General features: G+C 36.6%; 2 protein-coding genes and 1 non-coding gene across 11 annotated transcripts; 2 read left to right on the top strand and 1 right to left on the bottom strand.

The window, feature by feature from the left end:
- The first annotated feature begins 4,409 nt into the window (after positions 1-4,409).
- LOC122905656 lies at positions 4,410-4,546 on the top strand. The gene has a single exon (XR_006384383.1). It is a non-coding gene; the product is annotated as a U4 spliceosomal RNA (small nuclear RNA).
- Positions 4,547-24,159: 19,613 nt separating this feature from the next.
- On the bottom strand, positions 24,160-77,040 carry HEPACAM2 (HEPACAM family member 2). 9 transcript variants are annotated; one of them, XR_006384263.1, is made up of 11 exons: positions 70,719-70,966; positions 62,635-62,988; positions 58,647-58,931; positions 47,947-48,243; positions 36,225-36,350; positions 36,109-36,133; positions 35,980-36,017; positions 34,599-34,672; positions 30,921-31,030; positions 27,697-27,790; positions 24,160-25,135 (listed from the first exon to the last, which is right to left on the bottom strand). XR_006384263.1 is itself a non-coding variant. In XM_044246038.1 (10 exons), the coding sequence occupies exons 2-10, from the start codon at positions 62,837-62,839 to the stop codon at positions 27,784-27,786; spliced, it is 1,167 nt and encodes a 388-aa protein (XP_044101973.1). In that variant the 5' UTR covers positions 62,840-62,985; positions 76,972-77,040; the 3' UTR covers positions 27,070-27,783. The 9 variants fall into 9 exon arrangements, 8 of the variants coding, with proteins under 8 accessions (XP_044101973.1, XP_044101972.1, XP_044101967.1 ...); XM_044246038.1 differs by lacking the exons at positions 24,160-25,135; positions 70,719-70,966 and adding an exon at positions 76,972-77,040 and having other exon boundaries at positions 27,070-27,790; positions 62,635-62,985; XM_044246037.1 differs by lacking the exons at positions 24,160-25,135; positions 70,719-70,966 and adding an exon at positions 76,972-77,038 and having other exon boundaries at positions 27,070-27,790.
- On the top strand, positions 77,033-205,732 carry VPS50 (VPS50 subunit of EARP/GARPII complex). The gene is made up of 28 exons (XM_044246030.1): positions 77,033-77,336; positions 83,589-83,657; positions 95,695-95,817; positions 96,851-96,922; positions 98,918-98,971; positions 99,792-99,862; positions 100,555-100,672; positions 100,760-100,795; positions 102,100-102,182; positions 113,947-113,989; positions 115,424-115,522; positions 116,862-117,002; positions 134,507-134,639; positions 136,733-136,821; positions 146,012-146,106; positions 146,437-146,535; positions 158,185-158,275; positions 161,835-162,011; positions 165,240-165,358; positions 167,296-167,402; positions 178,731-178,852; positions 187,371-187,451; positions 194,157-194,305; positions 195,338-195,434; positions 196,424-196,582; positions 200,193-200,314; positions 202,371-202,560; positions 205,014-205,732. Exons 1-28 carry the CDS (start codon positions 77,304-77,306, stop codon positions 205,131-205,133), a joined length of 2,892 nt encoding a protein of 963 aa, XP_044101965.1. The 5' UTR covers positions 77,033-77,303; the 3' UTR covers positions 205,134-205,732.
- The last annotated feature ends 43,305 nt before the right edge of the window (positions 205,733-249,037 follow it).

Below are 249,037 nucleotides of genomic sequence, written 5' to 3' on the forward strand. Positions count from 1 at the left end.
TGTAACCTCTCCCTTAAAGTATTTTTATGACATCTTTATTACCTTTATGACATCATGGGGGATTCCCCATGACAAACTGAGAGAAAAGTTACAAAATTAGGCTCCATCCATCCACAAATGAGTTGGCTGAATATATTAGTACTAATCATGGGTCCAAATCTATCGGTGTTAATCAAAAATGGACTGATACCACCCTACAACCACACTCAATGTAACTGACAAAAAATAATGAAGAAATCCTTCCAGTGGGCAGACCTATAAGCAGCACAGCTGGTCATAAATTTGTATAGAGGGGGAAATGATTTGAAGGACGGATATATGTGGACTCCCCCCCATCCCCACCAGCAGTGACAAATGGCTTAGGTGGCTGTTCAGGGGCTTGGAAGAGCAAAGTGGATCTTGGAAACAAGAGAATTTGAGGAAGAGGCATATGGATGGATCTTTGAGAGAGACCAAAAACTCTGTGAATCCTTTTTTTTGGGGGGGGGGCATTTATTTTATATATATATATTTATTAATTTATTTATTTTCAGCATAACAGTATTCATTATTTTTTCACCACACCCAGTGCTCCATGCAATCCGTGCCCTCTATAATACCCACCATCTGGTACCCCAACCTCTCACCCCCCGGCCACTTCAAACCCCTCAGATTGTTTTTCAGAGTCCATAGTCTTTCATGATTCACCTCTCCTTCCAATTTACCCCAACTCCCTTCTCCTCTCTAACACCCCTTGTCCTCCATGCTATTTGTTATGCTCCACAAATAAGTGAAACCATATGATAATTGACTCTCTCTGCTTGACTTATTTCACTCAGCATTCTGTGAATCCTTTTGCCTTATGTTATGTCCACCAGGGAGCGTCTACTGAAGAAAAGGCACTAAATGACCAAACAGTCTTACTAGGCAGGGCAACTCATGTCAGTTCTTCTGTTCTCCGCCACTAGAGTGCTTATACGATAGGCCCTTGAATAGAGTGGACAAAATGGCAGACTTGGAGGCTATTCATGTACCCAATAGTATGGACACCTCTTAGAAAGCTGGATATAGCTACTGCCCCTGCTTATTGACCTAACTGCGCACAGCACAGAGCAGTGCTGAGCCCTCAATAAGACACCATCTTTCAAGGATACCAGCCAGGCACTTAGCGATAGGTTGATTATATCAGAACTTTCCACTCTGGACTAATTCATCCTTTTGAATTTGACATCCTTTTGCATATGTTTTTGTCTTCCTGACTGAAGTGCCTCTGGAGTTCATACCATCAGAGTGATTACAGAATGTATGATTTACTAACATAGGATTCCACACAAGAATGCATCAGACTCAAGAGATCCATTTTAAGACAAAGAAGGTTTATTGTCCTAGAAAGACCTAGGAAGTTCTGACCCAATGAAATACTAGCCTTGTGATCTTGGCCAAGTTATTAATCTCTTTTTGTCTCAGTCTGTCCATCTATTAAGATGAAGATGACAGGGATCCTGGTTAAGATCATGTGAGATGAGGCAATGTGTAAAAAGCCCTTCAGATACCATCAGGTATAATGATAGGAATTCATTCTGGATGTGGAGCTGTGGTCTATAGGATGAGCTTGTGAGGGAAGTGGTATTACAAGTTACAGGATTTGTCATCTGGTAAGGGAAGGAAATGTGCCGGTAGCAGTTCCTATGGCCCTGAGGCCCTGTGGTTTCTTTTAGCATGTTGGAGCAGATTCCAAGTGGAGGAAGCTTTTTGCTTTGTTATCTCAGGAGACTTTCATGTATAGTAATCATTCCAAGTTGGTGTGCTCCTTTCCTTTTCTCTGAATACCTGGACTCTGTCCAGTTTCCTGCAAAAGAACTGTATTGAAGGCTCTTTCTGTTGTAAATACAAACTTTCTCAGGGATTCAAGAATTTTGGAGCTTGAAATTGATTGGCTGAGTCACGAGCCCATGAGAATCAGTGTTCATATTTGAAGTTCTTTCTGCCTCATTCATATTGCACAGCAAGTAGTACTTCTGGGGGATCTGAGCCAGGTTTTCCAAAGGACACAGCCTCTGAGCACCAGAGGCTCCTAATGACCATACCCCTCAGTTTTGTAGCTCTTTAAATAGTCATACATGTGTCCTTCTTCCTGAATTATCTTTGAACATACTGAGCAGAAAAGTGGTTAGATACATATTAAGATTTTCATGTAAGCTTCTGTGTAGATTTTATTTAAATGACAGAGAAAAACTATGCAGAAACAAATAACTAGAAAAATAAAATGATCTGTTGTATTTTTATTCTTTGCATCATCCCAGCCAAATTATTATCTGTGGGGAAAAGAGGATCTCTTGTCACTGTTTTCTGAGGGCATATGTTGAGGGTAGTGGTTATTAGAACCCAGCAGTTAGTAGGTACTACTCATTTTCCTTTTAGTATTCAAAAAAGTTCAATTTTCCTGTGCCATACCTTGAAGGACAATGCAGACCCTTGAGAATTTGAAAAAGACAGGATCAGATCAGACTATCTTAAAAAATTACCCTGCCCTGGGATCAAAGTTGGCTAGGAGTTTGGTGGGAGAAGGTAGTGCAGAGGTTGGAGGAAAGAGCCTGAGCTCAGTAGAATGAATAAAGGGTAGTGGGAAGCTCCTTCCCACTCACTAGGACAATAGGGGTGGGGTATGAGGATTGATAGGCAGGAATAGGCTCCAGTCCCCCAAGGATCATAATTTCAAGAGTTGTGAAGTGAGCTGGCAAAGGGTTCCATTGCATCAGCACCATGAGGTGATTTGGTAAATTATGAGATGACATTGGGGGATGAACTCAAATCATCCATAGAGAGAGGAGTTGCTGTAATGCTCTGAATCACTCCCACCAAGGAGCTATGAAGAAATCCCATGGGCCACTCTCTAGCCAATACAGAACCACTCATGCAGCAAGAACGGGCCACAATCATTGGAGAGCCACTGCACATTAGGCAGGGATGTGGTTAGTCTTTCTGTGAAGCTGGGCCTATTCGGGGAATTGGGAGAACCCAGACATCATCTCACAACCAGGAACCAACCAGAAACTGAAATGATACAACTGGCTTAGGACTCTAGCAGTGACAACTTCAGTAATACAATGGGAATCTTGAATGTCACATGGAGGCAACTGCAAGTCTGCCAAACTGGGACTGGTAAACTGGTGAAGAGAGAAGAGAAATTGAGTGTTAAGAGAGTGAGAGTGAGAGTGAGGGAGAAAGAGAAGGAAGTCACTTGAAATGAGTTCACAAACCCAAATTCCACAATGCACCAAGCAGCTGATGTCATTAAGATAGACAAGAAAATCGACTACGAATTCATTCCAAACAAAAGTAACTAAAATTTTAACAAGCATCTTTAGGATTGTTGAAGAGATAAAGAAGAGATACTATCCATAAATACAACAACAATTTATGAGAAAGGTAGAAAAGATAGAGAAAAAATAGTTAACTGAAAATCTTGGAAATTACATACATATACACACATATACATATGTATATCAATACTTACATATTATATAAGTAAATACATAAATGTAATACATATTTCAATTTTGTTGTATATGTACATTTTATGTTATACATGAACTATGCATACATGTTATATATGTATTATAAATAATTGGATATGCACATGTATTTAATATGTATATATGTGTATATTCATATATGTGCATAAACATAAATCCTGATTATAGTAAAAAAGAAAATATGTGCATTGAAAAATACTTTTGAGAAATTTCTTCATTTGAAGAAACAATAAATTGAGAGATAAATTTGAGATAAATAAATTTGAGAAAACAATAAATAAAATATATGAAAGAACCATAAAAATACATGGTTAATAGTTGGAGAGACTTCAACATATATCTAATTATTCCAGAAAAACTGAAGAGAGAAAATAATGGCAATATAATATTTACTGAGATAATGGCAGATACTTTCCAGGTTTGGAGAAAAACATACCATCTTTGGTTGAAAATAAAGAAAAATAACAAATAAAGCAGAAGAAATAAAAATGAATCTGTAGCTGGACATAGCATAAATGAAACTGAAAAACATTAAGTATAAATACAAAAAATGTAAAGTCCCAAAGGAAAAGTCCCAAATAATCTACAAAAGACTGGAGACAGAACTAAGACAATGGGGTAATATATCCAATATTTTGAGAGACAGTAGACATCATCCTAGAAATGTACACTCGGGGGGTGTCTGGGTGGCTCAGTGGGGTAAGGCCTCTGCCTCCAGCCCAGGTCATGATCTCAGGGGTCGGGCTCTCTGCTCGGCAGGGAGCCTGCTTCCTCCTCTCTCTGCCTTCCTCTCTGCCTACTTCTGATCTGTCTCTGTCAAAGAAATAAATAAAATCTAAAAAAAAAAAAAAAAAAAAGAAAGAAATGTACACTCGGGTAAACCATAATTTAAAGGTAAAAATGCAGTGGCAGTATCGTAGCCAATGAGGTTTATCCGAGGCGCGATTATTGCTAATTGAAACTAAGATATTTTTCAGATAATAAAATTTCTAGAGAATTTGTCGCTAATTGATTCTTTTTTTTTTTCCAATTTATTTATTTTCAGAAAAACAGTATTCATTATTTTTTCACAACACCCAGTGCTCCATGCAAGCCGTGCCCTCCACAATACCCACCACCTGGTACCCCAACCTCCCACCCCCCCGCCACTTGATTCTTATTGAAAAAAAATGATTACATGGTGAATTGTAATAGTAAGAAAAGTACACCTAGAGGGAACACACATGAGTTAAAAGGAGACACATAGGACATTGAGAAACATATAAAGGTACACAAATTGATAAAATATGCTGAAAATTTTATTCTCTAACTAAAACTCTAGCCTGCAATAATAAGGTGTGTGTGTGTGTGTGTGTGTGTTTTCTGATAAAGGAATATTAAAGCTTTGTATTTTTCAGAGAGGGCTATAAAGATATGGATTAACTTCAATTTTAAAAAAGTGATTGAAAAAATATATGGGGTACCACTAAGGGAAAATAAATACATTCCAAAGCTTCCATGAAAGTGGGAGATATAAGAAATGTAGAAAACTTTATCAACTTAACAAAAGGCAGGAAAACAAAACAAAAAAATAAACAGAAAAACATAAACAAAGAGAAAGCATGATAAGTAAAAAACATAAAATATGAAGAGAAAATGGAAATATATACCGATCACAGTGAATATGAATGAATTAAACTTACTTAGTGAAATTCAGTCTGTCATGAGGACAATATGTAGCTTACAAGAGACCCAACTAAACTAAAAATCACACAAATTTTTAATAAATACAGTATTAAAATATATTTTAAAATAAAGTATTAAAATAAAATAAATACTAAAGTATTAAAATAAAGTATTAAAATATAGTATTAAATAAAGTATTAAAATAAAATAAAGTATTAAAAAATATACCAAGAAAATAATTAAAGGATATATCAATGTTAATACCAAATAAAACAAAATAGAATGTGAGACAAAAGACTTTGATAGGAATGAAGAACATTCTACCCGGAAAATATAATAATGAATTTGTGGGCACCTAAAAACATAACCTTGAAACATATAAAGCAAAAAATAAATTACATGGTGAAATTGACAAAACAATGTAGTTGAATTAAAAACATGATCATGAAATGAGAGGGTTTCAGAAAAATATTTAAAGCCTGGGACTTGAGAAAGAATTTTTTTGGTCACAAAACACTAAGACACAAACCATAAAGGAAAATATTACATTTTTGTTTACAATTTAAAAGCCTTATTATGACAGAAGATGTAACTAATCTCAAGGGTTTCACCACTTGGGGCACATTGAATTGAACACAATCCAAGGAAATATTGAAAGCAAAGAAAATTTTTTTTATTAAAGGCTTTACTTTTTTATTTATTTGACAGAGAGAGATCACAAGTAGGCAGAGAGGCATGCAGAGAGAGAGAGAGGAGGAAGCAGGCTCCCTGCTGAGGAGAGAGCCAGATGCGGGACTCAATCCCAGGACCCTGAGATTATGACCTGAGCGGAAGGCAGAGGCTTAACCCACTGAGCCACCCAAGCACCCTGAAAGCAAAGAAAATTTTTAGTACTTGTTACAAGTAAGGGGACAGGGAAATAGGAAATATATACCAAAACTATTTAAAGTACCATTTCACATCTATTATATAGGAAAAATAATATAAAGAGTTGGTGCAACAAAACACTGATAGGTTCCTGGTGGGAATATAAATTGTAAGGAGAGCAATTAGTCAGTTTTAGAGAAGCCAAAGATTTCCATGACCCTAAGGTGGATTTTCAGTTTCTAAGTTTATACCATAAAGAAACTGCCACATAAGTTCATGAAATAAATGAATGATTATATTATTGTTCTAGAGAAGAAAAGAAACAATCCAAGCATCCAATAGAGGAAAGAAATACATTGTGAGATGTTCACAAAATTTAATATTATTAAGATGGATAAACTAGGCCTACATGTATCAACATGAATAAATTTCCAAAATTTATTCATGATAAAAGTGAAAAGTACCTATAATATGGCACCATTCATTTAAAATTTAAAAACTTGAAAACAATACTATAAATTGCTTATGATTACTGTAAACAAAAATTCAACTGAATAAATTTTAGTATATGTACTGCCAAAGCGAGCACTCAACTGAATAAATTTTAAAGATATAATTGACTTTATTAGTTGATTCATGAATCAGGCAGTTTAAGTATTCCATCTAACAAGTAAAGGGGAGTCTTACCATGCAGATTACCTCATCTTCCTTTGGAGGATGAAAAGGCCCATGTAATAAACTCATTGGCACCAATCCAAAATTTCTGACAGACCAGTTAAGCCTAGATTTTGGGGGGATGTTGAAACTGAAATCAGATTCCTTATTAAGACCCAGCTTGGGGACTCAGTCAAAGAGACACCATTTTGGATCTGGGGTTTTCTTTTTAAAATTATAATCTAAAATGAATGTAAAAGAAATTTTGGGTGGGGTGCCTGGGTGGCTCAATCAGTTAAGCATCTGACTCTTGATCTCAGCTGAGATCACAACCTCAGGTTTGTGAGTTCAGGCTCCATGTTGGGCTCCACGCACAGAATGGAGCCTACTACGCACCCCCCTGCCCTGAGCCTACCTTTTTTTTTTTTTAAAAAAAGACATTTTAAATGTTATATATTGTGTTTAAAATATTATTCTGGGGGTCCCTGGGTGGCTCAGTGGGTTAAACCTCTGCCTTTGGCTCAGGTCATGATCTCAGGGTCCTAGGGTCGAGCCCCACGTTGGGTTCTCTGCTCAGTAGGGAGCCTGCTTCCCCGCCCCCATGCCTTCCTCTCTGCCTACTTGTGATCTCTGTCTGTCAAATAAATAAATAAAATCTTTTAAAAAGTATTATTCTGACTTCTGATTTCAGCAATGACATGTCTAAGGCTCTGAAGTAATTGTTCCTATCCTTACAATAAGAAAAACGTTGAATGCAATAAAAATCAGTGACTTTTTTGGGAACCATCAGAGAACTGGTCACAGAAAATTGCCAAACTGAAATCTGGACACACAGGCAAATACAGAGAGTCATAGTTGAGATCTTCTTACCTGGAGAAGAAGTTAATGAAGCCATAAAATGATGAGTACACTTAAGTGGTAATTTGGATGAATTGTTGGAGGCTGAGTGTGGACTAACATGAGAATAAGAAACTCTTAGTCTTAGGAGGGACTCACACTTCCATAGGTTTTACCTCCATGTGAAGAGCCAAGGAAATTCTGCCTCCCAGCTCTGGCTGGGAGGGTGGGAGGTGCGTGGGGAGAAGAAAATCTATCATTTTGAAATACATCCAGAGCACTCTTCGAAACAAAGGACTACTCTCTAGTGGAAAAGACTCTCCCAGCATCTTACCCCACCTACTAGGAAAGGCCTTTACCCAACTCCAGCTCACTTTTGCCTTCCTGTCTTACCTAAGGGGGAGAAGTTAAGAAATAGTTGTGAAAGTCACAGCCAAGGAACACAGGCCCACTAAAAGCTTGAGATTTAATTACAGAATTATAGAATGCTTTCCCTCCTCCACACCTTAGCACCTCATTAACAGGGCTCCAGTATAATCACAGTGGATTATAGCTAAAAGAACTTAAAAATACAGACTTAATTCAAGGAGGATGCAAAATCAAGGACACTGGAGGAATTTAAAGCCTCTGAAACCTATATAGTTCATGCATTTTCAGGACCCAATATATTAATTTCTGGGCCACTGAAACAAATTAGCACAAACTGGGTGGCTTACAAATAACAGAAATTTATTATCTCACAGTTCTGGAGACCAGAAGTCCAAGACAGATATGTTGGCAGGGATGGTTTCTTCTGAGGGCTACAAGGGAGAATCAGTTCCATGCCTGTAGCTTAACTTCTGGTGGCTTCAGGCATCCCTTGGTTTGTACATGTTGTTCTCCTCGTGTCAAGGTCACCAATCATACCGGATTAAAGGCCCACCCTACTCTTGTATAACTTCATCTTAACAAATTATATCTGCAATGACCTTATTTCTAAAAAGGTAAAATTCCTAGGTATTAAGGATTAGGACTTAAATACAGGAATCTTAGAGATGCACAATACAACCCATTACACAATTCAACCCATTACACAGACTAATAAAATAATAAAGAAAACATGAATTGATAATATCAGAAATAAAAGAGAGGTCATCATACGCTGTGTGTTAACTAACTGAAATTAACATAAAAACTTAAAAATAAATAAGGAAAGAAAGACAGTGAACAACAACAAAAGAGAGAGAAGTCATCCCTACTTATCTCACTGACAATAATAAGTTACCAGGAGAATACCATGAATAACTCTTTTGTTACTAATTTGGGATCTTTGATAAAATGGACCAATTTCTTGCAAGACAAACTATTGAAACTCACACAAGAAGAAATAGATAATCAGAATAGGCTTATATTTTTTCAAGATATCAAATCAATAATTAATAATCTTCCGAAAAAGAAAGCACCAGACCTAGACGGTTTTATTGGTGATTTCTATCAGATACATTTTAAAAAGAAACAATACTGGTGGGAAGGCAATCTTTTCCAGAAAACAGAGGTTGAGGGAACATATCCTAATTCATTATACGAAGCTAGCAACACTCTACTACCAAAACCTGACAAAAACATCATTAAAAAGGAAAGCTACAGACTGCTGCTATCTTTCATGAACATACATGCAAAAATTCTCAATAAGGTATTTGCAAATAAAATCTAACAGTGTTTGAAAAGAATTATACATCTGAACCACAGGGATTATTCCAGGTATGGAAGTATGAAGGCTGTTTCAGTATCTGAAAATTAATTAATGTAATCTACCACATCAGTGACTTAGAGAAGAAAAATCATACAATTGTGTCAATTGATACAGTATAAGCATTTGGCAAAATCTAACACCCAGGGGCACCTGGTTGGCTCAGTGGGTTAAAGCCTCTGCCTTCAGCTCAGGATATGATCCCAGAATCCAGGGATCAAGCCCCACATCGGGCTTTCTGCTCAGCAGGGAGCCTGCTTCCCTTCCTCTCTCTCTCTGCCTGCCTCTTTGCCTACTTGTGATCTCTGTCTGTCAAATAAATAAATAAATAAATAATCTTGAAAAAAAATCTAACACCCATTCATAATAAAAATTCTCAGCAAACTAGGTAAGAGGAGAAATCCCACTGCTCAATGAAGAACATGTACAAAAACCTACAGCTAACATAATACTTTGTGGTGAGAAACTAGATGCTATTCCCCTGAGATCAGGTACAAGGCAAATGCAAAGATGTCTGCTCTCACCACTCCTACTCAACATTGTACTTGAAGCCCCAAATAGAACATTTAGAAAAAAAAGAGAAGGAAAATGCTGTACATATTGGGAAAGAAAAAATAAAACTATAAGACTATTAAAACTAATAAGATTATTGTAGTAATGCAGATAAGAAATAATGGTGACATAGATCCATACAGTGGTAGAGATGGAGGGAAGATAGACTTTTTTTTTTTTCCAAATTCTATCAGTTGTGTTAAAATATACTTCCATCAAGTAGACTTTCTTCTCCAAATGCTACAGGACAGTGAAAAATGTGTAGATATACAAGATTTGTAATCTTTTGTCTTCTAAGGACACATGCTTCAGGCTGGATGCTGGATGGCGAAATAGATGCTTTAGGAAGGTCAGCCTAAAGACAGAAATGACCAGAGACATACAGCCATCCAGGGTCAGCCATATTGCCAGCACCAAAATGGCAGTGGGGCTACCGCTAGAAAGTTTGGGCATGGAGCTGGCTGCTTGGTCCGCTACCTCCTTGATATCCTTTGAGCCTGGTCTATGGCAGGACCACAGTCTTTTTCTCCATCTTTTTGTGGTGGGAAGATGAAATTTCTTATTATTTCATCTCGCTTTTCAAAGAACAGCTGCGCATGGAGCTTGGCCATGTCATCAGGCTCCAAATGCACCACGTGTTCAGCAGGTCTTAAACAGCAGGGAATAGAAGTGAAGGAGCTTGAAGATAGATTAAGTGTGCATGCTGAGGGAGGTGGAAGCATTAAGAATGACTTTTAGGATTTGGTTTGCATAACTAGATTGGTGATGGGGCCATTTATAGACTTGGAAGAGGAAATTTGGAAGGAAAAATCATGAGTTAGGTTTTGGTCAAATGGATATTGAGATGTCTTGGAGACTTTAAAGTGACAAAACTTAGGTGTTTTTATATGTTCCTGGAGCTCAGAGAAGCACTGGGCTAGAAATTAGGGTGTGTGAATCATTTGTGTATAAATGGTAATTGGCTATTGCGCTAAGAAGAAATTGCCTAGAAGAAATTACAGAGTGGAAAGAGGGTTAAAGACTGAGCCATGACCAGTGGGAGGGAGAGGAACTGGAGAGGAGAGAGAGGAATGGCTAGAAAAGAGGAGAAAATTGAGAGTAGTGAGTGTTTCAAACATTGGTCAAGGGTATTGACTATGCTGAGATACTGCAATGAAGACTGAAAAAAGCCATGAGTTTAGCAACATGGAGACCATTAATGGCTTAACAGGTGTTTTATGGGGTGGTGAGGCTATATACCAAACTGGAGTGAGTTTAGAGTTGAGCAGAATATATGAAAATTATGATAACAAATACAGAAAATTAAGAACACTATGAAGTGAGAGAGAGAAGACTATAGTTTGCTAGAAGCTGGGAGGTGGAGGACACGAGTTGAGTAAAGAATTATTATTTTAAATAACAGATTCTTCAGTATATCTTAAAGCTGGTGGAAAATGTTCAGTTGAGAGGGAAGAATGACTATACTAATAAGAAGAAAAGGGATAATGGATAGTGTAAAGTTCTTGAGTATGAGGGGGGAAAACTCTAAGCAGAGGTGGAGAGACTAGATCCCTCTATGATAACTGGAGAGATGTAGGCCAGGACAGAAACACAAGAGAGGTATGTATGTTTTATTTTAGAAAGATGAAGTCTCTATCTGATGACAGCTGTTTTCTCTATAAAGTAGGGACTTCATTTCATTTATCTTGACTGGTGTGTATGTAAAATAAAACAATCTCTTCCAGCGTATTTATTAACTCGAATTTTTAGGTACATAGTAGTTTAGTTTTGTGGATTATGGATTATATTATTTTTGGTATTATTTTTGGTGTCCTATTGCACACTGTAGAGTTATATACCTCTTTAGGTTTTTAATGGTTTATAAAAGACCTAAAATCTTTCTATGAGGAGAAAAATTATAGAAATTACTATTAAAGGTGATTTTTTAATGTATTTTTAAATGGCTGCATCATTTCCATCTTATATATGCATTATAATGATTTAAACATTAATTTTCTTAAATAATGCCATAATAAATATTCTTATAATGTGTCTTTGTCTCTCATCATTTCCTAAACATGAAATTACCAAACATTTAAAAAAATCTCATAATGCATATTGACAAATTGCCTTCCAGAAAGATACTCAGTTCATTTAGTCAAACTCCAAAGACAAAATCTAATTGAGTGATAAGTATGCTAATTCAAAACCAGGATACTGTTTCTGGTCTCTAGAATTTATTTTAAATGAACATTTTCTAACTTGGAACCATAGGTGGCACTAAAGCATCAAGGAATGGAACCACTTCCATAATCCAAGGTTGGCAGGGATTACGAATGGACATCTCAGCCACCATTTTATAGCAGGCAAGCTACATTTCTAGAATAAAATCCCTCCTGTTCTTAACATTAGAAGACCAACTGGCTTCTTCTGATATAGATGGGACATGCATTAAATTGACTTAGTTTAAAATGAAAATCTGATAGTTGGCTTTCCCTCTGTAACTTCCTTCAGTGATGACAGTAGAAAATAGTTTTATCATACCCAATTTATGGTTGGAAGATAGGAAGAGAAGAGAAGCAATAGGAAGCATTTGTGTATCACAAAATCCTAACCCTTATTACCTTGCCACTTACAATAAAACTCCTTTAGATTAAAAGAACATAGGAATTGAGTCTACCCATTAAAACTGCTTTACACTAGTTTAAACAAGTACCCACTGCTTCAGAGATCATCCAGAGTCACATTAAATACACACACATCCTTCAGCTGGGTCTTCTTGTTTCTATATAAATAAAGATCTTACTGACAACATTCTGGGAGCAGCTTGGTATTAGAGATATAAATTAAAATTCTGGGTACCCAATTCCAGAACTTTCAAGAACACTGCCTTATATTTTCCTGTCTGCAGATAGGGTAGTTTACAGGTCTGCCTCACTGCAATGGAAACATTGTCTGAATACATATAAATATATATATATATATATATGTTTATATATTAAAAGAAATATAATTATATGCATATATGTATATGCATTATATACACAGCAAGAGAGATAAACTCTTTTTGATTATAGTTTGTTGATTCTGCTTAAAAGATTTCCACTTTTTCTCATTTCCCTATGAAAAGTGAAAACCACCTGAGCACTGAACAAATTTAACAGTTGATTAAACAGTTCCACAACTGTTTAATTCCAGAATGTTTAGGGGTCTTACTTGGGGACATTGCAAATAGACACATGGCTTCATGAAGCCTCTCATACAATTTCACAGAACAGTCTTTGCTGGATTGGCTGAAAGAGACACAGACATTTACTCACCAGTTAATGCCATTGGATGGGTGACCTAACTTCCCTGAGACTCAGTTTGTTCATCTATAAAGTAGGGATAATGTTATTCTGATGATTAAGGGAGTTATTCTGAATAAGGGATGATCATGATGATTAAGGGAGAAATATATATATATATATATATATATATATATATATATATATATATGTGTGTGTGTGTGTGTGTGTGTGTGTGTGTGTCTTTTAAAAATCAAAATATAGTTGACACACAGTGTTATATTAGTTTCTTTCAGGTATACAACATAATGATCTAACAACTCTGTAGGTTATGCTATGCTCACTGCAAGTGTAGCTACCTTCTGTCACCATGCAATGCCTTTACAGTATCACTTACTATATTCTTCACACTGTGCTTTTCATTCTCATGTCTTTTTCATTCCATAATTGGAAGTACCTCCTACTCCCCTTCACTTCTTGCTCATTTTCTTCCCCCAAAGTTTCCACTTGGTCATTTTTTTTGGTTTTTAGATTCCACATATAAGTGAAATCACATGGTATTCATCTTTGAGTTATTTCAGTTAGCCAGTACCCTGGAGGTCCATCCATTTTGTTGCAAATGGCAAGATCTCATTCTTTTTTCACTGAGTAATATGCAAATGTATATATATGTACACACACAGACACACACATGCCCCATGTCTTCTTTATCCATTCATCCATGGATGGACACTTGATCCATTCATCTATGGGTTGCTTCCATATCTTTGCTATTATAAATAATGCTGCAATAAACATAGGAGTGCATATAGCTTTTTGAATTAATGTTTTAATTTTCTTTGGGTAAATATCCAGTAGTGGAATTACTGGATAGTATGGCATTTCTATTTTTATTTTTTAAGGAATCACCTACTGATTTCCACAGTGGCTACACCAATTTACACTCATACCAACGGGCATGAGGGTTTCTTTTGCGTCACATAATCTCCAACACTTGTTATTTCTCATCTTTCTGATACTAGCCTTTCTGACAGGTGTGAGGTGATATCTCATGGTGGTTTTGTTTTGAATTTTGGGGGAAAATATATTTTAAGTAGCTAGCAGAAGTTGGCAGCTATTGCAACAATAAATTAATTAAGTGAATCTATGAAAGACCTCTTCCTCAGGTTAATCTTGTGGATCCCAATTCAGTGTTTCAATTCAATTTCAAATCAATTTAGTTCAACTCACTTCAATGGCATAAACTTTTAGCCATAAGAAGCAAGACCCCAGTTATTTTATATCTATATTTATATTATATCTATATATAAATACATATATTTATATCTATATATATTATATCTATATTTATATAGTGAATATTTTATATTCACTAGCCCTCTGACTAACCTTGCAGTTGCCTTGGTAGCCAACAGCCCATCCTCTCGTGGTGACAGAAGCTTCTTTACTTCAGGTTTCACCCTTCTTCCTTCTTCTATAGTCCAGTAGGAGAAATGGCCAGGCCATTAAAGCCAAATATCTATATATTCTGATGAAGAAAGAAAATTCTGGTTTCAGCAATGAAATTTTGTTTTATATATATCTTATTGCTGTGCTCTGAATCTTTTTTTTTTTTAAAGATTTTATTTATTTATTTGACAGAGAGAAATCACAAGTAGACGGAGAGGCAGGCAGAGAAAGAGAGAGAGGGAAGCAGGCTCCCTGCTGAGCAGAGAGCCCGATGCGAGACTCGATCCCAGGACCCTGAGATCATGACCTGAGCCGAAGGCAGCGGCTCAACCCACTGAGCCACCCAGGCGCCCATGTGCTCTGAATCTTGATGTCCTTCTGTCTTGAGCACAGTTACTCTCAGGTGGCCAGAATGAAATAGTTAATTCAGAATCTTCCGTTTGGGGAGCCTTCCATGCCCAGAGGCAGCAGATGACACAAATATCCCCTATTCACACTTTCTGATTTCTACCTTTATGGGATCCAATTTGGGAGCAGGGAGAAAAGAATTAAAGGCAGGAATGAAAACAAGGAGAAATGAAATCAGGGAAAAAAAAAAAAAAGGAAACCAGGAGGAAAGGGACAAAGAAAATGGAGAAAAAAAAAGGAAGGTAAATGAAAAGGACATAACAACGTTGAACAAGTGGAATTCCAGTCAAATAAATGATTTAGAGTGTTAGATTCTCCTTGTGTGTTTTTATTTTTGTTATTGTAAACATATATAAAGCAGTACAAATTTATGTAAAATAAAAAAGAAAAAAATGTAAGCCTCTCCATCCACTACTCTTTTCTTCTTTCCAATGGTTACTAACCATTCATAGTTTAGTATATTTCCTACTGAGTATTCTCTTCACATAAAGAAATAAAATTTTTTATTCACATGAAGAACCATAGCATATAACTAACCAGTGAAATATTGTTTTTCAGCTAATATTATGTACAGGACTTTCCCCCATGCATTACATATAGATTTATCTGTTGCCTTTTAATAGCCACAGAGTACCCAAACTCTATTTGGCCAGGATTTACTTGGTCACGTACTTGACAAGTGCTTAGGCTGGTTTCTTGTTCTCTTCCTTTAAGCAGATAATCTAAAAAGGAAAAAAATCCAAAAATATTCTAAAAACATTTGAAGATTTTAATGACATAGTAAGTTTTTGGCAGCACTATAGTGTGTATGATTACTTATCAGTGCCTCCGCTAAGTAGTGGGCATAAAAATGATAAAGGTACAAGTGAGGTGACATGCTGAGTTCTCAAATGTGAAAACAAACCTTTTATGTCTAGTTCCTGCTTCAGTTATTTAAGCAAAGGCAGCAGTTTGGTTGAGATTTGGATCTAGGGGCGCCTGGGTGGCTCAGTGGATTAAAGCCTCTGCCTTCGGCTCAGGTCATGATCTTAGGGTCCTGGGATCGAGCTCCGCATCGGGCTCTCCACTCAGTGGGGAGCCTGCTTCCTCCTCTCTCTCTACCTGCCTCTCTGCCTACTTGTGATCTCTGTCAAATAAATAAAATCTTAAAAAAAAATTGGATCTGATAGTATCTGTCTGTTAAGAAGATATAGATGTTTTTAGTAAGTTAATAAAATCATGGGCTATAGAATTTAAAGAAATTAAAGAGCTTGTTTGGTCCTACCCTATCACATTAGAGATTAGACAACTGTGACTAGGCACAAAAAAAAAAAAAAAACAGTGCTTGGTTTTGCCTGGACATATCCAATAGTATTTTGCAAATATCATTTCTAGGTTTCATTTATTTATTTAAAATAAATTTCATCCATTGTCTTGGAGGCTTAAGTAGACATATGACAAGGGCTACAACCAAGTTCTGTGGGTAGCGCTATGGGCCTACATAATAGTCTCGGGTGTTTACTGGGGCAGCTGCACAGCAGTGGTAATATTGGCACTGATAATCTTAAAAAATAAACAGCAATTTTCTAGAAGGACAAGGAATATATCATGGAGGTTTTCCATGTACAGTCATGATATATCTTATCATGGGACATTTATTGAGAGATTTTTGAGAGTAGACAGCTTAAAACAATGCAGTTTTAAGTGACTATCTTTGTCTATCAACATCCAATTATGACTATTTGGCAGGTTAGTCTCTACTACTGAGGGCCTGAAGCTATGAATCATAACTCCCAGTTGCTAAATTTCTTAAAATGAAAAATCATAAAGTTAAAAAATTAAATTAAAAAATATTAAGTTATATGTTAATTAGACTAATAAAATTTCACTAAAATAGAAGTGAGACACTAGGGACAAAAATACATAGGATCATCCTCTTTCTTAGATATTTATGGATACACAATGATAAAATTTGTGTCTAATTTCTTTCTCTCACTGTCTTTTGAAAGTGTGCCCAGATTAACCTTAATGTTTCTTTCCGAGGCACCTGGGTGGCTCAGCCAGTTAAGTGTCTGCCTTCAGTTTAAATCATAATCCCAGGGGCGCCTGGGTGGCTCAGCGGGTTAAAGCCTCTGCCTTCAGCTCAGATCATGATCCCAGGGTCCTGGGATCAAGCCCCACATCAGGCTCTCTGCTCAGCAGGGAGTCTGCCTCCTTCTCTCTGCCTGCCTCTCTGCCTACTTGTGATCTCTGTCAAATAAATAAATAAAATCTTAAATCATAATCCCAGAGTCCTGGGATTGAGCCCTTCATCAGGCTCCCTGCTCAGGAGGGAGTTTGCTTCTCTCCCTCTTCCCCTGCTCCCTTGGCTTATGCCCTCTCTCTCTCTCTCTCAAATAAATAAAATCTTTTTACAGAAACTTTCTTCCTGGAGCAAGATGGTGGAAGGGTAGGAGGCTCACTGGACAGTGTTACTTTTAGTCAGGAATACAGCCAGAAAGGTGACTTTGCAAAGAGGAGGCCAGAGTGGGAAGCAAGATGACTGAGGAGTAGGAGACTGAAATATCAGGTCCCAGGAGTTCAGTTAGATAGTTATCAAACCATTTTGAAAACCTACAAACTCAACAAGAGATAGAAGAGAAGAACAGCAATTCTAGGAACAGAAAATCAACCACTTTCTGGAAGGTGAGATGTGCAGAGAAGTGAATCCGAGGTGATATATAGGAAAACAGATGGGGTGGGGTGGGGTGGGGCTCCTGGCAAGTGAGGGAGCAGTCAAACACAAAATCAGAACTTTTAGAAGTCTGCTCCACTGAGGGACTTTGCTCCAGGGCTAAGTGGGGCTGAAGTTCTCGCAGGGACAGTGTGGTCTCAGGACCCACAGGGTCACAAAAAGACCAGGGGTATCTTGAGTGTGGCAGGTATCAGAGCAGGGAAACTGCCTGCAGAGATGGAGCCGAAAAGTGGGCTCTCAGCTCAGGATTACCGTAAACCATGATCCAAAGCAAAGTCGGGCCACTGTTCTTTGAGCAGGGTCCCCACAAGTGGCAGATCCAGAAAGACCCCCTCTTTTCTTCTCTGGGAGGAGTGGCATGGGAGTGTGCTGCAGGAACCTTCTGGGTTTGGAGACTCCAAACGGGGCTGTGCACCAGAGATAGAAATGCTCAGTCACAGGCTGGGTGAGCTCCGAGTTTGGCTGGAGACCAGGGACACAGGAGGGATTGACTGATTTTCTCTAAGGGTGCACTGAGGAGTGGGCCCCTGAACTCTCGGCTCCTACGGGGTCAGAGATTGGGAGGCCGCCATTTTCATTCCCATCCTCTAACTCTCTATGGAAAGCGTTCAGGTAACAAAAGCTCCTGAGAGCAAACCCGAGCAGATTACTTAGCTTGGCCCCTGGCAAGGGTGGTGCAATTCCACCTTGGGCAAAGACATTGGAGAATCACCACAACAGGCCCCTCCCCCAGAAGATCATCAAGGACATCCAGCCAAGACCAAGTTCACATATCAATAAGAACTGCAGAACTCCAGAGCTAGGGGAAAGCAACACATAAAATTCATGGCTTTTGGGGGCACCTGTGTGGCTCAGTTGTTAAGCGTCTGCCTTCGGCTTAGGTCATGATTCCAGGGCCCTGGGACCGAGCACCACATTGGTCTCCACACTCAGCGGGAAGCATGCTTCTCCCTCCCCCGACTCCCCCTGCTTGTGTCCCCTCTCTCACTGTGCCTCTCTCTGTCAAATAATAACTAAAATCTTTTAAAAAAAAATTCATGGCTTTTTCCCCATGATTCTTTAGTCTCGCAAAATTAAATCTTTAATTTTTTTTTCTTATTTTATTTTTTAAAATTTTCCTCTAACCTATTTTAACATAACTACTTTTTCTTATCAATACCTTTTTAAAAATCTTTTTAAAAATTTTCATTCTTATAGCGGCGCCTGGGTGGCTCAGTGGGTTAAGCCTCTGCCTTTGGCTTAGGTCATGGTCTCAGGGTCCTGGGGTTGAGCTCCACATTGGGCTCTCTGCTTGGTGGGGAGCCTGCTTCCCCCTCTCCCTCTGTCTCTCTGCCTACTTGTGATGTCTATCTGTCAAATAAATAAATAAAAATCTTTAAAAAGTTCTCATTGTTATATTCATATTTTATCCCTTCATTGTATTTATTTTTTGTATACATATAGGGTTTTTTTTCTTTAAAATTTTGGAATACAATTTCTTCTAATAGATAAAAATATACCCTAAATCCAGTGCATGGGTTTATTCTAGTCTCCAGCCTGATCACATTCTTTCCTCTTTTTTTCCATCAACTTCTTATATGTATATACATACATACATATATATATGTATATGTATGTATATATGTATATATATACATATGTATGATATATACATATACATATATATCCCCCTCCCCCCCCTTCTTCCTCCCCTGGTTTTGGTCTCTTCTGATTTGGTTAGTGTGTATATTCTGGGGTCATTGCTACCCATTTAGTATTTTGTTCTCTCATTCATCTATTCTCATCTGGATAAATGAAAAGGTGGAAAAACTCACCACACACAAAAAAGAACAAGAGGCAGTACCAATGGCTAGGGACCTAATCAACATGGACATTAGTAATATGTCAGAACTAGAGTTCAGAATGAAGATTATCAAGGTGCTAGCTGGGCTCGAAAAAAAGCATGGAAGATATCAGAGAATCCCTTTCTGGAGAAATAAAAGACTAAAATCAAACCTAGTTGAAATTTTAAAAGATATTAGTGAGGTGCAATAAAAAATGGAGGCTCTTACTGCTAGGATAAATGAGGCAGAAGAAAGAATTAATGGTATAGAAGACCAAATGATGGAGTATAAAGAAGTTGAGCAAAAGAGAGACAAACAACTATTGGGCCACGAGGGGAAAATTTGAGAGATAAGTGATACCATAAGATGAAAAAAATATTAGAATAATTGGGACCCCAGAAGAAGAAAGAGAGAGAGAGGCAGAAGGTATATTGGAGCATATTACAGAGAAATTCCCTAATTTGGCAAAGGGAACAAGCATCAAAATCCAGAAGGCACTCAGAACCCCGCTCAAAATCAATAAAAATAGGTCCATACCCTGTCATCTAATAGTAAAACTTACAAGTCTCAGTGGCAAAGAGAAAATTCTGAAAGCAGCTCAGAACAAGAGGTCTGTAACATCCAACAGTAGAAATATTAGATTGGCAGCAGACCTATCCACAGAGACCTGGCAGGCCAGAAAGGACTGGCATGATATATTCAGAGCACTAAACGAGAAAAATATACAGTTAAGAATACTATATCCAGGGGCACCTGGGTGGCTCAGTGGGTTAAAGCCTCTACCTTCAGCTTGGGTCATGATCTCAGAGTCCTGGGATGGAGCCCCGCATGGGGCTCTCTGCTCAAGCGGGGAGCCTGTTTCCTCCTCTCTCTCTCTGCCTGCCTCTCTGCCTACTTGTGATCTCTGTCAAATAAATAAATAAAAATCTGAAAAAAAAAGAATACTATATCCAGCTAGGCTGTCATTGAAAATAGAAGGAGAGATAGAAAGCTTCCAGGACAAACAAAAACTAAAAGAATTTGCAAACACCAAACCAGCCCTACAGGAAATATTGAAAGGGGTCCTCTAAGCAAAGAGAGAGCCTAAAAGTAACAGACCAGAAAGGAATAGAGACAATATACAGTAACAGTTACCTTACAGGGAGTACAATGGCTGTAATACCAATACTAATACTAAATTCATATCTTTCAATAGCTATCCTGAATGTAAATGGCTAAATGCCCCAATCAAAAGACACAGGTTATCAGAATGGATTAAAAACAAAAAAACAAAAAACAAAAAACAAGAACCATTGATATGCTGTCTACAAGAAACTCATTTTAGACCCAAAGACACCTCCAGATTTAAAGTTGAGGGGGTGGAAAACAATTTACCATGATAATGGACATCAAAAGAAAGTGGGGGTGGCAATCCTTATATCAGATAAATTAGATTTTAAACCAAAGACTATAATGAGAGATGAGGAAGGAAACTATATCATATTTAAGGGTCTATACAACAAGAAGACCTAACAATTTTAAATATCTATGCTCCTAACATGGGAGCAGCCAATTATACAAACCAGTTAATAACAAAATCAAAGAAACACATCAACAATAATACAATAATAGTAAGGGACTTTAACACCCCCTCACAGAAATGGACAGATCATCTAAGCAAAAGATCAACAAGGAAATAAAGGCCTTAAATGACACATTGGACCAGATGGACATCACAGATATATTTAGAACATTCCATCCCCAAACAACAGAATATACTTTCTTCTCTAATGTACATGGAGCATTCTCCAGAATAGTTCACAAATCACAAAAGATCCTGGGTCACAAATCAGGTCTCCACCTGCATATTTTCAGAGCACAATTCTTGGAAACTAGAACTTGATCACAAGAAGAAAGTTGGAAAGAACTCAAATACATGAAGGCTAAAGAGCATCCTCCTAAACAATGAATGGGTCAACCAGGAAATTAAAGAACTAAAGAAGGATTTTAAAAATTCATGGAAACAAAAGAAAATGAAAACACAATTGTTCAAAATCTTTGGGACACAGCAAAGGTGGTCCTGAGAAGAAAGTATATAGCAATACAAGCCTTTCTCAAGAAACAAGAAAGGGGGTGCCTGGGTGGCTCAGTACAATGGCTATAATACCTGAGCTGTACCTCAGTACAATGGCTGTAATACCTGAGCTGCCTTTGGCTCAGGTCATGATCTCAGGGTACTGGGATCGAGTCCCGCATTGGGCTCTCTGCTCAGCGGGGAGCCTGCTTCCTCCTCTCTCTCTCTCTGCCTGCCTCTCTGCCTACTTGTGATCTCTCTCTGTCAAATAAATAAATAAAATCTTTAAAAAAAAGATATTAAAAGAAACAAGAAAGGTCTCAAGTAAAAAAAAGTTTCTTCCCAAGTTCTTTTGCTTAACCTTCCTTGGCTTCTCTTTAATTTCCTAAAGTTGGTCTTTCCAAGGCTGTTTCCCTCCTTGTTTGCTCTTGATCTCATCCTCTTGCATCCATTTCCATTTTTTCATTTCCATAAAAAACTTCAATTTTATTTGGATGTCTACTCTTCCTCCACCCAGCCATGTTCTTCTGGGAATGTTGACTCCATCTCCAGGGGGTTAAATTCTGCATACTGTACCAATCTAATCTCGTACCTCTTGCCAGCAATTCCTTTAGGAGAGGTCATTTCACATAGCCAAGGAAAAACTACTGAAATTCTGGTGGAAGCTGCTGGGAAAAGTTTCTTTATGCATAAGAAAATGACCTAGGAAAAGGTGTTTTTTTCCCCATGTTCTGGATTTTGTGATGTCTAGATATAATTTCTGCAACTGCTGCAGCCATCTGTAACCATGAGAGCAGAGTGGAGAAATGGAAGAGAACTTGGGTTCTTGAGGATACTGTTGAGTCATTAAATGAACCAATCCTGGAGTCTACCTTGCATTTGAACTTCCTGTCATTTGGGATAATAAATTATTCTAAGTCAGTTTTAGTCAGAGTTTTCTGTTATTTGCTGCCAAAAGCATTGTATAAAAATGATTCAAATTTTATTTCTTAAACCCAGGCCTGTCCTCAAAGTTCTCATGTTGGATATGCAACTGTTTATCAGGCATTTCTATTTGGAATCCTACACTAGTCCTGACAAGTGATCTGTGAGCCATAAACTAATTATTTTATAATAAGGATAGAATTTTGTAGTTACAGTCAGACCCTGATAACTTTTTTTTATTAAACAAAATATTTTGATAGGATCTCAGTGAACTTCAGGAAAAATAGCTCCCAAAGTTCTCAAGTGCCCTGAGAATCAGTCTCAGAGGAACTTGGTTATTGGAAACACAGTAATTTATTTGCCTCCTATAAATGGAGTCTTCATTAAATATACAGAGGACAGGTAATCTAATTCGGTACAGTTCAAAAAACATTATTGTCTGTGTTCTAAAGTGCTTATGCTGGGATGGACGCCATATGGGACACTTAGAAAAGCATGCTATCATGGGGGTCTCTGAAGTCCCCACCTCCTGGGACAACTGCTTTATGTGGAATTGAAGGGACTACTCTGAAGCTTCAGAAACCTTCTCTCATTAACCCAAGGTGGAATTCTGCTGCAGGGAAGAAGCAATCTGCCAGTTCCTGCCCTATTGTATGACAAGCAATTGAGCTGTCATGTTCCCTAGGAGAATATTAAGTGAGAAGGTTCTCAGGCACAAAAAACAAATAACCTGTTTGCTGGAGGCCCAGTGGTATTTGAAATTAATGAAGCTCCTAAAAGTAGGGCTGACAGAAGAAAAATTGGTGTGAACTCCACTCCAGCGTGCCTTGTCCAGAGAAATCAATTGCTACCTTGGAATAGACCTTGGCCTTGGAGCCAGAAGTGCAGTTTGGAGATCAGCTCTGTCACTCGTTGGTTTGATGATTTTCGGAGTCTTTTCACTTTCTGAGTCTCTATTTGTCTATAAAATGGGCATGCTTCCTCTAGCCCCAAGGTTCTTGTGAAGATCAAAGTCGTTAATGGTATGAAAATGTTTATAAACCACAAGGCTAACATGGTAATACCAATAAACACTACCTCGAAGATGAGAAGGAAGGAGAATAACAGTGTTAAATGCAGGTGCTATGTATGATTTTACATCTGCTTATGAGAAAGAAAACTTTGCTTTCTTACTGCCTCATGAATCTAAAGCATACACATTCATGTATATTGAAACATGAACTTTAGAGGAATATATAAGGACATAAAAATTCATAGAGTACACAGCAGTATAGGAACAGAAAATAAAACCTTTCTAAAAATAAGTTAAATCTTTATAATATATAAAGTATTACCCATATTCCATGTTCTATGTTATCACCCAATTTTATTATTTTAACAAAACTTTGTAAGATGCTATGATCTCATAAAACTGAGTGAGCACATGGGCTATCTTTGAGGATATGTATGCAGTTTGTTTTTAACTGAAATTGTCTTATTAACATGGAAGTGCACAAATGTCAGAAAAACAAGGGAAACTGTTTTATTCACAAGTATTTTATTAATTTTTGTTTAAAAGTCTATCAGTAGGATATATTCTTTAATGAACACTAGGAATACAATTCTATTCCAAGTTAGAAGCAATTAGTAGAAAGTTAGAAATTTTAACAACAGCTTAGCTAAGACTATGTTTAGTAATAAGGAAAGAACTTCAGGCTGGTTTTTAAAGATTAATTTGTTAATTAGGTAAACATCTGTATTTGGTCCATCACTTCCCTTGGAAACCTTGATTAATTTATGAGATTTTCATCCCCATATACTAAAAAAGCAGTGAGTCACCTGGTATGACACCCCATTGACAGCAAAAGTTAATTGGATTCTAGATCCTTTCACATTGCTCCCTTCAGCAATTCCTTGTTGCTTTGAGTGGAACCATGCTCTAAGAGAGTCTGTATATTTGTGTGTGAGAGAACAATACAAAAATGAGAGGAATTACAAGTGACTGAAAAGTGAGTTTGAGAAAATAAAAATATGTGTTTGTATTTCCTTTGGTTTGTGGTAAGGAACTCTGGAGGGATACACAAAATCAGCCAAACCAAAATCGAATACAAACAGTTGTCTTGGCACATCATTCTTATAAGATTTTGATTGGGAAGCATGTGAATGTATTGTTACCCATGCAAGAAAAGGCTGTGTAAGATGGTCCATGATTGAAAGAGTTCCAGGGTTGGGTCTTGGAAGGGGAACACAGAGACACAGCTGGAGCTCATGGGAGTTAATCTGCTCTCCAAGAGATAGATGCAAGGACCTTCGGGAGGGAGGGAATTCAGGACTGAGGAAGGAGGGGAGGGGCAGATGGAACTTCCGTGAGTGGTGGCTGGGAAAGCTGACCTGTTCTTTTCCAACCCTGTGAGGGGATTGCAACCTTTTTTGGACTGACAGTTACAAATTGCATTTGGTTTAGAAGTCCCTCCTTAGACATCCACCTGTATATGCTGTGTGATCCTGGTGTAATAAAACAATACTTGGAGATGAGGGGGAATCCATCATACTGGTTATTAGCTTCATTTCTGCTTTCAATGTGCCTTTGTAAACTCTCATTGTTCCTTCATCCTGTTTTCTTTATCAACTTCATTTTGGGGGTATATTTTATCTTGTTACATTATGCATTTATATGAGCTTCCATAAATTCTTTCTGGAACTAGAAGGTATATAAAAGAATAAACACATAACTAATCTAGGAAAATGTTAACAGGTTATTTCTGAGAGGCGAGAATACAAGTGATTTTATATTATTTTTCTAGCCTTACTGAGATATAATTGATGTATAACGTTGTGTAAGCTTAAGATGTGATTATTTGGTACATGTACATATTGTGAAATAATTTACCACAATAAGGTTAGTGAACACAACACATCCCATGACTGCAATTTTCTTTTTTGCTGTTGTGAGAATGTTTAAGATCTACTCTCTAAAGGTGTTTTAATTATCTTTTGGTCAGCTGTATGCATTTCCAAGTATATATGTATGTATATATATTGTATATTTAGTAGTAATGGACAATAATTCCTTTTCTGATTATATATATAATCTATAGATGATCTAATTAGATTCTATAATCTATTACATATATATGTATATATACATGTATATGTATACACCAAGTTTTATATATATATATATATACATATATCTGCATTATATCAAATGCAAAAGAAAATATTTGTGGTAGGACTGGTAGACTTCTCCAGCAGAAAAATACAGAAGGTGGTAAAGAAAGAAGACCAGAAAGGGGTTAAATTAGTCTTAACTTTCCTTTAACCATGTGCTTCTGTGAAAAGATGGGAAGTATAGTTTAAATACAGTGGTTCATTTGAAATAGTTTGAAAAAGAAATGCTCTTTTTTTGGTTTCTTTCTTATGTATTAAATAATAGGTCATGAGACATAGTTTAAAGTCAGTAAATACAGGTGTATATCTTTTTTTTTAAATAAAGATTTTATTCATTTATTTGACAGAGAGAGGTCATGAGTAGGCAGAGAGGCAGGCAGACAGGGCGGCGGTGGGGAAAGCAGGCTCCCTGCTGAACAGAGAGCCCGATGCAGGGCTCGACGTAGGGCTCGATCCCAGGACCCCGGGACCGTGACCTGAGCCAAAGGCAGAGGCTTTAACCCACTGAGCCACCCAGGGGCCCCTATATCTTCTTTTTTAATAGTTGGAGTATTTGGGGGGTGCCTGGCTGGCTCAGTGGGTTAAAGCCTCTGCCTTCAGCTCAGGTCATGATCCTGGGGTCCTGGAATCAAGCCCTGCATTAGGCTCTCTGTTCGGCAGGGAGCCTGCTTCCCCCGTCTCTCTCTGCCTGCCTCTCTGCCTACTTCTGATCTTTGTCTGTCAAATAAATGAATAAAACCTAAAAAAAAAAAAAATAGTTGGAGTATTTGGATGTAATGTCATTTAAAGCCCTGTTGTTGAATATTTGGGTTGTTTCTACCTTTATTTGGCTAAAATGAAATCTTGAAGTATGGTACTGTCAGGTCAGAATGTTTTAGCCAATGTCATTAAACACAAATATTCATCTTTCATCTTCAAGATCTGCAACACTCAGATGACCATTCTGTGCCCACTCCCTGGGCCTCCTGTGTCCTGCACAGTTGCCTTGTGCTACTTCATACAACTGCTTCTCTCTAGGTCTCAGACTACTTTTCCTTCACAGAGTTTCTGCAACCTGATCTTTGGTCATCTAGTTTTATCTGTTACCATTTATCCAGCAGTCTTAGCTAATGATGATTGTGATCTGAATCAGTAATTTCACTTGGAGGTTGTAAAATGGTACTTTCTAATTCTACCATGGTCTCTTAACTGATTTTTTAAATACAGCACTATACAAGGAGGGAGACCTTTCCTAGAATCAGCAATTCAATCAAGTAAAAATTCCACGCCTGAAAAAAAAAATTAGCCATGCAAGAGGAAGATTCTTATTTTAGTAGTTCTCTATAATCTACACTTTAATTGCACACTGGCAAATAAGGATAAAAAAATATAACTGTACAATATTTTATGTAAAAATTTTCCCTATAAGACAAAGAGTCGAGGACATATATATGCAAAACCAAAATAATTTATTTGAATCCATCTTTCCTTGAACAAAAATTAAAAATTCAGTATGTCATTTCCTTCAGTGTTTTATGTCTTTTCAAAAAAGCCAATGGTAATTGACAGTCTAGAGAGCAATCTTGCTGTTGTGACAGCCACCCTTATTGTGTGGTACAAATACCAGGAAGGAAGTTTGGGAATAAAATTTTAAAAATTAGTACAATAATTTAATAGTAATGATAATTAATAAAACAAAACCTGCTGGAAATTTTTACAAATATAAAGTTCCCACATTTGTAAATTAGATAGAATATGCAATGTTGATGAAAGTGAAAGTATAGATTAGAACTAACTGAGCTTTTTAGAGAGACTTGATATGAAAAGAATAATTGGAAAGTCCCTTCTTTTTCTTCCTCTTAGTCACTATGATAAAGACTGTCCACTATTTCCCTACCATCTTCCTCTACAGCACAATGCATTGTGTGTATGCTGGAAAACCTTCAGTATAATTTTTATAAATGACTCTATTCTGCATTTAAAAGGAGTAATGAGCAAGAGGTATTGGGCTTAATTTCTTCACTGATTCCAGATGAATATACATTTCCACTGTTTTTCCTCAGAATGTTCCTTCATTATTTCACTCCAATGCACTGGTTTATGAATGCTCACCTGGCAAAGAGATGTTACAAGATATGTAAAATATTCTACAGAGTTCCAGTTCCACAGGTAGAAGAACCTTAAATTCTTTTATTCCTTTCAATACCTGCAAATAATAGAAGTGTTTTGAACTAGTTCAAGAAAATTACATTTATAAACCAATTAAGTGTAAGGAATAGGCAATCAAATATCCTGAATTTAAAGATACTAACTGCCAGTCAAGGATTCAAAACAAACTGCCAGGAGCATTTAGTGAGGTCAACAGATAGCATTTAAATAAATGTAGCTATAAGTTCAATATCCAAATAAGTAGCCTGAGTACTAAAACGTGAAAACAGGTCAACTTACCAATTTGTTAAATACCAGTCCAATTAGGTAACAGATACATGCACTAACGAAAACAACACTGTTAGAATAGTCTAAGAGCCAAAGAAAAGAATTTTGTTGGCTGTCTTTTCTATCTCAGAAGCAACTGTCAAACAGAGATACAACAAAGCAGAAAGTTATTATTCTTTATCTACAGCTTGTACATTCACTTCCTGGGAAGTGGGGAGGAGAGAAATTCACTAGCCACCTATAATACTGCATTATTCATACAATTGACCTTTGAGTTTAACTGGACATAAAGAATAAAGCCATAGGCAATCAGGAGAGAAAAAATGGCCTCTACATGTTTAGGGAATATTTAATTATTGAGGAATATTTATTCTACCAAGTACCGCTAGTCTTAATTACAACAAGCAAACAAGAGCTCGCTAAACTACGGAATCCTTAAAAGACAGCCTTATTTAACCTCTATCCCTAGCAGATAATGTTCTGGAAATGTTTGTAGATTGACTGTAAATAAAATAAGTGTAAAAAGGAAAATCTTAAGAGATTTTAGAGAGAAGGGAACAGTATTCCAGAGAGAGAAGGAAAAAGAAGGGAAGTTCAGAGAGGGCAGATATTGAAGAATGGAGGTAAAGAGAGAGTCCTTAGAAGACAAACACACAGAAGGGAAGCAAGGAAAGATGAGGAGGACAGGGAAGGAGGCGAGCCTAGGCACTGGAGACAGAGGACTGGTGGTGTGAACTGGGGTTCTCAGGTTGCTGCCCCCCGGAGGGAGCGTGTCCTCAAGAACAGTTTTGAATAGCCCTTTATATGCTTGAAAAAGAACATTTCTGCCTTATTTTCAACCTTCCAAGTTTATTTCTAAAATAAAGTTTTATATTCCCAAGAAACTCTAAAGATACTGCTCATGTCTGAAAGCAGTCTAGTTTCAGAGGGTGATTTTCTATTTTAACTTGGAGAATCACCTTTTTTTTTTACATGCAAAACCAACCTGATCACTTTATTTTGTGTTCTGAAATTACAGCTGCCATATTCTATAGCTTTGTAAGTAAATCAGCATTTCCTTTATTATTGGGAGCTTTAAAAGACAAACCAAGTTGGGGCACCTGGGTGGCTCAGTGGTTTAAGCCTCTGCCTTCGGCTCAGGTCATGATCTCAGGGTCCTGGGATGGAGCCCCACGTCGGGCTCTCTGCTTAGCAGGGAGCCTGCTTCCCCCTCCTCTCTCTCTGCCTGCCTCTCTGCCTACTTGTGATCTCTCTCTGTCTATCAAATAAATAAATAAAAATCTTTAAAAAAAAAAAAAGATAAACCAAGTTTTCATTTGGCTTGTTTACAGTCTAAATAAAAAAAAAACAGATAATGCAGAATAAATGACATATAGAAAAACACATGAGCTTAAATAGGATAATATTCTTAATTGGGTATAATCTTAAAGTTGGGAAGCAGACATACTCTTAAAATTCTTTCTATTCCTTACATTTAACAACAACAACAAAAACAAATCTCTTAATTTTCTACTCCAGAAGTAAAGAGAGTCAGGTATTATTTTAGAGAGTTGTTTTTTTTTTTTAAACGTCATGGAATAATATTTCGCCATTGTGTTCTACTAGATTGATAATATAATTCTTTTAAGATTTTATTTATTTTTTTATTTGAGAGAGAATGGCATAAGGGAGAGAGGGGCAAAAGGGGAGGGAGAAGGACAAGCAGACTCTGAGGTGCTGAGCAGGGAGCCCTACCTGAGGCTCCTTCCCAGGACCCTGAGATCATGACCAGAGATGAAATCAACAGTAAGATGGTAAACTGACTCAGCCACCCAGGCGCCCAATAATATAATTCTTTAAAACATTTTTTCTTTTCTTTTCAGACCAGAAGTTCCTACCTCTGTCAGGGTCTGCTCCTAATTTACCTGACTCCCTTTTCTCCAGGCTCCCTGGGTTAAGAAGAGATGCACTGATGGGGTCCTCTGAGGTGTCCTGTCACTTAGCTGTTAAATGAGTGCATATCTCCCCCCCCCCAAGACTGGGTGCCCTCCCCCTAAGATGATTTCCCATGCAGTCATCCACTGCTAACTGTTATTTTTGGTATCTATCCAGAGGTGTGCATGAATTACTTCTCTAGAACTGTTTCTTTTGCCAGAGGGGAAGTTCCTTGTGTGGTTATTGATGTTCTTTTCAAAGTCAATAAATGACAAATAAAGAAATGATGGAAGATGATTTGTGGCAGTTATGCCTGCAGGCAGCTAAAGCACAAAAGAGGGAAGTTCATTTCATTATTTCAAAAGGCTGTAGGCTTAGTTTCTCCACGGTGGGGAAGGGAGGGCAACTCCTTAGTGTCAGGCCTGAGGTTAACTGGTAAGTAGTTTCCTGGCTTTGGCCTCAGCTCAGATTTTATCCTCTCTGGCTGGGAGGCCAGTCCTTGCTGTGATTCTGTTCACTTAGAGTAGACTGCTTTGAATCTGTTAAGAGGTTGGATATTTGATGGTGATGGTGACCGTGCTGTGCATGTTTTGTGGGTTTTTTTTTTTCTCCTGGTCCTATTCCCAGATCATTGGCTCTAAAATCACCACAGTCATGGGAAAATCATCAAGATAACCAAGATGATCAGGCTTGAGAACTGGCCTGAAAATCTCTTTCATTTCAAGACTCACTGGGGGTAAATACTAGATTCCAGAGCTCTGCATCTTGTCCACTGGCCCAAGTGCACGACCCTAGAAGATACTTGTGTTTGTCTATTTTTTCCCCTAGAATTATTTTCCATTGGGGAAGTGTGTTCAAATGTACAGAAGCTACAATTTTCTGTTTTGGTATTTTTCTTCTGAGCCTTTCAATAAATTCTGGGGAAAGCTGGGGCTGAATACTTAGCCCCTCCACAATAGTATCACCAAATGCAAGTTCATACTTACTCTGGACAGTCCTGCTGTTGGGCAGGGATGTGCTGAATGACTTCATAAATTGTACTGTGCAAATCTTGTCCTGATACACCATCAGAGGCTGAAACAGACCTACTTGGCATCTAGAAAATATGGCATATTAAAAACAATTAGCAGAGTAGTAAAGAGCATGTCTACTCTATTGAGTAGCTGAAAACAACTGGAAGTAGTAATGATTAGAGAATTAGATCTGTTTATCTTCCCTACAATGTCCATTTTCTCCTTGCTACAGTTTCCTGCACTTACCCTATGGTAGTTTATGTGGCAGCATAGTTATGAAGTCAGAAGAGGAAAAGCTTGACAATGCCATCACTTTTTTTTTCTTCATTTAAGAAAAAAGCTGGCAGTACTGTAAAGAAAATATAATAGAAAGAAGAAAATAGCAAAAGAGAAGATACCAGGACAGCTTAGAATCAGAGAGCATATACGATTATCTTTTATATTATATCTCAATTAGCTTTTTGACACTGTTTGCCAAGGATATGTGCAAGGATGGTTGAAAAGAAAGAATAATATATAGACAAAAGTCCTCATCACACTGCAAGTTAATATAGACAGTCCCAAGAAATACAGAACACACAAAGGGAGATGTTTGGTTTGAATTCAGTCATGGGCTCTAACTAAAGGCTTGGAAGAATGTGGGAAGCACGGCAGTATATTTCTGCCTGGTAAACAACAGGTATTTTACTGAAACTGGCATTCATGTTTTATTAACTCCTCCTTCCTTTTATCTGATGATTTTCTTCTTGTAAACACTGCCCTCCAGTTAGTCAGCTGAAATCTGGTTCCCCTCCTCATCCCAAGCTCTTCCAATTTTCAACACACTTCCAACGGATCACTTTCAGTCCTTTGTATTTATAGAGCATCGCCTAGAGAACTCTTTGCCCTTGATAAATCATCTGAAGAATATGTTATCTCATTCCAATTTAATCTGCTACATTGTATTGGAACACCTTAGGCTTGTGTTTTCTTTGGAAATAGTTTCCATTCCGCTTGCTAAAGTTCTCATGTGCAGCCTTATGATTCATCCTAACATTTTTGTGTCAAGGAGATTTTGGTTTAGAGTTTGTACAGTTGAACCTTGAACAAACCTGGATTGAACTGCACAGGTCCACTTATACATGGATATTTTTCAATAAATGCAGGACAATACTGTAAATGTGCTTTCTCTCCCTATGCTCTTCTTAGCATTTTCTTTTCTCTAGCTTACATTATAAGAATACAATATATAATACAAATATACATTAATTGACTGTTGATGTTACTGGTAAGACTTTTGGTCAATAGTAGGCTATTGTAGTTAATACAATAACTTGGGGGAGTCAAAAGTTATAGGCAGATTTTTAACTGGGTAGCCTTGGCATCCCTAACTCCCATGTTGTTCCATGTTGTTCCAGGGTCAAGTGTACTTGAGATCAACTCTTGAGTTTCTTTGGTATGGGGGTGTTCAGGGGCTATGACAAGAGCAAACTCTAGGTAATAACTAGCTTATTCACCTAAGTTCATATCAGAGCTGGCAACAAGTAATAAATTTGTTCATTTCATGCCATTGTTTTCTGTCCAATTCCCCAAAGAGGTACTAAATGGACAGTAAAATGTATAGCAACTAGAGAGAGGAGGAAGATTCCACGTGTTCATGTACCACAAGCTGAGAGATGATTCTTATTTTTAAAACTCAGAAGTTAGTTATTTAATTTATTTTCTTTCTTAACTTCAACTTTGAGATCTTGGCTTTATTATTATTTTTCCTTCTCTTCTCAAAGCCACTGCATTTGGCTACTAATCTTCACACATAACTGTCATGCTGGCTTCACCTAGTGCAGGTTCTCCTACACAGGTCCTGCTCCACATCCTTTTCCTTCTGTTGTTGGTGTTGATTTCTTACTTCTTCCCAGTGAAGAATCTTAGCTGATTCCTCAGGAGTTTTTCAGCTTAGAAGATGGGCATGGCTCCAAACTGAGTTATTCTACTTATGACAGAAATAAGTAGGGCTTCTGATATGTAATCAGAGCACTCATTTCTCTGCCCCAAGTTCTTGAGGATTATAGCATTTTGAACATACAGGTTCCTCCCAGTAACATCTTGAAACTGAGTACTAATTAATCACAAGGTTAAATTTAAAGTTTCTTACATAGATCTCACTCCTTTCTCATGAATTCCTAGGAATAAAAACTGCATTATTTTAAATAAAGAAATTCTTGGCTTCAACAATTCCATTCCAAATCTTACCAGTTCTTCAGTTTCCTTCTCTCCCACTTAAAAGCCACACCTGAGAGGGGGCTTTCTGTTGTGGGCAGAAGCTGTTTGAAATAATTAATCTACAAATATTTGTTTTTGTCTTTTTCACTGTAGAAGTGAAAGGTGAGCCAGTGCTGTTTGAGACTGAATAGGGCAGTGCTAAGCTTTGATGGTGGTGTTACCAACGTGCCCTCAGGAGGAGGAAATCTAATCAGTCTCCCTCTATTACTCACATAGCATTTGTGCAAAGTCTGTGGCTAAGAAGATTATTGTATGAACCTTACTCATTGGTAGAATTCACTGAATAGGTGAGGTAACCAATCCCTAATGACAAATAGTTCTTTAAAAAAAAAAAAAAAAAAGAAAAAAGGAAATAAAAAGGCCCTAAAGCAAGTAGTGTGTTTATGGCCCCTTCCCTAAATGAACTATCTTAGGGAGAAAGGCTGCAGAGGTAAGACTGTTCATTCTGAAGGCTGGCTGTGCCTACCACAAGTACAAGGCAAAGAGGAATTGCTGGCCATGTGTGCGGGGTGTGGCCCCGAATCCTGTGGAGCATCCTTTTGGAGGTGGCAACCACCAGCACATTGGCAAACCCTCCACTATCCGCAGAGATGCCCCTGCTGGCTGCAAAGTGGATCTTATTGCTGCCTGCCGGACTGGGCGTCTCCGGGGAACCAAGACTGTGCAGGAAAAGGAGAACTAGGGTTGAGGGGCTCAATAAAGTGTGTCCTTCTGCAAAAAAAAAAAAAAAAAAAAAAAGAGATCTATAAAAATGCTAATGACCTGATGAGCTCAGAGAACATTCTTTAGGTCCGTTAAACAAAACAGATTGTTTTAAAGACCTTGTCTTTGCAAACTGAAAAATGTTTCAGATGGTGTAAAGGCCCCCCTTCTCAGGTCTCAAGCACCTTGAGGATGACAAATAAAGATGTGTACTTGCATACTTTGGGTTTATATAGTACCTTTCTACTGAAGAGCATAAGAGTATAATTAAGGGTATGATCAATTGTCTATGCAAGCTATGAGGGGAAGGGAAGGGAAAGTGAGGAACAGAAAGGGCTAATCAGTGAAGTGACAGGCTGTAGCCATCAAGGGGATGCAGAATAATTTAAATCAGGGTCCCCTGGTCCCCTATTTGTTCAGTTCACTTAATTTCAACCTAGTTAGTTCTCTCTTTGCTGAGCTTACCAGGTAAAAAAATGTTTACGAATTAGTGTAACTTCCTAATTCGTGTTAGCCTTACTTATAAAGGCCAAGAAAGATGCTTTATTTAGCTCCTCAGATCTGACGACATCATTCACTACAGAACAAGTGAACTCTGCTGAGGGTAGCACAGCCACTCGACCACACTGCCCGAGCGCTTAACTGAAGGCCGCTTACACCTCTGGTTAATCAGCCACTAGGAAAACCAACCCTGGGAACACCAGAAGCATCTGGAAAAGCAACAAATTCATATATTCCGAAGTCATCCAGAGCATCTTCATGGCCTGAAATATAAAACAAATACTACTTACAAATCAAATGTCTCAAACTACTATTGTAGCTTTTTTTAAGGCTTTGTAAAACTTATCTTTGTTGTTGCTTCAAGTGGTATGAGTATCAAACCAATTTAAGGCTTCCTAATCCCCTACAGTCATATTGCCATTAAGCAGTGTTAGAAATCACTCCTTCCGAAGCTGAGAATCGAAACTGACTTGGGACAATTATTCTTAAAGCCTGATGTGTAACGGCGTATTCTATATGCAAATGAATGCGTGTGGGCAGGCTTGTCCCTTGTAACTCTTAGTTACCAAAGAGCACACCTAGGCTTTTCAGCCTGGGAGTCACAACATCTCTTAACTACACATAATATGTACTGCACCCTGCCAGATCTAAAACAGATACCATCAGAACTAATAAGAATACGTAATTAAATACAGCTGCCCATGGGTCCAAAATATAATACAAGGCAATATCGAAATCACCCAAACTGTCATCTGTAAAATGATGGGAGTGGAGTGGTTTGGAGGAACGAGATGGTCTCTGGGGCTTGGTAAGAGGAAGCAGACCCATATTCACGAAGCATCCAGGCATATTAGGCACTCCACCCACAACATTGTATTTAATTCTCACAGCAACCTCAGTGTGTGTGTTTGGCTGGGGGTGGGGGGTAGTTATTATCTTTATTATATAGATGAGGAAGCTGAGGTCAGGAAAAATTAGTTTTCTCAAGGTGACATTGGGGAAAAGTAGCATATACGGCACTGAAACCCAGCTCCGTGTGACTCCCGATCCTGAGTTAAAGCCCCATTGTTAGCTTAACAACAACTCTGTAGGGAGTCCCTAGTGAATGGCAATGAGGGGCACTGCTGGGGACAAAGAAGCAGCAAAACTGTCAAAGCTCCCTTTCCTCTTCTCCCTGGGCTGGCACTGCCCACATTGTATCTGCTTTAGGAATGAATAAATTGAGAGGGTCCTGGGCATTTTCAAAATAATACAAGGATCAATGGATTAGAATTCAAAAGAACTCAGTGATGGTGGGCAAGTGACTTAATCTCCAAGCTTTGGTTCTCTTGCCTGTAAAACGGAGTTGAGTGCCTTTCAGGCTTATTTTATAGACTTGCATGACTTAGTTAAAACCAACACACTTTGTAGAGTAAAGGCAATTATTCAAAGGTAAGAGACTGTATTATATCAATATTAGATTACATGAATTCTCTTTTATCAATAGTACATTATATGTAATAATTAATATCAACAATATTAATTTATATACATTAACACTGATATTAGTCCCTTTCAGCATGGCCATTACCTGAAAATGTTTGAGCTTTCCTGTATTCTGTTTCTGGCCTGAAAAGACAAATGGGCATTTCTGTCAGTGAAAATAATTGAGGAAAAAACATTCAGGAAAAAATTATTTTTGTAGAAACATATGCATTACCTGCCTTCTAGCTTCTGTTTTATAACTAAAACCAAAAGAAAAAAAACAACATAATAAGGTACTTTTTAGTACACATATAAAACAATTTGTAAATTTCCTTTCTAATTTTAACCCACCTTTGTAGGGTTGATATTTTTTCCACAGGAAGAGAAGACACATGGATATAATCAAAAAGAGTGATATTCCAGTTATACTTGCTAAGGGAGACAATGATTTCCCTTTTTGTGCAAGCTTCTCCAGTCCTAAATAAAAAGACATATTTTAATATTTTTATTAAAGATCAATAATAAATTACTATAGAGTTTGATTTGTTTATGCTTTATCTGGGGACATTACTGGACTTATATATTATATATTATTTCTTTTGTGTGTGTGGAGACAGAGAGAGAGAGAGAGACAGGGTGTTAGCAAGTGAGAATGAGAAAGTCCAAGCAGAAGGAATGCACTTATTAGAAAAAACAGCCATTTGACCACAATGGCCCAAACTCTCTAAGGATATTTGTGGTTGGGAATGTGGTAAGCTACCCGGGATAATACTAATGTGTTGTACTAGAGGCAGCAAATAGCTTATGTCTTACTTTCCAACAGTGTTCACTGCCATTAACTTACATCTGTTTGATCTCATTGTATAAAATATCCCCAGTTGTTGAGTTGTTCTCTTTCCTTCCACCTCACTCATTCAGTATAATTCAGGTACATGGAATTTCCAGGCAGGTAGTATGTTATTAAAGTACCAGAGGGGAGGTGTTTACTTCAAATACACTCCACTAATTTTTGACCAATAAAGAAATTTTAATTCCTAAAATAGAATATGTGTGATTGTCAATAAAATATTTGAAGTCCCACATTGTAACTAGAATTCACTTGCTTTATAAGTCATTCCTTTTAATATTCCTATATATTTTACTTATATATTTTATTAGAATTCCTATAATATTCCTATATAATTTTTCAGTTTTGTTAGTTTAATAATCCATAAAGCAAGTCAAGTACTAAAAACAAAAACAAAAAACAAAAACAAAAACAAACTGCTCTTTGCTGTGCAGACCTTTCTGAACCAGGTCTCCCGGGGGTGTGGGGAGCCCCCCACAGCAGCCCTGCCACTGCCACTTGAAGGCCCAAGATCCACAAATAACAAGGGGAAGCCCAGTCCTCCAGGGGAGGAAGTTCAGCTGGGCAGACAGGGCTGATGATATGCCAGAGAGGCCCTCAGGGGCCCAGGAATCCCTCTGACAGAAAGTCCAAGTCTCAGAAGATGGAAGGTGGCCTGCTGGTGGGCGGTCAAGGGGCAATGGGGGTCAGGTGGGGTCAGGGCCAGTGGCAGCCCTGTGAACTATATAAAATATGGGGTAATAGCTAACATCTGCCTAGTGCTTATAATATATCAAACTCTGTTCTAAGAGTGTATGATATATATAACCCATTGAACGTTTGCAGCAATCAATAAGGAAGTATTATTATCATCTTACAGACGAGGAAGCTGAGCCTTGCCCAAGGTCACTCAGCTAATAAGTGGGCAGAGGCCACATGTGGCCCAGGCTCTCGACACTTCGTGCTGCCTCCCTTTGATGTTATTTTTTTTTTTCTTTAGAAGATTTTATTTATTTATTTGAGAGAGAGAGAGAGAGCAAGCAAGAGAGACAGTGCACAAGTCCGTGGGAGGGGCAGAGAGAGAGAGGGAGAAGTAGGCTCCAGGCTGAGCAGGGACCCTGGGATCAGGACCTAAGCCTAAACTGAAGGCAGTTGCTTAACTGACTAAGCCACCCAGTGCCCCCCTTTGATGCTATTTAAAACCAACAAATGGCTACGTTAACACCTCTTTTAGACTATATATTTAGTCACAGAGTTAATCTATACAGTGGACAGTAGTTGTGACCTGCAGCTACTGTGAGTAATAGATGTCTTCCATAAATCATGTGAATCAGGTATTCATTTGGAAATGAATTGGGGAAGTTGCCTGTCCCAGTCCAGCTTTACGTGGGAGTGAATATCATGGGATATTTCTTCCATCTTGGAGTGGTGAAAAAAGCCTGGATAAACCTGGGTACAGTGAAGAACTTGGTGTCCACCCAGCTCTGAAATAAATATCCAGGTGGTACTGTGTTGTCTTCCCCAATAAAAGCTCTGCTGAGGTCTCTAGCAGCAAAGATAGGGAAAAAAACCTTAGTATTTCCCTTCTTTTACTGTGGCTGTATACATAGTCTCATGGCTATCTAGAACACTTCCATCTTTTAATCTTCCCAGAATCTTCACATAATATAATATAGATCAGACATGACAAATTACAATTAAAAAGTCATGGGAATCATATTACCTCTTCTAATCTTCTCATACAATGCTGTTCACATATTCCCCTTAAGTCCTTAAGAGTTAAGCAAGGTTGTTTTTGCATTATCAAAAATCTTTACTATCTCTGATGGGAAGTTTATAAATTTCTGATACATATTCAGAGAACTGTATTCTTTTTTTTTTTTTTTTTTAAGATTTTATTTATTTATTTGACAGAGATTGCAAGTAGGCAGAGAGGCAGAGAAGCAAGTTCCCCGCTGAGCAGAGAGCCCAGTGCAGGTCTTGATCCCAGGACCCTGAGATCATGACCTGAGACAAAGGCAGAGACTTTAACCCACTGAACTCCAGGCACCCCCAGAGAACTGTATTCTTAAAATGTCCTTTCTGTGGGATGACCATACTGGTGCAGTATTTATTGCTTTTTTCCCCCCCTCTTTTTAAGATTTTACTTATTTATTTGACAGAGAAAGAGATCACAAGTAGGCAGAGAGAGAAGGGGAAGCAGGCTCCCCACTGAGCAGAGATCACAAGTAGGCAGAGAGAGAAGGGGAAGCAGGCTCCCCACTTAGCAGAGAGCCCAATGTGGGGCTCGATCCCAGGACCCTGAGATCATGACCTGAGCCTAAGGCAGAGGCTTAACCCACTAAGCCACCCAGGCACCCCACATTTATTGCTTTTAAACACATCTTAAATTAAACTCAAACTTTGGATGGAAGAAATAAATGCAGCGCAAATTGGTTTAAAATGAATGAGAATGGTGATTTTGGGTTCTAGATCTCCACTAGAATATCAAAAAACTTATTAGAAAGATTATTTTTCCTTCTTTTCTTTGTTAAAAATTTATCCACTGTTGGAAAGCTGACCTTTTAGCTTGAACTACTTTTGCATTTGGGTGATCTCTTTGTGAGGTTTAAGCCTTTCTTCAGATACTCCACTACTACTTGAAGGGTTTGTTCTTTCTAAAGAGCTGGGCATCACTGGGTGAGCCATTTGACTCTGACGGCCTTGATTTCTCACACTAGTGAAATGAGGAGGTTAGAGTGAGAGGCCTTTAAGTTCTCTTTCTTCTCTAACATTCTAGAATTTGAGGCAGCCAGAGAATTTTACATGAAGTAATACTTCTTATCTTAAAAAATGTGTCTGGGGCGCCTGGGTGGCTCAGTGGGTTAAAGCCCCTGCCTTTGGCTCAGGTCATGATCTCAGGGTCCTGGGATCGAGCCCCACATCGGGCTCTCTGCTCAGCAGGGAGCCTGCTTCCTCCCTCTCTGTCTCTCTCCCCACCTGCCTCTCTACCTACTTGTGATCTCTGTCTGTCAAATAAATAAAAAAAATCTTAAAACAAAAACAAAAACAAAAATGTGTCTAATTCTTATCTAGTTTGCCTAATACTAGTAGAGCTATATCAGCTTTCTTTTGGCTATTTGTATAGTTTATCTGTTCATCCTTTTATTTTCAATCTTTCAGTATCCTTACATATAAGATATATATCTTGTAAGAATCAAATTGGTTTTTTTTTGCATCAAATAGTATTTTTTTAATCCAATTTGATAATATTTGTCTTTTGGTTGGGATATTTAGTACATTAGCATTTAATGGAATTACTAATAAATTTGATTTAGTCGACAATCATCATGTTTTCTATATTTCCTCTACTTTTATCTCTCTTGTTTTAATTCTGATTAATCGGGATTTCATTTTATTCCTCTTTTCTTCTCTAACTACTCATTAGTTGTACATTTTTCTCTGTCTCTTAGACTTCGAGGATTAAAAAAAATTAATCAAAATTAATACTTTTACTGCTTGCCACTTCCTCTGCCTTCCACAATACAAAAGTAAGTTCCATATTAAAGATGAGAAAGCTAAGACTTCAGGATACAAAGTTGAACTCAATAATGTTTGACTATAATTCTATGTTCTTTCTACCACTTCCACCTGATCATTATGTAAGAAACAGAAGTCTTTCCACTCACTAAGCCCAAATCTACTCAGTTCTACCAACTGAAATTACAACAAATAAATAAAATCTTTTTCTGCACGATGCCTTCTCAGTTGTTTATTGAAACTCTCATATCTCCCCTGAGAATTCTCTTCTTCAGATTTAACATCCCCAGATGGGTTATTGTTCTTTGTGTGACTGATTTCCACATTCTCTACTGTCCTAGAGTTAGAATTTTGGAAACCCAACAAAAGCTAATCTATTTTACTTCTAAAATAAAATTCAGAAGGACCCATACTCTGGTGTGGTTGTCAATAAAATAAAGGCAAAGAGAATACTCTCTTGAAACACCACTAGAGATAGAAAAGCAATGCAATAAAGAAGAAATACTAAATACCAGAATGGCATAATTTAAGATATAGTATATGATTTGGACACCACTTTTAGCAAATAAATATCCAATATTAAAATCAAAACTAGCCAATTTTCAGATATGCATACTTAAATGTATAAGCATTATATGTATATAAAACAAAATGTACATTTGTTTCCCACTTATTTGCTACAGATGTAGCATATCAGTAATAATGTAAATAATTAAAAAAAATTAAAGTAACATTTACTAGGTACAGACAAAGAAATAAGTCTCAGAGAAACGAAAGTATCTGTCAGGAAGTCATAAAACTAAGATAGAACATAGTTTTTTTCCTACTGCAAGTTCAATTTTTTCCTGTTAACTCATGGTCAAGAGAATGGTTTTGTAATACAGGTAGGCTCCTATATATCCAGTTTTACCTCTAACCTTCTCTGATACCACACTTGGTGTGTTTTAGCTCTTTCACTTGCTGATAGTTAGAGTGCCTTCACTAAAATTCCTAACTCCTCAAAAAAGTATCCAGTGATGGGATGCCTGGGTGGCTCAGTTAGTTAAGCAGCTGCCTTCGGCTCAGGTCATGATCCCAGGATGCTCCTTGCTCGGCAGGGAGCCTGTTTCTCTCTCTGCCACTCTGTCTGCCTGTGCTCACTTGCTCTTTCTCTGACAAATAAATAAATAAAATCTTAAAAAAAAAAGAAAAAATTATCCAGTGCTAGTTTATTCTTGCCAAGTTTCTGCTATGTACTTTATGATGAGAAAAACTACAGAAAAGCATTTTGGTATAGTCTCATTCGTTTTCCCCCTTAAGCCTGAAAATATGCTAATAATTATCACTTCCAAGTACTTCTCATTCTAATGGTGAAGTTACACTCCTGCATACATCAGCTCTTTGCCAGGCACTTCTGTGATTCTGAAGCTCAGCTATTGGTTTGCCATGCAATGATTGGACATCTTCCATTTTAATAAGACATCTTCTTGCCTCTCCTCCATTTTTAACTTTTTGCGCCCCCCCCCAACTTTTAAAAGATTTTATTTATTTATTTGACAGAGAAAGAAACAGCAAGACAGGGAACACAAGCAGGGGGAATGGCAGAGAAAGAAGCAGGCTTCCCACTGAGTAGGGAGTCCCAGGACCCTGGGATCATGAATGGATCTGAGTGCAGATGCTTAACAACTAGCTACCCAAGTACCCCAACTTTTGTTCCTTTTGATTTGTGTTTCCTAAAACGATTGAATTTGCACATTCTGTCCTACAGAGGATCTTGCTTATTCCTTTTACGATTACTTCCTTATCTCTCTAATTAATTAACTAATTAATTATTTTTAAGTAGTCTCCATACCCAACATGGGACTCAAAGCCATACCCTGAGATCAAGAGTTGCATCTTCCACTGACTGAGCCAGCCAGGCACCCCTACTTCCTTATCTCTTCAAGACTCCTTCCTCATTGCTTTCTTGTCTCTTTTCCTCTTGGCCCCTGTTAGCCCTACATCAGAGAACCACCCTGCAGTGACCAGTGTCTGTACCCCCATACCTTGTTTATGGCAAAAGCCAAGCATCCTTTTCCTGGAGAATGAGGAATAGGGGTAATCTTTTTTCTAAGAACAAATGATCTTCCCTCTTAGGCCCACTTCTTCTCTAGAGCATTCTGAGTCTCTCCTCTCAACATTGATTCTCTGTCTCAGAACATGAAATTTGCACCCTTTCACAAAATAAAAAAAAAAATGCCAAATAGTCAAGGATCAAATCAAGGGCACAGCTGCTTCAGTCTCAGCTCTAGGCAAGTGTATTTTGGAGAGATGGACTTCCAGACTCCAACTTAAAAATATGGCAGCAGGGAAATTCTGATCCTATTGCTACGGAGAATGTATAGGAATTCTTAATGCAGTTCTGGACACCGGCAGGAGTCCCGTTCTTTCTTTCAGACAGTTTTCTACTGTTTAGCTCATAGCATGCCATTCTCTTCATTATTTAAATATGACTGACTCATTTACCAAAGCCCTAGTGCAAATGCTATTTGCCCCCTCCTTAGGCAAACAAATAAAATGAAATAACATATTAAGTGCAAATATGGGCAGGAGGTGTGGTATCCATGGTATCACAGCCCTGCTGTTTGAGAGACTGCACCCAGAACAGGACAGCCATATGCTACCAGTCTGCACATCTATTCCTAGATCAGAGTGGAGTTCTGAGATCTCTACCATTCAATCTGTTTGCTGATTATGGTAGCTGGTTCATGTCCCTGTGGAGATGAAAGCACCATACTGGGGGTGTGCTATTTCTATACTCCTCCAAGGCCCCACAAGACAGACACAGTTATTCTGTGCTAGGTGCTCATGGGGATGTCACCTAAGGTCTTAGGGTGTGGATGTCACGGCTGTAGGTTTTTCTCAGCCATTTTCTCCAGTGGTCCAAAATGAAATATAGCTCCTTAAGACCTTAAATAGGAGAAATTTCTAAATAGAAGAAATAGTCAATTCATTTTCCTGCTTTGGGTCATTTTATTTTTGTCTTCTATATGAGAAGATGTACAATAGAAATAAATATAAAAATGATAGATTTCTCAGGATCATGTGCAAATTCAAGACATTTCTATTATATCTAAATCTCAAACCACAGCCATGTGGCTCTTGGGAACTCCATAATTTATATATTTGAATGTCTTCATTAAATGTGAACACTTGAATTCTGATCATAAATATTTTCATTTTCTATATATGGCATGTTATAGTAGTGATCTGGACCCCACTAAAATTTAAAGCATGGACACCTGCTTTCAAGGAAGTCCTTAATGAAAAAAATAAAATCATTGATTTTTTTTCAAAATACAAGTGGCAATTGATTATCTGAATTGCTAGTTTTTCCTTGAAACTTATATTCTAGATATGATTTTTAGTTACAGGTTTCATAATTTCCCATTAATATGAAAGCATACACATGTCATGGATAAACGAGAGTATCTCTTTGTATCCAGCACAAAATTAGTTAAGGGGGTGAAAAAATACACACTATCCTATATATGTGATCTATCTTTTAGAAAGACCATAGTCTTGTTGATATTCTCAATCAAGAATGTCAAAGGAGGCAGTTTATATAGTGATTAAAGCAAGGGATGTGAATTCAGATATTATTTTATCACTTACTAGCTGTGTGACCTTGCCCATTATCCCTGTTTTCTTTGGTGTATCTCCACTGAGATAGAAAGGCCAATTAATATTTCAAATTAGTTGTGAATCATAACCCATGAGGTGGAAGGCACCATCTGGTTGAGTCCTACCTAGATACTGGAGACAGTCATCATCTTCTCTAGCTTTCTCTCCCAACCACAGGTACCTAATAAAACTTGATTATATCCTGATCTTATTTTCTTTCCATATTTGTGGTCTTGGAGTCATCTCTGGCTCCTTTGTTGTCCTCTACAGCTCATTGCTGAGACTTTTTGGTTGGCCATATCATTTGCCTTAGTAAAAACAAAGAAGCTCCTCTATTTCTTACTACTGGACTCTGGTTACATCAAACACAACTTGGTTCTGAAAATTTCTTAAAGACAGGTATTTATCCCTCAAAATTATTTCAAATTCTCTACCAATTTTTTTTAAAGATTTCATTTATTTATTTGAGAAAGAGAGAGCGTGTGGGGTGGAGAGGCAGAGGGAGGACAGACTCTGCTGAACAGGGAGCCCAATGACACGGGGCTCAATCCCAGGACTTGGGACCATGACCTGAGCTGAAGGCGGAGGCTTAACCCACTGAGCCACCCAGGCGCCCCCCATTTCCACTGATCTTTTTTAAAAAATTTTTTTATTTTTTATTTTTATTTATTTATTTATTTTTCACTGATCTTAATATAGATTGCTCGCTTATCAGAGTGGATGGTCAGTCAGTGCTCAGTTGGTGATGTTCATTTTTTCACCATAGGTTATTGTACACTTAATCTCTATTGCAGAGATTCATTAATTTGGAAAACTTTTAAGAAATCATATACTTAAGACATACTACTCATTTACTTTGCCATTTCCTGCTGTTTTAGTTAAAGTTCTGTGGACATATGGGGGTTGAAAAATAGCTCTAAAAACCACAAAGAGGTCACTAGTGTTGACAACTCTGAATCCCTCTGAAAAATAAGCACCTGCTCTTCTTATTTACCATAATAACAAATACCTGGTCTCTGTACAGGTCAAACAGGTTTTTTTTTATATTTTGTAAAAGGCAATTATTTGATATAAAGACTGTAGCTGTCTTTGGGCTTTGGTAATAAGATCTTAATCAAATATTGGGGGCTTCTGATATTATGAAAAAAGCTTTGGTTAAATATTAATGGGGAAAGTTCAGGCAGTGTGAAAGGTTTCAATGTGATATTCAAGTACATATTGTAGCCATGTCTTCATTAGCAATGAGCATGAGGAACAAGTCTAACATGACAACCAGATTGCTATGAAATTATTTTATATGCTTAATTATGGCTTACTTTAAAATTATGGTTTGGTTAGCTGCTGAAGTAAAAAGCTGGTTAAACCTATTAAAAATTTATTAAAATAGAAAGCAAAGGATGCACCTTTGACATGCCTGCTACTCATAGTAGGTTGTGATCATTTTGTTAGCAGGGATTTTTTTTCAATTGGCATTCTCAATGCTTACCCCAGTAGATGGCCCATAAGACACGCTAAATAATGAATAAATGAGTGTCTGATTTATAGCACCCTGAACAATAAGAGTAATATAGTATCTACTGCCCAAATGACAGAATTCAGGTAAAAATTTCAGAGATGCATTGTCCAATATGGTTGCTATCAGACACACGTGGCTATTTAATTTAAATTAAAATTAATAAAATAAATTCAGTCCCTCAGTTGCATAGCTAAATTTAAATGCTCAAAAGCCAGATGAAGGCAGTGGCTACCATATTGGCTAGTGCAGATATCAAATATTTCCTTCATTGAAAAAAGTTCTGTTGGATAGCAGGTTTTTTTTCTTAAAGTTTTATTTATTTGAGAGAGAGAAAAAGAGAGACTGAGCACGACTGGGGCACAGAGGGAGAAGGAGAAGCAGACTCCCTGATTTGCAGAGAGTGCAACACAGGGCTCAATCCCAGGACCCTGGGACTGTGACCTGAGGTGAAGGAAGACACTTTACCAACTGAGTCACCCAGCCACGCTTGAATAGCATTTTCTAAAGAGTGTGGTATTTTCTTCATATAAAAAAACTCCAAAACCTCATTGTTCCATTATATAAATTCCAATATAGTCAGATGATTTCACAAACATGAATACTCTCAACATATGTCTTTGTCAATTTGTAGTTTGTTATATTCTTACAATTCTTGGTGGCTTTTTAATAGGTTCTTAAAATTCTTGGTGGCTTTTTAATAGGTTCAAAAGACTAGAGAGGAGCAAAACAAAACAAAAAACCACTTTAAACATGTAATTATCACACTTATGCCTGTTAAATATTCAGACTCCTAGATCCTGCCTTCAAGATCCTGACCCAATAGGTCTGAGGTATCTTAACAAAAATACATTATTAGAGGGACGCCTGGGTGGCTCAGTTGGTTGGACGACTGCCTTCGGCTCGGGTCATGATCCTGGAGTCCCGGGATCGAGTCCCGCATCGGGCTCCCAGCTCCACGGGGAGTCTGCTTCTCTCTCTGACCTTCTCCTCCCTCATGTTCTCTCTCACTATCTCTCTCTCAAATAAATAAATAAAATCTTAAAAAAAAATACATTATTAGATCTCCCCAGGTGATTTTGATGCATAAGGCCCAGGGGCCACATATTAAAAAATTAAGCCTAAGAATTACAAGGATTCTTACTTCACTTATTCTTACTTCACTTATTCAATAAAACATATTAACTCTCTCTATATTATGGGCCCCGATCTAGGCACTAGGGCTATAAAGACAGAGAAAGAGAAGATATCAATGGGGAAAGTATTGATGGGTGGTACTTTTTGCACATTTGCCCCTACACCACTAATAGGCACCCTAGCCACCACTCTAAACCTGCTCTCAGTTATTCTCCAGGTGGATACGGACTGGTCTTTGTATGCAAGGCTGAGTCCAGGAAGAGCTTGATACTAGCAGTAGAAGTAGTAGTGTAGAGAAAGCAGAAAAAGGAGAAAAAGGTGGAGGATGAGGACAAGGTGGAAGAGGGGGATGAAGAGGAGAACAGGGAGAGGGGAAGGGATAGGAAGAGGAGAAGAAATTTAAAAAAGAAGGAGAGAAGAAATGGGTTTGAGAGGTAGAAAGGAAGGAGAATGGATAAACTTGGTGACTGGATGTTGGACAGGGCAATAAGCAAGAGAAAGGGGTCTGGAGTGGCATTTAGCTATCTGGTTCAGGTTGGTAGATAGTGAGGCCATTCACCTAAATATGGAATACAGAAAGAATTGTAATTTTGAGGGAAAGAAGATGGTTCACTTTTGATATGCTTGACTTATATGCTGCTTCTGGCATTTCAAATTAGAGACACCCAGAAGGCAACAGGGTATATAGTTTTAGAGTTTTAAAGATACAGATTTGGGATGCACCAGTGTTACATGAAACCATGGGTGTGAATGAAATCATATAGAAAAATAAAATTATACTACAGAGAGAAAAGAGAAGGCTCAAAAGGAAGGGAATTTGGTGGACATACATTTTTAGATAGTGACACTTAACTTGTTGTGGGTTGATGAGCTTTCTGAAAAATCAGATGATTTCTAGAGAATGTCAAACATCACAGACTTAGAAAATGTTACAGTTTCCAAGGTGTTGAGACTCCTTTTGAGAATTTCCATATTTCAGGAGTTTAAAATGACGAAAGAGGAAGGGAGGCCCATGAAAGACAGTGAGAAGAGGAGTCAAATTAGTAGGAAAACCAGATTTCCAAGTCATGGAGATTTAGTCACCTGAGCTAACACAATAGCAGATAGAAACCAGGTTAAATGAGTAGCCTGCTTCTCTTCTATTCCTGATTTTAAAATCAGGAAAGCAAGTTCATATTTAAGTCATTTACTGAATTCTCTTTTTCTTCATAGTCCCTCAGAGTTAGCAATTGCATTCTCTCTCCATTCTATTTTGGGTTTTCTTTCTTTGACTCATAGAAGCCATGGATTCGTTAACTCAGGAAAGAGAGTTTCTCAGAGTTTATCAGCAATCCATAGTAGTTTTTTCTCTTCCACACAGGTATAAAATAGGGCTATGGCAAGGCCAGCTTGAATTTGTGTTTCCTTGGGATCCTTGCCTTTTATGTCACTCTTACCTATAGAAGTGATGATGACTGTGAAATGAGCTTCATCTCGCCGTCCAGTTACATTGTTGTAAGCACAGCACATATAGTCAGTTGTCTTCTGGGTTACCTTCTCAGATGCAACTTCCAAGTGAGGCCCGTGCTTAATGACATATGTTGTATTGTCAGTCCTCCGGATCCAGGAATAGGTATTGGGGGGATAAGAATCAGCAGAACAATAAAATAAGATGGCCTCTCCAATGTCAACAGTGAACACTTCCCCTACTTTTAGCCCTTTGTCAGAATTAACTCGAAGTCCATAAGGTCCATCTGCATTGATTAAAAAAAGAAATAAAGGGATGGCATAAATAATCACAACATAGTTATAGAGTTTGGGAGAGCTCAGCAGCATTTTACTTTCCATGAAAGTCTCAAGTTAAACTTGGGCAAATAGGTACTCATTTAGATTCCCAATAAATCATGAGGACCTAAAAATGTGTTATTCTGATATCCATGACAATGGAAATTATTTGAGATGTGACTGAACTTATCTGAAATTATTTGAGATGTGACTGAATTTATCTGAAACTTAGTATGTAATATTAAAGACACTACCATCATAACCGTGTGCTAAGATTTTTTTTTTCAATTAAGCTAAGATTTTATCATCACTTTTAAAAAAATTTACATTCAGTTAATCAACATATAATGTATTATTTGTTGTGATTCATCAGTCTTATATAATACTAGTGCTCATTACAACACACACCCTCCCCAATGTCCATCACCAAGTTACCCCATCCCTCCACCCCTTCCCCTCCAGCAGGTATGCTAAGCTTTTGAGTAATTAATGTATTGATAAATCTGTAATTGTGCTAGACAAGTACCATCTTTCTGAAACCATAATTGTACTTGAAAGCATATTAGAAATAGATTGTGGCCATTATTTTCTCATTAACAACCATACTTTGAGTATTATCTGTTTTTCTTTTTAGTTCTAAGGGAGGTCATGCAAATATTTACAAAATACAGTTTCACATGGAGCACAGATTTGTGCAGACAGATAGAGAAGTGTCCCATATTTTCATGACATATTAGCAATTAAAGAATTAAAAAAAATTTTTCCCTGCAAACCAAGCTTGGAGTCCTCTTTGGAAAAAATACTTCCTCATTATCATTAACAAATATATATTGATTGGGACACCTGGGTGGCTCAGTGGGTTAAGCCTCTGCCTTTGGCTCAGGGCATCGGGCTGTATGCTCAGCGGGGAGCCTGCTTCCCCTCTTTCTCTGCTTGCTGCTCTGCCTACTTGTGATCTCTTTCTCTCTGTCCAATAAATAAATAAAATCTTAAAAAAAACAGAACCCCCCCAAAACAAATATTCATTGATCACCAGCAAACTAATCCTGGATATCCCATGGTGTTTTTCCTTATTGCAATTTTCTTGTGGCATTTTGCTATGTGTATGGCACCACATTGCCTGTAGACGAAGACATATTTCCCATTGCTTTCTTCAGAAAATAAAGACAGAGATGGAAAAATTTCCCAGCTAGATAAAGTCTATCTTATTCAGTCTAAATCCTGGTTTATATTCTAAAAACTTTAAGGTTTAGATAAGATTGTATTCAGTTTTCAGCTGATCATCACCAACATCTATTGGCTATCCTCCATATGAAAGCACTTTAAGTACTTACACAACAGCATTTAATTTTTAAAGCAACCACATAAGGTAGATGTTATTATTCCCATTATAAGATGTAGGAAGTGACATTTAAAAATTAATTTTCCCATGGTCCAAAGTTTTTAATAGCAGAGCTGGAACTCTAAAATATATGCATTTGATCATTCACATTACTGCCCCCAAAATATATATCAGAACAGTTTCTTGTTATGTAACTATAGTATTAGCTCTAAAATAAGTTAAAATTGTATCATTATATATGAATTCTGTACTCAGTTAATCAAGTAATCAGTCAACAAATTGTTATTTGAGAGATACTATTAGACAATATATTTAATACAAGAGAAAAAATACATAAGACACAGTTCCTACTCTCAAGGAATTAATAACATGGAAAAGGCTATAGATGGTTTGCTCAGTAATAACCTGATCTCAAAGGTTCTGATTTTTTTAAAAGAAGTACTACTTATCTCTCATTATAGGGAATAATATGATGTAATGATTACACAGTAGTCATTATCAGTTATCACTATGTTAAATCCTGATTTTGTCAATAATTAGTTAAGTATTCTTCAGAAGTCATTTAAACTTTTAGGTCTCACTTTCCTCACCTTTGCTACAAAAAAGTTGACTAAATGAATGGTCACCAAAGTTCCTTCTCCTTTTGAAATACCTTTGGATGACTGATACCATGCTAAAGCTATTTTGGATACTGGGAAGCCAACCTTAAATTTTCAGATTCCCAGAGTGGTTCTCTTTGATGTCAGTATTTTCTGACCAATGTACTGTTGGGGAAACACATTTCCCAAGATAAAACAGAAACTAAAGATGCAAAACAATAAATTATATTTAGCTAGGGAAAACAAACTTTACACATATTTGCTTCCTAAAGACATAAACATCTGCAGGGAAGCTATAGATTAACGTTAATATGTACATGTGAGATGATCCTGATTTCAAAAGGCAAATAAAGACATTAGTATCTTCAAATTTGAACTGGAGATGGAACTGGAGATGGCAGATTAAAGGAAGAGAAATGAATGCCCTTTCCAACACTCTACTAGCTATACTAGAATGCCTTTATATGGCTCTCCCATTTCAGGCTATGATACAATCTCTAGAGAAAACCACTCCTTCAGAACTGTGGCTAAGTGGAACCCTCTTATTCTGAATTCCACCAAATGGTAGTTTATGTAATGGGAATGAAGAGTTGTTTTCACTCATTCCACCAAAATAAATACTGAGATGTTACTGTGTGCGTAAGTATTGTCCTAGGCATTATGGAAGAATCCAAGTATCACAGAAATGATTCTTGTGGCTCTTCTCCCAAGCCCCATGCAGCAGCAGGGTCTTCAAGTTGTCAGCATTGGCAGAACATTAAAGAAGCAAAGACCACCAAATGGTAAGTACCGGTTATGATTCACATGGTAGGAAACCAAGAAGAGGAATCAACTAAAGTTTGGAACAAGATACCCAAGTCTGTGCACAAAAACTAAAGTCTGAGAGGGCTTTTCTGTGAGCACTGATTAAACAAGTGTAGTGTAGTTATAAAAATACACCCATTCAGTTTAAGTCTGTCTTCACTGGCTTTCAGGGTTTACAGAATCTGACTATAAAAACAAATTGCTTGATAATTTGACACACATAAAGATGAGTAATATTATGTTCAGTGTGCTGACATTTCTCAAAACTTTTTTGAGAACTCCTCCATTGGAATTGCCTTAGGACCCTGGAACATAATGGAGTAGTGTCAAAAGTAGTAATTCATTCATTTTGGCTAATGGGCTCAATTTGTAAAGGAAACCCACAATCACTTACAGTGAAATTTGGTGAATAAGGTTGATTATCTAATTTAATAATATTGTTCTAGTTTAAAATAAAACATGCTTTTAAAGAAAGGATTCTTGGCTTATCTTCCTTATATGTACACATATTTTGATTTTGCTACTTCCCCATTTGTTGGGTTTCATGATTGGCGTAAGCTTTTCTCCTCTGTCTTAATTACATGGTATATCTGTATATCATAGTTCTTCAGAGTTAACTTCAAAACCTCTCAAACTTTCCCAGCCCCCATACAAACATTTCTCCTAGTTTTTGGAGCCTAACACCTTGAAGCATTTAAATTCCTTGCTTCTGATACGATTTCTTAAAACGTAACATTCTTTATCTTATTATATAAGAAATCCAAGTTTATTGCAGGAAATTCAGAGAATCACAGAGATGGAAAGAAAACTCATTTGTAATTTTACCATTCGAAGAATGAATAATCACATTTGTGTATAATCTTTCAATCTTCTATACTTCTCTCTCTCATACAAACACAGATCTCCTTCCTCTCCCTTCCCTCCCTTCCGTCCTTCCTTCCTTCCTTTGCTCTTTCTTTCTCTCTCTCTCTCTACACTGCTTACAATGTTTTATTCTTACTACACTATGATATTATTTCCTTTTTAGCACTTCAGCCTGACCATCTTTTACTTTGAGGTGCAGCCGTATACATTATTCATGAGAATGGGCAATCCAATTGAAGACATTTGGAGTGATTCAACCAGTGTGGCCTCTGACATTGAAAATGAAAACAGAAGGATAATTCTATTTTGACTTTGGATTATGGTTCAGTTTCTTGCCTGTGGCAGAGAACTCCCAATAGGAATAAACCCTTTGCCTCAGAAATGGCTGTTTACTAAGTGACTTGTAAAATCACATATCATCTGTTCTCTTTAACAATTTATGGCTGGGTGGGAACAGTACCGAAATTTCCAACATGATGCTGCTTGCCACCCTGCTTGGGAGCAGATGGTAAGTATTTACTGTGAATGACCTTTTTTTTTTTTCTTTAATTTTTATCACTTAAAGTACTTCCCTGCAGCAGTGCCATATGTTGCACACAAAATGCAGTGGTTACTGGGTTATTATTTACAACAGAGCTGGAAGGCATATACATTTCATGGACTACAAGTAGGTATCTGTCTGAATTACTGACTTGACATTATATTCCAAACAAGTCCATTACTAGGTTATGACATCATAACCTCATACATACACGGCCAGTCTTGATAGATTCTGTTATGCTTTTTCCTGCCAAAATAAAATATAATTCCTGCTTTCATGGAGGAAGCTGTCACAGAATGCCTTAAGAAAACAGAGCTGTTGATTCATGCTGAAGTTCTAAATTATGATGCGGACCTCCATGGGGGAAATATTGGAATATGACATTGTTATTGAGAAATTTTGCTAAAGATCAGAAACAAAAACAAAAACAAAAAATAAAACAAAAGGCCAAAGCATATAATTAAGAAGCTGTTGCAGTGGGAATTTAAACTTACATCATCAAGTAACACTGGAATCTGAAAGGGATATGAAGAAAGATCATCTGTTCCATTTTAGTCAAGTTCAAGAAACCTGTATCGAGTTCTTAATCCGTGTCAAGTATTGCCCTGGGGATACAAAGATGAACAACACAGAGCTCCTATTTTGGGCTGGAGTGCCTATGAGTAGAAAGACTCCAGTGCAGTGAGTACCAGGAAAAAAGGTGCTGTGGGAGCACGGCGAACCTCTTAGTCACACTGAAGAGCTGAGACAAGGTTGGGGCAGGTGAACATTTCTGGAAAAGATGATTCTATAAAGGAAGATGAGGGTGTAGCCAAGTGAAGAAAGAGAGATGGGAACATAAACCAAGGTGTATATTCCCAGTTTGTATAGAATGATAAAGATCGCAAAAATGTTGATGCTACATCAAAAGAAAAGATAAATGACAAATCCTCACATTATATACTTTACTTATTGTACCCCAAATAGACCAAACTGAACAAAAAATAAAAACAAATGATAAGACAGGGCTAAAATAGCAATAGAAAGAAAAATGTAAAAATTAATGATTCTGGAAAGAAAGTTAGTGAGTCTGGGTTGTGTTTCTATATGTTATGTGATAAGTAATAATTGTTTAGCACAATTCAGACCACGATGTTTGATTTTTGAATTAAACAAACTATGAATGGATGAGTGAATAAGTGAATGAATGAAGGTCAGTAAGATGAGAATGTTGACTAAGTGAAGAATTTTGCATTTGAATATGAAAACTGTCAAGAAAGCAAATTAATAATACTATATTCACAATTACCACTTAATAAGAGTAATAACTGTTAAGCCATCTAGATAATTTATCTTTACAAGTAATTACAATCTACATTTGTAAATTTTCCAAATGTACTTCTTCATACTATCTACCATTAGTCTGACTCATGACTGACCTTTCTCTGTGAGATTTCCATAGACTATGCCTGAAAGAATGTAAGGAAAAAAGTTTAGTCCATAATAGAAGACATATTCTGTGAAGTTTGAATTTATTTGGATGGGATGTTTTCATTCTTTAAAATAATACAGGATAAGAAAGAAGATTTTGGATTTTAAAGCATAATATTTATAGGCATGATTAGGTTTTTCCCTCATTTTTATTCTTTACATCCTGTGTATCACCACGTTCTATGACAATAATGAGCTTGGGGCATGAACTTGTACATGTTAAAAAAGGATCTGGGGTGCCTGGGTGTCTCAGTCAGTTAAGTGTTTGGCTCTTGATTTCAGGTCAGGTCATATGATTTCAGGGTTGTGACACTGAGCCCTGCATCAGGCTCTGGACTAGGCACTGAGCCTGCTTAAGATTCTCTTTCTTCCTTTCTCTGCCCCTCCCCTTCCCTGCTTCTTGCGTATGTGGGTGTGTGTGCATACACACATGTGCACACTTCCTCTCTGTCTCTAAAAAACAAAAAGAAAAAAAAAGGGGGTGCCTGGGTGGCTCAGTTGGTTAAGCATCTGCCTTTGGCTCAGGTCATGATCCCAGAGTCCTGGGAATGAGTCCCACATTGGGCTCCATGCTCCATGGGGAATCTGCTTCTCTGTCCCTCCCCTGGCTCATGTGCTCTCCCTCTCAAATAGATAATCTTTAAAAAAAAGTCTTAATCTCACTTTTCCAGATTAAAATAAACTATATAGCCAAATAAAAGGGTATTTAAAGATGCAAATGACATTTTCATGTGCCTGTAATTGTTTATGGAATTTCCCCCAGGAATTGTTCATTTAAATCTATGGCTAGAGTTTAAAGATAGGCAAATAGATGGAAAGACAGATGTTTAAAAAAAAAAAAAACTGACGTAAAGAAAATATTTTCATGTAAACAAAATAATGTTAACCACTGGTAATGTTTGGGAAAGAAAATGTTCTTCTCAAGGTATTCTTTCAGTTTTCTCTTTGCAGGCATCTTCTTAATAGCCCAGGCTTTCCATAACTTCTTGCTGCCATGTTCCCAATTATGTCAGGATAGTTTTGGCTCACAGGAAAAGAAAAAAAAAAAAAAAAAAAAGAAAGGAAAAAAGGGCTGGGGGGAGAACTAAGATCATTGGGCTCTTCCTAGGTGCTACTCACTGATTTCTTTATTCATAAAATCTCACCTAACCATCCCCACCCAACTTGAGGCAGGTATTACTAGCCTTATATCAAGGACAGTGGAGATAAGGAGAGTGAGGACACTGATGCACAAAAAAGGGGTCACTTGCATATACTGCTAATGGCAGACCAAGGCGTTAGCCCAGGCAGTCTCAGTTTTCAGCTCAGGCTCATAACCACTCTTCTCTCCACTGCACTCCCCAAATAACATGTTAACTAGAATTTAATGTGGTTTAAACAAAAGAACATCAGTTAACAAGAAATGTTTCAGCACAAGCTCACTTCCTGCTGTCTCTCACCACACTGAATGATGGTTCTTTAGGATTAATATTCAGTAGATGATATCTGGCTGCTTTAGTATCTTGTTTTGCATTTTGTACCTTCTATGTGAATGTAAACCATTTAGACCAAGTAATAAAGAATAACGTAAAGATGTACCTACATAGCCCTAGATTTGGCTCACTTTGCCTGCTCACATTTTTTTTTTTTTCACTGTCTTTAAATAACTTCAATACTTAGGTCTTGTGCTACTTGCAGTTGAATGGAAGTGTTAATTCACATCAGGATAAACTTATTCAGTCAAGAAGATGACTACACTTATAAAGAGAACATACCAAATCTGAATTTTTCACTCCAATACAATGTTAGTCATGCAGATAGGCACAGTTTACACTTACTTTGTGAATCTATTTCTCAGCCTATGCATTAAGGCAGACAGAATATTTTCACAATGTCATCTGAATATAAAACTATATAAAACTATAGCTAAAAGTTCTGCTATAAAAATAATGCCATTGTTAAACACAATGTAATTAATGACTGTAACAAATCTCAAGTAAGTTGCTTGCAGTGTGTGGTGTTTTGGTATTTCTTGGTGAAAAACTGTCATTTCCTCCTTCTTTGGTATTTTTAATACAATTTCTTCTGTTTAAACATGAAGGGAATGGTTCATCTTTGAGACAACGAATTCTGGACTAGGTTGAACTAGGTGTTAATCCTCTTTGGTTCCCTTACATCAAAAATGATTTATACAGTATATGATATTTTTTCTATTTCTATGTGGATAATACTTTTCAGAAAAAAAATTCTCAAATTGCTTTTAAATATGTTTAATCATTGTATATAGTTCAAAAATGGTGAATTTTCCTTTCTGTATTATTGGTTTAATAAAATATGTCCTACTTCCCTTTTTTTCCTTTCCTATATATACCATTTCTATGATTGTATGATGTTTGTGATCTATCTTGAAAATGTGTTCTCTTGACAAACATTTTTTGATTTAGCCTAGAATAGGTATGTCTAAGTTTTAGCTTACAAACCATTCTCCAGTCTTTTTTTTATTTGAACCTTTGTTTAAAAAATAATTTTTCCTCATTGTTTACCATATAAAGCCTGAGGTTCTGAGCGCCCCATGATTTAACTCAAACATACCTATCTCACCATCTAGTCTACTATACCCCTTGCTGTATCCTTTGCGCTAACTAAACTGGACCATTTGCCTAAACTTTGACCTCTGCTTTGGGTTTGGGTTCCTGCTGTCCTCATTGCCTGAAATGGTTACTTGCCCCAGTCATCATGCTCATTGTTCAAGATTCATCTCAAATCTTACTTTCTACAATAACAGTTCTCTCTAGCCAGAAGTATTCCTTCTCTGAATTTCCAGAACCTCATAATATTATAGTGATAATAATGGCTAATAGTTGTAGAGTACTTACAATGGGTCAGTCGCTGTTCTAAGCCATTTGCATGTAGGAATAGATTTAATCCTCACGGTGACTCTATGAAATAGGTCTCATTTGGTATTATAAAGGTATTATCACCATTATATGGATGAAGAAACTGAGGCACAAAGAAGTAAGGTAGTAGATCTATGATTTGAACCCAGGCCTCTGGCTCCAGAGTTCTTATTCCTGGCCATTACAGTCCTTTGTATACTTCCCTGTGGCATTTATGATATTCTATTTCACACACTTTATTGTGTACATTTTCTCACTTCTGCTTAACTCTAAGATAGCTTCCTCTTTGAAGATTCAGTGATTCCATTTCTCTTGGCTTAATTTTGCTGGTCAAGCAAACCTCACTGGATACCTGAATCACACTATTTCACTCCTCTCCCTGCATTTGCTCTTCCTGCCCCAATGCTGGAGCTCAGTTTTACTACTGAGCTTTATCTGGTTGGAAAAACTGACATTTTGTACATATGCTGATGCTTTTTTCCAAAAAGTTAGTAAAACTTCCTGAAGAGGACTCCCTCAATTCTGTATTGAAGAAAAAAGATTCAATAATATAAACAGCCTCTGTTTACTGAATGTTTGCTTTGTGTCAGTCATTGGCTATTTTTCAGACACCTTATCAAGTCACAGCAATGTGGTGAGGTAGTCTTGACTATCTCCATTTTACATAAGAGACTCAGAAAGGTCAAGGAATTTCTTAAGGTCATATAGGTAATGATAGAAACCATCTCCTACTTAGGTTTATCTACTTCCTATAACCTAAACACTCGGTTTTGGAGCCTCTCCTAGTATTATTATACAGATAATATGTGACCAGTAAGTAGACACAGTTAATTCTGCCCAATGATTCAACTATCTGGAACCTCTATCCTCATGCCACAGGGCTGAGAAGTTTTCCTTCCCCATCCCTCACTCTTTTTGTTACACTGCTGTTGTGGCTATGCTTTAAGCTACATAGTAACTGATGAGAAGACTTCCCAATGTGATAGGTCATTGGTTCTCAACTAGGGGAGATTTTGCAACCTTCACAACAGGGAACATATAGCAATATCCAGAGACATTTTTAGTTGTCACAGTTGAAGGGGGGGAGACCAGGGATGCCATTAAACATCCTATAATACATAAGACAGCCTTCACAACAAATATTTGTCCAGCCCAAAATGTCATTAATGTGGACCCTGAGAAACCCTGTGTGAAGCCGAAATTAGACTGCAAAACTAAACATATTAGAGGTGTTGCTATGAAGTAGAGGGGACTGGGAAAAATAATATGATATAGAAAGAGGGATCCTGCTTGGGCTAGGATGATAACATGACAAAGTGAAGAGTTTGATGAACTTAACTCTGTGTATAAGATTAAATGACAATAACAGCAACAACAACAAAAAAAATGAAAGAAAATTGAGATCTGAAATAATTTCTGATCCTCTGGGAACCTCAATACCTTACTGCAGAATAATTATGTTTTCTCTAAAAATGGAGCTGAGAAAATGGGCAGAGAGGACAGCCCTCGGATGTAGTACCCATGCATAATCTAGGAACATTCTTTCTCCCTGTGGTCAGCTAGAGTACCCCCTCTCTCAGTTTATGATCACCAATTCTTTGATCTTAGAGTAAATAAATAAGTGTCTTCTGAATTGGCTTTTGTTTCTTAAAATTGAGGTTCCTACCTTGCACTGGATATAAGGTCACACAACGGACCAAGTCAGAAAATGTATCCTGAAAGGTTCACAGCCAGTATCTCACCTTGATCTTCAAGAAACAGGGTCATACTACTAGTTATATTTCATGACAGACATACTTCATAGGTCATGGGACCTATGAAAAATAATAAACTTCCCAGAAGAAACATCATGAATATATATTTGTTAAAAACTTACAGTATATGGTAGGCATAATGATGTCACTTTCCATTTCACTGACGGGATTCTTCACCAGGCAACTGTAATTTCCAATATCTTCTTTGGTCACTGGAGCAATATGAAGGGTACTGTTTTGCAGAGAAAAGGAGGTGGTGGAGCTGGTGTGGACAGGCCTTTCATTTTTTAGCCACTGGTAAACCAGCCGGGTGCCCCCCTCCACGAGGCATGTCAGGGTCAAGTTCCCCACATACTCCACAGCTCCAGAGGAAGGCTGGGTCTGCACCAATGGTTTTGTTACAGGATCTGCAGTATCAAAAAAGAAAGAAATGGTTTTTGCCACTACAGAATTATAATACAAGTCTGTGTGGTCTTTCAAATATCAAATCCTGGGGAAATGATTCTAAAATTTTATATTTTTGTAGATGTAGACAGTTAAGAAAATAAAGAAAAATTCATGGAAAATGCAAAATGATAAAAATATAAAAATATCATTTATAGCAGAGATAACCAAATTCTGGAATGTACTCTTCAAGGATTTTCTTTTTCTTTTTCTTTTTTTTTTTTAAAAGATTTTATTTATTTGCCAGAGAGAGAGAGTACACACAAGCAGGCAGAGAGGCAGGCAGAGGCAGCGAGAGAAGCAGGCTCCCTGCTGAGCAAGGAGCCCGATGCATCAGGACTCCATCCCAGGACCCCGATCATGACCCGAGCTGTAGGCAGCGGCTTAACCAACTGAGCCACCCAGGTGTCCCCTTCAAGGATTTTCTAATGAAAACCTTTACTCTATTAGATAATGCAGTTAGTTCAGACAACACCAACTTCCTTATTTCCTGTTCATTGTGCTTCTTCCCACACCATAAAGGTATATTCTCATGGGCAAAGTTTACATGGCATTTTCCTTTCTTGATTTGTCTTAATGTCCCAAGAATGGCTGCTTAGGGTAGGTGAACCTAAATTTTTATCCACCGTCTGTAAAATATAAAACTCTTATATATTACACTTGTGGGATATTGAGGGAAAGTTTTAGAGAATCACATTTTCACTGCTTACTTTTCTTTTTATGTAAGTGAACTACTTATGTTTTAATTGCTGTGCAATTGCAACATTATGTTAGTTACTTTACCAACCAGAGCCTACATTTCAACACTGATTCAATTCGAAAACAGGATAAAATGTGTTATTGTGATTACATCCCATTAGAGATATAAAAGACAAATCCAATAGTAATTCCTGTTGGAACTTCAAGTAATGGGAAAATAGTTTTGTCTCATGAATCTGACACATTATGCTATTTGTCAAATGAACAAATCTTCAAGAATGAGTAAATATTTCCTCCCTGAGTTTTAACTATAAAATTGTTAGGTAAGGGTTGGAATTATGTAAGTATCCACAAATAACTTCGGCAAACTTTGTTAATCTTTGAGGTTCTTGTTTCTGTTTGATAAAGGACAGTGACTTGACTAGAGTTACACAGCAGTCAGTGACAAAATGAAAAGGGCTTTATATCTGGCAATGTTTCTCTCCAGCATTTTGGGAAGATACGTTTAATAATCTCCTTCTAGGCACCATCACAGAGAGAGTGAGATGATAGGTAAGTGAGAAATGATTGGCTCAGATATTTGGATTTCAATTTCCTATCAAGTTTTAAATTGGGGTTGATGCATCTCTGAAGGGAAATTCCTCTTGACTCATGCACTCGTTTTCCTACATGGAAAACTGTGCATTGGGGAAAGAAGAGACCCAATCCTTCAGCCCAGAGAATATAGGAGAAAATGAAAAATAAGAAAGGAAACTAAAATAATTTGCAGAGGACCAAAGTTGTTCTGAAGCCTCCAGTTTCTCTTAAGATGGGTACAACCAACTTGTTCATTCAATTTAATCTTTTAGAGTCCCTGGCAAGAATAAAGTATGTAGAATAGCTTTTGTTTACATTATTATGATTTATTTTTTTTTAATTTTTTTTTTAAAGATTTTATTTTATTTATTTGAGAGAGAGAGACAGTGAGAGAGAGCATGAGCGAGGAGAAGGTCAGAGAGCGAAGCAGACTCCCCATGGAGCTGGGAGCCTGATGTGGGACTCGATCCCGGGACTCCAGGATCACGCCCTGAGCCGGAGGCAGTCGTCCAACCAACTGCGCCACCCAGGCGTCCCTACATTATTATGATTTAAAAGGAAAAATGAGTTGTCTGTGCTTATTACACAGGAAAAGCTTATGTTTCAAATATCTCTCTGTGTGGAAACAGATGTGGTGTGGGATAAGTCAAATAAGTTAATATCTAAGGTCTTCTATGGGGAGAACCAATCAGAATAGGCTATGATCATATACTTGCCTTAAAGTGTGACTCACAGGTGGAAGTTTCCCAGGAAGATATTTTACACAGGTCCTAAACCCCTATTAAGACTTTTTAGTTGCATTTCGCCAAATAGATCCAATTTTACTAGATATTAACATGTAATGAATGATCCATTACATTTTGGGGAGAGATGGGATACTACCCAGGATAATTTCATGAACATTTTCTCCTTTTCTCTTTTCATAGTTGCTCAGCTTCCACATCCTATGCCTTTGTTCCTCTCAATCTATCTGGTCTCCACTCATTTACTTCACACACACTTAAAGGCCAGCATCAGCTTTTAGGCACTGTGGACAAATCAGCAAACAATACAAAGTTCCTGTTCCCATGGACCCAACAATCAAATAAAAATATATAATACATCCAGGTGGAAATAGTGCTATGAAAAGAATAAAGCAGAACTCAGAGAGTAACTCTCTATATATCTATTTGGGGGAATCTCTCTCTCTTTCTGTTTGGGGGAATGAAGTTATACTTTATAACGTGGTGAGGAAAACCTTCACAGATAAAGTGACATACTGGCTGAGACCTAAACAAAATAGGTGTAGGAACCATGCTATCATTTAGGAGAAAAGCAGACTAGGTAGATTGAATAGCAAGTACAAAGGACCTGAGATATAAATGTGTTTGGCCTGTTATAGGAAAAGCTAGGAGGCCAGTGTGGTCAGAAAAGAGTGAGTGAGGGATCAGGGAGATAGGAAATGGGTCAGAGAGAAGCTGGGTATGTTGGGAGGGATCATGTGGGGCCTTATAAAATATTGTTAGTACTCTGGCTCTTATTCTAAATGAGACAGAAAGCCATTGGAGGGTTTAAAGCTGCAGGAGGTGGGAGTAGAAGACTGGGTAGCAGGCTATTAGGGACAGTCCAGGCCAGAGCTGGTGATGCGGTTGAGAGAGCAGACAGATGGGGTGAGAAGAAGTGGCTGAACTCTGTATTTTGAAGGCAAAGCTGGCAGTGAATACTTGTAGACTGAATATGGGATACGAAAGAGTGGTCAATGGTGATAGCAAAGTTTTGGTCTGAGTAACTGATGGAATGCAGTTGGTATTTACTAAAAATGGAAGAAATTTTAAGTCATAACCTGTTAAATAATCAGGTTTAAGGGGAAAAATCAGAAGTTGGGATTTGGACATAGCATATTTAAGGAAATAAAGGGAAATAAGGGAAATAAAGGTCTGAAATTTAGCTGACTCCATAATCCCTCAGAGGATACCTCCAGCAACTTCTATTGTTATTTAAGTACAGCCCTTGAGCAAGTCTCATCTTCCCCCAAATGGTTTATCCAAATAAAATTATTCATGTGACAAATACTGACACTGAGAAAATAAAATTTCCTCCATCTTATCGTTTTTTATCCTTTATTGTATTTTATCTGCAACTTTATCCTTGATAGTTTCCAGGCGAACAAGTAAGTTCTGCTTATTGCTTGATTACCTTTTGTTGGGCACTATGCATACACTTTACATGCATGTCTTATTTAATATTCAGAAAGCCTCATAAGGTACATAATATAATATGTGCAACTGAAAACACTGAGGCTTTGAGGGTTAATTAATCTGCCCAAAGTTGCAGAGCCAGGACCTAAAGCTGAGCTGTTACTAACTGCCATGCTCCCCAGTGGCCCAGGTAGGTCTCTTATAGTGGACTCACCATCAACGGTCACTTGGATCTTCTGACTAGCTGAGAGAGTTCCATTTCCCTGAATGTTGACCTTCACGATGTAATTGCCCTCATCAGTGAACTGCAATGGGTTGATGAGCAGAGACGCGTTGGGTGGCATCATGGTGAACTTGTGTTGGTATTCCAAGTCGGGAACCACAGACTTGTTCACGGAGCCCAGTAAGTATTTGGGCATCGTGTGGAGTCTCTCAAACAGCCATATGATCTGGATGTCCGATGCTGGTGTGTGGAATCCATAGTGCACAGGGAGGTAGAGGGCCTGACCCCTGATGCCATGAACAGTGTGTGAGGGCACGGTCACTTTTAGTCCTGAGCAAGCACCTGCTACGAAGGAAAGGAAAGGTGGGATGACGCTGAGCCACATTTCATAATCTAAGGGACAATACAGAGAGAATCTGAGCGTGTGATAATGCTTACAAAGGAGAAAGGCTTCTAGATACTGACCATTCGAGTACCTGCAGAGGTAAATATTTGTCTCTGAAACCTTCTGCATTTTAAAAACTCCACCCAAAGATTATGTTGATTGAATGGTTTCTTTTAAAGGCAAGATGAAAAGGAAAAGCAGAAGTTATTATCTATGACTGTTAAAGAATAATGGGAAAAGAGAAGTGGGAAAGATAATTAGTTCTAAAGTCCAAGAAACCTCTAAAAATTATGAAATTGTATTTGAATATACCATACCCCAATTAAACTCTGTGATTTGAGAAACACTGAGGGCTACTTCCTCCTCAGAATCTCCCTTCAAAGTCTTCTGCAACGGCTTACTAGTCCATTATTGGAAGTCTTTCCCTTTAGCCAACGACTTGTTACATGGAAATATCCCAAGAAGAATGGCATTGAACCATTATCATTTATGATCAGTCATTCCTGCCCAGAAGCAGGAATTGGTGTATTTAAGAAACAGCAAAAGGAGTAGACTGAAGGAGGGGGAGGAGTGTGGTAAGACAGGTCAGCAAGGTGGCTGGGGCCAGATCCAGCAATGTCTTAGGGTCATGGTAAACACTTTGGCAATTTTACCCTGAGTGTGATGGGGATAAAACTGGAGTTTTGTGAGCAGAGAGGGATAATGATTCTTCTTCTTCTTCTTCTTCTTCTCCTTCTTCAGGTATACTCTAATGACTGTGAGAATAGATTGAGATAGGGGTAGAAGCAGGGTAACCACTAAGGAGGTGACTGTAATGAAGTAGGCAAGAGGGGGTGCCTGAGAGGCTCAGTCAGTTAAGCATCTGCCTTCAGCTCAGGTCATGTTCCCAGGGTCTTAGGATCAAAACCCACACTGGGCTCCCTGCTTATTGGGGAGCCTGCTTCTCCATCTATCTGCCTGCTGCCCACTCCCTGCTTCTGCTCTTACTCTCTGTCAAATAAATAAATAAAATCTTTAAAAAAAACTAAAAAAAAAAATAAGGTAGGCAAGAGATGTTTATACCAGACCACTGTGGTAGTAAAAGATACTGTAAGAAAGGCTGATGGTACTAATAGAATTTGACGACACATTGGGGTGAAATACAAGAAACAAAGACAAGTCAAGAATGATTCTAAGGTTGTTGACCTGATCAAATGGAATAAAGAATGTCATTTATTAATGGGCAACTAATAAATTAACCATGGGAAGTACAGGGGTAATAGGTTTTTGTGGGGCAGATTAGGAGTCAGTTTTGGACATGTTCATTTGAGATGCCCATTTGACATCCAAGGGACAATACTGAAAGGATATACTGGGTATGAAAGCCTGATTAATGTGGACTTAGGACAGAATGAGAGCCTGGAAGGCCTTGGGGCTTGGAGCTCTGCCCAACGTATGGTCCTGGCTCCCACCTCCTGCCTGCGTTGTTTGGGTCCATATAGTCACTGCTAGTCTGTATGTTTCTTCCTATTTTCTGGCACCTGGAGATTTCCACATCTTTACCTTGAGCCATGATACATATTTTAAATTTTTATTTAGCAGTTCTATGTATTTGCAATTAAGAGACTCCTCCTTAGTTCAGACTACTATGTTCTGGAATCCTAATTAAAAGCCCTTTGCTTCGACATCATTTTAAAAGGGAGCAATATACTATCAATAGCATGTGAATATTTAAAATAGGGAGAGAATGGAATTTAAGTATGAAGTATTTTAAACATTGAGGGAAAAAAGAAAGAACAGAAACTGTAGACAGTGAGTATAGACAATACTTATGGGGAGTGAAGGGGAGTAGAAAAATGTTCTTTTCTTTCTTGTTTCTTTGGATAGATACTGAACATTATGTTTGTAGCTACTAAAATGATCCACCAGAAAGAAAAAACCTGATGAAGCTGAATACAGATGAGGGAAGGTGGAATAAAATCCAAGGTAAGAAAAGACAGAAGTTTGAGCACAAATAGAGATATCTTACAATTTCAATTTTCTCATGTAAAATAGTTGTTTTCTTTGTTTTCCCTTTTCACCTCTACTAGAAAGAGGATATTTAAGCTTTATCTAAGTGATTAGTTATAAATCGCCATCAGTATTAGGAATAAAGGTCTGTTTGTGTGATGATTTCTTTGGAGAAACTGAGAGATGTAGTCTGCTACTATGAGGAATCGAATTCTACCAACAGCAAATCTCTCTTACATCCCAGGCTAGAGGTGAGAGTAAAGATTTCCATCATTTTGGTCCTCAGTTAGCTGTTGGTAGAGACTGAGACTGGGTCTGACAGACAAGTTAGAGAACTCAGGAGAAAGCACAAAGATGAAGATCACAGGAGGTTAGAGGGAGAAGGAGCTCCCAAATATTTCCCTAAAACTGACCATATGGATTAAGAATTAGGTGCAAAATAAATATGTCTTATAGTCTCCTTGGGCTCTGTGTGTATTTGTGATGGCCTCTGTATTTTTCTTTTCTTTTCTTTCTTTTTTTTTTTTCTGATAATGGGCTGTACCTGCACATTCATTTTAGTGATTTGGTTTGTAACAAGAGTTACAAGGTATGAGGACTTTCATCTGTTTTCTTTTCTGGCAAGGGCAACAATGTTAAATTTGTAGTTGTTTCTAGTTTGAATCATTAGAAAAAGAAGGAACTGGTACTGGGAATTCTAAAGAGGAGATAAAGTGGATTTCAGATAAGGAGTAGTGGTTTCTGCAAGGAAATCATAAGCGAGAAAAAAGAAGAGAAGGTAAATCTAGGACTTAAACCTAGTAATGTCTGTGATATGTGAAACAAGGGCCAACAGAAAAGAGTGAAGTTCTTCAAGTCACAGTTTGAGAGAGACATTGGGCATTTGGATGGGGGACCAGTAAAGGAAGTGTATTATTATCTGCATAGGACAACATGCATGTCAATGCTTTTCATTGAACCTGGGGATAGGAAGCTCCTAACAAATTCCTGGTAAGCAATAAATAAAAACTTCTTTTTTAATACCCACTATTACTAACTTAAGAAACATCAAATGCAATTTTCACTCTATTTACAAAGTGTACTGCTGTCTCCTTTTATATTTCAGTGAATATGAAAGCATTTATGAGGTTTCATGGTTCACTCTTGATCTTGGACCTCCATGTCCTACTCTTACCATTTAGTCATAAATTCATCACTTGCAAATTGCCTTGAAAGAAATTTTAGGAACCTAATCTCTAAATAAAACGCAAAGAGACTTCTGTATTCGATCGACACTTTGATAAAGTTAAAAATTGACTGAAATGCAAGGTCTTAGTAAAGGACACACCCTTGGGATAAAATGGTGATTGGCCAGTCGAGTGGCCTTAGAAGTCATTCTAATTCTCTGGACCTTGGTTTTCTCATGTGTGAAAGGAGGATAATATTAGATGAGGTCTAAGTTTCTCTCTACTCTTTATGTTTGTTCTTGACGTCCTGAGGTGCTTTTCTCAGGCAGCAGCTACCTTACTTTTGAAGGTAAAGGGCCCATATTTAATCGAAAGGGCTCCCAGAGCTTTGAGGTAATGAGTCTCACGTTTTAGTCCGCTTAAGTCACAATCCCTGGATGTCCTTTACTAAGGTGGTGACCCTATGTTTTTTACCAAGGAACCATGGGGGATGGTGGGAATCCACATTATTGTCTTGAGAATGCACTGGTAAAAGTTGCATGGCTGCTGACTTAAAATTCAGTAGTTGACTTTGACAGTGAGCTGTAGATACAGACAGCCTGAACGCAATTCTGGCCAATATGTTCTTGTTTGAGGGAAGTCAGAAGTACTTGTTTAGGGCTGTTTTTTTTTTTTTCTTCCTCTTTTGTTTTATTTATTTATTTTTATTTATTATTATTATTTTTTTTTGGAAAAGGGGAAGAACTGTTTTTCATCTACATTCTTTTTGGTAGTTGCAGTTTAAAGATTAACTAAAATTTTAATAGTATATGGTTGGGAGGCACTTTACTACTATGGAGTGCTAGTATGACTAGAATGGAAATGTTGGTGACTTTTGGATCTTGAATCAGAATGTTGAATCTTAAGTATGAAAAGACTGATTGGAAGGTCTATGATTTTGGGAAGCAAATTTTATTTAATGCAAGGTTAGCTACAATACAAACATTGCAGCCCAGGAATAATGAAACTACTTTAGAAGAAAATAACATTAAGGACATGGATGGAACTAGAGAGTATTATGCTGAGCGAAATAAGTCAATCAGAGAAAGACAATCATCATAGGATCTCTCTGATATCAGGAACTTGAGAGGCAGGACAGGGGGTCGTGGGGTGTAGGGAGAGAAAAAATGAAACAAGATGACACTGGGGAGGGAGACAAACCATAGGAGACTCTTAATCTCATGAAACAAACTGAAGGTTGCTGGGGGGGCAGGGTGAGTAGGGATAGGGTGGCTGGGTGATGGATATTGGGGAGGGTGCTATGGTGAGTGCTGTGAAGTGTGTAATCCTGATGATTCACAGACCTGGACTCCTGGGGCAAATAATACATTAGATGATAATATAAAAAAAAAAGAAGAAGAAAATAGCACTTTATATGGCACTTACAATAATTGTTTAAGTGGGGTGAACTAGTTCTTTGGTTTATTTTAGAAACTGTATCATGTAATAATGCCTTAAATAATACACTGCTATCAATATCTCTGAATGTGGGGTGCCTGGGTGGCTCAGTGGGTTAAGCCTCTGCCTTTGGCTCAGGTCATGATCTCAGCGTCCTGGGATCAAGCCCCGCATCGGGCTTTCTGCTCAGTGGGGAGCCTTGCTTCCTCCTCTCTCTCTGCCTGCCTCTCTGACTACTTGTGATCTCTCTCTCTGTCAAATAAATAAATAAAATCTTAAAAAATATATCTCTGAATGTATTCAATGTTTATAACATCAAATCATATTAAATTGTATCATTTAATTTTTTTCAAATATATACGCTTTTTCAAATATACGTATGACAGTGAGAGATAGCACAGCTATTACAATAGCTTTTTCCTTAGATTGCCTATACCATTTTATCAGCTAAATTACAGATTGCAAGTTATAAGAGTATCAGCAAAGAATGTAATTTTCTTTATACTGTGTCTTATCTCAACTACTAAAATTTTCGCATTTTGTAGGAAAGAACCTATTGATATGATGTAATCCTTACTAGTAGTGAACTGTGGTAAATAAACAGATAATTAGATATCTCCTCTACATCTTAAGAACACTCTCTTGCCACTGCTGTATTTTACACTACAGATGTGATGAATCTATGCTGTCATACAGTAGTATATTAACTTTAAAAAATTTAGCTTCATTTTGAGAAATTTTCAAGCTCTCTTTTCTAGTTGTATGAGAAAACCTAAAGAACCACAACTATTGATTTTAGGAACTCAACCTCTGTAGGAACAAATAACCTTAAGAAAATTAATTTTAAAAATTGATGAAATTCAATTTCCTTTAGATATTCCAAATAACTGGACTTACATAAAAATTCAATTTTATTATTAGATTCACTCGTACCTACTTTTTAAATATAAAAAAGAAAAACCTTTAGACTTTCTGCATGTAAGGCATTATATTAACATGGAGAAATATTAATAATCTAACATACAACTTTGTAGCAATAATCTCCCTTTTAGAGACCCCCTTCAACTGTATAACAATAGCACTATAAAGGAATGTCCAGTGTTTAGAAATACTTGGAAGTCATGTTGTAGTTTATCTATATTCCAGAAACAAAAGACTCCCTAGACCAGTTTCACTGTATTGAATATAAACATCAGACTTCACAAAGTGACCTCTAGCTGTACCTCAAAATAGTTGGCATTTACTTCCCCTTTATCAGGTATGATATTAGCAAGCATAACACAACTATTATTGACTGAAAATAAACTCCTGCATCTTTAGAGAAAATGGAAATAATGAAGTTGTACTTTGAATAGACTTTACAAACTACATTTTGGGCCTCTAGATTTAAAAAAATTTTTTTTTCCAATAAGAAAATCAGATATCCAATATTCTAAAAACAAAAAGATTTCCACATTACATATGGTCTTTACAGCATATTATCAATGGAGAAAAGTGAATTTGTGTAAGAAAGACTGAAGGGATAACCATTTTAACTACTCAGGAATAGTCTATTTCTATGTATTAGTAATTTTAATTTTTAGTTAAATTCTCAAACAAATTGTTTTTAAGTTCTTCTTAAAGCCAGCTTCAAAAATAGTACTTATGAAATGACAGCATCATTGTTGTTATAAAATTAAAAATAAAGTGGGGGCACTGGCACACAGGATACTTTCAGAGCCCAGAAAAATGCACAAAGATAAAAAGTCCATCATGGTAATTGTTGGATTTTTTTTCTAAAAATTTCAAAAACTAAAAATCTAGGTAGGCTTGAATTTGACAACATAAATACTAGAACAATCACCAACTACGGGAAACTCAAACACTTTTTAGATAAAATTACAAATCAACATTTCAAATACATTGGATATATACAATGTTACATATACATTTGAGTAATATAGTAATATTCACATTTACAATGAAAACTATAACAAGATACCAGTGAAAGCAAGGCTCTAAACTACTGCAAAAGACTAAGACTTAAATTGCTTATTTGGCTAATCTGTTCTCAAAATTTAAAGAATAAAGACTTTTTTGAGTCCCTGTTTACTATAGAAAAAATAAGAAACAAACTTGACTTTTGTTTACTTATTTATTTTTTTAAAAAAGATTTTATTTATTTATTTGACAGACAGAGATCACAAGGAGGCAGAGAGACAGGCAGAGAGAGAGGAGGAAGCAGGCTCCCTGCTGAGCAGAGAGCCCGATGTGGGCCTCAATCCCAGGACTCTGGGATCATGACCGGAGCTGAAGGCAGAGGCTTTAACCCACTGAGCCACCCAGGTGCCCCCAAACTTGACTTTTAAAACTGATAAATAAGAAGAATGAAAAAGAGAATATCTGGTGAAAAAAAAAAAGATGACATAAAAATAGTGGACATGTTGGAGAAAGACTCTTAAACTCGAAGAATGAAGAGTAGAATGAGGAGGAAAGACTAAAGTCGAGGAAAAAAAATGTAATAGGACTAACCACAGGGCAAAGAGAAAAGCTAAAGTTATTTTGGAGAAACAATACTTTTAACACATTTCTCCCTATTGTGTATACAATATTTTTTTGTAATTTCGGAACCTTACCTTTTTCCACATTTCATGAAAGTTAATTTAAAGTGAAGCAGAATTGACAGTTTACCACAATATCTTTAATTAAAACCATTTTCATAAATTGTTTAAAAGTCTCACTAGAAATGGTCACAAATTCATGGCCTATATGAGTATTTGCCAAAATAAAATACATTAAAGACTGTTAATTTACACGTAAACTCTGTAAAGAAAAGAAATTCATTAGGTTTTTAGAAAGTCTTCTTTCTTTATGAGTGCTGTTGACAACAATTGCTATTCTAAGAAAACCACAATTACCTGTTTATTGAACCTCATTCCTCCTGCTTCTTTGATGGAACAAAGTGTGTTATTGTTTAAAAAATTCTGAGCTGTTCTTCAATTATTTGAGTGAATCTACTGCTTAAATCAAATATTTACTTTATGACCACAATTTTTAAAAAAACAAACAAACACAAAAAAACAAAAAACAGCTGAAACATAATTCATGCAGTGCCTTACCTAAGAGAAGGAGGTATATTTTGCACTGAAAGCCCCCAACCGTGTTGCTGAAGGACTCCATGAAAGCATCCTGTCCCATGCATACAGTGCCCTGTTCCTGGTGGCAACTTGGTTCATGGACCAGCAGCTGCTGGTTTATTTGCTAGGGAAATTAGCAGTGAGGTAACAGACCCTATCCTGTCTCTTGCTTCTGTGATTTGAATACAGAATGAATGTGTATACAAAGGACACAAGGAACACCTGTTATATACTCTGCAAGAATACAGGCTTATGACTTTAGAACAGCTTCTTTGTGATTATCAGACTATCAGTGATTGTCAGTATATCTCATGAATCATTCTTGGTTATTAATAATCACATGAAGGAAAACATCCTTTTAGGTGACATTATTGAAAAACAGTATGCTTTTATAATGACAGCATATTGTGAAACTTCCTGAAAAAAGTAAGTTGGTTTCCTATCATGCAAAATTATGTCATTATTTTGAAATTAAAATTGTCTTTCTATGAAAATTGAACTATTCCATATATCTGCTAAAGTTACATGAAGTCACTAAGTAACATGTAAAAGTTATATCAAAGAATCAAAACAGAGCACCTGAGTATCTTTAAAAACGTATTTTTGTGTGTATTTTCTATTATAAACACCTGGCATGATTTTATTCAATCTATGGATCCTTGTTATTTTTAAAAGCAAACCACAGGTGTGTTTCCTAGTGACAGTGAATCATGGACCATGCATAATTATAATGAAAACAGATAATATCTGAAGCCCCATTTTCACAGCTGAAGCACAGAGGAAGTAAACCAATGGCCCAGAGAGGCTCTTGTCTCTGCTGTGGTGCCTGGGCTACAGCTTTTCAACCTGATCTCTTCACTGCCATGGGAGCAGGCAGTCTTAGTACTTACACTTAATTTACTAAGTTATAAGGTAACTCCCATTTAATTTCACTTATTGCAAGAAGGCTCTTGTCTAAGGCTGCCCCTATGTAAAGTATGCAACAAACATACTAACACGAAGCATATAACATAATCTATATAATAAAATCTGCATCAAATCCAGCAAAATTCTTTGTCTAAATCCTTTTTAACAGTAAAGGCTTACTGAAGGATTTCAAGGATAATAGGAAAAATATTCCTCAAGTGTAAAGTCAAAAAAATAAAAGGGATGGTAGTTATTTTAGAATCTAAGTTTGGGAAACATTTTTTTTTTTTTTTTTTTTTTTTTTTTTTGCAGCAAGGCTCCCAACTCTTCCAGGAGTGCAAAGAGAGTGAGTGACTTTTGGAAAACCTTAGGCCTCTTCAGAGGCCACTTTATAATCTCTCCATGATTCAGAAAAACAGCAAGAACTTCCAGGTGATTACTATCCCACAACTTTCTCTGTGCTATCTCTAAATCTTGGACATACTTCTATTGCAGCACTTACCTCATTAACCTCAATTAATTCTGCTGAATGTTTATTTTTGCTCTGGGCAACTCAAATAAAGAAACTGTTCTAATTAATTATGGATCCTTAGCACCTCACTAATGTTTAACTAGTGTTTTTGTTAAGTTGTTCCCCCAGAAATAAAACCCAAATGCTCCTTGGCCACTGTCTTCTGATATTCAATTGATGTTAAGAAATGCATATAAATTTTAACATTGGTTTGCACAAAACCAATATTAATATATTAAGAATTATGGACATTCTACAGATACCACATAGATTCCACTCACATCTTTTAAATCAATATTAATTTCTGATTGCCCTTTTAAAATAAACTCTTTCCAGGGTTTTTCAAACCTAGTGCTGGCTCATGATAAAGTTTTTAGGTCCTAGGCAAATTCATGTTATACTTAAAATGTACTTTCTTTTATAGCCTAGGTGAGAATTGACACTATGTAAATAAATGCCCAAATGAATCATAGCTGTGATCTTTTCATGTCATGGAAAACATGAAAAAATGACAGTATCCTTACCAAATGCCTTGGGAAAGTGCTACGTGGCACAGCCACAACAAAGCGCCCTCTAGCGGCAGGTGGTAGGCATAAAATCTTACCTGCTGGTGTAATTTCTAAATTCAGGATGTTTACACAGGAAGGCATACAAGGTAATGCTAAAATAGAACTTCAACTGTTGTCAGTTTTTACATGATTGCTAAAGATGGCTTAAAGTGTTTTATTATTATATGAGAAATTTCCTACCATCAATATCTCACATCTGACTTGTAATCTACAGAGGGGTTCTGCTCTACTATACTCTTTTGGAGCCTGTTTATTGATCTTAGTTATATTTACATTTAGAGTGAAAAGACTGATTAATTTAAGCAATCCATATCCCTGGTGATTAAATTTCAAGCAATGAAAGAAGCCACTGTGTGTGGAGGGGAAAGGTCTTTTGTGGGGAGAGGGATGGGCTTTTTTTGTCACTTTTCAAGTCACACTATTTATTATCTAGTTTGTTTAAATTGTAAGATTGGTCTTGTTTCATAAGGCAAGCAGTGCACTACATGCATTTTAAATACCTGCATTCATTATTTATTAGTAGCATATGAATATTTTGGAATGGTAAGAAGAACTGGAAAGTGGCAAAATGCCAATGCCAAGGTCAATGTAGAATAGTGAGGACCTAGAACTGGAGAGAGAAGCACTGTCTTATGTTGTAATTAGATAGATCCTAGGAAAGGTTACAATTTAAAGGTTACTGCAAAGAGCAGGCCACTAGTGGAGATCATGCCTACACACCAGTGCTGGTAGGTGTTCAATACTTAGGTCCACAGTGCTGCCTCTCAGATGCCTGGATCTACTGATGTGGCTGCTAAATGACTATGTGGCAGTCTTCCTTCCTGGGCTCCTCTCCAGGTCACCGCTTTGCCTTCAGCCTGTGTTTTGGTTTCTGCTACTGCTTGCTCAGAAAGTGTAGTTACCTCATTCTGGAGGGGCCACAACTTTGTGCTGTTTTGTTATTTATGTATAGGAGGATTTAAAATGTATCTTCCTAATCAAACCAGCTTTTATTTAAGTTTCCAGAGGCTCCTCTAGTTTGGGCCATCAGCAATATGCTCTTATCCTATTTTATTGCTAAAACTGTTTCCTTGAATCAGAACAACTTAAACTCTTAGCTCTGACACTTCAATCTGCAAAAGTGGGGCTGGCAGTCCTTTACCAAGGGACTATCATCCAGCAAGCTATCCTCAAGACTCATTGGCAGGCTGTCTAATCTTTCTGCTAGTTGCTCTGGTCTATTACAACAGCCTTCAGGCAAATGTAAAAGTCCTAAATAAGCCTTATGTACATTTATGAAAAATGGAAATGAAATACCATGCTTCACCTTTTGAAAAGTATTCTTTAGGGTTTTAGGCTTGTTTTGTTTAGTTTAGTTCAGAAAGATAAAAATGCATCATGTATGGCTCCATTATTTTCTATAATGTTAGTTGTATGTTGAATTAGAAAATATAGTTTATTTAGACAATATTATAGGTACAGTTTTTGAACTTTTAGAAGACTGGATTGTTCATTTATTTTTAGTTTATATGAAATAAACTAAAACTCAGAGTATTAGAGTAAAACAAAGTTGTAATGCTTTCTTGACTTTTCAGGGTCAAATAGATACAGAACATATTAATTTTCCCCATTAGGCAGGCTAACAGAAAAAGATAAAATATACATGGAATAAAAAAGCTTTTTCTTTTGTGTCCTGTAACTTTGTGTATTGATTATATTATGAGGGGGGAAATTCTGAATTTGGATCTGGATTCTAGTTCTGATTCAAGCTCTAATTTTAAAATGTGTGACCTTGAAATCTTCGATGAATCAATTTTCTCATTTCTAAAGAATGGATTTGAAATGCTAGAGCTTGCTGCCCGTAGGAATCACTGAAGATCTTAAACAAAGAACCTAAAAACAACCCAGTAACAATGGTATACTCCTCAGGTGCATTTGAATGGTCAGGTTTGGGAACCACTGGTCTTGGATAGCTCTAATATACATATGCTTTTCAACCAAAACAAGTGCATAGTACAGCGCTGCCTAGTGCCTAATAACTAAAAACTGAATTGGGTTTCATTTTATATGCTAATATAGTCAGCAGTTTCTGTTTCTTTCTTTTTTCTTTTTTTTTAAAGATTTTATTTATTTATTTGTCAGAGAGAGAGCAAGCGAGAACGAGCACAGACAGAGTGGAAGGCAGAGTCAGAGGGAGAAGCAGGCTCCCTACGGAGCAAGGAGCCCAATGTGGGACTCAATCCCAGGACGCTGGGATCATGACCTGAGCCAAAGGCAGCTGCTTAACCAACTGAGCCACCCAGGCGTCCCAACAGTTTCTGTTTCTTTTGATGCTTTCACTAACATTTTTTAAAATATTTTATTTATTTATAAACAGAGAGAGCGAGTGAGCACGCACAGCAGGGAGAACAGCAGGCAGAGGGAGGGAGAAGCAGGCTCCCAGAGCAGAGAGCCTGATGCAGGGCTTGATCCCAGGATCCTAGGATCATGACCCTAGCTGAAAGCAGAGGCTTAATGACTGAGCCATCCAGGTGCCCGAGGGACTTCTTTTTTTTTTTTTTTTTTTTAAAGATTTAATTTTATTTATTTTAGAGAGAGAGAGTGAGCAGAGAGAGGATCTGAGGTGGAGGGTGGGGAAAGAAGAAAGAATCTCAAGCACACTCTGCACTGATCACAGAGCCTGACAACCCCATGGGGCTTGACTCTATGATCCTGAGATCATGACCTCAGCCAAAACCAAGAGTCCCATGCTTAACTGACTGAGCCACCCAGGAAACCCTTCAAGGACTTTTAAATATTTTCACATAATAAGAACTGCCTGGCAATAAAGACTAGAGCAGGTAGAGTATGAACTAAACTAGGATTGCCCAAAAGTGCCTGGAATTTTTTATGGAGTTAGAAATAACAGAGAAGCATTTAGGTAAACATATAATTTCAAAAGCGATTGTTAAGCACAATGATAGAAGAGATAGAAGAGATACATCATCTCATTTATCCTTATGAAATCTTATGTCAAATATTACAAACTCATTTGTAAAAATGAGACAAAGACAAAAGACAAGACTATAGTTCAAATGATAGAATTGCAGAACTGGAAATAACTTCTGTATAATATCCTCCAAACTTCAATCATTTGCAAACCACTTTTATTATTTTGGCCAGATCTTACTATGACCCATACTATGGTTTACCTAATATTTTTCATTAGTTTGACACTCTTGAACACTTTTTCAGTTGTCCAAAGACAAATATTTGAAACCATGGGTTTTCTAACAAACATTAATTAAATGTAAATTAAAAAAATATTGGCACCATACTTCACGACTTTAACACCATACATGAGACCCTTACTTAAAACAACACCTGCATAATCACTCCCTTAGTTTCTGTTTGCATGTTGCAGTAATCATAGACATGTTACTTGGTTTCTCCATACCTTTGTTTCCTCATCTTTAAAGTGGGGATAATTGAAAAAAAATAAAAGAAAAAAATTAATTGGGGATAATTGTACAACCCTATAGGATGCTTGTGTGGCTAACTAAATGAGATAATATATGTAAAGCGATTAGCACAGTTCTCTACATGTAGTAAGCTCTCGATAAACGCTACCTGTTGTTAATTCTGGATTGCTTTTTGTCCCGTTAGCATTGTCATAATTGGAAAGTTGTTTCTCTCTCTTCCTTTTTAGAGATTTTATTTTTTAAGTAATATTTACAACGAAAGGAAACTCGAACTCACAACACTTGAGATCAAGAGTCGCACGCTTGACTGAGCCAGCCAGGCGCCCCTGGAAAGTTCTTCCTTAAATCAAACCCGGAACACCTCTCCTATTACTTTCCTCAATTTAACTAAACTGCTAAACGCTGAAATCAGAACTTTAAAGTGTCCTGCATACTCACTGTTATATTTTCTATCTCAACTTGCCTTAGATGAGGTGCGGGTTAAAACCTTGGGTTTTACAGTTTTTTTGCAGTGGATGTCAAGACTGAGGAAGAACAGCCCTGCCCTGGACACACGCCTATTGGACCGCACTTTTCCTCAAATCCCAGAGCCAGTTGGAGAGCCCCAGGTTCCCAGGTCACTTCTGGGAGAGCGCCTTTCCTTGAGTTCCTGTCACGTCAGTCTCACATCCTCCCACCCCGCCCAGGTTGGGTTTCCTCCCCTACACTCTGAGGGGGAAATCACGTCAGTCCGGTTTCTAAACTGTCTTCTCAGTGCTTCGTCCTGTCGCTCAATGCCCGGTCACTTATGAGTTAGGTTTTCGCCTTACCGAAGCGGGGTGACCAAGCGCAAGAACCTCTGTAAAGACGGGCGGTCACCGTGGTCACCCAGAACAACAAGATTCGCAGGCTTAACTGAAGCGTCCGCTATTTTGCTTCCTGGGAAATGTAGTACCTGAACGGTCCTCCTCTCTTCATTGTCAGTGTCCGAGGCTGCCGGGAGACTACAATTCCCAGCATACTCAGCGCAGGAAAGGATGACCCGAGTCAGCAGCTCCACGTGACTACTCACTATGGCTTCCCTGTGTCCCGGCCAGCTGTCTGGTGGTTCGGCGTGATATGTTAGTTTTTTGAGGCAGGGTACCACCGTAACGATTTCGACATGCAAAAAATAAAATCTCTTATGACCCGACAGGTAAGTCTCGGAGGCTGAAGCAAAGGCCTCCTTCGTCTGCGCTGGTAGAGGAGCCTAGATACTCTGTCCCTGAGCTGGGGCTGGCGGAGAACTTAGGTATGGCTGGTGGCAGGTATCAGGGGCACGGGGAAGCCAGGGCACACCCTAAAAAATTCACCGAGCCACCGTGATCTGAGCCATGCTCAGGCAGGTAGCGGCGTCCCAGAAACATTCCTTTAGATAAGGTCAATGAGCAAGTTTCAGTAAGGGCTATCTTTGTCTCCCTTCCTTCTTGCCATCGTTCCAGTGACAGCCCCCGCTACCCTGCAAGGGCTCCCTTTATCAAGAACATGTGTCGTCTGTGAGCAGGTGGCTTGAGTAGGGAGGTGAGGTCTGTGCAATAGAGATGCCTGGAAGGAGTGAAAAAAACGGATGAGTTGAAGACAGAATGGGTAGCTCCATGACTTTGGGCAAGTTCACAAACCTTGTAGCTTAAATTTCCAGATATGAAAATGAGAATAATAATTATTTTTGTTAATCTTATCTTACAGTTCTAATATGAGTTGCCAATAAGTTAATGCATGTGAAATGATACTTAAAAAAATCATTGTTATGGCAAAATAGTAGCCTTTTATTTTTACTGCAATGATTATTCATTAATAAAAACTTTGGCTTTTTTTTTAAGTTTCATCTCATAAATGTTAGGGACTTCCTAATAATGTCTCAGCTTCCTTCAAGGAAGAAGGGACAGCATTTCCTTTAACACATTTACTGATTATGACTTGGTTTTAGATACCTTTATTTATTCAACTCTAATATTTCACCAGAATTGGCCATTCTTTATTATCTTTATATGAGAGAAGTATAATTTAGAGTTTTCAGTCAGAAAATTTTGAGAACTTTGGAGATACGGGGGATAATCTTTTAATGAAAGGTTCATTTTGAGTTTTCTTCTTGTTGACTAGAAGGAGATTACAAATTCCAAATTAAACTCTTATTTGAGATATAATCTGAATAGGTTACAAATGGTAGATATCTTGTGAAGAACACATGAGTCCTACATGATTATTTTACTCCTTTTAAATCATATTGTTAATGTCATGGAACTAAAATTTGAAAGTTCTGTGAATAATAAAAGATTTAAGTATGTGACAGTCCCTCATATTTGTTGAGACTGGTGTTAGGGTTTATACCACTTGTTACTTGAGGATGTTTAGGTCCTGCTCCATCCTGCCGTAGCTATGTGACCTTGAGGAAGTCACCAAACTTTTTAGAGAATTTGTTTCTACGTTTTTTTTTAAGATTTCATTTATTTATTTATTTGAGAGACAGAGATCACAAGCAGACAGAGAGGTAGGCAGAGAGAGAGAGAGAGAGGGAAGCAGGCTCCCTGCTGAACAGAGAGCCCGATGTGGGGCTCTATCCCAAGACCTTGAGATCATGACCTGAGCTGAAGGCAGAGGCTTAACCCACTGAGCCTCCCAGGTGCCCCATGTTTCCACATCTTTAATATAGGAATACTAACATGGATCTCATGGTGTCAGCCTGGTGCTGATGTTCATATGCTAGAATGAGGATAAAAGAGATAAAGGAGTTAACACACCTGGGTCTTATCAAGGAAGTGCTTGATCAAAGAAGTCTCCTGAAGGTAGTGGAATTGTGAAAATGGTGACTCTTGAGCCTCAGTCAGTTGCTTATTGGACTTGAGAAGGTCGAATCAGTGCTTAGTTGGTATAGAAAAAAACCTAAGAACACATACAGAAAGCTGGAACCATACTGTGTAAAAAGAGAGATAAAACTAGGAGTTTTACACAGATTTTTTAAAGGCTATATTTATTTATTTTACAGAGAGAGCGAGAGCTCGAGTGGGTAGGGGGGGTAGCATGGAGGAAGAGCGAGAGAGTCTTCATGTTGATTCCATGTTGAGTGCAGAGCCCGACTTGGGGCATGATCTCATTATCCCAAGATCATGACCTGAGCCAAAACCAGGAATTGGATGCTTAACTGACTGAGCTACCTAGGTGCCCCTACACAGATTTTAAAATTCATCCTCGTTATGTTTGTTTATGGCTTGACTTCCACATGTTTAATCATTACTAATACACATTTCATTAATCTTTGAGATATGAAAGTAGAGTACTGCCTAGAGTAACACTGGAGATTTTTATTTAGCACTCTATTATTGGGTTAAATATAGTAGTATTACAAATAAATATACACAAAGATTTTTCTTTTTTGTGAGGCTGAAGAATTTGCTGATGATATCATTATGGTGGAGCGATATGAAAAGTCTGTGCAACTTAGGTGTTTTGGCATTTCAGCTCTGCAAGGATCTTGGTTTGGAAAAGAGTGCGAGGGTGGGCTTTGTTAGCACTCTTTATTTAGATCAGTTCTGTTGTTCAGCCTTCTCTATTATGCTGGCCTCTGTTCTTTCAGTTCATTCAACAAATGTTTACAGAGCACTATGTGCCAGGCACTATTCTAAGTTTGGGGGTGCAGCAGTGAACAAAACAGACAAGTGCTCAGGCAAACATAGGGATTAATGTTTAGGAAGAAGAGGAGTTAGGGAGTTGTTGGCAATTTGGGATCGTTTATAACCTTAAATAGTGTGGCCATGGAAGGCCTCACTGAGAAGGTGACATTCAGGTAAAAACCTGAAGGAAGTGAGGAAGTGAATCGTGTGGATATTTGGAAAGCAACATTCCGGGTAGAAGGAAGAGCAAATGCAGAGACCTTGAGGCAGAAGCATGGCTGAGGAACAGCCTGACGCCAGTGTAGGGGGAGTAAAGTAAGTGAAGAGAATACAGTAGGAGATGAGATCTGGATGAGGTCAGAGGGCTGAGAGCAGGAAGCCAGATCACACAGGACCTCATTTTGACCTCATCTTCTACTACTTCTCTTCTCACTAATAGCAAAGCCAGGCTTCTACTTTTATTGAAATAGCAAGCAGGGGATTGATCTCATTTTACATATATGGGCTTCAGAAAGATCTTTCTGGCCTCTCTTAAAAGGACAATTTGAAGAGGGAAAAAGAGCAAAACCAGGTAGAACAATAAGGATGCTGTTGCCATATTCTGAATGAGAGAATGTGTGGGCCTTAACCAGAGTGTTAGTTGTGGAAGGGTTGACAAGAGGTTGGATCATGGGTATACTGTAGATACAGAGTCGACAGTTTTTCTTGACGGATCGGATTTGGGCTATGAGAGAAGGAGAAGCATCAGGGTTGAGTCCAGATTTTTTGGCCTCAACAATTGGAATTGCCATTTAATGAAGTGGGTAAGGCTGAGGAAGGAACAGAGGAAGGCAGAAAGTTTTTAGACTTACTCATATGAAGGCCTCTTTTAGACATTTAAGTGGCTAGATAACATAAGCAGTTGGCTAAGAGTCTCAATTTCTGAGTAGAAACACAGAATATAGATACAAATTTGGGACTTACAAACACATTGAACTGGCTAAGATCACCAATGGAATGAGTGTGGATATAAAAAGGAGTTCACACTTGCAACTCATGAGATACCAATGTTAAAAGGTTAGGGAAAGAGGCAGATCTAGAGAGGCTGATTGAGAAGGAGAAGCCAGTAAGGGAGGACTGCAGCATCTCAGAGATCACCTGTCCCATATCAGATGCTCAGTAAATATTTGTTGGATACATAGCGGATAAAGAGAACCACCAAGTAGACTGGGTCCCGGAAGCCAAGTAAAGAATTTAAAAGAGAAGGGAGTGATCAGCTGTGTTAGGTGCTACAGACAGGTGGCAGAAGGTGAGAATGAGCCTTTGGACTGAGCAGCATGGAGGTCATCTGGTACTCGACAGCGGCACTTTTCATGAAGTAGTGGGGGAGGAAAGCCTGATTAGGGTTCAAGGGAAGTTGAGGACTGAGAATAACGACTATGTTGAATTTTGCTGAAAAAGAGAAGGAGGCAGAAACCACCTCACATGCTCCTTTTGATCTTTGGGACATAAGTTGCTGGTCTCCTAAATGGACATAGAAGATTCATGTAGACATAACAGAAGTAGTCTAAGTGTTACTGTGCTTCAAGCAAAGAAATAAAGTGCAGAGGCAGGTATTATGTGTGCTGAATTTTGTATAAATTTAAACTGGAGAAATTTATTAAAACAGATACCAAATACCAAAGAACATCAATAATGTTTAAGGATTACAGCGAAAGTTTCAGTTTTATAAATGCAGAGTACCACAGTTTTAACCATGACTTAACTGCTTTAGGGAAGTGAGGATAAAAATCGTGACTTCATTTTTGTCAGTAGAAATTTATAAAATTGCTAATCAAAGGGTTCAAGATCTATAATCCTAAAATACACATGTCAGATATGCTCTGAACATTTGTGTAATTCTTTATTTCTGTCTTGACAAAAGAGAAACATTTCTCTGTGATCACAGTAATAATATTCAGAATAATGGTTAGCCCTTAAAGAAAGCTTGCCATATCCTAGACACTGATTTTGGCCTCTCACATACATTATCTCCATTATTACTTATTATTGGCCTCTGCATTATTGTCATATTCATTAGAACATAAAGATAGGCAGGTTAGACAAGTGGTTCAAGACCACAGAGCCCATTCCCTGAATCACTGAGCTCCTCTACTTCCTAACATGTAATACGGTTTCCAGTTTTTACTACTTCTATTTTGTACATTTGGTGGAAAATTGCCATATGCAAGTAGCAAATTATTATTGTATGGGGTGACCCATTTGGAGTAAGGCCTTTTCCTATGTATTGGTATATATTACTTCTTTACATTTCAGTCATTGGTTTCTTTATCGAGTAGCTCTGGGGAGAAAGAAAATTACCTGTGGTATAATCCCCCAAGAATTTCTGTTAGATTGGTTAAACACATCTATAGTTTTAAAAATGTTTGTTCAAAAGGTGTGGCAGGGGCACCTGGGTGGCGCTGGTAGGTTAAGCATTCTTGGTTTTGGCTCAGGTCATAATCTCAGGGTCGTGAGTTTGAGCCTTGTATTGGGGTCTGCACTCTGTGGAATCTGCTTGGGACTTGTTTTTTCTCTCTCTCTCTCCTTGCTCCTCCCCCTGTGCAGGCTTCCTCTCTCTCAAATAAGCCTTTTTTTAAAAAGGACATGGCAGTTATATTTAAAAAAAATATATTTTGGGGTGGTCATGATTTTGAATCAAATTATGAAGTTTGCACTCGTGTGTGTACGTATTTATGTGTGTGTGTATGTGTGTATGTGTTTGTGGGAGAGGGAGAGGAAGAGGGGTAGAGAGAGAGAATACGAGAGAGAATGAAAGTGAGAGAAACCGGGGTGGAGTGTCCTGAGAGTAATGGAATACTTGGGGGTGAGGCAAAGCACCTTGTCTTAAAAAATTGTAGTTATGACTGGTCATATCTTGTAATAGGAAAGATAAAATACATAGCTCTATAATTTAAAAATAAGCAAGTTCTGCTATATGTCTCAAATAGTTAACCTAAGTATGCCCTGTTTTGGTTACTGAGGACATCAAAGGGCCAATATAGGGTATCTAAAGGACAAAAGGCTCTTCAAATTTATGTACCAGCTAATTTTGTTTAAAGACTAATATTACAGGGACTTTAGGTATCTGCTTTGAATAGCCCATATTTAAAAAGAGGCTTTCAAAGAAAATGAGATTGCTAACTTCTTTCTGTCTTGATAACTTTCCTTGGTTCAAATGAGAGTTTCAGAATTCCTCAGTTGATTTGAATGTAGAAATTATTGGGTACCAGGAGCTAAAGAATGGTAGAAAGCAGTAAGATGTGAGATTTAAGTTCCAGTTATGCAGTTAAATTGGGTATATTGGTGAGAAATTATCTGGTAGAATCAAGGGTATTTATGTATTAATTAAACAATTAACATTATTTAAAAGTCTTTGATTAGCTCAGCTGGTTGGTGTATTATATTAGAGAATCATGATACTTGGTCCTTGTTATCAGGTTAATTTGATAATGATTAAGATTTAAGTGCTTCCATAATGCTTTCTGTCACCCAATAGTCTTTTCTTTTGGTTGTTTTTAAACCATGGTTAAGTTAGACTTCAGGCATTAGTTGTGAAGCTGCCATCTAATACTTCTGAACTTCTAAAAGTACATATTTACTTGATTTAATAGTAGTACTATATGTATTAAGTGACAGTTGTTTTTAGAATATATGTTCTGTATATTTTAAAGCTGGAGATTTTCTATTTAAAATGGTGATTTCTATTTTAATAAGTATGTTCTGTCATTTTACAGTTCTGTAGCATAATTAAAATTCTTTTTATTATTACTTTTTTTAAGGGTCTGAAAAGCCCTCCAGAAAGCCTTAGTGATCTTGGTGCCATTGAGAGTCTCCGGGTCCCTGGAAAGGTATTGATCTACATGTGTGAACGTGACTTTTCACTTCCTTAAGAAATAATATTGCCTTTGGATAATAATTGATTCACAGAAGATTTTCCTTCCCACTGACAGATGGTAGTTATGATTAAGCTAAGTAAATTTTTATAGTGTAGTAGGCTTGGGGCTTGTTTTTGCTTTCATTACTCATTGGGATGCAGTATGATTCTTTATAGTGAAGCAGAAAATGCAAAATTGATAAATTTAGAGTTTATTATGGTATCAGCTTCTTAGCCTGAAAGCAGTTTTTTACACACACATATCTATGTATGTATGTGAAACTTAATTGATTTTTCTGCTGTGATTTGGAGAAATAAAATGAAATAATACACTTTTTATGCTGTAACACCATGAGTCAAAAATCATCGTTAATCATGTTTTTTATAGAGCAGATTTTTAAGTAGCTAAAGCATAATTTATACTAAATTGTAGATATCTTAGATTTTAATTCCCTGATTTATGTTAATTTCTCAGTTTACAAATTTAATAGATTTATTTGAAAGCTAACTGCTTTTCCCTCGGGACAATTATTAACCATTGTTAAAAAAAAAAAAAATCCCTGCTGTTTCTCACTCTGGGGTGTTGCCACTTGGAGCTACCTCCACGAATAGCAGCTCCATCACAGATCACAATGTCTTCCTCTGAATGTCTGCTCTTGTGATTTTCAATTTGAGGATCATATTTGGAAGTACTGTTTGTTTCCTGCATCTGACATCTTAATACATAGGGCTTGTTTCTTTTAGTCAGAATTATAAGTCCTGAAATGATGTCTTAGTGTCTGCTGCTCAGGAGAGTGATCTCCCACCTCTATAAGGAGCCTTACCCCCTAATGCGAATTTTGTATTTATAGCTTAGCTTTAATTTTGGGCCAGACCCAAACATATTCTCCAAATGTGGTAAAACTCTAACCAGCTCATTTGCATGAAATGACTCAGACAAAAAGCTTAGAGAGGCATTTTGAACAGTTTTGCGTGATGTTATAAAAGATTGTTGCATCTGATGAAATTGGGAACTAAGCAATAACCATAAATCCTAATTGACAAATAATTCTTTTTATTTCTTTGACTCAAGAAAACAGATCATGCGTTATGAACATGGCTTGAATTAGATTGCATTTGATGTTTCAAAACCAGTGTAAAATTGATGAGTGAGGTTCTTTAAAAAATACATGAACGTATTGCATAAGAACTTACTGTTGTTTTTAAACCTTGGGCAAATTTTTGTTGCCTTTAAACGAGGCACCTTGATGTTTTCCAGTAGGGGTAAGTAGTGAATTTATAATGATCTCATTACCCAATCTTCTCGCTGTCCCCCCACCGGCCTGTAGCGTGTGATTGGAGATGACTGGCTCTTGGTAGAGGCCAGTTTGGGATTACAAAGTCAGCAAATATAAATGCTTCAGGTGATGATTAAGCTTGGGGCGTTGGATGGGTTAGCCTGGTGGGGTAAGTGGAGGGAAGATAGGCAGTAAACAAGGTGATTGCAAAGTATGACAGATACTATAAAGGAAATAAGATGATGAGTTGAACTCCAAAGCTAGAGGCTCTTCATATGGAGTAGTCAGTGTAGGTTCCTCTCTTCTCCCTTTCTCCTTTTTCAAAATTGATATTAAATTCTATAAATTACTCTGAAGTTTGGGATTTAAACTTAGCAAAGTGTATTGCAGAGAAAATGCTTACAGTAAAATACTAGGTTTGAAAAGCAAGCTACCTAATAGCTTCGCTAGGGTAGATATTTTTTTAACTTAATGTATACTTGTTATGTTGTCTGTTATCTAAAAGACAAAAAAATAACAAGTTGCTGAGGATATGGAGAAAAAGGAGCCCTGTATGCTGTTAATGGGAATATAAATTGGTACAGCCACTATGGAAAACAGTATAGAGGTGCCTCAAAAAATTAAAAATAGATAATAATATAGAGAATTTAACAGAAAAAATTATAAATATAATTACCATATGACCCAGCAATTCCACTTACAAAGAAAATGAAAACAGTAAGTTGAAAAGATATATTCATCCCCATGTTCATTGCAGCATTATTTACAACAGCCAAGACATGGAAATAACCTAAAGTATTTATAGATGGTTGAATGGATAAAGAAAGTGTGTGTGTGTGCACGCGCGCTTGCTCGCATGCATGCACACGCAGGATAGACCTTGAGGGCATTTTGCTGAGTGAAATAAGTCAGAGAAACACCATATGATCAAATGCTATATGATCTCACTTATATGTGGAATCTAAAAACAAAACAAAACAGAAACCAGTTCATAGATACAGAGAATGAATTGGTGGCTACTGGAAGCAGTGGGGAGGGACAAAATGGGTGAAGGGGTCAAAAGGCATAAATTGCCAGTTACAGAATAAATAAGTCATTGGGATGTAATATACAGCATGGTGACCATAGGTAATAATACTGTATTGCATATTTTATTTATTTATTTAAAAGGTTTTATTTATTTATTTGACAGAGCACAAGTAGGCAGAGAGGCAGGCCCAGGGAGAGGGGGAAGGAGGCTCCCCACTGAGCAGGGAGCCAATTCAGGTCTTGATCCCAGGAGTCTGGGATCATGACCTGAGCTGAAGGCAGCTGCTTAACCATCTGAGCCACCCAGGTGCCCCTCTATTGCATATTTTAAAGTTGCTAAGAGAATAGATCTTAAAGTTCTCATCTAAGAAAAAAGAATTCTGTATGTGGTGGATGCTAACTAATTTATTGTGAGGATCATGTATACAAATATTGAATCATTATGAAACTAATATAATGTTGCAGTTGTACCTCTCAATAGTAGTAATAATAGGGGTGCCTGGGTGGCTCAGTGGGTTAAAGCCTCTGCCTTCGGCTCAGGTCATGATCCCAGGGTCCTGGGATCGAGCCCCACATCGTACTCTCTGCTCAGCAGGGAGCCTGCTTCCTCCTCTCTGCCTGCTTCTCTGCCTGCTTGTGATCTCTGTCTGTCAAATAAATAAATAAAATCTTAAAAAAATAGTAATAATAAAAGCCTCACTGTGTTAGTTTGGGTTCCCCTGATATTCTAATGCAGGAAGTAAAAAATAAACCCAACTTACACTATTTAAGTGGTCAGTGTAAATACTTGTATAGCAAAACTTTTAAACATTAACTTCATCTAATAGCTCTAACTCACTCAATTATATGTATATAGAACATTTTTTAAAAAAGGCGCCCTTGGTCTTTAGGTATGGACCCATTTCTTCCCTTTCTTGTTATAATGTTTAAGTTGTAAATAAGGAATTGAGATTTCAGTGGGATTATCAAGAAAGAAAGAGTTTAGCTTGGATTGTGTTATGTTAAAGGTTCTGGTATAGGACACCTGGGTGGTTCAGTTGGTTAAGCATCTGACTCTAGATTCAGCTCAGGTCATGATCTCAGGGTTATGGGATCAAGTCCCAAGTCTGGCTCACACTCAGTGGAAAGTTGGCCGGAAATATTCCCTCTCCCTCTCTTTCCCCCTCTCTCCCGCATCTCCCCCTCTGCTCCTACCTCCGCTTGTGTGCTCTCTCTCTCTCTCTCTTAAATCTCTTTCACTCTCAGATAAGTAAATATTTTTAAAAAGTTCTGGTATAAAGAATAAATAGAGGGGAAATATTAGGATGAATCATGGGAAATGACTGTTTCTTTAGGTTAAAAATAATTTAATATTGGCCAATTTCATATGGGTGCAGCTCACTAGAAAGAGGAGGTTGGTGAAGGAAAACTGAAGGGCATTAGGTGTGATTGAGAATCTAGAAAGGACTGTTGATTGTTTTTTGTTTCTGTTTTTGTTTTGTTTTGAGAACTATATAAATTCTGAGTGGGAAGAAACCTTGGAAATCATCTGGTAAAATTTCTGCATTTTATGGACAGGATGATGCTCTCTCCTATTTTAAGACGTGAGTCAAATAATGAATCATATACTGGAAATTTGGAATTTTGGCGGAGAAAATAGGAAAAAAAAAATCAAGAGTCTTTTTAGAACTTTCTGTAGAAAAGGAAACTTTGAGAGTTCCAAAATCTTAGCTTAAATTGTTCAGAGCCAATGTCAGTGGTGTACAAGCTTTGCTGCATATTAGAATCACTATTAACCAGGCCCTATGCAATTCTAATGAAGTCGGAGTGTGTGGGGTGGAGCCAGGTGTCTGCAGTAAAGTTTAGTGATCCTCACGTGACCCCAGTGTGAGCATTTTTTGGGAACCTTTTGCCAAGTGGAGGACATGATGACAAGAACAGAGAAAGGGGAACCACAGGAACTGTTGTAGACAAAAAATTTTGAAGTTTTTTGGACAGTTTTTGTGGGAAATAGTAAAGAGTTAGTGATGACCTAAAATTTCATTCCTAGGAAGTAGATTATTTTGTATTTCAGATTAATGGGATTTCCATGCTGAGGTAAGGATATAAGAAATTAATCTATATAGTATTTATTGACTAAATATGTTACCCATTTAAAGAGATTTGTACTTTTTGAATGATGTGAAAGGTTTTTACTTAATTGGTTATAAGACTTAAGACCAAAATTTATTATTATTATATATAATAATCACAATAGCCACAGGGTTTAAGTTACAGAACTTATTAGGATTGTATTCAAGAGTGTACGTTGAATCCTGATTTAAAATATCAGTATTCAAGGGCACCTTGGTAGCTCAATGGGTTAAGCCTCTGCCTTCGGCTCCGGTCAGGATCTCGGGGTCCTGGGATCGAGCCCTGCATTGGGCTGTCTGCTCAGTGGGGAGCCTGCTGCCCCCCCCTCCACCTGCCTGTCTGCCTACTTGTCATCTCTGTCTCTGTGTCAAATAAATAAATAAATAAATAAATAAATAAATAAATAAATAAATAAAATCTTTAAAAAAAATCAGTATTCAGAACCTTATGTTTGTATCTTGACTTTAAGTAAACACTTTCCATAGTTCTCTCATAATGGTTATATATCATAAAAAGAGTACTGATAAAAAGAATACTAATAATATTTTATTTTTTCTGAGCCCCTGCCTTCTCATATTATTCTTTAAAGATAAAGTTTTTTTGTTTGTTTCTTTTTAAGACCCTAATTTTACTAACTCATAAATACAAATAGGATTCAGCTAGGTTTGGTATTACATGATTGGTTTAGCTATGCCTTCGATTTTTTTTTTCATTAAAGAAAAATGTAGGCCAAGGGAACAAAAGGAATCTCTGTTGCAGTCATATTTGTCTAAATATAAGGAGGTATTTTTGTTTGCATACTTAATGCATTCCACAAATATTATCGAGTACCTTCTCTTATAGCATTCTGGGAGTTTGTGCAGAATGTTTTCTTGCTTATAAAATGCTTCTGTGAAGTAAGATAAATGGATTTGACTTGACGTCTTAGCATCCATGGAAAGAATCCTAAAACCACACACTAACTACAGAGCTTGGTTTTCAGAACTTTACCAAGATATGAGGAAAGTGTGCTGGAGTCAGAGTCTGGAGAGCTAGGTTCAGGTGTTGAGGTAAAGATTGAGCTTATGAAAGGGAAATTGCCTTAACTGTGGGATTGAAAAGAAGATGGGAACATGAAGTTTAGGAAATGAAGAAGGGTTAAATTTGAGAGAGGACTTAAAAGCAGAATTTAGGACTGAGGATTTTATTGGACGTGGAAGGTGAAGGAATTGGAAAGACTGGTTTCTAGACGCTGAGTTGAAAGTGTTATGATATCTTTTCTCAGAATAGATAATATTTCTTCTTTTGGAGAGTGGGTCTGATGAGGTATTTTTAAAACTAAAATAAAAACAGGAAAACAGAATCTAGACTATTCACTGGACTTCCCCCTCTTTACTTCAGTTTGTGACATGCCTTTCTTTAGTATTAACGTCCAAGTGGACAGGCATGTGGCAGACAGCTTAATGTTTGTCACTGAGGTTAAGAAATCTTTTAAAGACAGATTTAGAAAAAAAAATTTTTGATGTCTCTTAAGCTATTATTTTGATGTTTTCCTTTTCATAGAAATAAATTTAGAAAAATACCTGTTAAAAATATAACTGTTGAGTAAGGGAAGTAAATAAAAATATTTGGCAGAGTATCACATATGAAAGATTTGCTTTCTAATTTTGTGTTTTTAGTATCTGTTAATAGGTATATTTATTTATAAAATCAGTTCTTATTCATGATCTTCTTCTTTAAAAACAAATGTGTTTATTTAGATGATTTTTTGCATAAAAAGTGATTAAAGTACATTATTTCTATCACTTATATATGCTATAAAGCTGGATTAAGAGAATTCCACTTTAATAACCTTCTAGAAAAATCTGTAAATCTTTTTATGGAAGCCTCAAATTGTAACCTCACCAATATTCCACTAGATGGCACTGAAAGCCTAAAAAAAAAAAAAACAAAACTCCCCCCCCCCCAAAAAAAAACCTCAAACAAAACAACTGGTTGGCTTTTATTTAAAACACACAAACAAATGGATGATGAGCCGGGTGCTTTAATGGATCATTATTGTTGTTCTAGTGGAATTTTAAGGAAATGTACAATTTCCCCACGTAATCCGACATCTGGCAATTCATTACAAATTTATATGTCGTGTGTATGGTTTTAGGGTATCTGATCTTGAATCCTGTTTCTTTTGGAAACAAAACCTATTTTTGTGCAGTGATTTATGATTTTTATAATACTGATTGAATATTGAAAACTTCATGTTTTTGTTCTTCTAACTATAGATTTTGGTAGTTAAACATTTTTTGCTCTCATTTAAATCTCTAATGTGATAGTAGCTTTGATAAGACTATAATTATTTTTTGCATTTATTATAGCAGAATAGCTTTTTAAGTTGATTGACAAAGAAATGCAAACAGTAAGAAAAAAAACCTTTGATAAGATTTGCCTTGGCAAACCCCAATCCATGTTTATAAGAATAAAATTTCTTTTTTTTTCCTTCCTCACTCCCTCTCAACACAATGAGTTCTGCCATTCAGGACTGTAATGTGAACTGTAGTCTGATAAACTACGTACAGAAATGGAAATTGTTTTGCATTTCTTTTTTTTTTAAAATTTTATACATTTTGGGGGGTTTTAAAACTGGACCTATGAAATGAAGATTTTTGCGTTTATCTTTTTTGTTTGAATAAAAAACCTACTATTGTAGATAAGTTTCCAAGTCGTTCTGTGATTTTAAAAATTCGGTTAAATTGCTTTTGAAAATTAAAGAGAAAATTGAGTTTAGAAATGGTAAGAACTGTGACATTGTCATAACTCACTTTTTACACTTATGAAAGTGAATAGAATTTAAAGATTTGAACTCGAATTAAAATGCCATTTTAAATTTGTGTGGTATTTTGTATAATTTAAAAGTAGTGGTTAAAGTGCAAAATTTGTAGTCTTTTTTTTCCTTTTTTTGTCTTGAATTTGAATACATTCCCTTAAGAGCTGAACTCTTAAGTGGGAAGTTGCTTGCAAAGTTATAGCCTAGTTCCTTAGAAACCATAAATACACTGGAAATGTTTTATAACACCTTACAGTTGAGGGCTCCAATTGTTTTATAGACTTGAATTCCCAGTTCTCATAAAACCTTTTGTTGTTATGTTGAGAGGAAAAATGACTTGGCTAAAACAAAGATGTTCACTTAAATTTCTGTTATGATTGTTTTTCTTCATTTTTTGTAAAGTTACCTTGATGATGTGCATTTAGTATGTATGTTCATGCAGCTTTATCTGAGAGCTGATCAGAGTGGAAAAAAATAGGATAGGTAGAATTAGATGCAATCCTGCAGTGTATTGTGACTGCTGAAAAGACAGCCTCTAAAATATTGACTAACTTCTTTGTTTTCTACCACTTGCCTAAAGTAATCCTGCTTGGTTTATTACGTTAAGAAAATATTGCATATTTATGCTTACTTTTTTTCATATAGCATCTGGCACGGTGATATGTGTTAAGATATATCATTTTTAGTAAAGGAAAAATATGGTTCTAGGATATATAAAAATATATTGGATTAAAAAAACATCTCTTTTGTTGCATTTTATTGCCTCTTGGTATACATGTAGATGCTCCTCCTGACATTTTGCTACCCGGTGAAGCCACCTTCTGTCATTTAACCTGTTGCATGCTTTCCTGCTGCAGTTCTTACTTGTGCTTTGCTTCGTATTTGTTACCTTATTTTTCCAAATTTCTCAAATTTGAAATTTCACCGGTTCTCTAAATGGCACCTCTTCCATCTAATGTGAACTCACTGCCCTTTGATGCTGTGGGTTTTGTTTGTTCTCCCTTGTGTTCTGCCTTGCAGGAGCATTGCTTATTCATTTGAACTCTCTTATTACTTCAGCTATATTTTTTACTCAACTTTGTTTCTATATGAACTAGTATAGGGAATTCTTACATAGTGGGAATTTTTTAAAAATGTTAAATCGAAATACGTGATTCATTTGAGAAAGGTATGATAAGAGAGCTTTGAAAGTAGCAAGTTATTTCCTAATGATAGTATGGAAGAGAGACTTGATTTGTTCTTTTTTGCCATTGTATTTTTATTTTTATCCCCTTTACATTTAAATTCATTACCTTAATTGTAGTTTTTCTTCAGTTTTAATTTTGGAGTAAACAATGTACTTTTTAAGTATAGTTGATTACCATTAATGAGAAAGTTGTGGCAAATTTTGATGATCTATAGTTGCTATATTATTTTTGGATTTTCAAGTTTTATAGAGCATTAATACCACATTAATGATAACATATATTAGTCACTATGTGACTTAGAATTTATTGTAAAATTCTTTAAAGGCTTTTTATAATAGCGGTCTGTAAGACTGAAATATTTGATTCTCAAACTTGGCTTATTGAATATTTTGTAACTTTAAAAGAAATCACATATTTTAATATAGTATAAGTAATTCCATTTGTTATCCTGGTCCCCTGATTTTGCCTTTTAAAGTTTTTTATAGGAAATCTTTTGTTCATTTTGTGTAGAATTTTGCCTCATACATATATATTGGCTTGCAAAATTGGTTTTAGGTGAAGAATTATGTATTTTTCTGCATCTCCAATTCTAGGAAACCAGTTTGTTAATGCCAAAATTATGGGGTAATTGTGGTAAGAAGATACAATCTTGCTGTTTCCGTTTATTTTTCTAATTTACGTGCTTAAAGTATCCCTAAAACCACTTAATATTTTTTGTTATTTCTAGTTTGAAGAAAGAGATCTTTTATTAGGGGTTTGTGGAAAGTTTTGACTATCAAAACAACATAATGTCTTTTCTTTTTGTTCTTTTTGTGTAAATTAATTTTTTTTAGTTAGATCAGTGATTGTTACCTACAGTGCACCTTGGTAGTAGAGAGCATAATGATGGAGAGTAAGGAGAAATCTCAGTTCTCAAAGGGTGTTAATTGGATTGAGCAGGGAGCACTAAAAGTGAAACATGTGGAGAAGGATCAGGTAGAGAGTCTTGCAGCCTTCAGGTGCCATGGGATTAAAAGGAATAAGGTGATCAGCATCTAGTTAGAATGGAGTTTGTCTAAATGAATTCAGGTATATATTTTCACACAGGAGCTACTAAGTTGTCCGAAAGGAGAGGATATTTTATGGGGATATAGTTTGGGCATTTGTTTTGGATTGAATTCTACTTTGTGTGCTGTTTCTTTCTCTTCCTGTCTTGGTGTTATCCCTTTCTTTAGTCTAGGATACTTAGAGTGTCAAGTGTTATGTGTCTGTTCTTGGAAATTATACGGGTTTATCTGCTCACGGTGATATAATTGCTTAGTTCTCCAAGAAGGAATGACACTTGACCTTTTCTATACATATACAGATTGTACTCTTTTTACAGATTCATTACATTTGTGAAATGTACACTTGTGAGATATTTATAAATGCAATCATGTTTTTCCCTTTGACATTCTTAATAACTTTGAATATTTGTTTTACTGTCACTGTGTGTGTATGTTTGTGTATATGTCCTTTACAGGCGAAAGAAATGAGGCACAGAGAGTCTAAGTTGCCCAAGTTAATACCAGAGTCACAACTAAAACCTTTATCTTTAGATCAGTTAATTAGGTAGTATATGGAGAACCTCAGCATGGAGTTTTGTATCATTGGCATTTCTATATTTAAGATGAAAGGGTTCATTCATTGCAGTCTATTTGAATTTTTTGCTTGACTTTGTACTTGATATTTTCAATCTTAGCAATTTTTATAATCTTTTTTTTCCCTTTGTTTGGAATGGTGCCAACTACATTTGTTTGTTAGTGGTGCTGTGAAATTCCTAAGAAGGCAGCATTGCCATATCCTCACCTGGGTCTTTTTCCCTGCCTCAGCTTGCAGCATCTGAAGCAAGTATTCTAAATGCCTGTGGACTCTTAGGGAGGGAGATTGCCAGGAATTTCTGATCTCATTTTCTATTTCATGTCTCACTCATTTCAAACTTTTATTAAATGCTTGGAGGTTGCTCATGAGTAGCCTACTCAGAAACCTTTCTGTAAGTGGTGTGGTTTTAGCCCAAGTCTGTTCTCAGTGTCATTGTCCAGGGTGCAATGCAGATTAGTGTGTTGTCAAGATTACCCCCTTTTCCCTGAAGTCCCGCCACACACACACACACACACACACACAGACACACACACACACACACACACAGAGGAATGCAGCTCCCACTGTTAGGATGCTGTATTTCCTACTTTACTCATAGTATTTGGTTGCATGCTAAATCACAGATGACTGTGTGTTTGACCTTTTATTTTATAAGTGAGTTTTGGTATAGAAGAGACATTTTCTTTCCCATGCACTTTTAATTCTGTAGATTTGATTTTTGTATGACTTTGCCTTCTCTTAAATTTATTGGCATTTTAAATATAAACAGTTAACTATTCTCTTGAATTTCAGAGTTTTGCTCTCGTATTTTCTTTTAGCTTGAATCTAAGAGGAGATAATTTTATAATTAATAATTTTACACATTTAAATTATAAATTAAAGTTTAAAACATATATATGCTGTGTTTTTTTTTTAATAAATGAAGACTATGCCCTGCAATAAAATAATCTAAAATATTTCTGTTTGGAGAACAATGTTCTCTAATTGACATGATAACTTCTGTGTATTTAATTAATGATTTTATTAAGGATTTTTGTTAAGTATTTTAATGAGTATAAAATTATTTTAAATATGAGTTTCTTTTGTGTTCTTAAATGTATTTAAGATTAATATGAATACAGAAATCAAAGGACTAAATTGTTAATGTCTATAATAACTGTTGATTAATTAGTATGGCAGAATTAATGAAATTAATGAATTAATGAAATTTCTCAGTTAACTGAAGGTTTATTCAGTTTATTCAGTTATGCAGTGAAATTGTGTAGGATGAGGATGCAGACATTAAGGGTAGGGATTTGTCTGTCAAGCTCTTTTTAGTTGTGTAAATCCATAGAAGCTCCATTCTGTATCATTAGAAAGAAAGCGTTTTATCAAATACAAAGCTTTAGATTCATAATCAGATCACTAGTTACATTATCAGTACACTTTGAAGGAAGCCTCATAGGATTACAGAGCTAAACTTGGGAATCTTTTCTGGAGCTGGTGTTTCTTAGCCGAGCAGTGAGATTTCCAGCACAGATGTCTGCTCTGCTCAGGGTTTTAATGCTGACTATGACCTGTAAGTCATTGAGATAGTCTCTGGTTATCTGTGCCAGGACAGACTTTAGAATGTCAAATGATGAAAATATGTATATATGTGTTATAGTATGATGATACTACATAGTCACTTTGGTTTTTCCTTTGGTTAAACTTCTTTCACCTACCAGTTGGCACACACAGAATTGAAAATAAAATCTGACTTTTCAAACTGGCTAGTTTTCTTTTTTTCTCCAGTAAATGAGTAGTTTCTAGTATTTTAGTCTTTTAGTAGTCCTAATTTTCCATGAACCTTCCTGTTTCCTGTCAGTTTATCTCCTTGCTTGGAATGATTCCCAGGAGATTAAGAAACATGATTTTTCTGTTAAGAAAAATGATTATTTGTTTCCATGCAGGTAGAATTATAACAGATACAAGTACTCTAATTGTGATTTTTTTTTTTTCTTAAAGGAGGAATTTCGAGAACTTCGAGAACAGCCTAGTGACCCTCAAGCTGAACAAGAATTAATTAATAGTATTGAACAAGTATATTTTTCTACGGACTCATTTGATATTGTTAAATATGAGCTGGAGGTAAAACAAAATTCATTAAAACCTATTTAAACCCAGTCTTGTTCAGTGACTGAATTTGTGGATGAGATTTGAATGCTTTTTAGGAGTGTTGGTCCCTCCTTTCTTCCTTCCTTTCCTTGCTTAATACCAGGACTGGTTTATGATGACCATATAGGGATTTATTGAACTGTCCACATTGTTTAATGATGAAATTTTAGAAAGTGTAAAATTAAGTGCTCCTCTAGAATATTGGTCTAGCAAACATTTCTGTATTTTTGATTTTTAACTGTCAGCGTACAATATGTTGGTATGATGCCTCTATCTTATTTTATATCGTCAAAATATGTTTAGAGAAACTTTGAGACTTTTAACCATGAATGTATCTTTATATGTAGCCATGATGCCATGATAAAGACTCCTATGCTATGATGTTTATAATATTGGCATTTTAAATTTATAGGAAATTCAAAAGAGAACAGTAAAATCTTGTTTTAGATGCAACCAAATGCAGTATGCATACATGCTTTATATGCACTGTGTACACAGTCAGCCCGCTCTCATTCTCAAGTTTCATCAATCCGTTGACTGAAACTTGGAGTTTCTCACATACAGATAGGTATGCACTTTTGTTAGTTTCTGTCTTCTGAAAGCTGATGTGGAATCTAGAATGTACTCCTGCAGCTGTCACTATCACACTGTAGTGCTTAGTTCCTCGTACTTCAGAAGGGAAGTATGTTTTGAATTCTGTCCCAGACAAGTAGGGATATACCTGTGGTTTGTAGAGGGGGAGGTTAGGTTGTGGGACTTTCTTCTCCCATTCTTATAGGGCTGAGTGAAGGATGGAACTTGAGCCCCAGAGGGTTGGGCAACAAACATGTGGCAGCTTTGTGTCTGAAATCTAGAGGGGATAGTGAGGAGGCCAAGAGGAGTGTATAGGAGTGGGATGAGACATTGTTTTACATGCACATATTATAGTTTGTATGTCAGAGATACACAGATAAATGAAACCAAGTTAAACTATTTTTTACTCTTCATTTATGTGTATTTTTTAAAGAAACTCCCTCCTGTTCTCAATTTGCAAGAATTAGAGGAATACAGAGACAAATTGAAACAACAGCAAGCTGCAGTAAGTAAAAATCACCTTTCTTTCTGACATAACCAAATGGAACCTCAGGGAGGTGTAATGTCTGCAGATTTTAGGTTTAACTTAACATGTTAAACAAATATTATTGAACATGACTCAGACTTAGTGATACATTTATTTAAAAGTATAATGCCTATTCAATTTCCCTCACATTACCTTGATATAGATTTGCTTTTAGAACTGAGGGGTTTTTCCTCCAGAATCCCGAATGTGATCAAAGAGTTTTGAACTTTTTTTAGATTGTTAAGTATCTTTAGGCTCCTTGTCACGCATGCATGACTTCCCTACTACAGTTTCTTATCTCAGAATAAAGGTCCCCACTTCTAGTTGAAATAGGCCTGAAGACAAGAGAGCTAAGATTCAGAATGTTACAGTTGTAGTCACTGATTAATTGTCTGGCATTGGCCAAGTCACTTAGCCTTGCTAAATCTGTGAAGTGTTAGCCTGCATTTTCTTGGGTGCTGTAAAATTCTGTGATTCTGTGATTTTCCTAGCATTAGGCTGATCTCCTTTAATAAAACTCAGACTATGCTGTAGAATATTAAATCATGTTAGTGTGGAATCTTGTTAATTTTTTAATACTAAAGGAGCAGTAGTTATTTATCTGTTTGAATTTAAGATGTGATTTTTAATAATACATCTGACAAGTAAAGGAAGATCTACTTCTCCTTTTGTACTACACTCAAAGGTCTTAGTGGGTGCTGGGATCTCCTTGGGGGTAGCAGCAGTGGTGTGGGGAAGGGACTTGACCAGTAGAGGGTTGTGTGGTACAAGCATATTGTGCTTTTGGAGAACTAGATTCCAGTGGATGGTGGCATTTTTTGCCTTCTGCTGATTTCAGCAGGTTTATATATGAATCTGTCTCTGTACTTGATGTGATAGTATTCTTTAGGGAATGAGCCTCATTACAGGGCCCAGATAGCACAGTGACCTTTGGGATTTGGTACACCTGGGCTTGAATCCCAGCCTTACTGTGGGGGATGTGGGTCCATTACCACTATATTTAAGATCATCCATCTGGAAAATGAGAACCAATTTTAATTGATTGTTATGAGTACTAACTGAGATAATACAGGGAAAGCACTTAGTACACTGCCTGACACAGTGCAGACTAAAAACTATATTATCTGTTTTAAACTGTTTAAAAAAAAACCCAGTTTGATAAAAATTAGGTCAGTTTCTGTCTAAACATCTATACAAATTCGTATCTATAGAAATTCAGAGCAGCTGAGAAAATATAGAAGGATTAATGCAATAGTTGAATGTGTGTGTAATGCTTTGTTCTCAGTTGCTTGGGGAAGAGGAAGGGAAACTCAGCTAGTTGAGTTTTTTGAGCAAAAAATTCACTAAATGCATGCTCTGGGGTATCTGTAGTGTAGTCTAGCAGATACCCCTGAAACTGAAATAAGAGCCCCATAGTCAAAATCATTATAATTCTTACTTACATACACTAACATTTGTCATGGAATTGACCAAGGAAACCTTAGGTATGTTCATAGCATTCCAAAAAAAGCCGCCCCAAAAAACACGTTTTCAAGTTTTCAGAAGTAGAGGACCAAATTACTGTTTGTCTTTTTATGTGTTACAAAGAATCTCAGCAGTACAGGATGTTCTCTGTTTCCCACATACTGTGTCCATAAAATCAACTGATTATTTATCCTACGAGTTCATCTTTTAAAAAGCAAATCTTATGCCCTTGAGGATCTTATACCTTTTTGCATGTTAGTAAATTAGATGATTCTCATATTATTAACAGTCATAATAGCCATTTATTGAGTTTTTATTAAGGACCAAGTATTATGCTCTCTGTTACATCTTTTTTTTACTAATCTCATAGCCCAGAGCATGCCAGTACCTGCTGTAGAAGTTATTGGGAAGACCAGTGGAATATTCTTACAAAAATTTAAAATGTAAAATGAAACAGGAAGTATGTGACTTATTCTTTCACTTGTTTTGTTTGATTGCATGTTTTTATAGGTCTCTAAAAAAGTAGCTGATTTAATTCTTGAAAAACAGCCTGCTTATGTAAAGGTAGGGTGATATTTGTTATTTTTAATAGTAAAATTTAAAAAATGCCTAAGTGAGTTGAAATTGTTGAAGTAATTTATCATCTTGTCTGTAGTTCTGTAGTAACATATTGGCTCTATTTGGTGTATGGGGGGGCTATATATGTGTTTTTTTTTTTGCTCTCATTTGAGAGAGTTTACCTAACTGAAGAAGTGAGTTTTTATAACTGATTTTAAAGTAATATAGTTGAATTTTCCAAACTTTTGAAGGCCCAGTGAAAATTCCTTCTGTTTACTTTGAAACATGTAGATCGTTAATAATGACTGCTCAAAAGCACTGTAAAAATCTGTCTTTAAAATATAATAAAATTGGAATCTTATAACGGAATCTGTCTTTGAATCAGAAAATCAGAGACTCCAAAATCCATTGAAATACCTACCAGTGTTCAAATGAAGACATTTGTTGTCAAAGCATCTTAGCAAACAGAAATCATACTTGTCATATCCTTATCTTCTGAAGTTCTGTTGAGTAGAAACATTTCAATGGATGTATTATTAGTATTTGTTTATGCCTGTATAAAGCAGGTTGGATCTTGATTTCCTTATAAGCAATACTGACTAAATATTTTATCATATGTCATTGTGAAAATCATTTGAAAGTAGTCATTTTAAATTATTTTATGAAGGATATACCAATAGTTTTCAATTTTAGCTATCTTTGTTGCTACTTTGTTTTCCAAGCAGGCTTTCCTTTGAAACCCACTAACGTTTTTGTTAGAGTATCATATGAATAAAATAGAATAATAAAATGCCTCCACAATAACCTATACCTAATTTTTTCATAGGAACTTGAAAGAGTTACCTCATTACAGACAGGTCTTCAGTTAGCTGCTGTTATCTGCACAAATGGGAGGAGGTATTGCATTTGATGAATATTTTGTTTTTTAAGCCAGAAAACATTTCAAGAAAAATTGTGAAACTGTCATTGATAATTGATTTTTTTATTATGACTGTGGTTTCTAGAACACTGTTCGTTAACTGAATATATATTATGATCTAAAAACTGCACTAAGAAAGTATGTGTGAAATGAAATATCTGTAAATCTGATTATGACTTTAACATGTTACTGTTTTTATATTGTTTTGAATAGTGCTTCTCATACTATAAGGATATGATTTTTTTCTTTTTTAATTCCCAACTTACTACAGACTATTTTTGTAAAATGCAATAAAAACAAAATACCATAGAGAATATAGTCTCAATTTTATTATTAATTCATCAAACTTAAAATTATTATGTCAATTTTTCTGTAAGTGGTTTTTTAGTATTTATTCTCCATTTCTGTACTTTTCTTGGGATGGATCAGTAACAGTTTGAGGACTGGCACCAGTCCACCCACCATGCTCTGAGTAATGTTGATTGAGATTGAGCCGTTGAATAAATTTGTCAAATAGCAGTCACAATCCCTGATTACAGGAGTAATTGAGGATACCACCTTGTCAGTTGCCTAACAGAGGATACCACCTTGTCAGTTGCCTAATTGATCTGTGTGAACAGTGTTCTTAATATAATAGAAAAATTTAACTATTTATTCTTCTTTTTTGCAGACACTTGAATATTGCCAAGGAAGGTTTTACTCAAGCTAGTTTAGGACTTCTTGCAAATCAAAGGAAACGTCAGTTACTGATTGGACTTCTGAAATCTCTGAGAACTATAAAAACATTGGTATATACTGGTTACTATTTAAAAATTAAAACTTACTTTTATGGTTGAAACAGATTTTACCTTTGTGTTTTTTTTTTTTTCCCCCAGCAAAGAACAGATGTGCGCTTAAGTGAAATGCTGGAGGTAAGTTTGGAATTTTGGTTTGGAAACAAAGTTTGGAAATTTGGTGATCCTGATACTATTAAATGGAAAAATTATGGTGGAAGATATTCAGATGTGCATTTTTTCCCAAATTGCTACATGGTATAAAGAACATTTTTAGACATTATGTAAAGGTACTTGCTGTAGAGCATTTTTCTATTGACATATTTCATTGTCAATAGAAAAATTAGAAAAATTAAATAGAAATTTTAATTTAATTAGAAAAATTAAATAGAAAAATTTATTTGGGGAAATGTTTACTTTGTAGCAATGTGGGAATGTTTTCAGTATGTTGATTGTATTTGCACCAAATAACAATAAAATTATCTTTTGTATCAAACAAATAGGAATAATTTAAGAAATATGTCATATTTGAGTTGTATTTGGTATCTCATATATTAATTGGTTTTCTGAGTTAGCCATCTATTTTCTCTTTGATGCTTTTTTAGCATTTTCTATCTACTTGTTTTTATAAAGCGTAACGTAATATGTGTGTTTCCCATACATGAGGTCCTTCAGGTAGCTACTTTGTCATCATCTTAACATCCCCACTGGTTTGAATACATTTGTCCAATTACAGAGAGGAGCATAGGAAAATTTTTTTATGATTTTTGGTTATCACCATGTTACTTCTTAACTTAGACTTGAGAAGTGCATATGAAAATTTCATTCGGCATTAAATTACTGTTTAGACGATAAAAACATTCCAAGGCTATTAATAAATATTTTACTTTCTCCCATCCAAGCACTAACCAGGACTGACACTACTTAGCTTCCAAGATCAGTTGGGATCAGGCGCCCTCAGGGTGGTATGGCGGTAGACGTGCTATTTCACTTTCTAACAACTTTATTTGTTTTAAAATATTTATTGATTTCTTGGTGGTAGAACTCCTGAGTGTTGATTACAGCGGATTTCATAGTGGTTTGTTACATTTCTATGTAAACATTATTGAAAGAAGATATATTAACGTTTAAAGAACACCTTCCCTGGGAAGCAGCTTATTATTTTGTATAGGCTTTCTCCAAGTGTTGTGGTCTTAGGGGGCTGTTACTATGTATATGAGGGAAAAGAATATTTTTTCTATGTGTACATTTTAGGCTTGGAGCTAGTGGTCTCTTTATATTTTATTATTTATCTATCATTGGTATTCTAATCCTTTTGTAAGAGGAATTAAAATTTTCTGGTTCTGTAACTTTTGGATGGAGTATGAGCAGAGATTTATTTTTTTCAGGGACTTTAGGAAAGATGTTTCCTGTTTAATGACTTCTGTTGTTGTTATCTTAAGGAGGAAGACTATCCAGGAGCTATTCAGTTGTGCCTGGAATGTCAGAAAGCCGCCAGCACTTTTAAACATTACAGTTGCATAAGGTAAGGTAATATAAAAATTGTAAGGTAACTCTCTTTCAGTTTTTAACATATGAGCTGTGAACATACAATGTTAATGAAAATTGAAAATAAATACTAAGTAGTGTGTTGTAGTGAACATTCTTGTTCAGAAATGGGCAGTACAGTGGTATTATAAATAATAATTTGTAAGGTGTGAAAGATCAGATACTTTTTTATCCTACCCCTTCTTTTCACCTCATCGAAACTCTTTTTTCATATTCTTTCCAATTTATAGAGTGGCAAAGAAGAATACATTTATGTTTACATTTCTCTTGCATCTCTTGGGAATTTTTCCTCCTTAATTTGGCCCAGCTCATAAATATTGAGAGTGTTACTGCAGTTTGTTTTTCGGATCCAGACAGTTCGAGTGTTTGGCCCATCCTGATAAGAATTTTTTTGGAAAATTAAAGTGTGATTTAATTTTATATAATAATCATCTTTACCATATTTTAAGTGATTTTGTATTTGATGTGTTACATCTTTTATTTAGTTATTTATAAAACGTACAGTGTAAAAATGGCCATGGCAGCCTTTGGTATTAGTTCTACTTTATTAATGGGTTTTTGGTCTGCTTAAAAATGAAGGTTTTGCATTACTGGCGGCAGTCCCTTGGGGAGGCTCAATCCCCAGGTGTAATTTCCATCATTCCTCTAAAACCATCTCAAGTAAACAGAATCTAAGTTAAATCGTGTGCTTGCCAAGCAAACCCAGTTTCAAATTAAATTCATACCTATCCTAGGACATAACCCCTCAGTCTCGCCTGTATGGAAATTCTGGCAGTCAGTGAGCACGATGCACCCATGTTGTAGATGGTGATTGTTAGTACCTGAAAAATAAAAGGATTACAGAGGACCAAAACATTAATACAGATTTAATTAAATTTTTTTCTTTTAATATACTCCCACATCATGGGTCTCTGCAGGATGTAGGATAAGAGCTAGCCATTTTCCCACTAGAGATGCTGTTTAATATTTATGATATTCTTTTCTTTAGGATCATGCATACTGAATCAAAACTTTTTGTTTGATTAAGAAATGTGTCTTTGTGTAGCTCCAGTGATATTTTGTTTTTATCCATTGTGACACTGATTAACTGTGTCTTAAAGACTTGATTATGTTATTTGGATTTTTTAAATTGAATAAAAAGAGATTTAGTTCTAATATGTTGAATGTATTTGAAAATTTCTAGCAAGGGCTCTCTGGGTCCTGAAGAGGCCTAGTATGCATTTAGTTTATTTTGTGGTGATAAGTAAGTTACAGTGAGAACAGCTTATGTATGATTGGGTGAACATAATTCAGGCAGTTTTACATTACTGAGTGTTTATTATATGCCAGATGCTTTGCTTTAGAACTGGCTGAATAGTGTTGAACTATACATAATGTAATCATTATAATCCCTGTTTTTCTAGATTATCTAGGTAATCTATCAAGAAGGGCTTGGATTGAAGAAGGTATAGTGAGATAGGGGGATGGGGTTTTAGGGAGATGATTGTTGAGTGTAAAGGGAAGTGTTGGGCTCTAAGTCTCCTTTGGGGTCAACTCTGAGGAGGACTTGAGGGAGGGGAGTTAGCTAAAGCAAGGTATGAGTGTTGTGGATAGGAGATTATGCGTATCACGATGAAGTCTGTGTTGCAGAGGTAACAAGCAAAATGAGGACTGAAAATATCTATCCATTGGATTTATAACGAAGAAATCATTGCTGACTTTGTTGGGACATTTGCTTGTAGTAGAAGTACAGGATTAGGGAATTTGACAAAGAGGGAGATGTGGAATTGAGGGGGAAATTTGCATATTTGAAAATCTGTGGGAAAGTGAGAGGTTGAAAATAAAATAGAGGACATAATATTATGCTAAGGCTTTGTAGGGATTATAGTAGAGTTGACTTTGAAAAGGTCACTTTCTATTATAATAGGAAAAATGGATGTGGAGATTTGGTGGCAGGAAATTGAGGTAGCAGGTGACCCGTCTTGGCACTTTGTTTTCTCTCAATAATTAAGAGTTTGGCTGTGCTAAAGTAATTATCTACTTGATGAGAGTTAACTATACAAAATGTTTTTTTTTTTTTTTTAAAGATTTTATTTATTTATTTGACAGAGAGAGATCACAAGTAGGCAGAGAGGCAGGCAGAGAGAGAGGAGGAAGCAGGCTTCCCGCTGAGCGGAGAGCCCGATGTGGGACTCGATCCCAGGACCCCGAGATCATGACCCGAGCCGAAGGCAGCGGCCCAACCCACTGAGCCACCCAGGCGCCCCAATGTTTTTTAAAGAAATTTTACTTGGGCTTTTTAAAGTTAGTGTGAAGTGGCTTCTAAGTACTTTCTCATTAAGGTATATAGTGATATGTGGAGGAGCTGTGACTACAGTTCTCCGACCTGGTGAAAAGATCGAAATTAAAGATCTGTAATGGTGACTTAAGTAATAATTGCTTTATTTTAGGGAGTACATTCTATAAAAAGCATGCTATGTTTACATATGTGAATTATACATATAATAATGAGAGAAGTTTGTCTTATTCTCCGAAAACAGGTAAAAATACATACACAAATGTATTAAAATGTCCCAAGGAATTAATTTTACCCTAGGCTTTGTGGGACCTCTGTTAGAGTTGTGTTTTTCACTTGGTGATGTAGTGACAATGTCAGCATGGCTCAGAGAGCTTTGCTATTGGTTGGAATTGTTTGGTCGTGATGCCAGGCCTTCCACCAGAATTCTTCCTCACATACCTGCACTGTTTGCTCTGCTAGCCACCATTAATCCTGCTTAAGCCAATCCCCTTTTCCCTTGTTTTACACTTTTGTTCCTACTTGGGAGAGCGTGAGAAATTTGCTCACTTCTTGTAGATAATGGAATATGAGATATAGTGATAGAGTTAGTTGACATGTAGATCAGGTTGAATCCACAAAAATGAAAGGAATTTTGTTCTGTTTTCCTTTTATTAATTGGATGTACCTTTTTTATTTTGTGCATTTACTTTCCTTTCTTTTCCTCTGGTCTTCTAAATACAATGCTGTACCTGTCCTTGAGCTCTCTGGTTGGGACTGTTCAGACATGATTCATCAACACTTTAAAGATTCATTTCATTTACCGGGAGCTGTGGAATTTAACCAAAGGCAGATTTAATCTTTGCTTGGACCTAAGTGAATCGGAGTAAAAAATCATTTTACACACTGGTAGTCCTAGAAATAATAGTTAATTTCCAACTGCTTATACTTTCATTTTCTTTAACATTTAAATTTATTTTCATTTCTGTTGGTGGCTAGAGAATCACAAAGTATATTCCCTTTAGAAATGGCCGTGAGAGAACAACCTGTGATGCAGAGCATTTCTGGATTCTGGTGTAATTTTTTTTTTTTTTTTAATATACTTTAGACAAGCTCATATGCACCACGTACCTGCTTGTCCACTTCGTAATTTTTCCTAGGGAGAGTGTATGTTGGTTTTCTTTGCTAGTCACATTATAAGGGTTTTGGTAGATGGCAGAGACCCTTTGTCTTAGAAGTAGATTACATGGGGCTACTGTGGGCTGACTCTTAAGATTCTGAAACCAGGAAAAACAGAATTCATGTATTTGCTTCTGCATTAAGAGCCCTTGATTGTATTGTCTCAGGTTATATGACTTTGTGGTTTAATACATAAAAGTACCAAGTAATATGATGTACCCAGTTGATTGAAACTGAAAGAAAACTTGTACCCCTTCAGCACCTTGTATTTTCCTTGAGATACGGTGTGTTTCGACATCTTTAATAAAAGATAGTGTAGCACCAGTTTTGTTCACTTTTATAACTGACAGGGAACATTTTTACATTATTTGACATTTCTTGAGTTGATCGACAGAGTCATATATTTGGGATTTACTGGGAATAGGCATCAGAATGTGTTTTTGTTAAAGTATGTTTGTGAGTGAAGCATTTAATTTCTTTTTCACTTGAAATTTGTCTAAATTAGTTTCAAGAAAAGTTATGTTTAAAAGTCAAAACCGCTTTATTGTTTTTTTTATTTCATTTGAAAGAAACTGCTTGAGGGAATCTGAGAGCATTCTGGATCATGCACATACCACCAGAACTAGAATATCTTTTTTTGAGTACTATACTTTGGCATAGGCATATGTATTTAATTTCTCATAATCTTCAAAATACCCTTTTTTCCCCCTCAGAATATGAACTTGGCAGTGGAATGAAAATTGCAGGTTGTAGAACTTCTTTAAATCATAGAATAATGAACATAGCTTTTTGGTACAAGTACAGCAATATTAGGGACCACGCTTCCCCTCTTGCCCTTGATTCCCTTCTAGCAAGAGGTCATGCTCTGTCTTTGTCTAAGTTCAGGCAAGGGGAACCTAGGAACTTTGCCTGGGATAGTGTTGGGAGCAGTGCATGTTTCAGCTGGGTCACCAGCCCAGCTACTCGGACCCATGAGTAGATCTGGAGTCCTTGTTGCTCCATCTGTGTGGGCTAAGTTTTTGACAGTGTGCTATTCGCATACTGCCTGCACTTTTTATCTTTTATTTTAATTTGTTTTCCTCCGTCTCCCTCTCCCGTGCTGTGCCATTTTGAAATAATGTAAAGTAAAATCTACTGGTGGCAAAACACAATATTTAAACAAAAGGTAAAGGTTTCTTTCTGCCTTACTGACCATTCTCTTTCCTACTCCCTGGAGTAAACTGCTTATATAGCTTATTAGGATTTTTTCCCAGTAGATTTCATTATAATTTAAAATTCTATGTTAAAATATCTTTTTCCTGATTCATGACTTTATACAGTTGTTGATTCTCTGTTTACTCCTCCTCTTAAAATATCAATAAGAGATAGGAATTTGGTATACTTTCTTTTACTTCTCTGTCTTATAGGATATTTTAGTGAAACTCTTATTTTTACTTGGTCAAATTTATAACATTTATATTATTTTTGCAGCTATAATTAAATCTTCTGTGTTTTCTCAGTAGTTTACTTCCAGAAAAATTAACATAATAGAAATTGTATTGTATCATGATTATATAAATATTATCTGCAGGACTAAGTAGAGTGAATGGACTTATAAAAAAAAAGTAATCTTTTGTCTCTACAGAAAATCAAAATCCATTGGTGTTTGGTGTTTTTGTTATTTGTTGAACATTTTTTTACCTCTTTCAATTACTATCATTTCTATGTTTCCTTTTTTATATATCCCTTTGTCTTGTTTTGTTGAGTTTTGTTACAGTTATCCCTTTAAGAATTTTTTTTTGATATGGAATATGTGGGAAATCAATTTTCAGACTTTGAAATGATGTTAATTTAGTCCATATGCATGATTGAAAGAAAAACTAATTTTTCCTTAGAAAATGGAATGCATTGCTCAGTTGTCGGACAGGGTCAGATGTTTTCCTCTTGAAGAGTGCCTTTTCTTTCTTTCTTTTTTTTTTTTAGGAACTTTAAGGATTTTTCTCTTTATTTGGTGTTCTGAAATTTCACCAGTTGTGTAGGAAAGTGATCTGTGTTAGATTCTTTACTCCTAGATGATGAGACAAGAATGAGGTATTATTTAATCCTTATCTGCATGAGATGCTGTGTTTCTTGTTCTACTAAGAGCTTTTGAAATGTATTTGTTCTCTAGGAGCTTATTATAACAGGCAGTTAACAGGCAGGACAGTGAGATAATAGGCCAGCTAAGAACACAGAGTATATAAACAAAAGACCATCAGAAATGTTCATGCTGTGAATGGCTTGCTTCTTATACCCCTACAGAAACAGAAATATTGACATGTTTAAGAGTGTGAATAGAAGCTAGGCAGTGTTAGCTTTGACAGCATCAACTGTACAGTAATTCTAACTTAGATTTTAATAAGGTTTTTTTCACTAACGCTTTATTTTTTAGCTTTTAAAAATTGAATCATGATGGTGGTGCTAGTGACGATGGTTGTGATAACATTTTTAAATGTTAATAAAAATATAATAAATATGATATAAATTATGTTTATTATATATAAATTTATATATTTATATATAACATATATCATGTTATATATATTATATATGTGTTATATATAATGTGTATATGTATTTATAAAATATAAATATAAAAATAATGTTAATAAAAAATAAAAATATTTTAACAGTTTTGGACTTTTCTATGTGTCAAGCACTGTACTAATCATTTCCCTTGCCTTTTCTTATTTGGTATTGACAAAATATTCCACAGAGCTATTATTATTTTCTCGATTTTATCGATGGGGAAATTGATGCTTTGTAAAATAAGTGGGAGAATCAGGATTTAAACTTCAGTCCCTGGAACGCAGAGTTTGTTGCTCTTAACCACTGTTACACTATACTGTCTGATAATGTAGTAACAGTGGAAGTTCATGGCTAGGAGGCCGGTTTTTTTTTTTTTTTTTTTTTTTTAGGAGGCCGGTTTTTATTCCTCTACTCTAGTAGCTGAGTTAATTGTACTTTTTTTCCCTAAACCTCTTTCTACCAGTTATATTTGTTACCAAATTTATGTTGTTTAAGTAAATAAACTAATGAAATGAAACAGGTTTTTGAAAGTAGATGAGACAACTCATAAAAATTGGGGGATATAGGTGACTAAATGTGATTTGGCATTTGGATTGTTTTGCATTTGTCTTTAAGTTCCTACCTTATCACAGAGAAACTGAAACTTGATACAATACACAATTTGTGTGTGATTTTGGCTCCTATAAAACCAAGAAGTTAAAGCTCCACTCAAATGAGAAGATTTGGGGTCTAAATCAGGAATGGATAAATGAAGTGTGGTTATACAATTGTACTTAAAACATTCAATAGACCTGTGAACAGACATGCACACACACATCGATATATTCTAGTTTTAACTTTGATCAGTTGACCAACTGAAAGGTCTGCTCAGCTTTAGCACAGGATAGGCAGACTTTGTTTTTATAGAGCCAGATAATAAATATTTTAAGCTTTGTGGGCCATCAGGTGTCACTTGCAACTGTTCAGCTCTGCCCTTGTGGTCTGAAAGCAGCTATAGACAATATATAAGTAATTCATGTGGCTGTGTTCCAGTAAAATTTTATTTAGAAACATAGGCTATTGGCTAGATTTGGTTCCTGGGCCTGATCTCTGCTCTAGAATTGAATTCATAAAGTTTGGAGATGTTTTGAACATCTGTAGTGTTTTTAGTAGTGGACTCTGATTTTTGAACAGAGTGAGGACAGAGATCTGGGTAGATTCAGAGTGATTTCAGGAGTTCTTTTCCAGTCTGAACATAGTTTGAAGGACCATGTGGACATTTCATAGTATCTCACTATTGGGGTTTAGCTTCACAGTGTTTGAAAGTCAGGTTTTCTCTGAAGAATGTTAATAAACTCTCTGCCACTGGAACAGATCTCTGATCTAAATACCCGGAATATCCAGGGGCAAAGGACATACCATATAAACTTGCAAGTATAAATTTTACTTAAGCTAATTTTATAAGTTTTGGCACTCTACTAAATCATATACAAAGATGTAGTAATTGGGTAACTGATGTTTAGCATGTAATGGGATCTTGAAACTTTAGAGTGGGAAGCAACCCTTTGGATCTAGGACACTTTTGTATAGGAAACTAGTGCGCAGGAATATTAAGAAACTTACATCATATGACTCATTAATAACAGACCAGGTAAAGATCATTAAGATGGTAATTACTTCTGTACCGTGTTGCTTTTCTGTATTGCCAAATTGGTACAAAATTCTGATTTATATGCAGCCTTTCCAGGACTCATTTTATGAGTGCATATGTCCTAGATCAGCTATTTAAAAGAATAATATTAGTTATTTTTGGATATCTTATATTTAATATCTTCTGTAGTGATGGTAAAAATGCCCCCCAAAATTGTTTGCTTCATTCTATTCAGCTTGCAGATAACCTTTATTAGCTTTTAGCCTTCCATCTTAGAACTGGTAATTTTAATTTTTTTTACCATAATGTAGCTTTTATTTATCCAAATGTTTATGAGTATATCCTTTTAGCATACTTCGATTAATTGACTGAAATGACTTGAATTCATGTTTCTAAATGATGGCTAAAGCTTTCCTTGAAGGTTGTACACTTAAAATATACACTCCTTAATCACATAATTTTAAAATATGTATTTTCAATTAGTAGTAAATTGTCAAAATGCAGTTGTAGATTTTGAAAGCATTTTTTTTTTTAAGGAGGGAGAGAGAGGTGGGGGAGGGAAAGAGAATCTTCAGTAGGCTCCATGCCCAGCATGGGGTCTGACACAGGACTTGACCTTAAAACCCTGAAATCATGACCTGAGCCAAAATCAAGAGTTGGATGCTTAACTGACTAAGCCACCCAGGCACCCCTTGAAAGCATTTTAAAGTCAAAATGTTTGATTTACAGATTTTATATTTAAAATATACATACTGTTGGGGCCCCTGGGTGCCTCAGATGGTTAAGCATCTGCCCTCGGCTTAGGTTATGACCCCAGGGTCCTGGGATGAGCCCACATTGGACTCCCTGCTTGGCTAGGAGCTTTCTTCTCCCTTTCCTTCTACTGATCCCCCTGCTTGTACTCTCTCTGTCAGATAAATAAAATCTTAAAAAAAAATACTGTATATACTATTTATGTTACTATGTTTTCTTTAACTCTTAATGCATAGGAGGATATAGAGTCATTTTAACCATAAATAATAGAAGCAGTGAAACCATCCAGACTTATGATAATTTTATTAACACTTAAGCCCATTTTTTCCAATTGAGGAGTTGAGGAAATCATTACTCTCAACTGTGAATGAGCTTAGATATATTTCTTTTTCCACCGAACTCAAGATACTACCTTAAGAATATAGTTACCAGTTCTAACCTAGTTACTATTCCAGGTATTCTTGCCTCTCTGTATCTGTGTCTTCAGCCTTAGGTGAACTTCTGAGCCCTCTGTGATAGAGGAGTGGAACTGCTTATTTCTCTTTTCTTCTTGCTAAGGCACCTGTAGACCGAGAGTTCAGTGCTGTTCTTTCTTTTCTAGAACATGCTCTCTTTTTCTATCTCTGTCGTTTTATTTGTTGAGGTAGAAAACAGGAGCTAACGGAATGTGATGGGGAAATTTTACCCTTTTTGTTTGAATCATAAATTTGATTGAGCAGTGAATCAGGCAGTGAGTTTAGTTAGTCCTGGGGAATCGTGGAGAATAAGCCACCATCTCTGCTTGGGAGACAGTCACAGGTACTCCCTTCTATCATGTAGGATGCTGGAAATAGAGCATCGAGAAACTGAATGAACAGTCAACAGGGGAAGACTTCCCAGAAAAGATGACATTGGGACGGGCCTGAAAAGACAGATAGGCATTTGTGAGTGGGAAGAAGAGAAAGTATGTTCTAGTTCTTATTAACGTTATGTATAAGAACAGGGGTGTTAAGGTCTGGAGTTCTTAGGGGAATTGCCCATAGTCCACATGACTAAAATGTAGGCACTGAAAAGTGAAGGGCAAGTTCATTTTTCATGTCACTGTTAAGAATCTTACATGCCATACTAATTTGGGGCTTAATCTTTGGTTTATTGGGGGAGGCACCAAAGGCTGTAAAGTAGTGGATTAATATGAATTTATTTCTGCTTTAATTAAGGAGCTGCAAACTCAGATTTCTGTAGGGACCAGGCAGGTAACTTACACAAAGCTGGCAGATGTGAGATAGCAGAAAATGTTCAGGCCCCCACAGGACTGATCAGGCCTTGCCTGAAGCCTTTCATGTATAAGCTAGAGGAAAAACTGTGTCTGCCAGGTCAAACGGAATATTGAGACCCCTGCTCAGACCTATCCCTGAGAGCTTTTTGGAGGATGTTGTACAATATTTGGTATATAGTAGGTTGATGGTGTTTGTCAAATAAATGGATGATGGATTGAAGGGTGGGTGTGGGTATTATGTGCAGAGATTCATTAGGAAACCATTAAGATAATTCCCGCAAAAGGTGATCATGCTAGAGTTAGTTTATACAATTGAGAAAGGAGAAGCATAGGCAAATATGAGAAATACTGAAATGGTAGAAATAGGATTCACTTATCAAATAACACATGAAGAGAGGGAAGAATTAAAGATGACCTAGAGATTTCCAGCTTAGATTGAATGGGTGGGGATGACAGGAATCAAAAGAGAGAGAATGTGGGAGAAAGAACAACTGCAGGAGAAGATACTGATTTGGGGGGAATGTGGGGGAGCTGAGGAACTTTTTAAATTCTAAGTGCCAAGGTACTTATCATGACATTCACTTTTGGTGTATTATTTTGGGGCCTTTAAGTCTCATTTCATTCATTCATTCATTCATTATTCTTTGAACAGAAATTGTCCCAGAATCTTTTTTTTTTTTTTTTCCCAAAGGAGAAGCTCAGGCTTGCCTATAGTATTCCCTTAACCTATGTCTGTGGCTGTGGCTATTTTTCAGGCATAAATCCTGGTTAGAGACCTTAATTTTTCTGATAAGATATCAAACCTATATTATTGATTGTCAAAGTCCATAGTTGTGCTCACTCTCAGTTTTTACTAGAGTAATCTCCGGTGATACATTTTCATTGCTGTAGTATTTCATCATCTAAATATATCATACTTTATCCATTTAATTATTCATAGACAGTTGTGTTGCTTTAAGTTTTGCCTGTTACAAGTAGCGCTGCAAAGTTTGTGTATGTATTTCTGTAAGATATGTGTCTAGGACTCCTGGAATACAGAGTAAATGGATGTTGAGTTTCAGTAGATGTTACAGCCTTTCAAAGAGATTTTATCAGTTTCCCCTTCCTCCGACATTGAATTCAGTGTTCCATTTGTTCTGCATCGTTGCCAACATTTGTTGATGTCATTTTTTTTAATTTGTAAAAAATATTTTTAGCCATTCTGGTTGTTTGTTATGTTGTTTTACTATAGTTTCAGTTGCATTTTCTAAATGCCTACTTGGGGTGCCTATTGTATGTTAATTGGCCAGTCAGCTATCTCCTTTGTCAAGTATCTGTTCAAGCCTTTGCCCTTTATTTTTATTCTTGTTCTCTTGATCGATTTATGAATTCTTCTGATTGAACCATGCTGTCTTTATAACCTTTACTTATTTTAGTGTATCTCCTCCAACACTGTTCTTCAAGATATTCCTGCCTATTCTTAATCATTTGAGTTTCCACATACATTTTAGAAGCAGCTTTACAGTTTTCATACACCCAAAGAAAGAAAAAGAAAGAAAAACCTGCTGGAATTTTAATTAAAATTTCATTTATTCTAGAAAATCATTTTTGGGAGAACTGATATCTTAATGATATTGTAGGTTATAGTTTGTTTCCACAATATAGATCTTCATGTATTTCAGTCTTCTCTATTTTAGCTCAGTTTTATATTTGCCTATTTCTTATTAGATTTTTTCCTAGGTATTTGGTTTTTTGAAATGCTATTTTAAAAATTTCATTGTCTAATTGTTTGTTCCTAGTACATAGAAATTGATTTCACTTTTAAAATTTTACCTTTTATCTATACTATACTTTTTAACCTTTAAAACTTGTTATTAATTTTGAATTCTTGAATTCTTAGTTTTTATCTATCAACTCTTTAGGAGTTTCTACCTATACGGTTCTGTTGCTGCTAGTTAAGACTCTTATTTTTCTCTACTTTTTATTTTTCTGGCTTTATTGCACTGTCTGTAGAATCAGCATATCTTACTGCTCATGCTATTCATCTGTGAATTTATGAATTATTTATTTAGCTAGTATTTATTTATTGAGCACTTAGTTTGTCTCTTTTAAAGATGGTCACATCTAACTGTTTTATTTAACAGTGAATTGAATTCAAAGCTTCAAGATACTTTAGAACAAATTGAGGTAAGAAGGATTACATCGTAAGTTAAGTGGTTTTCTCTTTTCAGAGAAAAGAGAATAGTTCATATACATCTTGTGTTTTGATTTTTGTGTGGATTACTGGCGCTCTAGATCACAACACTTTGTTTTTTTATTTGGGATATCTGTGCATGGTTGAGTTAATGTTAATCTACTTGTAAACTCAATAATACTTTTGGCTTTATTATTGAGTTTCATTACTTATTATATTTACTATTTATTATTGGTTTTATTGTTATCTTTATGGGATCTGAAAATATTTTGTATCTGAAGATATCATATCCAGAAAGATCCCAAAACTGTTAGTCATAGATATTTTTTCATGTAAATTATAACCAAAATATTTACCATTTATTAATTACTTTATTATTAACTTTTTTATTTCAGTGGGTTAATTTATATAAGAATAATTATTGGCTGATGAACCCTCCTAAATTCCAAGCCCTTACAATATTTTATACAGTTCATCAAAAATATAGAAATGGAAAGGAAAAGATATGTCATTATGAGCAGGAAGTCTTGCTTTTCCTCTTACATTTATTTAGAATTCATCTCTTTCCTTGGCAATCTTTGCAAAGCAGGGTATTCATTTTAATAAATGTAATAAGAATTATTTGTTAATTTCTGGTATTTTATTTTTTCATTTTCCTGATGAGAGTAATTATAAAAATTGAGGCTGGACTTTCAAACAACTTTTGTGACAGTAGGTTTTCATCATAAATGCGATCATTTACTAATTGTAAGAATGGTAATTTATTTGATAAACACAAAGATAATGCTTTGAAAATCCTGTAAGTAAATAATCTCTTGAATATTGAGGACTTAACTTTTGAAAGCTCAATATTTCTTTACTCTCAATATACAATATTATTTGGTACTTAGGTAGACAATCATTATTTTGAAACGAAATCACTGAAATAGAAATCCTTAGACAAAGTTGGTGCAATTATATATAAAAGTACATAGCTTGAGGTATGTTCTTTTAAGGTCAATGCAGTTTTGTTGAGAATTAGTTTTTCAGTGATTATAGAAGGACTTATTATTTTTTAATTGTTCTACAAATTCAGTTTGTGTAATTGTAAGATTTTAGCAGATCCTTGAGGAAAAAAGTAAAAATAAATAAAATTCTTTTAGTAACTATTATACTTATTTTGTGTCCCTTGAAGCACTAGGCATGGGTCTTTAGATTACTCAGGTATTAATGGCATCTTAGTAAACTTGGTTACAGTTGGTAATACATGAGAATTACAATTTATTTGTATTTTTTATTTAAATTTGTTTTTGACTATTAAATTTAGTGTCATAGTAAGTGTCTTTAGATATTAATTAATAATGAAAAATTAGTCTTAATACTTTCTAATCATTGCCTTGAAAACAGAATTCCTTAACTGCCTCTTGCCTCTTGTTTTAATTCCATAGGAACAGTTGGATGTTGCTCTTTCCAAAATCTGCAAGAATTTTGACATTAACCATTACACCAAGGTTCAGCAGGCTTATCGACTTCTTGGAAAAACACAGGTTAGTTTTGAAAGAATGTTTACTTTTTTCTTAATCAGGAATCTGTTGATCTTTAGGAGTGCTCAAGTCTGAATATTACTAATGTAATATTTAACAAAGTAAATTTTTATGCCATATGAATATAGGTTCTGTGTATGGAGTGTGATTAAAACATGATAGAAATTTGTTTTGAGCTATGAAAGTATTTGTCAGGCTTAGTGTTTGCACACTTTTATGTAGTTTTTCTTTAAAAGTGTTATTATAAGATAATTCAGTTGGAAGGGATGTGTAGTCTTTTACTTTAGCTCCTGATCCTGAGAATTTCTTAATGTGGAGCTTCATGGTTCTGAGATGGGCCAGCCTGTTTCCCTCAAAGTGGTATGTAAACTTTTGTGAAGTATGTTTATCTGAAAACAGCTCCATTTCATTTATCAGATTTTTCAAAGGATTCTCTTGCTCTCCGAATGATGTCACTACTTCCTTGGTTTTACATTCTTTTAGTGCTCAAGGAATTCCTTGAAAAATTTGCAACAAGGGTCATTGTTTGTAGTTAATTGTACCTTCTGCATGTGCATTTATCTATAAAACAGCTAAAAGTGATAGATGTAAATGTTTTCTTCCCTTTAATGGTCTCCTGTCTTAGATGGAGATCTAAGAATTTACCAAACCATTGAAACTCTGTTTACATTTTAAAGTCTGAATAAAGAAATTTGGTTGTTTACTGTACTTAATTAATTTGTATGTCTTAAGCTACCAAGGAGATATTACAAGATGATAGACACTTGGTAATTTTGGACATGTTCAAAGACCTTTGAAGATACGATTATAACTTCTAATTACCCTTATTAGACTAATTATTTTACTCCTTAAATATTTAGTAGCCCCTAACGTGTGCATTGCTCCAGGCACCTTGATATGGGCCCTCATCTATTTTATCTTCTAGTAAGGGAAGCAAACATTAAAGAAATAAGTGGACAGGGTGTTGGGTTGTAACAAGTCCCATAAAAAAATAACATATCAGGGTAAATGGATAGAGACATGGAAGGTCCCAATTTGTACAGGGTAGTCAGGAAAGGGTTCTCTGAGAAGGTAACTATTGAGAAGCATCCTGAACAATGTAAGGGAATGCTGGCAGAGGGGATCCAAAGGTGTGATTATATGACATGTCTAAAAAAGAGCAGGATGGATACCAGTCATAAATACAAAGCAACAGAACAGTGTTCATGGTGAATAATAGTGATCTTTGTGTTATATCTATAGTATCTATAATCTATAAAGATTTTTTTCCTATGTTTTTCAAATCCTTTGAATACATTAATTTTAATAATACGAAATTATATATATTTTTTTCTTTCCACAGACAGCAATGGATCAACTTCACATGCACTTCACTCAAGCCATTCATAATACTGTGTTTCAAGTTGTTCTTGGTTATGTGGAACTATGTTCAGGAAACACAGATACAAAATTCCAAAAGCTGCAATATAAGGATCTCTGTACTGTATGTAGTAATTTAATTCTGATCATATTGCCTCTCTTTTAGTTTTAAATTCATATTCCATTTTTCATAGCATCTATTATTTGAGGATGCTACTGAAATAAAAAAGAAATGTGTTTGCCAAAAGTCTTTTTTTCCTCCCATATTGTTCTTTTTCTCATAATGGAAGATTCAGTCACACAAGTGATGAGATGGTACAGATTGATGGAGTGCAGTTGCTTCTAAATGGACTCTTTACTCTGTCATAGCTTCTTTTATCCTTTTCTTTTGGGCTCTTAATTCTCTACTGTGATTGCATCTAAGGTACTTCTAAGCAATCATCTTAGCTGGTTTCCTGTATACACTTCCCATCAGTCTTTCCATGTGTATAAATGCTGTTTCTGTCAGGATCTGTAACCAATTTCTTTTCATTCTTAAAGAAACAGAGGTCTGTAGGAAATATAACCACAGGTGAAAAGTGAACTGAGTTGGGCTCTGTTCTAGAATTGGTCCTATTGATGGATTGATGTAGGGTGTGAGGAAAAGAGAATGATGAACAACTGGGAGAACAGTGAGTGGTGTCATTTGTGTTTACAAAGAAGACAGATTTGTATTGGAGGGTCGTGAATTCTGTTTGATAACTATGAATGTTCATGGGGACTTGTGGAGGCAGTTGGATAAAAGAACTTAGGGAGATGAGAACTGAAGTGATAGAGTCATCAGAATCTAATTGTACTTAAAACCGTGATACTTGATAAGAAGACTGGGAAAAGGAGTGTAAATAAAGGAGCCATGGGGCACTTGGACCTTGTGACATTCAGGGATTAGGTAAGGAGGTGAGACTAGAAGAAGGGTCAGAGAAAGAAAGCAGCTAGTGGGGGAGGGGAGGACTAGGAGATGGAACAGCCTACAGAAGGAAGTATTTCAAGAAGAATTGACTGTAAACCTATGTCACTTGCTTCTGAGAGTCTGCATATGGTGATTATTACAGAATTGATCACTTGATTTGACAATGTGGTGGTCATTGTTGACCTTGGTCTCTTTAATTCTAGTTCAAGAATGTTTTGTGTCTCTCACTGGAGGCATTCTTGAATGATTTGTAACATCAACTCAGAAAAGAATAGTTCTAGAAAGTAGATACCTATTTTCTACTGTAATTATGTCCAAGAATTAGTATAAAATTAAGCTACTTTTCATTCTTTAGTGAGTTTGTCAAAAGTATAGGTTATATGTTCATTGGGATCTAGAGAATCTAGGATCTTACTTGAGTTACAGTAAATATTCAGGATGTGATTATATATGATAGATGAAGGATTAAGTTAATAATGGCAGTGGATGATTGTTAATATAGCTAAAAAATGTCTTTTAAAAATCATTTCATATATCACGAGGACTCTTTAATAAATTTAATGATTATTAACTTAAAGTGGGATATAGTTTTATAATTCCATTTTTGAATATCCAGTTTTAAGTATAGCCATCATTTGTTAAATTTCAATGATTTTGAAATGTTATTCTTCTTATTTATATATATACATATCTTATTTATATCAACCTAAGAAATTAGGTTGATAGTATATATTTTAAATTAAATATGTAAGCAATCAATTTCATTTTTTTATTTAGTTAGTGTTGCTGTCATGAAGAGATGGTTTTATTAAATGGTAAAGCAAGGGTCGCCCGAGTGGCTCAGTCAGTTAGGCAGCTGCCTTCTGCTCAGGTCATGATCCTGGGGTCCTGGGATCAAGCTCCGCATCAGGCTCGCTGCTTAGCGGGAAACCTGCTTCTCCCTCTCCCACTCACCCTGCTTGTGTTCCTCACTCTCTCTCTCTCTCTCTCTCTCTGTGTCAAATAAATACATAAAATCTTTAAAAAAATAGAAATAAAAAAAAGTAAAGCAGTTTATTACAAGTTAGTGATTTCTCTGTTAAGCAGAAAATGACTTTTAATAATTGAAACAAACATTTTAAACAAATGACTTTTGTCTTTCAATCTTCTTTGGTTAAATCTGGTGTGTGTTTGTGTATGTGGGTAGTGTCCTTTGTTACCATTAAACTTTTATGTGTTTTTAAAAGTCAAAGACATATTCGTGCTCCTGTTTCTTGAGAAAGTCCTCTGTACATTTATGTAATACAGAGCCGGAAGTTGTAATTACAAATGTTTATGAACAAAAATTCCTGCTTAAAGTGTTTACCACCGTTTTTTTTTTTAATTTCTTTCATTGTTTTTCTTAAAGCTGACTACTGAAGTAGCTGTATGTATATTTAAATGGTCAGATAACAAAGGGTTTATCTTTATTGATTTTATTTTGAGTTAATGCTTGTTAAAATGACTCCAAGAAACATCTGGTAATTCTTTATAAAATTATCCATCTATGTGTGATAGTAGTGAGCTATATATAATTAAATTAAGGAAACGAGTGATTTATTAGTATACTAGAGCTGAGTCATAGAACCCCCCGCCCCAGAACAGCCAGAATGTATGTTATTTTTCATCGAATGCACTTGGACACTTCTGGTTTATATTCAAGGTGTGCTAAAACATTCATTGGTGGAGTTTTGAAGAGGTGAGAAGAGTAGCAAATGTTGACAATGACTTCGTGGAGGAATTTCTTTTGAGGAAAAGATTTAACAGAATTAGGTATGGTGGGCTCTTTATGTTGAGAGAACAGACTTAGGAGAGCTGAATAGTGAGGTGAAGAATATGATGTGTTTTATGGCGGCCTGTTTTCTCTGCATAATTCTCAATAAAATTAAAGAAGTTCAGAAATTACCCCAGGCTTCTTAGAAGTATTTAAGTCAGTGCTGCCACAGGCAGACGGGGATGTGGATATCTCCTTGAAACCTAACTCAAGTTTTAATTTGTTTTATAATATTGAATCCTCTTTGGGATGTTTAGGCCAGGGAAAATTAGGAAGAAATTATTTCTCATCAGATTTGTTTATTTCTTAGTTAGTTTGTTGAAAAGATGTAACCTTTTTGTAACTGAGTTCTATAAAGGAAGACGATTATCTCAGGAGAGGAAAATGGAAGCAGCCCTTAGAAATTTAATAAATAAACTGATGAAAGGAAATGAAATACGTTTTCCTGGTGAGAACACATACAAAGGATCTGGTTTGGCACAGCTCAGGGATGAGTTGTGAAGGAGCATTGTATTAGAATGTAAAGTTCTTGATTTTTCAGTATGTGACAATTGGGAATCATTTCAGCTCTGGTTAAAAGTAACTGAGAATACTTATGGAGGATGCGTTATTGGGAGAGTACATGTGGCAATGGAATGTCAGATAAGAAAGAAGCAAGAGCCCTTAGGAGATGTGTATAAGGTGTTGACTGGTAGATTTTAGAAATGAGAAAAGAGTTTAGGCATTTGGGAAGTTGGTTTTCTCTATATAATAGCAATATTTTGAAGGAAGTCCTTAATCAGAGATAGAGCTTAAATATAACATTAAAAAGAATGAAATACATGAACTAGTATACTCATCAGAGCTCAGAGAGGGATGGAGTTCCTGTAAATGGGAACAATTGTGTTTCCTTTAAATGGAAAGAGATTGGAAATGAAGCAATCTAATCATCTGCTTGCCCTTGTTCATAGTATTATTTTAAACCACTCATACCCATCTATTACTAAGTGGACTAGAATGAAATTGAACTAAAGTTTTTTGATATTCTTTTACAAAGAAATCTGGGGCAAAATTAGCGTTCTGTTCCTGTTTACTCTGGTAAATCAAGAACTTCAGAGTTCTTAAGGACAGCAGCATCCTGTCCCATTAGGAGATTTCTGCCATTTGTGTCCTGTCAGCCATTGCTCTGCGTTTAAAAGATTAGTTGGCTTTGAGCTTTTTGGAATTATTTTGTAATTGAATGTAATTACTTTACTTTCCTTACTAAACAATGTTTTCTGAATGATTTAATTAGAAGCACAGTTTTTCTTTTTATAGTTTTTCAGTCTGGTTTTCCTGTTTTTCTTGAAGGTATTGGTGTACAGTTGTTAGATCATTAATTTAGGCTCTTTTAAAAATGTGTACAAATTTTTTGAAGCTCAATTAAATGATAATTAGGAAAATCTTCAAATGAGAATTAAAACTCATTCATTTCTGGAAAGGGCCAATGTAAAGGGGCTTAGTGGTGATTTTATTTACTTAAAAAAAGTAAGCTTTGTTCATGATTGCATTTACATCGATGTCCCCCTCCCTACATATTGATATCAGTCTATGGAGAGATTTGCAGACACCAAGTGGATGCTCTTTATTTAGTGACCTTGTAGAGGAACTTTTTGTAGGTTACTTAAAAGTTTATGAAGTATGCACCAATTTAAAAAAAAATTTTTTTACTATCTTTTGCAGGCTGTTGGATTTCCTGGGGAAGCTTATATTAAGATGTTAATTGGAATGTTATTGATTAATTTTATGATAATAGAGCTGGCTAAAGCTGGCTGAAATTTTCCCAACCATTTTTCAGGTTTTCATTTCCAAATGAGCTTAATGAGTTTTGAGTTCTGTTTTTGAAATGAACTTCATGATGTAGTAGTAACTTTAGTGAAAAGCGGAGCTTTTTTTTTTAAAAAGCTTTTTTTAAAAAAAGATTTTATTTATTTATTTGACAAGGGAGAGAGAGACAGAGAGAGAGGGAACACAAGCAGGGGGGAATGGGAGAAGGAGAAGCAAGCCTCCCACTGAACAGGGAGCTCTATTCAGGCTGGATTCCACCTGGGATCATAACCTGAGCAGAAGACAGCCACTTAACTGACTGAGCCACCCAGATGCCCTGAAAAAACTTCTTGATATCATTTCAGTATGTGTTTTCTCAGAGTCTGGCACATGGGAAGTGTTTAGTAAATGTTTCTTGCGTAAATTGGATTGCCCTTTTTGTCTCTAATTGGTGTGGTGTTGACACAGTTTAAATTTAAGTATGAGGGAAAGAAAACCAACATTGTACCCTTTTTGTGTGCCATGTGCTTCTTTTTAAGAAGATTTTATTTAAGAGAGCACAAGCGGAGCAGGGCGGGGGGAGGTAGGGAGGCTGTGGAATGGAGGGGCAGAGAGAGAGAATCTCAAGCAGACTCTGTGCCAAACATGGAGCCTGACCTGGGGCTCGATCTCACAACCCTGAGATCATACCTTGAGCCGAAATAAAGACTTGGACACTCTACTGACTGAGCCACCCAGGCACCCCTATGCCATGTACTTTTACAGTTGCTTTATGTGCATACATCACAGAAAGACAAACTGACTGCTGGCCTAACATTTCATTCTTCTAAGCTTTAAAATTTTCTTATAAGTAATATCTCTTGATGCTGAATTCAATGTCAGTTTTTTTGAGGGTTAGTAAATCTCTTTAGTAAGATCTCTGTTAAAGATATAGTTTATTGGGGTGCTTGGGTGGCTCAGTTGGTTAGGCGTCTGCCTTCGGCTCCAGTCATGATCCCGGGGTCCTGGGATTGAGCCCTGCGTTGGGCTCTCTGCTTAGCGGGGAGCCTGCTTCCCCCTCTCTCTCTCTCTGCCTCTCTGCTACTTGTGATCTCTGTCTCTCTCTGTCAAATAAATAAATAAAATCTTAAAAAAAAAAAAAGATATAGCTTATTTTGATGTTCATATAGAAACCTAAAAACAAATTCCTCTTTTTGGTTAAAAGCATGTTTCTATTCCTAAATTCTCAGAGTTTTTTCTGTAATGAAGAATATACTATCTCTCATCAAACAATCATATTTTTACTTCTCTATAGAATTAACTGCCTCTTTATCCTTTTGCTGACTGTTTTCTGACTTAAACTAGTCTGGTATTTGTATGTTCTTATATTATTTGGAGTCTTTATGGAGTTAGAATGTGGATTATATAAGTAGTTGCACAAATTAAGCAGTCGTTAATTAACATGTTTACTCTTAAAAATATACATATTTGAAATCATACAAGTAAAACACTAATTATAGAAAAATATACATAAGCAAAAAGAAAATAAAAATTAGTATTTATGCATGCAAAGCTGGTTCTTTTAATGTGTATGTAAGCAAATAGCTTTTAAAAGTAGGATTATGCTGTCCACACAGTTTTTTTTATAACATTTTTTCCCCACTTTCTATGTTATAATTTTTCATTTCAGTAAATATGCTACCCACATAACTTTTAATAGTTTTATAGTATTTCAGTATAAGATCCCGTGGATTAATTAACCAGTTTCCTATTCTTAGATACTTATTTTATTTCTAGCTTTTGTCATTATGAACAACACTGTAGTAAATATTCTTAAAGCTAAGTCTTTGCACACGTCTTTATTTAGGATAAGTGATGAGAAATAAAATTGCATTGTTGAAGACTTTGCATTTATAGGGCTTTTGGTTCATTTTTCCAAAATTGCCCTCTAGAAATTGTATTTTAATTTATACTCCTCATCAGCAATGTCTGCTTTTATCCCTTTCCCTGTACACATGAATGCTGATTATTTTGTATTTATTAGCTTAATTGTCAGATACCAGAAGGTAGCATATCAAGAATAATTTATATTGTTTCTCACTCAGGCATATTTAGGATGTGAAGGAAATTAAATTGGGACATTTATTTGATTGTTGGGTTAATTTGGTTGATTTGTTGGATAGGTAAGTAGACCTTTTCTCTTATTGGAAGGTACAAATTTGAACATTTGTTCAATGAGAGAAGTCTTTTCAGTTAGAAGAGTAATACTATACATTTCCTTGAGTTGCTTCCTCAGGTCAGTTTTAGAATACTCCAAACAATAAAGCTGTCAGATTTATTATCACATATTTGTACCACCACCACTCATGTATTTTCATATATGTGAATATATATTGATTTCTGTATATTTAAGATTAAAAAAAAAACCTAGGTTTTGGTAATATTTTAAAATTCAAAACTTAATGATCGAAACATAGATAAGGAACAGTTTTCTCTGTTATTTACTCTTTGGATTATCAAGAGCTGTGAAGGGTCTGAAATTTATCCTACTTAGAAACTGACAAGCTTGCCCCTTACCCTTTCATGGATACTGGCATAGGACACAAGACTCCATTTTCTTAATAGTCTGACTTGCTAAGCATAAACCAGTTCCCTTATCATCACTCAGCATTTGTTAATCAAGTAATCGTTTCAGCTCAACAAGGATAGATAAGGTTTACAGAATTTCCAACCCAGTAAGGTGTCACGTTAATTATGATTGTTCAAGTGTGAAAGTTCAAACAACATAAAGTGTTATTGGGGTCAACACAGTTCTTTAAGGGATCTAAGAAGGCAAAATTGTATCTTATTGTTAAGAGGAGCCTGCAAGTTCTGAAGGTCTTGGATTTCAACAGGTGCAGTGGGTGTGGCTGGGTCCTGGGGCTTGTTAGGAAATAACCTGAGCAATGACAAAAGAGGAGGAGAGCGTGGGCAGGTGAAAGGAACTATAGGTTGTCTGGCTTGGTTTAAGTGGATTTTCAGTATGCAGATTTGGTTGTTTTCAGCGTTTTCTGGGACTCAGTGCCTCTGGAGTGCATGCTTTGGGCTGTAGTTATCTGGGTATCCAGTCTTCCCTCTTTGGGTGGAAATGGAAGGGTTTCTTGGTTACTTGAAACTGGCTCAGGTGTGGCAAGGCACCTGGGCTGCCCATGTCTAAGACCCTGTCAGTGTAATGTAGATTGCTGGGCTGTGTGTGTGTGTCTGTGTGTTGTAGGGGAGGGTTGGGAGTAAATGTTAAAGAACCAACCTTTTTTTAGAGCATGGCATGCACTGCCAGCAGAAACAAAAAAGAACTTACGGGTAGAAAGCCATTCTTGAGATCTGTCAAGAAACCCTATTTTTTAAAATATATATATTATTTATTTATTTACTTGAGAGAGAGAGAGGGAGAGTGAGAGAGAGAGAGAGAGAGGACGAGCAGGGGCAGAAGGAGAGGGAGAAGCAGGCTCCCCACTGAGCAGAGAGCGGGCCTGAGGCCTGACATGAGGCTTGATCCCAGGACCCTCTGATCATGACCTGAGCCAAAGGCTGATGCTTAACTGAACCACCCAGGCATCCCAAGAAACCCTATTTTTAATTTGATGGTTTTTACATTTTAATACTGCCCCCTTTTTGGTGATAATCTCAGTTTAGGGGTTCACAACATTTTTTCAGTTGTAATTTGGGAAAGGTAAATGATGTGTTCTTATTATACCTGCTTTGCTTATTTTATAGTATTAAGCTGTCTATTTGATTCAGGCCACTTAACATCAATTTGGAAAAACCTAAGAATGGGTTAAAGGAGACCCTTCTGTTTCACAGTTTAGCACTTCCCAAGGAATTTTGCTCCTTAGTTCCAAGGTGAAAGTTACTTAGTTACTTACTTAGTTTCAGTGGTTTAAAGGAGACCCTTCTGTTTCACAGTTTAGCACTTCACAAGCAGTTTCACAAAGTGCTAGTCACTTAGTTCCAAGTTAGCATCATTTATATTATTACAGATAAATACGATTTCGTGGGTATATGTAATTTTAGTATTAATGATAAAGGGTCTGGGAAATGAGAGTGACTTTTTTTTTTTTAACCATGAAATGATTGTGTTTTTAAATCATGAATGGATCTAGTTTGGTACAAGGTAAGTTTTGCTATAGCTTATTGTCTTTGGAGAATCACAGTGTTTTTTAAAAATTTTATTTATTTTAAAAGATTTTATTCACTTATTTGAGAGGGAGACAGAAATGGTGATAGAGAACATGAGTGGGGAGGAGAGGGAGAAGCAGGCTTCCTTCTGAGCAGGGAATCCAATGGGGCTCGATCCCAGGACTTGGGATCATGACCTGAGCCAAAGGCAGATGCTAACCAACTAAGCCACCAAGCTGCCCTGAGTCCTAGTGTTTAAAGCTTCAGAGAGAATGTAAGTTATGTGCTTTATCCCTAGGGGTGTTGAGATAGATGAAACCATATTATAGCATCATAACCAAGTAAGTCACAAAGTTGGGTCCCAAACCCAAACGTGTGCTATCCACTCCACTATACTGTGCACATCTCTGGCTTCCAATGAAGCTGTTCATATTTTGTCCAAGCTTGGCCCTTATTGAAGTAATTAGAGGTTGGAAAGATCTTGTAATTGCTTGGCCCAGACACTTACTTAGGTCCAGAGTTCAGCCTCCCTAGAGATGTTTTTGGCTCCTGGGCCTAGTGCCGACTGGATATGCAGCATATTTCCTGAAGCCTTTCCCAGACAAGCAGTAGTCTTCCACCAGCTTCTGGTGCTAGAGCGCACAAAGCTAACAGCATTAATCAGAAGATACTGCTAACTCTTTGTTGTTTTTTTGAAATCCATCTATCAGTGTGTGAATGAAGTTGGGGATGGGGGATGGCAGCGCTGGGAGTTTTGGATCCCTGTGAGGATGCCAAGACATCTGTTCCCTTTATGTTTGTCAGGATGTGATTAGAGTGCTAAATCAAAGTGAAACAAGAACAAAAAATACCTTAAGGATACTCCTTAAGAATTTTTATTTTGACGTTCTATTTTAAAAATCATCTAACTGAAATTTTTGTAGGTATTTGGTAATAGAGGTTTCTGATGAGTGTATAAGCAAATTAATAAGTATTAAAAAGCTAAATCTGTCGTCCTCCATTTTTTCATATGTACCACTTACCTCTGCACTTAAGCAGCTTTTAAAAGATGGCATATTTTTTCATTGTGTGCTTCAGATTAGAAAAGGCTGCTCATATTTGTTTCACGTTCTTTGAAAATGGCCTCTAGATTCTTTTCTTTTTTTTTTTAAGATTTTATTTATTTATTTGACAGAGATGACAAGTAGGCAGAGAGGCAGGCAGAGAGAGAGAGGAGGAAGCAGCCTCCCTGCTCTATCCCAGGACCTTGAGATCATCACCTGAACTGTAGGCAGAGGCTTTTAACCCACTGAGCCATCCAGGTGCCCCTGGCCTCTAGATTCTCACTTATTGTTTATAATTAAGGCTGAGATGTTGCTGGTTTTACTTAAGCTGATTTCATCCTTTTTATTTTGACCAGGTAGGTTGGTTGAGGTGGCTAAACAGCAGAAGTGGAGGGTGCAAAGTGTTATTCTTCGCCAACATTGAAATAGGATAGCATATCTGTGAGTTTTTTGAAAGTGTTAAGATTTGATTAAGAAGCCTATTTTGATTTGAATAGTGAAGCAGAGTGGAAATGCGGTGTTGGACTTTTTACATTATAATATCCCGATTTGTGAATATTCTCCAAATCCTGCCCCCTAGGATATTTGTTACTTTTTATAATCCTCAGAGTTACTAGACATGGATGTTATCTGTATAGAGGTTATATATTTTAAAAAATTATATTACTTAAAATATTCTTTTCTGCATTTTTTTTGAGATATTTCTAAAATACTATACTTTTTTTTTTTCTTTCCCACTCACCTCACAACTTTTGCTAAATAAATGGAGACTACTAGTTTTTAGCTAAAGAATGGCAGTGGAAAATAGCTCTAGAGCACAGATAAATATTTGATCATTAAATTTCTATTTCCTGTATATTCTTAGTTATTAAAACAGAACTTAAAGACATATTGTTTTAGTTCTTTGGGGGTGTCTCACTGTGAATATTTTCAAAATGGATCAATTTAAGACTTTCATTGCTATTATTGATTGATAAGTGACATGAACATGGTATTGGGTTTGATTAGAGCATGGCACTCCCCTGCCTTAGTATTTCTGGTCTTATCCTAAACAAATCATCCCTAAATGGGGACTTGAACTGAGATGAAGAATTAGGTGTTTAGTAATTGGTGGGTGGATTAAACTAATGATGAGGTAGCCAGATCCAGGAATCTCTAACTCTGTTTTATGAAAGGTGAAACTTTGGTTCCCAGTGGTTTATTGTGTAAGAGCATGTGACCGCTAAGTTGTGGAACTAGTGCTGCCTGGATCCAGGGCTTCCAACTCTTTCTCTAGACTTCTCTCTATTATGCCTGCTGGTGTGAAGAAGGATAGATGCCTGAGGGGAAGTTTCATGGGCTGTTAATTCAGAAACTCAAATTCTCTGCTTGTTCTTTTATTTTTTGATACCTTATGCAATTATTGGCTTATTTGCCTTTTTTTTTTGAATTTCCTTTGTTATAGTTATGATTCACCTGTGTCCATGTGATAAGACTCTCTACTTGAAGTTTAGAGGTGATTTTTATGAATCGATGAGAGAACACTAGTTGTGAATGATTTTAGTAATAAGGTGTTAAAAGCATGAGAAGCATTTGTAGCTATGAGAGTTCATACCAGTTGGTTGCATGGTACAGAGGGAAGTGGTTTTTGGATTTCAGTTTTAAAATGGAATGACACTTTTAAACTTATTGCCAGCATGGTCTTCACATGCAGCAGTTAGTACATCTGGGCTTAAATGTTTTGAAAACAGTATTTTTTTTTTTAAATCTATTCCACCTTGTCCCCTTTCTTCAAACTATGTATTGTGTATATATTTAGTACAATGAATCTCTACATTTGTTTCTATCTTAGAATATAAATTTAGGCAAGAGTCATCTTGTTATCTGGTGCTCAGTACATCATAGTCTTATGTTTGTAGACATGAGCATATTTGTGAAGATAATATAATTTGTATTCTTTTGGAAGACTTCTAGGCATGTATAGTGGTGTAGCTAGATGTGTGAATAATTTACACTTGGATCCGTTTGGTGAGAAAAAGCTTGCTATGATTTCAATAATTTCAACTTTTTTTGGAAAAGAATTTACATATACATCTTCGTGTATCTCATCCAAACCCATTAAATTTGAGCAAATCATCAAGAGGTAACATAGGAAAGAATCTCCTTTCCTCGAATAAATAGGCAAATAATGTAGCTAGACAGTGACTGAGTGGAAAGTAGAAGGTAGTAGTAGTTCTAAGATTCAATTTTCTGGTTTGTTAAACTGTGACAAGTATAATAAAAATTAATTGGTGAACTATAACACAGTTATTTGTATAGTCAGAATTTTTCTTTGGGAAGAAATAAGATTAACAATGTCTTCCTTTTATCTACCCGAAAGAATGTTGGGATATAGTTAGATTAAATTTATTTGCATAATATAAATATAAATTTATGTAAAGTTGATTTTATGAAGGTGAAAATAATTGACTTATAAAAGAATACCTTTATTCAGGTGAATGATTGCTGAGTTGCAGCCCAGAATTTTTTTGTAATTTTTTTTTTCTTTTCTTTGCCCTCTGCTTTTAGCTTTTTCCTGAACTCATGCATCAGTATCAAGTTTTTATTATATGTATGTGCTATAAAAGATACATAATGATGAGATAAAAATAAACCAAGGTGGTGGGGGAAGCAGAGGGAATCAAGACTGGTTGGTTGTAAAGGTGGTAATTTAAAAAGTAAACATGAAGTGTAAACATAAAAAAATTACTCCAAAATTATGACATAAGTATGGGGAAATATTTTATATTAATCTCTGCAAGCCATGTGTACATCTGGATGGTCATTCTAATTCTTCTGTGGATACGTACCTATAGCCAGTGTGGTAAGTTTAGAGAAGTGTCACTTTCTCTTAATGATTCTTCCATTTCATCCCCAACCCCACCTGGTAAAGGTAACTAACTTCAGTGTTTTCTTGTTTATTTTCCCTCTGTTTATTTTTGTCATGATATCAGATATATGCATTAAATTTTTTCTATTTCTTATATATATATAATTTTACGTACATGTTATATATGTATTGTGTATATAACTTATATGTTATACGTATAATTAAAAATTTTTCCCTTTCTCATATATGTGTATCATGAAGGTAATTTTTTAAAAATTTTTATTCCATTATCATTAACATACAAGGTGGTATTAGTTTCAGGTGTACAATATAGTGATTCAGCAATTCAATACTTAGTGCTCATGAAGATAAGTGTACATTTATTTATTTATTTATTTATTTATTGAGAGCAGGAGGAGGGAGGGGGCTAGGGAGAGAGAGTCTTAAGCAGGTTCGATCTCATGACCTGAGCCGAAACCAAGAGTCGGATGCTTAACTGACTGAGCCACCCAGGCGCCCCCAAGATAAATGTACTTTTAATCCCCTTCACCTATTTCACTCATCTGCTCATCCACCTCCCCTCTTGGATGGAGGTAGAGAATATAATGCTAAGTGAAATATGTCTGTCAGAGAAAAAAATTTATGTGGACTGTTAGAAAAGAATGGATGAACAAAGGGAAAAAGAGAGACAAACCCCAAAACAGAACCTTAACTATAGAGAACAAAAAGATAGTTACCAGGAGAAACTTTTTTTAGTTAAATTTAAATATGCATGTATCATTTAAATATGAATGTATTGTTTTTCATAGTTGTATAGTACTTTTTTGGTGTATGGACAGTAGTTTATTCAGCCAGTCTCCTGGTTGGACATTTAGATAGATTCCAGTATTTTGCAGTTACAAATAATCCTTCACAATGAATAACCTTGTGCATATATATTTTTGCCTTGTTTCAGATGTATCAGATAGATTCTTAGAAGTAAGATTGCTGGGTCAAAGGGAACATACAGATGGACTTTTGTGAAACAATGCCAAATTCCCTTCCATAGGATTATATCATTTTTCATTCCCACCAGCAATGTATGACGGTACTTTCTCACAGCTTTGACAACAGAATATATGGAGTGTCAAAGATAAACAAAGCCAAATACTAAATCAAAGTTTTATGGACAGATTTTCAACCCCTAATATACTGTTGAAATAGGGCAAAGAATCCACTGTGAACCAGGCTCAACTTCCATTTGTACAGAGGTGACTGAGCGTTTTAAAGGGAGAGGGATGAGGCGACACTCAGAGTCAGGGAATGAAAAATTACAGAAAACAGGAATTGGGGGTTAGTCGCAGTGAAGCCCATCTTATTAGTCTTTTCTTCAGTCTAATTGCATTGGCTAGTACTTTCATAACATTGTTAAATAGTGGTGGGGATAGTGAGCAGCCTTGTCTTATTCCTGACCTGACCATAGTAGGTATGCTGTAGTTTCCTTATCTTAAAGAAATATCCATCCATCTTAGTTTTTTTTTATGAGTTATTATGAGGAACAGCTGTTGAATTTTGTCAGAAGGTTTATTCCAGTATCTATTAGGATAATCATTTGGTTTTTCTTGTAAGACTGTTAATTTGATGAGTTATATTAATAGATTTGTTGGATTGAACCATACTGCCATTCTTGGCATAAACCCAACACAGGTAGTCTGGCTCAAGAGCTTAACAACTCCTTTATTTCACTACTTCCTAGTTGAATTTCAGAAATTTGACATGTTTGCACAAAAGTGAACTGAGCCATACAAGTTTATGTTTTTATTAATTGCTTGATGAATTTTTTTTTAATTTTTAAAATTTATTTTCAGCATAACAGTATTCATTGTTTTTGCACCACACCCAGTGCTCCATGCAATCCGTGCCCTCTCCAATACCCACCACCTGGTTCCCCCAACCTCCTACCCCCCACCCCTTCAAAACCCTCAAATTGTTTTTCAGAGTGCATAGTCTTTCATGGTTCATCTCCCCTTCCAATTTCCCTCAACTCCCTTCTCCTCTCTAACTCCCCATGTCCTCCATGCTATTTGTTATGCTCCACAAATAAGTGAAACCATATGATAATTGACTCTCTCTGCTTGACTTATTTCACTCAGCATAATCTCTTCCAGTCCCATCCATGTTGCTACAAAAGTTGGGTATTCGTCCTTTCTGATGGAGGCATAATACTCCATAGTGTATATGGACCACATCTTCCTTATCCATTCGTCCATTGAAGGGCATCTTGGTTCTTTCCACAGTTTGGCGACCATGGCCATTGCTGCTATAAACATTGGGGTACAGATGGCCCTTCTTTTCACGACATCTGTATCTTTGGGGTAAATACCCAGGAGTGCAATTGCAGAGTCATAGGGAAGTTCTATTTTTAATTTCTTGAGGAATCTCCACACTGTTCTCCAAAGAGGCTGCACCAACTTGCATTCCCACCAACAATGTAAGAGGGTCCTCTTTCTCCACATCCCCTCCAACACATGTTGTTTCCTGTCTTGCTAATTTTGGCCATTCTAACTGGTGTAAGGTGGTATCTCATGTGGTTTTAATTTGAATCTCCCTGATGGCTAGGATGATGAACATTTTTTCATGTATCTGATAGCCATTTGTATGTCTTCATTGAGAAGTGTCTGTTCATATCTTCTGCCCATTTTTTGATATGATTGTCTGTTTTGTGTGTGTTGAGTTTGAGGAGTTCTTTATAGATCCTGGATATCAACCTTTTGTCTGTACTGTCATTTGCAAATATCTTCTCCCATTCTGTGGGTTGCCTCTTTGTTTTCTTGACTGTTTACTTTGCTGTGCAGAAGCTTTTGATTTTGATGAAGTCCCAAAAGTTCATTTTCGCTTTTGTTTCCTTTGCCTTTGGAGACGTATCTTGAAAGAAGTTGCTGTGGCTGATATCGAAGAGGTTACTGCCTATATTCTCCTCTAGGATTCTGATGGATTCCTGTCTCATTTGAGGTTTTTTATCCATTTTGAGTTTATCTTTGTGTACAGTCTAAGAGAATGGTCAAGTTTCATTCTTCTACATATAGCTGTCCAGTTTTCCCAGCACCATTTATTGAAGAGACTGTCTTTTTTCCACTGTATATTTTTTCCCGTTTTGTCAAAGATTATTTGACCATAGAGTTGAGGGCTGTCTACTATCTGGCCTCTCTACTCTATTCCACTGGTCTGTGTGTCTGTTTTTATGCCAGTACCTTGCTGTTTAGTGATCACAGCTTTGTAGTAAAGCTTGAAATCAGGTAGCATGATGCCCCCAGTTTTATTTTTGCTTTTCAACATATCCTTCGGGGATATGAGTGATTCGGGGTCTCTTCTGATTCCATACAAATTTTTGGATTATTTGCTCCAGCTCTTTGAAAAATACCGGTGGAATTTTGATCGGAATGGCATTAAAAGTATAGATTGCCCTAGGCAGTATAGACATTTTAACAATGTTTATTCTTCCAATCCAAGAGCATGGAATGGTCTTCCATCTTTTTGTGTCTTCTTCAGTTTCTTGCATGAGTGTTCTGTAGTTTCTCGAGTACAGATCCTTTACCTCTTTGGTTAGGTTTATTCCCAGGTATCTTATGGTTCTTGGTGCTATAGTAAATGGAATCAATTCTCTAATTTCCCTTTCTGTATTTTCACTGCTAGTGTATAAGAAAGCCACTGATTTCTGTACATTGACTTTGTATCTTGCCACGTTGCTGAATTGTTGTGTGAGTTCTAGTAGTTTGGGGTTGGAGTCTTTTGGGTTTTCCATATAAAGAATCATGTCATCTGCGAAGAGAGAGAGTTTGACTTCTTCATGGCCAATTTCGATACCTTTTATTTCTTTTTGTTGTCTGATTGCTGTTGCTAGAACTTCTAATACTGTGTTGAACAAGAGTGGTGAGAGTGGGCATCCTTGTCGTGTTCCTGATCTCAACGGGAAGGCTGCAAGCTTTTTCCCATTGAGGATGATATTTGCTATGGGTCTTTCATAGATAGAGTTGATGAAGTTCAGGAATGTTCCCCCATCCCTATACTTTGAAGCGTTTTAATCAGGAATGGATACTGGATTTTGTCAAATGCTTTTTCTGCATCAATTGAGAGGACCATGTGGTTCTTCTCTCTTCTCTTATTTGTTGTATCACATTGATTGATTTGCGAATGTTGAACCATCCTTGTAGCCCAGGGATGAATCCCACCTGGTCATGGTGGATAATCTTTTTAATGTGCTATTGGATCCTGTTTGCTAGGATCTTGTTGAGAATCTTAGCACCCATATTCATCAGTGATACTGGTCTGAAATTCTCCTTTTTGGTAGGATCTTTGCTTGGTTTGGGGATCAGGGTAATGCGGGCTTCATAGAAAGAGTCAGGAAGTTTTCCTTCTGCTTCAATTTTTTGAAACAGCTTCAGGAGAATAGGCATTATTTCTTCTTTGAGATTTTGGTAGAATTCCCCAGGGAATCCTTGATGAATGTTTTAATATGCACGGAGCTTAGAGGAGGGCAAGGTCATTATGGAGAGAAGAAATGTTTTGAAAGAGAGAGGACTGCTACCAATATGTGCTCATTTGCTGTGTAGCTTATTTCTACAAGCTGTTTACTTTGGAGGGCTTAATATATATCTGTCTTACTAGCCTTTCAGTGTCTTATCGGCATGATTGGTTATGCTAGTTTGATTACAAAAGGAAGAAATGCTATGAAATCTCAAATGATGAACCAAATGCTCCATTATGGTAGAAAGAGCAAAATGGAATGGAGGTATCACTCTCTCTACAGAAAAAAAAGGGCAGAGTAACAAGCTGGTAGTTTATACAAAGGATAGAGGGTAAAAAAAATCTACTCATTTTCATTAGGGAGATTTGAGACTACATATTGTTTCATGGCCATGTTATGTAAAACATTATTTTTAAATGTTATTAATAGATATGGAACATCTATAATATCCATGTGATTTCTAAAATTTAGGGATTGTCAAAGGTACTTAATTTACATAAATGACATAATAGATTGATTTCCTTTTTGCAAGTTGTGATAATTTTTAAAGGTGACTTTTCTCATTTTCTTCAGCATGTTACACCAGACAGCTATATTCCATGCCTTGCTGACCTGTGCAAAGCACTGTGGGAAGTTATGCTCAGCTATTACAGGACTATGGAATGGCATGAAAAGCATGACAGTGAGGATACTACTTCTGCTTCTGGTAGGAAATTATTTTATTTTAAAACCAACTATAAATATGCCATATTTCTGGAATAAGGAGAAAAAAAAGGGATAGCCATTTCAGGAACTTGAGTGACCCATAGGTTAAATATTCACTGAAGAAAGTCATTCAGCTTCTATAAAAGCTCCATTACCTTCAGGGATTAACTGGCCCAAAGGTCTTCTTAAGTGATAGATACTACCAGTTTTCATGAATATGTGATGATGGCTTTAGGACTAAATTCTTAACAAAGGGCTTTTAAGAAAATTAATTGCAAACTAAGTAAGACACTGGTCTGTCCAATTTGCTGTAAAATTAATGCTAATGTTTAATATAAAGTCTGTTTGGTAATTTTCAAGTTGTACTCATAAATCTGGAGTATAAGAATTAATAATTATACTTTTCTGGGGTGCCTGGATAGCTCAGTCAGTTAAGTGTCTGCCTTTGGCTCAGGTCATGATCCCAGGGTCCTAGGATTGAGCCCCATGTTGGACTTCCAGCTCAGCAGGGGGTCTGCTTCTACATCTGCCTCTTCCCTCCCCTTCATGTTCTTTCTCTCTCAAATAAATAAATAAAATTTTAAAAAAATTTTTTTTTAAATTATACTTTTCTTCCTATGAAAACACAGCAGGACTTAAAATTTCATAAAAATAAGGTTTTAAAATAGTAATCTTGGAATGGAAAACACAACTTTAAATGATTATGGTATAATCAGCTACATAAAGAACAAATCTTTCAACAATAATATTAACTAGACATATTTAAATTACTTCATTTGTATAGTTACGTATCTTAAGTGGTTATCCTTGAACAATAAAAGTATTCAAAATATGTTAAAAAGTGAAAAATGTTTTTATCAGCATTCTGTTTAATATGGGAAAAATAAATTACACTGCACAAGTTTTTTGTGTTGCATGCAATTTAATGTAGCTAGTCAATCAAATTAGTAACTTGTAATTTCTGAGGTGCTTGATTTCTGTGTTTGGGTGGGTGGAAGAACACAATTCATACTGTAGGATTCTGGTAGTATAAAAGACGTAAGTTTAATGTTTATCTTGACTCATAAGAAGCTTATAAATATTGGTAGATATAGATAGTAAGAAATAGCAGAAAATAGCAAGAAGAAAATTCTATAGAAGGATTTTCATCCTTTTAGAAACACTGCTGGGGGAATGTAAAGAAGGAAAGAGGAGAAAGCAGAGAAAAGGTGTGGGTCCTGAGCCAGGTTTCTGCCAGACTGTTTTTACCCAGCTTCCTTCTTAAAGTGGGACGTTAAAAAATCAAAGCAAACAAACAGTTCCATAGGGTGGTGTAACGCATCTACCTGAAAGTTTGCTGTCAAGTTTAGGGGTAATGTAAAGTGCTTACACTGGTTTCTGCTGATACCAAAGGAAATGGGTCAAGAGATAACGATGATGGTGATGAAATGTCCATAGGCCTTTTCTTTTCTTTCTTTCTTTTTTAATCTCAGGTTACTTAGGGAATTGCTGGGCTTCCTGGGACTCCAGACCTTCACAAGTTAATCCTGTTTTGGCAACCTTTATTTTTGTCTAGGTGTGAAAACTTAAGACATTGCAACACCTCTTTTCCCTTTTCTAGTACATTATTTAAGGAGAAACCTGAGAGAAAGCTCGGAACAAAATTAATATACACCTTAGATGTAAGCATGTGCATCATTACCTTACTGTATGAGCAGTTCTGCAGTCTGTACTCTTGTTAACATGCATATTAACTGACAGTTAGGTTAATGGGTCCAGTAATGCCCCAGCAGTAGGCAGTATAGAAGTCACTGAGAACCCCGTCTCTGGGATCACACTATTCAACTTGGAATCCGGGCTCCAATTGCATATGTACTGAGTGGTCTTAAGTTTAAAATACTTAACATTTCATGGTCTAAGTTTATATATCTTATCAAGTGCTTTTAATCCTAACACCTATTTTTGATATTGTTTTGATTGTATAAATATTGAACATATTTTCTATATTTTACATAGGCTTACAATATATGAGAGTTAAAATGATTTCTTTCTTTTTTTTTTTTGGAAACAATGTTGTGAAGCAAATCTGAAATGTGTATCCTCTTTTATTTTCAGAAGGGAGTAATATGGGTACTGAAGAAACTAATTTTGATCGTGGCTACATAAAAAAGAAATTAGAACATGGACTTACACGAATATGGCAGGTTTGGATTTTTTTAATTATTTTTTTTACAAAAACAACAGAAAGTTTCATGTCTAAGCTGTTTTAGAAATTCAGTGTTTGAATTTTCTGTACTTATTTGCATTCTTATAGAATTAATTCTGTGTTTTTCTTTGGACTAAATCTGTTCTTTAATTTAGCTCACAGTTGTATTTGACTGTAATTGACTGTAAATCTTTTAATTTGAATATCACCATTGGAAATATGCATAGATTTCTTTAATACATTTTTGCTTTTAGTGTCCTAGCAAATGTATGCTTTCCTAAAGAAATTGCTTTCTTATTGAGATACTCTATTTTTATTTCATTTGTGTTTTCTTTCCTTTTCTATTAATTTTAGGAAAAGGATAACTAAATAGGTAACGTAATTGGGCTGAAATCTAGTATAGAATGAAAAAAATTTTTCTCAATTACTTTTGTTCTTTGAGGGCATCTTATGTATTTCTTGGCTGAACGTACCTTCTTTAACTTTTCTTTTGCAGTTTAGTAGCATAGTTGTTATCAGATAAATTTGTTAATTTGTTAAAATTTATTATTTCGTAGATAAAAGTGTAATTTCTTTGAAGATAACTCTTTTTTGTTCTTTATGGACTGCTCTTTTGGATCATATGATAACTATTTTTAATTTTTTGAGGAACCTCAATCCTGGTTTTCACAGTGGCTGCACTGATTTACATTTCCACCAACAGTGCACAATCCTTTTTCACATCCTCAGCATTTGTTATTTCTTGTCTTTTTGATTTTAGCCACTCTGACAGTTATAAGAGGATACCTCGTTATGGTTTTGATTTGCATTTCCCTAATGATTAGTGACATTGAGCATCTTTTCATGTGTCTGTTGGCCAACTATATGTCTTCTTTGGAAAAATGTCTACTCAGATCCTCAGCCCATTTTAATTGGATTATTTGGGATATTCAGTGTTGAGTTGTATAATTTCTTTATGTATTTTGGGTATTAACCCTTTAAAATTTTACATAAGCTTACAATACATGAGAATTAAAATGATTTTTTTTTAAACAAAAGTGTTGTGAAGTTGCTGTGGCTGATATCGAAGAGGTTACTGCCTATATTCTCCTCTAGGATTCTGATGGATTCCTGTCTCATTTGAGGTTTTTTATCCATTTTGAGTTTATCTTTGTGTACAGTCTAAGAGAATGGTCAAGTTTCATTCTTCTACATATAGCTGTCCAGTTTTCCCAGCACCATTTATTGAAGAGACTGTCTTTTTTCCACTGTATATTTTTTCCCGTTTTGTCAAAGATTATTTGACCATAGAGTTGAGGGCTCTCTACTACTATCTGGCCTCTCTACTCTATTCCACTGGTCTATGTGTCTGTTTTTATGCCAGTACCATGCTGTTTGGTGATCACAGCTTTGTAGTAAAGCTTGAAATCAGGTAACGTGATACCCCCAGTTTTATTTTTGTTTTTCAACATATCCTTAGCGATTTGGGGTCTCTTCTGATTCCGTGCAAATTTTTGGATTATTTGCTCCAGCTCTTTGAAAAATACTGGTGGAATTTTGATCGGAATAGCATTAAAAGTATAGATTGCTCTAGGCAGTATAGACATTTTAACAATGTTTATTCTTCCAATCCAAGAGCATGGAATGGTCTTCCATCTTTTTGTGTCTTCTTCAGTTTCTTTCATGAGTGTTCTGTAGTTCCTCAAGTACAGATCCTTTACCTCTTTGGTTAGGTTTATTCCCAGGTATCTTATGGTTCTTGGTGCTATAGTAAATGGAATCAATTCTCTAATTTCCCTTTCTGTATTTTCACTGCTAGTGTATAAGAAAGCCACTGATTTCTGTACATTGACTTTGTATCTTGCCACGTTGCTGAATTGTTGTGTGAGTTCTAGTAGTTTGGGGTTGGAGTCTTTTGGGTTTTCCATATAAAGAATCATGTCATCTGCGAAGAGAGAGAGTTTGACTTCTTCATTGCCAATTTCGATACCTTTTATTTCTCTTTGTTGTCTGATTGTTTTGCTAGGACTTCTAATAAAAAAAAATGTTGTGAAGCAAATCTGAAAGTGTATCCTCTTCTATTTTCAGAAGAGAATAACATGTATTTGCAAATATCTTCTCCCATTCAGTAGGTTGCTTTTCCATTTTGTTGATGGTTTCTTTCTCCATGTAAAGTTTTTTATTTTGGCCTAGTCCCAATACCTTATTTTTGCTTTTGTTTCCCTTGCCTGAGGAGATCTATCTATAAAGATGCTAATAAGGCTTATGTCCAAGAGATTACTGATTATGCTTTCTTTTTTTTTTTTTTTTTTAAATGAATTTTCCTGCTCGGAGCCTGATGTGGGACTCGATCCCGGGACTCCAGGATCACACCCTGAGCCGAAGGCAGTCGTCCAACCAACTGAGCCACCCAGGCGTCCCTGATTATGCTTTCTTTTAGGAGTTTTATAGTTTCAGGTCTCATAGTTAGGTCTTTAATCCATTTTGAGTTTTGTTTTTTTTTTTAAGGTGTTATTTATTTGAGAGAGAGAGAGGGCAAGCAAATGGAGGGAGAGGGACAAGCAGACTCTGTGCTGAGCAGAGCCCAATACCTGGCCTGATCTCAGGACCTGGAGATCATGTCCTGAGCTAAAAAATCAAGAGTTGATTGCTTAACTGACTGAGCCACCAGCTGCCCCTATTTTGAGTTTGGTTTTGTGTGTGGTTTAAGAAGGTGATCTGGTTTCATTCTTTTGCATGTAGCTGTCCAGTTTTCCCAGCATCATTTATTGAAGAGACTGTCTTTTCTCCATTGTATATTCTTGCTTCCTTTATCATACCATAGAAGTGTAGGTTTATATCTGGGCTCTCTATTTTATTCCATTGATCTACGTGTCTATTTTTGCACCAGTACCATACTGTTTTGATTAGTACAGCTTTGTAGTGTATCTTGAAATCTGGAACTGTGATACCTCCAGTTCTGTTGTTTTTTTCTCAAGATTGCTTTGGCTTTTTGGGGTCTTTTTTGTGGTTCCATACAAATTTTAGGATTATTTCTTCTACTTTGGTAAAAAATGCTGTTGGTATTTTGATAGGGATTGCATTAAATCCGTAGGCTGCTTTGGGTAGTATGGGCATTTTAACAATATTAATTCTTCCAGCCCACAAACATGGAATATCTTACCATTTGTTTGTGTTGTCTGCAGTTTCTTTTGTCATTGTTTCATAGTTTTCAGAGTAAAGGTCTTATACCTTTTTGGTTAAGTTTCTTCCTAGGTATTTTATTCTTTTTGGCACAATAGTTAAGTGGAATTCTTTTCTTTTCTTTTTTATTTTTTTTTTGTTAATATTTTATTTATTTATTTGACAGAGAGAGAGAGATCACAAGTAGGCAGAGGCAGGCAGAGAGAGTGGGGGAAGCAGGCTCCCTGCTGAGTAGAGAGCCTGATGTGGGGGTCAATCCCAGGACCCTGAGATCATGACCTGAGCCGAAGGCAGAGGCTTTAACCCACTGAGCCACCCAGGCGCCCCTGAAATTATTTTCTTAATTTGTCTTTCTGCTACTTTGGTATTAGTTTATAGAAATGCTACCAATTTCTAGGTATTAATCTTGTGTCTTGCAACTTTACTGAACTCATTTACTACTACTAGTAGTTTTTTGGTCGCATCTTTAAGGTTTTCTATGTATAATATCCTGTCATCTGCCAGTGACAATTTAAGTTCTTCCTTACAAATATGGGTGCTGCTTCTTCCTTCTTCTTGTCTTATTGGTGTGGCTAGGACATCCAATACTGCGTTGAATAAAGTAGCAAGAGTAGCATCTTTGTCTTGTCCCTGATCTTAGAGGAAATGCTCTGTTTTTTTTCAACATTGAGTATGTTAGCTGTGGGATTTTTATGTATTGCCTTTGTTATATATTAAACTACTTTTTATTTACCATTAATTATGGGTTGGGCTGACTTTTTTCTGAATATTATGTTTACTGGAAAGGGAAATCTCATTAAGTATACATCTAAAGTCAGATATGAATTGTTTCTGATTTAATCTCCTGATTAGTCTCCTACTATTAGACACTAGTCATACTTAATTGTAATTGTAGAATCCATGATATAATTTCTGGTAACCCAGTGTGCTTTGAAATATTGGCCTGGCATTTTATATAGTCGGTTTCCATTCAGTCTGGCAACTTGATTTCATTCTAGGTAAAGGAAAATCTGCTAAATAGGAGAGTTGTTTTTTGTGGTTTTTTTTTTTTTTTTTTTTTGTAAGATTGTATTTATTTGCCAGAGAGAGAGAGGGCATCAGTGAACACAAGCAGGGGAAGCGGTAGGCAGAGGGAGAAGCAGGCTGTCCACTGAGCAAAGAGCCCAATGCGGGACTCGATCCCAGGACCCCCGGATCATGACCTGAGTGGACGCTTAACTGACTGAGCCACACAGGTGTCCCTAAATATGAGGTTTAGTAAAGCTATTCTCATTTAAGCATTTGGCCAGTTAATGGAAGTGATCATGCTTTTGAGTATAGACTATTGTGTGTAGGTTTCAGGGTTTAAAATATCTTCATCTCCATCACTCCAAGTCTCCTTTGCCCTCCCCCCCACCCAATTCTCAATAGTTCTGAAACAGTATTTTGCATACTTTGGGAACTCATTGAGTATTAATTGAAATTATAAGGCTCAGTACAGTTGAAAAAAGCAGAAACTCTGAAAAACAAATGTTTTTTGATAACACATTCAGCAGGCAAAACCTGACCTGATTTGAATTCATTGAGTAGCAGAACCAAACCTGTGTTGTCATTAAGGTTTTTTGTAGTATTTATCTCATTAAAGTGAACATTTATATGTTACAGGAATATTAATGTGTTTTATTTTGGGATACTGCCTTCGACTCCACTTGTGGGTGTTAAGTATATATGTTATATACATTTCTAACCATAATACATTTCTAACATCTGAAATGTTGAATTCCAAACCACAAATTAGCACGTGACAATTTATATACATTTATTATAAATTTATTATAGAGATAATGAAAAGTGAAAAGCATAAGAAGATAACTTTTTTAACATAAAAACTAAACTCAAAATCAGAAAGACTGATTTTTTGATATGAAAATTTTTAGAATATTTTCCATGCGTTTAGACTCAAAAAGAAAATTTATAAGAAAAAGGTCATGTCAGTTGTACAATTTGGCAGACACTGTGGATTTAAGAACATGTTGGTGAACCCATGGTACTTGACCTTTTGGAGTTTATAAATCAAACTATACGAAAGTCTTGATATTCCAAGATTTTTATTTTCATCTTTAAATATTTGATATGTAAGAAATTATTCATATTATTCTTATGCTTCTTATTTCTTTTTACAATAGAGCATTGGGATTGCAATATTTTTACTTCTTGTGAATTTGAGATTTTCTTTATATCCTAGAATGTCACCCAGTTTAAAAATTTATGCCTGGGCATTTGGAAAATAACCATGTATTTCTTCTAGGAGTTAAGTTCTATGTGTATATTAAAGCAAGCTTATTATTAATTGTATTATTCTAATCTATATCTTTATTTTTTCTTTGTTTCCTTGGCCTGTGTAATTCTGAGGGAGGAGTTTTAATCTTCCAGAAGGATTGTAATTTTGTCAGGTTTTTATTTCTAATGTTAGCTTTTGCTTTTTTTACTTGGATGCTATGTTGATTGATGCTGCAGTGCTAATAAGCACTTTACCTACCTTCTTTGTATGTAATTCCCTTCATTAATTTAAAAAAATATGTGGTTCTTTTGTCCTGAGGCATTTTGCTGTGAATTCTAGCTTGCTTTATTATTACCATCGCTCTGTTTATTTTGTTCATATTTTCCTTTGACTGTCCCTTTATTTTAAAGGCTTTTAAGTCATGTTTTAATTGTGTCTTTTATAAATGTAAAAGAAATATTTTTTTGAGAGAGAGACTTTATCTTTTAATTGGGCAATTCAATCTGTTTATATTTTTATTGGTGTTTAATTCATAGTTCTTTAATTATTAGAGAAGCTGAACATTTAAAATCGATTAATTATTGGTTTGTGAGTCATTTGCTCATTTTTTGCTTATAGGTTTTAAGTGATGTATGTGATAATGAGTAATCTTCTATATGTCATTTGTCTATTTTCACTTATATTCAATATGCAGATGATCAGCATTTTTATGAGATCAGATCATTAACCTTTATCCTTTGTGACTTATGCTACATTTCTTCTTTTTTTTTAAAAGTTAAAAATTCCTTAATTTTTTATTCCTGGTACTACTACTACTGTTTACAGGGCTATATACCTGATGTAATGAAAAGAAAAAAAAAAAAAAGCGATACGAGATGAAAGACTTCAGGAATGTACATCTAATTGACACTATATTGCATTAACCAATACCTGCACTTTGTTGTAAACTGTGGCTATGACAGTCCCAAACAAGCAGGCTTTCCTATTTAAGCTGCAGTAACTTTTCTGACTATGGATCATCGTTCCTTCTGTGGCAGATTTTTACAGTTCCTCTAATGCATTCGGGATGACTATTTCAAAGTAATCTGCAGCTTTCCTGACAACTTCTTGCTCTCTCTCCTACTATGATCTGTAGTCCTTTTCTTCAGAGTTGTTTTAGAACCTTCTGCTTCCATATCCACCACTTTTACCACCAGATCCATAACCATCACCATAGAGACTGCCCAGGTTTCTTCCACCAAAACTGCCTTTTTCACCGAAGTTTCCACCACAATACATAAAGTTGCCAGATCACCTCCACGATGTCTTGTGATCCAGCAGATGGCATTTCTTGTTTAGAAAAGGCCTTTTTCACTTCACAGTTAAGCCCATGAATAGTGTGGTATTTCTAAACAACAATTTTATCAATTCTATCATGATCATCAAAAGTTACAAAAGCAAATCCCCCTCTGCCTGTCTTCCATAATTTTTGTGGTTTCAATCTTGCCGTACATTTCAGATTTGTCTCTCAATTTATATTCTTCTGTATCTTCTTTAATAACCCCAATCAAAGTTTTCTTCGCTGTGAATTGGGCACCAGGCTTTACAGAATCCTCTCTAGAAATAGCTCTCTTTATTCTGGTAGAGGCCCATCAACCTTGTGTGGTCAGACACATGTTCTGCATCCACGTCTTCAACACAAGTATAAGTCACAAAACCAAAACCCCAGAAACATTTTGTTTGCAGGGGAGGGGAGTCTCTCATCACCACATGATCTGTAAGCGTGCCCCATTTTTCACAATGTTCTTTTAAACTGTCATCTGTAGTTTCAAAGCTCAAACAACCAAAAAAAGTGTTCTCAACTGCTCTGGTTCCTTTGGATCTTGGCCCTCTTTCCCCAGTGGCAGTGGCAATGGCAGTGTGGGTGGGTTGGGCTGGTGGGCAACTGGGCAGCAGTTTTACCTGTTTTGAGACCAGATTCGCCTCTTCCTACTTGAGTTCAATATCTGTGCTACATTTATTCTTAAAATACTTCTTCCTGTGTAAAGCTCGGGTTAACATTCATCTGGTAATTATAGATATTTATCTAAACTTTATATTAATTGCTATATCTCTAATACCTAGAGTACTACCTAGAACACTTAGTAAGTACTGCCTAGAACACTTAGGAAGTACAACACTTAGTAAAATATTTTTGCTTTATTGCATTAATTTTCAATTTTTTGCAAACATACAAAAACAGTTATCTAATCCATTTGTATGTCTTTTGATACGTGATCCAAAGAGAGGAGAGAGGAGTTTTTCCCTCCAAATGTATTTGTTTTTTCCTCTACTACCTTCTGAATAATCTTTTTCCTTGTCTCTTTTATGTGTGGTGCTTCCTTGTAGCAAGATCTAGTGGAAAGAGGAGACTCTGAAGGTAGAGAGAACCAGGATTCAATTCTTAGCATTGTTATTCATGGGGCATGTGAACTTAGGCAATTACTTGACCTGTTTTCAGTTTTTCTTCTCTTTGGAGGATAATAAATGCCTGCTCAACAAAGCTGTTGTAGAATTAAAGATAATATATAAAGTTCTTAGTATAATGCTGATAAAATATAAACAGTCAGCAAACAGTAGTTTTTACTCTTGATCATTAAGGTCTTGTGTATATACTAGCACTAGTTCTGAGTTGTTTGTCCTGTTTTGTTGATTCTTTGGATTTTGGCAGTATTCTTTTTTTAAAAAATAGTTTTTCTACTTCTGATCTCTGTCTGTCAAATAAATAAATAAAATCTTTTAAAAAATAGTTTTTAATATATTTAGTACAAATAGGACAAGTCCTTCAATATCACTTACAACTTTTATTCCATCTTTTCAATTTTATATTTTTAAAAGAAGTTATTGCTTGTTATTCCTGGTGAATTTTAGAATGATTGTTTATTGGAAAAGTTTTTTGTGATTTTGGTTAGAATTTCACTGAACCCCTACATTAATTTGGAAAAGGTGATATCTTTATACTCATTCAGTCCCTCGACTCTCATTTTATTTAAATTTCTTTTGAATCCTGTTAGGGTTCTTAGCTTTTTCTTACAGGTCTAATGCTGCCTATTAAAATTATTTCTAAGTATGTTATATTTTTAATATTTATTTTATTTTAATTTATTTTTTAAAGATTTTATTTATTTGACAGAGAGAGAGAGATCACAAGGAGGCAGAGAGGCAGGCAGAAAGAGAGAGAGGAGGAAGCAGGATCCCCACCAAGCAGAGATCCCGATGCGGGGCTCGATCCCAGGACCCTGAGATGATGACCTGAGCCGAAGGCAGAGGCCTCAACCCACTGAGCCACCCAGGCGGCCCTTTAATATTTATTTTAAATGGAGTCTTATTTTAAGATACTATAGCAGAAATACATGAAAACTTAATTTTTATGTATTGCACATAATCACTTCACATAGTTTCTTATTCTAATTATTTTTGAATTTATTATTTTGAGGTTTCTAGCCTAGCAAGCCACTCATAAATGATGATGATTTTGATCTTCATATCCAAAACGAGGATATAATTTTTATCTTGCATATATGTATGTATTAATAGTGATGGTCATCATTGTTATTTTTATATCTGATGTTTATGGAATTGTCTCTGTGATATCACTGTAAGAATATTGATTATTGGCCTAAATATATATTCTTAAGAATGTATTCCTGTCTAATTTCAAGGTGTAACTATAGAATAAATGGTTCTTGGAACTTACATTCTGTATTTTGGGTTTACTTGAAATGTTTTTTGTGTTTTTTTTTTTCAGGATGTTCAGCTAAAAGTAAAAACTTATTTGCTTGGAACAGATTTGTCTATATTTAAATATGATGATTTCATCTTTGTTTTGGATATAATCAGCAGGTACTGTGTGAGATCTTGTTTTATTCTTTAGTTTGAGTCATTCAACCATGATAATCAAAGAAATCATGAATCAGTGAGTTATGTATAACTTTTTTGTGGAAATGAAGACAATTGAACATTCATAATCCAATTTCTGCTGGGTATATGTGAATGTGTTTAAATATTTCTGCCCTTCAGATGTCTGTAAACCATAATGAATTTGTGAAAGTTAGAAATTCTTTAAACTTCCATTTTTATGGTGTGTTACCTTTGAAGAAAGATGACCTGGACTACTTTTGTTCTGTAATAAGGATGTTGGTGAAATTTACATAAATCTTTTTATCCAACTAGGTTGATGCAAGTTGGAGAAGAATTTTGTGGTAGCAAATCTGAAGTTTTACAAGAGTCCATTAGAAAACAGAGTGTCAATTATTTTAAGAACTACCATAGGTAAGAACTGTAATAAAACATGAATAGACTTATTTAGGTAATGAGAATACTTTGTCTAACACTTAAACCTTATAGCATTAATTGGTTTAAAACAGTTACTTTTGAATTTGAAAGAATTCATTCTTTGTAGCTCTTTTTGTGCTGGTTAAGGACATTTTTTTTTTTTGCCAAAAATACCATAAAATATTCTCATTTCTTATTTATTGTAAATTTTGATAGATTGTCCTGAAGCCTCAAAATGTTGAACTAAATATTGAACCAATTTCTTTATGGGTGAAAGATGATTATTATGTTGGAGTTCACCAAAAGATTTTGACCACTATCCTATATCTGTATACGTGGTGTGAGCTAGTAAGGAATTAGATCAGTAGAGGTAGCAGTCAGTGAGGGGTACTTGAAAGCATCTGCCTTTTAGGGGTAAGAAGGCTTCTGAAGAAGGCATGATATTCAGAATCTAGCTATAAAGTCAGAATTATGTATTACATTGCAAAACAGTAACTGCTGACTTTAGAAAGGGTGATTAGGAATGGTTTTGGGAATGGTGGAAGGTGGGATAGAGTGTTTAATTAGCAGTATGATTGTATGCTTAAAGCAGCAATAAATTGAGAGAGCTATTTATTAGACCTTTCCTTATATAAGATGGAGACTATACTATATCCCTTACATATTTTATCATTTAAATTGTTAGATCTTACTTTATTCCACATTTTAATTTTTGAAATTAAGTTTTGATTTTGTTGTTCTTTGGTGCCAGGGAAAGTAAGAATTTATTTATTTATTTATTTATTATAATTTTTTATGATATTTTATTTCATTGGGATTTTTCCTGTCTCACTGAAACACACACACACACACACACACACACACACACACATTTATTTATTTAATTATATTCAATTCTGCTTTTTCTTCTTGGTCAGAGTCAATAGTCATAGGTGCCGTGTCAGAAGAGAGATTATTGGACATCAAATCAATGATTAATCATTAAATATATTTAAGTATAAGTGTTCTTTATTATTGTGAACTATTAAATATGTTTAAGATTTAAACCGAAGCAGAGAATTTAAGTTTTGTAGTTGAATTCAAAGAATGTTTAGAGGCATCTAGGTGGCTCAGTGGGTTAAGTCTCTGCCTTTGGCTCAGGTCATGATCCCAGGGTCCTGGGATAGAGCCCTGCATCAGGCTTTCTGCTCAGCAGGGAGCCTGCTTCCCCCCACCCCTTTGCCTGCCTCTCTGCCTACTTGTGATCTCTCTTTCTCTGTCAAATAAATAAATAAAGTCTTTAAAAAAATGTTTAGAAGATTTATTTATTTTTTATTTTTAAAAAGATTTTATTTATTTGACAGACAGAGATCACAAGTAGGCAGAGAGGCAGGCAGAGAGAGAGAGGAGGAAGCAGGCTCCCTGCCGAGGAGAGAGCCCGATGCGGGACTCGATCCCAGGACCTTGAGATCATGACCTGAGCTGAAGGCAGAGGCTTAACCCACTGAGCCACCCAGGCGCCCCTGTTTAGAAGATTTTGAAAAAAAATTTTTAATTGACTAAACCTCAGGAGAACAGTGGTAAGGGGACAACATGAAACCTTAATGCTGCCTTTATTTATATATATATTTTTTCCCCATTAAACGTAAGCCCTCCTGAAACAGTGGCCTGGCTTGTACACATTGCTGTACTAAAGGAAGAGTTTTAAAATTATAAATGGGAAAGGATAAGGAACTATGAAGGAGCCAAAAGGCTCACTTACCTGTCACAATGAAAGCATGACAGGTGTCCATTTCCCAAAGATTACTTGTAGTCAGTAAGACAACTGGGAGACCTTTTGGTGTTCATAGTGACTGTACAACATGTGCAGTGAAGAAAAACCAACTCTGATTTATTTAATGGGTCTCCATTCTGCTTTCTACTTCACTTATTGTCCAAAAGTGTCTGTCATCTGCAGGGGCAGCCAGGTCTGGGCATTTCTAGACTATGACCATGATGGAGATTCCTCTCCAAAGTTTACCTTGATGAAATTAGACTATAGAAATGAATTATTGAGGGACACCTAGGTGGCTCAGTGGGTTAAAGTCTCTGCCTTCGGCTCAGATCATGGTTCCAGGGTCTTGGGATTGAGTCCCGCGTCGGGCTCCCTGCTCAGCGGGGAGCCTGCTTCCTCCTCTCTCTCTCTGCCTGCCTCTCTGCTTACTTGTAATCTGTCAAACAAATAAATAAAATCTTAAAAAAAAAAGAAATGAATTATTGAATGTTTCCAAAACACTCAACATTTTAATGGACTTCCCTTAGAAATATGTGTGAAATTTCTTTCCCATTGAAGAGACTATACAGTACTTTTAGAAGGAGAGCTGGACAGGGGAGATAGTACTCTTGGGTTCTTATACCACTTTCAGTGCTTGCCAGCTCCCTGATACTGGACAAATCATTTAACTCTCTGGCTGATTGCTCTGTCAAACTGCAAAAAGGAGTGGCTAGACAAAAAGATCTCCATAAATGTTGCCTGTAGATCTTGCCCTTTTTTCTTTCTGTGTTGTATATTGGAATACTGGAATAGGTTAAAAAATAAAAATTTAAATTTTCTAGAAGTATTCTTTTCTACCCCAGTATCAAAATCAGTCTAGTTAATATATTGGCTATGGTCATTCTCTCTCCCAGCAGCTGCCATTTGGAAAATTATAATAAAAATCATTTGGTAAAGTTAGTGCCAACTGTTAATGGGTTCTGCAGTAAATCTTTTTCTTTAGAAAGCGAGATAAACTTAACAGTTGGTTTAGAAATGATGCCAATGTACATAATACTGAGTTGACAAAAGTCATTATGTTAGTTAGTGATGAATCTATTAAATTCCAATTTAATATCTTCTTCATCAAATCATATTACATAAATATTTAAAAGTAGTATGAAACATGGTGAAATATAGATCAAGTGGGCTTTAATTTTGTTAATGGAAGTGTTAAAACATCCTTACAATTTGTTTCATAGTCTTCTACTGCCAAATAGAGCTCCTGAGAATCAAGAAATTCTTAGACCAAATTATTCTGACTTAGAGTCCACTTAGGCTATTAGTATAAGATGATGGCATAATAAAAAAGTGAAAATAGAAGCATTTTACTCTGTGGGTGGAACATCTATTTATATAAAGTGTACTCAGTTGCTTGTGGTAGTTGTATAAAAGTCTGTATGTCACTATCTTTTTCTAGGGCAAAATTACATGAGACTGTGAGGGAACACAGTCTCTATCAATGTGAATTCTTCTACAAAAATATAGTTTTATTCGCACAAATTCCTTAATGTTCAGTGTTAAGTTTGTATACATCCAACACTATCATTCTTCTGCCAGATGTGATAGAAGTCCCAAAAGCACAAATTATCTGATTTAAACAGTAATGTCTTAGAAATTATGTAGTTTAATTGCCAGAACATTCTATTTAACAAATGCATGTTAATTTGTAATTACTCTAATGATTAAGGCTTATAAAATATTTTTAAGGATTCTAAAGGTCCAGCAACTGGTGTTAAAAGAGGAGAGAGATCATCTCTCCTTTTAGGGAGAAAAACTTTCCCATGGTCTGAGGGTTTATTTTTATAGTATTGAAAGTATAGAAAGTATCAGAAGTATAGAAAGGTTTTTATTTAAAGTATCTTTAAAATGTGTGTTTCTAGAATCAAGTTTATTACCCATATAATTCTTTTTGTTTTCTGCCTGGACTGATTTAATCTTTTTTTTTTTTTCCTAAAGATTTTATTTATTTATTTGACAGAGAGAGTCACAGCAAGAGAGGGAACACAAGTAAGAGGAGTGGGAGAGGGAGAAGCAGGCCCCCGAGGCAGGGCTTGATCCCAAGACACTGGGATCAAGACCTGAGTGGAAGGCAGCCTAAGTGATTTAATCTTTTTTATTTTTTTGAGTACTGAGCCTTCTATCTTCAAGAACTCACTTACTTTTTCTCCTCCTCATATATTCTCTGCCAAATAAGCGTTTTTGGCTATGGTTTCAGAGCGGGCAGTAAATAAATGTTCAGTAGTTTTAGTTTTTTTATGCTAGAACTCGAGTTTTTTTTTTTTTTTTTTTTTTTTTTTTAAGGAAACAGTCTAACAAACGTAAAGGTTTAAATCTATAAGTGCCCAACCTGTTTTAACTACTATTGTTGTGTAACGAACTATCCTGAAACTTAAGGGTTTAAAACCACCATCATTTTGTCATGATTTCATGTAATCTGTGAGTCAGGAATTTAGGAAGAGATGAACTGAATGAGTCTGCTCCTTAGAGGATTGGCTGCGGTGACTGAGTAGTACTCAGCTGACGGTAGGGTTTGTCTAGAGGATCCAGGATGGCTTTGCTTGCACCTTGGTGGAGGTGGCTAGAAGGATGTACATAGTTGAGTTTGTTAGCCAGAGTGCCTGCATGTGGTCTTTCCAGTATGATGAATAGGGGTGGTTGGACTTCTCTTATACGGCACCTGGCTTCCCACAGTACTAGTTTTCCAAAAGCCAGATCAAACCTTCATGGCCTTTTCTGATGTAGGCTTAGAAATCATGCAGTCCTTCTACCATATTCCACTGAATACAAGCATGTCATGAGGCTACCCAGATTCAAGAGGAGGGAAATTTGTTGGGGAAGTGGTAAGGTCATGTTGTATAAAAGAATGTGTGTGGGATATGAGGTAATTATTGCAACTTTCTTTGCTATGTTCCTTAGGAAAATAGGGGCAATATTTTAAGAAAGCAAATGTTCCTGGACTTGGTGGTAATGGTACCAATAAATTATCTTTAATATTTAAAATACTTTAAATTAGATTATTTAAAAGTAAAAACATACAGGTTTCTAAACTGTACAATAGGGCTTAAATTTTAGAGTTAAAATGAGAACAAAGTCTTCATGGTATCTTTCTGATGTTAGACTAACTCCCTCTGCCATAGTATATATAATAGTGGTAGACCATTCTTAAACTCCTCTTAGTTTATACTGTTGTTATTGATTTCCAGTATTCTTCTTGTGTTTGGGGCAGTGTGGTGTTATCAGTGGTCTTGGGTTCCTACCTATGTACTAACTAGCTTTACCACCTCTGTAATTTGGTTTTTTTTATTTCTATGAGCATCAAGTTTTTTCTCTTTAAATGTGACAGGCTTATAGCAGAACCTTTACCTTCCTTGAAGTGTTTGATTTTATCATTTGTTTTGGAACCTGCCTTTTACTGCATCAAGTCTTTTATCAGGTTAATTACAAGATCTGCATTTCACACAGTTCCAATTCATGGATTTTTTTCCCCTTTAATTAGTAGGTCAGCATATTTGAGATGCTTCTTAGATTGGTTATTGTCTTCTTTACAATATTTACCCTTTAAAATCTTCTAAATTTTATTTGAATTGTACCTGTTCTTTTGTACACCATGGAGCTTCTTTGTATCCTATTTGTATCTTGTTTCTTAAAGACATAGGGGGCACCTGAACTGCTTAAATGGTAATAATTAGGTTTGCTTTTGACATACTATGTCAGCATTCATTTCTGTTATTCAGCATTTGATTGCAGTTTGTAGTTTATGTACTCAATGCTTTTTCATCATAACTGTTATTCTTTATGTGTATTAGTAGAGTCAAATAGAGAAAAAAACAAAATGCAGATCTTCCAATTTGTGTAAAATCGTTCTTGGGCAAAGAGATGTTAAAGGAAATTTTTCGTAGCTTTAACGAATCAATTTGGATAATATTAATGAATTTATCATTCACAGTCACAAAATAAGTAACTATGTTTTGACTATGTTTTTTCAACAGTGGTGCAATGAAAAGAACAAGATTTGGAAATTAGGGTCCCTCTGCTGTCTACTAATCGTGACCTTGTGACCCTTCACAAGTGGATTAATATTGCCTAAGGCCCTCTGTGGCCATATTTTTAAAACAAGCTTGCCTTTATTGCATACAGTTTAGTTAGGGGAATGAGAGGATTGTTAAGATTTTTTTCTTTTGGAAAAAATTTATTACAGTGTAATATAAAATGTACACATCTTAATGTACAACTCCATAAATTTTTACGTATATGTATACCACATAAACCACCTAGGTTAAGATACAGAGTTTTTCCACTGCCCTGGAAGGATCTCTTCTGTCCTTTCTCATTTAAAACCATCCTTAGAGATAACTGCTATTTTGGCTTCTATCACTATTGATTAGTCTTGCCTGCTTTTAGCATTGTATAAATATTTTTTATGCCATTCTGAATTGTTTTGCTTTTTTTGTTTTTGTTTCTGTTTTTGTTTTTTTGCTTTTTATTTAAAGTTTATAGTTATTTCTTGCACATACTCATACATGTATACACATACACATATATGCATATTTAAGCTGATTTAGGATATTGACCTGAAATTCCTGTAATCTGGTGGTTAAAGCATTTTATTAAACCTAATAATTAGTTGGGAGATTCTTTTGAATTTTCTATATATACAGCTATGCCATTTGTGAATAATGATGGTTTTATGTATTCATTTCTAATCTTTATACTGGTTAGGACCTCTGGTACGCTTTTGAGTAGAAGTGGTGACAAGGGGTATCTTTATTGTGCAGTGCTTTGTCAGTAGGTATGATATTTGTGGAAGGCTTTTATAGATACTCTATGTCAGATTAAAGAAATTCCTAAGAGACAAAATGTACTTTAAGTCAAGAGATATTGCTAAAAATAAAGAGAATACTTTCATAATGATAAGAGAGTATTCATTAGGAAGATAAAACAATCTTAAACTTGTATGCCTATACTGACATAACTCCAAGACATATAAAGCAAAATATTTAGACTAAAAGGAGAAATAGATAGTTCTATAATACTGGAATTTTTTTGTGTGCCACTTTAAGTGATTGATAATGGAAGCAGAAAAAAGTCACTAAGGATATGTGTTCGACCAACATATTTAATAACATTTGCCTCTTTTTTATGTATATGTGTGTGTGTGTGTGTGTGTCCGTGCCTGTGTGAGAAACAAAACAATTGCAGAGTACTTTTTTCAAGAGCACACAGGAGTTTATCAAAATTGATCATCCACTGTGCCATAAAGCAAGTTCTTTAAAAATGTCACAGGATTGAAATCACAGAGTTTACGTTCTCTGACCACAGTGAAATTAAACTAGAAATAAATGACAGAGATAACAAGAAAATGCACCCATGTTTGGAAATTAAGCAACCTATTTCCAGTGATCAAAGAAGAAAACATATAGGAGTCAGAAAATCTTTTTAAATGAATAATAGTAATAATAAAACCATGGCATCAAAGTTACGGGATTCATAGCAGAAGGGAAAATTTCTAGCTGTAAGTGCACTTTTTGGAAAAGAGGAAAGTTTGAAAATTAGTGCCTTAACTTTCCATTTCAAGAAGTTACAAAAGTGACAGTGAATTAAACAAAAGGAAAGATAGGGAGGAAAATTATAGAGTAGAAATCAATGAAATAAAAAGCAAATACGTAATAGAATTCTATACTAGCAAGACTGAACAAAAAGAAAAAAAAAAGATACAAATTACCAATATCAGCAGGACTTTATCTATAGATCCTATACATTAAAAATGTAATAGTATATCAACTATTCTTCAGTTTAAAAAAAAGAATGCAGTAAATGTGTAGTGATATAGATACATCATAAAATGATAGGAACAACTTTATGCTAATAAAATGGACAATGTAGATGAATTGAACAAATTTCTTATAAAACCGACTTAAGAAGCTGACAAAAGTAAAATACAGAATATCTGCTAGACTGTGTCTTTTAAAGAAATTAACTCTATACTTATTTATTTACTTTTTTAGAATTTATTTATTTATTTGACAGAGATCACAAGTAGGCAGAGAGGCAGGCAGAGAGAGAGAGAGAGAGAGAGAGAGGGAGAGAGAGAAGGAAGCAGGCTCTCCACCAAGCAGAGAGCCAGTTGCAGGACTCAATCCCAGGACCCTGAGATCATGACCTGAGCTGAAGGCAGAAACTTAACTCACTGAGCCACCCAGGCGCCCGACTCTATACTTTTTTAAAAAAATATTTCATCTCTAGCCTGCTGCCTTCTGTGGTAAATTCTATCCACCATTTAAAGAGAAATATCAACGCCAACTCTTTCAGAGAACAGAGAAAGAAAGAATGCTTCCTAACTTACTTTATGAAGCCAGCATAACACTGATACCAAAACATAACAAGGATATTACAAAAAAGAAAAATTATAGGGAAGTGTCTCTTAAGAATGTGGAACACTACATCAAAAACTAATGATGTACTGTATGGTGACCAACATAACACAATAAAAAATATATATATATAATCACCTAGGAGATTTTTTTATAGGCATTTGATGACTTCCAAGGGAATAAGCATCATATGCTAGTGTCTTAAAAAAAAAAAGAACATAGATGTAAAAATTCTAAACAGATATTAGCAAATTACATTCAATGATATCTAAAAAGGATAATGACATCACAAACAGTAATAGTATAGGAGAAAAAGGTTAGCTGAATATTTAATATTAATTTAATTTACCAGTTAACAGAAGATAGGGAAAAAAATCCCATAAGGATCATTATAGTAGATGAAGAAAAAAAATTTGATAAAAATTCCACCCTGTTTCATAATTATAAGAAATCATGCTTGTAATTTTTACTTTCAAATTATGGCCTTATATTTAAAGTTTGTGTCTTACTTTGTTTGTTGTTGTTTTTAAATCCAGTCTGATGTATTTTGTTTGAACTAGTTGGTTTTTTTTTTCCTGTTTCTATTTAATGTATTTATTGGTATAGTTGTGTTTAAATCCATCATATTGCTGTTTTATATCTAGAAGTGTTAATCTTTTTACATTTATATTTTGTCTTCCTTTATTTTGGATTGATCATGCACATTTTTTAGTTTAATACTATTTGGTTTCTCAGCCTTTTAAAAATAGATTCTTTGAAAAACAATCTGAGGGGTTTGAAGTAGCATGGGGGTGGAAGTTTGGGGTACCAGTGGTGGGTGTTATAGAGGGCACGGATTGCATGGAGCACTGGGTGTGGTGAAAAAACAATGAATACTGTTATGCTGAAAATAAATAAATTTAATTTAAAAAAATAGATTCTTGTAGTGGTAACTGTCTTTTCAGTATGCACCCCTGTTCTGTTACTGTTGACCATAGGTTAGTTTAGTGGAATAGTGCAAGAACTAACTTTGTAACTGCATTTATCTTTTCTTACACTTTTAGTGTTTTTATGTTTTTATCATATGCTTCTACTTTCCATCTTGTTTCCTGTATACTCTTTATCCAGAGGGTTCACTAAACTGCTTTTGTCTGTGAGTTAGTGCCTTTTATCACTGTAATAGTTTTATATTATTATGTAATAAATGGACATGAGTTTAACAGCTTAAAACAAAACCCATTTATTATGTCACAGTTCTGAGGTTAAAAGTCTGGATCAGCTTGTTCAGGTGCCCAGCTTTTAGGTATTTCACAGGGCCGAAATCAAAGGACCAGCAAGACTGGTCTCTGATCCAAAGACTTTGAGGAGGAATCCATATCTGAGCACATTCAGGTTGTTGGCAGAATTCAGTCTTTTTTTTAGGACTGAGATATTTTCATGGTGGCTGTCAGCTTGGGAACATTCTCAGCTTCTAGAAGCTTCTCTCCAGTACTTGTACATGACTGTTTTCAAGTTAAAAGCCAATAATGACACATAGAGTTTTCTCATGCTTTAACACAGACAGGGGAATTTGACACAGACACAGAGAAAGAGATACACACAGGAGAAAGTAATGAGAAGACTGGCAGAGATTAGAGAGCTAAGACCCCAAACCGAAGAATGGTGATAGCCACCATAAACTGAAAGCTGCAAGGAATAGATTAGATTGGTAGATGATGTGAGAGGGTAGCCCTGCTGACACCTTGATTTCACTTAGTGATACTGGTTTCAGACTCTGGCCTCCAGAACAATAGGAGAATAAATTTCTATTGTTTTAAGTCACTCCATTTCTGGTGGTTTATTACAGCAGCCACAGGAAATCAATACAAAGTGGAATTGCAGGGTTAAGTGGTAACTTTATGTTTAACAATTTGAAGAACTACCGAACTGTTTTCCAAAGTGATTCTATCATTTTAAATTTCCATCAGCATTGTATAAGGACCCTTAATTTCTCCAAGTCCTTATTGACACCAGTTATTGTCTGTCTCTGATGATAGCTATCCTAGTGGGTATGAAGTGATGTCTCATTATGTTTGTGACTGTTGATACTCAGCATCTTCTTATATGCTTATTGGTCATTTGTCTGTCTTCGCAAAAATGCTTATTTAAAGCCTTTGCCCATTTTTCAGTTGGGTTGTTTGTCCTTTGTTGTTGAATTGTAAGAGTTGTAAACATTTGTGGTTTTAGTTCTTACATTAGGTCTGTGGTCTATTTTAGTTATTTTTTGTATATGTGAGATTCAGACATACCACTTTTGGGATACTATTACCTCTTCAAAACTGCTTCCGTTCATTCTATGTTCTCCATTCAGTTGTGTGCATACTAGATATTTTGACTGTCTCATTTATCTTTTATCATCTTTTCTGTTGCTTCCATTTTTGTTTTCAATTTGTGCTTCACTTTGGATAGTTTCTATTGATATGTCTTTGAGTTCATCGAGCCTCTTCTGCTTAACCAATTTTTAATTTGAGGTAATTATTTTTTTTAAGTTACAGAATGATTCTGTTTTTTATTTTATTATTGCAGTTCTTTGAACTTCTCCTTTCTTTCATTTTGTACATCTTTTTTTCTGTATTTTATTTAAGTTAATTATGATAGTTATCTTAAAGCTCCCTTCTGTTAATTCTAATATTTGAAGCAGCTTTTGCTTTTTTACAGAATTACCCATTTATTACCTCTTTACTTTAGAAATCTGAATTTTTTAAAAAAATTTTAGGTTTTGTGTTTAGCAGGTTAGTAGTAACAATGAAGCTGTTATAAGACGGGGAAAAGTAGGACAGGCACTGGCCATTTATTTCCTGGGTCAACTGGAAGGAAGTAGTGACTTTTCTGGAACTGCCTATACAATGTACTGATTACTCAAGATAGACAGTAAACCATAATAGCATTAAAAAAGAGAGAAGATATCAATGTGATGTAAGTGATTTGTGCAGTGCTGGCTCTGGAAGTGCTATACTTGATAATTTAATTTGTAAGTGCTGTGTAGAGATAGGCCCTGAGCTAAATATATTTAGAAAGTGATAATTATCTTGATCTTGTGGCTTACTAAGTATGATTAAGATCTTTGCTATTTAGCATAAAGCATTTATTAGTATTAATGATCTCATAAACTTTGTAAATTATTCCTCTGTTTTTTGGCATTGATAAATGATTAGCTAGGGATGTTTTAAGTATATGAGTTGGGGAGTTGCTTTTAGTTTCATCCCTTAATAAAAATATCATTTCCTGTACATTCATTATTTTTGTAATATAGTAGAGATATTGTGAGTTTAGTAAATATTTGAGAGTTTTTTTCTCTTAAAGATGATAAAACATTAACAAGTAAAATGTGTTTGCTGTGTTTGGTATGAATAGATTCTCAAAGTTGATTATGATTGTGATGATTATTCTACAATAAATAATTTATTTTCTTAATTCTTGTGTACAGTGGACTTTTCCTCTAACTTCTTGGAGTGTTTGGTTTTTTTTTTTTTTTTTTTTAAGAACACGGCTTGATGAACTGAGAATGTTTCTAGAGAATGAGACCTGGGAGCTTTGTCCTGTGAAGTCAAATTTCAGTATCTTGCAACTTCATGTGAGTGTCTCTTAGAAACAAATGCATCTATCTTTTATTTAGTTGTCTTAAAAAAAAAAAACCCAGATATTAAAAAGTCTTTTATAAAATCATTTAATTAAAGAATAGCACCTTTCTTTCCTTGCTTAAAAGTGAGTAATAGCCACCTTTTATGGATGTGAAAATCTGTCTCTTTTTACAAATTCAGTTTATATACTTGAGGAAAACTCTTTTGCCTGATCTTTTTCTTCTGATTTCAGAAAGAGATCTGCTTTATTTAAATTTTGCAGAAAATTAATCAGTTGTATTTTGATGGTCTTTAATGAAAAAGCTTATGTTCGCAGAATGCTTGAGATTTTGTTTGTTTGTCATTTCTTTTTATTTTTTTTAAAGATTTTATTTATTTTTTTGACAGACACAGATCACAAGTAGTCAGGGAGGCAAGCAGAGAGAGAGGAGGAAGCCGACTCCTTGCTGAGCAGAGAGCCCCATATGGGGCTCGATCCCGGGATCCTGGGATCATGACCTGAGCTGAAGGCAGAGGCATTAACCCACTGAGCCACCCAGGCGCCCCTGTTTGTCATTTCTTAAAGGAACTAAAAGGTTTTTAACTTATGTTGCAACTCATAAATGTGTGTGTAGTGAGACAGGGCTTCAGAATTAAAAGCGGCATTTACAAAATATACTCTTAACTAATTTTTATTAGTTAACTAGTTCCTTGAGTCCTCATAGGATATGTAATCTGTGAAAATATTAACTGATTTGTTTTCCCTTGGTTGAAACAAATTACAGATAAATACTCCTTGTGTGACAGATGGTGTCCTACAAATACCAAATGTCAAAATACAGTGTATAAACTTAGGTCCCTGTATAGAAGGTCCAGTATGTTCAGATGTTCAGATTTTACCTCTGGAAGGAATGGCTTTCTAGAAATAATTTTCTTATTCTAGATAAATGTAAAGAATACATGATTAAAAGTCTTTAACAGGGACAGTCTTTGTGCTTATATTATATAATAGCTTTCTTACCCAGCTCTATCATATTCCTTTCCTAATGTGGAAATACTAAATACACGTCAATTAATAAATGCTTTAGGGACAGCAAAATTAACAATGATTGTAACATTGTTTTAGATTTCTTCCTTCCTTTCTTTCTTTCTTTCATCTTTCTTTCTTTTAGAGAAAGCTAGCATGCACCAGGGCTGGGGTGTGGGTGGAGAGGCAGAGGGAGAAGGAGAGAGAAACTGAAGCCGACTCCACTCTGAGCTTGGAGCCTGACACAGGACTCAGTCTCACAGCCCTGACATCATGACCTGAGCTGAAACCAAGAGTCGCATGCTCAACCAATTGTGCCACACAGGCACCCCAACATTATTTTAGAATTCTTTTTTTTTTTTTTTTAAGATTTTATTTATTTATTTGACAGAGAGAGATCACAAGTAGGCAGAGAGGCAGGCAGAGAGAGAGAGGAGGAAGCAGGCTCCCTGCTGAGCAGAGAGCCCGATGCGGGACTCGATCACAGGACCTTGAGATCATGACCCGAGCCGAAGGCAGCGGCTTAACCCACTGAGCCACCCAGGCGCCCTATTTTAGAATTCTTAAATAAGGCGATTCCTTAATATTACTTAGAATTCTAACATTGATGTTAGAATCCCTATTTAAATAGTTTTATTTGAATTTTTATTTAATCATCAAATTATGTCTCTGTGTATGAGCACGTATACTTGGTGTAATTACCGTTTTTTACAAGATACATTTGAAATATTTACATCCCAGTGAGCATTATCTCCTTTGGTTACCTTGAATTTTACAAGATTTTGCCTATAGTAACAATACCGTATTACGCACTTAACATTTTTTTAAGAGACCAGATCTTGGAGCACCTGGCTGACTCAGTATACAAGAGTATACAACTCTTGATCTTGGGATTGTGGGTTCCAGCCCTACATTGGATGTGGAGATTACTTAAAAATAAAATCTTTTTTTTTTTTAAAGAGGGTAGATCTCATGTTAAGTATTCTAGCAACAATTTTAAAAAGTAGTTACTTTGAAATTATTCACAACGGAGATAGTGTTCTCTTGACACATGTTCCTATAGATCTGGTTTTTAAAAAAATCATTAATTTATAGTCACCCCTAGTTTAGAATTATAAAAATAATGGCATCATTTTTGAGCATTATGATGGATCTGATTTAATGTGTAGCTGCACTTTAAAAAGAAAATAAACACATCACTTGAAATTTAATAGATGTATGTAATTTTTAAGATTACCTTCAAATATGAAAGATTTTTAAAATTTGAGATTAATATTAAAAAGATCAAAAGATAAAAGAAAAATGTGTACCAAACTTTTGTAAAAAAAATCAAGAATTTTTAAAAAAATTTTATTTATTTATTTGACAGAGATCACAAGTAGGCAGAGAAACAGGCAGAGAGAGATGGAGAAGCAGGCTCCCCACTGAGCAGAGAGCCCGATGTGGGACTCGATCCCAGGACCCTGGGATCATGACCTGAGCTGAAGGCAGAGGCTTTAACCCACTGAGCCATCCAGGTGCCCAAAAAAAATCATCAAGAATTTTATAATTCAAAGGAACTTTATTTTTTTTTTTAGAAGATTTTATTTATTTGATATATAGAGAGAGTACAAGCAGGTAGAACGACAGAGGGAGAAGTAGGCTCCCCGCTGAGCAAGGAGCCCGATGCGGGTCTTGATCCCAGGACCCTGAGATCATGACCTGAGCTGAAGGCAGACACTTAACTGACTGAGCCACTCGGGCGTCCATCAGAGGAACTTTAGAGATTATTCCATCTCTTCCACTAATAAGCAATGTGGTCTTAAACTTGGCACTGAATCCCTTTGGACTACTTTGGTTTCCGCATCTGAGAACAGCTCTTTAGTTTTAGCATTGTGGTTCTCCTACTGGAGGTTGACTCTCTCATTTTACTGATGAAGAAATTGAGGCACAGAGAAGCCAGGTGACAGTCCCAACATTATATAGGAAGTTAATGGATTAATGGCAAATCTTAGGTCTAGAAGACCTATCGTCTGACCTCACCGTGTGTGTCTGTGTTGTCTACCTCCAGGTGTATGAAAAAAAAGAAATGAAAGCTTATGGACATCAGCATAACAAAGAAAGATTCTGATGTCTTTAAAACGTGTAATTAATTAAATGGTGCAAACATATAATTAATTATTAATATTGATTTATTTTTATTGTGGCCTTTTTATTGCTTAAAACCGTATTTTCCTGGGTCTTTGCTGCTATGCTAAAATTTTTAGAATTATTCAAATATAAATTATTTTCAAAAATTTTCTGTGCAGTTCTATAAACTAAGCCAAAAGTAACTTGATGCAGATAACACTTTTAAAAGTGATATCAGCAACTGAGTTGTCTTTAGGAAAACTTTTGAGCACATATTTTCAAGTTTGTGCCTTCACACAGCTTCCAAGATTTAAAAGTGAATAACCTGAAGAATCAGGATTGATTTTTTTTCACTAACTACATTTACATTGATGGAATATGTTGTGTACCTGAATTTTAGTGTTGTTGCTAAAAGGTATCCTTTTTTTAATGTCTAGGAATTTAAATTCATGGAACAGTCACGTTCCCCATCAGTTTCCCCTAGTAAGCAGCCAGCCTCAACATCCTCAAAAACAGTGACCTTGTTTGAGCAGTATTGTAGTGATGGGAATCCGTTTGAAATTCAGGCCAACCACAAAGATGAAGAAACAGAAGATGTCCTGGCTTCTAATGGGGTATGTAGTGTTCTTAAAACATATTTTGGAATGTAAGTGAGATTTTCTTATTGAAAAGTGTTCTACCCAGTGAGGAAGGTAATTAGCTAGATTTATTTATCCATTTAGCACCCACCTTCCTACCTATATGCTTATATACCTGTGTTACCACTTGTACAGTAATGGCTTTACAGCATGCTTTGTTGAAAATGTCCTTTTGAAAAATACATTTGGGCTTTATGTTTACTTTGTGCTCCTATTAGATTGCTGTGTGTTCTTACTAGATTGCCAAATTGGGTAGGGGTATAGTTTCTTCACTGCTTATTTCTGTGATTCATTGAATAGATGGATGAGGGAATAGATCATTTGCATTTAGCTCTCAGCTTGGGCATCCGAATCATTTTGTTCCAAGTGCCTTTATCTGAGAGAGGGTAATGTCTTACCTGGTTACCCAGCAGGGATGTTTTTTAGGATTTAGAAGTACAATGTTTTAACACTTTGAGCAGCTCAAAACACATAATATAAACCTCAGGTTGTGTGAGTTAATGGAAAGGATTTGAAGGAGTTGAATGAATATCACCTTTATTATTTATTAACTGTGTGGCCCTTGGCAATTTATTTTACCTCTGTGACCCTCGGTTTCCTATATTTACAATGAGTGAATGTTTAGTTCACAGTTATCTGTGTTTTTAAAGTATTTAATTTGGATGGGTCCTTCTGATTGTCATTTCCAGAGGACCCTGTATGATTTTTATTTTAGATTTGATGAAGCTGAAGTGAAAACTGTTCAGAGTTGATGAAAATCTGTTGAATTTGTATATGTATTTCAGTTTTGGCATTTTCTTTTTTGTTTGGTGAAGATACAATTTAAAAAAATATTGCCATAAAAGTAATTGTTATTACGTTTTATCATGTAAAAATTATTTCATAGTAAGCCATATTTACAGTTACAATTTAGTGATTCTTATTGATCCTTTTCCTCTCTAAAGTACACTAAATTGGGAGAATTAAAAGTCTCTTCAATATTTTTGAAATAATATATCCATCTGTAATGGTGATTTGCTAATTTAAATATCACGTAGTATCTGATTCTTACTATTCTTTTTTTTTTCCAATTTATTTATTTTCAGAAAAACAGTATTCATTATTTTTTCACCACACCCAGTGCTCCATGCAAACTGTGCCCTCTATAATACCCACCACCTGGTACCCCAACCTCCCACCCCCCCCGCCACTTCAAACCCCTCAGATTGTTTTTCAGAGTCCATAGTCTCTCATGGTTCATCTCCCCGATTCTTACTATTCTTGGCAGTTGTGTTCTATAAAGTCCCTCTGAACACTGAATTAAAAATACAGAACCATTGTTCTGAGTGAAATACAGGATTAGGTTCTTGTGAACCTTTGTTCACATTTTCATCAACTAATCAGTATATAACCTTGTTTTATTTGGGTTTTTGCTTGAAGACATCTAAATTAATATACAGTATTGGACATTGAACTCACAGCCAACAGCACCAGAATTCCTGCCCAAATGAAGCTTATCTAACACATGTATTTTTGCCATAAAACATATTACAGTCTCGCACTTAGGGACACTATGCAAAACTTTAGTCCTACACTTAGGAGCCTTTCTAAACAGGGAAATCACCATCAAAAAAAGAACAATTTTTTTTTTTTTAATGTGGCACTAGACTATGAAAAGTACATTTGTTTAAGTAAGCTGAAGCAAGAAGGTAGAGCGTCACCTTGTTTGCACTCAGCTAGGAACGTGCATGTTGGATAACTCAAAAGTTTCTGCATACTCTGTACATATCCATGGCTGACTACGAAAGTGTCACAAAGTATTAGTGTTGGGGTTACAAATAAAATTTAGCAGGTACAGAAATTTGCAAAAATACGGAATCCTCAAAAATAAGGCTCTCTTGTACTGTGGAATTACGAAGCTTTTTGTTATAGCCAGGAGAGCCTGCTGTCTGTGGATCCCCTTTCTGAATGTTATCAGAGCCACAGTGTGTACAAGTGGATGAGAATGTCTAGAATACTTGTTTCCAGTTATTAATGTGTGATCTACACATAAGTCCTTGAAAGTCAGGGTCCACATCTTACTATGACCTGTCACACTGCTTTAAGCTCTCAAAAAATGGTTTTTGAATTAGGGGACCGACTTCCTTTCATGTTGTCTTCATATTCATCTCTTCAACTGGCATGAGGGAATAAAACTTTGTTATAGAATTGCTCTGAAGATTGAGTGAGAATATTTATGAAAGCACTTAGCACTTAACATTCAAGAAATGTTAGCCATGATTTAATCATATTCATTTATAATATTAAGTGATAATGCTGCTGCTGCTGCTTTCTATCCTGTGCATGGACGCCACTGTCCCCCCATGCTGGCACAGGGCCATGTTGCCATAAAGATTGTGACAGTGTTAGGAAGTCACCCTTCCTCTCAAGAGGAAATCTGCTATTTTCATCCTTGCTCTCAGTAGTCCCTCAGTGCTCAGTGTGATTTTCTAAGGCTCCCTTGGAATTAAATCTCATCATAATGAATTAGGACATTAGCATGTGTGTTATAAGAGTTTATTACACTGAATTAACATTTCCACAGTGCCAGAATTATATACTCAACCTCTTTATGGTGAATTAGCAAAATGGAAATAAGTATATTGAAACCACTTGGGGGAAGAGGAGAGGGTTTTTTTTTGGTTGTTGTTGGGGTTTTTTTTTGGTCAAATGTACACTCTTTTCCTCTCGTAAAGGCATAGCATGATATTTGTGTTTGTTTGTCTTCTTTTTATGGAGATTTGACTTTTGGGGGAGAAGTCTTTGTAGGCATAAAATGTTTATATTTTCTTTTTTTTCTTGGATGGAGAAGAAGTAAACGGAAAGTTAATATTCTTTTTTTTTTTTTTAAAGATTTTATTTATTTGACAGACAGAGATCACAATTAGGCAGAGAGGCAGGCAGAGAGAGAGGAGGAAGCAGGCTCCCCGCAGAGCAGAGAGCTGGATGCGGGGCTCCATCCCAGGACGCTGGGATCATGACCTGAGCTGAAGGCAGAGGCTTTAACCCACTGAGCCACCCAGGCGCCCCAAAGTTAATATTCTTGATAGCAGAATTAGAGATGAGTTATTAAGAACTTTCTTCCCTAAACTACTTCTTAAAAATTGGATACTCTTACTGTGTTGAAAGACTCCGAGAAAAGTTGGCTGTTCATACTCATTGTTGAATATACTGTGTTTTCTTCAGTACGAATCTGATGAACAAGAAAAAAGTGCTTATCAGGAGTATGACAGTGACAGTGACGTTCCTGAGGAACTGAAACGAGATTATGTGGATGAGCAAACAGGTGATGCACCTGTGAAAAGGTAAATGTTCTTAGATTGTATGGTATTTCATATTGTATGTTATGCATTTAAATAAAGATTTCCTTTAAAGGTTTGGAAAAAAACAAAAGTTAAACTTTTCTTTAACTTTCGATGTCATGTGACAAAAACATGTATGTTTTAAAATGATTGCTGAAAGGTTGGAAATGTAGTTTTTTGATATTGGACATAATCAAAAAGCTCTTAATTTAGAGAGCAGTGGTTTTTGCAGAAAAACAAACTTCTAGTTTATACAATCATACTACCTTTGGAGGCAGTTCCAGCTTCACATAGGTTAGAAAACCTCAAGGAGGAGAGTAGTTATTTGTTTTGAAGGGCGAATTCCTCCTACCTCAGTCTAGTAAATACAGAAAGTCTCATCTTTCCAAGGTCAATTACAATCACTATTTGGGCCTCCTGTTAAGGTACCTTCATCTTCGTTGTTTTGTTTCTGTCATAAACTGTCCTCTTCAAAAAACTATCAAAATTACATAAGAATGTTTTGTCGCCTTCTCCCTCTTAAATGGACCTGATTCTTAAATGTAAGTGAGTTAATTTCATGACTAAGTATCAGACATTTGGTGACCACAGATACACATAATTTTTAATGATAGATTTAAGTATATTTTGCCCTACCTTTTATCCCTAGTAAGTACCTAGTAAATTCAAAACCCTGATTGATACACTCTCTCTCCTCAGAAAATGAACAACTCATGTGATTGTAGATATTTGAATTGGAAATAATTGTTTCCATTGGTTTTCATGTATGTGTGATATTTAAATCCATCTATGGTCCATTACGAACAGAATAGAACTGTTTTGTTGGACTTCTTCATTGGGTGTTATGGGTCTATTCTGGCTGAAAGAAAACCTCTGATTGAAATGAACATGTAAGATAGTATCTTCTGGTATATGTGTATATATTTGCATTTTTGGTAAGGCTGTGCAGTTACCTTCCGAAACTGTCCTAACTTAACCACTTACTAAGAACTATGAATAATATAAACTATGAGCTTCGTTCAGTCAATTAGTATCAACTCCAACTTTAAAGTGTCTCTTGAATTTTCAAAATTTCTTCTATTTTGCTGCTACCATCCAGGTTCATGCGAAAATCATCTCTGTGTCAGATTATTGGCACTGCCCCCTGACTTTGGCTTTCTGTCTCTAGTTTTGCCCCCTCCTCATCCCTCTTGGATGCAAATTTAGGTTTTCTTTTTTTTTGTTGTTACATGCAAATTTGTTCATGTCATTTTCCTGATTAAATTTTCTTTCAGAGTTAGGTTCATACTCTTTAAGTTTTATTGCCTTCAGTGGTCTGGCCCTTCCTTACCTTTTTTCATATCACTTTTCCCTCAGTCCACTCATTCTTCATGTGAACTCTTTGTGCTTCTCTGAGCACACTCACTTCTCCTACTTCTGACCTTATTTTTATATTATCCCCCCCTTTTTTGTGTACTTAACCATATATCTTCAATTTTTTCCTTGAACCTGGTGTCCTCCCCAACACCAGACTCTGTCATGTGCCCCTGTACTTTAGATATTAGATTTAGATTCTAAGGAGAGTGTTTTTTCGTATTTTTAAGTCTGAAATCCGAGTACTTGGTACATTTGATATATAGTTTCCCTGGAACCTCTGTTTTTGTTTGTTTGTTTGTTTGTTTTTTATTAAGTGACACAGCTTCTTTTAATGGTTGATAATGACTGTCTTAGAATCAAAGAAATACATTATAGTACTTTATTTCTTTGCTTATAAATCTCTCTTCCACTCTGGACTGTAAGCTCTCTAAGGACAGGAGGATCATCTCTATATCCCCACCTGACACATGGTAACAGTTTCAGTAACTAATTAGTGAATGAAGGATAGATCCTAATTGGAATAACTTACTGATTTACTAGTTGACAACTCTAACTGCAACTCTGTTTTGTTTTTCCATATTAAGCGTTTCTAGAGAAACTCTAAAAAGCAGGAAGAAGTCAGATTATAGTCTAAATAAAGTGAATGCACCCATCTTAACAAATACAACATTGAATGTAATAAGACTTGTTGGTAAGTAGCCACCTTTTAAAAAAAACATTATTAGTTAAATTAGTCTACTTTTGTTACTTGTTGGGGTTTTCATTGTATACTCCAGTGCCCTCCATAAGGAAGGTTTTAAGAGTGTCCTATGTCAGTACTTTTCATCCTAATTGTTCAAATAGTGTAATACCATCATTAATGTTAGTTTTTCTTTTTCAGTTAACTGCTTAGTATTTATGTTTTCTACTTTTTCTAAAATATCCCAATTAATTGAAATGTAATGAAAAATTCTCTGTGTGAGATGTAGGTATATGTAGGATGACAATAGTGCCCATTTTACATTTACACAATATTTTGTGCTTAATTGTTTCATTGATCTTCACAATCTTCCTGTCAGATAGGCAGAGTGAATAGTGATCCTCTGGCATTTTCAGACACAAGAGTTCTATAAGCTAAATGCTCACACCATAGGAAGAGTTGTTTTTATTACAGATAAGACCTTTATTGATGATTTTGTAGAAGGCAAGTAACATGAAGAAATGCCATTTGAAATATTTAGGTTTGAAAATGATGTGGAATTTTTAATGTCAGTATTTCTGCATTTTATATGCCATCTTAACCTTTATATCTCACAAGTAAGTCTGTACATTTGACAAATAAGTTATAGAGATATCTTTTCAAATTAATTAATTCATCTATACCAGTCAGGAATTTTAATGTGTTCTATTAAAAAAAAAAAAACACTCTGTATTTTGTGTATATGGAGATGATAATGTCCTGCTGCCTGGTTTGATTACTCTTGGCTCTGATAAAATGGTCTGTGTTCTTGTAGATAATTTCTAAATTTCATTAATGAATAGGATAAAGTAGGCAAAATGTTTCTTAGAAGTCCCACTTCTTTTAGGAAAAATAGTGGAAAAGAAGTAATGAGTTGGAAGGAAAAGAAAAAGGATATATTTTCATGACACACAGAAAAATGACAGATTCTGAAAAGTGTTTTTTCGCTGATCATTGCCAGGGAAATTAGCTTTTCTTCTTTATCCAAGAGAGCTAACTGAACATAGCATCATGAGTTACTGTATGGAATTTATAGAACCAAAACTTGAAGGGTTCTGAGAGCTCATCTGGTGTAAATTCCTATAAAACTAGGATTTATCTAATGCCCCTAAGTTGTGGTGGCCAACTAGCCTTTGTTTCATGTCTCATAGACTTTGGATACAAATTGTTTTGCAAGACTACTCATTCTACTATTAAACTGATTTAGTTGGTAGGAATCTCCTCCTTATGATAAACCAGAATTTCTTTTTCTCTGTAATTCTGTTGGTCTCAGTTATATCTTTAAAAGCAAAAAGAGCAAATCTGTACTTTGTTCTCCTGTTCTTCCCTGTGGTGACTGTTCAGGTATGGGTGGTAGTTCCACTGTCCTTCTTCCCTTATGCTCCCCCAGTTCATTCTTCAGGGTTATTGTGCTCATTTTCCTTACGTGGTTCTCACAGATAAATATTCCAAAATCCTGGTCGTCATCCTCAGCCTTTTGGACTCACTGTAGTTTTTGGTTTCTGAACACGCAACTTGAGATGTAGCTTAATGAATTCATCTTTTGCCTGGTTATGTTGCGGTAACAAACCGCCCTACCACCACGAAGGTTGACATGATGCATATTGGCTCCTAATCACCTTAGTTCTGTTCCATGTATCATTCTGAGATGCAGACTGAAAAAATAGTACCAGTTTGGGTCATGGGGAAAAGAGCAAGAGCCAAACCATGTTATGACTCTTAAGGCTTCCACTCTGATGTGGCACCCCGACTTTCTCTGGCAACTCACGCTTGGAGAGAGAAATACACTGCCCCAGGGAGGGCACTACAAGTTCAGGGCATTGGATAAGGGCATTGGATTCCTACAGGGAAGGGGAGTGGGTAGAGATAATTGGGGAAAATAGTATAGTCAACCCCATGGGAGTGGTAGTTTATAATTTTTACCTCACCTAGTTCAAAAAGAGCTAGAGGTCGTCATGTTACTTTTACTCTAAAAGACATATATTTAGTAGCATCAAATCAAATATAAGACTAAAATAAAATTGAGGAGGGGAAATAATGTTTCATTCAGTTAAATGGAGAGAACAAATGCAAATCTTCACTTCTTGGTAGACATAAGGAAATGAAGAAACAGTGCATTCTGCTCTTCTCATTATGCAAAAAGGGGATTGAATAACAATAGAAATGTGCTCTTGGTGCTAAATTCAGAAGTCAGTAACACAAATTCTACCTAAGGATTACTCATAGACCTAGTGGACATTGTTTTCTAATAGTGGATTTAAGCAACTGAGAAAACTTGTATTATGCACCTTTGGTATGTCAACCCTATAAAGTAGAACAGTCCTGAATAAAACCTTACTCAGTGAAGAGAATCTCACCATTGTAATTTCAACCTTTGCCACCACCATATCTTTTATTGGAATTGCACTTAGGTAACAATGCCTAGTATGCTTTTAACTCTCAGGTCTTCCCATTTAAAGATGGGATTAGTTGCTTCCATTATTCCCTCCAATAGACTTTTTATGCCTACCACTTTCTCTCCCTGGGAGGTCTTTATCTTCAGTTTGTACATATTCATAAAATAGAACTTTGAGAGAACCACTCACTAAGGGGTCTCCAACCAGTTAATGCTATTCTATCCCCTGTTACTGCATTGAGGTGCTTGAAGATTATAAACTGGCAAAGGTAATGTCTCTTCTTACAAAGCCAGAAGTATAGTTGTGTAAATAAGATTGATTAATTTTGGGTGCCCGGGAAGATGAAGGAACTAATTATTCAGTAGTTGGGAGGCACATTTTAGAACATTAAAGGCATATTTAAAATGTCCTTTTCAAGTAGTATTTATTTGGCAGGTAATTAGGAGAGATTAAACAAAAAAGTGTTAATGGGGCTTCCCAGCCCCAGGTGGTACCTAAATCTGTTAGAAAGGCCCAGGGAGCCCTTCACAAGTGCAGAGAACTAATCAGAATGCTTGCTTGTGTAAAGAGAAAATTCTGTCAGCCTGACAGTTTCCTGCAGACAGAAGCAGAGAAATTTTAAGGAATGTGTCTCATCACTGAATTAGCCTTGCTATTCAAGGTTCTCTCTCCTGGAGGCAGCTCGCACATGAGTAGATATGATAGGTCTGAGAGGGGCAGAAGATAGGTTGCCAGAATCCATGCTTGTAAAAACTACAGACCATAGGACAAAATTACTACTTTAGCAGCTGAAAAAAAATAAGACACCAGCACATCATGCATCCAGATTTAACATAAAACCAGAATAAAGTCATCTTTTAAGAAACTTGATATTTTCATGTGCAGTGTTTAAGAAAAAAATTTATCATTGTTTAATTTAGATTACATTCCTATATATCTGTTTTTCTAAATACTTACATTTTATTGGTCACTTATAGGTAATATTTTTAAACAATTTTAAAACCCTTTCTGAGCTGGTAGCTGTATATACAATATGGTATTTTGAGAGAATGTTCCAAGAAGTGTCATCCTTCAGTACAATGTACAAGAAAATGATATTAGAGATGTGTGGGGGGCTAACATAGAATATACAAACAATAATAAAAATAAATAACAGAAAGCAGTGATAGAATAACAGAGTAAAATGATAGAATAAAAGCTCTCAAATGGAATAAAAGCTAAGGGCTTAGGTAACAGACATACTGATTTTTTACTCTGGTCCTCACTTCATTGTTGAGTGCATTTTTCTAAATTGTCTGAACTGAAAAATAAATAAATAAAAATAAATTGTTTGAGCTGAACTGACTTTTCCTTCCTTTCCTTTATGCCTCATTTATAGCATGTCCAGTTAACTTTTATGTGCTATTTATGTCCAATAATGATGTCTCCGCTTAGTGTACTGTGATAAGAATAATGAACATCCTTCCAGCTTGGTTTCTGTTCTTGCTCTTCCCCGTCAGATTCTCAGCTCCTATAGATGAAAACATCTGGAGTTGGAGTCATCTTTGCAACATATAGAGCATCTAACCAAGCACTTTTCACTTTCGTAGGTGCCCAATATATTGGACTGACACACCTTAGTTTTTAACATCCTGACTATTGGAGAAACATCTTTTCCTTCTCTCTTGTCCTGATCCACAGCAGAGGAACACACACTTACAGTGCCTTCTCTGTACTCTTGTATTTACTCCTCTGCAGAGGTGTGGGGGCTCACTAATTGAGTTCCCCTGGGCCACCTTTCAGGTTGTGATCGCGGTTCTCTGTGCCCCCTGCTAATGAGCTGGGTAAGACAGGCTCACTGTCCCTCTAGGTTGTGGTTCTTCTCTGTGCTGTTCGTTGGTTGCTTTCCCTCTGTGGCTTCTCCCATGAGTGTTCTGGACTCACAGTCCAGATTTTAGGATAATAGTTTAAACAGTGCTTCCCTTGTGAAGCTTTTCCTCAACAGGTTAGGTTTCTTTTACATAGCACTCTACTTTTCCCTCATTGCATTCATCATAATTATAATTACTTAAAAATAACAGCAGCAGCTAAGATTTCTTGCTCTCTTGTTAAAGGCTTCATAAACACTTTGTGTGCATTTTCTTGTGAATTCTTCACAGTACCCTTTTTATACACCAAATCATTAAAGTCCAGAGATAAATAACTCACTTAATGTCATGCCAGCTTCTAACTGGTAGAACCCAGATTGTCTGATCCTAGAGCCAGTAAGTTCTTTTCATGCTTCACAACCAGGAGAGGAAATCAGGAAAGTTAATTCTTATATCCAGGCGAAGTTCAGAGAGGTTACAGTATAGGTTGGAAGCAAGAATAAGAACTTCTCACTAGTGATCATTTGGGAAGAGGTTCTTTTCTCAGTTTGCTTGAAGGTAAAGCCCTCATGGAGTGTGTGTGAAACTGTAGAGTCAGTAATTCTGGAGCTCTTGTTGGTTTCCGGAGTGTCTCACCTCCGGCTAATGAGGCAAGTCTTACCAGGGGTGTCCTCTCCAGCAAGCTGTCCACCCACAGTTCCTTAGCTAATTTTACTCTCAAAACTCGCTCCAGTATTCTCGGTTACTGCTGAGTCTTGGGTAGTAAGGAGTGCCATGCCCTCTGGGGGAAGCAGTGGAGGGAACATCAGGGTCCTGAACCTTCCAGGGAGTGGATGGCATCCCACCTGCCACCACCGGGGGAAGTGAACCTTCAGTGTCCCTTTTTCAAGTCAGGGAGCTTCCCTCTCTCCATTCAGCTGTTCCTCCAGGGCAATTATTTTAGCCCAGGAAATCACACGTGACTGTTTGTTAGCTGTTTGAGTAATCTCAGGAAATATCTAAGACATGGTATGGTTTCAGCGGTATGTCTTCTTCATTACATAAATAAAAGCATGTATCATTCTTATTCTTTTCTGATTAGAGAAGCAACACCTGCCCATCTTTACAAGAACAAGTACTTCCTAGGCTCAGGTTGGAGTTTCTGTCCATTATGGCCCCCTAATGAAGGGGGCAGCATCTTGAGGCCTTGGAGGTTTACCCACGATGGGTCTTGTGAGATGCTCCAAACCGGAAGGATTCCTTCTGATTGACAATTGAGACCTATTGGATCGCTCCAGGACTTTTCATATGGAACTACTCCATAGCATGGATCTATGGATGGATGCCTGGGCAGCCCGCCTCGCATTCCAATTGTCTCCTTTTAAATAGACAGGTTTGATATACTGACTCTGGTGGAACAACCCAGGGGGCTGAGTTAAAATGAACTCTCCTTCAGATGGATCCTAATGTGCGTTTGTATCCATGGAGACCTTGGAATGGGGCAGTGGCACACTGGCCCTGAAAGATTCTCCTAAACGGAGGTTTTGAGACATCTCCAAAGGACAAGTTTCTCATGTGGAGAACAGATTTGTTCTGATTGGTGCCTCAGGAAATACCCATATGCTGATATTGGAAACCAGGCCTCTGAGGAGAGAAACCTGGAAACCAAAGCAATGGATCCGATTATGGCCTACTTGCCTGTCTGGTTCAGTCTTCTCCTCTGGGTACATAACTCTACGGTATGAATGGATGTAGAGGCTCAGCTGGTGTCAGACCGCCCCTGTTTGTCCCCGGCGGTCTACACTATTGGGATGGCCTCGGGGACTTTGGAGGTTTCTCCTAATTTGTACGATTGTGGACAACGGAATGGGCAGAATTTTTGTGGAGTGTGCAGGCATATGAACATCAAAGAACATTCACATTGTTTGTGTATCTTAACTGTGGTGAATAATGTTTCAGTGAACATAGGTGTTGCAGTATCTCTTAAAGATACTTATTTCATTTCGTCCAGTTATATATGCAGAAATGGGATTACTGGATCATTTGGTAGTTAGTTCTATTTTTAATTTCTTGAGGAATGGCCATACTGTTTGAGGCAGGAGGGAAGGAAGGCTTGGAAGACAAATTCACCAAAGTAAAGCCATTTTGGTGAACACAAAAAGTCAGTAGGTCATGAAGAATCATAAGATCAGACTCATGGGAAACCACAAGACACACTCCCTCAGGCAATAAGAGCCACACAGCCTGGACATGCTTAAAATTGCTCCTATCCTTAAAATTGCTTCCATAACCTTAAGATAATGGAAAAACCAACTATCCAATGTGAATGATGAACCCAAAGTTAAAGAGTAAACCCCTCTCTGTACCATTAGCTAACTTAAATAAAACTTATAAAACCCTTCCTTAGAGGCAAAGTGAGGGTCCTCTTCCTCACCAGGTAGGAGAGACTGCTAACCTTGCTTATGAAGGAGTTGCTTTCTTACTTCTATGCTTAATCTTTGTCCCTTTTTCTGAAGGGCTTGCTTCTGAGTTCTTTCTTCCATGAAGCCAAGAGCCCTTTTTGCAAGGGGCCTGAGGCCCTCCCTCCTGGAGTGTTGGCCAATCTGGCGTCAATCTGGGTATTCCTCCCTATTCTCACTTGATCTTAGCCAAAAGGCCGTATTCCTCCCTATTCTCAAAGCACACTGTGTCCACTCCTCTCCCCTCTCCTCTCTAGGGAACTCTAGAAGGGAAGAAAGGGAAGGTGAAGTGCAGCTGAATGAACCACATCTTAATGCACTGGCCACGTTTTTTTTAACCAGGCAGGCTAGCTTCAGAGCCATGCTGTACTTTTTTTTATTAAGGTAATATTCTCAGCGTAACACAATAAAGAGTAGAAAAGCAGCATTCTCCCACCCTAGGGCCCTCCTGCCACTAGTGTGCAGGAGGTTTCTTGGTCTGTTTCTGTTTACCTTTCTTCTAGTTGTAATTTCTCAAAAAAGGGTGATGAGCGGTAAATGTTTTGAATTCTTGTTGGTCTGAATATGTCTGTTATTCTGCCCTTTCTCTGAATGGCAGTCGAGCTATGTATAGAATTGTAGATTAAAAATTATTTTTCCTTAGAAAGTTGAAACCTCTAGTATTCTGTCTATTTTACTGTAGATGAATTTCTTTTTTTCTCTTTCTCTGAAAGCTTTTGGTGTTTATTCCCTTGATGTTTCAGAATTCTCTAGTGATCTGTCTAGGTGTGAGTTATTTTTCATTAAGTGTGTTGGGTAGTTCGTGACCCTTTCAGTCTGAAGGCTCTTGTGCTCCTCAGTTGTGACTAATGCTACTATTTATTTATTTGATGATTTCCACCTCCCCATTTTCTCTACCCTCTTTTTTCTTTGATTTCCTGTTGGTCAAATGTTTAGATTGGCCCCTTCCTGTCTCCCATATTTTCTGTAATGTTTTCCATAGTTTGGTCTTTTTGCTGTACCTTATATAGATGTCCTTTTTTCAATTATTTTCTTTAATTTTTAATTTTAAAGATCACTTTTAAAATCTGCAAGAGCCCTTCCATATTCTCTGTTTTTCCCTCCCATATTTTTCTGCTATACTGTTTTACATAATTATTATAAATGTATAGCTTGAATTAGTTGTTTTCTTTGGGATCAGCTTTTCTTTTTACTTTTACTCTCTGAGTTTTCCTCCTGGGCCTGCTGATTTTTGATGACCTATTCATATCCAAAATGGAAGGCCAGGCAGCTGTGGTGCTGCCTGGGTGTCCCCTGCTGAGTAATGAGAGCTATGCTCTCCTTCTCCCTGCCCCCTTTCTTCTCAGTAGGAATCCTGAGAGGGGACTTTGTAAAGAGCATGGCAGGGCTGGGTGGATTTACTAGTAGTCTTTACCTTAGGGGGACAGATCCTCAAATTTCTCGAATTAGGTAGATTTTCATCTTTGGTGCCAACATCTACCCTAGAAGCCTTCATCTTTGTAATTTATTATTTTTTTAAGTTTGCTCCATTTTTTTGTTTGGTTTCATATATATATATATATATATGAAACCAAACAAAAAAATATATATATATAAAATAAAATAAAATCTTTAAATATATAGATTTAAAGATTTTATTTATTTGAGAGAGAGAGAGAGAGAAGGAGCAGGGGAAAGGGGAGAGGGAGAAGCAGACTCCCTGATGGGTGGGGAGCCCTATGTGGGGCTCAGTCTCCAATCTGGCTGGGATCATGACCTGAGCTGAATCCTGAGCTGAAGGCAGAGAGGCTTAATAGACTGAGGCACCCAGGTGCCCCTGTTTCCTTCTTTTAGAGAGAAATCCTAAAGATTGTTGTTTTCTTTTGTTTCTGTCTGTGGGAACAGCCTGGCAACCTGTGCTCTGATGTTGGTGAGGGATAGTGGTAGAGGAGGGCATGCTGACTGATAGTTTATCCTATATGTGGGCTTAAGATATCCATCCTTTTTCAGCTGCATTTCTTATTTGCATCCTCTTGCTCTACCCACTGAATCTAAGCAATAACCATCCTACAAGAATAGCTTTCACCTCCTTCATGGTCATCTTTGCATTTTGCCATCAGTCTGCTCCCATCTCTTCTCTGTCATCCAGACAGGGATTGGGACACCACAGCATGCAGGTCAAATCGCTTAGGCTACCTGTTTTTATAAAATAAAGTTTTATTGGAACACAGCTATGATCATTTGTTTGTATGTTGTCTGTGGCTGCGTTTGTGCTACAGAGGCAGAGTTGAGTGGTTGCAACGGAGACCAGCAGAGCTCAGTAGTTGCCACAGCATGCAAAGCATAAACTCTGTGCTCTGTTCCTTTACAAAAAAGGTTTGCCAACCTCTGCTTTAGAAATAATTTCTAATTTTCTGATCAGGCCTGCTCACCTTTACTTCCTCATCCCTTTCTCTTCATAAATACAGGCTTAATCCACTGTAAAATTGTTTTAATTCAGTAATTCTGAGGAGGACCATAAGCGTCCTCAGGCCTACGAAGGCCTACTCTGCCCTCGTGAGCTGGAAAAGACAGAGTTCCTGTTCTTACTAAACCTTTTAATATGCCAGCAGCCTGATTATCAATGGCTGCCTTCCTTGTGTGACCTTTTAAGGTGTGAGAGCAGAGACTCTTAATTCCTTGTGTCTTAACAAAAGCCAAGGACATAGTAAGACTCCAGAGAGTCTTTGTTGAATATTAGATGAATAAATGAATATAAATATGTTTAAAAATTTTTTTAGAGTAGTGGGTTTTTAATCTAGTTTTTTTTCTTTTGAATGCAACATTTAAAATAGCTTTTATCTGTTAATAATTCATTTATATATTCTTTAAGAATAATTATATGAACAATGGCTTATCTTATTATTAGTAATGGAGAGAAGCCTTGTGTTCTGGATATTTATCAATGCAGATATTTGCATTCTACCTCATTTTACTTATTATCTCTCTTTTTTTCTTTTACAGGTTAAAATAATATAACAGTATTTTTTTCCTTTTTTTTTTCCCCACAGTGTCACATTATTTTATATGTATGTAGTTGCAGTTTAAAAACTGTATGTTTGTGGTTGATAAAATACCTGCTAGTGAACCAGAATGTTCTAGGAGCATAATTTTCAAATATTTTTCATTAGTGATTTTTTAAAAATGTGTGAAATAAAAGATGATTCTGAAACAATAGACCTGTAAATAAGAGTAAGAACAGAATCTGAGTTGAATGGTTTCTACTTTTTGGTATGTATATGTGTCTTCCTGACTATCTGAGTATTATTTAGAATCATTGCTCATGTAAATTAAGACAGCTGTATGGAGTTCTTAAATAATAAAGAAATGGTTTTGCTAGTAGACATTTCCATTAGAGTATATTTGTCATTTTTTTTCTACTGTAGTTAATGTGTTTCTCTTGAGTCATGGTGTCTTCAGTAGTACCAATTTAAAATTTATAACAGTTACATTAAGTAGAGCGAGCACCTGAATTATTTGCTCATTTGGAAATTAGGCAAATGGCCTGTTTTAACATCTTCTGCAGAAGAGCATTGTTTTTATGGATGTGCTCCTTTCCCTGTTATTTCCCATAAAAGAGAAACACAATTAGGGACTTGTTATTATTGTTATTTGATTCAGCCCATCTCCCATGTACCCTTCAAATACATTAACAAATTTATAAAAGCAGAAATTTTAGTTTTTAAATTTCTTTTCCCTAACTGTATCATATGTTTAGAGAAAAGAGATTGTAATATTAGCATCTCCCAAAGAAGGGACTGAGAGGACATTTTCTTGGCACTTTGAGAGTACTGAGCTCTTGAATGATGTAATGATAGAGAAATGTCCCTGGGGCACCTGGGTGGCTCAGTGGGTTAAGGCCTCTGCTTTCGGCTTGGGTCATGGTCTCAGGGTCCTGGGATCGAGTTCTGCATTGGGTGCTCTGCTCAGCGGGGAGTCTGCTTCCCCCTCTCTCTGTCTGCCTCTCTGCCTACTTGTGATCTCTGTCAAGTAAATAAATAAAATCTTTTAAAAAAAAAAAAAAGAAAGAAAGAAAGAAATGTCCTTGACCTCTGACACAAGATTTCACAGGGCTAGGATTCAGGGGAATAGGAAGTGCCTTCCATGTATCCTTTTTCTTGCTTTTTTACTTTTGCTGTGTGTATATAAGCTTATGGGGAAAATGCTTTATCTCAAGTACACTGTCTTTTGTTTTATTATACCTAAAAATTTTTGAGAACATTATTTTAAATGGAATCTCCAAGAATGTGGAACTGTGTTATGTGTTTGGGCAGTGTCATTTATAGAGGAGCATAGATTCCATGAATATTTGACAAACAGTAAAATACAATGATATAAAAACATTTTTATTGGTAGTATATAGATCAGTGCTATCCTGCAGTTCTTTCCAAGATGATGAACCTGTTCTGTATCTGTGCTGTCTAATATCGTAGCCACTGGCCACTAATGATTACTGACTACTTGAAACATGGCTAGGAACTGAGGAATGTAATAGTTCATTAAAAATATATGTATTGGTAAAGTGGTTTTTTAAATTGTCTCTTTATAATAATAGACTAATAGATTTTAGTTTTTTTCTAAATTTGATTTTCTTCTTTTCAGGTAAATATATGCAGATGATGAACATTCTTAAGCCAATTGCCTTTGATGTTATCCATTTCATGTCTCAGCTATTTGATTATTACTTGTATGCAATATATACCTTTTTTGGTCGGAATGATTCAGTAAGTCACCTTTGGAGGGAAAGTCTGTTACTTATAAAATTTATTTATTTTTAAAATATAAAGGTTTTCATTCTCTTCATATAAAATACACAAATAGTATTATTTTGAAAATTATCAATCAGAAATCTAACAAAATTATTGCTATCACCTTCTTGTCTACCTAATTACCTTATTTATATATTAATTTTACTTCAAAATGATAAACACATTTCATGTTATTCAGAGTTTTGGCAGAAAAAGTGCAGCATCTGTTTTTAACCTTAACATATTTTGGCAATGAAAAATGTGTGGGTTGCTTTGTTTAAATCTGGCCCAGTGTATAATTACTGCACAGTAAATGAGACATTTTAAATATTGGCTTATAAACCTTAGCAGACACTACTACATCAGAAGATTATGGCAAATATTTATTAAAATAATTGAAAACCTTTGAACTGAACCTTCTGTGTGCTACAGAATTACTTCCTGTACCACCTTTTTGTGTTTCTGAAGCTCTTATTGATTTTATCTTTCCTACTCCTAAAGAGAACAACACAATATTAGGCAGGTAACTTATCTGCTATTTGGTAATTATTATGTGGCTCACCTAGATATTTTATAGATTTCTGTGTAAAAGGATATTGTTGGGTCCTATGACTGTATCACAATGCTGATTTTTCACATAATATATTTTGTATCTTTTTAAAAACATGAATTTTAATGGTAATTACATTTATTATATAAATGTTTGTATCCCTGCTATGATATATCAAAGTATCAAAGGCATTTTTTTAATAGATTTTATTTATTTATTTATTTATTTATTTTAGAGTGTGTGAGTATGGGGAGGGGCAGAAACAAGTAGACTCTGTGCTGAAGCCCGGAGCCCAACATAGGGCTCAACCTTATGACCCGAGCCAAAACCAAGAGTCAGATGCCTAACTGACTGAGCCACCTAGGTGCTCCAAAGATATGATGATTTGATAATGGGTTCTCAACTTCCTATTCTTAATTCTCTATAATATTCCTTAGAAAGAATGCTAATAAAATCAGAGTAAGAGTGTTGCTGCAGAATTTAGGTTACTATAAAATGGGTACTAATTCATTGCTCTGAATTTGGAAACTCAATAAGTAAATACTAGAAAAGAAAGACAGTCTAGAATTTTAGCTAATTGTCAGAATCTTTAATTCTTCTAGATGAGCCTTTCCCTCTCTCCTGAGCTTAGCGTCCATACCAGCATTGTCCAAGAGAAGTTTTACAGTCACAGAAATGCTCAAAATTTCTGCTATTAGGGTAGCCGCTGGCCACATGTGACTTTTAAGCACTTGCAATGTGATTAGTGTGACAGACTTTTTAATTGTATTTAATTTTAGCTAATTTATCTCTAGATATAAATGGACACATGTGGCTGCTGATCGTCATATTGGGTACTACACTTATGGACCACATTGTTGATAAGATGTATTAGAATAGGGTCCTTTGGAAGCTTTTGGGAACTAATTCTTTTGGACATGACTTTCTAGCTGATTGTATACTGGCACAGATTTGCCTACAGTGGAGTTCACTAGGACCTGAGAATGTTAGCCAAGTATATTTAGGTGCTTATTGTAAAAAAGGCAAGTATTTTATTGAAAACAAAATATGTCATGTTTTAAAGGACACATTAACCTCATGTTTTGTATTAAAAGCATTTTCAGTCTTACAAGACTTAGTAACAGCTATTTCACTGTATTGAAATAATTGGCTGCCAGTTATAAGTATTTCTGTCCTTAACCTGGGTTTCTACACATACATCATGTTAGAAACATTTTGTATTATATGAACTGATAAAAGGTGCCTATAAGCGAGGATATATGAATAAATAGAGCACTCACTCTATCTCTTGTATTTTTAAGAAAGATTTTTCCTATTGTTAGAGTATGCTTAGTAAACTACCTTTTATGTGAATATTGGAAATATGTGCATCTTCAAATAGAACAATTTATAATTCAGACCCTATTTTTGATTCTGCAAAAGTGAAGGAAACACTATTTAAAGCACAACAAAGACTGACTCTCTATAAAAAGGGGTTTTAAAATTTATAAAAAGAACCACTCCATTTTTCTATCCGTATTTTGCTTTGCTTAGTTTTTTTTAAAGATTTATTTATTTTATTTTATTTTTTAAAGATTTTATTATTTATTTGACAGACAGAGATTACAAGTAGGCAGAGAGGCAGGCAGAGAGAGAGGAAGGGAAGCAGGCCCCCCGCTGAGCAGAGAGCCCGATGTGGGACTCGATCCCAGGACCCTGAGATCATGACCTGAGCCGAAGGCAGTGGCTTAACCCACTGAGCCACCTTTTAGAGAGAGAGCTCAAGTGGCTCTCAAGTGGAGGCTGGGACACAGGGAGAGAGAGAGAGAGAGAGAATCTCAGCAGACGCCCTGCCGAGCATGGAGCCCAATGTGGGGCTCCATCCCAGGAAACTGGGAACACTGAAAAGAGTAGGGGGGAAAGTGCAGAAGAAAAAGAGGCAGAGAGGAGTTCCCCAAAATCTTTTACCCCTGTATTTGATTAACTCATAACCTCTTTATATGAAACAGATTGACTGGAGCCAAAGAAAAAAACATCTGAACAGAGAATAAAGCTGTTGCATAAGAGACAGTTTGTAGTGCAAGCCCAGCTAAGAAAATTACGTAGTGAAAACAAAGGAAACAGTGCTCAGTGGAGAAAAAACAAAATCCCAGATCTCCAGAATTAAATTGGTAATGCAGTCTAACTTTACCCAACAAAAATAAGTCCAAAAAAAGTGGAGTACATCCTTTTTTTTTTTTAAATCTTTTTTTTTTTTTTTAAGATTTTATTTATTTATTTGTCAGAGAGAGAGAGGAGCGAGAGTGAGCACAAGTAGACAGAGAGGCAGAGAGACGCAGGCTCCCTGCCGAGCAAGGAGCCCGATGCGGGACTCAATCCCAGGACGCTGGGATCATGACCTGAGCCGAAGGCAGCTGCTTAACCAACTGAGCCACCCAGGCGTCCCAAGTGGAGTACATCCTTAAGTAAAAAGAAAATCAATTTAGTTTGACTCCAAGATGTTGGAACTAAGGGATAAGAATTTTAAATGGACTATCAGAATCATCTCAAATAAAGTAAGACAGAAGAGGTTTTAAGTGTATGAACATCTCAGTAGAAAAATAGGAAGATCTAATAGAAACATTAATTAAAAAACCTAAGTGGGGACACCTGGGTGGCTCAGTGGGTTAAGGCCTCTGCCTTCAGCTCCAGTCATGATCCTAGGGTCCTGGGATTGAGCCCGCATTGGGCTCTCTGCTCAGTGGGGAGCCTGATTCCCTCCCCTCTCTCTGCCTACTTGTGATCTCTGTCTGTCAAATAAATAAATAAAATCTTTAAAAAAAAATAGTTTGAAAGTGCTGTTTTCTCTGCTTGAAAGCACTTTCATAAAAACAAACAAACACCAAAGGAGAATCCTAGAACTGCAAAATAGAATTTCAGCAATTTAAAAAAATTTACTGAATGTACTTTACAATCAAATAGACATGGCAGAGGAAAGAATATGTGAACTTGAAGACCAACTAATACAAATTATTCAAAATGAAGAACATAGAGAAAAAAGATTGGAAAACAAAATGATCGAAGCCTTAGGACCATGTTAAGTTATAGCAAATGATCAAATATACATATATTTGGAATACCAGATGGAGAAAAAAGAAAATAAGGTAGAAAAAAAAATACTTGAAAAAACACTGGTCAAAAATTTGCAGATATAAGATAGTAAATGAGTAGCAAGCAGAGTAAGCACAAAGGAACATAACAGCATGATACCTCATGGTGAAACTGTGCCTGGAAAACTACAACAGACTTATTACATATAAGGACCAATGATCTGATTCAGCTGACTCCTCTTGGAAAACTGTAGAGGCTAGGAGAGAGTTAATAACTTTAAGGTACTAAAAGAGAAGAAAACAGTGTTAATCCAGAATTTGTATCTAGCAAAACACCATTCAAGAATGAAGGTGAGAGGCCCCTGGGTGGCTCAGTCAGTTAATCATCTGCCCTTGGCTTGAGTCATAATCCCAGGATCCTGGGATGGAGCCCCATGTTAGGCTCCCTGCTGAGCTGGGGAGGTGCTTGTTTCCCTCACATGATCTCTCTCTCTCTCAAATAAATGTATAAAATCTTTAAAAAAAAAAGAAGAAGAAGAATGAAGGTGAAATTAAGACACTTTTCGATAAAAAGAAAAAAAAAAAACTAAGAGAACTTGTCACCAACAGACATATAATACTTAAATGCTGAAGGAATTTTTTTTTAGGCTGAAGGAAAGTGATACCAGAAAACTTAGATCTTCAGGAAAGAGTGAAGAGCATGGTAATGGAAACTAGTTGGGAAAATACAAAAGATTATTTTTTTCTTTTTCTAACTTCTTTGTAAACTATATTGCTGTTTAAAAATGAAATCATAACATTATTTTCTGGAGTTTATAATATATGTAAATGTATTTCATATAACAACTATAAGAAGATATGTACCTATAAGATGACAAGATTTCTATATATTAGGTTAAATGGAACATTTTTAACAGCAAATGGATTGTGAAATATCAAGAATGTATATTGTGTAATTCTTTGGACAGTGAAAAATAGTATTGAAAACTTAGCTCTTTTGCCAATAGGAGGATTATATTAGAATTCTAAAAAATAATATTCATATAATCAGAAAAGGCAAGAAAAGAGGAACCAAGGAACAAAAAAGAGATAACCTGTAATGATGGTAGCTTTAAATCCAACCAGTAATCAGATTTAATGTTATTGGACTAAGCACTCAAATTAGAAGTCAGAGATTGTCAGAATGATTAAAACAAATAAAAAAATAAATCTTTTTAAAACTTTTTTGGGCAAAGATTTATTTATTTATTTGACAGAGAGAGAGAAGCAGTGAGAGAGGGAACACAAGCAGGAGGAGTGGGAGAGGGAGAAGCAGGAAGCCAGATGTGTGGCTCAATCCCAGGACCCTGATATCAGGAATTGAGCCCAAGGCAGATGCCTAATGACTGAGCCACACAGGCACCCAAAAGAAACACTTTAAATATAACAAAAACACACCTAGGTTGAAAGCAAGTTCATTGAAAAGTTATGCTGTGCAAACCGTAAGTGTTTACTTTCTTAAGAAAACTACAGTAGTTTGGGCACCGGGGTGGCTCAGTTGGTTGAGTCTGCTTTTGGCTTAGGTCATGATCCCAGGGTCCTGGAATGGAGCCCCACCTTCCCAACATCAGGCTTCCTTCCTTTCCCTCTGCCCCTCCTCCTGCTCATGTGAGCACTCGCTAGCTCATGTGAGCACTCGCTAGCTCTCTCGTTTCTTCTTCCTTCTTCCTTCTCCCTCTCCAATAAATAAAATCTTTAAAAAAAAGTTGCATTAGCTATGTTAATATCAGATAAAATAGATTTGAAAGCATAATGTGTTAAGAGAGATAGAGGGATTCCTAATGAAGGGTCAATTCAGCTGGAAGGAATAGCAAGCATAAATATGTGTGTGGCTACTTAACATAGCTTCAAAATACATAAAACAGTAATTGACAGAACTCAAGAGAAAGCAAAAAAAAATCCATGATAGCTGGAGATTTTAAAACTACATAGTAACTAATAGAACAAATATATAGAAAATCAGCAAGTACGTAGAAGATTTGAACAACAGTTTCAACCATTAATTGATCTTTATGGGACACCACACTCAACAGTGGCAGAATATATATTCTTTTCAAGTGCACATGATATGCTTATCAGGATAGACCATATTTTGTGGGCCATTAAGTATGTTCTAGTGAATTCAAAATCACGTAGAATATATTCTCTGATGATAATGTAATTGAATTAGAAACCATTAAGATAACTAGGAAAAATCTAAGTGTTTGGAAAGGAACACACTTAAATAAAGATTGGTTTAAAGAAGAAATCATAAGGGGCACCTGGGTGGCTCAATGGGTTAAGCCTCTGCCTTCGGCTCGGGTCATGGTCTCAGGATCCTGGGCCGCGTCAGGCTCTCTGCTCAGCAGGGAGCCTGCTCCCCCCCCCCACCTGCCTCTGCCTGCCTCTCTGCCTACTTGTGATCTCTCTCTTTCAAATAAATAAATAAAATCTTTTTTAAAAAGTCATAAGAGAAATTGGAAAATATTTTAAAGTGAATAATAATGAAAACAGAATATATCGGGTTGTGGAATGCAGCTAAATTAGCACTGAGAGGGAAGTATCAAACTTCAAATGCCTGTAGTAAAAAGGAAGAAAATCTCAAGTTAATGATAAGCTTCCACCTTAATAAACTAGAAAAAGAAGTGTAAATTAGGTGCTATGTCTCTCCTTCAAAGGGCACCAAACCTATTTTGGGGACCCCACTCTCATGACCTCTTCCAAACCTGGTTACCTCCTAAAGGCCCCATCTCCAGGTAGCATCTCATTGGAGGTTAGGCCTTCAACATATGAATTTTGAGAGGAATAACAAGCATTCAGTCCATAAATGGAATAACTAGAATTTACTTACATTGCTTGTGGAAATGCAAATTGGTACAGCCACTAGAAAATAGTATGGCAGTATCTTATAAACTTAAAACTATGTCTATTGTATGAACCAGCAATTCTACTTCTAGGTATTTACCCAAGAGAACAGAAAATATGTCTTCTCAAGGATATTTACACACATATATATTCATGTTCATAAAATTAATGACATTATTGAAGTAGCCCAAAACTGGAACCCAAATGTTCATCAACTGACGAATAAGATACTGTGATATATCCCTGTTATAGAATACTATTAAGCAATAAAAGAGCATGAATTACTAATAGGCTTACAACATGGATGAATCTGAAAAGCATGTTAAATACAAGAAAGAAGTCAAACATAAAAGAATACACATGTATGAATCCATTTATATGAAATTTTAGAAAAGACAAAACCACTATGACAGATCAGGGATTAAGGGTGGAGGGAGAGAATCAGTGCAACGGGCATAAGGACATTTTTAAAGGTAAGGGAATTTTACATCATGATTGTACTGGTCATCGGACTCTAGAGTTATCAAAATTCATCACACTATATACTTGCCATGGCTGAATTTAACTGTACAAAAATAAGATCCTAGTGAAAAAAAGAGGAGAAGTGAAGTAATAAAGTTTATAAAACCTAATGAAAGTAAAATGTATTTAAAATGACCATATGACATGAGTTCATGTTTTACTACACCAGGCCGTCACACAGCTATTTTAGCTTGAGGCTTTCTGTCACATGTTGTGTAAGTAATTCAAATAGGAAAGGATGAGGAACAATAAATGCGTGTGCATGCCATATATATTATAATTGTCTATGAATGAATTAGTGAGACTATATATTTTATAGTTTACTGTTAACAATGTTTTAAATGTTTTGGCCCATACAGAAACTGTTAACATTTTTCCAGATATCTGTATGTGTCTATGATTACCTCTAGATTAAGTTTATATTCATCAATTGAGTCATCACCAACTAAGGAGCCAGCTAACTGGGTTTTCATGTCTTTTTTTTTTTTTTTTTTTTTTTTTTAAGATTGTGTTCATTTACTTAAGAGAGAGAGGAGCATGGACAGGAAGAGGGATAATAAGACTCCGCACTGAGTGTAGAGCCCAGTGGCAGTCTCTGGATCTCATGAACTGAAATCACCACGTCAGCTGAAACCAACAGTCTGATGCTTAACCCACTGTGCCACCCAGGCACCCCAGCTTTTCACTTTAACAGTCGAGTGTCCCTTCTCATTTGTGTTCTTATGTGAGGATGTTTATGAGTGCTTTGGCTCTGATGTAGTAAAGCAAATTCTATACTATGAAATGTTAACTGAGCCTAATAAAGTTTTTTTCATAATTTTTGGATAAGGATTTGGGCTATCTCTAATTTGTGTTAGAAAATTTCAAACAGGGGCACCTGGGTGGCTCAGTCATTTAAGCGTCTGCCCTCAGCTCAGGTCATGATCCTAAGGTCCTGGGGTCGAGTTCTGCATCGGGCTTCTTGCTCTGGGGAGCCTGCTTGTGCATTCTCTCTCTCTCTCTCATTATTTCTCTCTGTGTGTCAAACAAAATCTTTACAAAGAAGAGAAAATTTAAGACAGGCTGCTTTATTATGCTTCTACATAAATATGACACAGTGCATTATCTTTAAGTATCTGATGTCTTAAGTTTCAGAACTAAAAATAATAACTTGTGGGAAAGAGAAGTATTGGCGAACTCTCTCCTGATAAATTTATTAGATTGCCAGGTGCTAGTGTGACCTATAAATACAAATGTGAAGTAGTTCTCTTGTTCCCTTAAGGGCTAAGGTTTAACTAGTATGCTTGATGTTTTGAAACTTTTAAATACAGTTTGGAGACCCTCTGAAGGCTAAGTAACTGAGTGAAAATTCATCAGATTCTTTTTTTTTTTTTTTTTAATTCATCAGATTCTTAACCTTGGTTAATTTGAGGTTAATGTATGAAAGATTATCTCCAAGGTGATGTAGCATACCTTTCTTTCTCTTTTTCAGCTGGAATCAACAGGACTGGGCCTTAGTAGTAGTAGACTAAGAACAACTCTTAACAGAATACAAGAAAGCCTTATTGATATGGTAAGTAACCAATTAGAATTAATTCTTCTGGGCTACAGAAAATAAAAATTAGCTATCCAGTCAATTATAAATAAATTTTGCGTCCGTATGTATGTTGAGTATATGAGTCCTCAGTATTATACTGTGTGTTTGTAAGGAAATAAACACAGGTTTCTTACAGTCTGATTGGAGAGAAGAAACTGGTGTACATGGGAGAGTCTGCTGTTGGTTATACATCCAGTACAAGTTCAAGGGGAGGGGAGGTTCATGTGGAAACGGTATTTCAGAGAACGACTAAAGGAAGAAGTGAGACTTGTGCTAGTGATGAAGAACAGGCATGGGGTTAATGGGAAAAGGAAGAAAGACTGGCATTCAAATTAAGGTTCAGAAGCTGAGAAAGGGCCTGGAGATGGGAGCAGGCCTGGCCCACAGTTTGGCCATCTTTGTGATTGGGACACTGGTATATACTGAAGAGTCGGGTTGCAGGGACTGTTTAGGGACCACTTTATAAATGGCCTTGAAAGTCAAGGAAGAGGTTTGGATGTAGCTGGCTATGCAGGAGGGGTTCTGGATTCCTGACTGTTGTGTCACAGGATGTAGTGTATTTTCTAAGAAAATAGGTTAGGCAGAAAAACAAGGCTGAGCCTTTGTAGTGTTTAAGCTAACACAGGCATTTAAAACAACACAGTTTTTTTCTTGCGATGGGCCACTGTAGTCAGAGATTGCTGTTTTTCAGCACGTTCCTCTGCACTTACATTAAGCCAAAGATCCTCTGATTTTTCTTCACCTACCCAAACAAGCAGTCATTTTCCTCTTTTCTCATAAGGTCTGTTATTATGTACATCTGCTACTGAAGTTTTAATAAAGCAATGTAATCATTCTTTTAAGAAATACTAATTGAAATAGGATTTGCGGGGTGTGGTAGTAGTGCTGGCCATTCATCAGTGCACAGAAGAGGTAATTCCTGTCTTGGAACTTACATTTTATCGAGGCAAAGAGACAAATATGTAATATAGTGTCAAATAGTGAGAAGCGCTAAGAAGAAAATAAAGCAGAGTGAGAGACCAGTGGCCTTTGAGCAGAGATGTGAGTAAGATGAGAGAGGCAGGTGTTCATATCTTGGGTGAGCACTCTTTACACAGAGGAAATCACCTTTATCCATATCATCCATCTCCCTTATAATATGGACATCTTTCTGCCCAGTACATGTATATGTAATTTTCATAGCACTTATCTCTCAGCAAACTGCATTTCTTCAGTAAATTGTTTGTTGAACAAAGGAGTAAACTCCAATCCCTGAGTTTTCTTGTCTACTGGCTTAACCTGGTTTGTTTTCTTGGCTTTGCTATCCATTTAATTCTGATCGTGTACAGAGTCAGGGCTCCTTGTTTGACCTAGCCACTTATTTATATATATTTTTTGTCTTTGTTTTTGTAAACTCGATTGGCTTTCAACTCCATTAGAAGTTATCCATGTTTCTGTTTTGCTTCTCCTTGTTTGATACTTAGCATAACCTTGATCATCACATCTTGTTTTCCAGATCTCAGTCCACAGCTTAAGTTTTTCTTGTTTCTGGCTGAAAGCCTTGAAATTGATGGACTGAATGGTCATAATCAAAAAGTCCAGAGTTGGGTATAGTTACATAGTTACCTCTAGAACCCATTACTCTTAACTTAGTCTGGGCTTCATGACAGTTGGAACCATAGATGTCCTTAATAATAAAATAATAATAATACAGTTAAAAGGATTGATAGGTCAAAATTTACCCTAAAGTCATTCACTCTGATGTCTTTGGCATCTCTGGTAGTTACTGACTGGTGATTGTCAAACCACAGTTCCAAATTTGACCCTTAAGGCATGGATTTGTTGCTTCGGATTCTGCGATAACTAATGAAATACCATGACCGGGTAAACAAACAAACTAGCTATTCAAACCAGCTGCCGCCCATCTGGGGAGAACAATGTATCTGTAGCATCTGTCTGACCAGTTCTGTGTTTACTGGGTAAGTTTTTCCCAGAACTGGTAGTCAGATTTAGAAATGTGTTTTTAAAAACCTCTCCCCCAGTAAATGGATAGAAAGATATGCCTGCTTTTTTCCTTTGGCATCTGGTCTTTTAAAGAGATCTTTTCTTTATTTAAGTCCTTATGGTTACCATCTCTTAAATCAGACTGCACCTTGGATCAGAAGGCCATGAGAGCAGTCATTCTTTTCTTCAGTTTTTAAGTAGTGCAGACCTTTTTGACAGGGTCTCTTCATAGTCCTTATTCCTCATACAGCAATACAGAAGTTTTTCTCGAATTTTCTGTTGGTTTCCAGTGTTACATGTTACATTATTACTCATACTGATAAGCATTGGTTTATTATTTTAGAAAAGGTATTTGTCATTTGCTAGACCTTGATCTCAGGTTCTTGTAAGCTGGTATATTCATTTTTCTTCACTTCATTAGTTTGCATCTACATTGGCAGAGAACATTAGTTGGTTTCTTGCTATTCAGTACAGTCTTTGGCTGTTTAAGTAATTTATAGCCTAATCAATCTGGAGCCACTAAATAAAAGTTGTACTTTCTCTTGTATTTCCTTTCTGTGTTGGTTAAAAGTTTAATAAGCACATTTTTGGTTATTGTGTTTTTTCCATATATATCTTCTAAATTTTGCTTCTAAGCTGTAAAAGGTATTGTGGAATTATTATGATCTTAAAAATGCCACCTGAAATTTTTTATCATATATATTCAAGTTAAATAAAATTTGACACATCAAATAGAAATTCAAGAAAAGGAGCCTACTAGGGAAAGGAAGAAAGGGAAGCTGGTATAGGTCATAGTGATATCAGAACTGTGAATTTTTAGTTATACACTTGGTGATGCTAAATTGTTGGCTTTAAGATCTTTGACTAACTTGAAATCATTGATAAGAAAAATATATTTTAAATGGGTCTGGAAAAGTCAACAAAAACAATTTCTCTTTGTAGTAGTAAATTATTAGTGGCAGGAGAGGTTAAATATTGTGACTTTCACTGTGAAACTAAAGATTTTGGTTAAGGTTTTATTTCTCAAAGTCTTCAAAGGGCTTTATGTCTTTTTCTTATTGTACTGGTATAATCTAAACACTGATCCAGCTTAGAAGCTTTTCCATTCAAGTGTGCAGTAAGCACGTGCCATTTATTTAAATCAGCTTGACATTTTAGTGATTCTCTTGCTCTCTTCAAGCTTATTTCCCCAAACGTAAACACAGAACTTTAGCCTTTAAGCAGATAATTACTATAATTTTTATGCCCCAAATGCCAGTATTAACTAGGAACAAAGAACAGTATCCAAATGCAGACCCTTTGAAGTGGGAGCAACAATTCCAGTGATGACTGCAAGAATGTTCTTGTGAAAGAGCTCTGAGTAAAGAGGGAGTTCAGCACATTTGAATGGCAGGTAGGTAAGGAGTAGTAAGGATGGAGTAGGTGAGTGCTTGTGGCCTTTCCCTATACCCAGAGATAAACTTCGTTTCTCTCAGGCCACAGATCCTTGTCTTCTGTCACCTTTCAGCACCACTTCCCTCTTCTATCCTAAATTAGCTAGTTAATATCTACTACAGTCACAGGAATTTTCCAGTTTTTAAAGATATTTTTATTTTTTAGTATACATATAGTGATACCTAATCATAAAAGAATGAAATTCAGAAGTAACTCTGCTAGTATCAATGTGTGGTATTCATCGTGTACATGGTTATGCTGGAGCTATTTTGAGTTTGAGACTGTGTAATATTGGCAGAAAGTTCACGTCAGTTTTTGTCAGTATAATTACAAAATATTTTAAAAGTGGGTGTGGTTGGGGCACCTGGGTGGTTTAGTCAGTTAAGCGGCTGCCTTCAGCTCAGGTCATGATCCCGGGGTCCTGGGATCAAGTTCTACCTCAGACTCCCTGCTCAGTGAGTGGGCAGTCTGCTTCTCCCTATTCCTCTCCCTCTGTCCCCTCCCCACTGCTTGTGCATGTGTACTCTCTCTCTCTCACATAAATAAATCTTAAAAAAAAAAAAAAAAAGAGGGGTGCTTGATGCCTAGTATATAGTTGTGGAGTATAATTCTCCAAGTTTCTACTTATAAAGCCATAGAAGGAAACTTATCTGTGCTCCTTTAACCTGTACAGTTCTATACATTCTGAGTAGCTGTCAGCTTCTGACTGAACCTCTTTCCAATAAGAAACTCATAACCCTCCCTGCCTTATACTTCTGTCTGATAGAAAGTGCTTTGTTGTGATGCAGCCAAATCTACCTCTCTGGAATTATTTTCTGTTATTCCTCTTTCTACTCCATTGGGCCACTTGGGCTAGCTTAGCCATCTGGCCCAAGTGAGTTATCTCTTCCCCTAATTCCTTTATTAGTTTTTGTTTTTTTGTTTCAAGGTTTCATTAAGTCTTCTTCCTCACCATCCATTGACTTTCTGTGAGATGGATATTCACAAAGAGAAAATACAGAGTATTATAGGAGGTATTGGAAGTATAATATTGGAAGTAGGTGGAAGGCAAGGAGCTATGTGAGGAGAGTATGAGACTCATGGGGTGCCTTGGTGACTCAGTGGCTTAGTTGATTAAGCACCTGCCTTCTGTTCAGGTGATGATCTCAGGGTCCTGGGATTAAGCCCTACATCAGGCTCCCTGTTCAGTGGGGAGCCTGCTGCTTCTCCCTCTGCCACTCCCCTTGCTTGTGCTCTCTGGTTCTATCTCTCTGTCAAATAAATAAATGAAATCTTAAAAAAAAAAAAAACTCAAGGGATACGCAATAGTTGGATAGCTATCTTTATTATTAATTCATTCAACAAGCACACATTGAGTGCCACGGTACTTTATTGGAAGACCAGTGGGTGGTCCTTCTGGTAGAAGAGGCAGATAGGAATAATGAATATCCAATTTAATGTCCGATTGTGTCAGGAATTACAAAAAAAAAAAAACTAGGAAAGGATAGAAAGAGAAGAGAAGGGGTGTGATTTTGTTTAGGTGATCACACGTGGCCTCTCTGGGAAGGTAACATTGAGGTAGATCCCTGAAGGAAGAAATAGAGGAGTGAGTCACCTGAATGAGAATTCATTTATTTAACAACATTTATTTAGTGCCTATTTATTGAACACTTTATGTATGATGGTAGACCCTGTCTGGGAGTTGAGGATACAGTTTTGGTAGGGAGAGAGCAGTCCGACAAAACTCCCTACTCATGTGCAACTCGTTTGCTAGTAGAGAGGGAATATTTTGGAGAGAAGTGTCTCAGGTGGAGGAAAGAGGGAGTGCAAAGGCCCTGAGATGGGACCATGTCTGACCTATTCCAGGAACAGCACAGAGGTGAGGATAACCAGAACAAAGCAAGTAGGAGGGCTGGTAATAGATAAAATCAAAGAGATAGCCAGAGCCTAAATCCATGTAAGGCCTTTGGATTTTACTCTGAGGAAGACAGGAAGCTGTTGGAAGAGCTTTAGCAGGAGAGTTGACATGATCTGCCTTAATTAGGCAAAAGAGAATTATTTTCACAGGAAGAAACAAAGGAGAGGTGTGTGCTTAGGCATGATGGAATGGGGAGGGAAAGGGAAGACACGAATGATTCCAGGGTTCCTCACTTAGATAGTCTGGTAGATGGTGATTACATAAACACTGGCATTAAATGAAATAGCACACGTAGCCATTTAATGCTGTGTGTTTGTGTGTGTGTGTATGTGTGTTTGTGTGTGTGTGTGTGTGTATGTGTGTGCAGGAGACGGGTGATTATTTTCCTTTCTAGTAGAAGAAAATAAATAATGGAGCTGTGACTTTGATTAACTTGCCTAGTTTCCTTATCCTGATTCTCCCTTAGAGAAAGCGGGGTTGTTCCCAAAATAACTTTTAAATGCTAATTGAGTAATTAGAGATTGAAGAGAAACAATATCTTTGGTGGAAGATAGGATACAAGGAAGAACTAAAGAAGAATAAAGCCATTTTTTAACTTGGAAGGTTTTATAATGTTTTAGTTCCATTTCGCTAAATTTATAAACCTGTTAAGCTCCCAGAGTCCTTTCATTCATAAGGCAAGTGTTGGAGATTTGTGACTATATAATTCATTTAAGAAGTAATCGAGATTTACATTTTGTACACTTTTAGATTTGTTTGTATCCAATTTTTGTGCCCTAATTTTCTTGGAAGATTTTTAAAAATCAATACACCCTGCTCTTCGGGCTCCCTTTCTTTGATTCCCATTAGCCACCTTCCTTCTCATCAGTAATATGACTCCAGACATCTACCAACACAGTTAGCTCAGTTTCAGTTTATAAGTGCAGTCTAGTCCTGCCTTCTTGAGATTATACCAAGGTTACCTTGATTAAAGTGTGGATGTGAAATGGTTAACCACACCATAATTTTGGAATGTGCCAGCTCAGTCCTCCAGAGGCTGTCTCTCTTTTCTCATTTACAGGTTCTCGAAGGGCATCTTGCTATTGTCTCTATAAAACATCTTCCAATTCATAAATATTGCTTGTGTTGGCCGATTTTAGGTCACGTGCAGATAATAGCATATGGAGTTGGATCGTTTTCACTTAGTATAAAAAGGAAATTTCCAGTAGTTAGAAAATATAAAAGAAAGAAAAGAAAGAACGAAACTAAATGTGATTAATATGCATGCCTCGAGTATTTTAATTGCAGGTCCAGTTTTGTAAAACCACATAGTTTATTACTATTAGATTTGATTTCAGGCTGTGTGTGCACATGTGCTGTGTTTTCAGGAAGTTTCCGCTGATCCTACAGCCACCCTCACAGCAGCAGAAGAGAGAAAGGAGAAAGTGCCAAGCCCACACCTCAGTCACCTGGTGGTTTTGACATCTGGGGATACGTTGTATGGGCTGGCGGAAAGAGTGGTAGCCACAGAATCCTTGTAAGTTGTTAAAACCCGTTGCTTTGCCTTTAAGTATTTAAGAAAAGTTATAAAAGTAAGCACTGTGTAATTAGATTTCTAGCTGCATCCTTCTCCTACTTCTGAGTGTCACTTATTTATTTCTGAGAAGTCTCTCCTGAAATAGATCACCAATCGATTTTTTAAAACTGCATGGTTGGTGTTCAGTTACGTCAGTGGAAAAAGGGAAATCTTTCAGGTTTCAGTCTTAAGCAACATGATCCTTGCTTTAAAGTAAAACTTTACAAAAAAGTAACCACATCATAGCATACTCTATATTACAAAAAAGTAACCACATCATAGCATACTCTATATTTTCCTATCAGATCGTGATTCTAGAGAAACTAGTTATAGCATCAGTTTAGTGTTAAATATAGTTAGCCCTCAACATCAGCAGGAATGCTTCCTGACCTTTATAAATCCCCCATTTTTAATACAGGTAAAGCACCCGACTTCTATAAAATGTTGTCCAGCATCAGGCAAGAGTTTTCGCGTACATAACAAAAAATAGGGCAGCTGCTGACAAATCTCAGTGCAAATGACTCCACTCCCGCACACCAGCCTCCTGACCTGAAGTTCACGCGTATATCTCAGCCAAGCTACAGTTTGCTGCATTAGGAGATGTGCCAGCCAGATGTTAAATCTGTGAATTCAACTCTCTGTTCTATATAATTAAATGGGATCCTTACAGGAAATCCTTTAAAAAAAAAAAAAAGCCTGTTAAATTTTTTTCTTCCATCTCTCCTGTGATCTGTGCTTCTGTGTCACATGCAGAGCAGCCTAGCAGTTTATTTGAAGTCTCTTTCTTCTACCTCTACTCGCAATCCATGATAATCTCAACGGTAACTTTTGGGTAGGTTGTAAATGAGCTAATACAAGGTAGTTCACTCAAGTGGAGAGGATTTTTAACGGCCGAACTTGTGCTTAGAGATCTTAAAGGTGACTTGCACAAAAGTCTTGACAGGCCATGGATCACACCCTCTGCTTATGCAATGCGTTCTTTATTCCCTTTAGGGTATTCTTGGCTGAACAGTTTGAGTTCCTTCAACCCCATCTGGATGCCGTGATGCCTGCAGTCAAAAAACCCTTTCTTCAGCAGTTTTATTCTCAGGTCAGAAACAGTCTTGGATGTCATTTCAGCTGGGAGCACATTATTTGGGGTTTTTAAACTGGTGGCCAGTCTCCAGATTCCAGGAGAGCAGTTAACATACATTTATTCACTCATGAATTCCCACAGTAAGTTAATACTTACTGAGCAGCTCCTATACCTTTTCATCCAATGTGCATTACAACTGTATTTACAATAAAGTGTGATAAGGGGAAAGAAATAGCAGCAGGGTTTTTAACGTTGGCTGGAGGAGGAAAGGAGGTATCATCGGGAGAAGGTTTTCTAGAAAGGCTGTCTGAGGGAGGATTGTTTAAACCAGGGCAGGTGGCTGTGGTGGGAGTATAATGCAAGCTAAGGGAATGGCTCACAGGAGACCAGCCAGTGAGAGAGAGCCTGGAGTGAGTCAGAGGCCGAGAACTCAAAGACTGTCAGAGCAGGGGAAGGGGCCAGTGGTGAGAGAGACAGCTGGAGTAAGAAGCAGGAGCCACATGGTGCGTAGTGCTCTCAGCCAGGAGGTGGACTCTGTTTGCAGGATACTGGGAAGGGACTGGAGGATTTGAAACCGGTAAGTGGCCTGTTCAGTATGTGTTTTAGAAAGAGGGGTTGGCAGCAATAGATGGCAGGCCTGTGGGCAGGGAGCCTGGCTTGTAGGCTGTCACAAGTATACATTTGAGAGATGACAAAATCTCCTGATGGGGCAGGTAGAGTGGAAATGGACAGAAGTGCAAAAATGGGAGGTATTTGCTCATCTCCATGAGAATCTGTGGTTCTTTTATTGTTGTGCATCAGTGACCTCAAGTTGATTGTATGTCTCAGAAGTGTTTTGAGTAAGTCCTATGCCAACGAACTGAAGTGTTTTCATAATTTAAATATCCAGTTGTGTATGTTTTATTTTTAGATGTGATGTATACTCAAAATAGATACAAAATATTTTTTATGAACTTGATACTTTTAGAAAAGGTTTGTTTTCCTTTCTATGAAATGTATTTCAGACAGTCTCGACTGCCAGTGAACTACGCAAACCAATTTATTGGATTGTAGCCGGTAAAGCTATTGATTATGAACAGATGCTGCTCCTGATGGCTAATGTGAAGTGGGACGTAAAAGAAATTATGTCACAGCACAACATCTATGTAGATGCACTGCTGAAGGCAAGTACGCAGAAACACCTTTGTTTAAAGATGAGTCTGCCGGGAGAACTATTCCTGTCATTGCACTTGCTCTGAAGTAGTGGGATTATCGTTATTACCACATTTCTAGCATCATGGTATTAAAGCCCCTAAATCAGAATGGACTTGTTTTAGAATTTTGTGTTTTTTAGACCCAAGAATTCTTCATAGATTTTTTTGTTTTTGCTCACTAATTTCCCATCTTGAATTAGAGTTTGACTGGGATGTCTTGGCTGACTTTCATTTTAAGTAATTTCAATAACCAGGACTATGGTGACAAGAAGATATTTCTATTTAATTAGATGTTTCTGTAGTTGTGTAGATTTATTAGCAAGAGACCAAACCCCTGATTATTCTGTATTATCGTTGTTGTTGTTTTTCCAGAAATTACATTACCTTTGCAATGTGTCATGCAAACACCTTTGCATTTAAAACTTACATTTAAAAGTTTTCTGGAAAGAATTGTACACCTCTTGTCATTTATGCATCAAGAGATATTTATAGATCACCTACATGTGCCACACACTGATCTAGGTGATGACAGCATAGTTGTGATTTTTTTTTTTAAACATCTATTTATTTATTTGACAGAGAGAGAGAGATCACAAGTAGGCAGAGAGGTAGGCGGAGAGAGAGGAGGAAGCAGGCTCTCCACCGAGCAGAGAGCCCGATGTGGGACTCAATCCCAGGACCCTGAGACCATGACCTAAGCCAAAGGCAGAGGCTTTAACCCACTGAGCCACCCAGGTGCCCCAGCATAGTTGTGATTAAGGAATTTACATATCCCCAGGGAATTTACATGCCAGTACAGAGACAACAGTAAAGACCTAAATTAAGATAAAATATGTCAATTAATTAATAGCTCTGTGAAAAAATAAATAAGCAGCAGAGGAGGGATAGAGAGTGCAAGGTGTGGTTTGGGAGCAATATTGTTTATTTATGTGTGGTCACAGAAGGGGATACTTATCAGGAGATGAAGTGAGAATTGGGGAGCAGCCCGAAGGAAGCCAGGAGATGAGCCATGTGGATATCTGAGGAGAAGCAAGGGCATTTGAGGAAATGAAAAACGCTTTCAGAAAAGTCTCGTTTTTCATATTTGTTAGTGAAAAGAATATTGGCCCTTCTTAAGCTCCTGGCTTTTCTCTCATTCACACAAACTTTCTTACTGCTTAGGGCAACAGATGGTAGCCGGGACACTTGTGAACCAGTAAGCAAAGCCAGAGATCAGAACAGAGATAGTGGTGGAATTCATCATCTCTCTGCCTGGTGACCTCCCAGAACTCTGTAATGGAGATTGCGAGACCCTCCCAAGACTACTCCAGAACTAAGGGTGGGAGAAAAGTTAGCAGTGTCTAGGGGTTACTGTCAGGTCTGAGGGTGCTCTGTAATTGCCTCCCTGGGAGAACTTTGATTTCTAGGGTTCCCATAAAACTTCAGTTGGGAATCTTAATTTGGAATATGTTAGTCAAATGTATTTTATAAATAATCTCATACCCTTTCTTTAAAACGATTTTGTTTTTGAAAAGTTGATTTTATTTTTTATGGCATGTCAACATGGTATTCATAGGGAAGCAAGAAGACAGAGAGTTCTGCACTCAGTGAATATATATACTAGAAGGAGCCTTCGTTCTTCTTTTTTTTTTTTTTTTTTTGTTTGTTTTTTTAAGATTTTATTTATTTGAGAGAGAGAGAGCATGTGTACCAGCAGGGAGAGGGAGAGAGAATCTTGAGCAGATTCAGCACTAAGCTGGATATGACACTCTATTCCATGACTGAGATCATTACTGACCCAAAACCAAGAGTCTGATGCTCAATGGATTGAGCCTCCCAGGTGCCCCTAGTTATTTTTAATTATAAGAAACATTAATACTGTAAGAAAGAACCAAACCTATTAAGATTATTAATCTGAACCAGTTTTTAGCAGCTTAAAACCTCTCCTAAAGAAGTTCTTATATAACTTTTATTTGTTCTATTACTTTTCCAAATCCAAACCTTTAGGTAAAAAGCAATCTGCATTTGTTGCCCCTCAAAAATCTTAAGTATAATGAAATGGTTTTATTGTTCATTTAACAATAAACATTCTTGAAAATTGAAGTTAGCAGTGAGTAGAATGACATTGTTTATAGTTAGCATATAACTTTTTTTTTTTTAGGTTTTTATTTATTTATTTGAGAGTGATTGAGAGCAATGGAGAGAGTATGAGCAGGAGCGGAGGGGAAGAGGGAGAGGGAGCAGCAGACTGCCTGTTGAGCAGGGAGCCCAAGGCAGGGCTCCATCCCAGGATCCGGGGATCCTGATCTGAGCCGAAGGCAGATGCTTAAGTGACCAGGCTACCAGATGCCACAGCATATAACTTTATTTTTAAAATATTAGTGAAAGCACTGAATCGTGACTGGAAATCTAAAGCAGGGTTTACTGCAGTGAAGCATAAATACAATAGCAAATACTAGTGTTCCGCTAGATTCATAAAATGGAAAGGATGAAGAGCAATTATTTATTTAACTTTGAATTTCAAAAAGGAAGCTTGGTGGATTGAAAATTCACTTTTTCATAAATAATTAAAAGCAGTTAACTGTCATAAATAAATTTTAAAAATTGTGATTAACAGAAAAGTGAAAGGATGATAAGTAATCCTATGGTAGCTTGAGTGGTAATGACTAGATTAGATTTTTTTCCCTCCTGTGTGTTATTAGAGAATTTGAACACATGTCACTCTTGACTTGTTAAGCATTATGTACCTGCTGTCTTGAGGAAACTAAAGAAAAAAAAATGCCATTTTAAATCTTGTTAAATTCATTTGAAATGTATTTTCAGGGAAGGAGCGATAGCATTTACTTTTGTAAATGAACATATTTAGGTGACAGTAGTCCAAAGAAACTAGAAATACATTTATTGAAGGGTAAACTGTTTGCTTTCATGAAATTGTCAGAATTTGTCTAGATTAGCTACATAAATTTTTATTTTTATTAGAACGGTATCATGAAAGTTCCTAATAAGTAATAAAAATACTCAGTTTTTCTGTAGGAAATAGGAAATATTTTGTTTTATTTTTTCCTTTGCACTAAAAATTTGCAGCTATTCATTGCTTTCAAATCATTTGGAATATAATAACTAATTTACTTTTAAAGAATGTTTAAGATAGAGAATAGTTTATTTGATTATTCTCTAAGGAGTATAGCCTCAAATTACAAAGGGTTCACAGTTCACTCTGAGTTGAAAGCTTATTAAAATACTTTTTTAAACTGGGTTTCTTGAAGATCATTTTAAAGACATATTAGGTTATTAAACTCTTTTAATCCATACTGACGTGACTAGAAAAATTTGAGATGAAGAAGCATTTGAACATTGTTAGCATTGCTTAATCTATTAATGACACTTATTTCCTTGGAGATGAAATGTCGTGTGCTCTGTATCACAACATAGTTTATTCAATGTGAAGTACTTGAAAAGTCCAAGTTATATTTGTATTCTCTTTTTGTATTACTTGGTTTGATTCTGAGTTTTTCTAAATCTTCTTCTTTGCTGGAAAGATGGGAAAGCAATATGGCATTATAATTATATCCTCATTTGGCCATAATTTTTGTCTTCTTAGGAATTTGAACAGTTTAACAGGAGGTTAAATGAGGTTTCTAAGAGAGTTCGGATACCCCTCCCTGTGTCTAATATACTTTGGGAACACTGTATACGGCTGGCCAACAGAACTATTGTGGAAGGGTAAGTTTTCATGAAAGTGTTATCTGATTGTTCAGTGACAAATTGTAATGTACAGATCACATTGTATGTTGTCATTACCAGATAGAATAGGTAGAGAAAGTCTTGGCCAGCAGACAGTCTTATAATAATTCAGGTTTGACTTTAGAACGTTATTGAAGAAACCTTAAATCCCACTGTGCCTCTGCTGTCTGTGCTTTAGAACCAGCTAGTAACCAACTAGAACCAGCTAGTAGGGGACAGTGGAAAATAGCATCTCATGGTGATCTGAAAGTTAAACTCATAATAGTTATTATTGCCTAATGATATAATTATTATGATGATTATGCATAACAGTTATTGAGCACTCTGTGTCATTTACTGGATCAAGCACTTCACAGGATTATATCACCAAATCCTAACATTAGCTCTTTTTTTAAAAATTTAATTTAATTTTTAAATTTTTTATAAACATATAATGTATTTTTATCCCCAGGGGTACAGGTCTGTGAATCGCCAGGTTTACACACTTCACAGCACTCACCATAGCACATACCCTCCCCAATGTCCATAACCCCACCACCCTCTCCTGACCCCCCTCCCCCCAGCAACCCTCAGGTTGTTTTGTGAGATTAAGAGTCACTTATGGTTTATCTCCCTCCTGATCCCATCTTGTTTCATTTATTCTTTTCTTACCCCCCAAGCCCCCCACTAACATTGGCTGTTTGATAGAACCATTATTCTCTCTGTTTTATCAAGGAGAAAACCTCAGAAAATCAAGAAATTAAATAAATCGCCCAGGTTCACACAGTTTTCAAACACCAAGAAGGTTTATGAACTTCTGATGGCAAAATCAGGTCTCATAACCACTATGTCTGTTAGTGGTATCATTATTATATCATTGTAAACTGTATAAATCTTCCATATGTTGAGTTTGAAGATCTATCAATACTAATTTTCCCACTTACTCAGGGACGATGCTTATGTCTAGAATATAAACTATGTTTGGGAAGCAAGCTGCTGTCTCAGAGACCATTCACAATGGTCTGGAATTGCACATTTCCACACTCTCGTTTATCTGATTTCTTTTCATTTCTTCTTTGATATAAAGAAGAATGTATTAGAGAGTGGGAAGGTGACAGTAACAAGCTGACAACAGTTTTGGCACTCTGTATTGAAACCAGCCTTGCTGGAAATCACAGAATGGCTCTGTGTCAATAGTCACAACTGAAAAGTATTTTTAATAAATTTGTTTAATAAAGTAGAAAAGTGAAAATGTTATATTTCTGTGCAAAACACTTTTTATTAAAACAAAGCAGTAAAGCCTGGTCACTTCTAATATTCTGTACTTCAGTGTCCTTGTAAATTTCCTTAGGGGAAGTACCGCATTCCTGCGGTTGGATTCTCCACATTTTGTGTTATTGAAGGAACGAGACACTGACTTACGAGTAATAACATGTTGTACTCTTAGGGTTAATACATTCTTATTACTACTCCACCTTAGAATACACAGGTTTCCAGTAGTGTGGGGTGTCAGAATAAGTTTATAAAGTTTATGACAAGTATGTATATCCTTTTTTTGCTTATATGCTCACAAGTTTCTTAGGTTCAGCTGACAGTCCATGGGGGAATTACTGCTTTTGTTTCCTCTACATGCGGTAGTTAACAACACTGAACAGTTTTATGAAACTAAGATTCCTTTGGAGTATTCATAGCCCAGCTTAGAAATAATTCTTGGCAGCCAGATTTACTGGAAGACCAGTTTAACTTTCTTACAGATGATTATGTTTACTGGCCGGGGTGGGGTGGTGGGCACTGTAGTCTGTTGAGCAGCAAAACACTTCAGAAGTTATTCAGTCTCTTTGCTTTGCGAATGAGGAAGCTGAGGCCCCATAGGCAAAGTGACAGCTGAGGGCTCCAGCGCAGCTCAGTCTTTCTGACAGAAGGCTCATGTGCTCTTTCCTAGAACCCTCTCGTTTCTGGAGAATCTGTCCAGACACAGGTTAACGAAGAGTTTGAGTACCTACAGGTTTCTTTTTCTATCGCTTCATTTCTGGTTTTTAATTATTGTGTATCTTAGATATGCCAACGTCAAGAAGTGTAGTAATGAGGGTCGTGCCTTGATGCAATTGGATTTTCAACAGTTTTTAATGAAACTTGAAAAACTAACAGATATTAGACCTATTCCTGATAAAGAATTTGTGGAAACCTATATTAAAGCCTACTATCTAACCGAGAATGACATGGAACGCTGGATCAAAGAGCACAGGGTGAGAGCTGGAAAACAGTTAATTAAGTTTTTATTCCTTTTCCTTTGTGCTGTTCTTGTCTGGTGTATTATATAATTCAAAATCATGGGAGTGAAATATAAAGCATCAGCTGATTCTTTACCATATTCACACTTTGTCTATGTAGTGCCCTTTGCGTAATCAAATCCCTTTGAGATCTTTCTGAACTGCAACAGTAATTATCTGGAAAGGTAGCCAGAATCTGAACTTTAGCTGTGTTTATCCTGCAGCTGTGTTGTGGGAAAAGGCTGAAGTTGGTTAACATCAAGACAAATTGAAGAAAGCAGCATTGAAGTGATTCACAAGCTAATGTCTATTATATAACTTAAACCTTATAGCTCTCAACAGTGAGTTGGTGTCGTCCTGACCACACTGACATTTATTAGTGATGAGTGACTATATTAATATTGAAATGGCTACATTTAACTTCCTCCTTAATTAGATTTTACCTTGAGTATAGATACGATCGTTTTTCTTTTGTGTTGATATATAGATAAGTAGAGAAAAGTTTCATTTATTTATTAAAGATTTTATTTATTTATTTGACAGAGATCACAATTAGGCAGAGAGAGAGAGAAGGAAGCAGGCTCCCCACAGAGCAGAGAGCCCGATGTGGGGCTCGATCCCAGGACCCTGGGATCATGACCCGAGCCGAAGGCAGAGGCTTTAACCCATTGAGCCACCCAGGTGCTCAAAAGTATTATTTATTAAGTGTTATTTAGGATGCTGCATTTTTGACACAGTTCAACTCAGCATCTGTCACCAGAAGATGCTCAGTATGGGGGCTTTCTTGATATGTTCTATCATTCGTCTAGGTAGGCAGTATGGGAAGACAGACTTAATGAAAATATGGGAAGTATTAAAATTATCACCTCATTTTATTCCTTCAGTAACTCTAGTGATCACATTTACTTAAGCTATAAACATCATGGGTAAAAGCTAAGTAAATTTTTGTTTTATTTGACTGGGTAAGGAAATAAGGAATTATTTATATTTACTTTATCAGCCTCATCCAGTCTGGTTTCAGTACTCTAGAAAAAAGAAATGAATATTAGCCTGAGTTTTATGGAAATGTGCCCACTGTGGGTTAGTTTCAGATCTTTGGGAGCAAAGTAGAAATGTAATATTATTTTCAGTGATTTTGATCAGTACACCAGAATTGAGAAAAATGTCCCTTTTAGTCCCATTGATTTCTGACATTTGAAAACCAGAATGCTAAACCAGGAACAGATGGGCTGCTGAATGTTGCTGGAATCTATTTAGTAAAGTAAGCTATAAACACTTTGAGGTTGCTACTGAGGAAGGTGTTTATGGAAAGAGTACAAGTAACTAAGAAGAAAGGCACAGCTCCTAGATATCAATTATTTGATATAAGAATGATACCTATTTTTGAGTTTCCTGTTTTAATGTAGTGCACCAAAATTTTAGCTTAGCATTTTGTGAGAACCTCAACTAGCTGATATTTGTAATTCAGTGAAATTTTCTCAGGAGCCGACTATCCTATCTTCTAGGACAGTGCCTACCTAGCTCTGTGCTTGATGACAGTGGATACTTGTTAAATATTGGCTGATTAAAAGAATTTACCAGGTGCTAACAGGTGCTCCCAGAGCTCAGATACACAAACTGAATAGTTTGCTAAGGTTTTAAAATTAACTCTTTCTCATATTTTGAAACTCTTTAGGTGGTTACCTCCCATGAAGACAGATGACTTTTCTTACTAGATGGTAGTATAGGACTCTTTTTCCTTATCTGAACTCTTGTTATTCATCCTCCAGAACCAGATCAATATACAAACCTTTCTAGTGAATCCCTATTCATTCTTTTCCTAGGAACTCATTATCTGAAATTCAGGAACCAAATAGATTTGTACAGCATAAGAGACTTAGAGTCTTAATTTTACTTACTGGCTATAATGACAGTATGAAGGTTTAAAAGCCGGTAGCTTTCTAATCCTTGTTACCTTACTCATTTATCATAAGTCAGAAAAGTTGTTCTGTGGTTAGAGACTTTTTTCACTTTCATCTAGAATGTTTGAAAAATATAGAGTGCCAGAAAATAGTTATTTAGTAGCATTTTAAAAATTTGAGAGGTCTGTGTATTTTAGTAACTTCATAAATAAAGACCTCCACAGAAACAAGCATAAAGTATGTGGTCTTAAAAGTAACAAAAGCATAGGCATGTCAGATTACTCTGTCATATTGAAGAGATTCTAGTCCTTTCTGTTTCGGTATATCCTGCAGTGTCCCTATTATTATTAAGGCTGAGTAAACAGTTCATGTCCGTATCTCAAACTATAATTTCCTCTGCTTTTCACTGATTTGTAGTGCTCAGTCACTATCCACTGAAAACTGAGTATCTGCCTGTTCTTTCCTTGCATTGATCAATACATGTCTTTCAGCATACTAAATTTGGATCTTTTTTTTCCCCCCGAGCAGGAGTATTCAACGAAGCAGCTGACCAATCTGGTAAATGTTTGCCTGGGATCCCATATCAATAAGAAAGCAAGACAAAAACTTCTAGCTGCTATAGATGATATAGACAGACCCAAAAGATAATGAACACATTCTTTTTTCTCAATGCATTGATCTTCTCTCAACATATATGACATGAAAGCCAATTTTTCATGCACTCCTGACTGTTGTCTGCTAAGAAATCTTTGTGCATGTTCTTTCCAACTGGGAAATGGAAAACACTGAAGTTTGTGTGGTGTTCTCAAATGACTTTTATATGCTCTGATCCTTCTCCTCAACTTTTAGTCTCATTTGTTGTATTCTTTTTCTGAAGTGATATCATTGCCTTGTCATAAGTATTGTTATGTGACTGCAGTTACACTTTTTACTGAAGAATGCACTGTAAGTATATAATTAGAAGGAACAGTGATAATACATCCATGGGCAGTTTTCGGAGAATGAATTTATGTTGGTATTTTTTTTACCCTCTCTACTTGGTTCTTAATATATAAATGGGAGGGTTTATGTATAGTATCTCCTAATTATGAGCACTGCATGGGAATTGAAAAGTATACATAAGCAAAATAGCTGAAAAATCAGTATGTTCTCTGTGTTTTTAAATGTCAGAGTTTATGTTGGGGTTAATTTGGTTATAACAGTGATCATAAATGATGAAATTGAATAAATACTATACTCTAACATGATCCGCCTATGTGAGACTAAATTTTGATACTGTTCCACGGCAGGCAGAATTTATGAAACAATAATGAAATTTTTCAGTGTGTTCTAACAATTTTAATGATCTTACATCTTGGTACCAGCGATGAAAACTAATTTTATTGGGTGTACCTTTTCAGAGCCCGAGTAGCACCCAGAATAGTGATTGTGGCTTTTTTTTTTTTTTTTTTCCCTACCCTTTCCTTTTCTTTTTTTTTTTTTAATGTGGGACATTTTTTCACATAACTGTTGTTCTCTTTGAATTCTGCTTTTGTCTTAGGACGGGAAAACCTGGCTTAGCTGACTTAGGAAAAGAACTGTTAGTAGTCAGGCGTAAGTTTATGGTCCATATTCATCTTTCTTAGATACCTGCTTTGTGTCACAGATGTAAAATAATGTGAACTAGCTAGGGATAAACTTTAGAACTCAGTTAGGGTTTGAAACCAGAGCCCTTCTATCAACATATACAATGTAAAAATCAGTATCCCATGCACTCTTGCCAATTCCTGTGAAGGAATTTTTTGCATGTTCTTTGTGACTGGAGAGTAGGACTCTTAATTTTGCATGGTGTTCGTCCAGGTGTACTGGGCATGACCTTTAACATCAGTAGCTCCCAGAATCCTGAAGCATCATCTCGTGAGAAATAGGCCTTGTGTCCTGTGAGTCTACAGGGAACTGAGGCAGGGAAGTGGAGGGCGAAAGGTGGCCCATGGTCCAAGCGTGGAGGCGAATAAGAAGGTGATTGCCACTCTGCCTTTCCCTGCAGATATTCATAACTGATGTAGTGTAATACAAAGCACTTTTAGAATATATCTCTGTGTGGGTGTTAGTATGTGTGTCTGTACGATGAATTTTTTGTTTTCAGCCTCTCACTTTGCAGTTCATTCACTGTCAATATTGCTGTAAAACTTTCCTCTTGTAAAAAGGTATGAACTGGATGCTGTGATGGTCTACTTGTGGCATTAAAGTGTGTACTTGTAAGGCAGATTCTGCCAGTAGCCATTATCCATATGCAGCCACCAGAAGAAAACAAATATGAAATAAACTTGGTCCTTGTGTTTAAATGACACATTCAGCTGGGACATAAAGAGCTAATCAGCTCATTTATTTATCAGTTGATTAGGAGCTGCTTTTTTCTTCTTCTTTACTTGGACTTTATAGAGGCTTTCTTTAATTTCTAGTTTAGTTTGCCTTAGGTAGTATGAATAGCAGTTACCTACCGGATAGAATGTTTTCCAGGATGATAGGAGTTGAGGCAAAAGAATTACTTGTTAGGGAATCAACTATGCAGTCAGACAGAACTTTTAACTTACCCATATCCTGCTTTGATAAATACTTTTGAAAAAGCTTTTTTTTTTTTCCCATTTCGGTATAGCTTAATAAGTGCTTATTAACTGGTTTGAACCAGTTAAGAGGAGGATTGAGTTGTGAAATTACCTAATAACAAGAGAGTTACCAGACATTATAGGTGATAATGAATTATAACCATATAACATTTTGTGAAACTAATTTTAAGATAAATATAATTTAAAAGCTTGAAAATATAAATGGAATTATCTGTATTCCAAAATTTTTACTTTACAAAAATTTCTTTTTGTTTCTAAGTTTTCCTGAACTTTGACCTTTCATATGAAAGTGTCCTATGAAATTCAAGATTTTAAGTTGATATGGGAGCATGGTAAAATAGCATGCCCTGAAAAAAGAAGGATTATTTCTATAAATACATTGCTTGCATTTAAAAAATGCTAGGGAGATAAGAAACGGTTCAAGTGAACTAGTTTGCTTCAGTTTATAAAGCCTACAGAGATCTTAGAAGTTCACTTTAACTAGTAAGATCATTTGCTCAGCTTACAAAATGAAATAGAATTTTGCTTGAAGCCAGGACCATATAGTGTTTTATCATATCTTTAAGCAGAATTTCCTTTGAAAATTTCTATTTAGCTGAGTGCTAAAGTGAAACTTTAAGTTAAATTGAATAGCTTTTTCTTTACCTGCTCACTGAAATGTAGTCATAAAAACGACTTGTAATTCAATTCGCTTTGAAAGCATAGTTAATCTTTTGTAATGAAAAATTGGACCTGAAGATGAAATGCAGATTGTGCTCAGAGCAAAATGAAGATGTCCAGAGGAAAATATTTATATTTCTATATTTATTCTTTGGAGTAATTTTTAATGCAGACCTAGTAGTTAAGACAAATTATATTTAACTATTGAGAATGATTAATGACAAAAAAATTATTAATACTCTGGTATGATCTTTGTAAATATTAAGACCAGTGCAGCTTTCTGCAGATATTCTTTTTTTAGAATTATGGAAGATATTTGCTCAGTTCTTATCATCCACAAATTTTTAAAGGCCATCAGAAAGTTCAAGATGCATGACATTTCCAAGGACAAAACTATGTCAGACTTTCTACATGAGAATTCTTGTAGAAGAATTGAAAATAATGAAAATAATTGAAAATAATGCAGAAAAATAGTTCATTAATTCTGATAGACTTTGTCTGGCTGGTGCATCCTTTTGTGAATATTGCTGAATATACCTGCATCAGTTGTTCAGTTTGAAAACAAACCCATAATTACATTCTCTCCTTTATTTGCTAGGGATGTTAGGGGAAGCGGCAGGAATTTGGCGAAGGATAACTAATCCCTCTATGGAACTTTGGCACTTTTATTGACATAATTTATTTAGAACATTTGTTTTTGTTTTGCTTTTTGTTTTTGATGAAGAACCATTTTTATGAACTCCTTTGGTGATTACTTCTTGATCTCAAGACTGGGAAGACCCCACCCAGCTGAGGATCTCCAGATTCCCTCTTTATAAAGTTTTCACACTGAGCCGAGCCTTTCAATTTAGAAAGGAGATTTTTTTTTTCATCTACAACCTATATTTTCAGTTTCTTTCCCAGTCCCTTGTTTCTTGGTTCTACCTACAAGTAACCAAAAGGATTTATGTTTTAAAGAAAATACATTTCCATACTGTGGACATTTTGGTCCAACTACCACAAATAGCATACTAATCTTTGCCTTAGACAGGAGGGACATTTCAGTCAGGGTTTCCATTTCAGCAGAAGTCTCTTCTGGAGCCTCCACTAAAGTGTAATTACACCCTCAGTTAGCCATTGGAAGACAATTTTTCTGACTGCCTGCTGTCTACCTTATTTCTACTTCCTATCAAGTTCCACCTTTAAGAACCCAACCAAGATGCTGTACTTTGCATGAAATCTGTCCTTTTCAGGAATAAGTGCTATAGGGAAGAAGTGATAGGGAATGGTGGTGGTAGTAGTGGTAATAGAATTTTAACAAGGAAGATTGCAGAAGATCTCTCTTGGAAGGAAGTGACGAGGCAAGCCACACTGTTATCTCAGGGCGTCATAGGCTGAGAGAGTAGTAAATGCAAAGTGAAGGTTTAGGGCCAATGCGTCTGTTCTGAGAACTCTCAGAGGAGGCCAGCATGGCCCACACGGCAAGTGAGAGAGAGTGGGAGTAGAAAGGGTGTGACAGGAGGAGTCACACAGAGTGAAGGCCTATGAACCATGGAAAGGACTTTGGATTTTACTTGCAGATAGGAAGTATTTGAAAGACTGTGAGCAGAGGGGACACCTGATTTCTGACTTAGATTTTATCAACATCACTCTACCTAGGTATTGAGAAAAGGCCATAGGGAGACGAGGACTGAAGCAAGGAGACAAATTAAGAAGCTAATACAGTAAACCAAGAGCAGCGTAATGGAGGCCTACACCTCAGGAGCTTTGGTGGATATGGTGAGCAGTGATCACATTCTGGATGCATTTCAAAGGTAGAGACAGGGTTTGTTGATTGGTTGTGGTGATGTTTGAGAAAAGAGGAATTAAAGATGATTCCAAGACTTTCGCTTGAGAAAGTAGAAGTCTCTGGGAGAACTGGATTTGTGAAGATGATAAAAGAACAGTTGGACAGCTGAGGTTAAGTGACCCTGAGATACACCATTGGAGGTATATAGAAGAGGCAGCTGTGCACATGAGTCTGGAGAAGAGGTCAGGGCTGTAGATATAAGTATGGGACTCTCCAGCATATAGCAAACCCAAAGCTTTATTTAGAAGGCAGAAAAGTAGAATTTAATTTTTTAATTTATAATTTAATTTTTTAATTAATAAGCATTGGTCATAGAGTTTTCGTCCCTTTAGAGTTGCCATCTGCCTTGCAGTTGAGCTCAGGACAATTTCTACTTCACACAGGATAAGTTAAGGAAGAGGCTTTCTTGGAGAAACTCATAAGGCTGGGAGAGCAAAAAGAACAGGCATTGTCTCCCACCCCCTTGGCATTGTCACTAGGAGAAATGAGACAGGGCTGGGAGCAGGCAGAGATAGTGTTGGGGGGAGGGGTGGTGTGAGGCGTTAATAGCAAATGTGAGAACAATTGGCCACCTAGAGACCTGAAGCCTGTGGACGGTGTAGTTATTTGGCTGGGAAGCGGAAGCCATCTCCTTGGGGCAGATGACTTCCGGTGCAGCCCTTTCCCTAGCTACCTCATCACTGAGGCAACCAGAGTGAGCTCGAGGGTCCTGTCTTTGTCATGCTGTGGCTGGGCTCTAGTGGACTGGACAAATAGTTCCTGTCCTCAGGAGTTTAAATCTAGTAGGATAAACTGATGTAAGACATATTCCATTCTGGGGAGTACCCCAAAGGAGAATTCTGGAGTGGGAGTCAGGAACACAGAGGAAGACATGTTCCAGTGGAGACTAAAGAAGAACAGGTGTTAGGGGAGAAGGCTGACGGAAGAGTGTGCTTGGGGATCAGCAAGGGCAGAGTGGTTGGCACCTGGAAGGGGCAGGGAAAGGATCACAGAGAGGATGGAGGAGATGTGGCGATCTTAGATACCTTGTGCAGCCAAGCAGGAGACGGAAATGAATAAAGCTGCAAATCTTATTCAGTAGTGTTTGGCAGGCATTTTGAGATATGGGCAATGTGGGCCCAGCTATTCTGACAGGCATGCTGATTCAAGTTTTAATCTCTGCATCCAAAGGAATGGATGAGCTCCACTGGCCCATCAGCTACAGGGAGAAAGGAATTTGTATAGAGGAGGGAATTCTCTAGAACATCTATCTGTGTGTTCTCCTGTACATCTTCACAGCACTTAGCACAGAATCTTACTTCACTCCGAACTATATGGTGGATGGAGTGGTCAAATGGAATGCAAACACTCAAGCCCTTTGAACTAGAATTCTTCCCTAAACTGTCCTGAAGTGCTGTTTGGTGTCTCTGGGGCAGACTTGTGCCAAGTATGCTTCTATATACCCCAGAGCTCCTTAAACTAGGTCAGACATGTAATTGCTGTTTGTTTCTTGACTTCTCAGTATTGTAGAAGGATGATTAATTACTCAGATTGTTGAAGAGAAGTGCACACTAGCATTGGAAGCCAAAACATAAGCAGTTTAAAAAGAAGCAATAACTCACTTCAGTTCCTTAACACCTTAACACCTGCTGACTGCCTGGGATGAAGCTTGAGGTGTTTTAATAGACTGCCCTAGACCAGTGGTTCTCAAAAGGATGGTCCCAGATCAGCAGTCTCAGCATCATCTGGGAACTGGTTAGACAGGCAAATTCTCTGGCCCCACCAAAGACCTATGGAATCAGAAACTCTGGGGGTAGAACCGTGCAATTGTTTTGTTTTAAGATTTTATTTACTTATTTGACAGAGAGATCACAAGTTGGCAGAGAGGCAGACAGAGGAACGGGGAAGCAGGCTCCCTGCTGATCAGAGAGCCCAATGCGGGGCTCAGTCTTGGACCCTAAGATCATGACCTGAGCCGAAGCAGAGGTTTAACCCACTGAGACACCCAGCTGCCCCTGCAATGGATTTTTTAACATCCTGCTACCTACTGAACTTTGAGAACACTGACTTCATTCAAAGACACAGTGGGATGAGGTGATGCAGAGGTGGTGTTTGCCTGAAACTTACTTTCCCCTCACAGGGCTATAGGATAGCTATTTCAGACAGACCACAGAGAAAGCACCCCCTCTTTCCTTTTTTCTTTTCTTTTCTTTTTTTTTTTTTTTTTGTTACTGTTTTCAATATTTTATGTTTGAACAGGCCAACAAATATGCATTTCCTTCACATTGAATTGAGTGGGAAGAGATTTTCCCAGATTTTTAATTGGTGCAAGAGTCATGTGCAATGAGACCATGGAACTGGAGGAATAATGTATCATTTTAGAGAGATTTGGTCTTTGATTCTCTCAGCAGCTAATTCAGTCAGATAGAGTGAGAAGTCAGTTGGTAGGGGAAGCTTAGTATGAGCTGGACGTGCGTTGGTGGCTGGGGTTCTACTGGGTTCATACTCTTGCCCCTTATCTAGTCTCTAGTTACCCTCCTGTGCCATCATTTTAAAGTATTTCTGTATCTCTAAGATGGAAACAGTAATAGTACCTACTTCATAGAGCTTTTGTTTTGTGCAGATGGTGACTGGGGGCAGGGGGCTGCAGCAGTTTTCCCAAAGTCGCACTGTAAGTGACGGGACCAGAACCTGAGTCCAGTGTTTCTCCTGTCAGTCCTTCTAGCAGCCGTGAGATCCACATGTTGGCCACTGGTGGACCTCTCATATTTCTTCAGAATGCTGGTCTGCCTGAATTGCATCCCAGGATCATGCCTTGGCCATAACATTTGCCTCCTTCCTGAGGAGCTAGTTGGCACTCTGCAGAATGTACACTGGTCCTCAGTGGGATTCTAAACACTTTCAGTGCTTCCACATTTAATAGCAGAGCCCATTATGGATGAGTGATATCTCTTGATTTGGGGAATTGAGAATCAGTGATTATCCCATTATGACTGGCAAATGCTCAAGAGTCTTCCTTCGTGCATTCTCTTGGTAAACCATCCAAGGGACCCTCTTCTGACCTCAAGGAATTCAGGTGTGATTCATATGACAGTGGTAGAGTTTTTGCTGCCATATCAGCTTCTAAGGAAATTTCAGGTGTTCAGTTCAGTTCCACTTCAGGTGTGGGGAAGGTTTTCTCCATATGGGGTCTTAAGTCTGGGGCTTTCAAGTGGTAGGTGGCCCACAGATAATAGGAATGTCCACACTAGGCAGCTCAGCACTTAGTCCCTTCTCTGCTCTCTTACCCACATGCAGAATTGCCTTCCCTCTTTTCTGCTTTGCTCTCTCCATACTTCCTTTTTTTCCATCCCAGTCACCCTATTGCAACCTCTTTCTCTAGCCCTAGTTTTGGGGAACAGAGGGAGATTTCTATAAGTTTTTGTTCACACTTAAATTAGGAGTTTCTCAGACTCATTAGTTCAGCTTTTTTTGAGGGTTGAAGGAGGAAGAATGGCACTTGGATCTGTGAGAGGCAAAGAAAAGCAACAGAAGCACAGAAAACCAACAGAGGCATTAATGAATGTATAACCCTGCCATTTATCAGTATCTTAAGATTGTCAGGAGAGTATTCTCAATTCTTTGAGTAGATTTCTTTGTAGTTTGTAAATTTATAAATGCAAGAACCTGATATTTTCCTCTCCAGGCTTATATGTTCACACACATCTCCCTGTGCCCCCCAACTTCATTGACTAAACAAACAAATGTACTACCTGGTATCTGTTTCTTCAGATAATGGAATGGTTGTGTTAAAATTTATTTGGGTGAGGTCCCTTGGTTACCCCTTCTGAGTCATTAATCTTTGAGACAAGTCTTGTTCCAAGCAAACTACCTGCAGTTTGGTCCCTGAGACTTAAGTATGTGTCAGTAATAAAATTGTAAATGAGATTATAATTAGTGCACACCAGGGACCAAGATTTGGCAGTTCCTGATATACTTTTCTCAGTAAGCACTTTGTCTTTATGTTTAAAAGCTCACTGGTTGGAAGCTGGTTTAAGTGCTTTTCTAAGCATCTTGTAGAGGAAAGCCAAGGTGATCCTCATAAGTGAAGTTCCATTGCTCACCATGAGCACATTACAGCCGTTTTCAACATGTTGGCAATTTGAAGTGTTGTTTGGCTGGTGTTTAACCATAATAATAGGAACTTGGCTCTTGTGGTTCAAGGCATTTTGATGGCTGCTTTTTTCATTTTAAGCCAAAATGACGAGTTGGAGAGTCAAAAAATAGTAAAAACGGGTAACAATTGAGCATCCAAAAAAAAAAAAAAACAGAAATCTCTTCACTATAACTTGGGGAGTCCGCAGTGGATCTGCAGAGTTGGGAAAGTGACAAGCAGGCAGGAAGTGTCCAGGAGTCTTTTGTAAATCCAAAGTGCAGTAACATCCTGTTCACCCAGGATCCAGTGAATCTGTATTGGGGGCAGCATATGGGCTCGGCAGCAGGGTTCATGGAGCCCCAAGGAATAAGAAAGCAAAGTGCTGAGAAGCTTCTAGAATGAAATCTAAGAGTTTTGAAAGGAGTAAGGAGTTTAGAGGTCACCTAGTGCAACCTTCTAGAAAAGTTACAGATGACCATGGCTGTTCCCAGGGGAGGATATCCTTTACAGCATTCCTCCTCATCCTAGCTACTTCCTGAGAATTTCCAGCAACAGGTAACTCACATTTTGAAAAGCTATTATCATCAGAAATCTTCCTGGATATGAAACTACACTTCGTGATACCTATTCTCATTGTCTTCTATTGTGTGCTATAATCAAGAATATAGAAATGCATCCGTCATATCAGATAAAGGGCTATTATCCAAAATCTATAAAGAACTTATCAAACTCAACATCCAAATAATCCAATCAAGAAATAGAAGACATGAACAGACATTTCTCCAGAGAAGACATCCAGATGGCCAACAGACACATGAAAAATGTTCTACAACACTTGGCATCAGAGAAATACAAATCAAAACCACAATGAGATACCAACTCACACCAGTCAGAATGGCTAAAATTAACAAGTCAGGAAATGACAGACGCTGGTGAGGATGCGGAGAAAGGGGAACTTTCTACACTGTTGCTGGGAATGCAAGCTGGTGCAGCCACTCTGGAAAACAGCATGGAGTTTCCTCAAAAAGTTGAAAATAGAGATGCCCTACAACCCATCAAGTGCACTGCTGGGTATTTACCACAAAGATACAGATGTAGTGATCCGAAGGGCCACCTGCACCCCAATGTTTATAGCAACAATGTCCACAATTGCCAAACTATGGAAAGAGCCCAGATATCCATTGACAGATGAATGGATATAGGAAGATCTGGTGTATATATATATATGTATATATATATATACACACACATACCTACACAATGGAATAGTACTCAGCCATCAAAAAAATAAGTTCTTGCCACTTGCAATGACATGGATAGAACTAGAAGGTATTGTGCTTAATGACATAATGAAATAAGTCAGTCAGAGAAAGACAATTCTATGATCTCACTGATATGTGGAATTTAAGAAACAAAACAGGGTCATAGGGGAAGAGAGAGAGAAAAATAAGATGAAACCAGAGAGGGAGAAAAACCACGAGAGACTCTTTACTATAGGAAACAAACTGGGGGTTGCTGGAGGGGAGGCAGGTAGAGGGAATGGGGTAACTGAGTGATGGACATTAAGGAGGGCACGTGATATAATGAGCACTGGGTGTTATATGAGACTGATGAATCACTGATCTCTACTTCTGAAACCAATAATACATTTTATGTTAATTTAAAAAAATAAAGATTATTGCTTGACTAAAAAAAAAAAGTGTCTGTCTCCTCTCCATTAATGCCACCAGTAGCCGCATTGACTGATGATAACCAGATCACAAGCATAATGTCAACTCACTTTGAACTTCTAGTCCACTACAGATCTTAAGTTTATTCAGTGCTATCAAAATCCTGTCCTCTTCAGCATTTGTACAGTAGGTTGTTTTATTTATTTTTTTTCCAATTTATTTATTTTCAGAAAAACATTATTCATTATTTTTTCACCACACCCAGTGCTCCATGCAAGCCGTGCCCTATAATACCCACCACCTGGTACCCCAACCTCCCACCCCCCCCGCCACTTCAAACCCCTCAGATTGTTTTTCAGAGTCTATAGTCTCTCATGGTTCACCTCCCCTTCCAATTTACCCAAATTCCCTTCTCCTCTCTAACGCCCCTTGTCCTCCATTCTATTTGTTATGCTCCACAAATAAGTGAAACCATATGATAATTGACTCTCTTTGCTTGACTTATTTCACTCAGCATAATCTCTTCCTGCAGCCTCTTTGGAGAACAGTGTGGAGATTCCTCAAGAAATTAAAAATAGAGCTTCCCTATGACCCTGCAATTGCACTCCTGGGTATTTACCCCAAAGACACAGATGTCGTGAAAAGGAAGGGCCATCTGTACCCCAATGTTTATAGCAGCAATGGCCACGGTCGCCAAATTATGGAAAGAACCAAGATGCCCTTCAACGGATGAATGGATAAGGAAGATGTGGTCCATATACACTATGGAGTATTATGCCTCCATCAGAAAGGATGAATACCCAACTTTTGTAGCAACATGGACGGGACTGGAAGAGATTATGCTGAGTGAAATAAGTCATACAGTAGGTCGTTTTATTTTTTATTTTTTTTTTTAAAGATTTTATTTTATTTATTTGAGAGAGAGAGACAGTGAGAGAGAGAATGAGCGAGGAGAAGGTCAGAGAGCGAAGCAGACTCCCCAGGGAGCTGGGAGCCTGATGTGGGACTCGATCCCGGGACTCCAGGATCACGCCCTGAGCCGGAGGCAGTCGTCCAACCAACTGCGCCACCCAGGCGTCCCCAGTAGGTCGTTTTAAATGCCAGTTTAAGATCTTCTGTAATTTTCATCTAAAAAATATTATTTTGTTACTTTGGGCATTATTTCAGCCTGTTTGGGATTTTTTGGTTCCAGAGTCTTCATCTAGAATGAGAAGCATGTCCTACTTTGCTGTCCAAGCAATAAGGAAGTATTTCTCGTAGGTCCTCAGTCAAGAGGGCAAGAGTGTGAGTGGGACAGAACCAAGGACAGAGCTCTCAGCCCTGGCACAAGGCAGCCCCAGTAATTAGAACTCTTTGAACAAGTATACAAGAGCCATGAATGCACTACCTTTAGTCACTTTCCTCATATTTTTCCATTTTGGCCACAAGGTAATAGGAGATTTTGTGAAATTCTTTGCTGGGAATTTCCCACAAAATGGAAAGTGAAAATATTTTGATATTCTTGTCCTCAACAAAAGCCTCACATAAAGGCTTTTGATGATGACATTCTAAATGTTTAAGTGTGAATTCTGCCAAGTATTCTATGGTGAGTTCACCAGACAGTTGTGTGGGAAACCTAATTTCTTTCAATACATTAGAATGTTATTCACCTAATTCCAGACTTCAGACATTCCCCACCATTCATATAATTGTGCAGAAATTTTTGCTAATTCTTGTTCCTTTCTCACCACAGGAGGAAAATTTGAACTCATGTAAATCTCTAGGTGTTTGTGTACTTTGGAATATTACCCATCTTTGATTTCCATTTGTCTTTTTTTAATTTAAATTCAGTTAATTAACATATAAGGTATTATTAGTTTCAGAGGTAATTTAGTGATTCATCAGTTGCATATAACACTCAGAGCTCATTACATCAAGTGCGCTCCCTCATACCCATCACCCAGTTACCCCATCCCCCACCCCCGCCCCTCCAGCAACCCTCAGTTTCTTTGATTTCCATTTAATCATGTTTATGTTTCCCTTTCTTACTGTAATGAACATTCTTTTTTTAAAAAATCTAATATTACCCCATATGCTTCAATCAGTGGTGTGTTTTCTTCCTCCTTTCTGCTTGGTATATAAACACTTAGAGTCGTCTTGAAGCTTCTTTATCTCAGGTTCTACTATGCTTTGACCTCCTGAAAGGTTCCTTGTCACTCCTGTATTTGACTTTGGTTAGGCACCCACCTTTCTTTTCACCTTTTGTTATTTTTTGCAGTGAAATGAGCAGAATATTCCTTGGGAAGCCACCTGATCATCTTCAGACAATTCTGTCTCCTTCCTCAGAAGGATCATAATGATTGCTGGGAATTCTGTAGTCAAACTTTCTTTCCTCCCCTACCCCCACCACTCCCAACTCTTTTAAAATATTCTTTTAGAGCTGAATTTCCTTTCAGCCCCGGATACAGGACTATAGTATCTTTTCCTGACCATTTTCTGACACCTGCTCTCTTTGGGGGGAACAGTATATGGGATAGTGGTTAAGCAACTCAGCTTCAGAATCTAACATGCTAGGCAAACTCGGACAAGTTACTTAACCTCCTTGTAACTCAGTTTGCTCATCTGTAGAACTGGAATAATTGAATAGTAGATCACATTTTGTGGAGAATTAAATGAGATAAAATACATAAAATTCTTAGTAAAATGTCTAACATGAGATAATCTATATTAGTTATTATTGCCCAGGGGCTATTTTTGACCATGCTACCATGAATCCTAGGAATTTGGTTCCATTCTTCCAACATTCTCTTCATCTTCACTTTATTAATCAGTTCTTGAAGTTCAAAAAAGCTGCCTCTAGAGCTGCACATTGCAGCTCAACTGCAGGGGGCAGCACTCACATGGACTGCACTGGGAATAGTGCCTCCTACAGTTGTGCTGTGCACCGCACACTCATCCTTATTCCTTTCTGAATGATGAAACCGTCAGCAAGGCAAAGCAAGACTTCCTCAGGTGCCTCTGCCTGTAGCAGACTAAGCTTCATAGAACATATGCTCAATTTGAAGTCCACTTCTATGGTATAGTTTCACTGGGCAAGTAGAACCCAAATTGGAAAGAGAGAGGGATGGGATCAATGAAGGATGAACCAGAATGCGGAATAGTCATACAAATAGAACCTGCAGTTAGGATTAGATATTTCACCTCCCTTGGGCAAACTGCTTCCTCCCCAAGTGTGCATTGATTCCTATTTCGTCACCCACGTCAGCCTCTCACACTCAGGCTGTGCAGTTGAAGACATATGTGACGCTGTAGGTTCCATAGTTCTGCAGGTGGATAATAATGAGTTTAGCTGGCTTTGCATCAACTTCCTAGACTTCTCTAAAAAGAATGTGTCTTTATGGGAAATGAGTAAGCCATTATGATGTCTCTAAGATGTGTTAACATTTTTCTGAGTGACTAATTAACACTTTTTTAGCCTTAAGCCCATGTAGGCTTTTCTTTGTTTTAGGCAGTTTCCATATTTTCCATTGACATGGGAGTATGGAAGCTTCCACCTGGGGCAAGGTGTTCCTCATACTCCATAGGGCACCAGTTCAAAGAGATGACAGTTTAGAAGGACTCATCATATTTGCTGTACAGCAGTCATTATACAATTTGATAAAAAGTGGTGCTTTAGGATTTATTTTGAAAGCAAGCTGTATCAGCTAGTAAGTTATTAACTTAATTGGTGTTGGTTTTTCTGTTTTCCCTTTATCTTGATTTCTATTGGAAAATAGACTTGGTCACTGTATGAGTTGGAAATTTTAACCTACAATAGAGCAAATAGGTAGCACAAGCCTTGATGCCTTGACCACTTAACGATGTCTTAGGAATCTTACAAGGCAGACCAAAACCCAACCCTCAAGTGCCTTTGTGTTGACATGTTCCTAGAGCCTGTCCAGGTGTGTAACGTAATTATACCTCTGTCTAGTGAGAGAAACATAATCCACATGTAATTTCTTTGTTAGCCTGTTGATGTGTAGATTAGATTGATTTCTTTTGAAATGCTGAACAGCCTTTTTGTCCCTGAAATAACCCCCCCCCGCGCTTTGTCATGGTGTATAATTCTTTTTATATATCACTGAATTCTATTTGTTAATATTCTTGAGATCTTGTTTGGAGGTTCTAGCAGGGGAGTGCAGCTGTTCACGTACCCTTGACTGAAGAACAGTCCTTCTCTATCTCTGAAGGTCATCCTCTTCAACCCAGCATGCAGCTTCAGAAGGGACACACACACAGCAGTGAGATGGGGAGGGACACCTGCCTAGCCAGCCAGATCAGCCGATCAGTTCTGGCGATGGGTGACAGATGTCACAGCCAGATAGCCCTCATGTTCTGTTTGTTAATATTCTTAAGGATTTTTGTGTCTATGTTCATGAGGAAAACTATAGTTGGTCTATAGTTTTCTTTTTTAAACTTTGTAAAGTGTTGATATCGGGATAATAATAACTTTATAGAATGAATTAGGAAATATTTCGTCCTCTTCTATTTTATGGAAGATTGTTTAGAATTGGTGTTCATTTGTCAGTGAAACAATCTAGGCCTAGAGATCTCTTTTTGGGGATAATTACAAATTACAAAATTATAAATTACAAATGCAATTATAAATTGCAATTTACAACTTACAAATTACAAATGCAATTTCCTTAACATATATAGGAATATTCAATAATCTATTCCATAGTGAGTTGTAGTAGCTTGTGTTTTTTAGTATTTGCTTCATTTCTTGTAAACGGTAAAATATATTTGTATTTTATATATACAAATATATTTGTAATTTTCCCTGATTAGCTGTTTGGTGTCTGCAGGGTCTCTAGTAATACCTTTGTTTCTTTCCTGATTCTCTTCTCTTGTTTCACCTTTAAGTCTGTTAGGGTTTGTCCATCTTACTGATCTTTGCAAAGAATCAGTTCTTTATTTCATTACTTTGTTCTTCTGTTTTCAATTTCATTGATTTCTACTCTTATTTTGTTATTTCTTCTTTCTATTTGCTTTGATATACATGTTTTCATTTGGTTCAATTTATCTTTTGATTTTCCCTGAGAATTCCTCTTTGACATAAAGATTATGTAGAGATATGTTGGTTCGTTTCCAAGTGTTTAGATATTTCCTATTATCTTTCTGCTATTGATTACATTTTAATTCCATTGGAGTCAGTTCAGTGGAGAAAGGATAATGCACGAAAACATTTGAAAAAAAATGCATCATTCATTATAAAACCTATCAGAGAAAGGAATAGAGGAGAACTTACTCAGCTTGCTAAAGAGTACCTACAAAAATCCTATAAGTAATATTATAGTTAATAGTGACAGACTGAATTCTTGCTCCCTAAGATTGGGAACAAAGCAAGGATGTCTGCTCTCAATAGTCTTACTCACTTGGACTTCAAGTCTTCTTATATCCACAGTAATCAAGATGGTTTAGTAGTGCTGTCAGGATAGACATATAGACCAATAGGACAGACTGGAAATTCCATAAACAGACCCACACATATATGGTTATATATTGATTTTTAACAAAGTACAGAGGCCATTTACTGGAGAAAGATAGTCTTTTCCACAAATGGTGCTAATTGAGCCATTGGATATATATATATATATATATATATATCTAAAAGAATTGATCCATAAATTGCATCATATATAAAAATTAGCTCAAAAAAGGGGTGCCTGGGTGGGCCCAGTCAGTTAAGCATCTGCCTTCAGCACAGGTAAGGATCAAGCCCTGCATTGGTTCCTTGCTCAATGGGGGGCTTGCTTCTCCCTCTCCCTCTGCCTGTCACTCCTCCTGCTTATGCTTTCCCCCTCTCTTTCTCTCTGTCAAATAAATAAAATCTTTAAAAAAAATGTAGCTCAAAATGGGTCCTAGATCTAAATATAAAAACTAAAATGTTTAAAGTTCCATAATGAAACATAGGGAAAATTATTTGGAACTTTGGATCAAGCAAAGATTTTTATTTTTAAGATTTTATATATTTGAGAGAGAGAGAGAGAGAGAATGTGAGAGAGTGCGCAAGGGTAGGGGGCCAGGGGGAAGGGCAGAAGGAGAGAGAGAAGCAGACTCCCCACTGAGCACGAAGCCTGATACTGGACTAGAACTCAGGACCCTGGGATCATGATCTGAGCAGAAGGCAGATGTTTAGCCCACTGAGACACCCAGGAGGCCCAGGGCAAAGATTTCTTTTCTTTCTTTCTTTTTTTTCTTTTTTTAAGATTTTATTTATTTATTCATGAAGGCAGAGAGAGAGAGGCAGAGAGAAGCAGCTTCCCTGTTGGAGCAGAGAGCCTGATGTGGGACTCAACCCCAGGACCCTGGGATCATGACCTTAGCTAAAGGCAGATGCTTAACCTTCTGAGGCAACTCAGGTGCCTGGGGCAAAGAGTTCTTAAATTGAATACCAAAAACATCCATAAAAGAAATTTATAAGTTGTACTGCATAAAAATTAAGAACTTTGAAAGACATTGTTAAAAGAAAAAAAAGAAAAGCCTACAGACTGAGAGAACATATTTGCAAATCACGTATCTAATTAAGGAATTGTATCTAGAATACATTAGGAATCCTCAAAATGTGATAATAAGGAAACAAAATTCCAATCAAAAAGTGAACAAAATATGTGACTATATACTTTACCAAAAAGATATATTTGATTGCCAGTTAAGTACATGGAAAGATGCTCTCATTCAGTAGCTATCAAAGAATTGCAAATGTGGTTTATTGTGTCAATTTTGCCTCATAAAGCTGTTAAAAAACTTAAATATATTCATGTTTCCACTTGTCAGGATAATAAGTTCGATTTCAGTTATGTTTCCTGGGGCCCTTGTTTCTACTAAGGCCATGGAGGAATTACAGGGACTTGTGTGGCTCTGGAAAATGGGTCAAAGTCTGTTGACCTTGGCCACTACAGATGTTGCTGCACAGTTTGATTCTTGGGTCTGTGTTCTTGGACTTCAGACTCAAGTCTACCTCAGAGACAACCTACTCACCTTTCTTTTGTACATATCAAAGGCTCAGACCCAGAGGCCGCCACAGCACCTAAGGGATCTATAGCCACCCTCTCTAAGCTCCTTGCCTTCATACCCCATCCAGAGTCCTGCACAAAACTGGGACATAAAGGGATTGTCTACCCTTTCACAGGTGAGGACATTTCTTCCTTCGTCCATCCATGGAGTCCTTTCCTCTCTTAGAAGGTCAGCTTTATTCCCCGAGCCTGAGCCCAACCAAAAATCCCATGAGCTTTTGCTTTTTTTGAAGACCCTTTTTCATAACTTGATACACTCCTATATGTCATCATGTTTAATATCACTGAGGCCTGTCTGACTCTAAAACTCAAACTGCATCTGTAAACCCTTTGGGCTTGATATTTATTGTCAAGATATTTCCAAGTATCTCAGTCTAGTAAATGAACACTCATTGGTACATAATTGAGGGGTTTTTGTTGTTATTTGTTTGACAATGATTAAAGACGTAATTCATAGTCATCACTCTCAAAATTCTCATTCAACCATGTCAATATAGGTGTAAGAGATGAACTGTATCTGTCTTCTCTTGTGGGTTGGCATTTTGACTAAATGTCATGATTTGTGCTTCATTAACTGTGTTTCTTTCTTCTAAAAAAAATGTTGGGAAATGCTATTTCATCAAAGCTTCTGATTATTTGAGATTTTACATTATGGGTTTTGTTTTTTGTTTTTAGATTTTATTTATTTATTTGAGAGAGAGAAGGAGCAGGGGAAGGTGCAGAAGGAGAGAGAGAAACTCAAGTGGACTCCATGCTGAACAGGGAGCCCAATGCAGGACTCAGTAGCTCGACCCTGAGATCATGAGCTGAGCGGAAATCAAGAGTTGGACGCTAAAGGGACTGAGCCACCCAGCCACCCTTAGGCTATTTGGTTCTTCATGAAGGAAGCTTACAAGTTTCTTAAAGTCAGGGACAGTGAGACTCCCCAGCTTCAAATAATCTTAATAAATCTCAGTTGCACAAAATTTCATGAGGTATAATCTAGGTTGTGCAAAAAAAATTATTCATAACATAGAAATTCTAGTATTTCCGAGGAACACACTTAAGCTCTGAAAATGTCCTGAGTAAAGTCCTTATTGAATTCAAACTTGTCCATGTACCTCAGGCAGAGTAAGCCAAGGTCTAAGACACTGGTTTTGAAGAAAAGAAAGCTTTATTATCAGAACTGCAGGGGATCACTCCCAAAGCTGCCTTGCCCTGTTGAGCCTAGGGGCAGTTTACATACATGAGAAGAGGTTAAGAGGTTTCTTGAAACCTTAGGGGGAAGGATCTTGAAACAATTAGGAGGTATGCGTTCCTCAGGACAGTGAGGCTCTCTATTCAAGAGCTGGTAAGATCAGATACATCAGATAATTTGAAGACAAATGTTCCAGTCCGGTCCCCATCAGGTGTCTACAGTGAGTAGGTAGACAGAGGGTAGGGGTGAAAAAGCAAAAGGAGTCATTGATTGTGTGTAAGGTTAAAAGGTGCATAAAACAGGTAGGGGCCACAACAGAATGTGGGTGGGAGGAGAAGGGGCTAAAGAAGGAAATTGGAAGGAAACAGAGAAACCACAGCAGTTCCTTAAAGTAGTTCCTTTGGAGTTCATTCAAAGCTTAGAGTTAGGATATCATGTCCCTTTCCAGAGGGATAATTTCCGGGGTTTCCTTTGTGTCTCTCAAATTGTGAGGTGACTACCTCTCTTTTAGTGAAGTGTTCAAACAAGCGCCTACGAAGAAATGCCATGATGCTTAATCTCTGAGCAGGCTGGTGGTGAGACTTTCTTCCCCTGGCCTTCTTTTCCATTTCAGCTGGTCTTCTCTTCACTCTCATTATGTGGGGCATCCATGGGAGTTAAAAGATCATTCACTGTTGGGGTGCCTGGGTGGCTCAGTGGGTTAAGCTTCTGCCTTCGGCTCAGGTCATGATCTCAGGGTCCTGGGATTGAGCCCCACATTGGGCTCTCTGCTCAGCGGGGAGCCTGCTTCCTCCTCTCTCTCTGCCTGCCTCTGCCTACTTGTGATCTCTCTCTCTATGTCAAGTAAATAAATAAAATCTTTAAAAAAAGATCATTCACTGTTAAGTGGGGCATGCCTATTTCCCCTGCATGATTTGACCATTTTTCACACAGGAGCATTGTTCATGATGATTATGTGCAAATTAAAGAGTTCCAAAAAGCCACAAAATATTCAACAAAGAATGATATCTTCAGCAAGAGATTGGTTATGTTCTAGTCTTCCAAGTAAACTGCCCCATATCATCATAAATGCAGGGAGGAAAACCTCGCAGTCCACCTTTGGGGTTTACATTTGCTGCTTCTGTGTCTTCCAGGCAGAGCTGTGTCAAGGCCACTATAGGTCATTATTACACTAGCCTCACTTCTTAGATTCTTGGGACCGTTTTTGCTCAAGGTCATGATCTGTCATTATTTAAAAAAAAAAACAGTTAAAATGTACAGCAATATGAGATTTGCTTTTCATATAATTATAAGGTTTTTTTTTTTTCTAATGACAATAAATACAAATATCTGAAAAATTATCCTTAGTAGACCACGGCCTTGTTTTCAGAAAGCGTGGTCCAACCTGGTTCTCTGATGCCATCTGTTGAGCGTGCCCTGTGCACCTCTCTCTCTGGCTTCAACTGATGCTCTGGTTTTGCTCAGTCTGATCCAGCCACACTGTTCTCCCTGCTACCCACACATACCAACCTCTCACTCCTTCCAGACCTCTGCCAATGCTTTTCTTCCTCATATTCCCATGGCTGGCTCTTGCCTGTTAGTGAGGACTCAGTCAAATGCCATTTCCTTAGACGTGCTTTCCTGGCACCCTATCGGTAGTATCATACCTCCTGCAGCAGCCTAGTTTTTCCCTGTTACATTCCCTTGTTTTGTGATCTTTTTCATAGCATTATCACTACCGGAAAAGTTTCACTTACTGTTATTCCTATCTACTGCTTGTTTTAGTCCACTTGAATATAAGGTTCTCATTGGGGACTCTGTCATTTGTATCTGTCGCCGAACCCCTAGAGCTTAGTATCCAATAAATAAATTTTGAATGAATTTGAGTGTACATTCAAAAATAAACATTGAGTGAGTTAATGAATTCCAGGCACTGTGTTTACTTGGCAGAGGATTTTTAGTCTTGGGAAGTCAAGACTTACCAGAATTTCTTCATTAAGCTGATGACAAATCTGAGACAAAGCGCTGTCTTCCCAGAAAGCTGCAGAGGCCCCTGGAAGTCTGCTCGGGAAAGCCCGAGCCTGATAGTAGAAGGAGCTCTGGAGTTGGACAGGCCAAGGTTTGTGGCCTTAAATGAATTGCTGGGCTTGTCTATACCTTGGTTTTCATAAATGAAAACCAGGAATGCTAATGACAGTAGCTCTGACACTGACCATCTCACCAGATTACTTTGCATAGCATGGACAGCAACAGAAATTTCAGGTTCTCATTGGGTAAAAAATGGCTCTTTGGTTCTTTCTTCCTTTTGTGTCACTGGGAGTTTGTAGAGTTTTTTTTGTATCAAAATTTGATACTTTTTTTTTTTTTTTGGAGGTTTTAAGTACTCTCTGTACCAGCATGGGGCTTGAACTTACAACCCTGAGATCAAGAATCATAGGCTCCACTGACTGAACTAGCCAGGTGCCCCAACACATACATATGTGAGGTAAAACATATACATATCTTGAGGTATAATAGCTTCTACTGAACCATGGATTTGTTTCTCGACATCCCTTGATACAGAAAAACTCCTGAAAGATCTTCTAATTTGTGTGTAGTAGGAATGAGTGGGCCCATAAGGAATAAGATGTAGGGTCTAAAAAATATTTTCTGGTTTGATATTTATAAGTATCTAAAGTATTTTAATATTTTATTTTGTTGTAACGTATGCTCCGTCCTGCTTCCAAAAGTAATTTGAAGCAGTCTGTTAGTAAAATATACATATAAAAAATAAATCAGGTATCATATGAAGAGAGGAAAGAGCTGTGCAGTTTCACCTTCCAGAGAAATAATGAAATGATACAGAAGAATTTGTGTCACCTTTTCAGCAGTCAAAGAAAAAGGGAAAATTGGATATGTCACATCGATACCAAGTCTACTTTCAGGCTAATCCAGGTGCATTTATAGGTACCAGAAAAAAATGATCCTCATTCCTTCTTAGGCAACTTTTTAATTTTTTAATTTTAATTTTTTTTTTTAAACAAGACAGCTTTGCACTGGAGGATAACTACTCCTTGCAGGCAGGGCCCGGAGAAGAGGCCTTGGAGAACCTACCTGTTCATTAGAATACAGTTACTACAGGGATGTTTGTTTATCTTTCTATTTATTTAATTCTTTCTATTTATTTCTTTTGGAGATATGGAAGGTATAGGGACCATAATAGAATAGAATTGTAATGTGTAATGTGCCGTGATAACAAATCTGGACATTTACTGTTCCATTTGCCCTGCCTTCTTTCTCTTTTCTTTTGGGAATTGTATCTCTCATCTTCTGGGAGCCATTCTTTCCAGTCCAACAATGAGGGCGCGTTCATGGTTTTATCTAGAATTCTGGTCTCATTGGCCCAGTGACTGTTTTAATTATTGGGTCAATCAGAGCTCTTTCCTAGGATTTTTAAGTGTGAGTTTAGAGGGTGCCAGCCCAGTACCCTTTCTTGGGTGAGGCTGGGAGAAGAGATACTATGAGCATACCATACTGTTTCCAGTATGCAGGAAGTCCAGACTGAGAAAATAAGACTGGAACTCAGAGAAAGGCACAGAGGTGAAAATAGAAAGACAGACCTGGCTGTTCTCCTACCCTGCCTGTGATTGATTTGATTTTCTGACCCAAAAGTCCCCATTCATTATCTAAGTTAGAGCTGGGGTTGTTACATGGTCAAAGGGTCCTGACTACTTTTGATAGAGATCTGTACGTTTCACTTGCCCAGGACTCTTCTCTCCTTTTCTAGTAACAGCACTTTGATTTTACTTTTGGGAACCACCCCACCTTGGTCCTTGTAGATGGGGTCACAGGACTCTGACTCACAACCCCTCTGGTTGCAAGCATGGAAATAGGATTCAGGCATGGCAAGTGAGACTTATTTTCTGGATTCTAATTGGAACTAGGGGGAAAGAGAAGCTGGAAGTACCAGGAATTATTATTTTTTTTTCCAATTTATTTATTTTCAGAAAAACAGTATTCATTATTTTTTCACCACACCCAGTGCTCCATGCAAGCTGTGCCCTCTATAATACCCACCAACTGGTACCCCAACCTCCCACCCCCCCGCCACTTCAAACCCCTCAGATTGTTTTTCAGAGTCCATAGTCTCTCATGGTTCATCTCCCCTTCCAATTTACCCAAAAGCACATACCCTCCCCAATGTCCATAACCCTACCCCCCTTCTCCCAACCCCCCTCCCCCCAGCAACCCACAGTTTGTTTCATGAGATTAAGAGTCACTTATGGTTTGTCTCCCTCCCTATCCCATCTTGTTTCATAGTACCAGGAATTATTAAATGAAGAGGGCCTGCTGTCAATAAAGCTAACACAGAAAAGTAAAATTCAGAGAGGAGAAAGGGAAACTAAGTCCAGTTGATAACTTGAACTTCTGGATCTTTCTATGCCTAAATTGAACCAACTTTGGCTTTTTCAGCTACATGAGCCAGTTGTTCCTTTTTCCCCCCTCACACTGGTTTGAATTGGCTTTCTATCACTTGCAGTTAAAATCCCTGGTTAATAACAATATCTGAAGTCAGCCTTACATTAATTGAGTATTAAGTGACTGGAGAGGGACGCCCCAAAGCATCTTTACTCCATACACTAATTTAGGAATTTTCTTATGCTGGTTAGTCCTTACGTCAAGATGAGTCACCAAAAGGTAGAAAACCAGATTTAAATAAACCAGAAACTGGCACCATGGAATGTTGTTAATTGATGTCTATCCAGAAATACTTTCAAACTTCCTTAGTGAGAGAGCTACCAATAAGCCACTTAAAACCAGACTGTGCTATTTACACCATGGGAAGAATAAATTTATTGCAGTATATATCTTTTTTGTCAAAGGCACAGGAGTTACATTCCTTTCTACTCAAGTCTTTCCTAGGAGGATGCTTGGTCTTAACCCATTTTTATTATATTTGATCTATTATGTGGTAATGAACATAGAATGTTCTGAAATCTTTTGGCTGAAAAAGGAGTCAGTGCTTCAGTTAAAATGAAATGAATCAATGTTGTTCTTTGGCAGGGACTGACTTGTGATATATTTATTTTTTTTAAAAAAGGAAAAACATTCCCTGCCAGATACGTAGACAGACATTTTTCTGATATAATTTCTCCTTTATGAATAATTTCTTAGTCCTCATTCATTGTTGATAAATATCCTGTTCATTATCAAAGGTACCTTTTGGAAATGTTTTAAGGCTTGGCAATGACAACTTTAACACATCACAGCTTCTTGTTTTTGAGAGTTCTTTTTTTTTTTCTTTCTTAAGGTATTTCTTTTCTTTTTTTAAAATATTTTACTTATTTATTTATTTGACAGACAGAGATCTCAAGTAGGCAGAGACAGGCAGAGAGAGAGGGGAAGCAGGCTCCCCGCTGAGCAGAGCCTGATGTGGGGCTTGGTCCCAGGACCCTGGGATCATGACCTGAGCTGAAGGCAGAGGCTTAACTCGCTGAGCCAACCAGGTGCCCCTTTTTGAGAGTTCTTTTGTGCTTTTAAGACCTTTTTAAATGACGGTGTGTTTCCTCACTTTTGGTAAAACTTTCGGTCTTTGGTGAACTGATGTTACTCTGCCTGTCTCTGCTGCCTGGATAGATAAGAAAGTGTTTATTTGTTTGCTTATTTTTTGTGTGTTTTAATGGAACCAGTGGGTTTTTTTTTTTTTTTTTTTGTATTTACTATGGCACACAGAGTACTTTCTTATTCTTAAAAAAATCAGTAGGAACTTATATCCTTTTTGAATTCATAATATCTTTGTAAAATTATTTTTATTGATTATTTCACATTGCCTAAAAATTCTAAGATTATATGAACTTCTTTAATTCAGAGTGTCAGGACTAGAATAATCACTCTTAGGCATGATACACTTGAGAGCTTCTTTCCCCAACAAAGCAAATGAGGAGGATGTAAATTGCAAAGCACTTTGTTATTTTGACGCTGTGTCAAAGCAAAAGGTTAGTTATAATGTGTTTTAATCCTATTTTTAAAAGGTAATTTGTAAAAAAAAATAAGGTAATTTGTAGGAATTTGTTATGTAAATAAATTTAGTTCAGCACTCTCTAAACAAGGTGAATTCTAATACAGTGTTCCTAAAAGAGTTCACTTTTTAGAAAGTACTTTTTAATTTTCACTTATGCAAAACTTAGGTCATGCTCAGACTGAAAAATACTTTTTGAAAATTGGAAATTTAAAAATTAAGAATATTGAAATGAAATATTCAATATTTCATTATTTCAGTATTGAAATGAAAAAAAGAATATTGAAGTCTTACAATACTTCCAGAGAAATACTTTCACAAAGAACTTTTTTTTTTCCTGAAGATTTTATTTATTTATTTGAAAGAAAGAGAGAGATCACAAAGACAGAGGGAGAAGAAGAAGCAGACTCACTGCTAAGCAGAGAGCCCAATCTGGGGCTTGATCCCAAGACCCAGAGATAATGACCTGAGCTGAAGGCAGGTGCTTAACCAACTGAGCCACCAAGGCACCCTAATAAATTTTAAACTAAAAAAATAAACCCAGAGAACAAAAACCCAATTGAAGTTATTAGTACACAGAAAATTATATTCAAATCTTAAATGGGAGATGAATTTTTTTTTAATTATTTAAAAGCATAGCGGGGCGCCTGGGTGGCTCGGTGGGTTAAGCCGCTGCCTTCGGCTCAGGTCATGATCTCAGGGTCCTGGGATCGAGTCCCACATCGGGCTCTCTGCTCAGCAGGGAGCTGGCTTCCCTCTCTCTCTCTCTCTGCCTGCTTCTCCGTCTACTTGTGATTTCTCTCTGTCAAATAAATAAATAAAATCTTAAAAAAAAAAAATAAATAAAAGCATAGCCAGGGATGCCTGGGTGCCTCAGTTGGTTAACATCTGCTTTTGGCTCAGGTCCTGATCCCAGGGTCCTGGGTTTGAGTCCCATATCGGGCTCCTTGCTCAGTAGGCGGCCTGTTTCTCCCTCTGCCTGCCACACCCCCTGCTTGTGCTCTCTGTCTCTAACAAATATATAAATAAAATCTTAAAAAGAAAGCAACCCCCCCCCCAAAAAAAAAACAAAAACCAAAACCATAGCTGAGGGAATTCCATACTTTTGGGAAGCAGATGTTCTTTCCATCCTACTCTAGAGAGTAATGTGTTCAGTCTTGACGATCTCATTACCTGAGAGATGTTGGCAAAATTGGAAGGAGTTCAGAGAGAAGTAGCGGACATGACCGATGGCCTGAAAATCTAATCCACAGGGAAAGATAGAGCAAAAGGCCAGTAGCCTGCCTGGAAAGACTAGACAAGCAGTTTGAGCAGACACTGGGTGGTGGGGGGGAGGGGAGGATAATCAGGGTCATAGCAGGAAGCAGCAGGATGGAGGAAACAAAGTGGAGTGAGCCAGATCCATTAAGTCTCAGAATGGGAACCCATTGGGATTGTGGAAAGGATAAGACCGAATAGTTACACCTAGATAAATAAACTCACGAGCATGTGAAGGACTTTCAAAGGATAAACTCAGGCACATTAAGAAATTTTTAAGAGCTTACCTGAACAGAAATCAGTTCAAACCAGACATCACCAAAGCCAGAAGAGGTTAGGCGCACCCCAAGACAGGAGCTGGGGGTGAGACTTGTATAAACAAAGTGCTAGGGCAAGGAAAGGCCATTACTTGACTGACTAGAGCTCAAAGCCCAGTTTGCTGTTTGTGGTTGGTTGTCCTTAGGGTTTTGATTTTGTAACTTTCATAATCCAAGCCATTTGTAGCCTTAGATGTTGGTCTAGTTACCATGGTAGTGGAACCATCACGGGAAATTTATATGTACCCCATTTTTTTTTTTTTTTTTTTAGAGATTTTATTTATTTATCAGAGTGAGAGAGAGGGAGAGAGCGAGCACAGGCAGACAGAATGGCAGGCAGAGGCAGAGGGAGAAGCAGGCTCCAAGTGGAAGTTAACAGCATGCTTTCCTCTAAACATGGATTCGCCACATGTCTTTGTTAGAGGCAAGATGACCTGCTGCTTAGTTTCCAAAGTGTGGGCTAAATGAGTGTCAGTTTCCTGTCTTCTCAGCCAGCTTCGGGTCAACTCTGTACATTGGGTTTCTGTTTGTTAACATAATTAAACATGATCCTGACTTCAGAATGCTTTTTGACAGTTGAGTGGCTCTTTTTGAGTGTCTTCTCAATTGGAATAAAAAGTTGAAGCCCAAGCTTTGTCTTTTGGCTCTTCTCAACTGGGCTGTCCTCCTTCTAATTTGGGGAGGTCTAAAATACCAGTAGAGTCTTCCACTCCCTCCTTCAGACGTAAAAGACTTGAGTTAACAGGAAATTATCAGTTAAGCCTAAATTTCTTCTTCTCCTGAGGGCTACTCTGTTTGTCTAATACATAGCCACAAGATCTAAAGTCTGGTGACCCTCTGTGATGATACCCTGCTCTTCACAGAGTTCTTGTAAGACCTTGACTCTTGCTCTTTTCTACCGAATTTCCGTTTTCTCAAAATTCTTGCATATTTATAATTACATGCATGGTATTTAGTATTGTGTTAACCTTTCTCCTTAAAAATTTGCATCTGACAATAGTCTTTCTCATACAGAGTCTTGTAAGTCATTTGCATGACTTACATTTGTATAAATACAAAATGACTTACAAGGTGGGAACTTCAAACAATATGACATATTGACTACATTTAGTCCTACACCAGCTAGTTTTTTAGTCTCAAAGAGGAGGTAGTTTTCAAACAGAAAAATCGAAGGACTGTTTTCACAAGGGGCTTTGTGAGGCTCAGAGGACACAAAGTAACACTTAGGTCCAGGTACTGGATCTCTTAGGAAATGCTCAGAGTACATTGTAATCTTTTCTTACCTAGAGAAGGACATTGCATCTGTCTGGTATATATCACTTCAGTGACTGTGTCATGTCACAACAGAAAGTTGGCTATATGGACAAAAACCTACTATGTTTTTATAATATTTTATTTTTAAGTAATCTCTACACCCAGTGCGGGGCTCAAGCTCACAGCCCCAAGATCAAGAGTCACATGCTTTACTGACTGATCCAGACAGGCACACCAAAACTTAGTGTTTTGATCATTATCTTAGGGGGATTTCCTCCTCATTAAAAAATATTTAAGGAACTCTCTGGGGAATGCTAAAGTCAGGTCTTTTTTAAGTAACATAATTTGTCTTTCTATAGTTTCTTGGCTCCTTTCCTCCAAGATGAAAATAGGATGAAAATGTAAAGAGTCAAAAGGTAGTGGTTTGGGGAAGGAAGGACACTTTTGGGGGGGAGAAATCTGTTCTCTTATTAACTAGGAACTTATTTACTTAGGAAGTAGAACTTCCTGGGGGTAAAACTGTCCTTACAAGGGATGCAGGAAATTGCAGACCTTGGAACATTCTTAGAGTTGTGCAGATACATCTGTGTTTATTGTCGATCTCATAGGAACAATTTTCAGAAATAAAAGAGACCCTCAACACAGGAGATTTTAAAAAATGCCATTTGAACCACTCACAAGCAATCCCAAGGATCAGAAATGTAAGGTTCACTGAGGCACACATTTGAGTGACTTTCCACAGGAAGAATGAGTGAGGAAGGGTATTCCTTATTTGTGTAGGTAGATTAACAGACATTCAGATTGGGGAAAAGAAGGGCAGAGTTAAGTTATGAGAACACAGGAGCTCAAAGGTGGGATACTCCTGCTCACCTCTAGAGCTGGTGCTTGGCTCTCTGAGGTGAGGGCACAAAGCAATGGTGCTTGGATCTTCCAAGGGGGAGAACTCAACAGGTGGTGTGCAGTGTGGCTGGTGCGGATGCTTCCGGGGCCCACACTGCATAGAGCTTGGATCCCCGACGCAGAGCAGTTGACTGATGTTCTGGAGGGTCTTAGGGTAGCTGGTGCTGGATGGGAGTGCTGAGAGAAGCTAGAGCTGGAGGGTCACCTGCAGTGGAGGAGGGATGCTGAGAGAATCTGGTCACCAGCTGGTGACTCCTACTGAACATCTTAGTAGGTGTCCAGCTGCCAAGGAATCTGGAGTCCCAGACTCAGTGTCCTAGAGCAGAATACAGATGAGAGCCTTAGTCCTGAGAGGCAGTTAGCCAGTAGCCCACACAGTAACTCCACCCCATCTGTAGAAAGATTGGCTAACTTGTGTAAAGTTACAGCTAGAATGTAGAACAGTTGGGGTTCTTGGGTCAGTACATGGGTTGGAAGAAACCATTCTTTTTTTATGATACCCAGCTTCTGAGTGAAGAAAGTGTTCTGCTTTTAATTTGTTTTTCTGAAAAGAAATACCAATTAACCACATTAAAAATGCAACATATCTCAATGGTGGCACAAATAGCTATTAATAATATATGTACCTTATTGTTGGGATTGAATAGAGAGGAAATTTTTCATGGATACTATGTATTATATATTATTGAAATATATATTGAAATGTACTGTGGTCTGCTTTATTTTTCAAATTTGAAATGGCATTTTATGAATATAAGACTAATAGGTGCTTACCACGAAAATTCAGGAAAAAAACAGAAGTATTTAAAGAAGAAAATAAAAATCCCTAAATAGTTTAGGCCACCAACCAGGGGTAACCTCTGCTAACTTTCAGTAACTATCTTTCAGTATGGTGTGCTGTAAAATGAAAACAATCACCACATTCATTATTAAATATATATTTGAAATAAAATGAGCCGATTGCCAAATAACATAAATAGCATATTTTGTAACTATATTTTATAAAACAAAACAGTTTAATGAGAAGAAAAGCATTATCTTACATTTTTTAATCTCTCCCCCATGACTAGCTTAATGAAGACAACTGGATTCTTAGATCTGCTTCTTCATTCAACCTGTTGAAATAGATTGTTTTTGGTTGAAGTATATAAAGAAAATCTAGCCTCACACAGATATGCAGTAGAAAAAGGAAGAGTATTTTAATAACTCTTTTGGATAATTGTGGCTATTCTTTAATTCATTAAACCTTAATTCAAAGGTTAGGTGCAATGTAATCACGGTGTTTATATTTTTTGAAGTTTTATCATTGCTAAAGAAAATTCTTCACACAGTCAAGAACTATAAAGCCAGAAGGAGCTTCATCTCAGATATGGAAATCAAGATACAGTATGTGAAAGAGCTAGGTTGAGAACACTGCTATTGGGACCCCCAAACCATGACCCTTTCAACAGGCTCCCCATCACCTCAAGTTTATCCAGCATGGTTTTTTGCCAAAAGGAATCTTTCCTTTTCAAGAAAATGAACATATTGATAAATTGTATTTTTTTAAATAATAGATAATAAATTTCATTTTTCATGTCTGCTTCCTCCAAGTGACTCAGCTTTTTGAAGGCAGCAAGAGAGTTGGTTGAGTATTGCAGACTCTGAATCGAGCTTTTGGAGTCCTCTCTCCAAGAGGAGGTCCTATGGTGCAGTACCATACTTTTACCACTAGTAGGCACTCAAATACCTGTCTAACTGAGTCCATAAATAAAGAACAGACTGAAAATACCCTCGCAAAACTTTTTTTTTTTTTTAAGATTTTATTTTTAAGTAATTTCTATCCCCAAGGTGGGGATTGACCTACAACCCCGAGATCAAAAGTCACATGGTCCACCAATTGAGCCAGCCAGGTACCCCTGCAAAATGCTTTGATGGAGTGCATTATGAAGTTAACTTTATTCTTTAAAATTTTGTCACCTAATAATTAATGTAAGTAAGGCAGAAAATTTTCGTGAAATGGAGAATCATTTAGTTGTACTATTGTTCAGGAAGAAACATTTAAAAACATCTGGATTCTGCTTTCTTGACTTATGATATTAGTTTATTGTATTGCTTTATTCTCTTGTCGGTGGTAAAATAGTGATTCAAAGAATAGGATAAAACACAAATGTGACTCTTATTTTTAGGTCCTTACTAACAGAGAAGGGGATCTTTTTCAGATTTTTTAATGTTTTATTTATTTAAGTAATCTCTCCACCCAGTGGGCGGCTGAACTCATGACCCTGAGATCAAGAAGTGCTGGCCCCACCAACTGAGCCAGCCAGGCATTGCTTTAGATTTTTAGAGGGCTAGTTTATTCAGCAACTTTTTAATATTTAGGATTCAGTAAAACTCAATTTGGGTTTGGTTTCGTACTTCTATTTGTAATCTTTGATGTTGCATCCCTTTCAGGACTAATGTGATATGTGTGTTTGATTCATGAGTACTAAAAAATCCATAAACATTATAAATTAATAAATATGACAGAATTTCAAGCATGAAAAGTATTTCTATTAATAAAGATAAGGATTTTACCTTCAGTTAATAAAGTATGGCACGAGCTTACCTCCCCCAGAATCTGTTCAGAAATCTCAGAATTTGAACACTATTTTTCCTCTCTTTTGCTTCATATTCCTTTTGGGAAAATTCCTTCAACTATAATGTAAAGAAATCTAAAAGAAATCCAAAGAAAGTCTCTTTAGTTTGGTTTTATTTTCTTCCATTTGGTTTTTCAAAATCTTAGTTGGAATTAAGAATAACTGCTCTCTCCTAGTGAAAATGTCTCTTGCCACCTACTGGTCGTGTGTCATTGAGCACCTTAGCTGGCTGAGGCTTACTTTTGTGATCTGTAAAATGGTAATAATATCTTCCCTGATAGAGTGTATGGGGGTATAAAATGACATAATGTATATATAGCACTTAACCTCGCATGTGATCAAAGTAAAACTTCATATGTCATTATTGAAGAAACTTCTGATTTTCCAGGTGAACCTGTATTCTTCCTTTCCTTGTAAAACACACTAGCAGATAGATACCCATGGCATGCTGAATGCTCCTGGCTAGAAAACACTCAAGAAGGTGTGGTCAGGGACTAACAGCATTGGGATCACTGGCATTACCTTGTTAGAAATGCAGATTTTTAGGGGTACGTAGGTGATCCAGTCAATGGAGCGTCAGTGAGATCATGGTCTCAGGGTCCTGAGATCAAAGCCCTGAGTCAGGTTCCATGCTCAGTGGGGAGTCTGCTTGAAGATTCTCTGTCCCTCTGCCCCTCTCCCTGCTCACACGCTTGCTCTCTCTCTCTCACACACACACACATAAATAAATAAGTAAATCTTTAAAAAAGAAAAAGAAATATAGATTTTTTAGGTCTCAACCCCAGCCCTGCTGAATAGGATTCTATTTTAATGAACCTCTCCCTTACCCAGGTGATTTGGAAACAGAGCTAAGTTTGAGAAGTACTAGGACAAGGACACCTGCTTAGCAAAAGTTTGCTCCAAAATCACAAGATACCAGTTCTTGCTTTTGTAATTATATAATTTAACTGAGCATTACATAAAGCTAAATAAGCATATGAAAACAGAGTGTTGTCTTTAAGAAAACTAAGTTAAATGCTTTGAAACAACAATAGTGGTGAATGAGTCATTAAAATTGCTCTTGAAATAAGTAAGGGTGAGACAACTGTAAAGATTGGAAAAATGGTAATAAAAAATTTATTGCAAACAGTAAAAACTTATCAAATTTGAGCTTTGAGTTCTTCTCTTGCATGTGTTAGCTTCTAGACTTCACTTTAAAGAAATTGAGCCATTTAGTCACTTTGTTGGCTGGGGCCGCTCTGAGAAGAGTGTGTGCTCAGCTCAAAAGATAAGGTGAGCCTTATCTTTTGGGGATATTAACAGCTGATGGCTGCCAGCTCACCTTCCTAAAGGAAGAAACAAACAACACTCGCATTGTTTGCCACAAGCGCAATCTGTTTCTCTTTTGGCTTTTAAATCTGTAAACTGATGGATACATGCATGGTATAAATAATATCCCCATGTGAGACCAGTGTCTTATATACTTTGTTGGCCACAGAGTCTTACAAATGTGTGGACTTTGAATATCCTGAATGCAAAAATAATTACGCATTTTAATGATGGTGTTTGGAATTTGATACTCAGTCATGCTCTCTGGATACCAGTCCCTATAAATATAGTCATCAGCAGCCATCCCCAGAACTACAAATTAAATCTTAACTGATTTTCAAATTATTGTGAATTTACTAATCAAAATTCTGCACACAAGTGGGCTCACTCAGGATGCATGGTACATATCTAAACCACCAAGGAAATATCTGAGCAGAGTCAGCAGTTTGTCTTCTACCATCTCTACTAAGTTTTACAGATGAGTAATAGCCAGTGGAGAAGAATGTTATATGATGCAAACGACATATCTGTTAAAGGGTTAGTATCCAAAATCTATAAAGAACTTACCAAACTTAACACCCCCAAATCAAATAACCCAGTTAAGAATAGACACTTTTCTAAAGAAGACATCCAGATGGCTAACAGACACATGAAAAGATGCTCAACATCACTCATCATCGGGGAAATACAATCAAAACCACAGTGAGATACCACCTCACACCTGTCAGAATGGCTAAAACTAGTAACACAGGAAACAAAAGGTGTTGGCAAGAATGTGGAGAAAGGGGAACCCTCTTTCACTGTTGGTCAGAATGCAAACTGGTGCAGCCACTCTGGAGAACAGTTTGGAGGTTCCTCAAAAAGTTAAAAATAGAATTACCCTATAATCCAGCAATTGCACTATTAAGTATTTACCCAAAGGATACGAAAATACAGATTTGAAGATGTACATACACTCCAATGTATATAACAGCATTACCAACAATAGTCAAACTAGGAGACAGCCCAAATATCTGTCAACCAATGAATGGGTAAAGAAGATGTGGGAGATATCTATCTATATATATATATAGATATATATGGAATAGTACTCAGCCATCAAAAAGAATGAAATCTTGCCATTTGCAATGATGTAGATGGAGCTAGAGTAAATTATGCTAAGCGAAATAAATCAGAGAAATACAAATATGATCTCACTTATATGTAGAATTTAAGAAAGGAAACAAATGAATGTGTGGGAAGGGGGTAAAGAAAATAGAGAGAGGGAAACAAGCCATAGGTGACACTTAATGATAGAGAATTGAGGGTTACTATAGGAAGGTGGGTGGGGAAGGGCTAGATGGGTGATAGGTATTAAGGTATTAAGGAAGGATTGTTGGGATGAGCACTGGGTGATGTATATAAGTGATGAGTCACTGCATTCTCTCAAAACCAATATTGTGCTGTATGTTAACTAACTAGAATTTGAATTTAAAAAAAAAAACAAACAAACAAAGGGTGCCTGGGTGGCTCAGTGGGTTAAAGCCTCTGCTTCAGCTCAGGTCATGATCTCAGGGTCCTGGGATCAAGCCCCGCATCGGGCTCTCTGCTCAGCAGGGAACCTGCTTTCCTTTCTCTCTCTCTGCCTGCCTCACTGCCTACTTGGATCTCTGTCTGTTAAATAAATATATAAAATCTTAAACAAACAAACAAACAAACAAACAAGGAAAGACGGATGTTAGGTGAAACATCTACCACAATCTCAAGCTTTCTCATGAAAACAAGCTGGTGTAAAATTAGTGACACTTAAAATGAGAAGACCTATTTTTAAGAACAGCCTCTATTATTTAGTTCCTAACTTAGTGTCATTAGGAAACGATTGATCAGTCTTCACAAATTGGCTTTGCACAGGAAAAAAACACCACCAAATCAGTCTGGCTAGAGATTCTGGGGCCCTCCCAAACCTTTTCTGTTGAAGTATATTTTCTGGATTTGTGTGCATAAATTCTCAATTAGAGATATTTACTCCCCCCAACCCCCACCCCTGCCAGGAGTTTGTAATCTATTCCCCCCTCTGGTGTCTGTCTGCAGTATTGCAGGTTCTCTGGAGCTGCTGCAAACCTGCCAGCTTTCTTTTGTTCTCAGCAGCCCCCAGGCTCCTAGAATATTCTGGTCCCATCAGTGCCCCCAGTGCGTGAGACAGAAATAAGTCTCTCGGGCATTCCCTGGCCCCAAAAGCTGGAACATTAGAGGTACGCTCCAACTTTTTCCTTTCCCAGGGAGAAGCCTCTAGCTGAGTTGCTTAATGACTTTCCCAGAATAATTCCGCCTTTGGTTAATTTTCAGGGTTTTGAAAATATTGATTTTGACAGATTTTGTCAGTGTTCTCATTGCTTTTATGGAGGAGCAGATTTTTGGAAGTCCTTACTCAGCCATTCTGGATATGCCTCTTCTCTATTTGGCCTTCATTCTTAAAAAATCCTTTGAATTCGTGCATAATCTAGGTTGATATTAACTTTATTTTTATCTTATTGATTCTCTCATTCTGCTGTCTTCCATTGTTAATGTGGAGAACTAACTAATTCACTCATTAGGAAGTTAGTCTGTTTATTGTCATTGGTTTCTTTTTAAGAGTTCCTATTTTTGGATTCCTGTGAATTTAGTCTGTATGACTATGAATTTCTTTTTATTTAGTCTTCTTGGCCTTTATTGGGCTCCTTATGTCTGTGGATTAATGTGTGTCAAGTTTATGGAAAATTCTAAGTCATTATCTCTTCAAATACTACTTGCAGTTCATTCTCTATTTTCATCCTATTTGGAGTTCTGATTAAACAGATGTTAGACCTTCTCACATTTCTTAGCTTCTCTTCTACCTATTTCTTCTATCAAATTGTGTGAACTCCAGATATTTTTTTCTCACTCTTCTTTTAGTCCATGAATCCTCTATATCTCTGCCTTATCATCCATTAAACTCATCTACTGTCTCTCAAATATATTTTTCATAACAGAAATTATATTTGATTCTTTTACATACTATTTTTTTTATAATTTTTTATCCTCTGTAGATATCTTCATTCTTTTTTATATGTATCACATAGTCAGCAAAATTATTTCATAGTCTATAAAGTTTCAGTATTGGTGTCTTTGCGAGTCTGTTTTTTTTCCTGTTCTCCTCATGAAACCTAGTTCTATGTGCCTAGTCATTTTTGGCTGTGTGCTGCACAGCATTTATTATTTTTCCCCCCATGGGCAAAACTTATACTTACATTAAAAAAAAAAAGAACATTTGAGTTTGTTTTTGCTAAACCACAAGTGGATAGCACAAGTGTTTCTTTTTTTTTTTTTAATTTATTTTTTATTTATTTTCAGCATAACAGTATTCATTATTATTTTTTTTTTAAGATTTTATTTATTTATTTGTCAGAGAGAGAGGGAGAGAGAGTGAGCACAGGCAGGCAGAGAGGCAGGCAGAGAGAGAAGCAGGCTCCCTGCCGAGCAAGGAGCCTGATGTGGGACTCGATCCCAGGACGCTGGGATCATGACCTGAGCCGAAGGCAGCTGCTTAACCAACTGAGCCACCCAGGCGTCCCAGTATTCATTATTTTTGCACCACACCCAGTGCTCCATGCAATCCATGCCCTCTATAATGCCCACCACCTGGTTCCCCAACCTCCCACCCCCCGCCCCTTTAAAACTCTCAGATTGTTTTTCAGAGTCCATAGTCTCTCATGGTTCACCTCCCCTTCCAATTTACCCCAATTCCCTTCTCCTCTCTAACTCCTCATGTCCTCCATGCTATTTGTTATGCTCCACAAATAAGTGAAACCATATGATAATTGACTCTCTCTGCTTGACTTATTTCACTCAGCATAATCTCCATGTTGCTACAAAAGTTGGGTATTCGTCCTTTCTGATAGAGGCATAATACTCCATAGTGTATATGGACCACATCTTCCTTATCCATTTGTCCGTTGAAGGGCATCTTGGTTCTTTCCACAATTTGGCGACCGTGGCCATTGCTGCTATAAACATTGGGGTACAGATGGCCCTTCTTTTCACGACATCTGTATCTTTGGGATAAATACCCAGGAGTGCAATTGCAGGGTCATAGGGAAGCTCTATTTTTAATTTTTTGAGGAATCTCCACACTGTTCTCCAAAGAGGCTGCACCAACTTGCATTCCCACCAACAGTGGAAGAGGGTTCCCCTTTCTCCATATCCCCTCCAACACATGTTGTTTCCTGTCTTGCTAATTTTGGCCATTCTAACTGGTGTAAGGTGGTATCTCAATGTGGTTTTAATTTGAATCTTCCTGATGGCTAGTGATGATGAACATTTTTTCATGTGTCTGATAGCCATTTGTATGTCTTCATTGGAGAAGTGTCTGTTCATATCTTCTGCCCATTTTTTGATATGATTGTCTGTTTTGTGTGTGTTGAGTTTGAGGAGTTCTTTATAGATCCTGGATATCAACCTTTTATATGTACTGTCATTTGCAAATATCTTCTCCCATTCCGTGGGTTGCCTCTTTGTTTTGTTGACTGTTTCCTTTGCTGTGCGGAAGCTTTTGATTTTGATGAAGTCCCAAAAGTTCATTTTCGCTTTTGTTTCCTTTGCCTTTGGAGACATATCTTGAAAGAAGTTGCTGTGGCTGATATCGAAGAGATTACTGCCTGTGTTCTCCTCTAGGATTCTGATGGATTCCTGTCTCACATTGAGGTCTTTTATCCATTTTGAGTTTATCTTTGTGTACAGTGTAAGAGAATGGTCGAGTTTCATTCTTCTACATATAGCTGCCCAGTTTTCCTAGCACCATTTACTGAAGAGACTGTCTTTTTTTCCACTGTATATTTTTTCCTGTTTTGTCAAAGATTATTTGACCATAGAGTTGAGGGTCCATATCAGGGCTCTCTACTCTGTTCCACTGGTTTATGCGTCTGTTTTTATGCCAGTACCATGCTGTCTTGGTGATCACAACTTTGTAGTAAAGCTTAAAATCAGGTAACGTGATGCCCCCCGTTTTATTTTTGTTTTTCAACATTTCCTTAGCGATTCGGGGTCTCTTCTGATTCCATACAAATTTTTGGATTATTTGCTCCAGCTCTTTGAAGAATACTGGTGGAAATTTTGATTGGAATAGCATTAAAAGTATAGATTGCTCTAGGCAGTATAGACATAGACCAATATCTAGTAACAAGATTGAAGCAGTGATCAAAAACCTCCCAAAAAACAAGAGCCCAGGACCTGATGGATTCCCTCGGGGAATTCTACCAAACTTTCAAAGAAGAAATAACACCTATTCTCCTGAAGCTGTTTCAAAAAATTGAAGCAGAAGGAAAACTTCCAGACTCTTTCTATGAAGCCAGCATTACCTTGATCCCCAAACCAGGCAAAGACCCTACCAAAAAGGAGAATTTCAGACCAATATCACTGATGAATATGGATGCTAAGATTCTCAACAAGATCCTAGCAAACAAGGGGGCACCTGAGTGGCTCAGTGAGTTAAAGATCCTAGCAAATAAGATCCAACAGCACATTAAAAAGATGATCCACCATGACCAGGTGGGATTCATCCCTGGGCTACAAGGATGGTTCAACATTCGCAAATCAATCAATGTGATAGAATAAATTAGTAAGAGAAGAGAGAAGAACCACATGGTCCTCTCAACTGATGCAGAAAAAGCATTTGACAAAATCCAGCATCCGTTCCTGATTAAAACACTTCAAAGTATAGGGACAGAGGGAACATTCCTGAACTTCATAAAATCTATCTATGAAAGACCCACAGCAAATATCATCCTCAATGGGAAAAAGCTTGCAGCCTTCCCATTGAGATAAGGAACACAAGGATGCCCACTCTCACCACTCTTGTTCAACACAGTATTAGAAGTCCTAGCAACAGCAATCAGACAACAAAGAGAAATAAAAGGTATCGAAATTGGCCATGAAGAAGTCAAACTCTCTCTCTTCGCAGATGACATGATTCTTTATATGGAAAACCCAAAAGACTCCATCCCCAAACTACTGGAACTCATACAACAATTCAGCAACATGGCAGGATACAAAGTCAATGTACAGAAATCAGTGGCTTTCTTATACACTAATAATGAAAATACAGAAAGGGAAATTAGAGAATCAATTCCATATACTATAGCACCAAGAACCATAAGATACCTGGGAGTAAACCTAACCAAAGAGGTAAAGGATCTGTCCTCAAGGAACTACAGAACACTCATAAAAGAAATTGAAGAAGACACAAAAAGATGGAAGACCATTCCATGCTCTTAGATCGAAGAATAAACATTGTTAAAATGTCTATACTGCCTAGAGCACAAGTGTTTCTAAAGAACATAAACTGAATTCAAGAATCAAAATTCTCTAGTTTATCCTGAAGAGTGGGATGGAATGTAATTCACCTTATGTAATGTATTTCACCTTAATACACCCTCATCCTGAATCCTGACACGTTAGCCTTTTAGGGATGAGTGCTTATTGTGGGGAAGGATTTCTTTTGTTAGTTGTTAGTTGTCTGTCTTCTATCAAAATTCAGGTTCACATCAGCAAATGACCTCAGTGTGTGAGTGGCTTCTGAGAGCACTTATCATTTTGGGTTATTGTTTTCCACTGACTCTTGATTTTGTGTGTTGGTTTTTTTCTTCTTTTCATTTTTATGTTTTTAACAAGATGATTTTGTTATTTTATCAAAGTTTTTAGTTTTTTTCTGAAAAACTAGTTTGAACTACCTAACAAACCATTAATATAAATAAGAATGCATCTGCTTTCAGCTCAGGTCATGATCTAAGTCCAGGTATCAAGCTCCAAATTGGGCTCCCTGCCCACTAGGGAGTTTACTTCCCCCCTCTCTCTGCCCCTCCTCACCCCTTCTCATGTTTGCATTCTCTCTCTATAAAATAAAATAAAATAAAGAAATAGAAATTCCAGTTGAACATATTTCTTCATAATGTGTTGTATCTCTGAGAGCTTCCTGAATACCATGCTGATTTCTTTAGACGCTCTTTCTCCCTTCCTCATTAGGTCTGTTATTGGTTTTATAGGCATATCAATTATTTTTCCATATATTTTCAATATACTATTCTGGTCTTTCATTTCTTTGATAGTTGAGTTAAAATATATGTATACAATAAAATATATATGTTTGACATCATTATACACACATATGCACACACACACACACACATATGTCATCACATCTATTATTGACTCTCCAACTTTCTGTAACATGCATATGACAGTACTTCTCTTCTCAGAAATGTGTTAACATTTCTGATTCACTTTGTTACTGCCCCACTTCACATGTCATATAGTCTTTGTAGGATATAAGAATTATTTCTGACTTTTCTCCCAGATACTTTTCCATGAAATATATCCTGTTCTTCTTCAGTTTACTTTATTGGGCATACTAGGGTCCTCCAGAGAAGGTTGTGGAGCTATATCTGGGCACTATTCTTCCTTTTATTTTTCAGTTCAAAAATTTTTTTATTTTACCGATAGGTTTTCTGCCCAGTAGAATCCTCTCAGCCTGTAGGTTGAGCAGGCAGGTCCTCAGCAGACTCAATGTACTGTTGTAACTAAGATTCAGAAAACCAAATTCATTTTTCACTCAAATCCTCTTATTTTATCTTCTTTCCCTGACAAAGCTACTACCGTCATTTGGAAGAAGAAATGAAACCCATCTGTGCTTCCATGACCCTCAGCTTCTTACCTAAAACCCTCTGACAGGGATCATTTTTTATGACATTACTATTCATTCTTATAGGAGTAAAAAGAGTATGTCTGATGTATTTAATGAGCCTTGGCAAGCTTTTGTTCAAGGCTTAGACATATGTTCTAAGAAGCCAATTATCTTAGTCAGGGCACATTGTGATATTTGGACAGGAATCCACTGAAATTATTTCAAGGAAAAGAGCAATTAATTGTAAGAATACATGGCAATATTATAGAATCTAATTGTTGGAAATAAAGTCAGGTCTCTTGAGAGATAGGAAGCAATCAGGCAGCTATTTTTTCCATTTTTCTCTTCCTCTCTCCCCGTCCCTCCCTCCCAGCCTCTCTCTCTCTCCCTCTCTCTCTCTCTCATCATGGTTCCTTGTCTCATTCCCTCAATGTGTCTGTTTTGTTCTCCTTCTTATCTATCACTGTATATCTGGCAAATATATCCGCCAACTCAGAATCTTTGGGGACTTTTATCTCCAAAGTCCATCACCGTGTAATTAATAATGTTTATGTTTCTTAGTTAGGATTCCTGAGACAGAATTTGATTAGTTCAGGTTAGGTTATTTATCTGCTCATGGTCCAATGTACTGTGGCAAAGACAGTGAGATCATGTGGTCTAAACATAGCTGCCAAAGCATGGATGGGAGACAGATTCTCTTAGACGTTTGGTGTGAATGGAGATGTGATGATTGGCTTATCAGTTCATCAACATACTGTTCTAGAATGGAGATTTATCCACTTCTTAAATGCACAAAGTATCTTCTCTGATTCAATTATTTCAGTATATGCCAAGTACAAGGGTAGACAGATTTTGTCTTGTTACTGAGTTTTAGATTGGTGGGGTTCTTGGTTGTCATTGCGAATTAAATGCTTAATAGATGTCATATAAATCAGGTCAAGAGTTATCTTTTTTAAAAGTGTGCTTTACTAGTAACTAGGTTCCAAACTTTGGCTTTGCTTCCTTTCTAGACTTTCAGAATTTTTTCTTTCTAGTCTTCCACTGAACTGGAGGAGGGCTGCTTTCCCCCCAATACCCGTCAGTCCTAAAATATATAACATCTGTGAAAGTTTTGAATCAGTAAAAAATAATGCCCACTTTGCAGGTTTCCCTCTCTCACAAGATGAACTACAGACCTTGGTGGTTCTCCCTGGAAGTAGGCATGTTCCTATGTCTAATAGTGGCCCTGTTGTTCTAGTAAGGACTTCTCTGCTAACTAAGGAATCTGTGCATATCTCCATATACTTTTTAACCTTTTGGATGACCTCTTCTGTAACTTGCTTGTGCATATACTATGCCAATATTTTTCTTGTTAATTTGCTGAAGTTCTTTTTATGTTCTAGGTATTAACTCAGTTTTATATCCCATCCTATCATTTGTCAATTAGAGATATCTATTTAACAAGGGGACACTATTCCTTGTTGGCCAGGTATATTGCCTTTGATGTAAACAAACTCACTGTTTTGTTTTATTTTGTTGTTTTTTTTTTTTTGACTTTTAGTTTATGGTATTTCTTTAAGAAATCTTTCCCTGCCCTTAAGCCATTTGCTTACATATTCTTTTCATTCATGCATATATTTATCTTTCATAGTTAGATATTTAATAATATCCCTGGACTCTATATTTTTATGTAGGATTAATAAGAGATCCAGTTTTATTGTTTTCATGTTGTAAGCCAGTTTTTCTAACACCATCTATTAAACAAATCATTGTTTTCCCCTGATTTGTGGTACCATCTTTATTATATATTTTGGAAAATCTTGTATATTTGGAAAATATTTTATGGTAGAAATGAACAATCCCTCAACAAATTTGATGTAACTTACCTATAAAACCATCTAAGACTGTGGTTTTTGACTAGTTTACTCAAGTATTCTATTTTTGCTGCCCAATTTATCCATTTTTATCTATTTTTTTCTGGAAATTTAGTTATTTCTTTTAAGTTTTTCAAATTTATTAGAGTATGTTGGACTTTGAACATATACATATAGACATTATAATGCTCTTACTCTTTTTATAATCTCTGTGGTGTCTTAATTATTCATCATTTTATTACTATTTTTTTAAACTAAGCGTACTCTCTCTTTTTTCCTTGATCGGTCTTGTTAGAGGCCTTTTTAAAAATTTTTTTTCAAATAACCAAGTATTTGGTTTTGTTGCTCTTTTTTTTTTTTTTCATTATTGACTTCTGCTCTGAAACTTATATCCCTCTGTAATAGGTGTTTGATTGTTAGAACATTCAGTTCTTCCAGAGAAGACAAGGACAGTAAATGAGAGGTATGAATAATAAGTAGATTAGCAATCTGTGAGATACACTAGAATAATTTGCATAGAGCATTTGTGTGTTTAACATAGACTATAAGATATGGAGGAACCACAAGACACAAAGTATATATGCTATACCAAAGATACCAAGGCATACAAACCCCAATATTAACGGTAACCTACATATGCATGAGGCTTCTAAGATATTCAATAATCATGAGATTAAATATACTGCCCACGTGACATCTATTCTAGTTCCTGTGTCCTCTGCCCAAGAAATACAGATAAAACCCATAGCTGTTAATTATGGTCATTGGCAAGCTGCCACTGTAGCCATGAGTCCTTCATCTCCCTGGTAGAGCAAGCACAGTGTGTTGACTCTAGGCATCCTCCCTCTTCTGTGCCCCTTTGCTCAAACCTCAACTCTATGCTTTCAGCAGGGAATATGTGGCCTAGAGAGGAAACATGATAGTATGGTTAGTGTATCCTGCTATACTCTACCATAATATCTTCTTCTATAAGCTTCTCACTGTTTTCAGTTGATTAAATAAACTGCATGAATTGAGCATCTTAACTTGGTCTGTTAAGTCTTTGCAGGCCATGACTTCTGAGTTAGCCTGCCTGACAGTGTACTTGGAGAATACCATCACCTCAGGGGAATTTCTCATGTAACTTTTTCCTTCTTATGTTTTTCTGCTTTTATTCTGTTGCTCACCATCTTATTTCTTCTCAGATAAATAAAGTGTCCTCCCACTACCCCATGAGATCCACAGCACTGGTTTGGACTATGAGTTTGCACATAGGCCAGAAACATACATGGAACCTTAAGCTCACCTTCCTTATTTGTATCAAATGATGACCAGTATACTGATCTCCCATCCCTTTGCTTATGGCAAGAGATGGCTTCACTTAGATTGGAAAAAAAAAAAAAAGTTTAAGTGTCCTTCAAGGAACTGCTTTAGTATGCCCTGTAAATTTAGAGATGTGGTGCTAAATAGCTTTAATGGTTAAAAACTAGTATGACAGTAATGTAAGATAGTCACCATCCTATAATTTTAAATATTCTTTTAAAAATAAGCGTTATATTAAAATATTTATTTTCAACATAAGGCTGCTGAACCTATGATTTTGATATTTATTTCTAATCCTATTGCTTTATGGTCAGAGATCTTCTGAATGGTATTAGTCATTTGGAATTAATAGAGGCTTTCTTTATGATCTTAAAGATGGCATTTTTGTATATTCTGTGTATATGCAAAAGGAATGCGCATTTCCTGTTTGATGAGCATAGCTAATGTATTTTCAATAGCTTGAGTTTGGTAATTATATTTTCCAGATGTTTTTGTAACACTTCTAACATTTTATTTGCTTCATCTATCAGATTCTGAGGCAGGTATGTTAAAATCATCAACTACAATTGGGGCACTGGGTGGTTCAGTCAGTTAAGCTTTGGATTCTTGATTTTAGTTTGGGTTGTGATCTCAGCACAGTCTCAGAGTCATGAGATCAAGCCCCATGGGGATCCCTGTGCTCATTTGAGAATCTCCCTCTGCCCCTTTCCCCCCAAATAAATAAACAAAACTTAAAAAAAAACCCAACATTACAGTTGACAAATTACATATTTTTCCCTGGAGTTCTTTCAGTATTTATGTGTTTTAAAGCTGTATTTTAGAATGTGTATAAATTTATGATGGTTATAATCTTGTTCAATTATTTCTTTTACTGGTACATGATTTCCCTTATGATTTTTTTGTCTTAAATTCTATTTAGTCAGACATTAAGAAACAACCCCATATTTCTTTGGGTTCACATTTCCCTAACAAAACTTTTCCCACAGATTTTCAATCTTTTAT

Source organism: Neovison vison, chromosome 4 (genome assembly GCF_020171115.1).
Source record: "Neovison vison isolate M4711 chromosome 4, ASM_NN_V1, whole genome shotgun sequence".
Lineage (NCBI taxonomy): Eukaryota > Metazoa > Chordata > Mammalia > Carnivora > Mustelidae > Neogale > Neogale vison.

Coding starts and splice junctions, on each gene's coding strand:
- VPS50 (XM_044246030.1), top strand. CDS start 77,304: ATGCAAAAAATAAAATCTCTTATGACCCGACAG. Junction 96,923..98,917: donor TGAAACAACAGCAAGCTGCA/GTAAGTAAAAAT, acceptor ATGTTTTTATAG/GTCTCTAAAAAAGTAGCTGA. Junction 100,796..102,099: donor GCTTAAGTGAAATGCTGGAG/GTAAGTTTGGAA, acceptor TGTTATCTTAAG/GAGGAAGACTATCCAGGAGC.
- HEPACAM2 (XM_044246031.1), bottom strand. CDS start 70,797: ATGGGACAGGATGCTTTCATGGAGTCCTTCAGCAACACGGTTGGGGGC. Junction 36,134..36,224: donor AAAATATCAACCCTACAAAG/GTGGGTTAAAAT, acceptor TTTTGGTTTTAG/TTATAAAACAGAAGCTAGAA. Junction 34,673..35,979: donor GAAAGCTCAAACATTTTCAG/GTAATGGCCATG, acceptor TTTATATTTCAG/GCCATGAAGATGCTCTGGAT.